Below are 288,358 nucleotides of genomic sequence, written 5' to 3' on the forward strand. Positions count from 1 at the left end.
TTTTTACAAATGGGGCAATACTACACATGTAGTTTTGAAACCTACCCATTGGAAATGATGTGTATAGGTATATTTGTTATTGTTATTTGTTTGGTGTGGCTTGATGTAGTTTGTTAACTTTGAGAATTTTGTTTTCAGTATTTTTTCTGCAAAGTTCTCTCTCCTCTTTGAAGGCATTTTTCATGCCTTTCAATTTTTTCATGCCTGAGACATTATGGTTTTCTTCCCCCTAGTATTTCATTTTGACTTTCCCTTACAGTTCCCATTTGTCTGCTAAAATTTCTCATCTCCTAGGACTATTGTATACTTTTTTCCCCTACAGCATCTAACATATGAATTATACGTATTGTAAATTCCTTATCTGATATCTCCAGTATGTGGTTTACCTCCGAATCTGGTTTTATTTATTGCTTTGTCTCTTGTTGACTTTGGTTTTTTAATTTATTATTATTACTATTTAATCTCATGCACGTGTCTTGTAATTTTGGTTTGAATGTTGAATTGAATGGAATTGAATACACTTTGTTTGAATATCGTGTATAGTATAGTCAACATTGAGGTAGTGTGCCTGCAAAGGGGCACACCTCTTCTGTTAGACCATTACTGTTGGGGGTTGAGGAAATAGACTCAGGAGTTCAGGGAGGTTTGACTTGGGCGATTGTTATGGTTACCTTCCATGCACCATTGGTTTCAAGTCCTCTAGCATTACCTTGTGCTTAGGGTGGGGCTGGGGTTCCAGACGGTTTTTCTCAGTGTTCCTGTTCCACCGTCAACTTTCAGTCTTTTTTGTTTGCCTATGCCAAAGAAGGGGACGTTGCTCTCCATGCTCTTGTCCCCTCCCCAGAAGTTCTTGCTTATTACTTGGTGCTTGCTAGCCTGGTGGTGGGGAGAGGGAAGGGGCAGGTGTTCTGCCCCTTCTGTTGTGCTGGTCCAGCTCAGTCTTAGCCTGGTTCTGTCTGCCTGGGTCTCAAGGGTGGAGCTCTCCTAGTGACCCTACCTCTCTTCCCCATGATAGCCAAACTCTCCTGTATCTGTGGTGAGTCTTGTATGGGCCAGTTCCCTGCCCCTCCTTCAGATGTGGGAGATCTCTCTTCATACTGGTATATGATTCTGGACCCAGAATTGCTTCCTGCTCCTTCTTCAAGGATAGAGGATGTCCCTTTTTCTTTTACCTATCCCCTAGCTGTCCCAGTTTCCCAATGTCTCAGGAAATTGAAACTTTAAAAAAAATTGTTTTTAACGTTTATTCATTTTTGAGAGAGAGAGAAACAGAGCATGAGCTGAGAAGGGGCAGAGAGAGAGGAAGACACAGAATCCTAAGCAGGCTCCAGGCTCTGATCTGTCAGCACAGAGCCTGACACAGGGTTCAAACTCACAAAGCTTGAGATCATGACCTGAGTCGAAGTCAGATGCTTAACCAGCTGAGCCACCCAGGTGCCCCAAAACTTTTTAATAGGGGAGAAGAGTCCAATCAGGTTTTTGTGCCTTTCCTACAATAACAGCCACTCCTGCCCCAAGTCTTGGTCTCCTATTCTGCTCCCACCAACCACTTTCTCGGGAGCCTCTGGTGGAGGTCCGTGTAAAAGATCCTGTGTATGGGGGCACCTGGGTGGCTCAGTCAGTGGTGGCTCAGTTGGTTAAGCATCTGACTCTTGGTTTTGGCTCAAGTCATGATGTCACAGTTGGTGATACAGAGCCCCGTGTCTGGATCTATGCTGACAGCAAGGAGCCTGCTTGGGATTCTCTCTCTCTCCCTCTCTCTCTGCCCCTCCCCTTCACTTGCTTGTTCCTCTCTCAAAATAAATAAACTTAAAGAAAATTAAAAAAAAAAAAAAGACCCCCACATGTGAGTGCAAACTCCATTTGTGTCTGTGCTCTCGGGTTTGTACTCGCACTAGCCCACACTTGGCCTTTGCAATTCATTAAAAAAAATTTTTTTAAGGTTTATTTATTTTGAGAGAGAGAGAGAGACAAAAAGGGAAAGAGAGAATCCCAAGCCAGCTCCGCACTGTCAGCACAGAGCCCCCTGTGAGGCTCAATCTCATGATCTTTGAGATCATGACCCGAGCCAAAACAAAGAGTCAGATGTTTAACTGACTGAGCCACCCAGACACCCTGCAATTCATTTTAAAATCTAACTGAATTCTTCTTACCCACAATTATGGTCCCAGCATTTCTTCCCCCTGTGCTCTGCTATAGATGAGCCCATGCTTGTATTTCATCTTTCCTTGCATGAGCCTGAAGGATATTTGTTTTGTCCTGTGGCCTCAGTTCTCTGGTAAGTTCATGAAAAGTTAGTGTTAGAGTTTATCGTGGTTTTTTCTGTTGTCAGGGTGGGGAAATATTTTTTTCCTGCTTTTTACATCCTAGGTGGAACTAGGCATGGTTTGGAATGCTTTACGTGTAATAACCCACCGCTTCCTTACAACAACAAACCTATTAGGTGGATACTATTCTAGTCCCCATTTAGCAGATAAAGGAACTCAAGCACAGAAAATTTTAATTACCCAAGGTCATATCGCCAGAAGGGCTAGAGCTGAAATGCCAATCGGAGTTGTCTGATACAGTGGCTGCACCACTCACCACTAAAATATACTGTTATGCACATTGTGCATTGTGCATGGTCTGAATATAGGTTTGCTTTTTTGTTTTGTGTTTTTGTTTTTTTTCTCAGTCCCCTCCTAAGGGATAGTGGGGTTTTTTCCAGTAGTTTGCTATTATAAACAATGCTGCAATGAACTTGTGAAGTTACCTCCCAAAGAAACTTAAGGTCCTCAACTTATTGCTGGGTCGAAGGGTATGCTTATTTAAATTTGAACTATCTATTGCCAAACTGCAACTAAGAAACATTTTTTATTTTTTTAATTAATATTTTTGAAATATTTATTTACTTTTGGGGGAGCTCAAGCACAGAAAGGGCAGAGAGAGGGGGACAGAGGATCCGAAGTGTGCCCTGTGCTAACAGCCTTGACAGGCTGACAGCAGTGAGCCCGATGTGGGGCTTGAACTCACGAACTGCGAGATCATGACCGGAGTTGAAATCTGATGCTCAACTGACTCAGCCCCCCAGGTGCCCCAAGAAGCGTTTTTTTTTATTAAATTTAAACTTTTTCCAATTACAAAATTACAAAAGTGATATGAAGGCAGAATTATTGCAAAAAAAAAAAAATCAGATGACAACTGTTACACACACACAACCACAGCCCACTCCAATCCCGCCCCTCTCCTTGTATCGGCCACTATCACAGTTTAGCATGTATAGCACATAGGATTTTGAAAAGCAGAGAGAGAGAGCACATTTCATGCAGAGAGCATAGCACAAGCAGCATCTGGCAGAGGGAATAGGGAAAGCAGCCTATCTGGAACAGAGTTACACGATGCTAGAGACAAGCTAGTAAAAGTGGAGGGAGCTGTGAACTGCAGGCAGAGGATTTGTGGAGTCGTGGAGAAGGAGATACAGAGCTGTTCTTTACGTGGGGGCAAAGCAGTGATGTGACAAAACTGGCTTTTAGGTGATTTTAGACTATCTTTATTAATCTGCTTCTTATTTTAAAATGATTATTTATTAATTTATTGGCCATTAATTATTAGATTATCTTGGCCAAAATTGGTGACCATGGAACTGGTAGTAACTACTGAGATCCTGGGGAGAGCAGCCAGGCAGGATGTGGTGAAGGCCTGAGCTGAAGAGTGGTAGTCGAACTCGGGGTACCTGGGTGGTCCAGTCAGTTAAGCGTCCTGACTCTTGATCCTGGCTCAAGTCATGATCTCATGGTTCGTGAGTCTGAGTCCCACGTTGGGCTCCACACTGACAGCATGGAGTCTGGTTGGGATTCTCCCTCCTTCTCTCTCTCTTTCAAAATAAATAAACTTAAAAAAAAAAGTGGTAGTACAACTAGAATGTGTGGAATGAGACTTCTCAATAAACTGACAGGTGACCTACTGGAAATTACCAACATATCAAAGACATAATGAACTTGCGTATTGTACAGATAGATGGCTGAACATTGTAACTTCTTAAGATAACTATCCTCTCCATTTACTCAGCTTAAATTCCATACTCAAGAGCTATCGTTTCTTCCCTCCCTACACTCTCACCCTGTTTTCCCCTCTGCCTTGCTACCTCACTTGACTAAACCACCAACCTGGCCAAATTCAACTGCAGTCCCTTGTGGTTGCCCCGCACAGCAGATTTTCTGCAGAGGTGAGACTGGAGAAAATCCGGGAATGTCACATTGACTTCAAATGGGTCTTCAAGGCCACCAGGCAATCATACCAAACTTCCCTGGTCCTTCACACTCTCATCCCTTTCTAGACCTTGATTTCAGACTTCTCTTCCCTCCCCAAACCTCCCATACTTTCCCCCCCCCCATCTTTGGTCTCAGTTCATGACATTGCTTCCCATCTCCGTGACAAAGTAGAAACAACCAGAAGAGAATCTATGCGGGTTCCCACCACAACCACATCTACCCACCTCTCCAGATCATTGCCCACCCCTGGGCTTGCCCTCCTCTTATTACAGGCAACTGGTGGTGTTCCTTGGGTCAGCCAACCTCTCCCCCTATACAGCTGGTGACACCCCCATACACACTCACTCAGAAACAGCGCCCCAGAAATTCTCCCTTCTCTTTCCTATACCATCACTGTGTCCTTCTTTTTTTGGATCAGCCTAGAAATGTGCTGGTTTTTCTTCCATGTTAAAGAAACAAAACTCTCTTGGCCACACTCTCCCCTCCAGTTACTGTTGTGTTCCTTTGCTTTTTTTCACGAAAGAAGTTCTCGAATGTGTGTGTGTGTGTGTGTGTGTGTGTTTAATTTTTTTAAGAGAGAGAGAGATTGCGCAAGGGCAAGGGAGGAAGAGACAGGAGAGAGGGAATCTTAAGCAGGCTCCACATTCAGCGCAGAGCCCGACATGGGACTCCATTGCACAACTGTGAGATCATGACCTGAGCCGAAATCAAGAGTCGGACACTTAACCAACTGAGCCACCCAGGCGCCCCTTGAATGTGTTTTTATACTCATTTCTCTGACTCCCCTCCTCCTGCCCCTCTTGAAGCCAGTCAAATCAGATTTTTGCTACCACCTCTCCACCCAGACTACCATGTTCAAGCTCGCTGTGACCTAAACATTGCCAAATTCAGAACCAAGCGTTAATACCCAGTCACACCTGACCCGTCAGGAGGATAACCTGCAAATGTGCTATCCAAACTGGGACATATATGAAAGGAAATGGGGTATGAGTAATGATTACACTTGGTCCCCCGGTGCAAACGGGGATCGTCCAGGGCAAGCAAAGACATATTAGCAGATTTGCAACATCTGCTCCCTTACTCTTCTTTGAAACATTTCTACTCTTGGCCTTCAGGGCAAGAGTTATCAGGCTGTCCTCCTAACTTGCTGGTTGCTCCCTGTTAGTCTTTGTTTTGTTTTGTTTTTTACATTCCTCCTCATCTGCTGGTCTTCTAAATGGTGAGAGGTCTCAGGGCTCAGACCTTGAACCTCTTCTCTTGTCTAGACCCTCTCCCACAGGGATCTCATCCTATCTCACGGCTTTAAATGCCATCTACATGCTAATCGCTCTCAAATTTATATCTGGCACATCTCTCCCCTGAACTCGAATATCCAACTGCTTACTCTGTGTATCTACAGACATCTTCAGTTTCATGTGTTCCATTCTGAGTGACTATATACCCCCAAAACCTGTTTCCCATCAAAGTGAAAGACATCTCAATCCTCCTGGTTGCCCCAGCTAAAAACCTCAACGTCATCCTTAACTCATGTCTTTGTCACACAACCCTCATCTGCTCAAGCAGCAACTTCTACTGGCATTTAACATCGAAAAGTGTGAGTCACCAGATGGGGTGGCCGCAATCGTGCCCTAATCGTACCTTACCTCCGCCCCCCTGCCCTCTTCGTGTTCCTCAGTACAACTCTCCGCACAATGTTGCTGGACAGGAAGTCAGGGCCTGTCATGGTTCCTGCTGAAAACCCTCCAATGACTTCCTTTCTCATTCATGAAAGCAAGCATTCTCACTCCGACCTGCCTGACTCTGGCTGCACCTCTCTGACCGCCTCCCCCAATATGTGCCTCCTTCGTCTGTTCTCTGTTCAGCTGAGTCCTCTGCAGGGTTGCTCTGCTTCCAAATTGTCACCTCTGTTACCCCCTCACTGCCCTCACGTCTTTACTCAGAAACCACCTCCCCAGTGAGCCCTTCTTAAGACATCAGTCCCATCTGAACCCTAACACTTCACACCCCCCTTCCCTGCCTTATCTTTTCCTCCTTGGCACGTAGTCCTGACCAACAGAGTATGTATCTCCCATATCCTGAAGCTGTATTAAGGCAGGGGTTTGGGGGTCTATTTTAGTCCTCGCCGAATCCCCAGCACCTAGAAGTGTGCCTGACCCGGACGAGATGCTGATACATGTTTGAGTGAATTTCCCTGCAGTAGGTCCTCACGATAGAGGAGGAGGTGCCAGAGCTCTAGCAAGGCAAGGAGACCAGACGTTTATCTTTGCACGTGAAATGCGACCTAACCTTCACAAAGTCGTTCGCAATGCGTGTTTGCAAAGCATGAATGGCACAAGATATCCCACAAATGAAAAGGGGTCTGTGATGAAAGATGTTCGGGAAACGCTGCATATGATACTGTTGGAGACTCAGAGGGTGCGTTTATATATTCAAATCCCTGAGACATCCTTTGGTGAGTAAGCTTGTCTCTTCTAATTTCTTCCTCATTCCTGCTTCATCTGGCCATTCGTTTAGTCTTCCCAGCTCCTTGGCACACGCTCCTGGTGTTTGCGGGGCTCCCAAGGTCACAGGTCCCCAGGTGTGAACTAGAGTTCAGGGCACTCGGCCCTGATGCAGTGAGACTTCCATTGGAAACTAGTTTTGTCATGAAGAAGCCATTCCTGCAAGGGGGGTGGCGGGTGACGGCTGCAGAGGTTGAATCCTGTGTCCTGTCTCTGTCGAAACCCGGTGTTCTGCAAACATGTTGGAGTCAGAACTCTTTTCTTAAGAAAACCCCTGTTAAAGGGGCGCCTGGTTTCGGCTGAGATCATGATCTCATAGTTTGTGGGTTTGAGCCCCACATCGGGCTCTGTGCTGTCGACACAGAGCCTGCCTGGGACTCTGAATCCCTCTCTCTCTCTCTCTGCCCCTCCTTGCTCACTCGCTCTCTCAAAGTAAATAAATAAACTTAAAAAATTTAAAAAGAAAAGAAAACCCCTATCTACTTCCAGGGAACACCAGCATTCCTTCAGTGGTTCTGTTCCATGTCTGTGTGCTCAGGGCCCTGCAGCACCCCCTTCAGAAGCACCCCTCCCCCCCCCCAAGAAACACCAGGGGCAGAGATCCGACTATGCATCATCTAATCTCAGTGCTTTTCAACATTGGGTGCTGGGCCAAGGCATCAGTACTATTTTCAAGACCCAGCTGATTGTAGGATGCAGCCAGAGCCTAGAACCATTAGTTTAGGTAAATCATTTTCCTGGATTCTAGATTTGGAATAGTGTTCTGGGACCTGGGCAGCCTTTAAGAGCTGGATTCTTTTTCTTTTTTAAAAATGTTTATTTATTTATTTTGAGAGAGAGAGAGCTTGGCGCTTGGGTGCGACCATGAGTGGGGAAAGGGCAAAGACAGGGAGAGAGAGAATCCCATGCAGTGTCCACACTGTCAGCTCAGAGCCTGACTCAGGGCGTGTTCCCACGGACCATGAGATCATGACCTGAGCTGAAATCAAGAGTCAGACGCTTAACCAACTGAGCCACCCAGGTGCCCTTAAGAGCTCATTTCTAAGCACCGTGAGAGTAGCATGCCCCCATGCCCATATGGAACACCACAGACCACGGTCAAGGCCACCAATGCCAGCTAGCACAGCCAAGAGAAAAGTAGAGCTATTTAGTGAGTGGCATCCATCCTTGGTGAGAAGACTGTTCTCCTGCTCCCAAACCCAGGTGCCCATGTGCAAATTGGTGCATCGGCCTGTTGACCTTGCACTCAGGGAGCCCGGGAGAATGGCAGAAGAGCTGCCATAGTAACATCCAGCAAAACAAGGAGCTGGGAGAATGACAGAGGTGAGGAGGAGCACAAGAATCCACATGTGCAGAACTGCCCTAGAAAGCTAGAGCCACACGTCCATGGACTTTGAGAAATAGCACAGTTGTTTCGGCTCAGTGGTCACAATCCATTCAAGAACTTTTGAAGTGTTTCCCCTGGCATGGATCCCACATGGATTCTGAACTGGATCTAGGATGTTACAGCGTGTTTTCCTGTGCTTAATTGTTCAGGAGGAGACGGGCAGTGTTGCCCAGGGAGCTCATGTGGGTAGCGAGTGAATATCAAATTTCCATTAACCATTTTCAAACGCTGAAAATAGCTTTATGTCTCTGAGGGACTCCAGGCTGGGACATTGCTTTAGCCTTTTTCTTTAGACTTTCTCTGATGAGAGCAATCCTATAGCTCTGCCCTCTTTCTCAACAATCACATTTGAAAAGTCACAAAGGCTCACTGAGAAAAATGGTTTCTCTTCTTTAGATGCACCTTCCAGAACGTTCTGACCAGCAGTCAGAACAACAGGATGCAAATGCTTTCAGTACCTGCCCCAAAGTAGCATTTTCAGCCCAATAATAACTCAGGATGCACCTGCTAAAGGGGTTCCGATGGTGGCATTTTAGTTTCTGTATTAACAGAATGTTCTGTGGGGTCCTCTTTCCAAAGTGACAACATACCGGGGTTTCATTTTACTCTCAGAACGTGGAAAATGCAAGCTGTAGTTTCCCTGTCGTAGCAATTCTTCCTATTTTAGCTTTGATTGCACTCACTGGGATGAGGACAGCTTTGCAAACCATAGGCTTTGTCACACACCCGTTAGGCTGCTGTTGGGATAAGGGCACAGCTCCTTGAAGGCTACAGATTTACAGTAAAAGGGCAGTCTAGCAACACTATTTGTCAGTAGTAGGAATACTGATACCAGCCTTCGTGCCTGTAGCCTTATCTGTTTGGGATAAGGCTGTGATTGTAAGGGTGTTTTCTGAAGCAAAACCAAATGACTATGGCTTTTCATTTAATCCTTCATGCATTCGTTCAACAAACATGCGTAAGTACCTGCACCAGACATGATATTCACAACCCTTACCCCACGGAGTCTACAGGGGAAGGCTTATACCAACAAATAATTACTGTTCCTTTCAGGGGTATGGAGAGAAAGGACAGCTATTATGAGGGCATAGTGTGGGGTGAGGGCTAACCCCTCCTGGGGGGTCAGAAAAGCCTTCCCTAAGAAAGTTGTATTCACTTCACGTTGTAAAAATTCCATTTCTCCATTCTTAAGCCTTCTTGAGCTGGAAGTCAGGCTGCTGAGAGATGGGGCACTCCAGCAGGGGCACCCGTAGCTGCCGCCATATGAAGTGGCACCTCCGTTCCACATGAGGGCTGGGAATTCACAGAGAGTCATTCCAGGTACAGGGAAGAGCCCGATGGATATTTGGGAAAGAGTAAGTCATTTAGTCTTCCTGGAGCCTGGGAAAAGAACATGGGTCAGAAGATGGGCTCCTTCACCCAACACTTGTTGAGTGTCTACTATGTGCCAGGCATTTGGGTTCTCGGGAGAGAGCAGGGAACATGACAGATATGGCTGTCCTTCACAGGGCTTATTGATGGAGAAGAGGGCCAATTAACCAACTTAACCCATGTGTCTGCAACAAAATGACATCAAATTGTGGAAAGGGATGTGCGGAAACCAAACCATGCAGTGACAGAAACAATGTGCTGAGCAGAGGGAGGCGGCTCCAGAGGGATGCATAGGGAAGGTGTCCCTGGAGTCGGTGATGTGGGGGCAAGAGACCTGAGGGCGCAAGGTGGCCAGTCACAGGAAGAGAGAGGAAATGAGCCTGGGGCACCACAAGTGCAAAGGAAGGAATCTCGTGGAGGGTGGTAAGAATCATCCAGAATGGGAGCAGAGGGCACAGCGGTAGGTCAGGAGGCTGCATCTTTCCTCAAGGCCCTCAGAAGCCGAGGCAAGGAGCTGGGGCTGCATTCTAAAAGAAAAGGAAGCCACTGAAGGAAGTTAAGTGACAGTTTTAGGATTTCAGCAGTTCTAGCTGCTGTGTGAAAACCTGTGAAACCTGGAGGGACTCAGTGGCAGACCACGTGCGAAGTGATACTGCGGGTCGTGGCAGGGAGTAAGTTGTTGGAGATGTGTTTCAGACATGGAAGTGACTGAGCCTCCTGGTATGAGGTGGGGGCCGGGGTGGGGACTGAGATGCAGCATTAAGGGAAAGGGAAAGGGAAAGGGAAAGGAAGCCGTGCAGCTGTGAGCAAACCCCAGGGAAGCGGCGCTTACCGAGGTGGCGAAACTGAAAGACAAGCGCATCACCGTGGGGAGTCACGAGTTTGGTTTTGGCCACGCTTGTCAGAAAAACGAACAGCGGTGGCAAATAGGTAGGGAGAGCTCAGAGAAAGGTCTCAGCCGGTGTAAGCACTATGGAGTCGTCATCGTGGGGGTGTCTAAAGTCATGGCTCTGAGTGAGGTCACCCAGCGTGGTTGGGGGGAGTGTAGCCAGAGGAAAAGTGGGTTGGAGGCTAAGCTCTGAGAAGCTGACATGGAGGGGTGGAGGAGTGGCGAGTAACGGAGGGGGCACATGGGAGAAACTGCCACCAGTCTCCATCCTGAGTGGATCCAGATGTGGCCAATGGTGATTGGACCAAAGCTGCCAGGAAGCCCAGTGAGATGAGCAGAGCAAAGCGCTCCTCTGACTAGCCAAGTGGACACCTTTGGTGACTTTGGTGTCTGGTGGGTGAGGGAGCCACAGAGGCCTGGCTCAAGAATGAATGGAACGTGAAATGCAGATAATTCTTGGAAGATCTTGCTATGAAGGAAAAGTAGGGAATTGGGATAGTAGCTGGGAGATTGTGAGGTCAAGGGATGTGTTTTAAGTTCGGAGATCTAAAGTATGTTGTACGTGCATGGAAAGGTCTAGGAGAGACGGAGCAGTTCATAACCCATGCGGGGGAGAGAGAGAGAGAAGACAATGGAAGGAGTGAAGCCCTTGGGGAGGTGAGCTGAGATAGGGTCAGTTTCCTCTAGCTGCTCTTACAAAACACCGTGAACTTGGGGGCTTAAATAGCACACATTTATTCTCTTACAGTTCTGCAGGTCAGAAGTCCAAAATTAGCTTTACTGGACCAAAGTTACATTGTCAGTAGGGCCAAAGAGCCTTCTTGGAGTCCCAGGAGAGAAGCCATTTCTTTGCTTTTTCCAGTTTCCAGAACTATATTCTCAGCTCACTGTCCCTTCCTCCACCTTTAAAGCCAACTATGGAACAGCTTCAAATCGCTCTCTGCTCTGGTTGCCTCCTGCACTCCTTCTGTAGTCAAACTTCCCTCTGCCTTTCCCTTATTAAAAAACTTGTGATTACATTTCAGGCCTACCTAGATATTCCAGAATAATCTCCCCAGCTTGAGATCCTTAATCTCATTACATCTGCAAAGTCTCTTTTGTCCTATAAAATCACACTCAGAGGTCCCAGGGATTAGGACCTGGATATCTGTCTGGGGAGGTGGGTGGAGGGGGTGGAGGGAGCCACGGATATGCTCTAGAGCACTGCAGAAGACTGGCCTTTGTAAGGAGGGGGATACTTCCTTCACTTGTATAGCCACAGGGAAGAAGGGGAAGGGGCCACGAGGGTGTGTATAGATTTGGTGGCACAAACATGAGAGAGTTCACGCTTTGGGCTTCAGTTTCCTGAGAGCAGTATGAGGTCAAGTTCAACTGAAAGGGTGAAGAGGGGAGTGGAGGGAGGTTGTTGGTAGAGGTAAACATGGCTGATTGGGAAGCCAAACTATGTCTCAGGCCTTGCCAGAGTCACTGCAAGAGAGCATGGCAAGACATCAAGTATGAGAATCCATGGCATCCGATTTGGTCGGGAGGCAAGGGAACACAGCAATGTGGATTGTAAGGAGACTGTGAGCAGATGTGGTCTGGAGCTCAGAAGTCATGATGAGGGGACACTGAGCAGTAGACTATAAGTACAAGAGGCATTGGGCAGAGTGGGATGCCTTTGATTGGATTCTGGACACAGTGCAGTTTCAGGTTATAATAAGTTCCAGGGTTTCCCTTTGGGAAGGAATCACTGAGGGACAGATAGATGGGCCATCTGAAGACACCAGGAATGAAGACGGGAAGGTGGTGGCCAGGAATACGGTGAGCCAGGAACCAAATCTTCCATGAACAACAGGGGGAACCACCTGGAAGAGGTTAGATGACAAAAGTGGGCGGGTGACAAGGACTGGAAGAGCAGTGGATGCCATACCCAATGGCATCACTTGAATGGCAGCTAGGGGTTTTGCAAGAGGAAGGGGGAGAGACGGTTTGGGAGGAGCAATGCGGAGCAAGGAAGCCATCTTTCAAGGTGTGAAAGAATAAATAGCTAACATTTGGGAGGGCTCCTCTGTTTGTGTTTGTATTACGATAAGGAAAGAAACGTGTGCCACTCTTGTGTTGGAACTTCCTGATAGCACAGGTGGAAGAGTTTGTATGAGATTGGGGGGAGCATCAGGATAAGAGTCTGGCAATAATAGATTATTGGAGAGGATCCCTGGACTTCCAGTGGTGAGTTTCACAATGATACAAAGCACATGGAATCTCATCACAGAGGGCCTTGAGTGGCAAACTAAGGAATCTGTGTTTGACCATGTTGGGGGGGAGGGTGTGTGTGTGTAGGGGAAGGTATTGAGCAGCAAACTATCATGGTCAAAGGTAGGCTTTAGGAAAAATAATTTTCCTTATGTGTGAACAAAGGAGGCCCTTAGAAAACTACTACAGTAGGCCAGGATTAAAGTCTGATGAGAGTATGGATACTTACAATGGTGGAAAGAAAGGATAGATGCAGGAAGTGTGGTTGGTTTGAATTATAGGAGATAAAGGAAACGAGGGAGCATGTGAGAGATGATTCCCATTTTTCAAGCTTAAGTGGTTGGGAGAAAAGGTTTTGAAGGGAATTGATAGTTTGGTATTTGGCAAAGCATGGTTAAAGGTTTAGTGGCGGCTGACCCAAAGTCTGGAACAGAGTAATGACAGGTGAATCACTGGGATCTTCCGCTGTTGCCATGCCGAATGCCTGGAGTTTCCCAGATTGAGGACAATCAAGGACCAAGCAGGATCCCAGGAAGCAACCCAGTGATTCTGCCTAATTTAGCTTCAGGCCCCCAGGGCAGAGCCCAAAACTTCAATAACCATATGCAACAAGACATGTGTGCAGGTATGAACTGTGAGGTGCCCAAGCCCAGGGAATACTTTTTACTGGTTCCACAAGGGGGGCAACCAGAGTAGGGGTGTTGTCATTCACCTTAGTGCAGGGGGTGCACAGTAGGACGCCAGCCACCCTTTTGAAGATGAGCCCTGCGGGACTTGTTTGAAAGAAGCCACTCTGACCTCTCCTTCTCACCCCAAAGTTAAGGCAGGGCGGGGATAACAGGCCACGGTTTCACTTGGAAAGTGGGTTTCATCACACTTCTGACTGAGCTCAGGCCCAGAATCACGGTTGAGGTCTGGCCAAGCATTTGACTCATTCAGGTGCAAACCCCACCCACTTTTGCTCAATCCCCTCCATTCTGCTGACAGCCGCTCTTTTCTTCCTTTAGCCTGAAATCCCGGGGTCTTTGTTTGTGTGGCTACGATTAATCGACGCTGACATTCCCATCTGTGGCTTCCCTGCACTAGTCACCTTACTGTGGGCTGAGCGGGCCCCGGGGCGTGCTGGCCGCCGGGACCACTCACCTTTTCCCCCCATGGTGCTGGGGGTAGGAGGACCGCGGACGGGCGCGCGCGGACTCAGCCTCCGGCGGGCAGCGGGCGCGCGCCAGGCGCGGGGCGGGGCGAGGGAGGGGCGCGGCCTCTGCGGGGCGGTGCGCTGGGCGGCGCGCGGGGCGGGCGGCTGCGGGCGGGCGCCGCCGAGGGGACCGGCCGCCGCGGCGAGAGCGCGCCAGCCCCGCCGTGATGCCCGCGCGCCCCGGACGCCTCCTCCCGCCGCTGCCCCGGCCGCTGGCCCTGGCCGCGCTGCCGCTGCTGCTGCTGCTGGGCCATGGCGGCGGGCGCGGGGGCGCCTGGGCCCAGGAGCCGGGGGCGGCGGCGGCGGCGGCGGACGGGCCCCCACCGGCCGACGGCGAGGACGGGCAGGACCCGCACGCCAAGCACCTGTACACGGCCGACATGTTCACGCACGGGATCCAGAGCGCCGCGCACTTCGTCATGTTCTTCGCGCCCTGGTAACTGGCCGCGCCGCGCTCCTCGGGGCCCCGCACCCTGCGCGCGGGGGGCGGCCGGGCCGGGGACGCCGCGGCGGGCCGGGGTGGGGTGGGGGGTCGCGCAGCGCCGGGGCGGCGGGGGTGGCGCGGGCTCGGGCCGGGGGCGTGGGCGCTCGCGGCTGACGTGGCGCAGGGCGGCCGGGGCGGTGCAGGAGGGGGCGGACCCCGAGGGGGCAGCCGGGAAAAAGCCGTCCCGTCCCCGCTCCCAGCACACCCTCCCCCCCCCCGCCCCCGAGTCCCCGGGCCGGGGGGGAGGGGCGGGTGGCCTTGTCGCCCTGTGGGGCTACCCCGCCGGTTCCCCAGCCCCCGCCCCAAACTTCCTGCGCCGGCCAGAGGCGGCGGCCTGCGGGTGCGGTTGGGACCCGTGGGCCACGTGCGGCGGCCGCCGGCCAGTGGAGTCCGACAGTGAACGCTCGGAGGTCGGATTCCGTGCGCTCGCTGCAGGGCAGATTCCCCTGCACAGGGGTTTAGTTGAAAAATAGCAACTCGCAAAGGTGTGATTTCCCACTTTTGTGTGTTCAGGAGCTGGGAAAGGGTGGTCCGGGGAGAGAAGGGGTTCCTGTGCTACCCCGGGAAGCCGAGAGTAGTGCGAACGCTGGAGAGCCCGTCGTGGCTCCGAGTCGATGGGGGAGCTGTGTGTGCTCTAGGCGACTGCAGCGCACTGGCCCCTCCATTCAAGGCTGACCCCCGGCACCTCCTCCCCACCTCTGTCTTGGGGCCTGGTCTTCTGGAAAGTGTGAGCTGAACGGAGCTCCTGCCTCGGTACTCCGGTGGAGGGGTCCGTATGGGCCTCCGTGCCAACCCCAGAGACCCCTTCCCTGCGAATTGTCCTGCAGAAGGACTTCCTGATGTTCACAGAAGCACAGGTAGTGCTTTCCTTCCAGCGCCTGGATGCCCCGGTGGAGGGACGTTCTCATGGGGCAGAGCACAAAGCCAGTGTTAGGGCACAAGGCAGTTTGCAGGCTTGTTGCAGCACTTGGCATCCTTCCCCAGAGCGGGAGAGAGACTCACTGAGATGGGGGGGAAGCGATGTAGGAAGGAACAGAGAGAAGATGCCCATGAAAAACGTCCTGCTCAGGAACTGTGCGGGCAGAAGTTGGAGGAAACTTTTTTTCTCTTTCTTTCCATACTCAGGCTGTTAACTGTATTTCAGTTCATTTGGAGTTAAGTCAACTTTGGGGGGCAAGTCTGAGTGAGAGTTGGCATTTATTAGCAGTGTACCCGTGGGGTACATTGTGTTTCAACTTCTCAAGAACCAGCCCCGACTTGAAGTTTTAGACCTACCAGTGGTCTAGAAAATACTTTGTAGCATAAAATAATCGTTCATTATTAATAGTTCCTCTGTGAAGGAGTATTCTCAGAGTATCTATTCCAATTAAATACATTACTTTTTTTTTTTTAATTTTTTTTTTTTTCAACGTTTATTTATTTTTTGGGACAGAGAGAGACAGAGCATGAACGGGGGAGGGGCAGAGAGAGAGGGAGACACAGAATCGGAAACAGGCTCCAGGCTCTGAGCCATCAGCCCAGAGCCTGACGCGGGGCTCGAACTCACGGACCGCGAGATCGTGACCTGGCTGAAGTCGGACGCTTAACCGACTGTGCCACCCAGGCGCCCCTTAAATACATTACTTAATTGGAGCCTATTTCAGGGGAATAAGTCCATGGATTTTTTTTTCTTTATTTTTTAAAGAAAAGCTGACATGTAGACATAGGAAGTCTGCGCAGTGCCGAAGGGGTTTTAATTTTGGAGTCTCAGTAATACCAGCGAGTCCTAGACTGAGTGAGAAGACTGGCAACTGGGCACTTCGTATTAAGTAAACTCCTTTTTCAGTGTATGTGACTTACAGATTTAGATTTTTTTTTAATGTTTAGTTTTGAAGGGGAGCGAGAGAGCGCACACATTTGTGGGGGAGGGGCAGAGAGAGAGGGAGACACACAATCCTAAACAGGCTCCAGGCTCTGAGCCCTCAGTACCAGAGCCTGACACAGGGCTGGAACTCGCAAGCCACGAGATCATGACCTGAGCCGAAGTCGGAAGCTTAACTGACTGAGCCACCCAGGGGACCCATGACTTACAGACTTTTAGGTGGATGTTCCTAGGAACATAGCTCTTTAAAGTTTTTGTTTGCTTCTTAATTATCCACTACAAAATACTTAGATAAAGATGTTGGGTTTCTATGAAGGCATTTAAAAGTTAGACCTTAAGGGCATATCGGGGCTCAGATAGAACAGGCTGTGGCCTACACCATTCCCCCCATCTCTTTCCAGGTTTAGTCTCTGGAATGTTGGAAGCCCACATGTAACTTGGGGGCAGCGGCAGCATATAATGAGAATATTGCTCTGTATACCTGCACTCTGAACCTGGCAGATGTAAGATTATCCGGCTGTAGATTTTGTGCTAACATCAGGACACGGCTTCTGTATGGCCGATGTGCATCACCTTGAATCTGGTGACTGTCAGATTAGGAGGGCCAGGTGGCTTTGCTCTATTACATGGCCACAGATGCAAGATTTTGAATTCAGCTACTGTCCCAAAGGTTCATACTGTAGCCACAACAGTCCCAAACCAGAAGGGCCCACTACATGGCACCTGTGGATGATCTGTCACTAAGACATTGCCAGACATTTAGTACCCGTTAAGCATGTGCTGGTTACTGGAAATAAAGTTGTAAAAGGAACAGTGCTTGTCTTCACAGCACTTGAGCTGTATAACTTATATAACTTAATACAACTTAGGTGTAATTCTGATTTTCCTTCACAATTATCTTCCAGAAAAGAGGGAATCATTTTGTAGTTGAGTTTCTTATAAAGCAAGGATTCTCTTAGCTGGCCAGGAAAGTGCTGCTTAGGGAAGACACATTAGCTTGAGGCAGACTTTTTTGGTGCTGCCTTTCAGTGCTTATGACGGAGGTCATCTGTCAGAAAAGAAAAGAGGCAAAGAAATGTAACACTGATTTTGTTGAGAAATTACTTTGAGGACATAGTGACCATTTTGAGTGTTGGGTATTCTTTATAAACAGGCATGTATTTTTTTTTACGTTTATCTACTTATTTATTTGGGCGGGCGGGGGGAAGAGAGAGAGAGGGAGAATCCCAAGCAGGTTCTGCACTTTCAGTGACCTCGGGCTTGAACTCATGAAACTGTGAGATCATGACCAGAGCCAAAAATCAAGTGGGTGCTTAACTGACTGAGCCAACCACGCACCCCTATAAGTAAGCATCTTAAAGATCACTTTGAAAAGCAATACGGCAGCCGGTTTCTTTGTAGATGCCATGAATATACACCAGGTGAAAAAAACAAAAAACACAACAAAAACTCCTACGTGCCATAATGCTACTGTGACTGCACCTGAAGCTTGAGATAAAGTTTCCATGCGGACTCATATAGTATTCAAATATGGCACTACAGAGAGCTGATAATTAAAAAAGGTGATCAGTTCTAGGACTGAAAAAGTAGATTTAGTGATGGACAAAATGCTGATGCTGTCAAGAAACGGGAAGAGTAGCAAGAACCAATAATTCTAAGTTAATGTATTATTTTAAATGATAGGGGATTTAAAAATGTACTCTCAAATCCGTACAGCGAATATCAGAAGTATACATTTGGTTGCATCAAACCAAGAAGTTGGGGTAGCCACAAACTTTTCTAAAGTTTCTCATTGGGGAAAATGCAGAATTGAGTGAATTTTGAGGTTGCCTCGCGTTGGCAGATACTTAGTTATTTAGTAGAGAGTCCTGACTAAATAAAATAGGGGCGATTATGGCAGGCAGTGTGAAGCTGCTGCAGTACAAGGAGAGCAAGGGAACTGTCCAGAAGAAGAAGAGAAGAGAATGGCATCACACAGCCTGGGTAGTCAGAGCCGACTTGCTGGAGGAAGCAATACCCAAACCAAACCTGAAGGGCAAATAGGAATTTGCCATGTGGGCTTAGGGAGGAGGCATCAGAGAGGGTGTGTACCAATGCCCGTGTGCAAGCCAGTCTGTCCCCCTTCAGAAAACCACAAGTAGTTCAGTTTGGCTCCAGGTTAAACTGCAAGCAAAGGAGGGCAGCAGGTGTACAGAGGTCAGATTGGAGGTCAACAGGGGCCAGTTCAAGGAGGATCTGTCACAACACCTTGCTATGTTTCGGTTTCCTGCTGAGAACAATGCGGGAACTCTTTGGGGGGCTGGAGGCCGAGGAGTGAGGTTCTGTGGTAATTGTGAGCCATCCTTCCCTGCTGTAGTATAAAGAAAGGATCAGAAAGGTCCACTGCCGTATGGAAATGGGTGAAGAGGTGGGCCGGCACCCCCTGACCCGATATTCAGTGTGCTTGCTCCCCTCCCCTTGTTCCAGGTGTGGACACTGCCAGCGGCTGCAGCCCACTTGGAATGACCTGGGAGACAAGTACAACAGCATGGAGGACGCCAAGGTCTACGTGGCTAAAGTAGACTGCACAGCCGAGTCAGATGTGTGCTCCGCCCAGGGGGTCCGAGGATACCCCACGTAAGTGGGAGGGGCCCGTGTTTCCCGAATGGGTCCAGGTTTTCCAGAGCCTTTTGCCAGCTGCACTTGGCTAAAGAACATTCAAGTTAAACTTCTGGTAAATTTTTATGTAGTTCTGAAGAGTGAGGAGATGATAAATGTAAGCAGGCAGTCCCTGGTGTCAGGGAGAGGTTATACTTAACACTGTCTTTTCTATATTAGATGTCTTTTTGTGCTGTATTTGGAAAGAGCCTTTCATTAATCAGTGTCGGGTTTCCTTTCTATAAGGGAATGTGTTTGTGAGACAGAAATGGCGGTCTCCATGGGGTCCTGTCAGGTTTGATGTTCACAAGTACCTTTATGCAATGAGCATACTTTGTCATCAATTTTACTTTGAGTTTTTGGTCACTCTGCTATACTTAAGCATCCTTCCTGGAGTAATTTTCCCATGTGACTAGCACAAGGGCTGTTTCTGTTGGAAAGAAAAGTGACAAACTAGAATATGGCAGTTCTGACCAGCGGCGCTACTTACTCCCTTGACAGTTAAAACAGGTTTTTTTGGTTTTAAGAAGTAGAAATTGAAACTGGCTTAACAAGCAATAGAGGGATGAGTTAGAAGGCTGTGGAAGAGGCTCTGAGGCTCCCCTCCAAGGGCTTAGGGGCCAGTTTTTACCTTTACCTCCTTAATGTGACTTAACTTTCCAGCTCTGCATCTCTCTGTTGCCCCGGTGGGCTCGGGCTCACTACCAATGGGCCCAGCTGGGGTGGAGTGTCCGCCCCAGACAGTCCTTGTGGCCAGAGAGGCAGGTACTGTAGGAAGGCAGCAGTGCCCTCAGACCACATGGCAGGCGTTAAAGTGAAGAGCTCTGCTCCAAAAAAGGGAAGAAGCTGTGTCCAAAAAGATGGGGGAGGGGCTGGCCACTGCGATTCCCCAAATATTTATTCAAATTGATGAATGAAGTAAATTCTTATAAAACCTGGGCCTGTCTTCAAACCCGAGGGGCGGCATGGAAAAGTGGAAGGAACTCTGGGTTGGAACCTAGAAGCCACGTCTGAATCCCGGCTCTACTGTTTACTTATCATGCAGTCCTGGCCACGCTGTTTAACCTCTGAGTCTAAAGTAGGATGTTGATACCTTACAGCCCCACCCCCCACCCCCACACCCCCACCACCCTCATTGTTGTATGAAATTACGTGTTTGTAAATACTGACCTCAGCATACTCAATAAATGTTAAAGTTTTCCCTTACGTTTAGAAATTTGGCATTTTCATAAAGGACACTGGAATTCTTGCTCTTTGGTGACTGCTGCTAATCCAAGTGCCATGATTCAAATCAGATCAACTACGATGTGTGCCTACGATAGGTACCATTGTCCTGTGCTTCATAGCATTGCCTTTAAAGTAAACGTAGCTTAGATGAGGGGCATCACAAAGAAGCTGTCAGTGAGTAGTGGGATGCACGGAGGAGGTAGATGTTTACCTGTTTGGAACCTGTTACTTTCAAGATGCAAGGGCAACAGAGATGATTGGCTGAGGTGTCTACTGTTAAATAGCTGGCTGTGTGTGGCCATGTACACCACCAACCACACCACCAGGAAGTGAGACAGGACTGGTGATAGGCTGAGAAGGGCAAGTGTTAGGGGGCGCCAGAGGGGGCAGTAGAGGGTTCCACCAAAACCTGGTCATAGGAGCTCTCTGGCTACGACGTCAGTTACGCCATATATGTTATTCACAGATTTTAAACGAGCCGCATTGGATCGTGTGTCCTGGTTTAGAAGATGTGGTCTGTCCAAGAAAACCATGCACTGGTTTTGTGTTGTTAAAAAGAACTAGAATGAGTCCACATTATACTGAACATTGTTTGGCAAGGAACTTCTGTAACCCTCAGAGCCCTACACACAAGTGCCCGAGAACAGGTTGTTGTTTTTTTTCCATAGAATACTGGAGGCAGGGTGTGCTGCATTAAAACAAGTCACATGAGGGCACACATGAGGGCATTCATGCATTGACCTGCGTGAGCTTTTACTTCCTCTGAAACAGTACTTATGTCATAGAGATACATGAGTGAAAATGCCCGAGCGTGCACCGTGGGTCAGTGCATTCACTTTTATGTCATTCTAACCCTGGTACCTTCAACTGAAATAAAGGATTGCACAGGGAGGGAGTTTGGGTTCCCATGTTCCTAGGGATGGCTCACTGTGCTTAGAAAAATGTTTTGAGGTCATGCTGTTGAGCCAGTAAGGAATCTTTATTATCTGGGAAACCGTGAGCCAGAGCAGGGCTGAAGGAGGTTTGCTAGGGCTGCCGAAGCAAAGCACCACAAACCACGTGGCCAAAGAGACCAGAAATTTATTGTCTCATAGTTCAGGAGGCCAGAAGCCCAACATTGAGGCACTGGTAGGGCCATGATCTCTCTGAAACTCGGAGGGGAACCCCTCTCTGCCTCTCCCTAGTGTCTGGTGGCTGCTGTAGTCTTTGGGGTTCTGTGCTTGTGTCTGCAGCACCCCAGTCCTCTGCCCTTACACGGCCTTCAGCCTCTGTGCATGTCTCTCTGTGGGTCCAAATTTCACCCTTTAAAAAGGATCCCAGCCATATTGGATTAGGTAGGGCCCATCCTCGTAACCTCATTTGAACTTGCTTGCCTGTATATAGATCCTATTTCCGAACAAGGTCACATCCTGAGGGACAGGAGGCTTGGACTTCAACAGATCTGCTTTGGGGGACACAAATCAGCCAGTAGCACTGTCTCCTCAGTTGTGCTAGGATTTTGATCACAGATTTCCAGAGTGACCCATAAATGGAGATTTTTTTTTCCCCCTACAGTCTCCTTGAAAGAGAAACAGATCACCAGGAAAAGCAGATGCCCCTGTGGAGGTTTGGGAATAGCAGGAAAGTTTGGGGCTGTCCTTTAGGTTTGTACCCCGGGGCCCACTCCCTATCCCAGATGCCCTGGACAGACTGAAAGGTCTGTAAAGGAAGCTCTGATTTTATCCCCTAGGCTCTGTGAACCTAAGGAAGAACCCAGGCTTGGGCAGGATAAGAAGATTTCTAATCCAGTAAGAAGAAATTAAAAAAAAAATTGTTTATTTTTGTTTTGCTCAGTGCACACCAAATCAGAAAAAGTCACAGGTTAGGTTTTACTGCATTTTAATGTTAGCAAAGAAATGAGGAATGGGTTTGGTAGTGCCTGTTCCTTCCTAGTAGTTTGAGGATCCACCTCCTTTTCCACTCTGAAGAGCTGTGGTGGGGGAGGTGCCTTCTGGAAGAGAGAGTCGGGGGTGGAGGAGTACATTAAGCATCTTCTAGCTCTGTGGGCATAACACGTTTCTAGAGCTTCCTGAGGTCCCAGGGGTGGGTGTGGGCATTCGTGATTGTGAGATCATTGGGGTTGCTTAAAGTGTTAAAGTTCACGAAGTAACGGATGTACTGGCCAAAATGGTGAGTTTAGCTTTTTGTTACAGTCGTAAAAGTAAAAGCTACTGAGGAAGCGGGGCACATATTCTTTATTGGAGGCACATTAGGGATGTCACCCTAAGTCCATCACAGGATCTTAGAGCGGGTAAGGCCTGTAAGCCTGTTGTGATTAAAGTGCTGATTCCGGCTAATGTGCTGGTTTTCTTGTACTGCTACGAAACTTCCTTCTAAGGCCTTTGGGGAGTTAGCTCTTCAAATCACAGTTCTGATAGCTGCATATCTTGACTTCTGACACTCTGCTCCTGCACGTCGGGCTCCTATTGCCAAAGTCCACAGATGTGCCATAGAAGTGATAAGGATGTTTGGATGAACAGCTCACCAAAAAGTGCTCGTCTGTGTTTCTTTTCTTCTGTCAGTAGCCATATTCCCTGCCCCCACTCCTCCATCCTGGACACCCTCTATTAAGTTTTATCTAGAGCGTATTTGTCCCCTACCAGTGGAATGATACGGGATCTGGAAGTGTAATTTCAGTCTCTGACAGTGTCTTTTGCTCACCCACTAAAGCAAGTGCTACATATTCTATCTGCAGATACCTTCAGAGGCTAATATATGTAGAAAAAGAAAAGACTCCTCAGTGGGGAGGTGGATAGACCGTATCAGCCAGTGTCAAGGCTATTCTTATAGCTAGCAATGTAAATCTCACAGAACCTGGATATTCGTGCTTTGTTAAGAGTTGAAGAGCTGACAAGGTAGCGTGGAAATACATTTATTGCAAAACAGTGCTATTTCTACTACAGCTTTAATTTTTTTTTTAAACGCAGCACATAAAAACTACTAAAGCCTAGGAAGGATGACAAATCCCTAGCAGGAGAGAAGCTTGGAAGTTCTGTCAACCGAACGTTGGTGGCTTGGGTTTTCACTCACAACATCTTAGACTTGATGTGTTCCACTCAGTCTTATTTTTCTTGAATAAGTTAAACTTTTTTAATGTGGGATTAAATGGATATGTTATCTTCTAGGACATTCTTTTCCTTTCTTTTTCATGTTGTATCAGAGGGCAGCAGGTCTGTGCCTGGCTGCGGTCCACTGATTGCCTCCCTGCACAAGCTTGCCCCCCGACGGGACAGCGCTGTCTACTCGGAGCACTCTGAAGGATTTAACAGTCTGCTCTGTCCTGTCCTCTGTCACCCTTTCAGCTTGAAGTTTTTCAAGCCTGGCCAAGAAGCTGTGAAGTACCAGGGTCCTCGGGATTTCCAGACACTGGAAAACTGGATGCTGCAGACGCTGAATGAGGAGCCTGCGGTGAGTGCACATGAGGCTTCCCTGCCTCCCGCCTGCTCTTTCTTCCTGTAGTTTCGGGGTAATAAAGAGGCCACTTCAGGCAAAAAAAAGTAAAGCTACCATTTCAAAGGAACTTTTTACTCTTTTAGAACTAACTGATGCTGTAAGTAAAAATGAACTTTTTTTCCCTTCTCAATTTTTGTTGATTTTGGTAAAATACACATAAACTTTACCATCTTAGCCACTTTGAGTACACAAATTCAGTGGTGCTAAGTCCATGCACCCTGTTGAGCAGCCCTCCCCACCACGCGTCCCCAGAACTCTTTGCACCTTCTAGAACTGAAGCCATGTCCCCGTTAAACCAACTCCCAGCCTTTCCCCGCAGCCCCTGGCAGCCAGTCCTTCTACTTTCCGTCTCTGTTTTCACTGCTCTGAGTATCTTGGTGGAAACAGATGAAGTTTTGAAAAGCTTTTTATTATGGAAATATCCAAACATGAACAGAAGTAGGAAGAGTCTTCTCTTCGGTGCATGAGCGAGGAGCTGTGTGATGCAGATGGCCCCGTGTACCTGCCCCACCTTCCACAGTTGCCCCCATTTTGCCCAACTTGTGTTATCATATCTGCCTTCCTAGCTCTTGTTTGGCTGCAGAGTCAGCCCTGGCAGAGTGTCATTTGTGAATATTCCAGGAGCAATTAACAGGTGCACGCTTCCCACTTCCTGACATAAACCTCTGGGCCAGTCTCGCATGTAATACAGTTACACTAATTTCTTAGCATCACAGGGTTGACTTGGGGTCCAGTCCAGGCCGGCTTCGGCCCTCTCCTGCAACCGCGAGCGGTACAGCAGGGTGACTCCCTCCTTGTCCTCTGCACTCTCAGTCCCCAAAGGTGCTCACTGGCCTCGCCAATAACCTAACGTAATAAATACTCGTAATACTGTCGGTGTCTTAATGGCCCTCCCTGCGCTAAGGGTAATATCAGGAAATGGTGGGAACCGTATGATTTCTGAGATATTTTTCAAAGATGTAGGTCTGTGTAGAGTTATACTAAGCGTTTATAACCCTCCCCCTCTCCAGTGGATGTTGGGAGCCTTGGTTTTGACCTGGAAGCACTCAGAATGCATGGCACGTTCTGATTGGCGCAGAAGGCCCGCGGAGGCGGGGCGGATTGGCCGGTGTGTGGGCCCTGGCAGGGCAGGTCTGGAAAGATGAGGTGTCCGGTGCCACGTGTCTCTGGTGAAATAGAGCCCCTGGAGTCTCTGGAGGCAGTTGTAATCCCGCAGTCCACTAAGGCTGCTTTGTTGTGTCAGGTGGGCTTTCGCGGATCCGAGGGTTGTCGGTGCCCATGTGCAGCTCCAGCGGTCTTTGGGGGGGATCCACTGCTCCCGGTGCCGTTTCCCGGGGTGCCTGTGTGGTCCTTCGGCTGTCCCCTGCATTCTCTGTAGATGTCGCTGCTTATCCAAAACCCACCTGCTTCTCAGGTGCTGCTTTACCTCACGTTTTACAAAGTCTATAACTGCGTGGTGAGGAGCGTTGGTGTTCGCGCTGAATAAGTGTCCAGGAGGGACTTCTCTAATTTTAGGCACCAGGGGAAGCCACAGACCTCTCAGGGAGTGAATTTGCATCTTTGTCATGGCAAGAGAGTTACATGAGCAGGTGGAACTTTCATGTCGATTTAAACTTAAAATTGTTTCCTCTGTGAAAAGTGCTCTGAGTGGAGGAAGCCGATTTTAAAGAGGGAGTAACAGTCTCAAAAAAAAAAAAAAAAGCCACTTACAATACTTGTTTTCCATTATTCCACCAAAAATCCAGTCTACTGTGAGGACGTTTTTTCAAGGAACCAGTAGCCCTTAACAGGATGGCAGAATGACTTCTCTGGTGCTTCAAGCTCCCGTTTTGAGGAGCGGCAGCCTCGGGGCAGGCTGGGAGGGACAGGGAGGCCCCGCCCCTGCTGGGGGCACAGTGTCTCCAGATGAAGGGCCATTGCTGCTTGGGGTCCACCTGCTACCATATCCTAGTGTCAGAGCAGTAGGGATCTCAGGTCATTGCTGGAAAACAGTGACAATGTGCCTTCCTGTCAGAAAGTTCAAATAGTCAAACCTTATATTGCAAACCAAAAATTTTTTTCAATTAGAATTTGCCTTTTATTGTACATGAAAACTTTTTAAAAAGTTCTCCATCTGTGTTTATACCTAAGTAACTTAACGTATGCATTTTTATATTTAAAGAGGATAAATTTAGAGTTTTCCCTTTAGTGTTATGGCAATATTAAAGAAACTCAAAGAAAAGAAACCCTGATGCTATATCTTAACTTTCTACTTCAACTTTTATATTTTCCTATTTGCTTCTGTATTTATTTTCTTAAATAGTCATAATCACACAAACACAGTTCACTTTACTAGTGATATTTTTGTATAGTTATATCATCTCAACATTGGTCATATTTTATATTATGTGGATTTGCCATAATTCATCTCTTCTCTGTCAATGGATATTTAGGTTGTGTGTATTTTTTTCTATCATCAGAAATGCTTAAGGAGCATGTTTATTTTTGTAAAAGACATTTTTTTCTACTTTTGAGTGATGTTTTTAGAATATATTCCCAGACATAAAATTGCCAGGCCAAAAAAAAAAAAAAAAGAAAAGAAAGAAGAAAAGAAAGAAAAAGCAAGACTACTTTTATGGCTCTTGATGAACATTGCCAGATTGCTTTCTTAAGAATCTGTAAGCTCACAGTCACCAGCAGGGCAAGACTGTACCCATTTCTGTGGTATACTGTGTTTTTGCCATGACTGCAGGGACTGCCACAGGGCAGATAGTGACAGTGCCCCCTCCCCCCAAGTTTCATAAATGAGCATTGAACATCCTATAAAGGGTGACATACAGTGTTTTGCATTATTGGAACTCACTGTTTGCTTAGCCACCATTCTGTCGGGCATCTTTTCGTGTGGGTACTTAGCACTTGGAAAGTTTTGACAGGCCCACAGCAGCAAAGAAAGCTTCACGGTGCTTTACGATTACAACTCTGCACAGCTTTGAGCTGTCAGCACTTTTTGAAGCTTTTAATAACTTGGCTATTCTTTCTCATAGAAACGTGTGAACTGCCAGATAAAAATTGAGTAATCTACATCCACGTGTCTATAGCAAAATGGTGATTTTTCTGATCCAGCCTCAGAAATTGAGAACTTTAGACTTGTGTCCTGTGCTAACTGCCTAGTTGTACACAGTTGGTACCCGCTCAGGGACTGGCAGAAGCATCCTTTAAAAAGCCGCTTCTCACTCCTGCGTTACGTGTCTCTGTCCCAAGCTTCGTTGAGTGAATTAAGAAGCACAACTCAGGTCTGCTCCATGGTTTTCTCACTCTTGCGAGAAACAGTCACCATCTCTTCTGTCCCTTTACCAGTCCTTCACAGTTTGTTACCATTTGTGTGAACAGAGGATGGCCAGGCCCTCCTGTTCTCTGATGGTCTCTCGCTCTCCACTGTGTCTATCTTGCTATCTTTGTATTTTCAGGTACTACTTCCTTTAGAGCCAGTCCGTCAGGGATTTCATTTTGAATTCCATGTGGAATCTGAGGTCACGCTGCAAAGAACAGGGCAGTGTGCTTGTTTGGGGTGGGCCTCTCCTTCAGTTTGTCTGCTCTGTTCGTCTGGGGACAGCGAAGAGCAAGTTGGGGTGGGGACAGGCATCCCTGGCTGCCTTGAGTGCCGATTCTGGAGCACTTCCTGGAGGTGTGGCTGATGAGGGGCCTCCTGCTGAAGTGTCCAGACGATCTGACGGAGTTGGTTCCTGCCTTGGCCTCCCTTAACACAGCAGCATGCCCCAAGGGTTTGATGTAGCCAGATGAGGGAGGAGATCTGCAGAAGGTTCCAGACAGACACAGGTCACCTCCTCAGTTGGTTTCTCTATGTCTTCACATACAAACCCAGTGACTATTGTTTTGTTTCTATTAGACACCAGAGCCAGAAGTCGAACCGCCCAGAGCTCCTGAGCGCAAGCAGGGACTGTATGAGCTCTCAGCAAGCAACTTTGAGCTGCACGTCGCACAAGGTATGGTGGGTGAAGCTCATGGGTGCTCACAGTGGGACGCACACTCTTAGAACCACTGACCATCCATCACTCCTTGATTTGCCGGGCTCTTTCTTCCTGGCACTTGAGGGCTTGTGGTTACCATCTGTGCACTTAGCAGTGGTCTCTTCAGGACCCGTTAACGTCCTTGTACAGTGCACTTCCTCTTAGAAATCATTTCTCCTTTTGTCTCTCTGCTTACAGAAATGCCAGTTTTAATGCTAGTTAAAGATGTAAGTTTTGGAAAGCTCACAAAGCATGAATGGGCATGCTTAATTTGTATACTAGTTAGCACATCCTTGGATAAGAAAGTATTTATTTATATTAATGTGAATCATATGCTTATTGACCAGAGGCAGAAACAGAAGTTTCTCTTATGTGTTCAAACTAGAATTTAATGGGACCATTTTAACGTGTGAATCAGAGTAGGTATTCTTGACACTTAAAACGGTTTTTTGTACCACATCTCATTTTTTTTTGAAAACGCTCTCCTAAATAGTAAAATGATCTATATACGGTTTCTAACGTAAATAACACATAAGTCCTTTATTCACATGTTTCGGAACAATTGGCTCAGCACTGAATGACTTGAAAGCAAATTCAGCTTCCTTGTTGCTCTCCATTCTCAAATGCTGCCATGGAGAGAAGTCCTCCTGTAAGACTGGGCTGGAAACATTGTGAAAAGGGCTTAACATTATGTCTGGCCCTGTAACTTCATGCCCGCTGGGGGGGTTGAACCCCCCCCCCCCCAACTTAAGGTCTAAAATAACTTACTGTGATGCCTTCCTTTGTTTTCCCTTTGTGTTCAAGGTTGTTATTTGTACCAGGGCTCTGGGGGGGGGGGGGTGGCGGTGACAGTACAATTTCAGGGTGTTTTCCCCAGTAGGGGGTTCACTTTAGTTCCCATAAGCCCAGCTAGGACTCTCTCTAAGCAAATCGTGCCTGAAGGGCAGCATTGTGGAGATGCCAACTTATGCTGCTCACATGAGGATCTGTCCTCAGAAAATGACAGTCACCTCTTGGCCTTAAAGCTTCCACTGATACTCTGGTAGGTTCCTTCCTGGACATCCTGTCTCCACCTCACAGCACAAGTTAGTGTCATTATCTGTCTAGAGAGGGATGGCTTCAACCTCATGGATCACTTGCTAGTTTTTTGAATCAAGTGTTTCACCATTTCCCTCAAGGTGTCATTGCTGTGGGTGACAAAGCACTGCCATGAGCGTTTGGTGTGGCAGTGTCCTTCTGTGAGCCTACGTCACATTTTGATGACGTACTCACAACCTGATTGTGGTCTGGTCTCAGCCTGACATCTTTCAGGCCCTAGGCTGGTCAAGGCAGAACAGCCTAGAAAAAAATCTTCAGTATCCAAATGACGACGCTGTATGGATTTGGGTTTGTTTCTCCTAGCCAAGGCACTGATACTGTTTTTAAAACCTTCCGTTTTATTGTCAAACAAAACACAGACACAGAAAGCCCTCAAACGTAGGGCTTAGTGAGTTGTCATAGAGTGGTCAGCCTATAACCACCGTCCAGTTCAAGAAATGGCACTGCCAGTCACCCCGTGCCCTATCCAAGTCCCAGTCTTCCTGCCCTCGAGGAGGCACTTTCCTTGCTTTTCTTCATCATTCACTATCCAGATGTGCCTTCCTTACATTATAGTTTAATTTGTTCTTTATTTTACCTATGTCTCTCTTGCGTCTCAATCTACACGTGCCCCCAACATGTTTTTCTTCCTTGTATCCTTTTGCTGAGCACATAGGTTATTGGACCTGTAGAATTCCCCAGTCTCAACTCTGACAGCTGTGTCCCCATGGCATGGTTGAACATGTTTCCCTAGATCCGTTAACTTATCAGGGTTGCCAAATGCCGATAGTCTCATTAAAACATCCTTTCTTCATTGTTTTAGGGAGAGAAACTTGCCCTCATTTATCACATGCTTATCCAGTGGTGCAGTTTGTGTAAGAAAGGTGGGATAATTGCCTGATTCTTCCCGTTTGTTGCCAGTTCTTCAAATAATGTGTTGGTTCCCTGTTGTCCTCCAAAGATGACAAATTAGATTTTGTTTTGAGGATTGCTATGAGTTCATGGATATACACTTACTTGATGGAGTCTCTTTTTTACCAGTTAAAGGGTTCATACTGCAGTTAGTTTTGCGAGAGGACAAAGATCAGATCCTTGCATTCGATCTTGAGTAAGGTATTAAGTCACTCCTTCTCCCTCCTCTGTCTTGGCTCTCCACTGAAGGCGACCACTTTATCAAGTTCTTCGCTCCGTGGTGTGGTCACTGCAAAGCTCTGGCTCCAACCTGGGAGCAGCTGGCTCTAGGCCTTGAACATTCTGAAACTGTCAAGATTGGCAAGGTAAGTGAAAGCCCTTATTAAACTGGAAATAGACCGCCTTTGGCTGGATTAATTAGCAGAGTGGCCCATTATTCATTCTGTGTGCAAAGTCACAAACTTGATTTATTAATTCCATTTAGTGTGCCACTTGATAATTCATTTCACCTTCACAGATGGCAGCCTGGTTTCAAATGTGCTGGCTTTTCCACAGCCTAAAGATAAATTATGGCTTTGGCTCCTTTGTTTATTTTGAAGCAATGGCCAATTCTGAATTGGCAGCCCCAGAGCCCTTTCTGCAAAGATATGGGGCACAGCCTTCACGAATGTTCACTGGCCGGACTTGGAGGCCATCCACATTTGACCTCACCCAAGAGCTGTCCCCTAGAGGAGCCTCAGCCCTGTGCTCACAGAGGCGTGCAGAAGGTCCCCCTCCGGTGAGCCCCAGCTTTCACTGCTGCCTGGGAGTCTTTCCAGCTTTCCCCACTTTGCAGAGAGAAGCCAGAAGTGGTGTCTAACAACTTCTGTATAAGTGGATTTTCTGGAAATCTCCAGAGCAGCTCCCGGGCCATCAAGCACTTTTCATCTCACCCAGCCTTTGGCATCCACCAGACGTCCAGGCATGGGTTTCCTTTTATAAAGATCTCATGTTTTACTTTGCCAAAGGCCTGACTTGTATACAGAAGGAATGCTGCGTTTCCAGAACTGCAGCTCATGAGATGATTTGCCTGGGACAGGGAGATGGCCAAAAGCACAAGCTTAGGGTCCAGGCAGACCTGGCTGGCCAGCCTTTTTGACAGCTTCTCCACACCTCAGTGTCCCCTTTGCAAAACCACAATAAGACCTAACTGGGGTGGGGGGAGGTGGCGCGTGGAGAGTATGGAAGTCAGATGCTCAGTACGATGTTTGGCATGAAGCAGATGCCTGGTAAGTTGTAATAGTTGTCGTTCAATGGATTTTCACTGTTGCCTATTAAACACTTTTATTTAATGTTCGTATGTTTTTGAGAGAGAGAGAGAGAGTGAGTGATCAGGAGAGGGGCAGAGAGAGAGGGAGACACAGGCTTCAGGCTCTCAGCTGTCAGCACAGAACCTGACGTGGGGCTCAAACTCACGAACGGTGAGATCATGACCTGAGCCGAAGTCGGATACTTAACTGACTGAGCCGCCCAGGTGCCCCGTTGTTAAACACTTTCAATTATGTATTCTAGTTATATGTGTTCTTATAATTTTATATTTATTGAACATATCGTGGAAGTAGTCATAATATTCTTGTGTTCTATCCTCCCCATTCCTTGTATCCTTACTTTAAACTATTTTATGAATTCTCATGGGCGATTATTTTCAGGTCATGTCTGTAGAGATTTCTAGTAGAACCAGGTGTGAGCCGACACAGTCTGCCCATGCGGGCTGTGGCCTCCGTCTCCGGACATGTGTGCGGCTGGCTTAGACTGGACTCTGAATGCCCCCCACCCAGACTTCAGGCTGGGGCTTCCTGTGCTTCAGTTTAATACTTTAACTGCCGACTTCAGTCTTAGGTGTGAATGTAATATTTTTATCCTACTTTGTTGATATCCTGAAAAACAACAACTTAGTATCCCACATAGCTGATTTTAACATCAGTAGAAAATCAAAGAGAAGTGACTTAGGATAAACGGTTTCATGAAAATGTTGAACATGCAGAATCTTGGTAAGATTTAAGTGAAACAAATTTAAAGAGCTGTAATAGTTGAGCTTATGGAATTAAGAACATATAATCACCTTAATTTGATATCTTTTGAGTTATCTTTATTTTATACTGAATACTCCTATTTCAAAACTCCTTAAGTGTGAACATGAGAATAAATGTCGCAGCTGGTGTTGGTGTGGGCCTCTCTCACCGACGGCCAGGCCTCCCCTCCCCAGATGTCAGGCTAGGCTCCCCTTCTCCATCTGCTAACATGCTCCAGGTAAAATGTTGCTTCCTAAAAATTGGCATTTTTAAGTGAGATAAATAAGTCATGTCTCTCAAACAAATCCCATCCCTCTGCTCCCTTAGCTCAGGTGTATTTTGGGGTAGATTTTAGGAAGTCTCTCCCCAAACTGCCACTTGCTGGCAGAGATGCTACAGATGAAGTATGTGAAGTACTGAGTGCCCAGTGATCCATTAGCAGGGAGGCTCACGAAGAAAGGGACTGAGAATCTGGTCTTACTTTATTTTTAGGTCGACTGTACGCAGCACTATGAACTCTGTTCAGGAAACCAGGTTCGTGGCTATCCCACTCTTCTGTGGTTCCGAGATGGTCAAAAGGTACGTACGTCTTCAGGTCCTGGTATCGAGACCAAGTGCTTCTCTTAACCACAGTGGGCTGTTGCCAGTATGAATTGTTTGGGCACTGGTTTGTTTTTTTTTTTTTAATTTTTAATTTTTTTTTTTTTTTTTTGAGAAGAGTGCATGAGTATGCATGTGTGTGTGAGCAGGGGAGGGGCAGAAGGAGTTTTTTTTTTTAAGTTTCATTTCATCTGAGAGAGCACGAGCACGAGTGGAGGAGGGACAGAGGGAGGGAGGGAGAGAGATAATCCCAAGCAGGCTTTGCACTGTCGGCATAGAGCCTGACTCGGGACTTGATCTCACAAACCGTGAGGTCATGACCTGAGCTACAACTGAGAGTTGGACACTTAACCAGCTAAGCCACCCAGGTGCCTTGGGCACTGGTTTCAAGGCATACATAATCAACAAAAATGTCTTGGCCTCAATTAGTAAGATTTGGGTAGTTGACAAAAACGGTCAGTTGTCCTGCTATTTTGAGGCATTCCCATTGGCTGAGGTTAGCACTAGAATAGCTCGGGCGTACCGCCAGCTGTAGCTGTGCTCTGGCCACAACCGTTGAGTGGAGTCAACACTGGCTCCCAGTCACTGGTGCTCACTCCCACTCTCCTGTCTATCCCTGGCCAATGGTCAGCTTCTCAGCACACCAGAGTCGGCCCCAGTCGTGACTCTGGGCTCTGCAGGAGGCAGGTGCTGTCAGGTTCTCTCCCCAAAGCTGAGGTGTTTGGTTTGTAACGTGCACTCTTGTGTGAATATGAGCATGCGAATGCTGCCCAGTCCCCACCGCCAGGGTGACGGCATCAGTGGAGGTCTCATGGGGGTGAGTGGGGTCGGGACGAGGTTTGAGTGATTCAGAACACTTAAGTGTACTAACCTGACAGCATTTTTGTGCGGCCCTTACCTTGGACAGATTGACCAGTACAAAGGCAAGCGGGATTTGGAGTCCCTGAGAGAGTATGTGGAATCACAGCTGCAGAGCACGGAGCAGGGGGCCCCGGAGGCTGTCGAGCCGTCAGAGGCCCCAGTGCCAGCCACTGAGCCCGCGGCCAAGGTGGGTGTCCACTGCGATCAGGAGCGCCGGGGGTGGCCCACCACCTCCTGCCCACAGAGGCCGCTCTCCTCAAATGCTTTGCACAGAACGGCAGTTGGGGGTCAGCAGAGAGTAGTTCAGATGGTTGGCTGAGGCTGACTTTTCAACGTGAGCCATTTCCTTCAGCCACTTTTAACATGCTTGTGAGGGGTAAACCTAGGAGCTCCTCTGAAATAAACGTGAGACAAATCCTAGGAGTATTTGACGTCAAAAGCTCTGGAAAAGTTGTCCCTTTTTGAGTCAGTAATCCCTGTACTTGAGGGCATTTGCTACATGGAAGTTTGGCTGCTGTTAGGCCCCCGTTTCTGTCCATTTCCACCACCTGCTACAGTAATTTGACTTTCACCCCGTGGTAAAGGCCCCTGAAAGGTCTGCAGCAGGAAAGATGTACACGTTGGAACTGAAAGGCACATTGCCCGAGGACATTTAGTTTGCTTAGGCAGGCAGTCTCTGACTTACTGTGCTGTTGTCTTCATTCACCCAGTGGAAGGTTTCAGATCCACTTGTTCTGCATTTATTGAGCCCGTTACATTTCAGACACTGTCCCAGGCACCAGGAAACAAAGGCAAATAATAAGACTCTTTCCCTATCTGTGAAGGGTACCTGGTCTAGAGGGGAGACAGATGAGAACTTGGAGAAGCAGATGTCCCAGGTGTGTGACCCAGGAGTGTGCAGGCCCAGTCATGATTGGGGCAGGCAGGCAGGAAATGTCACTTGAAGAGCTGAAAGGCAAATTGGTAATTGCTGCAGAGACGTGGTGGACGTGGAGAGAAAAGGCTTAGTCTGAGGAAGAGCGTGAGCAGAAGCGCGTTAGTGTAATTGGCTGGGCGTATTTGGGGCAGGGCCAGCCGTCAGCTGGAGGGAAGGGGGTGAAAAGGACAGGGGGTGCGGTGCAGGATGCCAGAGAGGGGAGGTAGGAGCTGGATCATAGAGGACTTTGTCGGCCAGCCAAGGATTTTGAGCTTCATCGTATATTTATAGGGATCCAGCAGAGGGTTTTGAGCAGATTTGAATTTTAGATGACTGGCAGAAAGAGATGGAAAGTATGAAAGGGAGGGGAAGTCAGTGTATTAGGCCAAAATGATGATGAGACCCCGAAACTAAGGCTGTGACAGAGGGTGGAGACCAGGAGACAGCAATCGTAAGGAGCCTCACCCTCCTGAATACAGTCGGGCAGGTGGGGTGAGGGGATGACCGGAGTTGTGGCATACCTGGTGGTCAAGGGCACCAAGTGTGAGAGAAGGACTGAGGGGCAGGGGGAAGGGAGGTGATCAGGTCAGTTTTCAAGTTGCTGATTTTCAGGGCTGTGGTGGACATTCAGGTGGAGATGTCCGGTGGACAGTTAAGTAGGACTCGGGAACTGAAGCAGGAAGGATATGTGCACTAGAAGGGTAGCCTTAGGCGTCAGCCGATGCTGAAGCCATGGGTGAAAAGGAGGTTTTTCAAAGGGAGTCAGGGAATGTTTTCCAGGAAAACAGAGCTTGGTTTCCTAGCTAAGAACCCTAAGGCCTATTTGTCAACAGATTTCCAAGCAGAATACTTAAGTTGCTACATCAATTTACACCAAGCCCTTAGCTGGGACACCAGGATACAGTGGGCAGGGGAAGGGGCAGCATGCCCTCATTCTGCGAGGCCAGAGCAGTGAGTGTGCAGATGTGTGTGACCACCCTCCTCCCGGCCCCCCCAGTAATTCTTGAACCCTCAGCATTTACATAGCAGATCCTGACTTGCTGGGGCCATCGCTCCCTGAGCCCTAGTTGTTTGGAATTGGAAAAAGACAGTCATCCACTCCCTCCTCGTGGAGTGGGGACAGGAATGGGCCTCCTTGCCCCCTACAGCCCATGCCTTAGTTGGACTCTTAGGTTGGGGACTTGCCTAGGTGTTAGTTCAAAGTCGGAGCTTTGGTTTAAGAAGTAAACGAATGATTCTGCAGTAGCTGCGACCACATACGTTGGAGGGGACTGTGTCACGGTGGTTCTAAAGGTCACCATCCCAAATTGAATGTAATTATACACTGTGGATGTTTTCATCAAACACAGAACAGTTTCTATTTATAACACAGTTTTCCAGCAGTAAGTAGGTCTTTCAGTGAGCATGGCGTCATGTTTCTGAACATAAAGAAAGATGGTAGTGTTCTACAATGGGCCCCTTGGCGGGCTTCGCCTCCGAGTCACTGACACACGTTACTCGATGCCAGACTCAAGCGGAGCAGCCCTGGTACGTTTAGCCACATGATAAATCATCATATTCTTGCTCTCGTGAGAGAATCACAGATCCATTTCTGGAGAAACCCAGGAACATAATTCTGCAAAGAATTGTCAAGACCAAATTGCTTTAGAGCAGGCTGCCTCATGGCACCTTCCCCCTACATTCTCCAGCCAGAGCTTAGATGAACAGTTTGCACATTTACTTTGAATTTAAGAAGCCTAGGATACGTAAAACACGTATCCTTGCCTGTGGTCTTGCCACTGTCGACTCTGAAGGCAGTACACAGAGAAGGGAACTTGTGCACATCCACGTGCTAGGAGAGCGGTAGGGTCACTTCGAAAAGACAGCAGGTGCATGCACATCAGGTGAGCCAGTGAGTCGGTGTCTGGGACTCTCCAGTCGGCGTTGGAGGCTCTGGGCCGGAGAGGTGCACACTGTGGCACAGGCCGCACAGAGCCAACTGGTCCACACCATGGAGCCCTGAATGACAGCAGCCACACCTGAGCCCCTCTTCGCCCCCAGTGGCCGGAGAGGACTGCGTCCTGCCACCTCCTTGAGGCATCTCCTGGGCTCAGGACCTTGGGGACCTACCTGTGGTGAATCATTGTCCCTTCTTGTGTAGCTTGTGAAATGCACGTTGTACAGGTATCTCCGTGTGACCTTGGAGCATGTATGACAGCACTGTTAAAAGATTATTGATTTGTATTTCTGTAATCCCTGCTCTAAGTGATGCCTTGGAACTGTGGCCTTTCCCTCCCCTGCAGGGCACCCTGTTGGCACTCACGGAAAATAACTTCGATGACACGATCGCAGAAGGAATAACCTTCATCAAGTTTTATGCTCCATGGTAAGTGGCCGTTTGATGAGAAACTGCCTTGTCTTAGTGCACTTGAGCCCCGTCAGAGTTCTCTGCTCATTAGGCACTGCTCTAGACTCGATGTTGGGCCTAGATGTTGCTACATTTATACATAGGTTAGGTTCTAGGAAATGAGGAAAGGTTATTGTTTGCACCTATATTCAGGTATGTTGAAGTTCGGTTTGGTGGTACTCATGAAGTTATTTACAGAGAATGAGGCCAGTTTATTTTAAAATTCAGTCTGTTTTGGAGAAAACATGACAATGTGACAATAGAGAATTAGGATGGCCATATAAAAGTGAAGCTTTGTGGTATCTGCCCTTGTCCAGATAGATTGAACATCCATATCATGATGTAGCTTTGCTCCTTAGTGTCTGAGACGTTGTAGACAAATCCCATGGGGCTCCTGGGCAGCCGTCCTATATGTTACCCAATTACCCGAACCTTCCTGCTGCATGGTCCTCAGAGACCGGAGCAGAGAGGGTGACACCAACTTTGTGCCCAAGGCTCCCTGAAGTGGGGCAGGTGACAGGTGCCAAGAGTCACCTGCACTGCTGTAACTCTGCATGTCCTTTCTTTCCTTTGAATCTCTGTTTTCTGAGCTGTAAAACGGGAAGAGTGCTTTGTCTTCACAAACAATCCGCTTAGAAAAGCACGGTCTCAAGGAGAGTGTTAGGTTTTGTTTCTAAACATGAACAAGTAAGGTCCAGCGTGTCACTTCTGCTCTTCGGTTTGTTTTCATTCCGGGTATTGATGAGAAACCACAGAGGCATAGAAGAGAAGTCAGGGAGCATGCAACTCACAGAAGTTGTACAACTTTTGTTCTTAAAGAATAGAAACACTAGTCAATAACACCTTTAAATCTATTATTTTCTTTTTTTTTTTTTTTTTTTGAACCTAAAGCCATATAGACCAAGTGTGAGGACAGAAGATCCCCTTTCAGTGAAGGGGTAAAGTGCTGGGGAAGGGGAGGGTTTGCACAGAACTTGGCTCGGACTTCACTGCTCATAGCGAATGGATGACGTTTCAGGGAAGCTTTCAGGCTGCTCTGACATTTTGAGACCACAGCAATCAAATCTAAAATGAAATGTCTTTAAAAGAAGTTTTTGGTGTCCATTTTCTTTTCTGTTCATCAACTCCTGCTCATGGTGCACTTGCTTCATTCATAATCCAGCTAGCTCAGTTTACCACATCCTGGAAATGGTCTCAGAATCTAAACTTGCTTTCAGACCAGCCTGTTTCCATTCAGTTCTCCAAAAGCCTACTTTGGATGGACTTCGAATTCCGTGTCTGGGATGGAGAAGGAGGAAATGTTAGGGGGGAATTCCCAGGGGGGAATCTGATATCTTATTTCTAGGCAATTGTGGACTGCCTCGTACAGAAGAAACAAGGCTTGGCTCGGCAGCTGGATTTAGGTGAGTGAGCTTGACCCAAGACTTCAATAAAGCTGTCGTTGTCCTATTCCTAGGTGTGGTCATTGTAAGAATCTGGCTCCTACTTGGGAAGAACTCTCTAGAAAGGAATTCCCTGGTTTGGCAGAGGTCAAGATTGCGGAGGTGGACTGTACTGCGGAACGGAATATTTGCAGCAAGTACTCGGTGGGTACATGCAGAAGAAAACCCTCCTGGGGACCCTGAGTATCTGGAGCACGCCCACATGGAGCTGTCATCTGGTGTGGTGGCCTCAACCAGGACAAACCACAGGGCCCTCATCGTCTTTGAGAAGCGCTCCTTGTGTCCTTTTGAGGCTGTTGCTTCATTTTCGTTTTGAAAAGCAAAAGAGATGCTCTGCCCGAGGAAGGGCTTTCTTCTCCCACTGGTTACATACCTCTCAAGGGGGACTTGAGGCCTTGCTGTCTGCATAGAAGGCTGGGCGGTAACAAGAAGGAGGTGCCACCTCGGCACGGCCACTTGCTGGCTGAACAGTCAGCTGACTTGCAGCCTCTTCTCAAGCCCCTAAGTGGCTTATTGTTCAGCCCTGAGCGTGTCCTGAAGTACAGTGGTTGAGTAAGGGAAACCCCTGACTTCCTCCCGAAGGGACTATCCCAGCCAGCCAGGCTTCCACTTGGTTTTGTCCTGAAGCGTTGCCTTCTTTCTGAGCTGCTAGCACAATCTGATAGCCCAAAAGGTTTGTAGTTCACATTTTTGCTTTTGTGCAGTTTTCTTAAAACATCTGGGGGCTCTGGAGTTCCCTCATTAGATTGAGAATAGGTGCAACACAGACGTCATTTACTCATCACTTGAAGGTGCCATTTTTTCTGGTGCCTTAAAGCCTTAGAAAAGAGCTGGAGATGTATATTCTTGTGACTCCGTGGGGGCCACAGAGTGGCTGGGCATCAGCAGGGAGCTTGTCAGAAATGCACAGTCAGGCCCCACCTGGACCTGCGGCATCAGAATGTGTCTGTTCACCGGGTGCCCAGGTGGTGGCATATGCACGGAAGCTCCAGAAGCTGTACTTCTGGGTAAAGTCCTTCCTTTGACACTAATCCTGAATGTGCTTTTGAATTGGAAGGTGAATAACCCCGAGGCTTTGCTTTCTTGTACTTTTTAAACGGTCTGCACCTTTTAAAAATTTAACCATGGGGGTGCTGTGCTGACAGCTCAGAGCCTGGAGCCTGCTTTGGATTCAGTGTCTCCCTCTCTCTCCCCTGCTCACGCTCACTTGCTCTTTCTCAAAAATTCACATTAACAAAAATTTTTTAACTTAACCATGAACTTCCTTGGTTACAACTTTAGGAGTTTTTTTTGGCAGGGGGTGGTGGTGGTGGTTTATCTCAGAAGCAATTTATATGTGACCTGGACCACTGGTCTTCATACTTTTTTTTTTTTTTTTTTGAAGGTACGAGGCTATCCCACATTGCTGCTTTTCCGCGGAGGGAAAAAAGTCAGTGAGCACAGTGGAAGCAGAGACCTTGACTCGCTGCACCACTTCGTCCTGCGCCAGGCAAGGGATGAGCTGTAAAACCCAGTCCCAAGTCGCCCGGCCACCCGTGCCCAGGGTGTGGGAGCTGAATTGTGCAGGTGTGGAGTTTCACATGGTGGTTTTTCAGAGAGCTGAATGTACTAAACTTGTGGTATCTTCTTTGTGTGTGTGATTTTTAAGGCAACACACTCTACAAATTCTTTATTAAGTTTCTCTAAGTAAACACGTAACTCATGATCCCTTTGCAAACAATATTTTCAGTGGCGATCTGTCGTCCCCTTTACCTTTCTCTTGATGAATCTAAATGGTTTCCTTTGAGACTAAAATAGAGTTGAGAAAAATCAAATTGCTCAACTACTTTTGGCTCCTGAGTGATTCTGGTGAAAGTATCATCTAAAGCATCGTTTGTGAACTGCCCACAAGTTCTGGAAAGGTGGCAGTATTGATATTCTGCTGATTTTAAGGTCATAACGGACTTGTTAGTAAGGTGGTTGGTCAGTAACTTGGAGCAGATCTAAACACAGAAACCCCGCACCTCTGGAAGATACCTTCACGTCCACCCCTGGCTTTGCTGTTTCTGTTAATACTACTCTCATCGCGAGAGGTCAGCCATAATGAAAGCAATGGTACTTCTGACGTGTGCCTGAGTAAGACAATGCTGGTGCCATAATCTGTGTGTGTGTGTGTGTGTGTGTGTGTGTGTGTGTGTGTGTATATGCTTCTGTTTGTTACTCACAGGTGAAAGATTTATTAGGTTCTCATGCAGCCAAGAGTCCATGTGAACTTTAAGATTTGACGTCTCCCACAGAAAATGTGGCATGGAAAGTTTCACAAGACTTGTCCTGACTATTCTGTTAACTCATAGAAAGATTCTGGTTGTATTTGCCACCAGGGGGGCAAAAGGACTTAGGCGAGCTTTCCCAGCCCTGGGTCTCCTGACCAGGGTGGCCCTCCTGCTCAGCAACAGGGCCCGAGCTGGAGGCAGCCTCACGTTCTGCTTCTGAGTAGTCATTTTAGAGGCTAACTGTACTTTGCCTTGGAAGAGGTCTACTCTCTGCTGTATGAGGAGCGGGATTAAGTTGGCCTCCAGACCAAAGACTGAAGTAGGTGGGGCTGGCTGGGTCAGGGCTGACACAGGCCAAGTCACTGCCAATACCGGCCTTCTCGCAAGCCACGCCATCCTAGGTGTTAAGCATTCTTAACTGTCACACTCGAAAATAAGCACCCATCGGACTAGGCTCCCTTAAGATAATGTACCTGTATGTTCTTTGCCATCAAGTTACCTCTCATAATCCCTCCGTCTCCAACACTCTTTGCCCCACTTCCCATGCTCGGGGGGTGCGGGCAGTGGACACACAGTAACTGGTGGTGGGAATCTGATAAACAAGACCACTTCTGCTGTCTGCGGCAGAAGACAACAGAGCAGGATCTCGGCCAACCTCTGCCTTAAAGGAAATCTTTATTAATTATGTATGGTTCACAGATGTTCTTTTAAAACCCCAACTTTCTAGAGAAGCACAATCCTCATGAGTGGCTTCAGCTTTGCATCATGAGTCTTGTATTAAGAGAAAATCCAAGTGGTACAATTTGTTTACACTATGATACTTTCTAAATAAACTCTTTTAAAAAAAGAAAAAAAAGTCTGGTCTTTCCTTAAATGTTACAGCAAAACAGATATAAAATAGACAATAAATTATAGTTTCTATTTACAAAAAAGCTGTAAGTGCAGTTTTAGATCATAAATGTATTATTTAATCAGTTTAGTATGAAATTGGCTTCCTAGTACATGATTGTGAAAAAGACACTTTAAAAACATTCTACGATTTCATCGGCGTCTTACTTTCTACAAGAGAAAATGGGATTCGGGTTCATGAGGGCATGCCCATCCCATTCCTAGCGGCTGGGGGCTTCCTTCCTCATTTTGTTTCCTTTGTTGCTTCTAACCCCGCGACCCGGCATGCTGTCCAGTAAAAGGCAGACAGCCATTTTACTGAGGTGAACTATTAAAGCCGACATTCCCGAAGTTAATGTGCTTTTCCAAGAGCCATTCCAGAAGAGAAGAGGCACAGAATGGCTTTCACATGTTACACGGTTAAAGTGACGGCTGTCAAAAATGCTTCTGGCCCCCTGTAGCCTCACCGCAATGCCCAACTCACCCCACTTACGGTGTTAGCAGAGAAAATAGCAAATGTTGGGGTGGGGGTAGGGGACCGAGGTGTGGAAATGACATGGTTTGTTGGACCGAAATAAGTATATTTTCACACCAACAGAACTCCAGCACAAACGCTAACGGCAGTGACGGAGACAAAAGGCACTTCCACGCAGCCCTGGGGACGACCCAGGCTGTTGATCCTACATGAAACCAACTTTTCTGGGAATGAAATCTGTGAACAGAGGCATTTCCCCCCAGTTTCCATTATCTGTAGGTCTCCCTTCGACAAACACTACAGAACGGGTGGATACTTTAGCTGAGAATACTCCTTTTAAGATTATTTTCCCTATTTACTAACACTAATGCCACAAATAGCTTGATCTAAAGCTAAAACTAATTTCAGTGGACTCTTCTTTTGTTGGGTGTGGGGGGGGAGATACTTCAAAGTTATGTTTCTTTAGTTAACCAGACTTCATACTGCAGACATCCAAACTCCATTTCCTATAGACCAACAACTACTCACGTTATTTACTGTGTGAGCGAATTATTAACGAGGCCCTTTACAATCTTCTGTGGGCGGTAAGGCACCAACCAGCACTGAACGGCTTCGAAGCCTCGCCTCCCCCCTTCGCTGTGCTTCTGAATGTTTTTAAGGCAGACGTCATCTGGGAACCCAAGGCAGCATCTGTCCCCAGCAACTGGTTTTGAGTTAGTGGCATCCACAAGCTCTGACGACCATATTCCTGTATTTTTTCAAGATGACGTTGGAGTTGTCATCAAAGTAAAGAACCGAGATGGCATTCAGTTTGGTCGGTGCACAGCACGGTTTGGGGACATACTCAGGATTCATAAGGTGAACCTGTTCCAAAACAGAAGGGGAGAGGCACCGTTAGAAGCCATACCGGACCCTGGCTGACTCCTACCTATAAAGCAAAGTGGGGAGGGCGCCTGGGTGGCTCAGTGGGTTAAGTGTCCGACTTCGGCTCAGGTCATGATCCCATGGTTTGTGGGTGTAAGCCCTGCGTTGGACTCTGTGCTGACAGCTCAGAGCCTGGAGCCTGCTTCGGATTCTCTGTGTCCCTCTCTGTCCCTCCCCCCACTTGTGCTCTCTCTAAAAAAAAAAACAAAAAAAACAACAAAAAAAAAAAACATAAAAAAATTTAAAGTGAAAAGGGTCCCCAGGAGCTCACCAGCGTCTGCACGATCGCGTGGTTTGTGGCATTCATGTGTGCGTTGAGTGGGAAGGAGCATTCTCCATCACAGTAATTGGCAGCATAGCCCTTGGGTGCGATGATCCAGTCCTTAGTCGAAAGCAAAGGGACATGACATGTGATGAGCATACATTCCTTCTATCATCTGTGTTCTTAGTAATCCTGTGAGAAGGTATTCCTCACGTAGCACAGCTACGCAGACCAACACAGGGAGGCCAAGTTCACGTTCAAGTGGCAAAGCCAGGATGTGAACCCAGTCTGTCTGGCTCCAGAGCCCTCGCTCCTTCCACAGCCTGCAGGGCCTTAGCTGCTGCCCACCTGCCAGACCAGGAAGCACACAGGTGGCTGGCTGCACCTGCCCCCCCCCCCAGCCGAGGGGCCTCGAGTATGCCCTTCCTCATAATGCCACCTGCGTACAGTAAATGGTATCTCCTATCCCTTGTCACCGAGGATTTGCTCATAAACTAGTGGTGGCTCTCAGCTGTGGGGCTCAGCCTTTGTGCGCCTCTAGATAGTTCAGGTGAGTCAGTTTGTAGCCATTGGAGAACTGTCAGGGCAGTTTCTCCAATGCTTTCTCAAAACACAAAATTGGTGGGGCGCCTGGCTGGCTCAGTCAGGAGAGTGTGCGACTCTTGATCTTGGAGTTGTAAATTCGAGTCCCACATTAGGTGTAGAGCTTGAAAGTAAAATCTTACACACACACATACACACAATTTGTTTAAATGCCCAAATAAGCACACGCCTTGTGGACTTTGCAAAGAATGGGAGAACACTGGGGACGGTAGTATGGATCCTGAGGGACACAGAACTTGGCAACCAGGCTCCCTGGGAAGGGGGGGGCTCTTGGTGCACAAGCAGGCTCGGCCCTTCCTCTGCCTTACTCCAGAAGCCCAGGCATTTGGAAAGGCTCCCAGTACCTTCACACAAGGAATCGCCTCAGCCCTAAAGCTCAAAGTCTTTGATGGTAGCTGCTCCATTAAGATAGGAAAGGGCTGCTGTGAAGGGACATTTGTCCGCCTTGCTGTCCAGAAAACTCACCTGCCATCCCAGGTCTTGGAAGCTCACGTAAAGCTCATGTTTCCTGCAGGCTGTTTTCAACTCACTGCTGTTATAATCTGTCGGAGGAGATCAGAAGATGCACCCGTTAACCCACTCATTCTTTCATTTGAAAACATACACCGGGAGGGGTTGCTGCAGCCCAGGCCCAGTATGGGGCTCATGACAGACGCGAACCTGGCCCCTGCTAGACACAAAGGCGGTCACCAAACAGCTCCATCACGTGCCCGGTCGCTTGGCTGTCTCGTTCATGCCATCTTGTTCACACCAGGGCGGGTGCCAGGCACACTGGCACACAATGTGTAATTATTGACTTGAATGGATTCTTTCAAGCGACAGATGATCGTTGTGAGCCCATTATGTGCAAGGCCTACGGACAGAGTTTACAGATGTCCCCAGACCCCCCTTGGGCTCCTGACCTGGAAGGCACTGTATTCACAGTAAAAGCCACACCCAGGCAGGGTTTGCTATCATTCAAACAGACACAGTCCTAAAACTGTCCAGGGGCTGTGAGGACAGCTGGGTCAGGAAAGCATCCGGAAGGAAGGGTAATGGAGCGGGGCCTAACCAAGAGAGTGTCGTCAGAGTGAGAGAGTGAGAGAGAGAGAGAGAGAGAGAGAGAGACGCTGTAGCAGGAATCACTCTGGCACTGGTCCCTTGCCTCACTTCCAATGCTGAGCCCTTTGCACCAAAGCACTGACTCCTAAGACAGGAAGCCCCGTGAGAATCTGCTGAAGTATCCTACCTGCCCTGTGCAATGCGGGAGCCACGAGCCTGGCCTAACCTAGAAGAAGGGGAGGGCCTGGATTTGTTTCGGTTGACTGGAACAGCTCTAATGTGACATGCCCTCTGCTAGACTGACCGCAGGAAACAGAAAGAGAGGTTACACAAGGCTTGCATCCTCCAGGAACTTAGAGAATCTAAGGGGCAGTATGAGACATGTACACAAGTAACTCCAATACAGAACAGCATAGACGCTCCAGGCAAGTGCGGATGGCAAATCCCACTGGGAGTTCGGAGAAGGGTCAGTTATCAGGAGGAATAAAATGGGACATGAACGGCCTGGAACACCAACCAGAAAGATTGGGACTTTCTACCAGAGGCATTAAGTAAGCCTGTGAAGGGTTTTGAGCCAGGGAGCGCCATGTTCAGAGCTATGATTCTACAGGATCAATCTGGTAGCAGTGTTCCAGAGAGATGAAAGGCAGGACTCCGGAGAAAGGTTCCTAATCTAAAATGGATTTTGATGGATGCAAGAGCCTGAGGTCACTCACATGCCTGTTTTAATCACATGAGCCAGTAAATTGCCTAATTGTTTAAAGCCTATTTGAACTGGGTTCCCTGTTAACTTGTGCTTCTGGACAGCTTGGCCCAAAGTAAGACAGGACACGCGAGTTTGTAAGGGGAAGAGACAAATGGTACTGACTCCACTCAGTCACCTACACTGGGAGGAGAGAGAGGCTACCTTTTTGAGGTGATCTGCTAACTTCTAAATTTTTTCATGCTTCCTACCTGCCTTTTTCACCTTGCAGAACAACTCTTGCTGTAATTTCAAGTACCTGGGAGAACTGAACACAAGGCCATGCTGAAGGGAAGTCTTCACAGAGAAGGGCACTGAGGACTCTTGCTTAAACACACACACACACAAACCACCATTACCAGGCAAGACCAAACCTCCTGCTGAAAACAATCCCTCAAGAAAAAAATCAAGCACACAAAGGAATAAATTATCCCTAAAGTTAGAATATAAGAGAATACACAGAGACCACAATAAGAGTAGTCTCTGAGTGAGATTACAAAAAAGAATACCTAAAATAATGGAAGAAATAAAGTAAGAAATAGAAATGCTACAGCAAAAACGTTATGGAGAGGGGCGCCTGGGTGGCGCAGTCGGTTAAGCGTCTGACTTCAGCCAGGTCATGATCTCGCGGTCCGTGAGTTCGAGCCCCGCGTCAGGCTCTGGGCTGATGGCTCGGAGCCTGGAGCCTGTTTCCGACTCTGTGCCTCCCTCTCTCTCTGCCCCTCCCCCGTTCATGCTCTGTCTCTCTCTGTCCCAAAAATAAAATAAATAAAAAACGTTGAAAAAAAAAATTAAAAAAAAAAACAAAAAAACGTTATGGAGAAAGAACATGAAAAAATGATAGGTGGGTGTGAAAGAACAAAATAGAACTTTATAAAACCAGAACCATTGAAGATAAAAATGAAATGGATGGTTTAAACATCAGATTAGACACAACCGAAGACAGGATTAAAGAACTGAGCAATAAATTTGAAGAAATTTCCCAAAATATAGCCCAGAGTGAAATGGCTCAAAAATAGGACTCTCTTCCTATAAAGAGATAATGGAAGACAGAATGTAAATTCCAGTGTATTTCTAGTAGGAATTTCTGAAGAGAATAATGGGGGAATAATATTTGAATATATAAAGTGTCGGGGTGGGGGGAGGATTTTCTAGAAGTGAAGAAAACCAAACATCTTTATATTGGAAAGGCACAATGAATCTTAAGCATAGTAAATAAATTCCTGTCTGGCCACATGTGGTGAAACTGTAGTATATTAGATACAGAGGAATGCTTAAAAGCAACCCAAAGATAAAAAGAAAATAATCCACAAAGGAACATAAGGTAGATGGACAGCAAACTTTTTTTTAAAAGTTTTTTTGAGACAGAGAGAGAGAGAGTGCACGAGAGAGCAGGCATAAGCAGGGGAGGGGCAGAGAGAGAGGGAGAGAGAGAAAGAATCCCACGCAGGCTCCACACTCAGCGTAGAGCCTGATGTGGGCCTCGATCTTACAACCATGAGATCATGACCTGAGCTGAAATCAAGAGTTGGATGCTTAACCAACTGAGCCACCCAGGTGCCCCATGTACAGCAAACTTCCTAGCAACAAAAATATACAACATAAAAGGTTTAATACCATAAGAATGATGCTGTCAACCCTGAATTCCATACCCAGCTATGGTGGATACTTCTTGTTTGGGCCACCCAGCTCCCAGGTTCACCTCTCATTTGGAATGAGATGGGAATTCATAGACAGGTGAAAATCAAGGCCCGATCCCCCACAAGATAGCTCCTGCCTTTCTTCCCTGGCAACTGAGTACAGGCTCATGACTTCATTAATGCCAGGCAGATGCCCCGACCCGTGAGAAGGGGACTCCAAGGGAAAACCAAGAATGGGCAGCTTGGCAGCCATGTGTTCAGGGTAATGGCATTCCAAACCACACTCTCCTTGTGACTAGGTCTCCGCTTCCTCACTGGATTCCCTGTGTTTGGTTGCAGGTTGGAGGAGTTCCTGATACTCTTACATTAGTTTGCACTTTGATTAGAATCTGTTTCTCTTCCACATAGCCAAGAAGGGCCTTGACTAGCTAAATTATTATTCCATGGTTAAGGGATAGGGAGTGCAGGGTGCAAGGGAAGTGACGGTCACTATCTCATATGGGTTGCTGAGACTGTCTTTCCATTCACATGTCTTCTAAGCAGAGATCTGCAGGCATATTGGGAGTAAGGCAGGAAGCTATTTGGGGGAAGAATAACCTGCACGGTGAGAATGACAAATGCAAAGTCCCCGAGGAAGCAGCCTGGCTAGCCTATCGTAGAACAGCCTGGTGAGGGCTGTTGTCTGTTTAGTAAAAACCCATATCCTCCATCTACCCCCTGGGCACACAGCTATTGGACATTTCCCACTGCAGTTAGGTGTGGCCATGTGCCTAAGCTCTGCCCACGCACTTGGGGAGAAGGGGGGGTGTGCGGCTCCCAGGCCTGGGCCTCCTGGGTGCACATTCCTTCCTTTCCTGCCAGTTTTGAGCAGGGTTCAACCTTTTGAAGACTCCAAGGCTCTGGTTCTTTGTGCTCCTGAAGGTTTCTTGGGTTAGATGCTAAGTTATATGATCTTCCTACTTATAGTCTCAGTCTGGAGTTTTCCCTACCCAACATCAGTTAGCCTGTGTCCCCACAAAGTAAACTTCCCCCCAAATGCCTTCTCTGTGCTGGGGACCATGATCTCTCCAAAGTCAAGCTTGGAACCGTTCGCCATGTGGAAGGCAGAGATTTCTGGGATACTTTTCCTTCCCAGGTTGATGAACATGGGCAGTATAATATAATAAAGAATATACATCCTGGCAGAGCTATAAAAACCATGAAATCTCCTAATAGTTCCAACTCGCGGGTCCCTAGATAGGCTCAGGATGAGGGCCGGCTGCCAGAAAGACCAACCATGATGTCATAGAGCAGGACTCTGCTTCTCTACCTTCACCAGTAGGTCTGTCTGTGAGCCTCCTGCAAATTTGACTCTCTCAAAGCTCAACAAAGAGAACCTTCTCCGTAAGAACAGCTATTTCTTTTAGAGCCAGACACTGGCATTTTTGTTGTTAAGTAAAGATTGGGGCTGGAGAGAGGAAAGGGAGGAATTCAACTCTCCTGTTTTTCCTCCTACAGACACTTTCAAGCCACACTTAAGTTTCCTTATAACTCCATGTTAAGTGCTGGCTGAGAGTGTATAAATATTTGTGAAGGTCAATGCTCCTCAAAATACTTGTGTCTGCCACTCAGGGGTCGGTGCCCTGGGTTCTGCAGTGGAATTACACCATCACGCACCATTTTGTTTGTTTGTTTGTTTGTTTGTTTGTTTGTTTGTTTGTTTGTTTTTAAGGACTGAGAGATTGCAGAAAAACATTCTCCTGCCCTGGCCCCTTGATATTTGTTTAGATGAATGGTCTGGACAGGCCCAGTGAAAGTTCATGCAGTAAATTCTCAGTGGGAGAAAGGAAGGCAACATGACTTTGTCCAGATGGGCTCGCCAATCAAGGGGAAGGCAGAAACAAGAAGCCATATTGCTGGACAGAGGTAACAGACAGACAGACAAACCAGAGCAACAGACCCGAGGCTGACACAAACCTCCCCAAGGGCAACAGTCCTCTGTCTGATGCATCGTGAGACTCATCAGGGAATTCAAGCCCTCTCTCAGACCCTCAAGCCAGGATCACTGGAAATGGGTCCCCTGCCACCAGGGCTATCTGGGCATTCTGGCATGCAGATGTGGCAAAGGCTGGTCTGGGAGGTGAGACACATCTTCAAGGAATCTAGGTTTCTCAAAGTTGAACACATAATGTGAAATCTGTCTTCCATTCATCCCAGGGGATTCTTTGGCCTAGAGCAGAGGGCAGGGCAAGTACCCAGCAGCCCAGCTAGGATTCTGACCCAGCCAGACCAGGCCCAAGGGGGTTGTCCTGAGTACTGTGGATAAGCAGGGCCCAGCCATAGATGGGTTGGGGCAAATAACTGTCACCAGGTGACAAAATCTACCAATCATAAAAGCCCCCAGGATTTCTTTCATAACCAGAAAAATGTAGCTCCCTGGTCTACTTTTAAATAGGAGAGAAACATTTTCCCTCACCACACATTTCCTTCCTTCCAAGAGAGAGTGCGAGTAGGGGAGGGGCAGAGAGAGAGGGAGGCAGAGAGTCCAAGGAGGCTCTACACCGTTAGCACAGAGCCTGACACGGGACTTGAACTCACAAACCGTGAGATCGTGCCTGAGCTGACATCAAGAGTTCAGATGCTTAACCAACTGAGCCACCCAGGTGCCCCAGCCCTCACCATACATCTTCAAGCTTTAAAAGCTTCAGATGCCCCACACTGGGAGAAGGGGGGAACCTTTAAAGACCTAAGACAGCCCTGCCCGTTTGCCCCCCGCAAATGAAGATCCTTGGGCAAAATCTTCCAGGCTCTGTTGTGGGAAAGGCACCGTCCTGGTCGGAAATGAGGATGAGCAGAGCGGGGCTGGGGCAAAGGCCAGGCTCCCACACACAATGCGCTCTCCATAAGCCTCCGTTCTTCCTAAACTTTACCGAGCGACACCTGCATCTCTTCCAGGCCTTCTGGGCCATTAAACCAGTGGCACAGAAAGTGTCACGTCCATGCCCAGTGGCCAGGGCCACCCATTTTGCACTGTGGCTGCTTTGGAGTAGTCAATCTCCCAAGCCTCAGGTGTGTGTGTTATTCGTCGATCTGGGTAGTGCAGGAGCCAGGTGCACCGCGGAGGCTTCGGGGGGAGGGGCGGAGGGCAGCACAGAACGAGCTCTATGGAGGTATGTTCCCTGGAGTCCAGGCTGATGGGCAGGAGGGTAGGGTGACACGCGTCTCATCCCGGCACTTCAGACACCACATCATTCCCACATCTGAGAGTCCTGCTGGGAGCGGGTGGGGGTGGCTGTTTCCATCTGGATGGGCCACTGGAGGCCCACGCGGTGGGTCCCACCACACGCAGCTCTTCGCTGACCCACTCACTTGTCCTCGGCCCCCGCTTCACCTTCCAGTGCCTCTCTCACCTGGACAGCTACGGTCAGCCGGACTGCCACGGCCTCTTCGGTTCTGGCTGGCCGCTCTGTCTTCTCGGCTTCTGGCCCGCGGCCCTGACACTCAGTTTCATCAGCGACAGCCTCTACTCCCCGACCTTACGTTCCATTCTTCCCTGTGATGCCTGAGGGGCGGCTCACCTACAGACAAGAACTAGTGGGACTAACGGGGGCCTGGGTGAGCCCCTGTGACAGTGGGGGCCACCACTGCCTCACAGGACACTGCAGGGAGACAGTTCTCTTGCTCAGCACAGTGAGGACAGGGTGCTTCTGACCCACTGTAAGCAGCCAGCTGGCCTGGCACCTCCTCAAGGCATCCGTGTCCCTAGGCAGTGGCCATGTGTACCACATGTTTGTTCTGTCCTGAACACAACGGTCACATCCCATACACCCTAAGGAGGACATCCAGCATTCCTTGCTGCCCCCCGCCACCCGTCCCCAAAAAGCCATGAAGACAGTAAAGCACAAAGGAGCTGTAGGAGGGGAGAGCTTGGGCCCCACCACTGGCTTATTTATGAAGCTGATCGGCTACATGGAGTGAAATACAGGCTTCCCAGGCACCAAAGATCAGGGGATTCTCAGGGGAATGAGTCCTGGATGAGAAGGGAAGGGCCCAGCAATGATCCTGACTTCCATGGCAGGCAGCGAGTGGGAAGGGTGGGGACCATCGTGCCAAAGTGGGAGCCATGCAGCCAGCCGGGTCCCAGGTGTCCAGGCAGCCTGCCTGCCATCCTTTCCAGTGCCAGGAGAAGAGGACAGGAGAGAAACAAAAGGGAAGACATGGAGAGAGGAGACAGGCAGACCAGGGACAAGGTCAAGGCAACCACACGTAACCAGGTGAGTGGGAAGGAGGGAAGCAGGCAGGTGGCTGCCACCCCGGCCAGGGCTTCTGCACAGGGCTGCTCAGCAGTGCTGGGCTCACCCCACAGCTGTTGTCCCTGCTCAGCAGGCTACACACCTGGCAGGGGCTGGGGACCAGGTGGCACGCCCCACACTGGGTTCCCCGTTCTTCTGAGCCCAAAGAGTCTTCCCAGAGGAAACCTGTGTTTTAAGTTATTTTTAATGTTTTATTTTTGAGAGAGACAGAAAGAGAGAGCGAGCGAGCATGAGTTGGGTGGGGCAGAGAGAGAGAGGGAGACAGAATCGGAAGCAGGCTCCAGGTTCTGAGCTGTCAGTGAAGAGCCCAACATGGGGCTCAAACCCACAAACTGCAAGGTCATGACCTGAGCTGAAGTCAGATGCTTAACTGACTGAGCCACCCAGGTGTCTCAAAACTGGTTTTTCAGAGAAACAATTGACTACTCTTATCTCCCTCCTCTCCTAGAATGACAAGGGCAAGTATAACATTAGCAGCTGTTGAAATGGCACGTTGGTCTTCATTGATCTGGCTGCACCTTCCAGATCGCCCAGCCTTATCAGCCTGTCTTAATCCAAGAGTCTCTGGCTCTCCCTCCCTACCCCGCCCCTCCAATGGAATCAACCTGGCCATTAAGAACGTGCTGGAGGAAGCCCAGCTCCTTGTGGAACCACACTGAGATCTTGATCTCAGGTCTCAGTAACGTCACAGAATGTTGGGGGGCAGGGAGCTTGATCTTCAGAATCTAGACTTGGTTTACAACCTGGATGGTTAGACTGAGAGTCAACAGGGAGGTCCCATTCTTCTGGGGTGCTGGAATCTCAGCCTCTCCTGCTTCATTTAATTGGGGTGGACTTTGGCCTACTTTCAGCCTTTATCTCCATTATCAAAGAATGTGGAGATTAACTATTTTGAAAACAGACACAGGCTTCTCTTCAACACTGAGCATGAACACTAAGACTCCCTGTGCTTTCAGCACCTCTGCTCTCCATGTTCCCTCCTAGACGGAGTCTCCTGGCCCCCAGGACCTGCCCGTGGGCTTAGCAGGTCTTGGTGGATCATTCAGGTTTTTGCAGCTCCTGTTTATGCTTCTTTATTATTTCCCTTCAGCACTGCTGGCCGTTATTACATTCCCATGGGGTAAACCTAAGGATGGGGTAAAGGGGAGCCTATCACTCCTTGATAACTTTTACCCAAAGGGACTTCATGGTAAAGGAGAGTCAAGTATTATAAATATGGAGTTTGAAATGACTCTGTTGAATCACTAACACCATGCCTGTCGGCCACAGCTGTGAAGAATTAAGACTTGATTTCATTTTAGAAAGTCCTGAACAGGCCTGTACTTCTTGACCAAGACATCTGGAAGCCAAGCTGCAGGCCCTAAAATTTTAAGTTGAGATCAAAATGACAAATTACAATTCCCGATTCCTTTGAAGAACCATAAACAGCTAACTCAAAGCCCTGACCCACGTCCATTCTTCTCAAGCTTTGGATGGCCACAGAGGGTCAGCCCACTCAGCTGTGGCATGCCAACCCCCAGAAGCACATGAGGAGCTAGTGGGGACACCTGCCAGGAACTAAAAGGTCAAATAAACATTGATCTGTAAGAATGAGGCCCTCGGCCTGCAGACCGGAGTTCCCGGAGATCTACAGCAAGATTTCACAGTCATAATAAAGTACCCAAACCACTGTTTTGCAAGCGACGCAGTCCGGTTACCTTGTTTTTATGCTGGATGTGCACTGAATGGTCCCAATCAGGAAGTTCATGAGATACAAGATATGAACTATCAATGAGGTCAATGGCATATCTATAATGTACCAGAGGCACATTTCCCCCCAAGGATCCTTAAAGGCACATGTCTGGGTGGGTTGGAAAGGGACAGAAGAAGAAAGGACTCAGAAATGCTAACTGGTAGCATCTGAAGCAATGAAGGACTCATCCCAAAAGACAGACAGGGTCTTGAGGAGTCGTTGATTCACAGATGGTTGGCAGAGGTGTGTGGCAGTGACAAAAACATGAGGATTAAAGAGGCCTAAAGGTCATCTAATTTTACATAAATTGTTAAAAGTGGCAGAAGAGTTCCCACACTATCATCTGCCACAGCAAAGCACAATTCTAAGTCACAGCATTGGCAGCTAGTGGGTTGGCGGGGCAAAAAACCTCAGACTCACCAACAACTTCTCCCTCCTCAGTGATGTCTTGGAAACATCCTGGGAAAATTAGCTAGGTTGGTATCTAGAATCACCACATGGATCCATCCCTCAAGGCCATTTGTTCATGGCACCGGTAGTGAATTGGCCAGGTGTTGTCACAGTCCTCCAGTAGGTGAAATAATGAATCCCAAGAAAAAGCTACTATAAGAGAGGGTGAGGGGCAGCAGGTAGAAAGACCAGCACACGAGAGAAGGAACTGGAGGGTAGGGTGTCACGGAGCAGTAGGCTGGGAGAAATGGAGGCTGAAAACTGCCAGATTCACTGGAATTGCCAGTAGGCGGCACAGCGTGGCTCGGACCAGCACTAGTAAAACATGTGTAAAAGTGATAAACAATGCTGTCCAGATGATGTCCAAGCCCACTGGAGAGGTGCGACACAGCCAACATCCATCATTCATTTGGAGCAGACAGCTGCAAAGAAGCAAGGGCAAGTGAAAACCATCCGGGAGCCTTCGATCCAAACCCATGCTTCGGTGCGTGTGTTTGCAAAGTCTGGCTTAAAGGCCAAGTACAGATGTCAGAGCAGATTCCGGTGGGCGGTGGGGAGGAGGTGGATGGGGCTCTTGGCCTTTCCCTTGTTGTGGACTCGTCCTACCGGCCCAGGCATCTGCAGCTCTGTTCCAAAAATAGCCACAGATTTCCCTGCCATGTTTCACCCTGATGACAGGCAATTTGATGGATTATGTTAACTTCTTTGCCCAGATGCAGGATGGTCTCTGATGGGCTTCCGGTGGTGGTTGTTTCTGTGGAGAAATATTAATTCCTTGGGAGCACTCTATTGAAGAAGGGGGGCAGCAGAGGCAAAGTAATCTCTCCCTTCAAACTTCCAGAAGATTTACAAAGGGAAAGTCCTGCCTGGAGTCATACCAGAGACCACAACTTTTTGTCTCAGTGGCAGCTACCTGGTTCAGGAAGGTCCAGCAAGACATGAAGGTTTAGTCCCGTGGTGGCCTAGAAAAAAGGACAGTCCAACTGGATGGCCCATTTCTCTGGGTAGCAGACTATCTTTGTGGAATTCCCTTCTCCAGGAGTGACCTCTTCCGTTATGTATCTGCTCCCATTAATAGCAGGGATAAATGAAGAAAATGTTAAATATATAAAGTAGCACTTGAATGGGCCTAACCTGAGCAATTTCTCGAACCAGCTTGAGAGGGCCTTTGAAGACAGTAAGAGGGAAGGAGAGTCCTTCTTAGTCACACTCTCTTGGGGGTTGTCCTTGGAACAGGTGAGGCCAGAGGCACTTGCTGTGAACTCTCTCATCCTACTACCACTGAAAAGAGTGAAGCATGTTTGCAAGTGCTGGGTTGGGAGGTGGGGGGAGGGAAGACCAAGACAAAGCAGATATACTTGCCTGTTATTCCACATTCGATCAACTTTAATACTCGTATTTAATTGCAACTTATCAAATTGAAAAAAAATGTTGAAAGGGACATGGAAAAGAATAATTGGGTGACATTATGGAAACCCAAATCAGAGACCTGTCTTACCAATGAAAAACTCTGGCATGTGTACTTGGGGGAGGGGGTGTTGAATAAATCAAGTGAAATTTCCATTTTAAAAAGGAATCAGCATTCCCAGCGCTGCCTTCGTGTCTGGGGTCCCAGTACCAAAGTGGAGTTCATTCATTAATTGAAGCCTAAAACACTGAGATGATTAACTCTCTTTAGCAGGCTTCCTCTGAAGCAAATAAAGAAAAGCAATCATTTCTTCTTTGTGTTTTTTAAAAACCCAACCCTCACTGTTTTTGGTGATAAACACAGGAACACCCATGCTGGGCAATGCTTCCAAGAAACACCAGGAGGACAAGCAGGAAAATGTCACGTCACCCTGGGTGGTAGGTCCTCAAAGCCCCACAGCTAAGTTGCTGGGGAGAGAAATGGCTTATTAAGTCAGACTCTAAAATGAAGACCATTCCTCCCATAGAAAAGATGAGTACTCTGGGAAGTTGCATGAACTCTTTGTGGCCACTGATGAGGACACTTTTAAACAGTCACCTGGAGGAAGTAATGCATCTTCCAGATCTTTTTTACATCCTTCCCAACGATCCTAACATATGCTCTCAGAACATACTTCCCACAATTGGAGGTAACTAATCTTTGAGTATTATGGACCAAATCAAACACTTCTCATTTAATCCCAGCAAACCTACCAAGTGTTAAGCATCCCCACTTAATGGATGAGTAAACTGAATCTGGAATGGATTAGGTTTGCCCAAAGTCAGTCACAGGGTAGTAATAAGGGAAGCAACATCTCCGGCTTCAAATCCTACCGCAAACGTTCAACTGCATGCTTGAATCCTGGGCTGGCTCAACAGCTTGAGGAAACCCAGAACTTACAAGCCTTGGCTTTAGAGTAAGATGGATCTCTGCTGGAATTCAACACTTACTAGCTATGTGAACTTCAAAACATCGAAGAGTGGACTTCGATACCACTTCCCAAAAAAAGGCACAGCACGGTGGGGTGGGCATCTCTGAAGGACCACTGAATTGACAAGTAGTGGTGTCAATTGACTCTCAATTGACTCTCACCCTTTGCACCTGCCCGTTTGGGGCAGGATGGAGCTGACCCCATTCTCTAGCTCCAGGGTCAAGCACATGACCTCAGCCTGGCTATCTACTAAGCTACTGTGAGAGAGACATTCTCTCCTGAAGCAGAGGTAACCAAGGGTGATAAAATCCTGGAGCTGTTGGTTGCCTTCTTTACCACCATGTTAGAGATAGTCTTTCTAAGAATGCCACCAACAAGGGAAAAATTGAAAAGGAGAAAGTAAGACTCCTAACACAATGTGAGCCCATGATCCAGCCATGCCTAAAGCCAGAACCCTCGATTTCCCAGTTCAATGAACCAACGAAACCCATCAGAGAAGGCTGTTTGAGCTGACTTTCCATCACTTTCAGCCAAGAGCACCAACAAATGCAAGTCCATTTTCTGTAACTATACAAAGTTTGCTTGTGTACCACAACCTCCCAGGTGTCATGCAACTAGAAGAAAACCTAGGTGTCCTCAGGATTTTTACGTGAATGAAAGAAGAGTTGGAAGAAAAAAAAACCAGAAGGATGCTTTTCCAGAAAAAGAGACTCTCAGGAGGTCTTCAGCCTGCAGACTCAGTACCTGGATAACAAATTGTCCCTTCTGACGGCCCTAGGAACCCATGCAGATAATTGGTGGCTGTGATGAGGCACCTCTGGGTTTCTGTATTTGCCATGCAGAAGCCATGCGATGGCTAAAACCATCGACACGTCCTTGTTCTCGCTGAGGCCCAAGAGCCAACTAGGCTTCCTGAAAAACCAGGCTCCACCCAAACCTACCTGAAGCGCTGGAGACCCGCGACACGTCCTGCGACTGGGTGGAGCGATTGCGGCTCTGCTGTCGGCGCCGCCCAGGGGCTGACCTCGTGGTGCGCACATGGACCTCACTCACTTTGAAGAAGGCCACCATGAAGGGCTGCTTGTCATAAGGGCCGTCTCTGCCCACCAGGCCTGCGGCTCGGGGGTTGATGTTGAGTCCTTGAAGGCAAAGCACAGCGCACCTGTCTTTACCCATGGAAACTTGTTCCTGCCGCTGTAGACCTGAGCTTTCCGGGCACCCAGGTGCCAGCCACAAAGAAGGAGCAGGAGGGAAGAGCACTGTGCACTCTCAGAGCCCTGATGACTCCCCTCAGATGGGCAGAATCAAGACACTCCTTCCAAAGTTCCATGAATTAGAGCCAGGGGTGGTGTGAACTCCCAAGGCTTGCCCATCCCGGATAGACTTCCCCCTACATGATCATTCTCTCTTTCTGATGATATAAGTCATAGAGTCTCTAACCAGTGAGGTGACTTCACAGGCAAAGTGTGCCCAGTCTGGGACCTGATAATATAGATCTGATCAGATCTGATCATATAGATCATATAGTCGCCAACCAGTGAGGTGACTTCACAGGCAGAGTGTGCCCAGTCTGGGACCTGATGATATAGATCTGATCAGATCTGATCATATAGATCATAGAGTCGCCAACCAGTGAGGCAACTTCACAGGCAGAGTGTGCCCAGTCTGGGACCTACATGAGGACCCTGAGCTGCTGGGCTTTGGTGCTGCAGGAGAAGAGGGTGCTGGAGGGGTTCTTGTGCAAACCCACCCAACTGTCAGGAGGTAGACTAGGCTCCCCCCCTGCCTCCACGAGCTGTCTTCCCATTGTGGCCCCTGGAACTCAGACCACCTACTTGTATCTGGAGACCTCAGGGACAGGTTTTGCTTTTCAATAGCCGTTCTGAGGGAATAGTCAGTGAGGTCATCTTGGAGCCGTGGTCTTGACTGTAAACCATGGTTCTACCATAACTGTTGCAAAGGAGATGAATGAAAAGTGTTTGCCGATTTGAGCAAACTTACCATCCCGAGTCACCACGCTCAGCTGAAGCCCCATGTTGTGCTGTGGAGTCACGACCCACAGGTTGCTAGTGGCTGTGATGTCAAATTCCAGCCAGCCTTCTTCTGAGGCCCACACCATGCGGGTGTCCAACAAAAATAGGTCAGAGTCTCTGAAAGAGAGAAAAGACAGCATGGTGAGTACCACACCGCCTTCTTGGCCCATCCTCTCTGTCCTGCCTTGGCATTAAAGTGAAAATGCCAGCATCAGATCAGGTTCACCTAGGAGACACTGCATACAGTGCCTACCACGGTTCTGGCTCACACACACAATACAATCTGGAGATGGCTATCTGCTAGGGCACTTCAGAGCAAGGAATTTTCTCCCAAATATAGGTGGACCCCTCAACTTCATCAAAGGCCTTGCTAGGGCTGTTCATGCCAAGTCTTTCTCTGAAATAAGGGAGGGAGGGAGGGGGGGAGGAGGAAGGGAAGGAAAGGAAGAGAGGGAGGGAGGGAAAGGAAGTCATATTGTTGCTTCCTTTATGGCAAATGAACTCTAAAAAGAAAGGGGGGCATGAAAAAAAGAATTAGGAAAATATTAAAATCAAGATTCATGTGAGCAAAAAATGAAAAAAGTTGTGCTTTGTTCATATTTTTTTTTTTGTAAAATTAGGGCATGATAATCTTCACATGTTAGTTCCCGTGAAATAATGAGAAACAAGAAGCCACATCGTATCTATGAGTAATCTTTAGTCCCTTGTTTTAATTAAGGCCTGTGAGTGGTCCTTGCTGAGTGTGGGGTCCTTGCTGAGTGTGGGGTCCTTCCTCGTGTGGACAGTATAGCCACGGGTGTATGTTGAGTGATTTTAAAGTTCATCCCAGCACAGCTGTGAGCCATGGCTGGGGTTCTTGTAGGCAAACTCAGAATCCATACCCAGGGAGTAGTTTTATATATGTGTCTCTGTCTATCTATACATATGGACATAATTTTTGCTTACAGTTTTCAACTAACATAACCCTAGGAATTGTGGGAAGGTGGAGTAAGGGTTTCTTCCTGCTCCTGCACACGTCGTGATAGAGTAGTGTTAAGGGACAGTCCCCTTCATGTGTTTCAGGGACATGCTGAATCTGAGTTGACATCCCAGGATCACTGGCACGAAATGGCCAGGAATTCCCATGACAGGGAAGGGGAACCACTTTGGCCATGGAAAGATTCAAATCTCCTGGTGCCATATTTTACAGGATAGAAAAAGGACTAGAATTAAATACTGAATTTAAGATTAGTATCACAATACTAATGTCGTACACCAAAATTGGTTATAAAAGGCTTTCATCCACTTTGTTTTCCTTAACAACAATCCTGAAGGCTAGCAGCATATCATTATATAGCTGGGGAAATGGAGACTCAGATGTGAGGTTTCAGACATACAGCTAAGATCAAACGCTAGTAAGTAAAAGAACTGGCTAGCAAGGGGCGCCTGGGTGGCTCAGGAGGTTAAGCATCAGACTTTAGCTCAGGTCATGACCTTGCAGTTCATGTGTTTGAGCCCTGCATCAGGTTCTGTGCTGACAGCTAAGAGCCTGACACCTGCTTCGGATTCTGTGTGTGTCTCCCTATCTCTCTGCCCCTCCTCTGCTCGTGCTCTGTCTCTCAAAAATAAATAATTGTTAGAAAAAAATTTTTTAAAAAAAGCCTAGCAAGCAAGAAGAAAGCAAACAGATTCGGAGTTTTCCATACTATCATGCTGCCTTCTGAGATCAATATGAAAGACAGCCTGTGGCAAATGAATAAAATGCATTTCTATCCCATCAAATATCTATGAGGCCAGTGAAAATGTCTAAGTTAAACATTTTAGATTTCTGAGGGGAAACAATTTTTCCTGTTTACATGGCTTAGAGTTAGAAGGAAGTTCTATTGTCATCTTTTCCAAGCTTAAAACAGTAGGTAGAGCTAAAAGTAGTTTACTCAGCTGCTGACCAGGGTCCGCGGGGGGCCACTCTTGGGCCTGCCATCTTTAAAGCGCTCTCCCATGTGCATGTGTCATACCTCCTGTTGACAAATTACCCCCCAGGACTGAGGTAACTGTAAGCAGGGAGATGGGGGTGTTCATGGAAAACAGCAAGAGGGGAGTGCAAGTCCAAAGCTTTGAAGTGAAGATATAAAAAGACATAAATTCTGATCTAGAAGGTTGGAGAAGACCCTCATCCAGAAATAACACAGACGCTATGGACAGCAATGTGGGAAAATGTCCCAAAGGCAGCATGAGACGTGTCCATGTCAGAGCGGCACCCTCGAGGATGAAGACATAGTGAGAATTTCAGGGTGCCACGCTGCCCCTGAGGTGAAGGGGGTCCGCTGTCACTATCTACAGAGCTTCGATGACGGACCTGGCAAACGATTCTTAAGGCCTTGTAACAAGGACGCAAAAAACCTGAGTCTGGGACAGGAGTGTGGCAGAGATGGTACGAAGAGCTAGAATGAACTTTTATTTTGAAAAAGTAGGGTTTATAATAATGGAAATGGGCCTCTATTACAAGAGAAAGCAGGATGGGACACAAGTCCATCGTCCACAATAGGAGAGAAAGCAGAGAGGAGAAAAGGGGAAAACATGAATCAAAAACTAAACTTGGGGTAAAGGGGGAAGGTGTTGACGGGAAGGATTAACAATCATGACGTGGAAAGCATGAACTCCTCGGGGTTAGTGGAGACCTATGGACACAGGGAGCCTGAAGTTCTCTCCTGACTGCTCCTGAGTCACGCCGGGTCCCCGGGCATCTGTGATGTCTCTCCACCACCTTCCCAGGCCGTGCAGTGAGAACGCTGGTCCTCACTGCTTAGGAGACCAGTGGCATACACAAACACAGCCTGACAGCTGAGTCCAGAAAGATGGAAAACTCTGTGGCTCACCAGCAGTGAGGCAGCCTCAAATTCAGATGTTCTTTGAATCTACGATGCCTGGGTCCCATGGGAAGAAGGTGAGCTAGAGCATGCGCTTAACATGATGGGACTAAATGGACAAGGAACAACTACTATTCACTGTGTGCTTTCGATATGCAGGGTGCACCCAGAGCCTCTCCTTTATTCCTTGGGGACCCCGAGAGGCAGGTCCTATTACTGTCTCTCTCCTACAGCTGAGGGCATGGAGCCTAGAGAGGTGAGGTATATCAAAAGTCATACACGTATTAAGTGGGGTGACCAGAACTTACAATCAGAGCCCACACTCTTGGCTACCACATATCTCAAAAGCAGAGTCAAGAAAAGCACAGGGCCCAGGTTGAAAACTACTGCACCAGGGCTCAGAATAAGGTAAGGGTTCAAATCTACTGCACACCAATGCCAACATCAGCTGGATGCAGAAACGTGTTAAGATACTTGGAGCTGGCATGTGATCAGAAATCACGAGCAGGTTCTCCTATCAAGGCCAGGGAGGAAGAGGTGAAAGGTGCACACAGGAAGGGACCAAGATGGCTGACATCTGCTGAACTCTAGGGACCTTCTCAGTCTTACTCTACTCTTCTTCCCATGCACAATATTCTCTGTTTAGACTGAGAACACTACTGACACATATTCACCCAGCCAGGGTGAAAAATTAAAAAAACAAACAAAAACAAAAGGAACAACTTCATTAGCTCACCCTCAGTGTTTCCAATAACTCAGGTATTTAAGAGACGCTATTTGGGGCGCCTGGGTGGCTCTGTTGGTTAAGTGCCTGACTCTTGATTTCGTCTCAGATCATGATCCCATGGTCCATGGGATCGAGCTCCAAACTGGGTTCTGCGCTAACAGCACAAAACCTGCTTGGGATTCTCTCTCTTTCCCCCTCTCTCTGTCCCTCCCCCCTTCACGCTCGCTCTAGCTCTCTCTCTCAAAATAAATAAACATTAAAAAAAAGACATTATTTATGGCAAGTCAATGAAGTGGGTCAGGTCTCACCAACATCTATTTACTTTTCTTCAATGACATATAACCTTCTTAAGTCTCCTTACTATAAAAGTGTAGCCTCAGGGCCGCTGGGTTGGCTCAGGCGGACAGGTGTCCAACTTCAGCTTAGGTCATGATCTCATGGTTCATGGGTTCGAGCCCTGCGTCGGGCTCTGTGCTGACTGACAGCTCAGACCCTGGAGCCTACTTCAGATTCTGTGTCACCCCCTCTCTCTCTCTGCCCCTCCCTAACTCGTGCTTGCTCACTCTCTTGCTCTCAAAAATAAATAGAAATATTAAAAAAAATTTTTTTAAATACAAGGATTCCCTTCTGAATCTTATCTAAAACATGTATAACCAGTGGATAAAGAATCCTAGGGTCTGGCCAAAGTGACTGCCATTAAAAAAAAATTTTTTTTTAATACAAGGATTCGCTTCTGAATCTTATCTAAAACATGTATAACCAGTGGATAAAGAATCCTAGGGTCTGGCCAAAGTGACTGCCATGACTGGACTATTTGCACTTCCTACTTGGATGACTGACATACTCAAGTTAATACACCATGAAAGAAGATTCTGAAATGAGAGAGAGACAATTTTGAAAGAATTTACTGGGGCGCCTGGTGGCTCAGTTGGTTGGGTGGCTGACTTGGGCTCAGATCATGATCTCACAGCTCATGAGTTCGAGACCTGAGTCAGGCTCTGTGCTGACAGCTCAGAGTCTGGAACCTGCTTCGGATTCTGTGTCTCCCTCTCTCTCTGCCCCTCCCCCTCTTACACTCTGTCTCTTGGTCTCTCAAAAATAAATAAACATTAAAACATTTTTTACAAAAATAATTTACTGCCTATTTTGTTCTCTATCAACTCACAGAACCCCATGTTTCATGCTGAATATGCATTCCATCTTCAAGGATACAATAATTTTATTCTCAGTGTTATCTAACCTGAGGCAATGAGTTTCCTCATACTGTGATCATCCTGGGAAAATTAAGTTCTTAACAATTACCTAACAAGAGATTTCTAGAAAATGTAGAAATTTCTAGAAAATTTCACAAATTCACCTTGGGGCTAGAGTTGACTGACCAGCAAGTCACTTGCAAAGACTTGTGGAACTAGTGTTGATGGGCAAGGTCACCTCTACGTGGTCCCTCCCATTGCACAGCCTCCCAAGCACCTGCCCTTGTAGGTGACACTCCGTCAGGCTGAGAGGCAGACCCATGGTGAACACAGTGGGTCTCTTTCTTTTTCACCCCCATGGAAGAGCAGGAAGTATCTGAGCTCCTAGTGGCCAGCTTTGGTCTTTCCTGACAAATGGCACCCATTATAGTCATCCTGCCCTAGACAAGGTGCAACTTTGCTTACTACTCACCATTTTACTAGAAATATTCTTGATAAAGTAGAATTTAGATGTTTGAAGCAAGCAGATTTATGAAATATTTGATAAGGTGAGCCTGTGGTCTTGTGCCTTTATTTGTTCAGAACATTCTTCTACCTATATGTAGACTTAATGGTAAACTAAGATACGAAACAACATTCTTATAGTGATGAACTGACTTTATATGCAATGAGGTGAATTTAAACTTCAAAAAGAATGGAAGTCAAAAGCCAATCATTTTAGAAAGTGAGATAGTAAAGCAACATTTTTACTTTCCTCTTACATATCATATATAGAGAATTATGTTTAAACTTTTATCACTAAAAGGACAGAAAAGAATAGGATATTTGAAAACAGCCCTACGAATCAGCATAAACTGCTACACACACATCAATTTGAGTAACAAGGGTGAAGGCACATTATTATTATATAATTATCTAAGCTCTCATTGATTTTATGCCACTTTCCATTAACTAATTTTCACCTCAAGGACTAGCATGGTATAAAGAGATGTTTCAAATGGCAAAGGCACCTTAACTCTGTATGGAATATTCCATCTTCAACAAACGAATACAAGTCACTTTGCTGACAGAATATTAACCTAGCTAGCCCTTACATGCTGTTTACTACCTGAATGCTTTTACACATGCTAACGCCTCACAACCACCATAAGAGGTAAACGCCAGGGATATCATCACAGGTTTACAGATAGGGAAACTAAGGCACAAAGAGGTTAAGAAGCTTGCTCGCAGTCATACAGCCAGTAAACGTAGAGCTGGGATTTGAACCCAGGCAACTTTGCTTCAGTGGTGCACATGCTCTTAATCAATCATCAGAGCGGTGGTTCTCAAGTTCAGTTGGCTTCCTGTTGGAATCCCCGGGAGAGCTTGTTAACACACAGACTGCTGGGCTCACCCCCAGAGTTTCGGGGCATGGGGCCTGAGAACTTGCATTTCTAAGGTTCCCAGGTGATGCTGCTGGTCTGGGAATGACACTGTGAGAGCCACTGACCTACAGCATAGTCCCCCTCCCTTGAGTAGGACTAGCATTACCTTCACATGCTTTTTAGACTTAAGGTTCAAAGCTAACTGCTCTCGAGAGTTCTTGCTCCTCTCCTTAAAACAGTACAAAGCAAATGTAGAATGCTCACAGAGTAAATGTTTGATTGTCTTATGGATTGGAGTCCATAAGTCTTATGGATTGTCCTTATCCTCAGGGAGTTATCAAGTTAGACTAATAATCAGAATCACAAGCAAGATCAAGTCCAAAACAGCGGTATCATTAGAAGGCCCACTTCTCTGTGTCGAGGACAGAGAGAGGTAAAGCGGATGACTTTCCACAGATTCACAGCTACCTAACCTGCAAAATAATGTTCTCCTTCACTGGGGTATATACTCCAACATGCTCGAGTGATCAAGCACAGACTGAATGAGAAATCCAGCCGGCTTTTAAACATGTTATGTGCAAATGTTACGCTGTCATTGTCATCACCAATCCTACATTTCCATATCCTGTATGATCTAGGGAAATAAAACAGGAAAAATGCTGTTCATCTGTGATTTTTCTTTAAACAACAACAACAACAACAACAACCCCAGATGTCTTGCAAGGTAGTCTTAGCTACTACCATGGCCGGCCTCCCACAAGGCTGGACATCCTGGTAAGAAGATTCATGTGACTAAGGTGCCTCGGTGGCTCAGTCAGTTAAGTATCCAACTCTCAACCTCGGCTCAGATCATGATCTCACAGTTTGTGGGTTTGAGCCCCGCATAGGGCTCTGAGATGGAACCTGCTTGAGATTCTCTCTCTTCTCTCTGCCCCTCCCCTGCTCATGCTTTCTCTCTCTCAAAATAAATAAATGAACTTAAAAAAAAAAAAGAAAGAAAGAGAGAGAGAGAGAGAAGAATATGCACATGATTAAGGCAATCTGTTTCTGGGAACGAATAATATGGAAGGCACAGTTTCCAGAAATAAAGACCTATTTTCATGTTTACCAAGTTACCACTTGGTAACAGTCCCCAAACAACAGTTTCTCTTGCCCGCCACACCCTGACTCCCCCTCTCCCCCCAAGTGGAGCATTCTTTTGAGTATATCCAACTCTTTATGATAACCTCAATTCCTTTCTGTAATATTCTCTTCTACATTGTGCCTATGCAAAGAACAGAACTTAGATTGGCTAAGGAGTAAGGTTCAGTAGCTGCTTGAATTTTTTTCTTGAATTTCCAGTAGACCATTCTAGGTATGACTTCACTAAAGAGATGAAACTAACTAGTTATATAACCTGAGCTGTGGGTCAGCTGTATTGTCCCTTTTTCAGGGGCAAAGGAACAAATACTGAAAAGTTCAATGCTTGCCTGAGGCCCACGCTGAGTGTGCCAAAGATTATCAAGTCGGCAAGTAAGATTTCAGGAGTCCCTGAGGATCATACCTGTGAAAGCTAGATACAGAAAGAGAAACAGGTGTGGCTTGGTACAGTGATAAAGGGCTTTGATTTCCCTCTGCCCCAGGTACAATGAGGTTCTCTAATCCCGGCTTTCTCAAATTTGCCCTTCTCTTCAAAAAAGAACATAGTCTCAGGTATCTCACCTTTACCTCAGTGAAGATAAAGGTTCGTGTCACTTCAGCAAGCAGCACTGAAAACCCAACAGCATTTTTAGAGCAATCAATCTATAAGAAATGCTATTCGAAGGAAATTGCTCTCCTAGATCCTGGAACTGGATCAAGTACCAGGTTCAGGTCCTGTTCCCAAAACACCACCATTTGGTTAATAAATCAAAAGCAATATTTGTAGGGATTCATTATAAAGATTTCACCATAAAAATAATAAAAATACTATGATTCAGAGACACAGGCTTCTGGTTATAATGTAGCAAACTAACATTCCCACTAAGAACAACTGGGAAAAAAAAAAAGCTCATTTGTCATCATCTTAGAGCAATAGGACAGTCAACTCTTGATGGGTCAATTTCACAGAGAAAAAGAAAAACACATGGAGGTGAGCCCCACATTTGTATTCTCTTTGTATTGCCTTTTCATTTCAGGACATTGGATAATTCCTAGCCTGATGCATGGGTATCAGAAAGGAGCAGGAGCCTATAGCTTGGAACAGTATCTGTAACTGAGGATAAAAACTGGAGTTTCAGAAAGCAAGGGCTTGAAGGGCTAAGGTCTCAGAGGAAAGGGGCTGCATAAAAGTGAGCTCACAGAAGTTTGGGTTCACTTCCTCTAGGGCCTTGGATCTTTAAGTCCTGTATACCTTGAAGTCCAATGTTTCCGTGTGAGATATTTGCCAAATATTAGGCTGTTTATGCCTGGAGTAAGAAGTTGAGAAAACAAAGAGAAACTGCTTAAAAGGCAAAAAGCAAAGCAGAATTTTTGGCAGTTTCTTCATTCTAGGGAGTTAAATAGTAAAGCTCAGAGCCCACCAAGGAAGAGGAGTTCTGGTAAACATCCTAGACTTTCAGCTGAGACTCCCTGAAGAGCTAAGCTCTAGGAGAAAGGGAAAAACCAAAAACAGATAATCCTTAACACATCCTTAAATACCCCCATTGGAACAAAAGAACAAGATGATCATGGTGTATTTTGTCTGCCTTCCAGAAGAATTTAGAGTCCACTCTGGAAAGAGATAACAGTATCTATTAAATATTTTCCATAAATAATTTCCAGAATTTATTTTTTAAAAAGTATCAGGCATGCCAAGAAATAAAACCAAATGAGGAAAAATCAAGGGAACAAATAGATAATGGGAACAGACCCATAGGTGATCTAGACAATAGAGTTATCAGACATGATCCCTGAATCAAGCCTTGTATAAAAAGGATAATAAATGGCAAGTTAAGCTTGTTCCAGGGATGTAAGGTTGGTTTAACATTTGGAAATCATTTAATGTAGTATATCACATTAATACTTAGGGAAAAAAATCATATAATCATCCCCCCAAATTCAGAATTTTTTAAATAAAATTTCACACCAATTTCTAACATTAAAAAACTCTTAGCAAACCAGAAATAGAGAACTTCTTTATTCTAATAAAGATTATCTACAAAAACAGTTTTAGCAAACATCATCCTTAATGGTAAAATATTAAGTCTTCCCCCTATAAGATTCAAAATATCATAGGGATTTCTAATCTGAGACAGAAATCTGAATCAAATTCAAAATTTTACTGGATGTCCAGCTAGCATAATAAAAACAAGAAAAACAGAGGAAGATAAACTATAAGAATTACAAAAGAAGAAATAAAACTGATATTTATAGATGGCAAGATTATATTTATAGAAATTCCAAAATTTTGCACAAAAAAATTTTTAGAATGAATATGTGAATTTGCAAGGTTGCTGGATATAAGATCAACATACAAAAATAAGGGCATCTTGGTGGCTCAGTTGGTTAAGCATCCAACTCTTGACTTCAGCACAGGCCATGATCTCACAGTTCCGTGAGTTTGAGCCCCCTATTGAGATCTGTGCTGACAGCACAGAGCCTGCTTGGGATTCTGTCTCCCTCTCTCTCTGTCTCTCAAAAATAAATAAATAAACTTAAAAAAATCCAAAAGTCAATTGTATTTCTATATGTGAGCAAAAATAATTAGACACCAAAATTTTTAAAAGCTAATAATATTTACAATAGCATAAAAAATCTTCAAAACCTGGAATATTATAATGTTCTATAAATAAGAATAATGTAATAAAAATATCCAAGACACACAAAATTACAAAGAATTACTGAAAAAAGTGAAAGAAAGCCTAAATAAATACCACATTAGACTGGAACATTCAATATTTGTAAGAGTCAATTCTTTCCAAATTGATCTCTAGATTTAATGCAATTGCCATTAGAAGCCCAGCAAGTTTCCTTGTGGAAATTAAAATGGTGATTTTACAATTTATACCGGAATGCAAAAGGCCATAAGTAGCTGAGAAAGCTAATTGAAGAAATTGAAGAAAGAAATTCTTCAAAATCTGAAGAATTTAGATACCATTTTTCAAGACTTCTTATAAAACTGAGAGAATGAAGAGTATAAGATTGGTGCAAGAAAAGTCAATCAATGGAATTGAATGAAGGTCTCAGGCCCAGACCCACACAAACATGGCTACCTGGTTTATTTTGGAGACGCCACTGAAGTGCATGGAAAAAGGAGAGTATTTCAATAAATGATACTGGATCAATTATGTATTTCTATTCTTACACAGCGAGGCTATCTACTTCACAAGTTCACTTAGGATCTCTAATATCTATTACTTTAGTGAGACCATTATGCTGAGCTGAAAACTTTCATTTTTTAAAAAAAAAATTTTAATGTTTATTCATTTTTGAGAGACAGAGACAGAGACAGAGCACGAGCTGGAGGGGTGCAGAGAGAGAGGGAGACACAGAATCCGAAGCAGGCTCCAGGCTTTGAGCTGTCAGCACAGAGCCCAATGTGGGGCTTGAAACCACAAAACATGAAATCATGACCTGAGCCAAAGTCAGCCGCTTAACCAACCGAGCCACCCAGGCGCCCCTGAGCTGAAAACTTTCATATCCCACTGCCTCTTGGTCATCCACTCATGCTTCAAACATGTCCACACCTGAACTCCTCCTAACTCCCCTTCCCTCGCTTATTCCTGTGTTCCCTATCTCTATGAATGGTTCCAAGAGCACTATCAAACTAAATATTCTGGAGACATGTGTTTTTGCCCTTTGAAAGTTATTTTCTCTCCTGAAACAATTTTATATTGTATATTTATATCGGTGAACTTGGCCAAAAATTTAGTTCAAGCAATAATTCAATCTGAGATTGTTCCCAGGCACTCTACTAGCTTGGGTTTTGGGTGGCCTGAAGAAATCTTTCTCAGTTTCAAAATCCAACTCTAATGCAGCATTGCCTTTTTCCCTTGATTCGAAGATGCATTTCTTCACAACCTAAGGCTACTTAAGTCAGGATGAAACACATGAACTAAAACAACAACAAAACTTTGCCTATCTGCAAACAGAGGAGTATGTTGTGACATTGCTTATTATCAAGAGGAACTTAATTTTAAAGTTGGGAATGAATTCTCAATCTAAATGTCTTCCAAAGACTGCACCATGATAGAACACAGAAAAGTTACCATATACACAGAAGACGGACTATGACTGCCAGCAATGCAATTGCCAAAACATATAGAGCAGAATATGGAATTTCCAAACTAGCAGCAGCGAGTGGGCCAATGCCTGTACCAAACTGTACCATCTTTCAGACCCTGAAAACATTTCTGGCGGGCTTTCAAGAGATGATGTTTGACTTTGAATTCTAAGTGGACGAAATTCAAGTAAGAACAGTAAAAGACTGTCTTTAACCCAAGAAGAAACGTAGGTAAAAACGATCTTCTTGAAAGGTCTCAAAATTGCACTATTAATCTAAAAGTGCTATCAAAGTAAAGATCATGAGTACGTGTTATGGAAAGCAACAGGCTACCATCATGAGCGGAAGGTCCCAAGGTATTCAGAGCAGCCTTTACACTCCAAGCATGAAGACAGCTTAGGGTATACGAGTTTCAGGAGAACATGGTAAAGTAAATGGACAAACAGATAATACTAGGAATAAGTGAAGATACTTTTATATAAGATTTTCTAGTATTTTTTCTCATCCACACCCTTCCTCTAGAAAAGCTAATAGATGCTCAATAGCTCAACAAAGGTTTTCTTTGGAAAAACCTGGAAAGCCAAAGAAGCAGGGCCTGAATTCTAGCACATCTGGTCCCCAACAGAGCCCCATCTCATTGGACATCCAAACAGAAGCATCCTTTGGAATGCTTGCATCAAAGCTAAGCAGATGGATATAAGGGATGTGCCAGAAGGGGACTGCTGACCTCTTTCTGACACTTCAGCTTTATCTTGGGACTGTCCCCATGTCATCGGGGTGACTTTTGGGAAACAGCAGGTGACAATGGAGGCCTAAATTGGGGTTGGCAAAATTCATATGTGCCACGTTTCATTCTCTAAAAGGAAACATGCCGGCCTGCTTAGCTGATGGGGTCAATGGTTAAGTCCTCCTAGCAGGGGGATATGTGAGAAGGCTCTTTCCAAACTCTAAGTGCTATGCGAGTGCCAATTTTCACCAGTGTCATCATAGAACCATGATGATGTAGAATATCAGATATTAACACCATGTGCAAAGGGCACCCCGTGCTACTCTGATTTAACTGTGAGCACTGCTGGGTTGCTAACCAAATGCTGCTCTATGGGTTGCTCCAGATCTTTTCAGCACTTAGATTCTATCTCAGGGCTTATTCTCAGTTTTTGAATAAAGTATCAAATGTTTCCCTGCTCTTACTCAAAGCGCCATCTATTCAAGTAGTCACTTTCTGGAACTTACCTAGTCCAGTGCTTTCTTATCAGTAAGAGGAATATATTTCTGCAGAATTCATAGCAATGGCTTATCTTCCAAGAATCTTTTCTGACCCTGCCCTGGGTCAGCCTTCTTAGCTGCTTTTATATCAAGAGGCCCAACATATCATTTCTGCCTTAGCTGAGGCTATGACTTCAGCACCAGAAAACCTGCCTTTTTATGTTTTTATTTTTCAAGGAGGCCAACTATCTTGCAAAGCAAACGTTTGTTAAATTAAGTTAATCCATCAAATTCTCCAAATTTCACTTAAACACAGATTAGACAAATAAGTTTCTTCACAAGCCCGGAGGATCATTTTTAGCCAGGACACCCCAAGACAGTACAGATGGGGAGATCAAACCTTCCCCAGAAGGAGTCCTGCAGTTAAATCTGGAGGCCTCAGGAAGAACATTAAGAGACAGCAGGAGGCCTGGGCTCCTGGCCCACCGATAAGAAAAGAAAATCTCTTGGCCAACCTGGAGCCCTTCAAAAGCATGGAATTCTCCCAAACCTCCCCATATTTCCCCTTTCCTATGCACAAAAGTTAAATACATCCGACCGCCAAATACTCCCATCCTAGAAGGCAGAGAAATTACAACTTTGCTTTGACACAGTCATCAAAGTTGGGACCGTTTGGGATTTTGTTTTCCAAACTCGCTGCTGGCCTCGAGAAAGTATGACACCACCATGTTAAGCACAAGGCAGCTGTTCATTTTTGGCTAGAGTTCAACATAAACCTTACAAATGGTCTGCTAGCTCTATTTGTTAAATAATAATAATTTTGAAAAATCCCATAGTTACAAAAATCCCAATCTAGTGTTTTCACTAGAAAGCTTTTCCTGCAGAACAGAGAAAACCATGTATTCCAAACAAATGCCTGAGCCAGAAAGGTACTGGTAGGTTATTATTATTTTTTTTAATGTTTATTTATTTTTTGAGAGAGAGAGAGCAAGTGAGCGTGAGCCAGGGGAAGAGCTGAGAGAGAAAGAGAGAGAGAGAGAGAGAGAGAGAGAGAGAGAGAGAGAGAGAGAGAAGGAGACACAGAATCCAAAGCAGGCTCCAGGCTCTGAGCTGTCAGCACAGAGCCCAATGCAGGGCTCGACTCATGAACCACAAGGTCACTACCTGGGCCAAAGTCGGACACTTAACCAACTGAGCCACCAGGTGCTGGTATCAGTAGGTTATTTCTGCCAGATAAATACAGTGGACAAATAATTAGGCAGATTGAAAAATCAATGGCTAAAGCAGGTCCAAAGAATCACCACTGAGTATAAATTCTCTCTGAAACCTCAAAAGATAAAAATCTACCAACCAATAATTTATTATTTCAAAAGAGACCCTCCCTTAACACTTATTAACTATGCTTTTATTCAGGAGTGAAAATCAGACATCAGAAAACTTTCCCTTCTTTCTGAAATTTTGGTTTGTAACAGATACCACAATAGCTATATTTTGCTTATTATATAACCATCCCACCTAAAAACTCACATACAACCATCAGTGCACATGTTCCACACCATGACGTGTCCCCAAAGCCTGGCATGTGTCTTTCCTTCTTCTCTGTTTCCCTCATTACAGACTTGAAAATGCACAAGGGCCAAATGTTGGCAGTGCTCTCAAAGTAAACCTTTTATGGGGCAAGTTAAGGTCCGTTATTATTTTAGTGTGCCTATTTGTGGCAGACCCACACACAGATCCATAGGTCCAGGAGAAGCCAAAGTCATCCCTAAACCTTCGGACATTCTTGGGAAGTCAACAGACATCCAGGACCGAAAAAGCAAGAATCGAGACTTGGTGTATAAAACCAACGCTGGCGAATCCCTTACAGAGTTTGTAAATGTGGGGCTCCTTTCCTCTCTGCATTCGCTTTCATTTTTATCTGCCTACTTACCACAGAATTGCCAGGCTGTCACAACACATGCTGCATTTCCACGTCACGAGCGCTCACATGGAAGCATGCGGTGGTGCTAATCTGTGCGTCGGGATCACCAGTCTCTCTGGACTACCGAACTGACTGACCCCCAAATACTAAGCACAAGTCAAGGTCACTGGCTCGCTCTCTTGTGCTACAGGATTGCACCAGCTGCTGTAATATTTCTTTCCTTGGCCCATCTAATCCTCCAGAAACTACTCTGTGGAAGTTTTTCTTTATCGGTGAGCAGCCCCAAGAACATGTTCTGTTGAAGTTCTTTTGTAAAAACAGCCTGGCCTCATTTCAAAAAACAAGAATAATACAGACAGGGTGGGGAGGGGGTGGGGCACGGTCTATTGTTGCCCTGAACCCAAATGAGAAGAGATACATTTGAGACACACAAAGATATATTGTATCATTTGGATGTATATATTATATGCAAACACACAGCTTTCTATTAACTTGAATCAGTATCCTTTGCAAGCATCCTTATGTAACTGTCACGTGTGAATCTATTTTAGCCACCTTCTCGCCCATCATTCAAAGTAGGCACTGAAAAACGGTGGGATATGTTTTTTGCCCAATAAGGCACGTGTTCTCTGATCACAAAGGATGCTTAGTAAAGACCGTCCACTGGCTTGCTTAGGAACACAAAACTATTTGGAAAAATCTTCATTTTAATAACAAAAAATCTCCCTGCTGGCCAAACACTACCATTCAGAACACATCCCTCGTCATGCTCATGGCTGCCCTTGGACTCCACATCACGTTCCACAGACACACTCGCGGTCAGACGATGGCGGGGTGAGAAATGGGGGCCAGCCCCACCCTTTGGGGTTCCTTGCGCCTTCATACCTGTGCTGATGCTCCTGCAAGACTTGATAAATGCTGATAAGAAAAGTTTGGTTTTTAAAACTCCCCACAACACAGTCCTTGTAGATTCGGAATTCTGCCGCCGTCACCGCCTCACCCTCAGGAATCTGGGATAAGTTGAACTTGAACTCTTTGTGGTATCGCTGGCCAGGGGAGAACTCCTTCTCGTGCTCCACTATAAGATTAAACAAGAGAGAGTGACAACTATTGTTACTTGACTAAGTGCCACAGGCTCACCTCAAGAAAGCCGCCCCGTTTTCATTCATAAGTGGATTACCGGTTACCAATGGCTTAGGAGAGGGGATGGGGGCGGGGGGGGGGGGGGGTAGCAAGAACCAACAGAGGCTGACCTGTCACACAGGCTGAGATTAAAATCCCTCATTTGACCCAAGGATTAAATAAAACTCTTAGATTCTATTTGGTTTAAATACTTTAAATACTTAGTTGAAGTACGTTGCATAAAAGCAAGTTATTTTAAACTCTTGGCTTTGGATGTCCTCATCCATGGAGACAAGAATTCACAGGGCTTCCCAAGGAAGTTGTGAGAATGGAGAAAACGAATATGATGGTGCCCGGTGATCCTGGCCCCGGTCACCCCCTCCCGCCCCCTTGACTTCCTCTGCTGCCTGGTCCCCCTCAGATTGGTTCACCAGTCACCATCAAGCGGTTGACGAGACCAAGGGTAGCCCTGAGCTGACCTCTGAGGGGGATGGTGGGGGAGGGTCCTTGTGGTGGAGGGGACCGAGGAGTGCATTGACCTCAGCCTGAAGCTCCAAGAGTCCTTGGATTTTGCCTGCTGCTCTGTGGCAATTTTTGTTGAGGGGTTTAGGGTAAAGCTTCAGAGAAAATGCCACTCTTAAGTCCACTGCCCTCCCTTCTCCAGGAAGAAAGGGAGGGCTGCAGGAATCTGAGGCCAGGGCCCCTCCACTTAATCTTTGTGTACAACCCAAGTGTGGGGACGGACACGTGAAAGCAAACTGCCAATGGTATGTATAGCTTGCTATTTTCTAAGGCTTTTCTAAAAACTGGGAAAGATTTGAATCTGAATGTCATTTTTACTTTTTTTAAACATGTCTTTTTTTTAAGTTTATTTATTTATTTTGAGAGAGAAAGCACTAGAGCAGGGGAGGGGCAGGGAGAGAAAGAGAAAGAGAGAGAGAGAGAGAGAGAGAGAGGGGGAGAGAGAGAGAGAGAGAGAGAGAGAGAGAGAGAGAATGAGAATGAATGAATGAATAAATCCTAAGCAGGCTCCATGCTGTCAGCACAGAGCCTGACACGGGGCTCCAACTCATAAGCCATGAGATCATCACCGGAACTGAAATCAAGAGTCAGACGCTTAACCGACTGAGCCACTCAGGCGCCCTTGAATTTTTTTTAAATGAAATCTTTCCCCTGCATGAAGATAAATTATGGAAAACTATAACCGCTGATTATCATTTTTCAGCGTCAGCTTCCAGTTGTCTATATAAAGTCCTGTGTGAGAGAAATGGTATCAACCTCAGATGCTTAACTCATAGACGTAAAAATTAAAAAAAAAAGGGACTGCTCTGCTTCCCACCATAAATCCTTGACTCTTTTCTCCAGGGTTTGGAAACGCTTCTGCCCTACTATTCCTATTGGTTTTTTTTCTTAATGGCAACCGCAGTGAAATCTCATGAGTAAATTAATCCTTTATGGCAGAGTTTTCCCAGGGCTGTGGGTAGGAAAAAAAACAACAACAACAACAAATTATTTGCCACCTCCAACTGCCCATTTTCTCCCACATGTGTTGGAGATTTAGCTTCTTTAAACAAAACAAAACAAAAACACCAATAACTCTTTATAAGAACCTAAGACCTCAATGGCATTTGCGGAGGAAGCTAAGGAAAAGTTAAGCCATGTATAGGTAGGAGATTTTAAATAAAGAATTTCTGTAACTGCCATGTGAGTATGCTAAAATCTTTTAGATTCAAGTTATCTCTTCATTTGGGGGGTGGTATAAAAAATAAGCTTGGACTTGTGTAAGACTTTGATAGTTAAAAAAAAGAAAAAAGAAAAAAAACAAAACCAAGATCTAACCACAAAGTAAACCACGGTTCAGTCCCAACAAGAGAACAGGTTTTCTAATTTAGTGGCTAAGCATGAAAAGCAATCTTGTTGGTGAGTTCACCCAAGGACACCCATACATGAGGGTATATCACTTTTCCCTAAAACTGATCTGCCTTTTAAGTGTGATATGTTATCATTGGTGGTTAAAAAGTGAATCAAATCTGATTTCCCAAACAGACTTTCTTAAAAACAAAACAAAACAAAACAAAACAAAACAAAACACCAGTCACATAGCTTTTCTATAGGGCCTTTTGGTTGCTTAAATTTTAATATCAATAAATAAAAATATATTGTTAAGATTCATGTGAAAGAATGCATACGAATTCCCCAAAGAAGTCTTTCAATCACTATTAGTATAAAACAATAGTTAGAAAGAATAATGGATGTGATACAAGATATAAGATAGTAACAAGATATTTCAGTTATAAGAAGTAAACAGAAACTTCAATAAATCAGGAATGTGGTCTCTAGTTCTAGACAAGTATATCACCCCCAATAAACCACAGTTCTGTGTATTCAGACTACTGGGTGGTCCCCCTCCCCTGGGGTAGGCTCCGTGACCTTCTCTGTACCCATTTCATTCAGCAACAGTGCTTCTGAGTGACTTCCAAGCTTTGAACTTCCTTCCACTTAGACTTCTTGGAATGCTTATCTGGGGGAAAGATGGTTACCATGTAAGAGGTCCAAGTACTCTGATCCTCTATGCTATGAGGAAGCCCAAGCTAACCATGTAGAGAGACTGTATGGTACATGAAGAGACAGATGGAGGGAGAGAGGGAAGAGTCCAGTCAGTCTCTGACCACCTCAGCTGAGGCACCACACATGTTATAAAGATGCTATGTTAGATGCCCAATCCAGGGGAGACTTTGGAGGACTCCAACCCCAACCAGCATCTGTCTACACCTGCATGAGAGACCTTGAGCAAGAATCACCCAGTTGAACCTGGTCATTTCACAAGACTGTGGGAAGTAGCAGCACATTGTTTTAAGCCACCGTGATCTCGGGTGGTTTGTTACACAGTAATCGGTAATGAACACAAAGAGGACTAGGGAGGACAGGAGAGGATAAGAAAGAGATGGGAAGTCTAGGAGAAATCACATGCAATTATTAAGGATTTCAAAGTGCTGGGAAGCAGTATGTATGACTGAGGAGGAATCCTGGCAAATGATCACAGACAAATGTGAAGAGTTAAGGAATCTAAAAATGAGAAACTAGGGGGTACCTGGGTGGCTCAGTCAGTTGAACGTCTGACTCTTGATTTCGACTCAGATCGTGATCCCAGAGTCATGAGATGGAGCCTCTCATCTGGCCCCATGCTGATCATAGAGCCTGCTTAAGATTCCCTCCCTCTCTCTCTGTCCCCATCTCTCTTCCTCCCTCCCTCTCCCCCACTTGAGTGTGCTTGCGCACTCACCCTCTAAAACTAAAAAAATAAAAATGAGAAGACAGGAGCATAGTTCAAAGCCTTCACCTTATTACAACACGAATTAGAGCTCATTGCCTTATTATGTGCATTTTCCCAGTTCTCTACTGACCCCACATTACCTTGAAGCACTTTGAACTTTCTTTTACATTTCCTTTATTCCTTCTTTGAGGAGATTCAGGGATCTGATTGCCCCCACCTCATTTTCAGCCCTCTCACTCAACCTCTTTACTCCACTGTCTTCCACACCTCTCTTGAAGCCTCTTGGCTGGAAGTTGTACCACCTTCTTTCCTCTCCCCACGATACTTCAGCCACGAGTCATTAGAGTTTGCCTGGAACGCCTCTCTCACCCAGTCTTTTGCCTACAACTGAATTTACATAGTGTGTGCGCTAATGTCTCATAGGGATACAAGACATAAATGCGGTTATGTCACTGCTCACACGTGCATTTGAAGACCACAGTGGTAAAACTGTAATGTTTCCAGCAAGCTTAGCGTTCCCCCTTCAAGCTCTATGATTCTGCACTCCTGAAATATCAGACAACTCAAGAAATATGAGAGGTAATGAAAGGGAGAGGGCTGAGTTCTGAACTCAGCACTCAAGGCTATTTTGTAACTCCTAGCCTTTTGGCATCTCAGTGGTGGTGCCAAACATGATTGAGTAGTATCTAAAAGCGTTGATGAAGGGTCATTCTGCCAAACTGGTTTTGAATTCCAGCTCCCCTTTTCCTGATCTGTGTGATGCTGAGCAAGATATTAGCCAAAATTTGTTATCAGTTAAGTGAGAATCATAGCATTTCTGAAGATTGAGTGAGACAATCTATACAAAAGAGTCAGTGGTAGAGTAAGTACTTAATAAATATTAGTTGTGATGATCATTAGCTGATGCTTGAGAATCTAGCTCTACTGATGGAGTATCTTTGCTGAGTAATTAAAATTTACTTCGGAGTCTTTTGATAAGGCCAATCAATGGTTCCTCTAAATTACCTTTTTAATTTGGAGAGATGCATTCTGTGTAAAGGGCAGTAAGTCAAATCACTACATTGTGTATCATCAGTCTTGGTGTTTGGCTAATGAATACAGCTCTGTGTTCTCTGAGGTGGTAATTCCTAGAATTTTTTTATTTCACGGACCAGTAAAAACTTTTTAACAGTAACGACCTTTTGCAAGTTCATTTACTTTTTCTGTTTGCCATCTTTGAAAGCAGTAGAACAAACAAAACAACAAACTGCATCCTTTTAACTCGATGATCATTTCTAAAGGTTCTTTTAACACCAAATAAAATAGAAAGGACATAGTTAAAGACCATATACAATCCCATATACCAGGTGAAATATCAGACCAGCACCGGACCTTTGCCCAACATGCAGGAACCATAGCCCAAAGGAGTAGCAGTTCCTAGTTGAGGATTCAAAATGTAAGTTATGTAATACTATATATACAAAAGGATATATGCAACTTACGAAGGTAATGAAGCATCCTAACAAACACTGAGGAAACCGGCACCCAACTGGAATATGACAAATACTGTGTTATTCCTCCCTGGTGCCATCCCCGGCACCTGCCCAAAAAGTATCTAGAATCATGAATAGTGCCCAGCACTGTCTTGCCTTTTAAGAACTAACAGTTTCACTACATATGTATCACTAAATCAGTGTTTTTTCTTTTTTCCCTTAAAGTCTGTCAGAGACATAATGGAAACTTTATAGGCACACATGGAAAATCCAGGCACGGTCACAGCTAAGAGTGAAGGCAGCCCAAGCAGATGGCCATATTGCCTGTCAGCTGGTGGGGAGGTGAAGTCCCATGGGTGTGGCCTGGCTGCTCTGGAGGTGATGGGTGACTAATAATTCTTCTTCTTCAGCTCTACCTCGTACAAATCCACTAAAAACATGGACGTTTTCTTAACAAGTGCTGGCAAGGATGTGGAGAAAGTTAGAACCTTTGCGCTTTGCTGGTGGTGACCTAAGATGGGGCAGCTGCTATGGGAAACAGTTTGGCAAGTCCTCAAACACACACCGAATCACCATATGATCCAACAATCCCACTTTTAAGTACAGACAGGTATCCACAAGAATTGAAAACAGGAACTTCAACAGATATCCGCACACCCATGTTCCTAGCAAGATTCACAGTAGCCAAAAGGTACAAGCAACTCAAGGGTCCACTGATGAATGAAAGGATAAACACTGTGGCAGAGACAGACAGAGGAATATTGTTCAGCTTTAAAAAGGAAGGAAACTCTGACATAGGCTACGACATGGATAAACCTTGGGGACATTATGTGAAGTGAAATAAGCCAGTCACAAAAAGACAAATATACGCACTTACATGCGTGTCAAATTCATAGAGACAGAATGTAAGAATGGTGGTTTCCAGGGGCTGGAGAGGGGAATGGGGAGTGAGTGTTCAGTGGGGACAGTAATTTTAATTACTCAGCAAAGACATACTCCATCAGTAGAGCTAGATTCTCAAGCATCAGCTTGGGAAGATGATAATGTTCTGGAGACGGATGGTGGTGATGGCTGCACGACAGTGTGAATACACCTAATGCTGAATTTGTACAATTAAAAATGGCGGAAGCGGTAAATGTTATGAGTATTTTACCACAAAAAAAACTAAAAATGGGCATTTTTCTTACATAATCACAATGAATGATCACAGCTAAGTTAAATAATTCATTTTCTTTTTTTTTTTTTTAATTTATTTATTTGAGAAAGAGTGCCAGCAAAGGAGGCGAAGACAGCGACGGAGAGAGAGAATACAAAGCAGGCTGTGCACTATTAGGGCTCCATGTCATGAACTGTGAGATTATGACCTGAGCTGAAATCAAGAGTCTGACACTCAACTGACTGAACCACCCAGGTGCCCCCATTACTGTTTTCTAATATCCAATCCCTAATCAAATTTTCTCAAACACCTCAAAAAAACTATGTTGCTGTGTTTGGTTCATTGGAATCAGGAGACAAACAGGGTCCACTCGTTACACTTGGTTGTTCTGTCTCCTAAGTCTCTTCCAAAATAAGCAAACCAGGAACAGAAAGAACCCCACTAATCTGATCATGAATCCATCTAAAAAACCTACAATGAACAACATTCTCAATGGTGATACACTCAGACATTTCCTTTAAAATCAGGAAGAAGACAAAGATGTCCATTTTCAGTCTTGAGGTCCAGTTCAGCATTGCTGAGATTAAATAATAGGAAAGGAAGAGTACTATTACAAATTGTTAAACCTAGTAAGAAAATTCATCAGATTGCTTCCTAGATGGTCTCGGTGAGTTAAAGTTGCTCTAACAAAAGTACTACAGACTGAGGGGCTGAAACAATAAACATTTCTCACAGAGATCAGTGTGCCAGCACATTTGGGTTCTTGCTGAGGGCCCTATTCCCCCTCTTCCTGGTTAGGTCGTCGCTTCACCTACCTTGGCGCATGCACATAGAGAGACACAGTGTGAGCTCCAGTCTCTTCCTCTTCTTTTTTTCTAAGCTTATTTATTTTGAGAGAGAAAGTGGGGGAGAGGCAGAGAGAGAAAAGGAGAGAGAGAGAATCTCAAGCAGGCTCTGCAAGGCAAGCACAGAGCCCATTGCGGGGCTCAGACCCATTTTGAGATCGTGACCAGAACCAAAGTCAGATGCTTAACCAACGGAGCCACCCAGGTACCCCCAGTCTCTTCCTCTTCTTGTAAGGATACTAATCTCATCATGGAAGCTCCACCCTCATGACCTAATTATTTCCCAAGGGTCCATTCATAACACCATCTCATCAGGGATTAGGGCTTCATCCGTATGAAATTTAGTGGACACGAACCCAACAGTTCCCAACACTGACACTAAAAGTTGTTTGTTACTTGTTCACATTATTTGCTCTGTTACTTTTCAAATTTACAGTTTGGAATTTTTGCATTTGTGTTCATAAGTGACACTGGTGATGGGCTCATCTCATATAGCATTGTTCAGTTTCAAGTAATACTTGCTCTTGGAATCAGCTGGGAAATGTTCCCTCTCTTTCTTTTCAGGAAATGATCTCTTCCTTCAAACCCTGGCAAACTTATCTGTAAAATCATCTGATCCTGGTGTTTTTCCTTTGGGGAAAATTTTTAATTACTCATTCACTTTCTTTTAAACATATAGAAATATTCGAGTTATCTATTTCTTTTTAAGTCATTGTACATTTTCTAGAAGTTTGTCAACTGGGGCATAATTTATCAAATTTATTGCCATAAAAATATTTATTTATTTTTTTGAGGAAAAGAGAGAGCATGAATAGGGGAGGGGCAGAGAGAGAGAGGGAGACACAGAATTCCAAGCAGGCTCCAGGTTCTAAGCTATCAGCACAGAGTCTGATGTGGGGCTTGGACTCAGGAACTGCGAGATCATAACCTGAGCCAAAGTCGGATGCTCAACTGACTGAGCCACCCAGGCGCCCCGCCATAAAATTTTTCACAGTATTCTCATATGATTTAATCTCTGCTCTATCTACAGCTTTTTCATTCCAATATCATTTATTTGTGAATTCCATTTTTTTCTGGATTCTTCTTACTGGAGGCCAATTTTTTTTCCTCACTATTGCTTAATTTGATTGTAATATTGATTTTTCTTTTTTGACATGTCGAAAGCAAAGAACTTTTTGTTACTTCTTACAAACAAGGAGACAGGGAGCTAACTCTCAAGACTTACTACGGTTTCTGAATCACATCCTGCTAAGTCTGAATTGTTTCAGGTGTGTAGAGAAAAATAAAGACACAACCTTTTTCAAGTGGAAATGTAAACAGAAAAGAAAGAGGGGAGAGTGGTGGGAAAAGAATAGAACAATCTTCCTAGTTAATACATTAAAGGATAGTCACATAATCAGGATTTTCTCACTATCTGGACTCACTCACTGGTTAACTTGGCAAGACTTAGTTAAGGCAAAATTACACTCATTCTGTAATAAATTCTACAATTCCAAATGCTTCATGCTTCCACTTATAGTCATACACCAAACTTAAAAATTTTTTAACTCTTTAAAAAAAAACAAAAAATTGCCATTCCATTGACTACTGTAAACAATTTTTTATGCTATGGCATAAGTTTCTTTCATTTTAGGTGACAAGGACTGTTCTGGCTGGTTTCAAGGCTTGGTACAATTGCAGCCTTCTGACTTTTAAGATGCCAGCATTCAACCTGAAACAGTAATAGAGACATTGATCTGGACTCTTTGGCTCACTTTTTAACCACAATGAGTTAACAGACTTTACCCTCTAGGGTACACCAAACATTTCTAAATATTTGTTTCTATTAATGTTCTATTAGAATCACAAATATCAAGATGAATATTTTCCTGGCTGCCATCTTATTTTTTTAAACTGATTTTTCTAAACTTTATTTTTTTTAAATGTTTATTTATTTGAGTGAGAGAGAGAGAGAGAGAATGTGCACAAAAGCAGGGAAGGGACAAAAAGAAAGTGGGGGGGGGGGGAGTATCCCAAGCATGCTCCACACTGACATCGGGCTTGACCCCATGAACTGTGAGATCATGACCCAAGCCAAAATCAAGAGTCTGATGCTCAACTGATTGAACCACTCAGGCACCCTAACTTTTCTAAACTTTAATTTTTATTTTAAACAGTTATGGACTCACTAGTAGTTTCAGAAATAGCAGAAAGGATGAAAAAAAATAGTCGAAAGATCCCCTGTGACATCTTACATAACTGAATAATGGTAAAAAAAAAACCAAACCAAAACAAAACAAAACAAAAAACCACCAGGAAACTGACATAGATATAATACCTTAACTAGACTTCAGACCCTACTTTGATTTCACCAATTTTTACACCCATTTTCTGGTGTGTGTATATGTGTGTCCATACATAATTCTACGACATCACATGTATCGATTCCTATAACCACCACCATAATCTAGACACAGAACTATTCTGTCCCTGCAAAGTAAATCCTTTGAGCTGCCCTTTTAATTCAAATGACTTTTTAAGACTAGATCGAGCACGTATACTATAAAGCGCTTTCGGACCAACACTAAGTGCCTACATGTCGTCATTAGTAGTACGGGTTAGCCAACACATTTTTTTACTTTTAAAAACATGTTAGAAACATTTTCATACCAAAATACAGATGTTCACATCACTTTAGGTTGGGGAAGACACTCAGCTAATAGCCACAACTATATATGTCTTCCAATGGAAAAAAGTTGCAGACTTCAGCTAACATGAGAGAATACACTCAGGCACTTAAGTCAATAAACATGTGTCATGAGGAAAGACTTAAACTGAAAAATTGCAGACTTGCTAGAGTTCCATCAATATCAAATAACCACATTTTTTGCCCACTTATAAAGACTGCTGTAAAGAAGCAATCAGACATTTAATAAAAACCAATATATACATGTATTTTTTTCACTATTAAAAATTTAACATCTTCGGTCAAAACACCTAGATGGGACAGACTAAAAGAATACGCTCCCATATCTCTGATTAAAAAAAAAACTTATTCGGGGCACCTGGGTGGCACAGTTGGTTAAGCGTCCGACTTCAGCCAGGTCACGATCTCGCAGTCCGTGAGTTCGAGCCCCGCGTCAGGCTCTGGGCTGATGGCTCAGAGCCTGGAGCCTGTTTCCGATTCTGTGTCTCCCTCTCTCTCTGCCCCTCCCCCGTTCATGCTCTGTCTCTCTCTGTCCCAAAAATAAATAAACGTTGAAAAAAAAATGAAAAAAAAAACTTATTCAATTTACTTAAACTAAAAAAAAAAAGAAAAAGAAAAATGAAAAACAAACAGTTCACCCATTTCTTCCACCCCCAACCACCTGCCTCTTGCAATCACCAATCTGTTCTCGTATCCATGAGCTTGGTTTGTTTTGTTGTGTTTTAGATTCCACAAAGAAAAGAGATCATATGGTATTTGTCTTTCGTTTTTCACTTCAAGGTCCATCCATTTTGTCACGAATGTCAAGATTTCATTCTTTTATATGGCTCAATAATATTTGTGTGTGTGTGTGTGTGTGTGTGTGTGTGTGTGTGTGTGTATTACAATTTCTTCGTCCGTTGATGGACATTTAGGTTGTTTCCATGTTTTGGCTACTGTAAATAAGCTGCAACGAACATGGGGCGTATACACTTCTACTTAGTGTTTTCATTTTCTTTGGATAATCAGAGGTGAAATTCCTGTATCATATGGTAATTCTATTTTTAATTTTTTGAAAAATTTCCATACTGTTTCCCACAATGGCTATACCGATTTTCATTTCCACCAACAGTGCACAAGTGCTCCCTTTTCTCTACATTCTCACCGACACTTCATATTTCTTGTCTTTCTGATACTAGTCGTTCTCACAGGTGTGAGGTGGTATCTCACTGTGGTTCTGATTTGCATTTCCCTGATGATTAGTAATGTTGAACATCTTTCCATGTGCCTGTTAGCCATCTGTAGTGTTGTTTGGGAAAAATGTCTATTCAGATCGTCTGTCCATATTTTAATCAGATTGTGTTTTTGCTATTGAGTTGTAGGAGTCTGTTGTATACTTTGGATATTAGCTCCTTATCAGATATATGATTTGCAAACATTCTCTCATTCAGTACATTGCCTTTTCATCTTGTTGATGGTTTCCTTTGCTGTGCAGAAGCCTTTCAGTTTTGCTGTAGCCCTACTTGTTTACTTTTGCTTTTCTTGTTTTTGCTTTTGGTATCAAGATTCCAAAAAGTATCGCAAACTCCAATGTTAAGGAGCTTAGTGCCTATCTTTTCCTCTAGGAGTTTTACAGTTTCAGGTCTCACATTTAAGACTTTAATCCATTTAGGGGCACCTGGGTGGCTCAGTCAGTTGGGCGTCCGACTTTGGCTCAGGTCATGATCTTGCAGTTTGTGAGTTCGAGCCCCGTGTCGGGCTTTGTGCTGTCAGTTCAGAGCCTGGAGCTTGCTTCAAATTCTGTGTCTCCCTCTCTCTCTGCCCCTCCCCTGTTCACACACACTCTCTCTGTCTCTCAAAAAATGAATAAGTGTTAAAAAAATTTCTTAAAAAAACTTTAATCCATTTTGAGTTAAACTTTGTGTACAGTGTAAGACAGTGGTCCAATTTCATTCTTTTGCATGTGGCTGTCCAGTTTTACCATTTATTGAAGAGACTGTCCTTTCCCCATTGTATATTCTTGGCTCTTTTGTCATAAACTGACTATAGATGTATGCGTTTATTTCTGGGATCTCTATTCTGTTCCATTGATACATGTATCTGTTTTATGGCAATACTGTTTACTATAAATTTGTAATGTACTTTGAAATTAGGGAGCATATTGCTATCTTGTTCTTTCTCAAGACTGTTTTGGCTATTTGGGTCTTTTGTAGTTCCAGACAAATTTTAGGATTGTTTGTTGTATTTCTGTGAAAAATACCATTGGAATTCTGATAGGGATTGTACTGAATATATTGCTCTGGGTAGTATGGACATTTTAACAATTCTTCCAATCCATGAGCATGGAATACCTTTCCATTTATTTGTGTCTTCTTCAATTTCTTTCATTAATGTTTTATAATTTTTAATATATAGACCTCTGAGCTCATTGGTTAAGTTTATTCCTATTTTGTTTCTCTGGTTATCCAAACTTTAATTTTTGTCAAGAAATTAATGTGGTTTTTTTGAGTATAGTAGACACATCATGTTAATTTCAGGTGTACAATACAGTGATTCATTCATGGTGATAGTGATTTATGTGTTATGCTGTACTATTTTATTCTCTTTAATGTAATTGTAAATGGGATTATTTTCTTTTTTCTGATAGTACATTAGTATAAAGAAATCCAACAGATTTTTGCATATTGATTTTGTATCCTGCAACTTTACTGACTTCATTTATTCTAATAGTTTTTGATGAAATAATTCAAGTTTTTTATATACAACATATCTTCTGCAAACAGTGACAGTTTTACTTCTTCCTTTTGGATGTCTTTTTCTTGCCTAATTTCTCTGGCTAGGATTTCTAATATTATGTTGAATAAAAGTGGCAAAAGTGGACATTCTGGTGTTGTTCCTGATCTTAGAAAAAAGCTTTCAGCTCTTCACCATTGAGTATGATGTTATTAGCTGTGGGCTTGTCATATATGGCCTTTATCATGTTAAGGTACATTCCCTCTATCCTGCATTTTGAAGAATTTTTATCATGAATAGATGTTGGATTTTGACAAATTCTTTTTCTGCATCTGTCGAGATGATCATACAAGTTTTATCCCTTATTTTGTTAATCACATTGACAGATTTGCAGACGTTGAATCATTCTAATATCCCTGGAATGAATCTCGCTTGATCATGATGTATGACCTTTTTCCTTTTTTTTTTTTTTTGACATCTCTTACACTCTTCACCTGTTTCACCCATCCCCCAACCCCCTCCCCTCTGGTAATTACCAGTTTGTTCTCTGTATTTATCAATTTGTTTCTGTTCTTGCTCATTTGGTTTTTAGATTTCACATATAAGTGAAATCATATAATATTTATCTTTCTCTGTATGGCTTATTTAATTTAGCATAATATCCTCTGGGTCCATCCACTTTGTTGCAAATGGCAAGATCTCGTTCTTTTTTATGGCCAAGTAATATTCTATTGTATACATATATAATATCAATGTCTATTAGTGGACACTAACGTTGTTTCCATATCTTTGCCATTGTAAATAATGCCACAATAAATACAGAGGTGCATATATCTTTTCAAATTAGTGCTTTTGTTTTCTTTGGGTAAATACCCAGTAATGGAATCAGTACAAGATCATACAGTAGTTCTATTTTGAATTTTTTGAGGACCCTCCATATTGTTTTCTACAATGGTTCCACCAATTTATATTGGCCTATGATCCTTTCAATGTGTTGTTGAATTTGGTCTGCTAATATTCTGTTGAGGATTTTTTCATCTGTGTTCATCAGGGATATTGGGCACACTTCATTATTTCCAGAACTAATGTTCTGGAAAATTCTTAGCCTTTAGCTCATTGATGAGGACGTTCCTCCATTCTCTTTAATGTCTCCTTCAAGAATGACAATTAGATGTGTTTCAGACCTTCATTTTAATTTCCACTGCTCTTAACTGCTTTTTTATGTCATTTATCTCCTTGTCTCTTGGCTGGAAAATTTCTTTAGATTTATCTAAAAGTTCACTTGTTTTTACCGTATAGCTTAAGCCATCTATTAGTTTCTCATTTTAATGAGTTTTTAAATTTTTCTAACTCCATCTCTTGTCATCATTGTTGTGTGGTCTTTTTCAGTTGTCAATTGTTCTATATCACTATTATGTATTTCAGTATTCATTATTCTTTGTGTATTTCCTATATAGTTGTCTCACAGTTTCTAACTCAGTGTCTGTTTTCTGTGAAATCCTTGGCAAATTTAAATCGGCATTGCTTTCCCATCCCTCTGAGGACTTTCATTTTGCTTCTTTATAACCTTGTGTGTTTGCAGATTTTTAGGTAACTTTTGATTGAAATTCATCCTCAATGTTTAAATGGTTTGCTTTTCTCCTCCTCCCCCCCACCCCCTCTCCAAAAAGAGAGAGAGAGAGAGAGAGAGAGAGAGAAACATGGACATTTGCTTTTGTGAGGAATGTTACTGACCCGGACCCAGTTATCTCCTCCCTTTGAGGGCTTAATGTGGGAATGTCTAGGATAGCTCTCCCACCTTGGCCTGGACTCTGCACTGCTCTCATGATCTGCAGGAACGTTGGTATTTGCATTCACAGAAACCTAGCTTTTATGTTTGTTTGCTCACAGTAACACTCAGGGGAGTCCTCAAAGATGTCCCCAAGTCCCTGACATTCATGCTGTAGACATATTTGCTTTTGTTTATCCTGGATCAAGTCATATTTTAGCAGGAGGGCCTTACAAATTATCTAGTCTGCAATATTTCCAGAATTTGAAGTCTTTCTTTGATCAGTTACATTTGGAAAACAACATTTGGGACACACTCCTCTCAACTCCTAAGATATTATAAAACATGCCTAATGTTTGAGGAGTTTACAAGCATTTTCATACATGCTACCTCATCTGTTTCTCAGAATAGTCCCAGAAGGTAGACACAGCAAATATTATCACCATCATAGCAATAGGAATCCGACACCAAAGGCAGTTAAGGGGCTTCCCTTTGGCACTTACATTTATGATTTCAATTATTATTTTATGCTAATGCCTCCCACATTTCCCATCTCCAGCTCATTGCTCTCCCTTAAGGAATGGGTTTATCTCACTACCTGGGACACTTCATCCTGATGCCCCGTATGCATGGGGAGTCAACATGCACAAAATGAGACTCTTTTTCTCTCCCACTAATATGCCCCTGTAGCTTTCTTTACCTTCTCCACCCTTATCACTCCCAATTGGCCAATTAATCACCAACTCCTGTTGATTTTACCTTCTAGAACTGCACTGTGTAATACAGTGGCCACCCGCACTAGCCACATGCAGTTATTTAAATGTAAATGAGAGCAAATTTAAAATTCAGTTCCACCATCACACCAGCCACATGTAGAGGGTTCAGTGCCCGCGTATGGCTGGTGGATACCATATTGGCAAGCATATCACAGAACATTCCCATCATCACAGAAAGCTCTGTTGGATGGCACTGTTCTGGAAATTTCTCTAACCCACCTGTCCTGCTCCATGACCACTGCCCTTATTCAAAGCCGTCCTGCTGCCTCAAGATGTGTCCCTAGCCAATCCTCTCTCCACACTGCAGCTGGTACCACAGTCATAGACCCAAACTTGAAAATCACCTGCTTAGAGCCTTTAATCTATTCCCCTGACCTTCTGTACTTACCCCTCACCTTCTCCTGCCTCAAACTCTACTCTTAGGAGACCTTAAACTGCCTTTCCTTAACCTTTTTTTTTTTTTTTTGAACTGTTTTGTTGAGGTTTATTTTTGAGAGAGAGAGAGAGAGAGAGAGAAAGAGAGAGAGAATGAGCAGGGGAGGGGCAGAGAGAGAGGAAGAGAGAGAGAGAATCCCAAGCAGGCTCTGCACCATCAGCATGGAGCCTGATGTGGGGCTTGAACCACAAACTGTGAGATCATGACCTGAGCAGAAAATAAGAGTCAGATGCTTAAAAGATTGAGCCACCCAGGCACCCTGCCGTTCCCCCACTTATACAATCTCCGTGCCTTGTCAAAGAACTTCCCCTCCCTAACCTCCAGGATGTAGATGTAAACTTTTACAGGCTCAAAATTTTGGAGATGCTTTGATGCTTCTATGTAATTCTAAATGAAAACAATTTATTAAAGCCATAAAACAAGGGTAGGTACATCAGAGTTTTTGCTTCCTCCATAATAATGAATGCTTTGTTGAAAAATATCAAGCTGAAACTCTTTTTAAAGTAGATGTCTTCAGGGGCACCTGAGTGGCTCAGTTGGTTGAGTGTCCAACTTTGGCTCAGGTCATGATCTCACCCTCCATGAGTTCAAGCCCCGTGTCGAGTTCTGTGCTAACAGCTCAGCTTGGAGCCTGGAGCCTGCTTCGGATTCTGTGTCTCCCTCTCTCTGCTCCTCCCCTGTTTGCACTCCATCTCTCTCTCTCAAAAAATAAATAAACATTAAAATAAATAAATAAATAAATAAATAAATAAATAAATAAATGTATGTCTTCACTCAGTGTTAAGTGTTCCTCTTTTGCTAAAACTCTGACCATAACTTGCCTTGCTTAATGGGTAATGCAGCGATATTTTAAATCTTCCTTTAAGGCTCAATTCCAGGAAGCCTTCCTTAACTGCTGTTTCTCTACCCTCCTTACCCCCAGTTGGTTTGGGGACCTTGACTACAGGTTTCTGTAATATTCCATGCAAATCTTCAGCGTTGCACCCCACCTCTTACTAAGGTGATCACTGTTCGTGTATGTACCTTACCCACTAGAGCGCAAGCCCCTCAAAGGCAGAGTCCCTGTCACATTCACTTTAATACCTCCAACAGAGGGTTCAAGAATGTATGTTGAATGAATGTATAAGCCAGGACTAAGGTCTGCTCCATGCTCTTTCCTGGGCACTGTAGTATCCCCACTGGACAAAAAGAGCCAGAACAGAACTCAAGCTTTGGACTCCAGCCTCTGCGATCCGTCTTCAAGACCCAGGGGCATTCTCCAGAACACAAACAGCTAAACTAAGGGACCAACTCAACACATCTGTCTGGGTTTGTTTCTTGAAGGAGCAGCACTATAAGCCCAGAATGCCAATTAGCATATTGCTTTGTGCTAGGGAGTTGAGGACACAGACTCTAAGCATGTTAAATTTTAAAAAGCTAAAGAAAGAAATTAATCTGCTCAAATTACTTTAATTATACTCAAGCCGTATCACAAGGTCATCACGCACAAGAAAGACGGAATCACATCCTCAATTCAGAGAAACAGACCTCTGGCACACGAACACGCTCTCTTTCATCTGTTTTTAAAAGAAGTGAGGGGCACCAGGGTGGCTCAGTCGGTTGAGCTTCTGACTTCGGCTCAGGTCATGATCTCGCAGTTTGTGGGTTCGAGCCCTGCGTCAAACTCTGTGCTGACAGCTCGGAGCCTGGAGCCTGCTTCAGATTCTGTGTCTCCTCTCTCTCTGCACTTCCCCTACCCATGTTCTGTCTGTTTCTCTCTCTCAAGAATAAATACACATTAAAAAAATTTTTTTTAATTGAAGTGAAATTTACATAACATGAAACTAATCATTTTAATGTGAACAATTCAGTGGCACTTCGTACATTCACAATGTTGTGCAATCACCACCTCTATCTGGCTCCAAAACATTTTCATCACCCCAAAAGCAAACCATACACCCACTAAACAGCAACTCCCCATTGCAGCCCCTGGCAACCACCAACCTTTGTTCCATCTCTATGGATATTTCATATGAATGGAATCATACAATCCTCTGTCACCAGTTTTTTGCGCTTAGCAATGTTTTCAAGGTTCATCAACAGTAGTATCACCTATTGGTCCTTCATTCCTTTTTATGGCCACGAAACATTCCTTTGTATGCACATGCATTTCGTATGTCCATTCATATGCTGATGGACACTTGGACTTGTTTCCACCTTTAGCAACTGCGAATGGCACCTCTGTGAACGTGCATGTACTAATCTGAGTGTCTGTTGTCAATTCTGTTATGTTTGTCTTTTGCTTTTCCTCTCCCATTTTCCTTCTCAGCCACCGATTCCCTAGAATTAATATTGGATGGGTTGCTCATTACCCACCAGAGTTAAGTCATAGCCTGTCCCAAACACAAGGGCAGGGAGCTGGGCACCCCCTCTCCAGGGGCAAGCTATGCAGGACATCTGAGAAGAGACTAGGTGTTGAGTGAATGTGCCCAGCACACTCTCTGGCACACAGTAGGTCCACAACAAATGTTTGCTGAGTCCGAATATAAATGAGGTTAATCCAGGGGGGCCTGGGTGGCTCATTTGGTTAAGTCCAACTTTGGCTCAGTCATGATCTCATGGTTCATGAGTTTGAGCCCCGCACCGGGCTCTGTGCTGGTGGCACAGAGCCTGCTTGGGATCCTCTGCCTCCTAGTCTCTGCCCCTCCCCCACTACCTCACTAAAAAATAAACATTTAAAAACCAAAAAATAAATGAAGTTAATCCAGAATTACAGAACAAAGAGAAGGAGAAGTAGATATTGGAGAGGAAGAGTCCAAAGAAGAAAAGGATAGGTCAGAGGTCAACACACAGAAGGGGCAACAAGAGAGACTGAAAATCGCACTGGTGAGAAAGCTTCTTGCCAGATGAAACCCTGGAAGCACTGAAAAAGAGAGAGGTCCTCCTAATGAAACAGCTAGCTTTTTTTTCTTTTGAAAGCCAGATGTCTAATACACAAGGGAAGAGCACAGGGCCAACAGGCTGAAGAGGGGAGGTTGAGAAGCAGCAGGGTCTCTATGTCAAGTCACTTAATTGTTTCAGCTTTTTTCTTTTTGGAGGGAGGGAGGGAGAGAGAGGGACAGAGAGGCAGAGAGAGAATCCCAAGCAGGCTCCACGCTGTCAGCACAGAGTCCAATGTGAACCTCAATCTCATGAACTGTGAGATCACAACCTGAGCCGACACCAAGAGTCCGTTGCTCACCTGACTGAGCCACCCAGGCGCCCCTGTTTCAACTCTTGCAGTATCTACACAGTGGCCATAAAGTCTGGAAACAATGTAATATTATTTTATCATGCATTAGAATGTAATGTCTATACTTCATTTGTTACCGACTTGCCTACACTTATGGATATGGTGACCACCCTCTACATGAGCAGTAGGAACATCTACCCACGAGGTAGCATGAGAGGCAAATGAGACCCTGTGCACCAAAATGCTCCATAACCCACAACGGGGCTATAAAATGCTACATGATGCATTCTTTTTACTAAGCGCAACATATCAACATCACTACCATTAGGATTTTTCTCCATCTTCAACCCTTTGCAGAGAAAGACAGTACGTGCAAACGGGTACATGAAAAGCCCACAAAAGGAAACCCATCCTTAAATGATTGAGAATTGAACTGCATTGGCAACAGTTTCTCTCATTGGGTGGCAGCTTAAATAAACACTAAATCCTGCCTTTCTCCACAGCAGACTTTTGACCATGACAGTGGAGCTATGCGATTTACTAAAAAGTTCAAGTTTTAAAAGTTAAAAGTAACTGACAGGCCAATTCCTTGCTTCAGTTCCCAGGGTTACCAGGGTTTCATATTCCTATCAAGTTACACCGCATCAGATGACCTGCTATTATTCGAGGCACAGCATCGAGCATGCCAAACACGGGGACATGGGAGAGTCCTTTCTCAGGATCCCTTCCGACCTCTCCTCCCCGTGATTGGTCCAGGGTGTCCTGACCCTGGGAAGTCGGGGGCCAGCCCGCTTCCCTCCTTGCAGGCATCTGCATGGCCCTCCCTCCCCACCTTAACAACACCCAAGCCAGTGGCCACAGAAAAAGAAAATGCAGGCCTGTGACTGCAGAGGGCTGGAACTTCCCTCCAATGTACACTCCACAAGGGCAGGGCATTTTGTCTTGCTCCCTTATGAGTCCTGAGTGCCGAAAGTAGTACCTGGCCCAAGGAAGGCGGCCAGTGCGTACATGTTGACAGAGTAAATGACTGACTCATCCAGAGCCAGTGGAGCTGTACTTCTCAAGCTCTGGGCGGCCTGACCTGGGACAGACCCTCGACTCTGTCCTGGTCAAACTAAGACCTGCGGTCCCAAGCTGCTGAGCTGTGTGGGGGGCGTGAGCTTGTCATGCCAGGGGCTCTAAACAAGAGAATGGAAAAATGCCGCCATGGGGGTCAAGACATTCTCTGTAGCACAGCCGTGTGATGCAAACACACAAACACAGAAAAGGGTCATTCCTTTCCTTTAATAGACAAAACTCGGATCCCCACATCCTTGCAAAAACACAACAAACACTTCTCCCAGGACTGCTCTCAGGGAATATCTTTCCGTCTCTGGACAATAAGCCCTCTGGGTCCCTTTTGAGGGATAGCTGTGCTGGTGTGTTTAGCCCTGTTGGATCCTAAGTTGGATTCTAAGATCCTAAGTTGGATTCTAAGTGTTTACAAGGCAATGCTTCCTAAGTTGAAAAATACCACCAAAAAAAAAAAAAAAAACTCACCAAGATTAAGTATTTGAATGTATGGTTTGAAAAAACAAAAATACAGCCGACACCTACAAGAGGCTTTAAAAACATGAGAAAAGGAGGGGCACCTGGGTGGGTCAGTCAGTTGAGCTTCTGACTTCAGCCCAGGTCATGATCTCGTGGTTTTTGGGTTTGAGCCCCACATTGGGCTCCCTGCTGTCAGCCCGTCAGCACAGAGCCTGCTTGGGATCCTCTGTCCCCTTCTCTCTGCCCGCCCCCCAACTTGTGCTCTGGCCAAAAAAAAAAAAAAAAATGGGAAAAAGGGTAAGAAATGCCTATGGCTCCCACCTTCCTGCTCCTCAAAAATATCACGTAACTTCTGACTTAACCAAATAATCCTTACCTCAACAATGTCATGTCCTAGGCAGTTTTATTTATAAGACTAAAACTGAGTCCAATCCATGAGGTACTTCCGGCTTTGACTCCCAGATGATGACAACAATGGATGGTCTAAAGTCAGAAAGACAGAACTGAGCTGGGAAACAGTCAAGTGTGACAGATTGGTGGTATGCACTCATTTGTGTTTTTCATTTGGTTCTGATTTACTAATTAACAAATGGAGCAAGAAAAACATATTTGGGTTGAGTTGGAAGCTTTCACAGCTCATCTCCACTTCCTGGAGCCCTCAGTGAAATACTCATCTTGGATTTGTTGCTCTGTGATAATTTCCATGTCTAACATGGCCTTGTCATTTCACTGCAGGATTGAGTTTGGGAAAAACCAGGCTGGAGGAGAAAGTTCTTATCCAAGCATATATCTGAGGGAAGGAAGGAGGGAGGGAGGCAAAGGAACAACAAAGCAACCAGCCAAAGGTTTCTCAGTTACTCGCGCTCCCCTTCTAATTCAAAACATTATACTTTATTATTGGTGCAGCACCAGAGAGCACATTCTTTGCTCCGGTGATTCACTTCATTTTCCTGAGAACACAATGGAGAGAGTATCTCAGGGTAGAGTTACTGATTTGCCTCCAGATTAAGTCCAAGCTAAACTGCTCACTTCACGTTTTGTTTTCCCTGAAGCACAGCAGGTCCACATGGCGGGTGAGTCCTCGTAGCGGGTGGCTCCTGATGCCGAGTCACAAGATCTCAATTCTTTCAGGAGCTCAAATCACAGATTGATGAGACCAGCAAACAGGCCTGGCAAAAAAAAAAAAATGGGCTTGGGAAAGAACTGAGGAGGGCCATAAAGATGATAGAAAATCTCCAAGGACACTTGCCCTTGGTTTTCGGATTGACACAGGGCTGTGATATGTTTGGACCAATATTCCATATTCCAGCCTCACTAGTGTGGACTGAAAGGATCAAAAGTCATGGTTCATAGGAAAAAAAAAAAAAAAAAAAAAAAAAAAAAAAAAAAAAAAAAAAAAAAGATGAGAGGAAATGAGTGGATGGGGGTTGACTGGGGGTCCCAAAGAACAGCTCACATAAGTCAGGGAGCATGTGTCCACAAAAGCGATCGACCATGTAGCCGTGGAAAGCCAAGTGTCATCCCACTCCACTCAATGGGTGAGTGCCCGAATCCATTACACTCTCGACTCGGGTGGCTAAGGGTGCGGTACTATGTCGTGCTGTATCTCGTGCGGTACTTATCTCATGCAGGCTCTTGCTAACCTATTCTCTTCCTACCTGGTCTTGGCAATAACCAGACAAACCAAGTTAAGAGGACAGTGGGAAGAAGAAAAAGGGCCATTACTCAAACGATCTCTGCTCAGAAGTGCCTCTCCCATGAAACCTTCCGCCAAAAGCAATTAGTAATCAGTGCAACTGATGGTCTGAATTCTCTTCTTTCTCTTTTCACAGCTTTTGGATGCCCAGAGGTTGGCAGTAAGGAGCTGAGTGCAAAATAAACCGCGAATGAAATCAGGAGCCCTCAGGTAATTCAAACCCAGGCTGACAAAAGGCATTTCCATAGGCCCCTCCGGGTGTGGGATCATGCCAGCCCTCTGCACTTACTGGGAGATAAATACACCATAGAGGAGAGTAAGAATGAGAGAAAGTGAATGGGAAGCCACCTACAGAAAGTATTTGACTTGGCTAAAAGTCACTTCTTGAATAACAAAAAGGAAGCTGCTGCCTTATAGCCCTTAGGAATCAAGAAGGACGTCTACCCAGTGGGCCTTAGAGAGAGAATGACATATAACAGCACAGCCACTGTCAATGTGCCTCAAGCCTCCCTGAGTAGTCTGGAAGGATCCACAGCCCCTGTGATGTGGCCTCAACTCACAGGACACCCCAAGCCCCCTCCGTCTCTGGGATCCTCCTCAGCCCTCCTCTTGGCTAGAGTGTGACCAGCCAGTGGCATGGGGTGACAAATAAGAACGGGGACAATCTGCCTTTTCTGTAGCCCTCCTCAACCAAAATGCCAACAGGAAAGAATAAGATGATGGGGGAATGCTCCCCAACAGGCTGCCACTGGTCTATAGTAGATGGAGTCTTTGAGAGCCACATGGTTGAAGAAGCATTGCATACTTCAAATTAAACCTTGGGGAAACACTTTGTGCCTTAAAACCACTACGATTCTAAAAATTACCAGATATGAGCAGATTTTATCATGGCCTGACAAAGTCCAGTCCACAGCAAAAGAAGACCCTAGAAGGTGAACATGGGTTGAAGTCTGCACATTTTCAACGGCGCAGCAAGCGTGTGGATCCCCAGGGCAGATGCCTGGGATCCAGCTGTGAGATTCTCCGGCACCTTCCCAGCTCCAGGGAGGAGGATCTAATGGCATCATCCAGACAAGCTCTTTGATTTCCCACTTGTTCCCATGTCAGTTCCTCACTGGCAAAGTACTAGAAACACCAACACTAATCCCACCTGAAAGTGAGGTGTGGCTCTAATTACCAATATTGGAAAGAGAATTGAAATATGCATGTTTCAGAAAAAAAGCCAACATGCTTCACCTTCAAAAATCACTAAATTCAATTCATACTTCCTGAACATCTATGATCTACAAGGCATGTATGGATAAGCCTTTGGGATTTTCATATCATCCTCTATATAGTTCATATCTGCACATGAAATCACTGTAAAGTTGTTAGCCAGAGGTGCCTGGCGGCTCGGTTGGTTAAGCATCTGACTTCGGCTCAGGTCATGATCTCGCGGCCCTTGGGTTCGAGCCCCGTGCCAGGTTTTGTGCTGACAGTCAGAGCCTAGAGCCTACTTCAGATTCTGTGTCTCCCTCTCTCTCGCCCCTCCCCTGCTCGCGTTGTGTTTGTCTCTCTTGCTCTCAAAAATAAATAAACATTTTAAAAAATTTTTTAAAGGTTGTTAGCGGGCTTTTAAAGATACTACAGATACACTAAATGGTATATTACTATTTAACTGGATATTCGGTTAAGCTCACCCTCCTCCACCATGACCTTAAACAAAATTAAACGATTACACAGCAATAACTTGCTGTCCTCCCTCTACTATGTACCAATCAGGAAGGGTCAATAAATGTCTGTGGTCAAAAGTGGGTTTGAAAGAAGGAGAAAGGTCGCAGCTGCATCCATTCTTAGAAGGCTCACAATGGCCACAGGGAGAAGGGGCCAAGCCGGACAGAGAGCCCTGCTACTCACTGACCCTTGCTCAGAGAGTTCTGGAAAAGACACGGGGACATCCATGTCAATCAGGAGGTTTGGACCTGCCTTCAGCCGACAACAACATTATATCACTTCTTGAATTCTTCCTCCGAGCTTAAAGCCCCACTTGGCTCCTCTCTGTCTCACACCTGACTCTAAGACACTGGAACAGCCTACCTGTACTATCTTCAAAATCGATCAGATTCCAAGCAGCTCACCACCTCCCCAAGCACCATCTGTTACCTAAATTATGGTGGCAGTCAACCTGACTCTACTTTCTGACTCTACTTTGCCCTACAGCCTATTGTCTACACAGCAGCCACAGTGATTCCTTCGGAATATAGATCAGACGCATCCCCAGCACCTAAGTCTCTAAAGTACCCTCCTGTCTCAGAGCAAAAACCTCTTCAGAATAGAATTCAAAATCCTCAGGGTGATGCACCAAGCCCTGATTTAGTCTTTGACTTGGTCTCTGACCTCATTTTGTACCACTGAAGAAGTTTCTCAATAGGGCAATATCATGAACACACCAATCACATTCCTGCCACAGGGCCTTTGTACCTGATACATCCTCAGCAAGAATGCTCTGATTCTGATGGCCATGCAGCTCACTCTCTCACTTCTCATTATCTTTCTGCTTACATGCCATCTCCTTGGACAGGCCATCTTCCCTGACCACCAGTAACAGCACATCTAGTTACTCTCTGTCCCCTTAAAAAGCCTGTTTTGTTGACCTCCACTGCATTTGTCACCAATCTGGTATTATACTGAATTTGTTTAAAATGCATGTTCCATGAATGCAAGAACTTTGTGTTGGGCATTTTTATATCCTGAACAACTAGAACTCTGCACAGTACATGGGTGATGGTCAGTAATTCTTTCAAGTGCATGAATAACAGTTTTGATTTTATTTCCTCCATTGGCTAAAGAAAGATGATAATTCATCTGCCTCTTGAAGTTCAATGCTTCAGTGAGACAAAGATGTGGAAGCATTTTGGAAAGAGTAAACTACAGTACTCTAAGTGGAAGGTACCATTCACTTCTTTTTGCCCACTTGCCTTGGAACAAAGCAGAGTCAACAATAACTCCAGCAGCTCTACTTCCTATAACCGAGATGCAAGGTGCGTAGATGTGCAAGAAAACCCAGCTGACAACACATTGTGGTCACTGCAATCCCTCACATTAAAACTTTTTCCGTGGAGAAAAGAAGATCAGGGTGAACGTCGGATAGAAAAACGTAAGGTACTGATGGTCACAGAGAAGGTCAAGCAGGCCTGCTGCAATCTGCAAATTCCACACTGCGGAACTTGACGGTGAATCAACACCAGAGAAAAAAGAGGGGGCACATTCACTGGAGCAAATGCGCTAGCCCTGATCCCGCTGCAGGGCTGAGGGCCCGCTGTGGTTTCCAGAACTCAGTGGCATGGAGGAGCTAGTTGCTATGGCTTGAGATTCCAGCACATCAAAAGCCTTCTGAATGCTGGCACGGCTGACTTCTGTAACTCGGGCTTTTGAAAGCCACACCACTCTTTCGGTAATCTGTCCTATTTTGCTTCATTTTGTACCGCTGCTCCCAGAGGAGTGCTAGCAATTAGGAGGGAGAGGTAAAAGGGTGGCAGGTGGGGGGGTTGGAGCACGGTAAGAGGAGGGAGGGGGCAGATGAGGGACCTCACAACTGGAGTGAGGCCGGAGGGACGGGAGGACAGTGTTTCCACAGTCACTCCCAGGATGAAAATAAAAGCCCCAGAAATAAGTCCATGGAGCGGTGATGGGGTGGAGTTGAGGCAGCGAGAACAGGGCTCCAGGTGTTAGGAAGTGATGTGGTGAGAAGGAAAGCTTCAGGAACCTGACCAAACACCCCAAAGAGGACAGAGGAAAGAAAGCACCACTGGTCCCTGCAGCCTGCCTCCCGTGCCAAATGCCATAGTCCCCTGAAAAAGTCCTTCCCGGGGGTGCCTGGCCGGCTCTGTCAGGACTGCATGCGACTCTTGATCTTGGGGTCATGAGTTCGAGCCCCACGTTGGGTGCAGAGATTACTAAAACTAAATAGACTTTTTTCTTTTTTTTTTTTTAATTTTTTTTTCAACGTTTATTTATTTTTGGGACAGAGAGAGACAGAGCATGAACGGGGGAAGGGCAGAGAGAGAGGGAGACACAGAATCAGAAACAGGCTCCAGGCTCTGAGCCATCAGCCCAGAGCCCGACGCGGGACTCGAACTCACAGACCGCGAGATCGTGACCTGGCTGAAGTCGGACGCTCAACCGACTGCACCACCCAGGCGCCCCATAGACTTTTTTCTTTAAAAAGCCACTGTCTGCTGAGCTAGTGACATTGAAAAAAAAATTCCTTGGGGCACCTGGGTGTCTCAGTCAGTTATGCATCTGACTCTTGGTGACGGCTCAGGTCATGATCTCACAGTTGGTGAGTTCGAGCCTCATGTTGGGCTCTGTGCTGTGGAAAACACATTAAAAAAATTCGTTTCCACAGTCGGGGATGACCTTCAGTCAGTCCTTGGTTGCACAGGGAGGAGGGCGGGTAGAAAGGTGAAATTCACAACCATAGGCTCTATGTTAGGTTACATCTCATTCCCAGTGACTTTCCCCAAACAGCCAGTCCTTTCACAGATCCCCTTTTTCTTTTTTAGAGAGAGAAAGAGAGAGAGATAGAATTTCAAGTAGGCTCCACGCCAATGCGGACTCTATCCCATGACCCTGGGATCATGACTTCAGCCAAAATCAAGTCAGATGCTCAACCTACTGAGCCACCCAGGCGCCCCCATAGATCCCTTTTTTGTGCACCTAGGGTCAAATATTCCTGGAAAGGAGAGAATGTTTTGTTTAAATAAGAATACATTGAAAACAGATTGTGGGCCAAATAGTCTGCCAAGTGGGGTACATGCATCATCTCACCCACTCTTCCTGATGCCCACATGCAGCAGTCACTGTTACCACACACACAGCACATCTGGGGAAGCAGACTCTCAAAGACAGAAGAAACCTGTTCAAGGTCACGTGACTGATAAGGACACAACTGGGACCTGACTCCAAACCCAAGCAGTCTCATCACACCATGGTGACCAAGGTAGTTACAGGAGAGATTCTGGGGACACAGATGGCACCAGAGGTGACCCAGGTTCTGCAGTCTTGATGGACACAACGCAAGAGCCCTAGAGTTCTCCCACTCAGACCAGGAGAAGCCAGCCCTCAGGTGGGGACAGGAGAGTCCGACCCCAGGACCCCAAACCTCACAGCCAGACCTGGATGGAAGAGTGAGACAGAAAGTGACAAGAAGCCTGGGCATCCTATTCAGTTCAAGCATGTTGACGTTTCCCCAGAATAAAGGAACACAAGGGGAAATAACCCACAATAGGCAGAGTTACATCCAATGGGCCAAAGGCTCTTGGGGAAACGTAAAAGATGAAGGAATCATTTAATGACTAGCGAATGTGCCTTCCCCCATCCAACAAGCTCATCTGCCTCAGGGAATGAGCTGACAGGTCAGGTGCTGGCTCTATCCTCCACCTGACTCCCTCAGGGAACATACACACTATATATGCTTTCAGTGCCTGGGTCACAAAGCAACCACAGGGCTAGAAGAGCTCCCAGATACAACCTTTTTTGGGTGGAAAAAGAGGAAGGACCACAGGAAGCAAAAAAGGGCATTCAGTCATCAGCAAGTCTTGAGACCCAAAGAGCTTCTGAGCTTCTCAACGCATCACAAACCCCCCCGGGTCTGATGTCATCGGCTACAGGTAAGAGCTTGTAAATGCCGCAAAACCCAAAGCAATCTTAGTAACAAAAAAGGACCAACCTGTATTGTGTATCTGGAACTTGCTAAGAAAGTAGATCTCTTTTTTCTTTTAATTTTTAGAAATATTTTTTAATGTTTATTTATTTTTGAGAGAGAGAGAGAGCAGAGCACGAGCAGGGGAGGGGCAGAGAGAGAGAGGGAGACACAGAATCGGAAGCAAGCTCCAGGCTCTGAGCTGCCAGCACGGAGCCCAAAGTGGGGCTCGAACCCACAAACCGTGAAATCATGACCTGAGCTGAAGTTGGACGCTCAACCAATGGAGCCACCCAGGTGCCCCAAAAGTGGACCTTAAAAGTTCTCATCACAAGCGGGGCACCTGGGTGGCTCCATAAGTTAAGCATCCAACTTCGGCTCAGGTCATGATCTCGCAGTTCGTGGGTTTGAGCCCGGCATCGGGTTCTGTGCTGACAGCCTCAAGCCTGCTTGGGATTCTCTCTCTCTCTCCCTCTCTCTCTCTGCCCCTCCCCTACTGTCTCTCTCTCAAAATAAATAAATTCATAAAAAGAACAAACCTTTAAAAAGCGTCTATTTATAAAACACTATATGGAGTGACACCGTTTGTATGCACATACATATATTAAAATGTACACACATACACCCACTTTTCCAAAGACTGAATGGGTGTATACAACAAACTAGTCAGCTGGGATGACAGGATTATGGATAATTTCTATTTCCTTAGTTTTGGTTATCTCTATTTTATGATATTTTATTGTTCCCAATATATTTTATTTCTAATAAAAATACATTTTTTAAAACAAAAACATTAAATGGACCACAAATGCACCCAATTGCACCAAACTTTCACTTTATTTCTCAAAGCTAAATACTCTCAGATGACTAGAAACATAGTTGGAATGCCTCTTTCCCATCTGATAAAAAGATTACTCACCGTAGTCCAATTTATGTTAACTCTGCCACCAAAAAAAAGAAAGAAAATGTAGCTTCTGTTTCTTGGTGAAAATCACAGTATTACCTCAACTCCAGCTGGATGATGGAAAAACAACATTTAGGATTGAAAGGCCATCTTCATTTACATGCTGAGTTTGGGAGGAATATTGTAAGTGAAAAAAAAAATTAAATACAACTAAAAATGATTTTCAGAACAGATTCTGAGTTCCCACAATTGGCCTCATTTTGGTCTGGGAACACTGCTGAGGCCTGTCAACAGGGCCCTGGGGCCTGCGTGCCACCCCCAGTCCTTGCTTCCTTCCTCTCACCCTACTTTCCCTTTTTCACTCTCCTGCCTATTTGTCAAATTCAAGTTTAAACAACCACTGGACCTCCAGATCTGACAGTCAACATACTCTTGTCAGGCCTACCATGGCTAAAGCATTAGCCCATAAACTGACCCGGATGAATCCCAGCCAGTGAACTGTGAACAATGAGACAGTGAAATAGGGATGCAGTCATACCAGGTTTGCGTTTCCTCTGGATCATTCTCACCAGCTGGATGAGTAAGGTGTATAGTGACCACCCATGCCGGTACGCCCAACACGGAGGGATTTCCCAGAACGCAGCCTTTTAGTGCTAAAACCAGGATGGTTCCAGGCAAACTAGGGTGAGCTGGTCACCTAAGGCCTTAGGCTATCAACTTCAGTAAAATCTCAGGATCCAGAAGATGCCCGGACTGGAGAGCACATGTGGACACAAGCGCAGGCATGCACACACGCAGACTCACACACAGAATCTCTCTCTCTCTCTCTCTCTCTCACACACACACACACACACACACACACACACACACACACCTACACGTGTACCTGGTCACACCTGGTCACTTTCTTTCCCTGATTTTCTTTTCCAGCCAATTCTTACAATTCACCTTGTCATCGCGAGTGAGCTTTCTCCCTCTGAGTACTCATGTGCTCACAACTTGCCCTGGCTGGACAGGGGATATCCCTCTCTGAAACATGAAAGGAGCATCTTGCCAATTTCGTGTGTTTCTGTTTTTACACAATGCAATCATCAGCTCATTAAAGGCTCTTCTTTTCCCCAGAGAGGGAGGGCCTTTTCCTGTTTTGATATTATCAACATGTCGACAAATGACCTCTGCCGCAGGTTGTAGGACCTCTGACCTGGCAGTCCTATGTGACATGGTCCCAAAGACCATGAGGAGCTGTATCCCCTGTTCACTTAGCAAACAAAGGGCATGGAGCCGGGCTCCAGAAGCCCAAGCCCAGAATGGGGCTTCCTCATTCGAGAAGAGTCAGTACTCTTGGCTCTGTGACCTTGAGCAAGCCAGCTACAAGCTTTGCCCTTTGGCGGCTGCTATATGATTAGTGTTTGATTGCAGACAGTGCTTGCCTACAGAAAAAGGAAATCTTTGAAAGCACCAGGCCACAATAAAGCCCTCGCTCCCGTTGTGTATGTTGACAAAACGCAAGTTATACAAAGATGTTGGTTATTGCCTACAGCTGCTAGCAAGTTTGGGGGGAAAAAAACTCCCCAAATCAGAGTTAGAAGTGCTGAAATATCCCACAAGGGGTGGTAATAAGTTAAATAATATGATTCAACAAGGACTATTCAAAATCCCAGAATCTCTTCTTTTTTTTTCCCAAATCCCCTTCAGCAGAATAGAAATTGTCCCAAAAGTATAAAACAAATACAGCGTTGCCACTCTTGTCCTACAAAAAAGAGAAATGCTTAGCAATGTTTTTATACCTCTATGGCAGTGAGATTAGGAAATCTGGGAAGCTGACCTAGCTCTAACTTGTTCCTATTTGCCTATTTTTGATCTACTGCAATTCTCTGTGTCTTGTAAATTCTGAGAAAAATCAGCAGAACCAAACAGTCTAAGCCATGGATTTAGTCCGTTTTATGCTTTTTAAAAATTTTTTGAGGAAACAGTCCAATTACAAATGTGCTAAAAAAACAATGTGCGGGCATGGAGACATGAGCTAAATTTACTCACCTGTTGGATCCCTAACGTGATTACCCATAACAGATGGGGACCAGCTGGCTGAGCAACGTCAGACAAAGGGCCTGACACTCAGGACTTCCACTTCCTCACTTTGCTACATGAGATGGCTGTCCAGGATGATTCCCAAAGCCCCTTCATTCCAACGCTACGTTTCTATCATTACAGGAGGTGTCTGGGATCATCTAGTATTCCACATGAGATTCAGCTAATCCTCAGCTGATGGGAACTTGATAAAAACTTTAAGCAAAACTTCTAAAAGCACCTATAATTCAGCTTTAAAACATGAGACAGCTTTCTGCTTTGCTAAAACATACAATGATCGAAGCTCATACAGAATACCCACATTAGCATTCACTAAGAAAGGTAAGACAGAAACAAGGTCATTTGGTTGAAAGAACCCCAAAGATCACAAGACCAGAGCATATGCTTAGCTCCCTCACCAAAATGAAAAAATGCAAGAATCAAATGAGCTCACGGACACATGAAAAACCACCTTGCAAGTGGTAAAGTTCAAAGACCAGACTTTTTTTTTTTTTAATTTGACAGAATACTTGGTTGGCCAAGGACCTGCCTAAAAGTTGGTTTCGTCAAGTGAAAGTGATGCTGGGGATGTGAGGGACCCAAGGCTTGCTTCTGTTTTTGAGTTTATTCATCTCTTTACTCTAAGTATGGCTCCAGAATGCTAGACCTGCCTGGTGAACTGAAGGATCTGATCTTAGTAACTGAAGCATTACCATAACAAAAAGACCAATCAGCTAATAACTGGTGTCAGGCACAGTACAGCAATAATTTCTTGCTTCTATAGCATTCTGTAGTATTTTCCCCTAATGTCATGGTGGATTTTCTTTTTTTAACCTAATATATAACCTCCTTAAGGAAACCTGACATTAACAGAAAAAAGTAAAACCAGAATCCACCACAACCAAAACAAACAACATACTCTGATGTGCTAATGTGCTCTAATCAAGTTGAACTAGTCCTCAGTTTAATTAGTCAGTCTAAAATAAGGGTCAGCAAGGACAGAAAATGTAATTATGGATAAGACTTTGAGAGACATTCTACTGGGAGGGATCTTTCAAATATTGTTTCAACGTGAAACATGGTGAAATATATTGACGTTTTCCTAATTATGAATTTTACTTTAGGTCAGAAACCAAAACTGTATCTGCAAAAAAATGCATAGGTTTTGTGGTCAGATTTATGTTTAAATTCAGCTCTCTCACCTAGCAATTCATGTGACCTTTGAGAGCTATTTGACCTCTGAGCCACTTGCTTACTTTTAAAATGGGGAGAGCATCATTCTTTGACTTGAGAGGATGAAAAGGGCCCAGGCATTACCTAAATGTCAATGCCAAGGTCTGTACCCACCTCCTCTAATTTGTCTCTTTTCCCACCTTTCCCTCTTCCTTTTCTAAAAAATTCATCAGGAAAACATACACACAAGTCTCTCTAGCAGTTTTCCGTCTTACTAATGGATGGCTTCGCAACCCAGCGGGTAGGACTTCCCTAAGGCCTCACTGTCGGAAATGCCCTAACATAGAAGCACAACCCCACCCCGAAGCGTCACAAAGTCAGCCTGTAACCATTTTGCCAGCAAGCACAGCTTAAACCATATCAATACAGAAATGATTAGTAAAATTCGCCTGCCAACCATTTGGTTTCCAGCCAGAACTACTATTTCTATGCTATGTTCTATTTCCTCTTGTTCTATTTTTGGATAAATAAGTTGTATTAGGAAGTCCAGCAACTGGAAACAAAGGAAAATGTTAATACTAAGCATATCTTTGCTGTTAAATGCTTATTATTGTAGTCGGAATGAACCAAGCCATTTTCCTCCATTCTGAAAGACCTTATTGTAGTGTGTATTCTCTATTTTTAAAAATTTAGTATTAATTTATGATTCAATTTATAATTCTATGATCATTTTAACCTTTAAAATGTTTCATTCTAAATGTAATTTCAACCAAGACTATAGCATTATTATTGCCACCATTAATTCTTAGCAAAATAATAAGCACTATTATTTATTGAACCCTTATTATGTACCAAGCAGTGCTAGGTCTACAAACACCTAGTCTGGTTTTTGCAACTCTCAATATTAGCTTACTGATGAGAAATTTGCCCTAATTCCTAAAGCTTATCAGTGTCAGAGCCAGGATTCCAGTCCAGATTTTTTTTTTTTTTTTGAGAAAGAGAGTGAGCAAGCATGTGGGAGGGCCAGAGAGAGAGAATCCCAAGCACAATCCTCACTGTTAGTGCAGAGCCTGACGCAACTTTGAGATCATGACCTGAGCTAAAATCAAGAGCTGGATGCTTAACCGACTGAGCCACCCGGGTGCTCTCCAGTCCAGATATTTTTATTGCAAAGTCTGTGCTCTTAACCACACTGCTATCCTGCGTTCATAGAGGTAGGCACCACATATCCAAAATTATTTCCACATTCATCAGTTCATCAATGTTTTGGTCCCACAGCACTTGGTGGAGGTCTGAAATGCAAGTCTTCCAGGAAGCACTTTGAGTAAAGGCTCTAATTGCTTGGTGAGGCTGATCCCTTGATTATATCCTAGGAGTTCTTATGTTTACCAGGAGAGAAGGGACCCCAGAAAGGGGAGAACAGTCTTACAATTGGTGACTTGGGAGCCTGGCATCACATAATTTGAATGGTAAAAAAAAAACAAAACAAAACATGAAATGAGCTCATTTTATACCTCAAACAGGTTAACAAAGGCACATTAGTTACCACCAAATGAGATAACTAAGGCACTAAGAGATCAAGATATTTGCCTTAGAGACAACAGATTTTCAGACTACATTTCTCCTCCTGATGGTCTGAACAAAGAAACAGATACAAAGAGAAAGACAAGATGGAGAGACTCCCTATGTTTGCTAGTGAAAGATTCAGGGGTGGTGTAAAAGGATTAAGAGGATGTGTGCACTTTATGCAAAAGAATTAAAAATTCCTGAAATAAAATGAAAGAACAACAGAAGCTGGTGAACAAAAGAAAGACAGAAATGGGGAATATGATAAGTACCATCTTAAGGATCAAGAAAAGTCCAGAGTTTTTTGCATGGGCTATGGTAGGCAAATCCTAAAGTGGATCCTTGACACTATCTGCCCTAAGCCCTAGGACTGTAAAATGATGAGATACCATGCCCTGATTATGTCACATGACCTGGCAAGATGTAATTAAGGTTACTAACCAGTTGACTTTGAGTTAATCAAGGGGAGATTATCAGTGAGAGCCTCATGTAATCCTAGAAGCCCTTTAAAAGCAGTTTTCTCCAGGGGTGCCTGGGTGGCTCAGTTGGTTAGGCATCCAACTGCAGCTCAGGTCATGATCTCGCAGTACATGAGTTCAAACCCCATGTCAGGCTCTGCGCTGACAGCTCAGAGCCTGGAGCCTGCTTCAGATTCTGTGTCTCCCTCTCTCTCTGCCCCTCCCCTGCTCCCACTCTGTCTCTCAAAAAAAATTAAAAAAAAAATTTAAAAAGCAGTCTTCTTCAGCTGGTGGCATAAGTGGAAATCAGAGATTCCAGGCATGATTGCCACCATGGGCCCTGAAGATGGAGGGGACCACCTGTTGAGGAATGGGGATGGCTTCTAGAATCCCAGGCAGCCCTGGCTGGAAGCCAGCAAGAAAATGGGGACCTCAGTCCTACAACCACAAGGAAATGAATTCTTTCAAAACTGTGTATAAACTTCAAGGTAGATACTTCTCCAGCTTTCAGGTAAGAGGCCAGCTTGGCCAGTATCTGGATTTCAGCCTTGTGAGGCCCCAAGAGGAGTACCCAGCCATGCCCCCCAGATTTCTGATCTATACAACAGTGAGCTGACAAATGGAGATAGTCTTGAGGCCCTAAGTTTGTGATAATTTGTTATGTAGCAGAAGAAAACTAATACACTGGCTGACTTAGATTCAAATCTTAGCTCTGTCATCAATTTCGTCAAGTTACTTAATTTCTGTGTGTCCCCATCTGTAAATAGAAATAATTGCACGCAGCCCAGAAAGCTGGTGGGAGGACCTAAATAGCTGCGCTTGGCCTGGCACGTAGAAGCTGACACCTGTGAGGAAGAATCTGAATAGCTGGAGTCCCTCAAACTGGCCACCAGGTGGTGCCACTAAACAAGAACAGCTGGGTTTTCACTCAAGCGCCCACCCCCCCCCCACACCCCCGGAGAATGGGGGTGTGGGTAGTAACGGGAGGAGGGGAGGTGTCATCATACAGCTAGCTATTTACATATACAACTTTTCACAACTCAGGTGTACAAAACCAAGAGAATTCCAGAGACAGACTGTAGAGGAATGCTATGGAATATCTGTACAAGCGTTAAAAAGCGTTTTACTAAGGATTTACTTAAAACCTATGTCATTTCATGTTTTTATAAAGTTTATTTTATTTATTTGGGGAGAGCGGGGAGGGGAAAAGAGAGAAGGAGAGAGACGATCCCAAGCAGTCTCCGCGAAATCAGCACAGAGCCTGATGCAGGGCTAAATCTCACCAACTGTGAAATCATGACCCCAGTCGAAATCAAGAGTTGGACATTTAACCAACTGAGCTACCCAGGCGCCCCAAAACCTACATCATTTTTTAAAGAGTATTTGAGGAAAAAAAATAAAAATAAATAAACGTATTTGAGATGGTTTACAAAATAAAGCCCTATATCAAGTTAAAAATTAATAAGTGAGTGGGACAGCTGGGTAGCCCAGTCAGTTGAGCACCCACCTCTTGATTTCAGCTCAGGTCATGATCTCACGTTCGTGAGACTGAGCCCCGTGTAGGGCTAGAGGCTGATAGGTGCTGAGAGTGCAGAGCCTTCTTGGGACTCTCTCTCCCCCTCCCTCTCTGCCCCTCCCCCTCAAAAATACACTTAAAAAAATTAATAAATAAGAAAACAGGGAAAGAGGAAAGAAAACCAGAGGTGTATAAACTATGTGACATTAAGATCTTTCCCCATGCTAAGGATGGTGTTCAACCTTCCCGGCAATCATTGAAAACACGGAGACATGGCCAGGGACCCAATCCACTGAGAGCAGCTGCTCAGAAAAATGCACAGACCAGAGGTTGGGGGGGGGGGGGGGGCGTCCTCATGTGGGTCCACAGAAGCAGGCCAGTTCACCATACTCTGAAAGGGTGCTCGAAAGTACACCACACATATTCACAATTCTTTCTCGATCTCTTTTCGTGCCTTCTGCACATTTTAACATCAATTTCAGTATTTTACTTCATGGTATTCATGGGTTCCTTATAAAAGACTAGCTTTTTGTCAGATTTGATGTCTATCTAAAGGGCTAATACCACAAATGTATTGTTTATATTTTGACATAAGTGAGATTTTGAAAGTTTATCTCGTCTGTTCTGTAGGTATATATTTCCCGATATGTATGTGTAAGTAATATGTATAGGAGTACAAATACATTATACAATCCCATATTACTTTACAGCTGGAACAAGCAGTTCTCCATCCAGAGACAAGTTAAATAGTCATCTTTATTTCCATCCAGTTTAATTTTGTAATGGTTTAATTTTGGAGATCTCCCTGTCGCCCAAAGACTAGTGAATTTCAAAACGTGTCTGAGGTTCAGGCCAGTGTTCGAAAGTACTGGAATGGGTAGTGTTCTTCAAGCAAATAAAAGGAAAATTTTTCTAAGACTGAAAGTTTCAAGTAGATCCTTATTATCTGGAATGAATTCACTATCAGTCCCGAGAAGAAGCAAACAGATTCACCTCTTATTTCCTTTCCTTAACACCCTTCCATTTTCTCAATCCAATTATAACACAGTTCTATCAAAGTATAGAAGATGTACCCTTGATCTAACTCAACCCTAACCCAAAACAACCAAATCTATGTTGAATTTGGAATCTCAGTCCTGGCTTGCAACCCCCACCCTGTTTTCTCCGTTTGAACACCTGCCTGTGTTGACATAAAGCTCTGAGCAGAGAGGCACCACCCTGTTCTCTTATAACCATCTCAGAGCAGGAATTTCATATCTATGGGCTTTTTTTCTTTTAGTTAAGGAACCTAATTTGAAGACAAAAACATGAAGTGTTTTCATCATCAGAGGCTTCTACCGCCCCAAAAGAAAATTCGGCGCTTCCATTACAGAAGTTACCTGAAAAGAGAGTTCTCACCACTGCCAGAGTTTAACTGGAAAAGTTGAGCCAAGGGAAAAGAGAACCCATTTGAAGAAAGGAGGGATAGATGTTCGGGAGACAATGATGAGGCCTGGAATCAATTAGGTCAAATTATACCCTGTATTACATGCGCAAAATGCCTCCTGTTACAGTCAAATGCACGAGCAGAAAAGAATACTACCCTGAACTTAGACCCTATTTCTGAACGCGGAGTGCTTTATAAACAAAGTTTCCTTAATCAAGCTGTTTCGATTAGAGTGGGTCAGAAACTGCCAGCTGAGAAGGCTTTTCTCTAGGGCATATACATTGGCCCTAACAGGGTGCCCATCCCCATGGCAACTAGTTACCAGGCCAACGATTATCCCTACAAATCAGACCTTCCTCCCAAATATTCTTTTCCATCTCTTCCTCCACCATTGATTTCTTCCTCCCGTCATTTTACCCATCAAGCAAGTGTGTCTTACCCCACAACCCACCAGATACCCCGAGTCTTCGCCCCTGATGACCTCCATGCCCCTCTGACTCTTGCTGCTGGGACTGGCCCCATTCACACTTCCAGAAGAGCCAGGAACACTGAGCATGTTAGAGGGGATGTCCCGGGCTTCTGGGGACAGGATCCGCTGGGGTGAGGTGTAAATCTGTTCACTCAGAAATCATAGTTACAGTAACTGAGGCCTAAGAAGGTGTCAAGAGCCTGTGACAGGCGGGGGCCTTCTTGAGAAGACCGCACTCCTGTTTACATGCTGACCTTTGACCCCATTTAGCATGCGCACCTCATTTACTAAATAGGGCTCTAGTCCCGAATTGGGAGCTGTACAGAGGTAACAGCACACTTTCCAGGCCCTGGACCGTGGCATTTTCCAGTCAAGGGAAAAGCAGCATCGGGGGGCCTCTGTCAGACTCTGGGGTTTCAAAGTATGGCTGTGGCTGGGTCAGAACTCCAGCGCGAGTCATCGGCTCCACACTGTTGCTGTCCCCATGGGAACACACGGCAAGCACGCTTCATCTCAAACCCCCTGCCACCAGGGCTTCAGAGCTGGCTTAGGTGACAGCAAAGCCTCTCTCCTACACCCTGAGAATTCCCTTTTCTCGAGAATGAATGTATTTTAACGCCTTATAAACACTTCTGGTAAAATACAAGCGCAACCATTACGTATAATCCCTCAGAAAACAATCTTAACGGATCCTCTGGTTAATTTTCACACTTCATAAGCTTCTACTTTGTAATATTCAAGGAAGAAAGATCTAAGACAAATACAAGACTGCATGTGAGCTCCTCAGGGACAGGGACTTTTGATTTCTTCTATTTAGTCACGGAATCTGGCACAGGGGCTAGAGCCAAGTCAGAGCCTCAGCAAGAGTTTGGTGTTCATAAGGGTATCCACCCTGAGGGAAGCAACATGGCCCCTGTGCTTGGCTATTCCCCCAGCTGCCTCTGTAGTCTTGGGACAGCCACTAGGCTAAGCTCAGTGTGCTCATCTATAATTTAGGATACTGAGCTGGATGTTCTCGAACATCCCTTGGAGCTTTAAGATTCTTATGATGCAGGGCGCCTGGGTGGCTCAGTGGGTTAAGCATCCAACTTCAGCTTAGGTCATAACCTTGCAGTTTGTGAGTTCAAGCCCTGAGTCCGGTTCTGTGCTGACAGCTCAGAGCCTGGAGCCTGGCTTTGGATTCTGTGTCTCCCTCTCTCTCTGTCCCTCATCTGCTCACACTCTGTCTCCTCTCTCTCTCCAAAAAATAAATAAATGTTTAAAAAATATATATTAAAAAAAAAGATTCTATGGTGCTATGTAGCTGTGCTCTTAAATTTTGAGGATCACACAACTTGAATGGAACCATTTTGCTATTTATGGATAAGGTGAACAACCTGGCATACAGGAAATGTTTAATTCACATTCTTCGGTGAGCCAAATAAATGTGTTTTTTTTTTCTATCTGTACATACAATTAACCAAGAAAGTTAGACCCAACTTTGGGAATTTGTAGAGCAGGAAATGTAAACATATTTGTATACATATATTTTTAAATGGCTTAAATACCTTGGGCTAACAACATCTAGCTGTGTACATAATCAAGTGGCCAACAAATATATGACTAACTGATCTCACCATGGAGGAGATTTTGGAGAACTAATACAATATATTTTCATGATCAGATTCCATTTCCTTTGATTTCGCTGTCTTTGATAATGTTTTATTCCCTAGAAACTTCCTAAGCATTCAACCCAATTAGGCTGGTTTAGACACACGGGCTTTTTCTCAAGCTGAGTGTGGTATAAATTCAAACACAATCACACACTGTTCACCCATTGGGCTATAAACCCTAAAAAAACAACAAATAGCATTTGCAGTAATAACTGTGTCAGTCTATCTTACAGAGTCTGAAGATTTCCACTGAATGGTGGCGGGTGGAATGTGGTCACTGGTCGGGAGTATCTCCTGGATTAAATGTTTTCTGGCATTTCTCAGAGGAGAGCAGTTAGTCTGCATTTAATTTTTAAACCACATTTCATTCCCTTCCGCCTCTACACAGCCACACACAGAAAAAAAAAAAAAAAAAAAAAAAACAAGCCTGTTGCTCATGCTACGCATTCTTTTTCCAATTCTTCTGGGCCGTTCTTCCATTTCTGTTTAGAACAGCTAATCTTCCACAAACCTGGACTGAGTGCAAAGAGGCACATTTTGCACATCCCTAATCACACAAACATAAATAAGGTTTGGACACCATTAACCCCTTGAACAACGGCTTTTTCCTGACCCAGGAAAGGTTCAGGAAACATATGATATCTCTTTCCCTGTTCATTCCAATGAGTTTAATACAGGTTGCAAAAAGCTACCAGAGAGTTCCATTTAAATAAATGAAAGCCAAAAGTTTACAGGATCTACGGATGAATGTTTAAGCCATAGCTTTTAAATCTTTATCAACACAGCCATTTTAAGCAGAGTATATTTCTGTGCTGTACACCCATTAGAACAAACAGGGCCCCTGCCGAAGCCTTTTATTTAAAAAAAAAAAAAATCTATTTATGGCCACAAGTTCTCAGGAGTCTCAAGACCCAGGAGTGCTAATGTGAAGTGGATGCTTGTGATCACAGTAGGTGAATATGTGCCTGCCTTGCTCTTTCAAGGTAAATAAAATCTGACACGTTCAGTGTCTTTTGGAAAGGAAGAGGAAAGCTGTTTCAGGAACCATCTACATCTTCTTTAGTCCTCCCATGTCCTAAGAATGTGAAATTTAAAATTGATAATTCAGAACATGCAGTCTTGAAAAGTGAACTAGGGCCCAGAAATCCCAGGCAATTGGTTTTGATAAGACTGCAGTGTGCTCCGCCCACCACAGGGGGCACTGTGCCGTTTTTCGTCAATGAAGTGTGCATGATTAGCAGGTCTATTTGCAAAAAGCTTCTCCATTCATCAGTGAACGTTCAGACTTTATAGAAGTTTGTCTTCTACCCACCAAAAGCACAAGCTGACTTTAATTATAACTGCAATTCTTTATATGTGTATTTATTTTCTTCCACTTTAACATTTAAAGACTTTAGGTTAGGGGCACCTGGGTGACTCAGTTGGTTAAGGGCCTGATCTTGATCTCAGCTCAGGTCATCATCTCACAGTTCGTGAGACTGAGCCCCACGCTGGGCTCTGTGATGACAGCAGCACGGAGCCTGCTGGGGATTCTCTCTCTTTCTCCCTCTCTGTCTCTCTCTCTCTGTCTCTCTCTCTCTGCCCCTCCCCTGCTTGCTCACATGCTCCCTCTCGCTCTCAAAAACTTAAAAATCAAAAAAAAAAAATTGTTCTTCTAAAAGTGAAAAGCTCTCAAACCAAATATTGACATTGGTTTCCCCAGTCATAATGAAATATGTGCTCACTGATTCACATAGGTTACTGACACATAAAAGAACTAGGATCCTTCACAAGGATGAGGTGGAGTATGGCTGCATCCCATTGTTGTCTTCAAGATGCACTTGAAGTGTGATGGAAGACACAGTCTGCCCTTCCCAGGATGGTCTGAGTTGTCCTCTCTCCTTTATGACTGCCTCTCCCCAACTTCCTATACAGCAAGGGTTCCCAAACCTTGCACACATCAGAACTATCTGGAAGGTCAATTAAAACAAATTTCTAGGCCCACCCCTGGAACTTCTGACTTAGTAGGTCTGGGGTGCAGTCCAAATGTGCACGCCTAACAATTCCCAGGAGAGGCTGATGCAGCTGATCTTTGGACCACACTTGGAGAACCACTTCTATATGTGTCAAAGGTGGGGAGAGGGGACAGGAGATACAAGATTCCTGCAGGGTACTATTCTCTACCCCAACTACAATCATAAGGAGAGAGTTATCTATGAGGATGACCCAGTGTTTCCTACTTATAAGAGTGAATGTTTAACTGACAAACGGAAGCAAAATACGTTGGGATAGGATATTTACAGAGCTGGTAACTAGTGACACAGATGACAGAGAGATCATGGAATCCTCTTGTCAGGAAGTTAGGATTAGGGGTGACCCTTAATTCAATGGTCTGATTTAAAATGAAGATGGGGGGTGTTAACCAATCCATTCCTGTCCTATGACAGGTGAAGTATTTCCTTTCCTACCCAGCTACCCTAGATTAACCCAGTCTCTTGAGAAAGCATGAAACTTTTATTCTAAGCTATATTTTTTCTTTTAAAAACTTAGTAATCCAAGCACAGTTTAATAAGATGGACTCTTAAGTGGAAAATATTAATTTCGTTAGGATGTAAAGTCTTTGGAGTTGTCTAACGCGAAGAAAGAACAAGATAACTAAGGGAAAGATCACACTGAAAATTCTTTAGACTAATTTGATATATTCCCTTTATTTAAATCTTTCCTCCTTACTTGTCAGGACCAGAAGTATGTGTTCCTTAGAAGCAGAGAAAATATCAAGAGCCAATGAAATTCATTTGTACAACCACAAAAGCCACACATTTCCAAGTCAAAACTCTGGAGAGGGAAAGGAAAGAAGGTACAATTTACACATGAGAAAAGCCACATAAGTTTTCACAGTGAGAATGTGAAGGATTATAGAGATATTTGGACAAAAGAAAATTAGCTGATTAGCTGTCCTAGAAATGGGTCATAGGGACTGTAACCTACAGACTGCCTATTCATGCTAAGAAGGGATCACTAGAATAGAAGTCGATTTCATCGACCTGGGCTGGATAACAACATATGTATCATTCTTATTTGAAGATCTGGGTCCCCCATGTGAGAAGGGGAGGGGGAGGTCATTGGGGTCCTGGAAATCCAGAGAACAGCACATGACTCATGTTCCCTGGGTCTCTGAAGGCTGGAACCAAGTGGTTAACTTGATGTGTTGAACAGGCTTTGCAGAAAACGTGTTCGATGTTAATCTCCTAAAAAGCATCCAACCACATTGCTGACCCCACATCTCAGAACACAGCAATTCTTATGTGTGGAAGACTGCATTCTTTCCAAGTGGACACTTCACACTTCAGCAGTAATGAGACTAAATGTGACTGTAGTCATGTGTCATTCCAAATGGAGATAAACAGACTCAAATGTGCCTTCCATGGTGACCTCGCTTAGTGTGGGAAGCCTCACTGGGACATTTTTCACATTGTGGAGTAGTTAAGACTTTAATGGCCTTGTGACTTCTGTGCTAGAATATTTTATGATCTCTACTGACCCTCAAAAATGCTCTTTGTGGGGTTTTATTTTGCCTTACATGGTCCTACAAGTGCTCTTCTAAGAGTGAAAAGCTCTCGAACCAAATATTGACACTGTTTTCCCCTGTCATAATGAAATATGTGCTCACTGATTCACATTCATTCCTATTACTTGAATCCTCTACAAAATTCTAAGGGGGAAAGATCTGGTTTCCTTCCAGAGTATCTGATGCATCTATACAATTAAAATTCCATCTGTCCTAAGCCATTAAAACAAGACAGCAGGGCAGACTTGGTTCTTTAAATGAACCTAACACAGAACCACAGAGAATAGTTCCATCTCAGCCCTTCATGTTAAAAAGACACAAATTTCATTCTACTTTTTAAGATGACTGCAGCCAAGATAACCATCTTGTATGTGCTGAACAGATACGGATCACTTCACATACCTGTATGTCAGTGTGTAGCTTTGTAATCCAAAAGATAACATTTATGTATTGACAATGAGCTCAGGATTATTCTGGCTCTGCTGGACGGATGACAGACAGCATGGCCAACAAGGCTCTTTTACACAGGGAGGACTTAGGTGAACTCCTTTGCATGGCTCTTTGTCTACTGAAAAGAACTGAATCTCTAGGCAAAGGGTGAAAATTTGAAGCTGGCCAAGTCAGCATCGGTGTAAATTGGGTTCCATTTTGGATAATAACTAGCTTTCTATGAAACACTGTGTCACTTCGGCGTGACCTGGGGGTTTACAAACATCAGGTTGGTGAAGAAGAGGGGACAGCATTTCTGGGTGATGGCATATTTTTTATACGCTAAAAATTGGTCATAGAAAAAGATGGAAAATATTTTAAAATCGTCCAGTCCAGGGATGGAAGTAACCTAATTTAAACCAACCCAGTACAGGTCGTCAATACATGTTTAGTAACAATCCTGAACATGCTCCTTCCCTCCTTGACATGGAAAAAAATCACCTACTAACCAACTCTTTGTGTTTAAAATAGAAGTTGCTTGAAGGAAGGAAGCACACCTTTGTGTGTTTCCTGAACCCAGCATAGTATAATTGGAATGCAGATGTTTGCTGAATGAATGAATGAATGTACCAATGACAAAGGAAGAGAAGACTTCCAGCATTACCCACGTGTCTTTGGGTTCTAAAATCTTACTCCCCACTGAAGTTCAGGTTGATGTGAAATTAATAATTTAAGTAAAGGACTTGGGTAATCAGTCCTGACAGTCACAGAGCTGCCTGAAAACTCTGCCCTGACATTCACTATGTATAAGGCCAGGGTTTCTACTGAATTCTTCTTTTTCTAAAGAAAAAAGCAAAGGAAAAAAGAAAGAAAAGAAAATGTTGAAAACTCAGTTTACACGACAAGATGGCTAGTGGCGAAAGGAGCTAGAGGTTTTTTAAAAATCTGTAATGTTTTAAGGGGAGAGAGTCATGAAAAAAAAATAAATGATCCGAAGTGAGGGTTAAAACCAAAAGAAAGGGGGTAACCCCTGGAGTCCTTTACTTCTTCCTTAAATCTCTGTTTTAATGTCATAGCTCAATGATGGTCTTAGTTCAGGCTGCTCTGGGTGCCTGGGTCTTAGTTCACAGCCCTGGGGGTGCCTGGACGGCTCAGTCAGTCAAGCATCCGACTCCTGATTTTGGCTCAGGTCAAGATCCCAGGGTCATAGGATTGAGTCCCATGATGGGCTCTGCACTGACTGTGGGGCCTGCTTAGGATTCTCTGGAAGTGGAAAGGAGGGGAGGAAGGGAAGGAGAGGAGAAAAAAAAGGAAAAGCCTGGGTGACTTATGGACAACAGAAATTTCTTTCTCACAATTCTGGAGGCTGGGAAGTGCAAGGTCAAGACACCAGCAGATTTGGTGTCTGGTGAGATCCTGCTTCCTGAGTTACAGAAAGCCAACTTTTTGCTGCATCTGGTGGAAGGAGGAAGCAAGCTCTCTTGGGACATCTATAAGGGCACTAATCCCATTGATGAGGGCTCCACCCAAATGCCCTCATCTAATCCTAGTTATGTCCCAAAGTCCCCACCCCCTAAAATCGTCACATTAGGGCTTCAACATAACCAATTTTGTGGGACATGAGCACTTGGCCCACAACTGTGACTATGCACCTAATTTGTCTGAGATTCTAGAGGAGATAAGAATTCTTTAGCCTGGCATTTGGGCTCTCTACTCAATGGGTCACCCACCCCATTCTAGAAATGTCCATCTCTCATAATGCTCCAATTCAGTCCCTCAGATCTAGCTGGAGTAAATTCCTTATTGTTTCCTGCACACTCTTCTCTCACTTCCCCCATTTTCAATTCATCGTGGCATGCCAACTTTGCATATCAGAAAGCTTGCCTAGAAAAAGGGGTAGGTACCATGTGGTCACTGTGCTCTGAGCCCTCATTTCAGGAGTGGAACATGCAATTATGTTGATCATAATAGCACATGGTAGACTGATTACCACGTTTCACCCAATCTAAAAGGCCACTGATTGAGAAACACAGACTTCACTTACACAACCAATAAAGTTAAAAGCACTTCTAACTAAACTATTGCACACCATCAGTTGTCTGGCACAACCTAACTTCAGAAGTTGAATGTGGAAGGAAATCCACACCTTGAAGTTACAGAAATCTAGTGGCATTCATAAATTACAAAAGGCTCGCAGAGAAGGGAAAGCATATCTGGGCTGAGGGAACTACAAAACAGGGCATTATGATGGAAATGCCATGTGAGCTGGGCCTGGAAGGTGGCGAGTTTTCTAGAGGTGGAGAGAATGGTACGGACAAAGGTGTGAGGTGGGCCAGCATAGGGGGTAGGCATTGGTAATGGGATGGAACTTACTTTGCATGCAGGGAAGAAATGAAAGACAAGACAACCTGAAGGGTGCTGAATGCCAGTTGGAAGTCCATGGGGCGTCCCCAGGGATTTTTGTGTAGTAACCCACAGAGACCGTTAATCTGGTAGCAGTATCTAGGATTACATCACAACTGTATTCAAACACTTCAATGGATTCTAGTTAGAACACATCCAAACTCTTTTTCAAGAACTCCAAAGCCCTGAATGATCTGGCCACTGTGTCTCTCTTCAGCTTAACCCACACCTCTCCCCGTCTACCATGGACCCAGCCACATTCGCCTGCAAGGCTCTTCCTTGGGTCTACACAAAGTGGGTCCTTCCTATGCTTCAGTTCCCCACTCACCATCTCAAATGGCGGGGGTTGGAGGGGGACCTGGCCTGGCCAACTCCAACCAACAACGTCTGTGGTTTTCCTATTCAGCTTCTCACGTGCTTCTTTCCTAGCACCCACCACAGCTGGAAGTGCTTTCACTCATACTGTTTCCTTGTTTAGTTGGCCATCATTACAGGAAGCACGTCTCCCTTATCTTCTGCTCTCCCAGTAAGTACTATGGAGTGAATACATGAATGCCTACCCTCCTCCTCCCCTAGCGTGTGTGCACTCTAAGCCAGAGTGCCAGCTGGGCTCAGGGCCCCTCGATCTCACCACGGCACACAGGGCATTGCCTAAGACTAGCTCTCTGGGATAAAGAAACCAGGAAGATGCTACATTGTCTGCTGACAATCCAAAGGAGGGAATCTCAGCACATCCAAGGGCATTGCTGCCTCCCTCTCCTCTTAGCAACCTGCTCTGAAGAAACACATATTGTCAATAGCAGTCATGTGACTGCCCTGTCCTTCCCTCTCCCTGATGCGAGGTCTATCTGAAGCTTATAGAACAGTGTTCTCCTAACTCAGTCATGCCACAAACCGTGGGTTGGCTGAACACGGTACTTACTCCACTAATTCTGACTCGGATAGGAAAAGCCCCTTTACTTGTAAACATTATAACCCCTGCACATGAAGGTTCAAGAAAGATGAACTGTGTGAGCTATTCCAAGTCTCTGAACAGTGCTCCAACATAGGAATCAACAAACTGCAGGAAGACAGGGTCTATATACAACAGATCTTTTTCCTTAATAACTGATGCTAATAAACGATGAGCTGAATTAGGTAGTAAATCGACTGGCTTACACAAGGCATCTTTTTCAAGCTGAAGATCTCTTGAGCATTCCACCAAATGTCTTGTAAATGGCCTATTGGCAGGTTCTCTGTGCTCAGGAAGCTGATTAGGACTTTGCCCCTTGGACCTCTGTCTCCATCTCCCTGATAGAAAAGGCTTTCTACAGATTTCTGGGCGGTACATACGTCTCCCTGGCCTATATCAAGCTGACCTCATTCGTGAATTCTACTATAGAACCATCTGTACCCATCTTGCTAGATGTCCACAAGGCTGCTGTTTCTGCTAACCAGAACCACATCGCTGTGTCTGCCTTGGCTCCAGGGCCCACTAAGTCATGAGAGGCAACCTCACGTCTAAGCACTCCGCAAACCTCACAGACATACAGAAGGCATCTGTAGTCATGTGGCATTCTGCAAGCCACCTGAGCTACCCACCCACCCCAGTTTGGCACACATCTCCCAAACTGAGAGGGAAACGCGGAGGGAAAATATTTCCTCTGACACTACTCTATTATCTGGACAGACCTTTCCCAGTCTCTGAACTATTTCACAAAACCACCTGAGATCGGGGTGGGGGTGTGGGGATGATGCCAAGCCTGTGGGCGAGCATGACTTGGCAGAATCCAATTGTCCTGGGCCCCCGCATTTGATCACTGTGCATCTCAGAGCTCACTGTTGACCAGAAGGAAGTGATTTCCTGTTCACCTGGGTTTGCTCTTAAGAATGCATTCAGACCCAGCCTGGCAGAGTCCAGCCCGAGCGTCAGTCACTGCAGGTGCTGCTCTATCGAGTTTCTCAGTGCGTCATTGCTCAGCGATGAAGAGCTGGCTTTAAGTCCAGTCGTATCAGGCAATGCCAAAAATAAGAGGACTGGTCTTCAAGAAAACAATAAACAAAGCAGTTTGAAAATTCTGCAAGAAAGTTTTTCAGAGGATACAGTTTGAGTTAATAAGTGCACTATTAAAATGTTAATGCTGAGCTACCAGAATGAAGGAATACTGTTTATTCTCTTGCATGGGAGGGATCATCAATTTAGAAATATTTTGCTTCATCATCTTTGCCTTCATGACTACATCCCAAGACAGAGACACATTTCTTCTTCCAAATTAAGTGGTCAAATGAGAACAATCTCAATTTGAAAAGCCTGTTATGTATGGCTTCCTCTGACCTGAGGCTAACTGACCCTTCTCCCTGAAACTGAAATAGACATGGATGACAATGACCAGCTCAACTGGCTGGAGTCAAGGTCAAGGATTTGTGGCCCACCTTTGATTTGCTTTGTTTTATGGCCGTAGCCCTGTCCGGTTCAGGTGAAAATCAGTTGGGGTAAAGAATCATGGGCACTAGAAAATATGGGTTGAATTTTTTTAATTAATGAAGTTTTATTGAATCAGGTTAATCAGTTGGTTTGTAAAATAATGCCACACCAATAAATATCGCCACTATGCCCCCGAACATGGAGATAAAATGGAACAATAGAATGAATCCCAGAATAACTAAATAAAGTGATTATATAAACTCACCCTCCAGCCCTAAAGGAAAGAAAAACTTCTTCAGTCAGTAGGAAGAGCTACTACTGACTCCCCAGAGTTTAGTAAGAACAGATTGCAAGGGATCCCACCATCCAGATAATGTGTAAGACCTGGTTTCCCACAACTGTAGGGCAAAGGAAAGGAGAGAGGAAGAATTTTTTCAGGACATAATATTAACAGATTTTTTGAGACTTTGGGGCTATGGAAATAAAGGCCAATACATGGCGAAACAGGAGATCAAATGCACTATTTATTTTATGGATATTGATTATTTACAAAGTTTTCCACTGGAATTATTTGATTTTATGAGATAATTTTTAACATCTGTATTTAAATCTTTTCCTTAAGAGATCAAAGAATGCTCACATTTATTATTTCATTTGTCTCTACTACTTACTGTGAAATAGGAAAGATAAAGACTATTCCATTTTATAGCAATCAGAGTGATGTTTGGAAGTGGTCATGTGAAAAGGGAGGAAACCATATGGCAAGGTGGCTATTCTAAACACACACACCTTTTATTGTTCAGTAACATAAATATAATATAAACAGAGAAAGTCAAAAAGCATCACGCACTAGAACCTGATCAATTCAGGACTTCATTAATTTTGAATGTCTCTCTCTCTTTCTCTCTCTCTCTCTTTTTTTTGGAATGTTCGTTTTTTTTTAATATTTATTTTATTTATTTATTTTGAGAGAGAGCATGTCCCTGTGAACAGGGGAGGGGCAGAGAGAGAGGGAGAGAGAGAACCCAAGAAGGCTCCATGCTGTCAGCACAGAGCCCGATAGGGCTTGATCTCATGAACAGTAAGATCATGACCTGAGCCAAAATCAAGAGTCCAACACTCAACCCACTGAGCCACCCAGGTGCCCCAGGAATGTCTGTTTTCTTGATGGCACCTGACCCTTCACCATTTAAACTTACCAATAAATAAGGAGTTCCTTAAGCAAATGGAAATGACACATATGAAGGAAAGAAACTCAACTGTTAAAGCAGGTGTGGATTAAAATCAAGCTCTGCTTTCAAGTTTTAAAGATTCTCAAATTACAGGGGCACCTGGGTGGCTCAGTTAGTTGAGTGTTGGACTTTTTGTTTGGGGTCATGATCTCATGGTTCGTGAGTTGGAGCTCCACATCAGGCTCTGTGCTGACACTGTGGAGCCCGCTTCGGATTCTCTGTCCCCCTCCTCCCCCCATCTCTTGCCTTCTCTCAAAAATAAACAAACATTAGGGGCACCTGGGTGGCTCAGTCAGTTAGGTGTCCAACTTCAGCTCAGGTCATGATCTCATGGTTTGTGGGTTCGAACCCCATGTCGGGTTCTGTGCTGACAGCTCAGAGCCTGGAGCCTGCTTCGGATTCTGTGTCTCCCTCTGTCTCTCTGCCCGCCCCCCACCAACCCCACTCACAATCATTCTCTCTCTCAAAAATTAACATTAAAAATTTTTTTTAATAAATAAACATAAAAAAAGATTCTAAAATTACATCAAGTCCTGTAGATATTATTTTTTTCACAAACACAGTAGGTTGGCTGGTGCTGTTGTCAACTACAAATCATGACTGTTTATTTATTAAAGTAAGCTAACTGGTTCAGATGCTTGACTAACTCATTACCAGCTACCGCAGGTATTTTAAAGTAATGGCCCTGTGCTTACAAGGTGTTGGCATTGGAAGAGACCTTAATATTCATGTTGGTGAATGGATGACTGGATGGTTAGATGGTTCATTTGTCCATTCATTCATTCATTCATTCATTCATTCATTCATTCAATTTACAGGGAAAATCCAAGGCCCAGAAGACTTAAATAATTTGCACAATGACATTCAGCTACAGCTAAATAGCCTTTCTTTGAGAAAAAAAAAATCATAACTTTAATTTCTTCAGTAATTTCATCAGGCCTTCCCTGAATTAATCAAAGTTACTTGCAGTTTTCTGAATTCTACTTCACACACAATTACCAGTTCGGCATCTGACCCTGACCCCCTGCTTTGATTGACTGAGACTTGGTGACCATTGAAAATCCACAATGTAAATAATCCTTGAAATGGATAATTGAGAAGTGAGTGCAGTAATTTTAACAAATTAGCTTGGCACTCCAGCCTTAAAATGAGGTTATTCTGTTGAATAAGCTGTTCTCTCCTCTGCCTCCTTTGGAGTCCTTGCCAGATTTTGCCGTCCAAAACCCTGGAATTCGCAGTAGCCGAAGTTTTCATGCTCTATGTTGGAAAGTTCGAGTAAGCTTGTTACTCTTAGGCTACTGACCAATTAAAAATCAGTACATGATGTGGGTGAGAGAAAGTGAGTGAGTGAGGTCAAGAGGTAATAATTAAAAATGATGTAATGAGATGATCCAATCTCCCTCGGCCTGCCAGAAGGCCCACTGGTGACCACGGTCCTGGTTTCCCTGTATCACTCTGGCATCTAGCCAGAGAATCTGTGAAATAAAGCCACCTCTAATCCTACCAGGGGTTTCTCTGGTTCCTGAGCTGAGGCCAGTCATTGTAAAGTCTGAATCTATGGGAATTACTCTAGAGATCATCTTCCTTGGACTACAAGTGGTGTGGGGATCAAGGACTATTTAGAAATACTTCATAGTGACAGGTGTCTGATGTGTCCTTGAACTACCACCCCTGGCCCAGTGTGTGGCACACAGCAGTCTTCAGTGCAGGAGTCTGGAAGAGATACTGGAGTCCTTACCCTCACGATGAACAGGACTGGCAAAATGTCACTGTCTTTGTGAGTAGGTAAACATACTGTGGAGAATATGAGAATACGTGGAACAGGAGCACTGAACTGGTGTGTTTTTGTGTGCTCCCCACAGTGATGGGGGATATTTGCTGAGGTGTCTGTGCACACGGCACCAGAGGAGAGCTGGATGGAAGGTGGTCATACAGTACCAGTTCTGAGAGACTATAAACATAGACTTGACCTCCTTGAACCTCAGGTCTTCATCTGTAAGGTGGGGAAAATGACCCACATCATCTCTGCTATGGAGTGAATATTTGTGTCCCCCAAAATTCGTATGTTGAAATCCTTCACCCCAATGTGATGGCATTTGGAGGGGGCCTTTGAGAGATGCTTAGGTCATGAGGGTGGAATCCTCTTGAATGGGATCGCTACACTTATAAGACCCCAAAGAGCTCCCTTACCCCCTTCACCAGGTGAGGACACAATGAGAGGATGGCTGGTTCAGCCTGGTTAGGAGGTACACTCTCACTAGACACCAAATCTGCCAGTGCCTTGACCTTGAACTTCCCAGCCTCCAGAACTGTATGAAATAAATGTCTGATGTTTATAAGCCACACCCAGTCTATGGCATTCTGTTATAGCTCCCCTAGCAAACTAAGACAATGTCTGTGGTTCCTGCTGAGCCCAGAGTCCTCGGCCCTCTGGTCTTGCATCCAGTTCTACCTCATGACTCATGGCAAGGAACTGGCTGACTTGGCCTAAAAGTGTAGCTTACGGCCTTAAAATATAAGGCTAGCGGAATCTACAGAGATGAATGCGTTGGCACACTTACACACATGTGTGAAATAGAAGAGGAGTTTTGTATTTAATCGAAGCCTTGGTCCCCTTAGTATACTTCACTCAACCAAACAAGTCAGCTAATGAAGAAACCACGATTGAAGTAGCAGAGTCTCTAGGGGCGACTTTAGCTTAAGGGAAAGAATGGTAGAGAAGCACAAGGTCCACAATATAATGGCAAGTGGAAGTCACCCTATCCCAGGACAGGACGGACCAGTCAACATGTCTGACCTTTTCAATTGCTAGTTTCTACACTTCTCACAGCATCACGATGGAACAAATGATCATAGAGGAGTTCACTTAGTAAAAAAGAAATACACATAAATCAAAAAAGCAGAGTCTAAAATAATTTTTTTTCACTTTGGGGTTCTCTAAAGCTTGCGTCAATCCACTTTTTTTGTTGCTGTTATTAATAAAGTTGAAGTCTAAGAGATGAACCAAGCAATCTCCTGGCACATGGAACTTACTACTCATGCAATTTCTACTCCGAGAAAGAGATTTACAGACCCAGTGAGAAAAATAAATCAAAGGTACGCTTGTGAACGTTGTCCAATAAGAACAGTGGTGTGACAAGATGTCGCCATTTGACGTTTGATGGTTTATTACTCTCTCTCAACACCCACTCTTGTTTCTCATCTAAAACACAATTTCACATGGAGATAATTTATAAGCACCAATTTGCCAAGGTCGATTGCGAACCTTAACTTTTCACTCAATGAATTCTTAGGTGCTTATTAGGATTAAAATACATCACCTCTTAGAATATTAGTTCCGTAGCTTTCCAAGCCAGGAGAAAGTTGAAGCAATTATATACTTCACTGCTTGGGATCGGTGACAGCCCATGTTTTGTGTAGTGGATGAATGAGGGGGTGCTGCCTGTGCCGGATTTATTTTGGAGTCTGTGAACTTAGGGACACATTAAATAGAGCATACATTTAAAAATAAGCACCACCTGAAATTTCCAGTGTGTCATCCTCTACAAAGAGTATGATGATGTATATTTGTTGTACTTACTGTGAAGTTTCCTATTGCTTTACCAAATCCTCATTATTGGATTTGTGAGTGTGCATTGAAGGTTAGTATGAATAGGTAGCACTGCTAAAGCATTCTTTAAAGAAGATACATTACAGGTCCAGAGTTTTATCACTTCAGTTGATGAATAACAAAAATAAGCCTCAACCCACACAACAACAGAACTACTTGGGCCTCTGTTTGGGAGCCTAAGACAGTGCGGATATCTGGAAAACAGGACCAATTGTCCAGAAAGATTTAGATAGCTGTGAATTGAGAAGAAGATTATTTGGGGGAATTATTTCACTAATTTACAAAATCTGAAGATCTGATTTAACTGTGAATCCAGCAGCCTTCTCTTGTTAAAACGGAGTCTGCTACTAATTTGCTTACAGAGTAAATGTTAAATGAAATGAAACTAAGATTCCATCATATATTTATTCTACTAAGAGTTAAGTGATAGAAGATAAAACACTATTTTGTAAGTATTACCTTTTCTGGCAAAACAGAAACTCCTTCACCATGAATTCTAGGCCCCATGGAAGTTAAAACATTCAACACATACAATTTTACTTCTCTCAACAGAATGTCCATAATATAACTGACAAGAATTTAGGAAAAGTTAGCTAAGATACTCTGGCATCAAGACAAGGCCCAGAACTAATACTCCTACACATGAGAGAGAAATACTATTTAAAATGCCTTAATGCAACAATGTGGAGAACAGGGTGAAAATAACATTTTTCCACCAAGGACTTTCCTGCGACAAAACCAACACCTTCATGGCCACAATGGCTAGATTTGGCTTCATCCTCAGTATGTCTGCCAAAGCTTTCCTACCTCCGGTATCATGAGCTCCCCTGTGGCAATCAGGATGGCACTCTTCTTTTTCTTTCAAGATCTTTCAGCAGAATGTGACATTACCCTTCTTGAATGCTTGCCTCCTTTGCTTTTGAGATCCCATGCATTTCTGATTCTTTTCAGCCTCCTTCCCAGGATCCTCTTCTTGCACCTCATCTTAGTCTACCCCAGGAGCTAGTTTATCTCCCCCCTAGGGACTCTCCCTGGGCAATCACATCCATTCTATAGTGTCAACTGTTATTCCACGCTGTAGACTCCAAATTCCAAACCTCTACCCTGGACCTTCCTTACAAATTACAAACTTGATTCCAATCACCTACTCAATATTTCCCAAGAGTACCTCAAAGTCGACATATTTCAAACTAAGCTCAATCTTTCCCCCAAACCTACTCTTCCTCCTCATGATGGTTAATTTTGTCGCATTGGCCACTGATGCCCAGATTAAACAGTGCATCTGGGAGGGAGTTTCTGGATGAGACTAGCATTTGAATTGGTGAATGGAGGAAAGCAGACTGCGCTCTGCAATGTGGGTGGGTCTCACCCAACCTGTGAGGGCCTGAACAGAACAAAGGGTAGAAGGAGGAGGAATTTGCCCCTTTTTTTCCTCCCTCATTACTTGAGCTGGATGAGATCATCTTCTCCTGACCTCAGACTGGGATTTATATCATTGGCTCTCAGGTTCTTGGGCCTTTAGACTATGGCTGAATCACTCCACCAGCTTTCTAGGGTCTCCAGTTGGGACTTCTTAGTCTCCATGAGCCAATTCCCCATAATAAATTTCCTATTCTATCTCTCTATATAAATTTATAATATACTTTTACATATTTATGATTGATCATTTTAATATATAAATATATCATATGCAAATATATATTTAAATATATAAACCCAGGATATATATTATAAATATTTTAAAATACCAATTTATATATATACATTTACATATTATGTATAAATATGTTATCTATTTTTATCACATATATTAAAATATATAACTATATGTTTTATTATATATAAATATATACATATTTATCATATATGTAAATATATATTTAATATATAGATGTGCATCTATATCTCCTACTGGTTCTGTTTCTCTGAGGAACCCTAACACACTTCCCATTCTCTGACTCATTTAGAGGCATTACCCCCCAGCCATGCACACAAGACAGGTGTCTGGGAGTCATCTCTAACACCTCACTCCCTGCCATCCCTGCCCTTTTCCAATCAGTACCAAGTCCCACCAACTGGACCTCCCCAGTGGCCTTTCAGTGTGTCTCCTGCTCTCCACCCACACCGTCACTAGCTCATCCCAGGTCTTCATCTCACCTGGACAATCTGAGAGCTTCCCATCTTCAAGTTCTATCCCATCCACCCTCTCCCTGCCACCCAGCAATGCACCTAAAAACACATGTCTGATCACATCACTCCTGATTAATTTCTTTCAATGGCTTGTCATCACCTAGAAGGTTGAATCTAAGGGGTTTCTGACAAACTGGCCCCTTGTGACCAGAACCTTGCTTACCTGTCTGACCATACTGCTGTGTGTTAGAAACCCCTGCACTAACAGGGCTATTTTACAACTCTCTAACAGGGCTGCTTTCCCCCCTCTTTGCAGCCTGGGACCACCACCACCATCCCCTGCCCCAATCACATCCTCCAGATCATCTTCCTGGGCCAACTCTGATCGCCTTGGGACTTGACTCCATCCTTGGGGAACCTGCACCAACCACTTCAGACTGGGCCAGGGTCCTCTCCTGGGCTCTCTGTGCCCTTTATTCAAGCTTCTTTCAAAATCCCAGATTGTGTGTAAATGAAAACTTCCTGCCTCCGTGTTTTCCCCCATGAAAGTTTCTGGACATAGAGACTATGCCCCACTGTGTTCATAAAACCAAGTGCACAGAAGGTTCTTCACCTCCAGTATCTAGCCAAGAGACATTCAATATGTTTTTTTTCTTCCTTAACTTGGCAGTGGTTATGCTATTTTGCAGTTTAATAAACATTGAGAAACCATAATTGTTTACAGGACTCTGTTTCCTGCATAGTACTGGGATTCTGAGGTCTATAAACTTTTCTCTAGGGTTAGGGACAGCCTACTCTCACAGTTCTTTTCACGCTGGGTTAGGTGTCCCTTGGAAAATTCCTCCATGGACTCTCCTTACAAACAGTTTGGCATAGTGAAGTGAGGCCAACCTGTGTGTCCCAATCCTTGCCCTACCACTTAAGAACTTGGGCCAAGTGACAGCTCCTAAAACTCTCCACATTTCATTTCCTCTTCTTTAATCTGGGAGTGAGGGTGCTACGTCCTGGGGTTGTTGTAAATGTGGCAGAATTTACTGTGAGGTTTTAACTCATGTATTATTTTCCCATTTCCCTTCCCATTCTTTGACCATTTTCCATTTGGGATGCTACACATGGGTTGACCTAAGTCATTTCCCCCATTATTTCATGGGGGAAAAACCAACAAGAGAACAAAACAACCCAACTTTGGCCTCTTCCATTTCAAAAGTCAAGATCCTTCCACAAACAAGTGTTGGCAGAACTCGTACTGAACCAGGTGTGCCTCCCGCCACTCTTTCCCAGACACCTGAAAGGAAATTTCCAGGCCATGGGATGGGAGAGAGCAGGAGGGAGTACCAAAAAGACAGATACTGATGTGGGTCTCTGAGAATGAGCCTTACCCATAGGCAGAGCTCAAGGCTGAGAATGACAGAACCTTTACAGGCATCTAGATCCAGACCTTTGTTTCCATCCGAAGCCCTGGGGGGACATGGAGTCCTGAGAGCATCAGGGGGCAGAGACAGCAGACTAGAAGTGGCTGCATAGGTAACTGGGAGAGTCACAGAGAGCTTCCTAGAGATCACAGAGGGAATGGAGAATAATACCTTCTTCCCCCATGCACTTGACAATGGAATTAGTGGAGATGCAGCCAGCAGCTCCTAAAAGGCTTGGCAGTGTGACAGCAGCATATGCTGGCCTGAGCTAGATGGCTGGGGCTCAGGTGCAATCACAGACACACCAACAGACATCAAGGTAGAGGGAGCACTGTGTCTGGGGGTGAGAGGAGAACACCTACACCCTAGCAGACACCCCTGCAAAGATGGTAACCAATGACAGGTGTCCTCCCTCACAGCTTTGAAGTTATGAGAACGTCCCGCCAAGAAGATGCACCACCACAGAGAAGGATGGCTAAAATTTAACTAAGAAGCCTCTGAACTGACTGTTTTCCGGGCACCAACTCTATGACGTTTCTGCCATCAGGCACACATGCGGATGGGAGGCAAACTCATTTATAGAAAAATACAGAAATTGTACTTCTTGAACCCCAAAGTGAGTGACCTAGAAATGCAGAATTGCTACGTAATAAAAAATCATGTGGCCGTTTTTGAGTACTTAATATGGCACGTGACAATTAGTGGTTACCGCTACTAGTCTCTTAAATAGGAAATACTTAGCTGCCAAGTGGCCCATCTCTTCTTTCCCTCTTACAGTTCATGTGCTACCACTGGATCTGGGCCAGGCTTTGTAAACCCTGAAATGTTTGCCGTGTGGCATATGGAAATGTTGTGCATGATCTGGCAACTGGCAGTGACATCAAATGTCCTTTGTCACCGATTCTACATGGTTGGGACCATTGTCTGCTTCCTACAATCCATGAAAACACAGACTAAGAAAATAAATATCCACACATTCATTTCACTCCTACATATGTATGTATGAGTGTGGGGGAGGGAGGGGAGTATATGTCTGTGCATTCCTATTTTATGCAGGCATTAGGTAGACAACATACAATCTCTGCCCACAATCCAGTGGAGACACAGATGAGTACACAGCCCACCTCAATACAGTGAAAAAGATGTTAGGAGATGTGTGCTATGGGAATATCCACCCAGAAGAACTATGATGGTGAGTTTTATGTGTCAACTCAGCTAGTTAATAATAGTATCCAATTATCGATCAACCTAGTCTAGGTGCTGCAGTAAAGGTATTTTGTAGATGTGGCTAACATCTACAATCAGTTGACTTTAAGTAAAGCAGATTTCCCTTGATAATGTGGGTGGGGCTTAATCGGCTGATGGCCTTAAAAGCAAAAGCAGACATGTCTCAGGTAAGATGAAATTCTGCCGCATCACCCCCTGCCCGAGTTTGCAGCCTATTGGCCTGCCCTACAGTTTGGGATTGTCAGCACTCACAACTGCATGACAATTCCTTAAAATCAATTCCTATGCACCTATCCATCCACCCATCCTACTGGTTCTGTTTCTCTGACAGAGGCAAAAACCCAACCTGTTTTTGTGAGGTCAAGGAAGTCTTCCAGGGTATTGACTTTTAAGCAAGAGATGAAGTGTAGAGAAGGATAAAGACAAGTAGACAGATGTGAGATGTATTAAGAAGATGGAATTGATGATTGTCCATTGAAATGGGTAGGTGGGAAATGGTGGGAAGAGGAAGCAGCAGCTGAGAGAATGTCTTTTTTGCTGGCTTGGGAAGCTGAGTGCATGGTGATGGCAGTTGCAGGACAGGGGCACAGAAAGGGTGGCAGGCTTAGGGACATGATGAAACACATTTCTACATGCTGAACTTGAGAGGTCCCTGGGACTCTGAAGCACCAACATTCCAAGGGCAGTTTGGAGGGTCTGGAGACAGAAAGAGGGAGAAAAGGAGAAAGAATATTCTAGGTTAGATATACAGATTTCACAGACAACCCCTCAATGACAAATTGAAGCTCTGGGGCGACATGGGTTGCCACAGAGAGTGAGGAGAAGGCATGAGGGCCAAGGGAGGGGCCCGAGAAAGCAAAGCAGAAAAATCAAGAGCACAAACGCCACAGGGACATGAAGCTCCCAGAGAAGAGACATAGCAGAAAGACCATCATGGAGCATTCCTCCCCAAATGCCAGGACTGACCAAAAACACACAGGGCTGGGAGCAGGTAATGGGTCTATTGGAAATACTTCAGAATTGTGCCTGGCTATCGTAAAAAGCTCGGAATTTAAAATATATATATATTGCTTATTTTTGAGAAAGAGTATGAGCAGGGGAGGGGCAGAGAGAGAGGGGACAGAGGATCCAAAGCAGGCTCTGCACTGACAGCAGCAAGCCTGATGTGGGGCTCAAACCCACAAACCAGGAGATTATGACCTGAGCCAAAGTCGGACACTCAACAGACTGAGCCACCCAGGTGTCCCTATTCTATTTTTTAAAGTTTACTTATTTTGAGAGAGACAGCATGAGTGAGAGAGGGGTAGAAAGAGAAAGAGAGAGAGAGAGAGAGAGAGAGAGAGAGAGAGAGAATCCCAAGCAGGTCCCACGCTGTCAGAGTGCAGAGCCCCATGCAGGGCTCAATCATGACCTGAGCCAAAACTAAGAGTCAGACGCTTAACCCCCAGGCACCCCCAAAACCTCAGAATTTCAATAGAGAGAGAAAACAAAGCATTGCCACCTTCTCCTGCAAATAACCACTTCCCCTCTACCCTCTGACGGGGGGAAGCCAGTCAGGGGGAGGGAAGGCAGTGAGACTGCAAACACCACTTTCAGGAATTCTGTCCCTGCAGGGGAGGTGTGAGGAGGGGAGGGTCAGAGAAGGCTCCTGTGGGAGGCGGGCAGACAAAAGAATGTTTAAATGCTCTTGGGAAGGAGACGCAAGACAGGCAAACGGGAACCTGTCCAGGAGAAGGCAGATAAGTGGTCGCTGGGCAGCAGAAGCTTTTCCACATGACAAGAGGAAAGGAAAGGATGCTCCTCAGAGAAGCTTGGAAGCATAGCAGTGGGAAAACCTTCAGGAAGCAGTATGGGGACATCTGGACATCCGACAGTGCCCAACGTGGTGACAGCTGACATGCCTTGAGAGAGGAACTTGGTGGTTTGGGTTTTCTTCTGTTTTGTTTTCACTACAAAGGAGGCACGATGGACAGTGATGAACTCTGCCAGCACCCTTGCCCTATCCCCTCTGCCAGATGCTAGAAAAATTCTCCAAGTAGAGGGGGCAGGAAGAAGGGGACCATGGGAAGAAAACGCTTGAAAACAAACTTGAATAAACACACATGCGCACGCACACCAGTAAGAACAGCTGTGTGTGCGGGTTCTTGGGCCAGCATCAAAACAAGTGGTCCAGGCTCAGAAACGTTCACTGTGGCAACTGGTGACACACAGGAAGCTTCTGGAACACAGGGTAATGCTCAGAACTGACAGAGGTAATGGCCCCAAGCGAGAACCTGATCAACACTGAGCGAAGCTGACCAGCACTGGCAGGCCTGAGCAAGCCAGGGACACGGGCCAGGGTGCAGGCTGCAGGAGGCAGGCCAGACCAGCAGCCCCCAGGCCCAGCGAGGCACGCTGTGGCCTGGCTGCGGTCATCAGAGGCCGCTGAAAGCATCTTCTTGGTCTGAAATAGAAGGGTCGTTTGGAAAAGGCCAGCCAAGGAGAGCCTCTGAAGAAAGCCTATACAAGCTGGGAAATGATTACCAGCCCAGAGTACTTCCAGAAAGGAAGTTGTCAAGACATTCTGGAACTGGTCGCTTAGGAGCAAGTTACCCACTTTCCCTGAGATTTGTGGAACGTTTGCCAGCCTGTCTGCCTGCTGTCTCCCCACCTCGCTTTATCCACACATTTTCAATTCAAGCATCCATGTGAACTACAGTCTCGTGGGCCTCATTCTTCCTGGCATTTTTCTACCTATTTTTAAATTTCTGTCTATCTTCAGTTAATTTTTCAGTGTCTTTGGGGACACTCTCCCTTGACCTTTCCCTCTACATATATGCCTGCTAAGAGTCACATGCTCTAAATCAGTCAGTCATCTCCCAAACGGGGTCCACAAAGCCCTAGGGGAAGGACAAAGATTTTTCTGGAGGGGGTATAAGCACGGAGGACTTCTAAAAGTAGATTACATTTCCAGAACCTGTTTCTATACGAATTCTTTCCTAAAACTGACGAGGCAGAGATTGTGCTGGGTCTCCCTTCCTACCTCCCCTTTCACCTCTCCCCTCCTGAATCTTTTTTTTTTTTTAATGTTTATTTATTTTTGAGAGGGAGACACAGAATCCGAAGCAGGTTCCAGGCTCTGAGCTGTCAGCACAGAGCCTGACACGGGGCACAAACTCAAGAACCATGAGGATCAGGACCGGAGCCAAAGTCAGCCGCTTAACCAACTGAGCCACCCGGGTGCTCTCCCCGACTCCTGGATCTTAAAGCACACTGACAGGAGCGTGAAAGCCTCTGGGGTGCCAAATAAAAAGAGTAATTTGAGAATGTATTCCCAAGACAGAGGCCTGAGGAGCAAAGCACAGAAATGTTTTCTTTATAATAAATAGAGGAGAGCCTGGGTGGCTCACTCAGTAAGCGTCTGACTCGTGATTTCGGCTCAGGTCATGATCTCAAGGTTCACAGGACTGAGTCCCACATTGGGCTCTGTGCTGTTAGCGCAGATTAAGATTCACTCTCCCCACCCACCCCCACTTGTGCGCTCTGTCTCTCAAAATAAACATTTTTTAAAAGTTTATAATAAGTAGAGATATGATATAATAAGGGGAGGAGGAGTCTTATTTCTGTCGGATGACAAATTCACTGCACAGCCCTTGCTTTTCTGATCTATATACCCCAGATTTAAATCCAGAAGTTAGATGGTTGCCTGAAGACACATGTTAACACATTTTTTAAAATTGAAAGCCAAAGTGACCACTTCTGATTTGCTTTATAAGGAGAACTGGTCCTGTCACTATTTGTCTTATAATGGTGGATGTTTTCCAAATAGGAAAATCCATAACGTCAACATTTTGAAGAAAATATATTTAAAGCATGTATACAATGTTACAAGGCATGGAAGACTGCACCTTTAAGACTATTCAAATTTATTTTTAAAAAATCTTTAATTGTTCACACAAAAATGTGTGAAGGGGTCCATAGTCCTCTAGCATATACATGGCAGATGGTATTGAGATCATGTGACTTAATCATTTTCCCACTTTGTGCCGGTATACATAATAGTATACACTTGAGTTTCTTCTTACTCAGAGTTTACAGACAGTCTAGCTGGAAAGACTAATGTATGAACTGGGGAGTTTGTTCCATACTGGATGCAAAGAATGACTCTTCTTTGTCTAGTGTCCTCAACTAATTGTTACCAAGCCTCTGCCCAAGTGTACTTGGAGGTCTGAATTCAATTGTTTGAGCTCTGGCAACATTCTTCCAAGGACTCCATCTTATTCCACTGATTCAAGAAATATACTCCAGACTTGTCCAAAGAGCACCTGTACACGACAGGCTGAGCCACGCTTACAACCATTGATCGTCACTCTCCATCATTTCTAATGGGTCATAATTATTGCATGTTATTTGTCTTCTTGCCATGTGTACATACATATGCAAATACACCGTCTGATGAAAGAATGTGCCTGGATTTCTCTGGAAGGGCCTAAGTGAGTCAGTGTCTAAAATGGAGTTACACCTCTAAAACAGTTATCAAATATTTAGGGGTGAGGTGCTTCAAGCTATACTTGAAGCAGGCACCCCAGCCTGACATAATTTCATCAAAATGACTTTGGATTAAAAAAGTCAATGTACCACAGTCAGCAATCCAGAAGGTGGGCAAATCATGCCAAAGATAAATGTGAGCCCACCAATCAGCAGAAAGGAAGGAGAGCTCAAGAAGGGAAATGCCAAGATCAAATGATTTATGGGATTCTGGGTAAGAAATCTTGGTATTGCCATAATGAAAGTGATAAACATTCCATAGGCGTTAGGAAATATGAATTCCAGAGAAGTTCTACCAGTATCTACTATTTACTAAATCGAGAGTCTTCATTCTAGCCTAACACACAAATATGCCAGAGTTGAATGTAGTCTTGACCTGTTTTGGATAGAGTAGGCTCGGCTGAGAAAAAGTAGCTAAGTGGCACACCACACGAGGCAAATGGCCCCTCGGTTTACTAACGGCAATGCAAGCAAACAGATCCCTCCTCTGACTGAGGAGTCTAACAGATTCCTCTTGGAGCTCTGTCACAGCCTGCAACAATTCATCTGTCAAAAAAGTGCATGAATGGGAAAAATCCAGTGTTCGAGCCAAGGACTGTGTTGCAAGTGTCTAAGATTGTTGAGAGCCGGCCAAACACGCCTTTATGGATTGTTTTCACTCTCTTGGCTTTGTAGCACCTCATCCCTAAATACTTGATAACTGTTTTAGAGGTGTAACTCCATTTCAGACACTGACTCACTTAGGCTCTTCCAGAGAAATCCAGGCACATTTTTCCAACAGATGGTGTATTTGCATATGTACACCTGGCAAGATGACAAATAAACACATTTTCCTTTTACTAAGAGCTGATCCATATTCAGCTATTCAAAGACGGACTTCCCTGACTCCTTACTTTTGTTTCCTCCCTGATGCTGCCTCCTTCTATTGGCCTTCTACTTCTCCCCAGTGTCTCCATCAGAAGGCTAGTGGAAAGGAAACACAAGGAAGGAAACTGAACTCAAACTAGTTAATTTAGCTCCATACAGTAGCTCTGGGGAAAAGGCTCAGGAGAGAAGGATGTGAAAACTATTACCAGTGTCTGGGAATTGTTTGGGGGATCTTAATTACTCCCATTCTTCCTACTTTGAAAGGTCGGGAGTGATTAACAGCTGCACGTTCAGTGGAATGGATGGTCAAATTGGTGGATCCTCAAGGAGATCCTTCCTTCTGACCCTGACTTGGGTCCCCTGCATGGGGTTTTTTACCTGATGCTCTGAGTGAGCACTATAAACCATCAATCACTGCTTTCCTCTCTACTTCCTGGGCTGTCTCAAGAAATGCTCAGTATGGCAGGCTTGTTGCTAGAGCTGTCTGTTCAAGGCCGACTGAATCACAAACACAACATTTGGTGCCCATACACAAAATTATCTCTAACTCCCAGAAGGGCAACCTGCTAATTGATAACCTGCCTAGAGTAACAGGTGCTGGTCAGGAGCATGGCATGGCATGGCATGGCATGGCACGTGAGGGCCTTTACTAAGGAAGCATTGCCAACGATGTGAGCTGAAAGGTTTCCGGAGGGATTTTATTTAAAAAAAAAAAAAAAAAAAAAAAAAGGAAAAACAGACTAAAGAAGGGAAAAGCAGCTGTTTGGAAATAAACTGTAAAACATCTGTAGCACACGACTAGAATTCTCTAAGTATGAGCATGAACTTTTAAAGGGACCTCATCTTTCACAAACACCACCCCAACTGCCCAGCATACACCAAAGGCAACCGATCCTTGGCAGTCCCCCGGGCACAAAGGAGAAGAGGCATGCCCAGATGAGCCATCACAGGGGAAAGGCCAGTTTCCCTGGCAGCCATGGAGCATAACTGTCCTTTGCTGCACCAGGCCACAAAGAAGGGACAGCTCAGAGAAATCGTAGCTATAGGGCAGTACTGTCTCATCGTGGATGGTGCGTAAAGAATGGAACACACTCAGACTGGCTCTGCCTCTACTGGGAAGCCTCCACTTACGCTTTCTGCTTTCTCTCGACTCTTTGGGGGTATGCTAGTTAGCAAAAGGGCAAACACTTTCCGTACAGTTTCTCTGTGTTTTTGTTTTTTGTTTTTTGGTTTTTTTTTTGCATCACTGCAATAGAATTTAGAGATCTTTTTTTTTAAATCAAGGTTCAAGGGTCTAAGTAGCTCGATTTATTTTTCAGTAACTAAGTTACCAGAAACTTGTAGCGTGGCTGTATTTATTTTCTGAAGAAGGCTCCAAGTTGGCAGAGGGGTCCTTGGAAGGACATATTTCTTCACGTTCTCTTGATCTCAGTGTGTGGAGATTCGCTTAACAGCTGGTTTATGTACAAGTGTTTTTTTCAGCCACGTCCTCCCCCTCCATAAACAGACTTTTTTCAGGCAAAAGAAGTCTGCGAGACACAACAAAATACGAGGCTCCTCACGCTTCTTCCAGCAGCAGACACAGTAAGAGTTTAGGACGTTCATCAGGTTGCATGCTTTCCATTAATTCCTTTAATAGCTTAAGGGCAAATGTGTTGAAAATAAAAGATGCCTCTTCTCCCTGTCCCCTAAGGAGGCCTTTTCCAGGCTTATCATCACTCAAAAGGCAATCATCAAGATGCAAAATCATGAGAAATGCCAATTTTACTAAGTGTTTGACAATTGGGAAGGTCAAACAGGAACGAAACCCTTTTGTCATTTACCAAAAAAAGCAGGTAACAAGGAGACTGGTTGTGACGCATACAAAGAAGTAAATTAACCATTCTTTAAGCCATATAGATTTTTTAATGACAGCTATAATTCCTTGCATTTTTTAAACATCATTTATTTGAAGAGTGCCAAACTCTGTGAATTCAGTCTCCTCTCCCTCGACAGCACTGGTGGCGGGAGATGGGCGCTCTTTTGGTAAATACTGAAAGTGGACCATCGCCGAAAGCTATCTGGTATACCATCACACTCTTGAAACTCCAGCCCTCCTCTGGCTGCCTAGAACAGGTGTCTAGGGAGGAAATCTGTTCTCTCTGGAATTCATCTCAACTTTCTCGTCTCCATGACTACTCCTCTCGGTTTGCCAGTAAAGCATTAGCTATCCCTTGCTAAGTAGGTGGCAGATGGTTCTAGGGACTTCCCCTCCCAGGACTGAAAAGTTCACCTCAGACTCTAAGAAACACAGACACTCCTTCACTTCCTCACAGCACACTCTGGAGCCCTGGGAAGGGCGACCCAAAGTAGGAGGCAGCCCATCTCTGTGGAGACAACTGGTCCCTCCCTCCCTCAGCTGCTTCTATAAGCTCAGGGTTAGCATCCTACTGAGGAATAAGAGGATTTCTTACACTTCTTCCAAGACAAACTTCCTACACTTCCTTCTCTTTCATGTTTGATCTTCCCCCATGCTTGTGTCAAATACTATCATCGAAAGTTCAAAGGATTTTGTAAGAAAAAGTGAATTTTGCCAAACGTGTTAATTAAAAAAAAAGAAAAAAAAACCTATGGAAAAAATATTTGAGTTGAGGCATGAATTAAAAAAAAAAAATTATCCTGACAGAGAAAAGCTTTACTTTGTAACACTTGTGATAACACCCTGGACAATTTAACATTAATCACATGATCTGAGCAAACCTTCAGATACATACAGACCCATTGAACTATATTTGAAGATGGCCAATGGATTTGTTTTAAAAGAAATTATCAGTAAAGATTGCTAACATTCACATTAAAAAAAATTTTTTTTAATGTTTATTTTTGAGAGAGAGACACAGAGCACAAGCCTGGGAGGAACAGAGAGAGAGAGGGAGACACAGAATCCGAAGCAGGCTCCAGGCTCTGAGCTGTCAGCACACAGCCTGACGCGGGGCTCGAACTCATGAACTGTGAGATCATGATCTGAGTGGAGATGGGATGCTTAACCGACTGAGCCACCCAGGCGCCCTGCGACCTTTCACATTTCTTAGAAAATAAGATGAATTTAGATAATAAGCAGGGGGGGGTGCAAGAAGATGCGTCACACATTTAATGATGAAATGCAAAAATGTCTCTAATCACAAAAGCAAAGTGAAGAAGGAAAGAACATTTTAGGTGTCTGTGTGCGTTACAGAATGTGAAGGTTAGAAATAACAGCACCTTAAATTTTTAAATATACAAAATGATTGACCCAAATTGCTAAAGAATGTTCATATCCACTTAGCAGATAATAAAAAATACTGAATTTTTTTAAATAAAAAGATTAAAGAATGAAAATCAAAAGGAACCATTTCTCTATGTAAAGGAAAATAAATGGCAGAGAGAAATCAAATAAAAATTGGAACTTTTCAGACCAGAAAGATAGGGCCTTAAAAAGAATCCAGCAGAGGGGCGCCTGGGTGGCTCAGTCGGTTAAGCATCCAACTTTGGCTCAGGTCTTGATCTCGCTGTTCGTGGGTTTTGGGCCCCGCGTCGGGCTCTGTGCTGACAGCTTGGAGCCTGGAGCCTACTTTGGATTCTGTGTCTCCCTCTCTCTCTCTCTGCCCCTCCCCAGCTCGCACTCTGTCTCTCTCCCTCTCTCAAAAATAAATATTTAAAAAAAATGTTTTTAAAGAATCCAATAGAAATATACAACAGCATGGAGGACGGGAACATCCACTGTTTTGAGAACTTCACAGGTTATCTCCTTAAATTTTCACAATGGTCTTACCAGAAAGGTATCTTCACTTCAGATTCTCAAACATGTTTCTCTCTCTTGGGGCATAAACCACTCCATCTCATCTAGATCCTTCCCAGGGATAACCGAAACACAGCAAGTCTCCCCCAGCATAGCCACATACTCCCATCCTCTCTAGTACATACCCCTTCTCTCTCCTCCCCTCCACAAGCCAGATTCCAGGAAAGTTGTCTCAACTCTAGGTCTGCATTTCCTAACCTCTTATTCTTCCCCTTGCCCATCGCAACTTGACTTTTGCCTTGATCTCTCCATCCAGTCAATCTCGGTAGTCAATGATCTCCATGTTGCAAAATGTGATGGACAATTTTAAGTTCTCCTACCGCTCTGTCAGCAGGATTTAAAACTGTTTGTTGCTCCCTCTTCCTCCATACACCCTCTTCTCAATGCCCCTGGTTTCTCTCCCACCTCCCTGGCTGCCGCTCAGTTTCCTTTGTCAGTTCTCTCCTAGGCCCTCCTCCCTCTCACTCTGTATTCCTCCCCTGGGTGAGTGCATCTATGCCTATTGTTTCAGTTACCTCGCAACACTCATGGCACCAAGTTCTATGCCCATCCCACATCTCTCCTGACTTGAGATCTCTAGAAAACCAGTGAGTACACAACAATTTCTCCTGGGTGACTCAAAGACCCCTCAAAACTCAACATGATCATGATCCAAATTGTAATCTATCCCCCACCAACCCGGTATTCCAGATTTCCCTATCTCCACGAATAACACTCCCTCCGTCCAAGGTCTGCCGGCTAGAAACCTATGCATCAATCACCCTCCAAACCCCCCTCTTGCTTGCTCCTTCACCCCTTATCCATCACCATGTCCTGTCCATTTACCTCCTAAATCTCTCAAATTCATCCACTTCTCTCCATCTCCTCTGCCATTCAAGCCACCGTTTTTCAACCCAGCTACTAAAATCACTTTCCCAGTGGGCTCCCCATCCACTCCACCCCCTCCATTCTGTCTGTTCTCTGCACCAAACCACAGTGATCTTTTCTGAAATGATTTTGGACCAAGTCAGCCCCCCACCACCAATCACCTGAAACCTTCCCCATTGCTCTTGGGATAAAGGTTAAAACCCCAGATACAGCCTGCAAGACTTTGTACTTACCACCCCACCTTTCGGTTCCACCCAAGTTCTACATCTTCTGCTGACAAAGCCTTCAGCCACGTGCCATTTATTCCAGGATAGCATCCCAGAGTGCCCAGTCTTGCTTGATAGCTTTTGCTCTTTCGGAGCACTTAACTTCAATATGACATTATACTCAGTACTAAAATTACTTGGTTGATATGTCTGGGTTTTTTTTTTTTAATTTTTTTTATTTAACTGCATCCCCGGGCACAGTTCTTAGCACTCGATACACAATTGTTAAATGAACAAATGAATGAGAGACTCACTTAAATAACATGCTAATTCAGCTGGTGACAGAAGTCTGATTCAGAGGAAAACCTATCAAATGCTAAAGGTCATGTTCTTTCCGCTACACCACACCACCTCCCACAGCAAATGCTCGCTGTGCAGTTGTTGAGCCTGAATCCATACAAATACAGTAAAAACGGACTAACAGAGTCTTTGTCCACATCATCACGGGGCATGCCTTGAGCATGGCAGAAACAGCCACATGACACGTACGAAGGAGCGTGGGTTTTTGCACTTATCGGCTATGTGAACTTCAGCATGTTAATCCTTCTGTGCCTCAGTTTCCTCATCTATAAAGTGGTAATAAGGAATTTGGTGAGAACTAAATAGACTGCAAATACTCTCTTGACTCTTGAATGCTAAGCATCCAATGAGAAGGGGCCAGAAGAAGCAGTGGAAGTAGCTTTCATGACAGTGTTAGGGCAAATAAAAATAGTCCCATAGTGCATTACACTGTTTGGATGAGAAAGTTGCTAAGAGATACAGGTTAACAATATAGTCTCGCATTTAACAGATATTTATTGATCACTTACTAAGTAGAAGCTGTTTGGGATATAAAAAAAAAAAGGGCTTTAGGCTAATTCAAGGATTAAGGAAAACGAAGACTTTGAAGGGTCTTCCTTGACTTTTTAAAAAACACTAAAGGGGCGCCTGGGTGGCTCAGTTGGTTGAGCATCCGACTTTGGCTCAGGTCATGATCTCGCGGTCCATGGGTTCGAGCCCCGCGTCGGGCTCTGTGCTGACAGCTCAGAGTCTGGAGCCTGCTTCAGATTCTGTGTCTCCCTCTCTCTGACCCTCCCCCATGCATGCTCTGTCTCAAAAATAAATAAACGTTAAAAAAAATTAAAAAAATAAATAAAAAATAAAAAACACTAAAAACACTACCGCGGTGGGCTAACAGTCTGGTACCAGCAACACACACCAGATGTGAGATTGAATTGGTCACAGAAACTCAAGGGTTGAGAAGATCCTGATTCCCCAGAATAAGTCATGACAAATTAGCCAAGTAGAAGGAGCACAGAAATAAATTACTGGGCGTGTGCACTATCTAGATTCTACTTAATTCTCTCTCTCTCTCTCTCTCTCTCTCTCTCTCTCTCACACACACACACACACACACACACACACACACAACCACAAACAGCCTATGAAGTAAGGTGGAATGAGGTGAACCAGAGAAGCAAATTGGTTGCCCAAAGGCAGCCTGTGGTTTCAGGGCGGAAAGACCATAACGCACCCAAACACTCTCACCAGACACCACAAAAAGACACCGCGAGCACCAACGAGGTACCAGAGAGAGCTGTTTTCTCATCAATCCCTTCTTGACCTCAGATGGCATCTCTCTGCTATTTAAGTGTCCTTCGCCACTTTGGTGCCCCTGACCGTACGATGGGGAGGGTGGGCTCACAAGGACGCAATGTGGATAGAGGTACTGCAGCTGAGAACCCTGTGGGAAACGTAGAGCTCTCTGCGAGAGTAGTAACGTTTTTCTCATCATTGTTGTTAAGTACACAATTTGCACATTAAAAGCTCATTAGAGAGTAAACCCACCCGGGTGAGGAGTGGAGGCAGTAACTTGAGAGTCCCCCAGGGGGCACCATGGTAACTTGGCACGTGGAGGCCACACAGTATCAGGTTACTTGGGCAGCCACCACAAACACCTGCAGTGCTGTAACCTGGGTCTTAGGGAAAGTGCTTGGGTCCTCTTGATCCACTCCATGGGGAGACCCACAGGGGTTCAGAAATTGCCAAGACAATCCGCCCAGCAACCCCCGAGGCATGAATTACTACTCCCCAAGAAGCAGAGTTGTGTGGCATGCCTAACGTGACATGAAATCAGAAATACTTGAATACCTACATGTTTGAGGCACTTGTCTATGAGCTTGGGGGAAAACAAAAAAGTTGCACAGTACCTGCCCTCAGAATGTTTATGATCTTGTTGGAGAAGGCAGGCATGAATAGAGAAGATAATCCATGAAGCAAGATGACTGGATACCAAATGAATGTCGGGGAGAACAGAAACCACAGACAGTGTGCCCTCCTCGCGTCCCACACCGAAAAACAAGTTCTGCCCCTGACTCAGTGAATCTGGGAAGTTGCTTCATAAGACCAGACTCCAGCAAAGCATGGAGGGTTAAAGCAAATCATCTAAAACTCTTTTCTAGGTCTAACATCCTAAGACTTTAACATCAGTTCCAATTTCTCTACTTCTCTCATGCTTTTTCTGTCACTCATGTTAAGAAACTTACAACTGTACAGCCACAGAAACAATGTCTAGAGAGCAGCTCCAGGTCTGCTCATTTAGATGCTTCGGATTCTGTGTCTCCCTCTCTCTCTGAACCTCCCTTGCTCACACTCTGTCTCTCTCTCTCTCTCAAAAATAAACAAACAATAAAAAAAAATTTCTAATAAAGAAAGAAAGAACAAAATAGAACATTTGGTGCATTGCACTCAATACATGCCGGCTGTTAATAACGTTACACTTCCCTATAGTGTACATTTATCCTGTGTATCCCACTGCTTTGAGATGAGGGTACCCAGAAGGTAAGTCACGTCTTCTGTAACACACCTCTCCCGACAAAGTTCCATACTGTGCTCTGAAGGTCAGCCGACAGTCAGCAAACAGTTATTTAAAACACTTTGCAAATGGTACAGCTGCTTGCTCCGAGGAGATGCACGTCTGAATACGAGCATGTAACCAGACTTTTGAACTAACAGGTAATGTTCCTCATAGAAAAGTTATTTAGCACTCCTTTTGGGAAGGAGGGAAAACACAAGGGCAGTGCTATCACTAACGCTCTGCAAGCCAAAGAAAACACTAACGTATACAGCCTCGTCTCGGGTGGGGGCCCTGAAGAGGCTTGGTAGGCTGGAAGTCACGGCTGTGCAAGCAAGCGGCCTCCCAAAAGGTCACTCCCTGAGTGGCTCCAGCTCTAAATATAAAGGTATGTTTGCACAGAGTACTAATTTGGTAGTTCTCATGTGTTTACTAGGGTTTTATACTTTACTTTCAGCATTTTGTTCCCTGTGCATTAGAAAAAAAAATGATGATTCTAGAAAGATACAGTCTTCATTAGGTTTGTGTGCTTGTTTTATTTTAATATTGGCCTAACTTCCACTCTCTCTTCCCAGCTTCTCTCTCCTGCCGAACCCTTCCCAAACCTGCAAGTGCCAGAAGTCTGCGAAGAAACAAGGCACTTCCTATCTTTATTCTGTATCTTCCATTTTCCAGTACATGTACTAGAGCAAGAGAGTGGGCATTCCATTTGACACAGAGTCACTCTGGGCCAGCTTTAGCATGCTTTAAAGAAAGCGCTCTTATAAAGCAAGTATTCATGTATTACTTGCATAACTTTTTAAAACCACAATGTGTCAAAATGCATCCAGTCCACTGTCTCCTAACCTGATGGCTATTTGAAGTACACCTGCAAAGGTGTGTGTGTCTCTGTACAATGCACATGCAGGGTAAGTGTTAACAGTCTGAAGCTCAAGTGCACCCAGGGGCACCTGGAAGCACTCAGACCTGATCTGGTCAACTCAGCCAGCGCCTATGTCCCCCTTCACCTTGCCAAGTACCCTGACGCAGAAGATGCCTGCCCATTCTGAGGACAACCTTCTCAGGTGGACGATACCCTTCCTTGATCAGGGGCATAGGAAACACTCCACTTCCGTGCGAGAACCCTAAGGTGAGGCTGTCCTTTAGAATGTGGAATTTAAGAAACAAAACAGATGAACATTTAGGAAGGGTGGGGGAAGAGGAGAGAGGAGACAAGAGACTCTTAATGAGAGAGAACACACTGAGGGTTGATGGAGGGAGGTGGGTGGGGGACAGGCTGGATGGGTGAGGGGTATTAAAGGAGGGCACTTGCTGTGATGAGCACTGGGTATTGTCTATAAGTGATGAATCACTGACTTCTACTCCAAAACCAATACTGTACTGTATGTTAACTAAAATTTATTTATTTTTTTTTTCAACGTTTATTTATTTTTGGGACAGAGAGAGACAGAGCATGAACGGGGGAGGGGCAGAGAGAGAGGGAGGCACAGAATCGTAAACAGGCTCCAGGCTCTGAGCCATCAGCCCAGAGCCTGACGCGGGGCTCGAACTCACGGACCACGAGATCGTGACCTGGCTGAAGTCGGACGCCCAACCGACTGCGCCACCCAGGCGCCCCCCATAAAATTTAAATAACATTAAAAAAAAAAAAAAAGAATGCTAAGGAGCCATTCCTAGCCCCACAGCATAAATAGTTTCTGGTTATGACCTCCTCATATTGTAGTAATATGAGTGCCTGACATTAAGAAAAACTCTGAGACTAGATATTCAAGTTGTGGCCAGATTAAAATCGCAAGGACGTGGGGCTCCTGGGTGGCGCAGTCGGTTGGGCGTCCGACTTCAGCCAGGTCACGATCTCGCGGTCCGTGAGTTCGAGCCCCGCGTCAGGCTCTGGGCTGATGGCTCAGAGCCTGGAGCCTGTTTACGATTCTGTGTCTCCCTCTCTCTCTGCCCCTCCCCCGTTCATGCTCTGTCTCTCTCTGTCCCAAAAATAAATAAAAACGTTGAAAAAAAAAATTTAAAAAAAAATTCGCAAGGACTTGATTATCACTCTACTAGAGGTCTTCATTTTTTTTATAGATGTCTTTCCCTTCTCTTCACTCCTCCATCATAAAGTAACTAGAGTATGGTCCTGAGGGGCTTCCCGTATCAATAAAAACAATACTGATAAATCATTGTACTTACACTCTTAGTTTGACAACGACCAACAGTAAAGCCGGGGAATGAAAAATAAGCAATTTTGGCGAATAGACCACCTTGAGGAAACAGCCCTAGTGACTAAATATTTGACTGACACTGTCAGGTTCTTCCTCCTGAAAGTCTGGGAATGGGCAGCGGACTCCCTGGCTAACTAAAAAGAGGCTCTTTGGGAACCATCATTTTTCCTGGATCCAAGAAAGCAAGCTATAAAAGCAAAGCAGAAAACCAAACTTTATGTTACTTTCTCTGTTAATTTCTCTTTTACTATATCAAAGTCTCCATAAAAGTCTCTTTTAAATGTTCTATCCAGTCCCAGACAGTTAAGGCTCTTGGGCCAAAATGGGAAAAAAAATAAAAATAAAAAATAAAAAAAAATAAAAAAGAGCATTGGGAGAAGTTCTACCAATGTCTTCATATATAACTTAGGCAACTATCTCAATGACTAAATTCCTTCTTTAAGCCCGTAATTTTGTTTCATCAACTTGAGGAACCACTCCTCAAAATTAAAACCTTTCATTTCCAAGCACTGTAAAACTTAACCTTTTTATTCCTGCCCTTGGTTACATAACAAATTAGGGGCATTGTTTTTTTTTTTTAACGTTTATTTATTTCGGAGAGAGAAAGAATGAACGCAAGCAGGGGAGGACCTAGTGAAAGAGAAGGAGACACAGAATTCAAAGCAGGCTCCAGGCTCTGAGCTGTTGGCACAGAGCCTGATGTGAGGCTCGAACCCACAAACTGTGAGATCATGACCTGAGCCGAAGTCCCGAAGTCAGATGCTTAACCGACTGAGCCACCCAGGTTCTCCAGAGCATTGATTGTTTTAATTAAAATTTTTCAAACTAAAGAAAAATATAGAAAGTTTCATATTTGAAGTGCTATTTCATCCTAATGTGAGGAAAAAGAATGGAAAGGAAGTTACTAAAAATATATATAATTTCATAGGAGATATGGAGAATGATGCCTTCTTTGCTACCCCAAATGTTTAGTTTTAGAATCATGGAGGAGAAATTATCAATACTGAACCAAATCACTGGAATTAATGAAGAATATTAGCAAATTTCACTCTAGTCATCAAATAAAAGCTAATGTGACCTGGAAGTCCAAGCAGAGAAAGTCCTCTTGACTGGGAAGCAAAGAAGTAGGAAGATGACAGAATTGGAGGGCTGAGCTTGCCTCATTCCTCCAACTGGGGACATAAGCCCCAGGTCCCTTGACTCTCTGCCAACAAGTGAGCAATTTCATAGGATAAAGGGCTCATCTTCCTAAGAAGTCAACTTCACTCACTAGGATGTAATTTAAACCATCATTTTACATTAAAAATAAACAAGGGGCACGTGGGTGGCTCAGTCAGTTAAGCATCTGACTCTTGATTTGGGCTCAGATCATGACCTCACAGCTGGTGGGATAGAGCCCTGCATTGGGCTCCATGCTGACAGCATGGAACCTGACTAGGATTCTCTTTCTCCCCCCCTCTCTCTCTATGCCCTTCTTTGGCTTGTGCTCTCTCTCTCTCCCTCAAAATAAATAAACTTAAACAAAATTTTTTAAATAAACAAGATGTGTTATGGACAGTGAGCAAAACTTGCAGAATTTCTTGAGAGAATGCAAGGAATTTGAAAAAAAATCACAGGCTCTTGGTGGTGGCTGTGGGTACTCCAGATCTTTCTAGAATACAAATGGGGTCTCCACAGCCACTGAGGCTGCTTCAGCAGCTCCATTATTCTCAAAAATTTCCCACCAACTTCATGCTTGGAGCAGAGGAGAGACAAGTTTTATGATGCAGATATCTCCAAGTTAGCTAAGCTCACATTTTAACATTTTGTGCTTTCTATCTAAAACATTCATGTGAATTTCCAGTCTGCTCCACAATATATCCATGTGTATTCTGATAAAGAAATAATGTCCTATGGTATTTATCACTGAGGAGAATGGAGGGTCTGGGAAAACATGGTGTATTGATCTACTACATCCTTAGGAAACCACCAAAGATATGTTCTCCTATGGTAGGTAGAAAGAACACTAGACTGGAAGATGTGGGCTCTATTCCAGTTCCTGATACTAGCCAGCGGTGGGACCTTAGGTCAGTCCGTCTCTTTGGACTACATGTGTTCTATGATAGTGAATTTAATGTGTCTACTTGCTTGGGCCATGGGGTGCCCAGATATTTGGTCAACATTATTCCGGGTATTTCTATAAGAGAATTTTGGGATGAGGTTAACATTTAAATTGGTAGACTGAGTAAAGCAGATTACTCTCCCTAATATGTGTGGGTGGGTCTCAACTCAACAGTTGAAGGGCTAAACAGAAAAGAAGGCTAACACTCCCTGGAGTAAGGGAGAATTCTCCTGCCTGATACCCTCAAACTGGAACACCAGCTCTTCCTGCCCAATGAACATTGGCTCTTCCTGGTTCTATAGCAGCTTCCAGCCTTTGGACTTGAATTGGGACATTGGCTCCACAGATTTTAGACCTGCCAGCCTCCATAACCACACGAGCCAACTCCTTATAATAAATCCCTTTCTATATATATACACATACCCTATTGGCTCTGCTTCTCTGGACAGCCCTAATACAAACTCTCAATCTCCACCATTCCAAAATATTATAATTGGAATTACACATTCAATGTTTCTCACTGCTTCTCTCCCCCACCCAAATTCTAAGAGTAATTGGACACACTTGGCTCCTTCCTTCCTTCCTTCCTTCTAGTTTTTATAGTCCTAGAGCTAGTGTCACTGGGCAGCCAGGGAGGCGGCAGGGGGTGGGGGTGGGGGACTCCATAATTTTTTTTTAAAGAAATATACAGCATGTTAATGCAGGTTAATGTGAAAAGACTTTAAGTCTTGTAGTAAATAAGTCTTTTAAACTGTTTGGAATCCCTTTTTTAAAAAGAAAATATACGTCAACACCACCACCAGAGCTCTTTGGCACACATTTTTAAAAACGGCAAACTGGAATAACTGTTCGGGGCCCAGACATTGCCACCTCTCTCTCCACCTGCCAGCCTAGTAATGCAGGCACCAGGTAACTCTGTCGTGAGTCACCCTGGTGGCCATAAAGAGGAAGCACGTGGCTCAACTCCTACTGAGAAAACTGGTATGAACTTGGCATCCTCTAATTATCCCTGGCCCCTCTCTTTGATACTAAAGCTGCAACAGTGCTCGACTCACTCCTCCTTACTTCAATTCCCTCCAGCTGCCCTTGGGTTTCAATTGAATCTAAACTCACCTGGAGGATCCAGGCTAATTTATCCTTGACCCACATCCCCTTAAGATGTACCTGCTGATCCGACGGGGCACCTGGGTGGCGCAGTCGTTAAGCGTCCGACTTCAGCCAGGTCATGATCTCGCGGTCCGTGAGTTCGAGCCCCGCGTCAGGCTCTGGGCTGATGGCTCAGAGCCTGGAGCCTGTTTACAATTCTGTGTCTCCCTCTCTCTCTGCCCCTCCCCCGTCCATGCTCTGTCTCTCTCTGTCCCAAAAATAAATAAACGTTGAAAAAAAAAATTAAAAAAAAAATGTACCTGCTGATCCGAGCTGTTATTCATCCTCTACCTTGTCCTCTGGCCTAGGGGTGTTGTCCATCCTGTATCCCTTAGCATAGTGCCTAGCATGTAAAAATTACAGGTGCCTGGGTGACTCAGGTTAAGCATCCAACTTTGGCTCAGGTCATGATCTCACAGCTCGTGGGTTCAAGCCCCGCATCGGACTCTGTGCTGACAGCTCAGAGCCTGGAGCCTGCTTCAGATTCTGTGTCTCCCTCTCTCTCTGCCCCTCCCTCTCTCTCTGCCCCTCCCCTGCTTGCACTCTGTCTCTCTCTCTCTAAAAAAAAAATAAATATGAAAGAAATTTTTAAAAATTACATATGATTTCTCTTACATGGAACTTAAGCAACAGAGTGAACAAAGGAAAAAAGAGAAACAAAACAGACTCTTAACTAGAGAACAAACTGGTGTTCGCCAGAGGAAGGTGGATGGGGGAAACAGGTGAAGGGAATTAAGAGTACCTTTATCTTGATGAGCACTGAGGAATGTATAGAATTGTTGAATCACTACACTGTACCCCTGAAACTAAAATAACACTGAACGGTAACTATACTGGAATTTAAAAAACATTAAAATAATGGCCAAGTAGCAAAAGGGGGGGAACATTAGCAACAGATTTTTAACTTTAGAAAGAGAGTGCACACACAAATTGGGGAAAACATGCTGCGGGGTGGGGGGCCATGGAGAATCCTAAGCAGGCTCCATGCTGTCAGTACAGAGCCCCAATGCGGGGCTCGATCTTATAAACCATGACCTGAAATGAAATCAAGAGTCGGATGCTCAACCAACTGAGCCACCCAGGAGCCCCAGCAACAAATAGTTTCAAAAAGCACTTAATCAATTTCTGTCGAATATGTAAATGAATGAATGAAAGTGCAAAGCAGCACCTGAAATAGGGGAAATTTCCTGTGACTCAGCCCCGGTTCATGACAATAAGGAGTAACGAACAGCCTCCTCAGATCTGGGGAGCGCACAGGGCTACAGTCTGCAAGGTATTGTGAGGGCAACACAGTGGATTCAGGCCAATTTAAACACCTCTAAGAGAGGACCCTTCTTGTCGCCAGAATCAGAACAATCTGAGCTCGTTGGGCACAGGGGGACATGTACCTACCACGTGTAATGGAGCTGTGCCTCGCTGTCCAAGAATAAATCAGGTCACCAATGCTATTAGGGTGGCAGCTACGAGGGCCAGTAATAAATCGCAGATTGAAACACTGAAAGCCAGGACTCCAGAATTACCCATTCAATCCCTATCGTTCTACAAACGAGAAAACCGAGGCCAGGATTCGTTAAGCAACTCACCGAAAGTTGAAGATTTCAGAGCCAGGACTGAAGTCCAACTCTTCTGGTTCCCTGTTCAGGGTGTTTCCTACACCACCACCCTGCTTGGGACTTGCTCAAGCCTTAAACCTGTCGCTGACGCTTTTAACACAAATGTTTTGAAATTGTTTTAAGAAATTCTTGGAAACATCTGCTTACATTCTTTCAAGTTGTCAGAGTATCCAGAACAGAACAGCAGCAGAACCCGAGTGCAATCCACCCAGGCACAACGCACATGGTTACTGGTTTTCCACGTCCTGTGGCAGTTTTTCATCTCTATCGGGACATCCGATCCACTGTTGCTAAGTGATAGCAGCAGGACCTAATTCATCCATGGCTGCATAGAAAATTATTACAAAACCATGTTGTTACTGAGAGCAGTGTCACGAGCAGGGTCTAGGGGAGGCAAGGTGGCAGGAACATAATCTAAGGAGCCCATCCTTGCTATGCCTATATGCTCATCACACAGCATATGCATGATAAGATGCCAAACCCAGGTTCCTTAAATGGATTTTATTTCCTTTCCCAATACTTTGGAAATGCTTTTCTTTTGGTTGGAGAGATGGAGAAAGAAGGTCTAAGGCTTTTGCTGTTGCAAAACATGCATAATGCCTGAAATTCTTTCATCCAATTAGTTCAAACACCATTGGACAGACGCGACTTCACAGCTTTTCCAAAAGTCTAAGCTTATTCCAAAGTAGAAAGTTTAAAAAATTTATATATATATATATATGTTTATATTTATATATATTTATATATATGTTTTTATATATATACATATATGTATGTATACACACACACACACACACACACACACACACACACAAATAAAGAAGGCAGGAAGAAAGGAGGGGAGGAGAAGAGCCGCAGAGGTGGAAATCAGCACATGAGCGCGAAGCTGTGCTTGCTTGGCAATCCAAGCTGGAAAGTATTTGGGTCCCACCATGTAGTGACTCATCTGTACAGTCAGGGTGCAGGTAACACAATACAACTGAGCAACTTGAAGCAGAAAGTATCTTAACTTAGGCAATTAGGTGTTTATGAATTTGTGAAGGAGCTGGCGGCACAGGCCCTGGGCTGGGCCTCCAGGAATGAGGCCTAGAACAACACCCCAGAACTGGCCCGCCAGGGGGGCCCTCAGCAGCACAGTCAGAAAGCCTCTGCTCCCAGCTGGCCCTGACACCATCCACCCTCTCAGCCACCCCCAGGGAAACAGGAAGCTGTTCCAGAGGTGCGCTAGGCTTGCGAGATCTGCACCAACCAGCAAGTGGGGGCCTCAGGCACTGCCCCTCACCCCTCAAGTTGGTTCCACAGTCTATCTGACTGGGGGAACTGGTTGCACTGGGTCTCCTGGCCTCTGCAGCACAACAAGGCACACTAGAAGGGAGATGGAGAAGTTTACAGGCAAAACCATGGTACGCCCCACACCCACCAGGCAGAGAAAGTCCTCCTTCCACAGAGCAAATGCCTCAGCCAGGCTCGGGGTGGAGGAGCGGGAGTTCATCTTCACTCTGAGCCACCTCTTTCTAGAGCACCCCAAGCTGAAGCCTGAGCCCTCTTCCAGGTTAGCCAAACCTCCACAAAAACAGTATATACCAAAGAACAGGTTCCAAAGGAGACAGAGATGGCCAGCAGACACATGGAAAGGTGCTCAGTGTCACTAATCCTCGGGGAAACACAAACCAAAACCACCGTGACACCACCTCACACCTGTCAGAATGGCTAGTATCCGAAAGACCAGAAATGGCCAAGTGTTGGCGAGGATGTGGAGAAGAGGGAAACTTTGTGCAGTGTTGGTGGGAATGTACATTGGTGCAGCCACTGTGGGAAACAGTATGGAGGTTCCTCAAAAAGTTAAAAGAGAAATGACCATAGGATCCAGCAATCGTACCTCTGGGTAGTCATCTGAAGGAAACAAAAACACGAACTCAAAAAGGTAACTGTGCCCCCATGTTCATTGCACATTACTTACAATAGTCGGGACATGGAAAGAGCCTATCGATGAATGAATGGATAAATAAGATACATATCAATAAATAAGATATATATCGATCATAAAAAGAATGAAATCCTGCCATTTGTGACAACATGGATGGACCGTAAGGGCATTGTGCTAAGTGAAATAAGTCAGAAAAAGACAAATACTGTACGATCTCACTTATATGTGGAATCTAAAAACAAAAACAGAATTGAATGCATAGACACAGAGAAGAAATTGGTGGTTGCCAGAGACGGGAAGGGATGGAGGGTAGAGAGAGGGTGGTGGGGGCCAAAAAGTACAAACTTCACTTATAAGACAAATCCTGGGGATGTAATGTACAGCCTAAACAAACAAAACCCCAACAGGCACACAGCGGCCTTGCTGTAGTCAGCTGGGAACCAAATCCTGGGATGCCCACCTGCCTTAGCCTATGCCGCTTTCTGCCCAGGTGAAGCCTGACAACCAATGCTAGCAATTTCTCTCGGTTAAGCTCTCTGTGCCCAACTCCCTCCTGGACACTGCTTTTGAAGCTGGGATCCTGCCCTCTTCTCCCCTTCCAGGAATCCTGAAAAGTGCTCTTCCGAGGCCTCATTCACTTGAGCTGGGCCCCTAGCACCTGTCACAGGTAAGTGGGGCAGCTAAAATGTGATGGCCACCAAAGAAATGGGTTTAAATCCCAGCTCTGTCACTGAGAGCCGAGTGAACCTGGATGAGGTACTGCAACACACTGAGCACTAGTTTTCTAAGATGTAAGAGGAGGAGTCTAGAGCTGCCAGGGATGTTCAAAGAAATGCAGCAAGACAGCTTAAGGAGCCTGGTGAACCAGGTCTGCAAAAGTACGCAACCCATCCTTTGTTCTTTAACTGGGCTGTGCTCATGCCTCTTGCTTCTGCCTCACCTTTCCTGCCCCCACGTGCTTGGGGATGACCAGTGCACACTTGCCATCAGCTGCCCACCTCTCTGGACATCCGCTGACTGTCTGCCACCAAGCAACATCCCAGTCTGCCACCCCTTCCCGGGCCCCTTTTGAGACCGGTGGTTTTCAACCATGGTGAGTCATAACCAGATGTAATAAGACACTGAAGTCTGCAAAAGATTCACATTTTTCATAAATTAGATGAATGAGGCTATCCCCAGTCTCGCTCACCTCCTTGCACTTTGAGGAGCTTTCTTGGGTGCAAAGGAAAGCATGCGGACGGGGACTGGCACGCCGAGACTTATCTCCACCACAGCCTTGAGGGAGCCACCTAAGTCCTGAAGTGGACTGTGCACCGTGTGTGACACCCCGTGGGCCAAATCCAGGCTCCACCACAAATCGATGTCCACTCACCGGCTCGTCTCAAAACTGGCTCTCCTTTGGGCCAGCAAGGCTGGAATTAGGTAGGCTCCTCTGAAAATAACAGGGGTGATGGTTAAAGGCACTGGTGGCTTCTGGCCTTTTGATACATCCCCAAGAAATCATGACAAACTGGTTAACATGTCATTATCCCCCCAAATTCCAAATAGGCTCAAGAAAAGGGTCTCTCCCAGGAGAAAGAAATGGAGGGAGGGGATGTGTCCCATTAACTCTAAGCCATCTGTGAAAACCAAAGTCAGATGGCAAACACATGGACATACCAAATCTCCTTGGTTGCTTCAGGAAAAGTCACCTGCACATACTAGTTTTACGTAATGTTCACATTTCTCTCTATTCCTATTTTTTATTATTTTTTAATGTTTATTTATTTTTGAGAGAGAGAGAGAAGAAGTGCGAGTGGGGTAGGGATAGAGAGAGAGGGAGACAGAAGATCTGAAGCGGCCTCTGTGCTGACAGCAGAAAGCCCGATGCAGGGCTCGAACTCACCAACTGGGAGATCATAACCTGAGCCACAATCGTACCCTTAACTGAGCCACCCAGGTGCCTCTATCCCTATTCCTTTTAAAATCTTTGGCTTCAGGATGCTCTTTTTTTACGTCTACACGTGCACATACATATTAATAGTACAGAACACAGTACACGATACTGAATACATGTACATGACCTGCACATTCATTGTGAGCCTATGCTTATGCACCATGTAGGCCTGGACCGAAGTTTGGCTTGCCCATCCTTTCCCTGTTCCTGATCTGTTCTGTATGATCCTCTCCACAGTCATCTCTGCTTTCCTGTCACTCCTTAGAACCCTGCCCAAGCACATTCACTAGGAAAATGCTTTGTGATGAATGAACACAATTAATAGCAGATGTTCTCTGTTCTCCCATTCCTTCCCTAGTTCCCTCTGGAATATGGAGGTCATCTGGCTTTGCCAAAAATGCCATGATCAACAGTAAAACTGGGTCTGTTGGGCTGTACACATGCACATAAATGGAGACAGAGGGCAGAGGAAGGTTTATGCTGGGATTTTATGTGTGCCCCTTGAGAGCAGGTGCAAGTGGAAACCGCTAGAACAGTATCAGGCATTAGTTGGGAAGAAATTCTATAAAAACAAAATCTAGATTCTTCTAAGTATGCTTCTTTTGTCATTTTCCTAACTGTGAACAGCATATAGGGGCTACAGTGAGAAAATCCCCTCCAAGAATCTGAAAAGAGAGAGAGAGGGAGAGGGAGAGGGAGAGGGAGAGGGAGAGGGAGAGGGAGGGAGGGAGGGAGGGAGGGAGAGGGAGAGAGAGAGAGGGAGAGAGAGAGAGGGAGAGAGAGAGAGGGAGAGAGAGAGAGAGAGAGAGAGAGAGAGAGAGAGAGAGAGAGAGAGAATTGCCCTTGGAAAATGAAATTTTAAAAATGAACCCATAGTGAATCCAATTAAGCCACCAGAAGGAGAAGGATTGGTTCCCAGGCTTGCAAGGCATGAGAGTAATCAGATCAAATGTTCTATAAAATACCTAAAGAAAGAATGTAAGAATGTGTTAATCAGCAGTGGGCATAGGAGGTGCCTGTCACCTGTTGGTCCCTGGATCTTAGGAAATGAGGGCATCCAAAGATTAAGACACACAGGTTCTAGGGACGCCTGGGTGGCTTAGTTGCTTAAGCGTCCCACTTTGGCTCAGGTCATAATCTCAAGTTCATGGGTTCAACGCCTGTGTCAGGCTCTGTGCCGACAGCTCACAACCTGGAGTCTGCTTTGGAACCTCTCTCTCTCTCTCTGAAAATGAATAAACGTTAAAAGAAAAAAGACACAGTTTCCACCCAAGCACTGTCCAGAGTTAGGGGAGCCCACCCCCTGGGAATTTAGAGAAGAATCCCCATTTTACAAGCCTAATTAACTCTTGCACTTGAGTTCCTGTTTTGCCTCCCCACCTCCTCGTGACAATTTGACTCCTATGGCATCAGCTCTCCAGGAGAGAGCATTCTGGCAGGAGGATACAAGTGCTTAGTCCTGTTGGCACTTATTCTCACTGTAAATCAATAAACTGGCATCACGTTTGAAATCAGGCTTGCCCAAGCCCCCACCCTCAGGGAGACAACCCTCCTCCATCTGACTACATTTGTCTGGCCCTCCCAGTAAGTTATAATCTTGTCGTAAATCAATAAATTCGTTACTGGCAGAATGGGCCGTGAGACTTTACAACTGTGGGACAGGCTCTGTTTGACCAAGGAGAAGAATCCCTGATAGGTGTGATTCTGTCCATGAGACAGCACGGGAACACACCCTTGCTAGGAATAATGACAATAAAATGGAGGGTGTCTCTGTTAACTGGAAGCCTCTCTGTTGGTTTAGGACCCAGATGCATTTGTTTATGCTAGGTGAGAGCGGAAGTGCTCTAGAAAATAGAGGAAGAAGACTGTGGGATTCCCAGGAGTGATCCTGAGGCGGGAAGATGGGAAGGGGGTTACTAAGGTTGACAAGGTCAAGGATGCAGCCCAGGTGACAAGTCCCTTTTAGTGAGAGCTGAACAGATTTCTAACAGAAGCAATGACCTATATGCAGTTTCAGGTTTCCACAGTGCAGCCTGCTAGGCCATTTCCACTCCCTATGACAGCCTCTCAGCCCCCTGACCAAAGGCTTCCAGAAAATCTACTGAGGGGCAAGACTGCAGGACCATCAAAAGCATCAAAACACAAACTCTGGGGCTAGGATGCCCAAGCCCAACGTCTGGCTCCACCTCCCACTTAACTGCATAATCTCAGAATGAGCTACATAACCTCTCTGCCTCAGCTTCCTCACCTGAAAATCGGGATAATGAGAGCAACCACCTTACATAATAATGCCATACTTACGAGGGAGGGATGATTTCACCAATAGGTCAAATCCGTGTGGAACATGAACCTCTTAGGCACACAAGCAGACACCCAGGGGCTGCCGCCAACACAACCACACAAACGCAAAGGCAGCAGAAGGTTTGAAAAGGGCACAGTGGAGACTCAAGGCAGTCAGGTCTACAGCGGAAGGAGCAGGGTGCTCCCAGGAGACATCTGGATTAGACCAACAGTCAAGAACATTCATCGAATGAACATTTACTGGGTGTCTGGTATACCTCTACTTTTCTACAGAGCTCTAACTTGGTTGACCAGAGTGATTTTTAAAAAGAATTACATTGAAGAGGAAGAAAAAGGGAAAAAAATAAATATTAGAGCAGAAAGAGGGTCTCAGCCTCCTTCCTGTTTCGCAAAGACAAAGAATCTACCCAGTTAGACCCAGTCTTGGTTTTCCAACGAGACAAGGAATCAACAATGATCTCCAAAGAATTCCCTTCAGTTCTCAAGAATGCTGAAGGTCAGAGGCACCTGGGTGGCTCAGTCAGCTGAACATCTGACTTAGACTCAGGTGGTGATCTCACGGTTTGTGGGTTCGAGCCCCACATCGAGCTTTGCACTGACAACATGGAGCCTGCGTTGGATTCTCTGTCTCCCTCTCTCTCTGCTCCTCCTGTGCTTTGTCTCTCAAAAATAAATAAACGTTAAAAAAATTTTCTTAAAAAAAGAATGCTGCAGGTCAAAGACTCCCACTGAACATTTGAAAAATACTGCTGTCCAAGACCTATTTCCAATAATGCAGTCAGTCACTTGGTGAGTGAGGCCTGGGCATCAGGATCTTTAAAGTCCCCCACTTGATTCTAATGAGCAGTCAAGGCTGAGAACCACTGGTATGATGAATTTTAATCTATTTCCACCTAGGTTGCTTCTCGAGCTTTCCTAACAACGGAGATTACCTGGGATAATAGGTGAACATACAGATTCCCTGGGTCCCCTCCCTAGGATTTCCGAATTAATAAATCTGGGACAGAGCCCAGGAATTTGCATGTTTACAAGCACCTTGGGTGATGTATGTACTCAGGGAGGTTCAGAAAATAAGGTGCACTTTTCAGAAAGGGTGTGGACAATATTGGAAAATCAACAGAGAAGTTAAGAATGACTCTAAGTATACCTCTTTATATCCATAAACCCAGTCTCTCCCTCTGAGGTTTTGTTCCAATCCCAATCTAAGTCCAGGACTCCAATGACAGACAAAATGGGGGGAAAAATTCCCAGTTCTGCAGATACTCAATCCTTAGTGGGCCCCAGGCCCAGAGAGAAGAGAACCAATTGTTACATGTGGTTTCTGTCATTCCTTATGGGATCATTTCTTTTCACTATTATTTGAACCAAATCACCAGGACCTAGCATTTAACAATGATGTAAGCTATACACACATCACTGAATAAGCACTTAGATATCAATTCACTTGAAAGTATGTTCAACCACTTAAAAACAGGATGTGGCTTATTTTTTATTTTAAATGTTTTATACTGTATCATTTAAACTGTTCCATGCATTTTTTTAAATAAGGCAGAAGGCTTCCAGCTCATTCTTTACATTCACACTGGAAGTGGCTATATAATCCAGATACCAAAACAGGACAATGACAGAAAACAACAAAAATGGAAATGCATAGCAATTTCATCTGATTATATCCAAAGACCCTAAAATAGTTTATTAGAATAATTATATTATAAAAGGTTTATTCCAGGATGCAAGAATGATTCAACATTAGAAAATCTGTTTGCATAAATCACTACTTTGAAGGAGCCCACAGTTGCTATTATAGATTTTTTTAATAAAATATTTCTTAAAGCCCTAGACAATGAAAGAACAGGACAAGACAGTTACTTATACTAGAAAGAAAAATACAAATTTATCTTTATTTGCAGATGGCATGGTGGTCTACCCCCAAAATCCAAGAAAATCAACCTCTTTACATTGTTTCTTCCCTTGTTTGATCTTAAATAAATGTAAATTACAGTTCACAAATTATAATACTTTTCCAAATGTGTTTTTTTTCCTGACATTCCATGACTCTATATGCAACTACCTTAAGTATTTTCACATGCTTGATCTCTCTGTGACCCTACCAAGTAAGTCTTCAGGTTTTTAATTCAAAGGCCAAAAAATGCAGAAACCCAAAAATCCTCTAGAGGTCATGGCAACAGGAATGTGAAGATCATACACCTGTCCTGAACTTGACCCCAACTCAACACATGCAATGCATAAGCCCATGGCCCTCACACTCTGCTGTATCTGCTGGAGTATCTCTAAGGGAGCTTGATGCCCAGCTTCCACCCCAGACACATGATTGAATTAGGGTGGAGTGTAATCTGGGCATCAGATTTTTTTAAAGCTCTCCAAGTGTTGTTTTTTTTTTTTAATGTTTATTTTTGAGAGAGAGAGAGACAGACAGACAGACAGACACCAAGCCTGAGCAGGGGAGGGGCAGAAAGAGGGAGAGAGAAAATCCCAGGCACACTCCCCACTGTCAGCACAGAGCCCGATGTGAGGCTCTAACTCACAAACTGTGAGATCATGACATGAGCCGAAGTCAGATCCTAACCAACTGAGCCACCCAGGTGCCCCTAAAGCTCTCCAAGTGGTTCTAATGCATAACATAGCTCAGGAACCACTGGTTCAAGCAGTTCTCAGGTTGCTCATCATTTCGGCAAATGTAGGCTATGAAGAGCTGATCAGCATAATTCTGCTTTGTCCTTTCCAACAGTGCGCCTGGTTCCCTTTATTTATAACCAGTCTCCCTTCTAGTTCAGAAATTACCTGGGACTTTTGTGTGCTCTGTTTGTCTTTGGTTTTGTTTTTCCCATCTGCATTACCATACTAACTCATTACATACTTACTATGTTTGGTTTGGGGAGGACATGTGTGTATCCCTTTAGCACTGTTTTAGCTAGGCAGTACAATAAAGTTTCTATCGTATTTATTGACTGCCTACCATGCAGGTGCTGGGTTGGGAGTGGGGGGTAAAAGCGATGAATGAGGCCCAATCTGCACAGTTTACAATGTGGAGAAAAAGACACAAATGACCATAACATACAACAAAGCATAATAAGCTGTGATGAGTTCAACAGGAAAGGAACAAATAAAGTGTAACAGGAGTTCAAGGGAGAAATATTCCTTTATACCACAAGATGATTAGACAGAAAAAAGTAGCCAATCCTGGAGGGCTGATGAAATATGAAAGAGGCCCCTGAGCAACATGAAGAGGTGTGACAAGGTGATGCCTTTCCAGAGGGGCCATGATGATCAGCAAGAATGGGGCTGGGGTGGGGGGGCAATGGGAATGAACACATATGACAGGGACACCAAGGTGAGGCTGCTCAGAGGCTGAAGACCTAGGTTCAGCACAGGTGGCCAAGACCATCAAGACAGCCTAGGGGAGCAGATGTACAGAGGTCAGGGTGTCTGGAAAAACCCAGGGCACTCAGCTAGGACAAAGGCAGGGCACCAAACACAAGTAAAATGAATTAATTTTCACTTCCGGTTTCCACTTTGGCATGTGAGGCTCTCATAAGTCTCCAGTCCATCCTAACAAGTAAAGAGTTGAACAAACTGATAGGGGCCTGGGTGGCTCAGTTGGTTAAGCGTCCAACTCTTGATTTCCCTTCAGGTCATGATCTCATGGCTGTGAGATCAAGCCCCGAGTCGGGCTCCACGTTGGGTATAGAGCCTGCTTAAGACACCTCTCCCTCTCCCTCTCTCTCCCCCTCCCCCATTTGTGTCCTCTCTCTCTCTCTCTTTCTCTCCCTCTCCCCTCTCAAAAAAAAAAGTGCTGAACAAGCTGAAAATCAATAGCTCTTCTCAGGTCTGTCAGTGAAGTGAGGTCACAGGACAAGCCACCATCTAGGATACTGGAGACATAGACAGGCAGATACAGTGAATCACAATTTACTGGAGCAGAAAACTCCAGGGGAACCAGGACCCAGGAAGGGAACCCTGAACTGTAAATAACTGATCATTGGAAGTTCCATGTGGACCAGTCTGAGAACTTACAAGTCCAGGGGAACCTCATATTTTTGCAAGTTTTACATTCTTTAGGAACTTGACCATGTTCTCACAATGAAGATCAGAGAAAATCCCCTCATGCTTCCAACAGGAGGAGAGGAAAGTACTCATTTTAAAATGAGTGCATTTTAAAATGCACTAGAGCCTCTATTCTTTTTTTTTTTTTTTTTCATTTGAGAGAGAGGGGCTGGGGAAAGGGTAAGGGGTGGGGAAAAGAGAGAGAGAGAGAGAGAGAGAGAGAGAGAGAGAGGGAGGATGAATCTTAAGCAGACTCCACACCCAGCACAGAGCCCAATGCTGAACCAACTGAGCCACCCAATGCTCCTAGAACACTCTCTTCTTAGGGCCTGTGCTCATGACACATTATTTCAGTAGAGCCCAACCAACCTGGGGAAAAGGAAATACCAACTCCAGTCCCCACAGGCCATCATATCCCCCCAGGGAAAAAAGTTGAGAAGCACGAGTGAAGTTCAGAGCGCAGGGACACAAGCTCACTAAAAGACCAAGACCTAGTCATAGGACCATAGAACATGGTGTCCCTGCCCTATCACCTCACCACCACCTTACTGAGGATTTGTTTATTGAAGTTCCTTTCATCCAGTACATTATGTCTGTCTTTCAACAAAAAATTACAAGGCATACTAAAAGGTCAAAACAAAAACCACAATTTGAAGAGAAAGAGCAAGTATCAGAACCAGACTCAGATATAGCTGGGATGTTAGAACTATGAGATCAGGAAATTAAAATAATTAGGACTGTCAAGTACAAAAGATTTACCATATGCTGTTAAACTTTCATCCACCAAATAAAGAAAATTACTTTGTAATTAGCTTTGTATCTGGGAGAAAAACAGCTGAGAACTGAGTTTTCTGACACTGCCCCCTCCCCTACCTGTTGAATCTGAATGTCCAGGATGGGACTCAGAACTCTACACTTTTTTTTTTAACATTTATTTATTATTGAGAGACAGAGAGACACAGAGCGTGAGCAGGGGAGGGGTAGAGAGAGGGGGAGACACAGAATCCAAAGCAGGCTCCAGGCTCTGAGCTGTCAGCACAGAGCCCAATGCGGGGCTCAAACTCACAAACTGCGAGATCATGACCTGACCTGAAGTCGGTCGCCCAACAAACTGAGCCACCCAGGTGCCCCCAAACTACACTTTACAAAGCCCCCTGGTTACCCTGATGATCAGGCAGCTCACAAATAACTGCTGTTTCAAAAGAGGCTCATAGGGGCACCTGGGTGGCTCAGTCAGTTAGGCATCCAACTCTTGGTTTTGGCTCAGGTTATGATCTCGTTGTTCATGAGTTTGGGCCCCAGGTCAGGCTCTATGTTGACAGTGTGGGGTCTGCTTTGGGTTCTCTGTCTCCCTCTCTTTCTGCCCTTCACCCGCTCATGCTCTCTCTCTCTCAAAATAAAATATTTTAAAGTCTTTAAAATGGGACAGTAAGGTCACCAATAGGATAGGAATGATACCTAAAATACCTTTATGCATATCACGCTTCAAAGTCTCCTGCCTAGAGAATATGCCATCAAAATATATACTGGTTTTATTTAATTGTGCACATTATCCTAAAAACAGCAACCCTACATTTAGGCACAAGGAAATAGTCTGTCATCACATACCTTCTAATTAATGATTTCTGATCATCTATTTAGATCATCAAAGTGGACTGCAAAACCACTCAAAACCTGCAAATGAGATGCAATCATCAAAACTCTCCATAGGATCTTCCTTCCATCTGCCTAAAAGACCCACCAGAAGTACATACTATGTGCACAAAGAATCTCCCACTTAAAAAATATGTCATCACAAAGGCATCAAACTTACTCCAACAGTCAGAACAGTACCCCCCCCCAAAAAAAAAACAAAAACAAAAAATGCTCACATCCTAACCCATGGACCAGGGAATGTGTTACTTTATATGGCCAAAGGGATTTCATAGGTGTGATCAAGGATTAAGGATTTTGAGATGGGGAGATAATCTCACATTATCTAGCTGGGCCCAATGTAACCTCAAGGGCCCCATATAGGTAAAGAGGGAGGGAGGGAGGAAATGAGACAAAGACCTCACGCTGCTGGATGTAGTGTAACATAGAGGAAGGGGCCATGAACCAAGAAATGCAGGAGGCCTCTAGAAGCTAAAAAGGGCAGGGAAACAGGTTTGTTCAGGCCTCCTGAACAAACACTGTCTGGCTAACAACTTGAAATTAACTCAGGGAGACCCACACTAAACCTCTGATCTACAGAACTGCAAATGAAAGAGCTTGCGGTAATTTATTACAGCACGCACAGGAAGCACGTTGCACCAGAGTGCACTGAACGAAGGTCAGTGACTTAATGAGAGAACAGGAATCTGGGTCTGTCACCTTGGGGGGGGTTGCTGATGCATGCGGAATGCATGAGGAATGCACTCTGGTTAATGTGTGCTTCTGATGCGCTTATATGTCATTGTCACTGTTAGGTGAGATCATGGAACAGAGTTAACCCAACTGAACCAAGCAAGGATTGACTAGCCACATTGTTTGTTTCGGGGAGAGAAGAGGGATTATTTTTCCTCTTAACCTATAATGGTGGGAGTTGATGCTATTGTTCCCTGTCCTTCTTATAATCCTGAGAAGAGATAAAAATAATAGATATGGTTGAATGAAATGGGGCTTCCCCATTGTGGAAAAACTAGTGTGGACTTTTTGAGAAATATATCCCCAACCCCAGCATCCCTGTGCCAACCAACTACCCTAATAAATCAGGAAGGAGATGGAGAAAACAATCATGGGGAAATTTGAGGCTTTAAAGTCTCAAGGCCGGCCCATTCCAGGAACATTTTATCAGCCACCATTTGTCAGGAGGACAGATTTATAATGAAACGGAATGAGCTACATACCAGTGAGAGTGAAATAGGGCAGTGTGTGTGTGCATGTGTGCACATGCGCATTTGACCAAACCTTCCTCATGAAGGTGGAGCCAGGGGTTAAGGAAGCCACCCATAGTCCTTGGAGCACATTCTTCCTCCTTCGGTCCCACTGACGACGGCAGTGTGTGCTCCATGCTGATGTCCACAAAACCAGTCATGAAACACCATGGGATCCGTCTTAACAAATCCAGGGATCCATTAAGGAATATGACTGGATTTGCATTCTGGAGGGGACTCAAGTTATTCAAGTCAAACATTTTCAAAGTTCCATCTATGATCCCTCTTTAAAACCAAGAGCTGTGGGGCAACTCGGTGGCTCAGTCAGTTGAGTGTCTGACTTTGGCTCAGGTAGTGATCTCGCAATTCGTGAGTTCGAGCCCCTGCATTGGGGTCTGCGCTGACAGTGTGGAGTCAGCCTGGGATTTTCTCTCTCCCTCTCTCTGCCCCTGCCTAGCTCATGCTCTCCCCTGTCTCTCTCCTCTCCCTCTCTCTCAAAAATAAACAAACATTAAAAAAAAAACTGAGAACTTAGAATAGCAACTCATTGAAAAATCGATATTGCAGGGAGGAAGGGGAAGGGCAGACCAATGGGGAATGAGACAAAATTCAAACTTCCCACAAGTCTACCACTACCAAGAGAAGACTTGGTCTTGAAGTCAACTCATTATCTGCACGCAGGAAGTATTTAACAAATGTCTATTAAATAAACGAGGGTATGTATAGAACCCCGCAAGCCGTCAATGGCCAAGATGACACAACCTCCATGCACTAACTGAACGCCTCCTGGCTTCACTCCTCCCTACTGCTCCAGTGGTGGGTAACCAGACCCCGAGTTCACCCCAATGCAAAAATCTGACCTCCTCCATAAGGTGACACACCAAGGAGGGCCCATCATAACAGTGCACACTGCACATTATAGAGTGCACACCGTGAGCCTACATTTGGACAGTCAAGAACAAAGAAACAGGAGTGTGGTCCAAGACTTACTTCTAGTGGGAATAACTTACAAATGTAGGCTGCTGGGGCCACGAATTTCTGATGTCTTTTTCTCAGAGTCGCAGATTATTTTAAACAAGTGGAGAAAGATAAAATCTCCCTTCCATCACCCCCAGGAAAGGACATCCAAGGGCTTGTATATTAAACAGAGGTTAAATCTGAGTAAAGCGGATGAAATTTCAGACTCCCTTTTCCCCCAAAGCCTTCCCACACTAATCGTTCTGAATACTTTAACCGTCTTAGCTGAAAACACAGAACGGTCTCTCCTCACACCCAGCTTATCCTGGAATACACAGCAGATACCCCGTCCCGGCCCTGCTGAGGACCACCTGCTCCCCCAGGGCCCTGACACATCACTTCTCTCCCCTGCTGTGGGCTCTCTGGCAGGGCATTGTGGTTTGTTTCACCATTTCTGAGGACAGAGCCTTCGCTCAACAGCTGTGTTTGTTTACAGGACTAGAACTGAACGCAGGACACACACGCTTGACCCAGCAGAGTTTTTCTTTTGGCATCTTCCCCTCCAGACTACACAATATATCCAGCCTCATAGTCCAATTGTAACTTGCCATCGGTGTGAGCCAAGAGGGTGGGCAGAGAGAAAGTCACCACGTAGGGGAGCCTTGTACTATTCACTCAACATTCTCTAGAATAGACATAGGTTTTTCCTTTAAGCAGAGCCAGGAGCCCACACCTGCATGGCCATCTGAACCTAGCATGTCCTTACAATGGAGGGACAGGGTCCTCACTTTTCAGACACAAGGGCCTAGTAAACAGCCCTCGGAATCCATGAGAGGTTGTGCCAGGGCACAAGCGAGCCAACCTGCCCGTCCAAGACCACAAACCACACTTTCTTATCTGGCAAACTGTCCCCAATAGCAAATGGCTTTCTGTATGAAACCCACTAGCCTTCATTTTGAGTGGGGTTTTAAAAGGATGACAGCAAAAGTCTGGGATACAAAAGGAAATGTGGCTGTTTTCTTGAGACTTCTTCTGTTCAGAAAAAATACTCTTGGTTTTTGATGGTTTTTTTTTTTTTTGGTTGTTGTTGTTGTTTAATTCCCATGAGAGTGCCCTCCCTCTTCACAACTTTTTAAAAATAAAGTCATCTAGAAGAGAACCATTATCGTCCGTAAAAATACAGAGCCTTATCATTACTTTTCAAAATAAATACTTATGGTCCTCTTGTGTCAAAGTAAAGGGGTGTCTTGTGCTTTCATTTCTTTGAGATTCTTTTACATTATTCCTCCCCCAGGGTTGGCTGCAGAGAATGGAAGCTGAAAATACCCGAGAACTTTTTCCAAGTTCTAAATTTGCTTCCGAGATGCAGGCTTTGTACTTCAAAACACGGGTTTCTAAAAGCCAACCTATTTACCCGATATTAGTTTTGGAATATCTGCAAAGCAGAGCGTGGGGCACAAACATGCCTGGGACTTTGGCGGTCAGGTGGGAAGTGGGGCCTATCGCGCACAGTCACATTTTGATGGGGTTGTGGCTGAATCTCAGAGTCGTTCAAAGGCTTCCGGGATGCCATGATTGCACAATGAACCTCAGCCGGCTGCCTAACTGTGTTGCCACGCAGCTTCCCCGACAAGCCAACTCCCAAGATTCCCTCTGTCACCTCACAGCGTGTACCCTGAAGAGGATCTGTGAGAATATGGATGCACAGTCCAGGTTTCGCTGGGACATTACGGCCACTGGAGAAACATTTGAAGTGGATGGACACACACCCAGACATGCATATTGAGCTGCATGTTTTGATTAAATCAGAATTGTTATAGACACTATAGTGTTTAAGAATACTTAGCATGCCATTAATAATGTTACATTTCTATGGTCTCTGTTGACCATTTCACTCAGCCGGCATTGCATTTAGAATGTACTTACATCCTCGTTTTTATTATATATTAGTCTTATTTGCCCTGACGTGTTGTCAACTCCGAGAGGGCGAGGACAATCACATAAGGGTTCAAATCCCACACACAGCACCTTAGCAATAGATGCCTGGTAACCTTGTGAGAGACAAATCATTAAAGCAAACCTGAAACTTTGAATCAAACCATCGACCCAGGAAGTCACTGGCTAGGCCCAGACATGTCCTTTGAAAAAGAACATGTAACGTTTCATTAAGACATGACTAGTCACATCCTAATGAAGACACATCCTCTTTCCTGTGACAAATCCAAGGTCAGCAAGACACTGTTCTTACCCCCAAGAAGGTTATAGACCAGTAGGGGCAGTAAAAAACAAATGATGACTGAGCAGTGAAGAAGTACACATAAAATGCTGAGAAGACTCCAAGGAAAGGGTGTTTGTGTCAACTCAGAAGGGCTCAGTCAAGACTTCATGAAAGAGGTACCATTTGACACGGGCCTCAAAAGTCAGCCAAGAGCAAAGGAGAGCCAGCAACAGGAGGGGCCTATGATGGAGAGAGAGAGGTGCCCATGGCTCAGCACCTCAGCGGCTGTGTCTGTGCCCTGGCCCAATCCATTCCTCCACCCCCGTGGCCTCCACTCAACAGCAACCATGGCTGGGTTTGGTTAACCCTCAGCTGTCCCAGAATTTTCTGTGCTATTAATTGATCACACGGAGTCTATTACAGAATATCAGATGTCCTCCTCAATCTTACAAAAAGAGAAATGCACTTGGAATTCTATGTTAAAATAATATAATGTGCTCCTTCTGTCTGCTGCCCAATTACATTAGGTTGGAACGCTCGACTGGAAAACTTACTATAATGACCAGCCAAGTGCTGAAGGGCATAATGTTTTGATTGTCAAACAGGTTGTACATGATGCAAATATATGACTTAAGAAGTGATTTCACAAACATTTTGGTAACAGTAATCTGAGTCATAAGCTCCAACGTAGTCTCATAAAACAGCTGTGTATATAAGTAATCCAAAGATGGTCCTTAAGAAATGTTACAGAGAAAAGTCTTAAAGAAGAGGAGAAAGTTTGAATCTTGAAGAGGATGTCGTTTGACATTGTAACTTTAGCATTCAATGGCAAAGGCCAAATTGACCACACAAACAAAATGTGCCACTCCCATTCAGATCTTCCAGCATTATTGATCTGAGGAGAAAGACTAATAATTATCAATCTTACAAACTTTACTGGAGATTTTCCACCCACTAATTATAGCATTAGGCAAACAAAAGATATTTGGGTGGCACCGTTAAGATAATGTTCACTTCACAGAGAAATTGTTTATCCATTCCAGACTTTTACTTTGATTTGTATATTTTATTCACTGGGCATCTGTCTTTGCTTATGAAAATACTATGGTCCAGGAGAGTTAAGTGACTTGCCCACGGTCACCCAGCAGCAAAGTCAGGTACAAAAATGGTGTTCCTCACTCTACTCTGATTCTTTTAACACATATGCAGGTCGAAAAAGATACTCAGGAAAAGGGCCAAATAAATTGTAATTCTGCATTTTCTGTGTCAGTTTCACTGGGGCTCAATCACACCAGCATAAAAAATTTTGAAATTCTGATTTCTTAAAAATAAGAATGGAATCTTGTGTGTGGAACAGATTTCTTTTTTCTTTGACTTCAAACTTTTAAAATCTGATTTGTTTCATCCCATGGAAGGTGTCTTTTATTTAAATTTCAAAGCAAATTCAAGGCAAGAGTTTAGACTTAGAAGAACCTTAAAGAGCTTGTGTTTTATTGCTGAGGCAGCTGGGACCTAGAAAGTTTAAATCTAAGGTCACCAGGAGGAGTGGCAAAACTAAAACCAGAAACAAAGTGCTCTGGATTTCAGCATCTTGAGTGGTGGCTGAGTTCAAACTGTCTACAGCACCGAGCTTGAGCTGTTTTCTTTGTTTGTTTGTTTGTTTTCATTCACGCTCTGACAGGTCCCCTCTACCTCCAGCTGCTCAAGGAAATATCTGGCAAAACTCATCTGGCGGAATTATTCTGTGGCAATCTATGAGCTTCCTAGCGACACAAGTTCCTGGGAAGACTGAAGGTGTTGCTAGTGTTGAGGATATTTACATGGTCATGATGGATTTAAAAAGCACATAACTTCAGAGAACACCTTCTGACTCACTGAACGAGTCCCCAAAGCCAGTAGGGAGACTAATATTCTGCAAAAGGAAAGCCTCCTTTGTACCACTGAACCATTCAGAAGATAATTCAATGGTTATCATATGCCAGGCTGTGTGCTTGAAGATACACAAAAATTATAGTTTCTGCCTTTAAAAGCTCTTGGTATAGTGAGAAGCACTGATAAGTAAACAGACTGACTCGTGTTGGTTGGACAGGAGACAACCTCTCCTTCACCACTCCTCAAACCACAGATGCACCTGTACACAAGGTGAACAGAGAAGGAACACGGGCTCCACCTCCTGCTGTGCCCGTGAGCACGTGGAAGGTGGGTGCAGAAAGGGTGAGGGTGTTTGTGGCTAGGTCAAAGTCAAGACTGGATAAAAAAACTGCTAGGCACAGCCTGACCCAAAGGCTGCATTTTTCTAATGCATCAGGTTTGGCAACTGGCCTCCTGTGACCAACCCCTCTAAAGTATCCTAAATGTTCACCTTCTGGCCACTACCACCACAGCTATTCAAAAGAAGTCAAAATTAACACACCAAGACCACAAGGCCGAGGAGGGAGGACAGGGGTCCTGTTGATCTTGTTTTAAATAGGCTTGGTTGCAAACCGTAGTTGTCAGTATGGCCATTTTCCAAAAACACAAATCTAGTAAGGTCCTGCAAGGACCTAATAGAAACGCAGATTAATTTCTTGGTCTCTAAAAAAGTGCCTGGTGGTGAGTCTTCAGCCAAAATTCACTAAATCTATTCCTGATTCTGCCAGTAATTTCTGGCCATGAGTGAGAATCACTATACCCTTATTCAGTTCCCTGCATGGCAGTAGGGATATCACTTACCTAAGTATGGTGGCCACTCAACTTGCTTTCATGTTCTCAAGTATGAATTCATAAAGATGCTAGAACCTGCACAGATTATCTTCTTTCCAAAAAGAAGCTGAGCTAGAACTCTGTAGGGCAACATGTGAGATGTTTGTGAAAAATGCTGTGTATTTGGTTGGTGTTATCCCTATGCAAGAGCATTCTTCTCTAACCAGAAAGAGTATTCTGTTTCTCATCTGCCATGATTCCGTTTCTCATCTACAGAACTTTGATCTGAAAAAGGAGCCACTTCTATGGAAAGAGGTCACAAAGGAAACTTGCAAAGATCATTGCAGGTAGGATTCTGAAATGTGAACCTTCAGAGAACGGCCATTTTAGCAGAGTAGGAAGTAGTGACCAGCAGTTATGACCAAGGTTGTGGAAAGAATGGAAGGAAATGCTAGATGGGATTTCCTCCCTGCTCAGCAGTGCAGTTATCCTTCAAAGGGAATGAGTACAGAGACAACTATGAAGATGAAGCTTTGGGTACACTGTGGAGCTATAAAAGAACACCAATCAAGGTGCCTGGGTGGCACAGTTGGTTAAGCATCCGACTTTGGCTCAGGTCATGATCTCACAGTTCGTGAGTTCAAGTCCCGGCTTGGGCTCTGAGCTGACAGATTGGAGCCTGGAGCCTGCTTCAGATTCTGTGTCTCTCTCTCTCTGCCCCTCCTAACTCATACTCTGTTTCTCTCTCTCCTTCAAAAATAAATAAACAAAAAAAAAAATTAAAATAACACCAATCGATTGCTGGGTAGGTGGCTCCCACATAAGGGAGGAGTCTGGAAAGGAAGTAGACAGCATCTTTGAAACTGGTCTTGTTTCAGCATAAAGAATTTCTTTATCAAGAATAATAACTGATGTGAGCCCCTTTCCCTCTGAGCTCTTCCACAGCTTCAAGGGATCAAAGGAATTTTGGGGACTCACAGTTGCCAATGTGTTGGGTTAAACAGTATCCCCCTAAAATTCATGTCCTTCCCAGAACTGTAGAATGTGATCTTATTTGGAAATAATGTCCTTGCAGATCTAATTAGTTAAGACAAAGTCATACTGGGGTCAAGTAGGCCCTTAATGCAATATGACCAATATGCTTATGAGAAGATGTGAAGAGACAAGAAACAGATAGAAGGCCAAGTAATGGCAGAGGTTAAGACTGGAGTGATGGAATGCCAAGAACTGCCAGCAACACCAGAAGCTAAGAGAAAGGCATGGAACAGATTCTCACCTAGAATTGAGAGAGAGAGAGAGAGAGAGAGAGAGAGAGAGAGAGAGAAGAGAAGAGAAGAGACAGAAGAGAGAGAGAAGAGAAGAGACAGGAGAGAAGAGAGAGAGAGAGAGAAAGGAGAGAGAGAGAGAGAGAAAGAAGACGATGAGGAGGAAGAGGAGGAGGAAGAGGAGGAGGAAGGGGAGGAGGAGGAGGAAGGGGAGGAGAAGGAAGGGGAGGAGCAAGGGGAAGCACTCAGCATCCCTGATACCTTGATTTCACACTTTTAGCCTGTATATCTATGAGAGAATAAATTTCTGCTGCCCAAAGCCACCCAGTTTGTGGTACTTTGTGATGGAAGCTCTAGGAAATTAATACACCATATTATAGGACCTTCCCTTCTACCCATGAAGGATTAACTGCTATGGAATGCCCCCCCCCACTATAAAACTATTAGAAAAAGAATAAAAGTTTTGAAACAAATGATTTGAGCCTTACAATTATCCCAGATCACTACCAGGAGAGAGATTTGAGGGGCAGAGGGGCCAAATAGAACCCAATAAACTTACTGGGTTTTGGAGACAGAGACTGGAGTCTGGGGAAGCCAAGGTAGCTAAATTTGCAGGGGTGAATACCAGAAGAGAGAGAGCTATACACACACACACACACACACACACACACACACACACACACGGCACATGCACGCTCCACAGATTTTCAAAGGGGTCCTCTCTAGCCTTTAGCAGAGTTGTGAACTGCTCATGTATGAGAAAAACCTCCAAGGCAGGGAAAGAACTGTGGGAAAGCAATATGAAAAAAAAAATTACCAGAACCCACACATGGCTAGAGAAATTCTGTGTGTCCAAGAACCAGAGTGTAGAGGCCTCTTATGAGAAATTTGGCAGATTCTTAAAAAGAATGTGCCTTATTTGTGAGATAACTTATTTCTAAAATAAAGACTGATCTGGATCTACCATAACAAAGCTTAAAAGCAAACCTCAAAAGGATCCTCAAACAGATCCACAAGTTACTTAACTACACACCAGAATAAAATCTAACTTTCCTCAAAAGAATATAAAATCCAACACACAACACCAAATCAAAAATTAGTAGACATGCAAAAACACAGAAGTATAACTCATAACCAAAAGAAAAAAATCGATACAAACAGATTCAGAAATGAAATAACAATTAGTACACAAGGACCTTAAATAGCTGTTATCTGAACAATATACTCAAGGATGCAAAGAAAAACATAAATACAAGGAGGAAATAAATGGAATGGAAGATATAAAATATCCAAATGAAACTTCTAGAAATCAAGTGAAAAATATACCAGATAAGATTAACAACAGTTTAGATACTGAAGAAGAAAATATTAGTGAAGTTGAAGTCATAGCAATGGAAATTATGCCAAACAAGATAGCACAGGAGAAAAAAAAAAAATGACTGAAAATAAATGGACAGGGTTCAGGGAGCTGTAGGATAAAAAAACAGTCTAGAATTTCTGCCATCTGAGGCCCTGAAGGAGGGTACAAAAAAGGGAAAGACTGAAAACTGATTTGAAGAAGTAACGGACCAATTTTTCTGAATTTGATGAAAACTATAAACTTGCAGATCCAGGAATCTTCAAATAGGAGAAACATAAAATAACACCAAGGCACACGATAATAAAATTGCTGAAAACAATGGTGATAAAGAGAAAACCTTAAAAATCGCCAGATAAAAGAAGACATCACATACACAGGAACAAAGATAAAAAGGAGAGAAGACTGCTCATGAAGCCATTCAGGATAAAAGTCAATAGAATGATATCATCAAAGCACAGGAAGAAATGCTGTCAAATAGAATTCGATTTTGAAGGTGAAATTTTTTCAAAAACAGAGATACTTTCTCTGATAAATAAAAGCTGAATTTATCACCAGTACACCTACACTACATGAAACATTAAAAATAAAAGTTCTTCGAACAGAAGTAAATGATTCTAGATGGAAATTTTGATCTACACAAATAAATAACATGAGAAATATGTAAATATAAAAAAGTTTTAAAATTTGTTTAAAGTTTTTTAAAACATAATTAATTGCTTCCAATTTAAAAAAGGAATACTAAAGGATTTGTAACACATGTAGATGTAATATGTATGACAACATAGTACAAAGGACAGGAGAGAGAAACTGAGGTATACTTTGTAAAGTTCTCCCACTACATGTGAAGTGTTAAAACATTAAAGATAGAATGTGATCAGTGTGATATATATACATACACACACACACACACACACACACACACACACTGAAAATCCTACAGGAATTACAAACAAATAAATAAAGGTATTAACCAGTAATGGAGAATGGATATAAAATAAAATCATAAAAAATACACAATCCAAAAGAAGGCAAAGAGGGGAAGAAAAGAACAAAGCACAGATGATACAAACAGAAAATAGCAAAAATTGTAGATTTAAACTCAATCAAGTCCATAATCATATTAAATGCAAATGTTCTAAACACTCCAGTTAAAAGGCAGAAATAACCAGATCATTTAAAGACACACACACACACACACACACACACACACACACAAGATCTAACTCCATGCTATTTACAAGAAATCCAATTTGTATATAAATACACAGACCTGTTAAAAGTGAAAGATTAGAAAATTATGCCATGCACACATTAATTAAAAGAAACTTTAACAGGCCATATTAATTTCAGATACAAGATGGCATCACAATAAAAAATATGACCAGGGATAATAAAGGACATTCCATAAATGCTAAAGAGTCCAATTCATCAAGACATATAAATCCTAAATGCATATTGTAGAATAATACAAGAAAAAATAGTAGCACTGAAAAGTAAACAAATCCATAATTTTTGTTGAAGAGTTCAACTTCCAGGAATCAACAGAACAAGTAAACAGAATGCTAGTAGAGACACAGAAGGCTTGAATAACACCATCAACCAACTTACCTACCTGCCATTTACTGAATGCTCCACCCAACAAGAGCACAGTGTATATTCTTTTTAAATGCACAGGAAACATTCACCAAGTCGAGACAATACTACAGTCCTGAAACAATATTCAAATTCAAAATTACTGAAATAATACAGTGTTCTCTGATTACAGTGGAATTAAGCTGGAAATCAGTAAATCCCCAAATATTTCAAAATTAAACTGCATACTTGTAAGCAATCAACAGGTCAAAGAAGAACTCACAAGGGAAATTTTAAAAAATATTTTGAAATGTATGCAAATGAAAACACAACATAACAAAAGCTGGGGGTAGAGGAAAACCTATACCATTTAATGCTTATTTAGAAAAGAAATGGCCACATACCAGAGTGATGAGAGGACTTAGAACTTTGGCACTTAGAATAATTTTATTTTATAGATTTCTGGGCAGAGTCTCAATGCCATCGGAAGTATGACTTCTTTCCTCCACCTTATCTCTCTAAAAACAACTCAGTCTCTTTGTAATTATGGGTATTTCTGAAACAAAGATAACCTTGCTGTGTTACCTCTGTGAAGAAGGCTGTGACCAAGATCAGCGGCTCTCAAAGCAAATCACCTAGGGGTCTTCTGAGATTCTGAATCAAAAGATACAGAATTGGGCCTGAGATGACGCATTTCTAACAAGCTCCTTAGTGAGGCAAACCACACTGTCTGTAGCAGGGAACAAGAACCGTGTCCCCCAAATACATAAGTTCATTTTAGCCAGGAACAATTTCTCCCACCAAATCTGAGTTTTTAGCCTTCTCTCGTGTACTTTTCCTCTCCAGAGAAAAATGCCAAGAAAAGGCTGGTGGGTGATTAGGGCAAAGTTACTTAATATGGATGAGACAGGGCTTGCCAGTGACCATCTGATCAATTAAGTAGCAGGTGCATGATTGAGGTCAAGACTGGCTTTAATAACCATTACTTAAAATGTTCTGAATCCTTTTCTTTAATGCCTAAAATTACTTTGGACTCAGACCAGTATTTTTTTTTTTAACAGCAGTGCTCTTACCATATATAATGCAAAATCTTAAAAATGAAGTTCTGTGCTCAATATTACCTGCTTCTACAGTGTGATACGCTCTGACTCCCGGCCGACACTGCTTCTTGATCCTCTGAGCTATAGGTGTAGGTGTTTATTATGCCTACCAGACAATACTCTGGCACCACCATGGCCCTACAGAGGATGCTAATTGGCAAAGAAGAAAACCCAAAGGGCGAGAGGAAAGGGTAAAAACCATGTGAGCAAGATTTCATGTAGCTGCTGCTGTGTATCCATCTAAACTATAATCCATGGTCTCAAAGGATAGTTGTACTCAGAACCCTAAAAACATGCCACACTTTGGGGGCAAAGATTTTTGTCCACCTGAATCTTCCTCATCTCCACTTTGCCAACGGCTCAACCAGAAAAGCCCAGCGATTGAACGCCAGCGGCACTTTCTTGAAGCTATGGCTTCCTGACATAAAAAATTACGTAGTATCAAAGTTACCCCTTTTCAAAAAGGAGCATATGATCTTAAATCCCATAATAATACATTTAGAACAGGAGATAATTCCACTCGCAAATTCATTTCTAGGACTTAAAGACTTTAGAAGGACCTTCCAATAATTCACCAAGTAGAACAGGTGAAAATCAGCCTAGAACTTAAAGTTTAAGTAACTCACATTCAGGACCTAGATTCCACAGCTCTAGAACAGAAGCCAGAAAACCATGGCCCATGAGCCAGCCACCTGGTTTGTAAACACAGTTTCATCGGGATACAGCCTCTCATATGTTAAGTTACTCCTCTCTCACTACTGTAGGAGACTTGAACAGGGGTGAAAAGACCATGCTCGCAAAGCCAAAAATATTTACTATCTGGTTCTTTAAGAAAAAAATTTTCCAACCCTTGTTCTAGAAGCATTAGCATGTACCAAGACTTGTTAAGAAGGTGGAAAAACTGAGCAGACAGTTATCAACGACCACAGTACAAAATTTAAATGAAGTGTCTTTGCGAAGTGGTGAGCTTCCTGTAACTGGAAGGCTTTAAGCAACTCTGACGATGCTCACCGTCTCAGAACTGTGGTGAAAGGGACACAGGCACCCCTTGAATGGTTTCTTAAATCACTTCTGAGATTCTGCATCATTTTAGGCTATCATTGCACAGAAGTCCACATTAGACTTCTTGAAAAATAGTCTCACCTGACTTACAAAGAAAAACATCTTACATTATACCTAAGAGAATCAAAAGAAAACACGTGTCTTGAAAAGGAGAGCCCTGGGTATCTTCTGGTGGCCAGTCTGCCTGTAATGGGCCCACAGAAGTGACTCTGCTGGACAGAAGCCATGTCTAATTCTGAGGCCATTATAGCTCTTCACATGCTATGATTGCTCCACAGAGATTTGTAAATATAATTTAATGATGTCTCTGTGTAATCCAGATTGCCAAATCTTTCCGCAATCTTACTCTTGGGCAGAGAATGTGTGTGTCAACACCATTATATACTCTTAAATATCTGCTGCCCTGTTAGGATCTTTTAGAACAACAGTGAGTATTGTTTTCTAGAAATCCAGGTGGGTGGCCTCCTGGAGAAATAAGGTAAGGCTTAAAAAGTCAAAGATTCATCAGTGTTTTTCATTTCTTAGCCAAATTGCTTTCACAATATGGCAAATTAAGAGGGCTTTTTTAAGTTTGCAATTAACGTGTTTGACAGGTCTACTACATTTTAGTTAGGGAGCCCCATGAGATTGACCTGGGCTCCATTCCTCTGCCAGAGGAACACACTTTGTGATTCTCAGGCCAATTCTTTGACCAATTTGGCAGCATGACTGGCTGGGCTCGCAGGTAGTAGAGTGAGCACTCTCAGCGAAATGTTCGTTTTTATGGTGTTGGCTTTCACCTACATATCAGCAGGAGGCAATACCACTTGGTCAAGTCCGCCTTTACGCAACATCAAAGGCACAGAGCTTACTGTGGCTGAGTACAGAGTAATCCAACAACATTCAAGGCTTTGGGTTATAGGCAAGCACAAGTAGGTTCAGCATTTTCGCTCTGGCTCTAAGTTAAGAGTAACTTAAGCAGCATCCTGACATGGATCCATCCACCATTCTAGCTGATGCCATCCAAGAAGGCATGCAAGGTGGAGAGAATTAGAGCTCAGGCATGGCAGAACTGGGGGCAGGAGTGGAGTAAGGAGGTCACCCGACATTTAACCTCAAAGTGTTTGAGGACCTCGGATACCAGACTTAAAAGGAAATAAATAGCAGCCAGGCTATTAAAAAGCTTCCCATTTATTAAGTTCCTCTTTCCAGTAAAGAATGTTAACTTTGTTTTTAAAGAATAGAGAATTTTAAAAAATCAAAGGTATCTTTTTAATTTCAAATTCTCGAGCCACCTGGAAAAACCTCAAGATACACCTAGTTAGTTCCCTACATTTAGTTCCCTTAGTTAAGCAGCAGAAAGGCAGAGAGAACACAAGGAAACCGCCCAATAAAAATTACCTGTTATTGCAGAAGTCACTGTGGGGACTCTCAAGCTGAATCACCACATTGTACAATCTCGTAAACTTTGAAGAAAAACATCTGATTTTGTTTCAGGATCCCTCTGCTTCCTCCTCCTGTCCTTATCATTCCCTAATTGATACACTCCAAGTAGATTTCTATCATAGTGCCAGCTACGCTCCAGAAGTCCTCTATCTACACATCAGCCTCTCCCTTCTCTGCTGCTGGCAAAGCACGGCCTATGTGCTTTAGTGTCCTTAGCACTTGGCAAAGCAGCCAGCACACAATAGGGACCCAAGTGTTCAAGTGGATGGACAGACAGGTGGCACTGACAGTAGGGAAAGTGCCCTACACACACATGGTATCCACACTTCAGCCCCCCTTGTCACCTGCCCTTGCCCACAGTGATCTGTGCCTTTCTTGGGCTAGCTCTAGCATCTGAGGGGCACTACCCCTTGTCTCCTTTTTTTCCAATTTTTCTATGTTTTTTTTTTATGTTTATTTTTGAGAGAGAGAGAGAGAGAGAGAGAGAGCGAGCGCATGGTTGGGGGAGGGGCAGAGAGAAGAAGGGAGACACAGAATCCAAAGCAGGCTGCAGGCTCTGAGCTGTCAGCACAGAGCCCGACACAGGGCTCAAACTCCCCAGTGGCGAGATCATGACCTGAGCTGAAATCAGATGCTCAACCTACTGAGCCACCCAGGTGCCCCCCCACCCTCATCTCTTTAAATCCTACCCACTCCTCGGTCTCAGAGCAAACATACTAAATCAAACCCTCTAGGAGGGAAGCCCAGGATTGTGCATGTTAAATAAGTTCCTCAAATGATTCTGATGCCCATTATCCACGGGCCACACTTAACGTTTAAAGTCAACTCAAGCCTGCCTTCAAAGTTAATCAGCCAGGCAATGTCACATTGTCCCATGTGCCCTGAGGACTGTGTGTGACACGTAACCACTTGGCAAAAGATGCCAGCCCTACACTCAGGGTGACATGCCAGGGTGTAGGCGATTTTTGTAGAGGAGAGTCTCAAAGGTGTGGTCACAGAATAGGTGTGGGATGTACTGGCTCCCTGACGACAGGAAATGGTGTCCTTGACAACTTATTATTGATCTTGAACAGTAATTTGCTTCTCCCTTAATTCTAAAAATAGATTTGAGACAATTTACAGAAATACAATTTTATAGGATAAACATTAAGCAGATGTGGAAATAGGAATAAAAGGGGAAATGGGGAAGGGCAAGAAGATAAGGCTAATATAGGAAAATAAATACTAATCAATACTAATAGCTCTGAGTTTCCTAGTGACCAAAGAATACGAAAACACGAGCATTTACAATAACTCAGTATTCATAAAACACAAGTTGGGGCGCCTGGGTGGCTCAGTCGGTTAAGCGTCCGACTTCAGCTCAGGTCATGATCTCGCGGTCTGTGAGTTCGAGCCCCGCGTCGGGCTCTGGACTGATGGCTCAGAGCCTGGAGCCTGCTTCCAATTCTGTATCTCCCTCTCTCTCTGCTCCTCCCCTGTTCATGCTCTGTCTCTCTCTGTCTCAAAAATAAACAAACTTAAAAAAAAAAAAAACACAAGTTAGAGAGAGAAAAAAAAAACCTGAATTTCCCTGACACTGGCAATTTGATCTAAGCACAGCTTCATATTCTGAAAAGCATATCAATAACATGAAATACCTATCCCACATCCCACTGCTCCCCATTGGAGGCACAGCGCCTCATCCATGATTGCCTTCGGTAGACAAAGCACACAATGGTCAGCGAGCATCTATAGGATGTTATAAGTTCTCACCATGAAGGACAGAAGGCCAGCGCCATCAAGGAGGGAATTGGCGGAACTAGACGTTTGCTCTATTTTACTAGGATCTCTGCTTTGGCTAAAGAATGTCGGGATTTGCAATTTTTTTCATCCCCCACAGGCTCATCTTCTGTGGATACCAGCATTAGGACATCATCATAACACGGTAGCACACTTGAAATCAAGGGCCATCAATTGCAGTCTAGAGACATCAATAGGCACAAGAAAATTATAAGACTATGGAAATTATGTGACTGTGGCATTTCAAAATTATAGCCCTACGGAACTGGACTGAGACACTGACAGGGAATCTTCATCATTCACCGTGGGTAGCTTTAACAATAGCAAAAATCTCCACCCACTCAAAAGCTGACCATAGGTACTAAGCTAACTTATAGGGTATTTGTGGTCACAATTAGTGGAGCTCCCAATCATCCTGATTTATTTTATCTTACGTTGGCATAGTGCTTTAGCTTTATAAGTCTCTCATAAACGTTACCTTAAATTCCAGAGAGTACATAATGTATTTGTGCATTCCAGAAGAACTTAATATTTATTACCTAGCGCTTCCCAGTTTTTTATGGTTTCCTCTTCTTCACAGAAGAAGAGGATGTGTCAAATAGTATCACAGGCAAAGAACATAAAGATTTTTTGTAATGGCCCCTTATTGCAAACAAATGCTATGGCTTATAACCGAGCACTTAAAATGTAGCAAGCACTGTGCTAAGCTTGTAACATGTAGCATCTCAGTGAACCCTCACAGGCACCCTAAGAACTAAATGCAATTATTATTTCCTGTTTATACAGGTGACACAACGGGAGCACAGAGAACACTGACCTAATGCCCACCCAACTAAGGGATAAAGCCCATATTCAAACACAGGCAGCATGCCTGTAGCAACTATTGGTGTAACCCTCCTTCTCTCCCAGAATACCGCCATCCCATCACTTACTTAAGGGATTTCCAAGGGGACAAGAACATCATCGAGGCCCTCTATAGAAAACACCACATTCATTTTTCTATCGCTGCCTTAACAAATTACCGCAAACTTGGCAGTTCAAAACCACCACGGTTCCATAGGTCAGAAGTCTGACATGGGTCTCACTGGGCTCAAACCAAGGTGTCAGCAGAAATGCTCTCCGTTCTGGAAGCCCCAGGGGAGAATCTGTTTCTATGCTCATTCTATGCTGCTTGCGGTCACAGAACTGGTATCCCCATTTCCTGACTGGCTGTAGGCTGAGGGCCCAGGCCACTGAAGCCCTTGGCTTGAGCTCCTTCTTCCATCTTCAAAGCCAGCAACAGGGGGATGAGCCCCTCTCGCCTCTTCTACCTTCCTCTTCTAAGGGCCCATGTGAGTAATCATCCAGGATAATCTCCCGAGTTTAAAGTCAACTGTTCAGCAATCTTAACACCCTCTTGCCATGCAAGGTAACATATCCCTAGGCAAACCTGGGGGGGTGGGGGGAGGGGCAAATACTATGGCGGCCCCACCTGCTGCAAATATGGACACCAACCATGGTCACATCTAACCCATCTCTCATACACATGGTTGTCCTGGGTGTTATGTATTGAGGTAATGACATTTTGTGAACTATACACTGTGGTCAAAAATTCTTAGGAGTAGGTCCTTATGTGATGAATTAGGGAAGTCAAAAGGAGGAGAGCTTGTCACCTGCTTGAATTGACACTGGCTAATTCCCAGCCCCAGAAGAGGACACGGGATCCTTCATGCTACCTGCCACAGGTGTGGGCTGGCCAACGGAATGGAGACAAACCTGGTGGAGAAGCAAGCTGAATTTCGATCTGGTCAGTCCCGTTGGGCCGAGCAGCCTGTGAACAAGGCTTGGTTCACGACTCTCCAGCCTCCTCTTGAGCCAATTAGTTTCAAAAATGGAAACATTCTCTGAGCCTTGACCACATTTCTAGGCTCACAAACCGCTGTTTTTAATTGTAAGGAGAAATGAGGGAAAGGGTTCCAGGAAGACCAGGTTAAGTCTATTTAAATCCCAACCCTTCGGAGCATAGTTACTGGAAGTGGCACTTTTTCCACAAGTTATAATCTCTTAGGTGCTATTCATGAATTTGTCACCTAATTTCCCTTCATTAAACATTCTAAACCTAACTAGAGGAAAGGAAAAATGCAAAATACTTTTAAAATTTCAAAAAGCCCTTCAGATGCTGCAGATACAGATCAAACGGAGGAGGGGGGATTACCTAGACGACTGCAAAATTGTCCTAGCTGGTCTCCCCCTATGCAGCCTCTTCCACACTGCTACCAGAAATACCTTCCTAAGCACACATCAGCCATGCCACCGCCTGACTGAAATGGTTCCTCGCTGCCTACAAAATCAAATCCAAACTCCTCAGAACTGCTTCAATGTTCCCCCCAGTCTGGTCTTAGCTTGCCTTGTCAGCCTCCTCTTCCTCCAAGTCCCATAGCACCTCCAGGCCGACCTGCCCTTGGACCCAACGCCCCACCACCATCCCCTGCCTGGTCCCCTCAGTCTGGAATGACAGTGCCTTTCACATCCACCAGCAGAAAGCCAACTCTTCTTTCTACCCTCAGCCTAAATTCATGTCCCTCCATAAATTAATCACATCCTCCTTGGCATTCCCGTAATATTCTGCTTTTAGCTCTATCACAGGCACCACCAAATTCTGTTTGGGGTCAGGGTCAGGCATCCGTACATTTGCCCCTTTCTCTGGAGGACACGACGGCACCTCTCCCTTCCCTACTGGAGTCAGCACTTGGCCTGATGTGTTGAGAGAGCTCCATCAACACACTGGACATCCACATCAAATCCATCATTTCTAATACTGAAGACACTCCCTGGGTTTAAGGAACGTTCTCGTCAGTGTGTGTCACCCAGTGCCTCAGACTCCGTTTGGTAAGAGGCACATTGTCACTGGATCTCCCACAATGTCAAAGGATGTGACAATAGAACCAATATACTTTTGTCTTCATGTGCTAGATGAGATCCTGTTGTAAATACATCTTTTTGCATTCTGGAGGGGGGCGGTATATAGATAATCACTATAAAACCTTTCTGCTTTTCTATTTGTTTGAAATTTTTCGTAATAAAACGGCCAAAATTAAACGGTGAATCGCAACTTGGAATTTGTGTCCTCAGAAAAGGTGTAGAAGTAAATCAAAATATTTGCAGAAATCAACATGAAGAAAGCCAAGAATTCATTGTGGAATTGTACATGAAAAGCACTTAGGTAAGAGTTTGGTAAACCATGTTTGCTGCCCAGTAGGAAAAAGCATGTACCATAGTTGACCTTAGAGAATCATGGAAATAAATCCCTCATTCCAGCGAAATGTTCTGGTGACATATTTTATTTTTGTAGCATTCACAGGGCTATCCCGGTTGTCTCTGTGGTTTTAGTGATGCAAGGTGGCACTTCAAGAGAAGTTTCGATTCTGAGTTCAGCTTCCTATGAGCCAGGCTCCAAACACCAGAAGGGTCACAAAAATATAACACCTAATGAGAGGGACAGATCAAGTGCATGAGAATGAGCAAGCATGTCTACTGTCCTGAAAACGCAGGTGAGAAAAAAAAAAAATCGAAGGGATGACTCATTCACTTCAGAAAAGTGTCTCACATCATCCCACATCCCACACCAAGAGGAAAAAAGTTAGATGATGTATTACAGACACAAGATAAATTGTGACTCTAACAAGAGCCGGTCAAATAGGGAAAACATAAGACAACAGATATTATGATAGCCAAGACACCTTAACCTTCTAAGTCCTGAATAATGCAACATTATACACTATTACTTATTCCTAAACAGAGCCAAAAATAAAAATAAAAAAATGAAGCAGGCAAGATATGGAAACAATCTAAGTGGCCATGGACAGATGAATGGATAGAAATAATGTATACACAACAGAGTATTATTCAGCCTTAAAAAAGGAAACCCTGGCACACCATAGATGAACCTGAAGGACGTTATGCTAAATGAAATAAGTGAGACACAGAAAGGCAAATTCTGTATCACTTATATATGGAATCTAAAATAGTCAAACTCGGCGCCTGGGTGGCTCAGTCTGTTAAGCGTCCAACTTCAGCTCAGGTCATGATCTCATGAGTTCATGAGTTCGTGAGCCTGAGCCCCGCATCAGTCTCTGTGCTAACAGTCTCTGCTTTGGATTCTGTGTCTCCCTCTCTCTCTCTGCCCTCTCCCATTGTCACTCTGTGTCTCTCTCTCTCTCAAAAATAAATATTTTAAAAAATTGTAATAAAAAATAAAATAGTCAAACTCAAAGAAGCTGTGGCTCAGGGAAGAGGTGGGGGGAAGTGCAGAGAAATGGGACGATATTGGTCAAAGGATACAAAGCTCGTTACCCATGATGAGTTCTAGAGATCTAATGGACAGCATGGTGACTACAGTTAAAGCTGCACTGTATACCTGAAATGTGCTAGAAGGGTAGATCTCCAGGGTTCTCACCGCAAAAGCACACAGACACAGACAATGGCCACTATATAACATGATGGATATATCAGTTAGTTTGAGTGTGATCATCTCACAGTGACTTCTATTAGGTCATCATGATGTATACTTTAAATATATACAATTTCTATTTGTCAATTATACTTCAATAAAGCTGAGGGGAAAAAAACACTACCTAATTGGGTGGGGGTCAGGTAACGGAAGTATATACTATACAACATACCTTCCTCTACATTTATACAGGTCTTAAACATTATAAAATACAGAAGATTATCACTTACAAATAGGAATCTGAGGTTATTTCACATCTCTCTTGGCTACACTCTTGCAATTCATCAAATAAAATGTGAAGGAGAGCGGGGTCTGCTAGTTTTATGGCCTGTATCAACTCTGTGTCCCTCCCTAGAGCTAATATATCTCCCCTCAACCTAAGGCTAATATATATCCTGGAAATAAAAGTGTTTATGTCTTGCATGCTCTAGGAGGGAGAGCAAAATTTAAGTGGGAGAAGGGGAGAAAAATGTTTTTTGTTCCAAGACCTACCTGTCTCATTACACATAATTTAAGTACTGAAGAGCTGTTTAATTTTAAACAATTTTTATAACCATCTATAAAAGGAGAAACATCACATCTTGTAGGTGCTTACTCTAATTTGACATTTTTTCCAACCTATTTGGACACACTTGTGCCCACTTAAGCAGTCTCTCTGGATCGGCTGCTCAGAGTTGAATTCTGCTGGATTCATTTCACCAATGGTCTGGAAATACAGTGGGGCAGTAACGCACGTCTGTTCCGGCAACCAACCCAAGAGACCACCCTCCCCCTGGCCAGACCTTGCTGCTCCTGGGCAGGGATATCTCAACCCTGCCCACAGCTTTGATCTGTTTTCAGGTTTTAAATGCTCCCTGTTGCCTAATGGGGAGCTAAGTGACTTAGCTTCAATAGACATTATGTCACCTCCTCAGCCCTTACGTAAACAGAGTGTCTAACACCTTCACGATGTAAGCCAAGCCATCGAGCCTACAGTAGAGGCTGACAAGATACGTATTTTTGGATCGGCACCTGCCAGAGTCCCGCCTCCTCGCATGCAAGCTTTCTGCGGGGCACAACCAGGAAATTTATATTTAGACTTAGTAGCCATTCTTTCTCCTACTAATACATATTAAAGTCAAAATGACATCAGAAAGAGGAAAAATAATCTTTCTTCTTCCTGAGGTCTTTTTTCCCTAAACCATCTAGAAAGTCACAGAACATTAACTGTGAAAGGAGAAGGCAAGGTCCCTTTTTAGAACTGCTTTTGTGAACAGAAAGAAGGAGCATTCCTCATATCTGCACAGTATTTCACGGTTTATCATTCTCTTGCTCAAGTGTTTGGTGTTATTAGTGAGAGAGAGAGCTGGGGGGGGGGAGAAAGAAAGAAAGAAGACATGCACACACCAACTTTATTTTGGACAAACTGACTTTCATTCATCCAGTGGGCACTTATTCAGGATCAACGAAGGTAAGGCACCATGTTAGTTACCTGCAGGTGGGGGGGAGGGGGGTGTCACGGTGAATAAAATATTACATGATCAAGAATCCAAGAAGTTGGTGCTGAAGGTGATTTGCCCGAATCCACACAGCTGGTAGGTGGCTGAGCCAACACTGGAGTTCAAGGTTCCCAGATCCTTCCTGTGAGCCACATGGAGCTCATCTGCAAACACGCGTCTGGCGTTCTGCGCTAAGGAAAGTGCCCGGTCACCGGGCTCCAAACGTTCTTCCAAAGAGTCATGGCCTGTGGGTGAGCAGATGTCAGGAAGGCTCCCATGACAGCATGGCATTCGAACCGGGGCTTGAAGAACAGACAGAACAGAGAATGCGGAAATCGGCAGCTGTGCAATGTCAACGTTAAAAGTCCGGAGAGAAAGGCCTGGAGGAGGAAATCACACAGCAGTTAGTGAGCCTGAGGAGGGCACGCACACACCAAGACGAGTGTGGGAGGTAAAGCTGGAAGGGGTGGGAGTCAGGCTGGCATTCGGGCGTCATTCAGCACCCCTCGAGGGGCCAGGGAAGGGGTGGAGGACAGAGAACAGGCCACACCTGCTATAGAGCAAGAGGACCCACTGGGGGCCATGCAAGGGTGGGTTAGCTGCAGAGGTGACAGCACACAAGTCTAGGCCAACATCATGGAGACCTTGTGCGGGGAACGTGGGAAAAGAAAGGAGCAAAGAGATAGAAGTGAGAGCCATCTCAGAAGCTCAAACAGAAAGCCTGGCGATTGGCTGGATGTGGGAGGAGGACAGAGATCAATGCTGCACCTGGGTGCCTGGCTCCCAGGTGTTCCTCCCTGGCGCACTCACTCCTCCCAGCCAGCGTGCTGACACATAGATTCCCACACCAAATGCCCACGGAGGACAGGGTCCAAGAAGCTGCTTGCTCACAAACACACTAGGTCTGAGCCACCCACTGTCACCAGCCCACAACAAGTACAGAAGGGGAGGCTGTTCAGTTTTACAGCAATTTGATCATTTCACACCAATGGAATCCAATAGTTAAAGATTGAGGCTTGATTTTGCATATGCTGGGGGGTGGGGGGGGGTGCTTTGCCATTTCACTTTTCTAGTAACTCGTTTTTGGTGGACTTTAAGAAAGTATACACCCCCAGAAACAAACAAAAAAGCTAGCTCTCATGCAAAGACAGCTTGAGGTGCACTGCACCACACTATTCTGATGCCGCATTGTGCCTGGACCACACTCTGAATACACGGGGCACAGAAACAGAAGGGAACACACGAACAGGTGCTCAGCGCTGGCAGACCTCCCCGCAGCTGACATCTGGCCCTCTGAATACACCAGCTGCGGGGCTCCCCACTACCGTGGTCCACTCAACCCCCAGGCCACCGCACCGCTGCGGCGGGTCACCCAAAAGCCTGACACCTGCCTGTCATTGTGCCCTGTGGCCACAGATCCCCTGAATCCTGTGCCTGAGTGTGTGCTCCCTTGCCCCCACCCCCCCACCCCAGCCCTGTGGCTATCTCAGCCCCGCATGGAGGTCTAGCGCCACCTGCCAAACCTTCTGCATCTTTTGCTGCTTTTCAGGAAATGTCCCAAAACACAGCAGGTGTGGGCAGGACAGAAACAGAATGAAGAGGAAGCAAGCAGTATTACGGAAGAAGAGAATTTTTCAAGGGGACTAGAGAGCAAGGAGAAAAAAAAAGTGTCCAAGTGACAAAAGTCTTGTGGAGTCAAGATGAAGACTTGGGACAGCAGCATGATGAGGACTCCCTAGTGGGGAGTCAGGGTGTGGTCAGGTAACTTCATGAAAATCTTCCATCACCTGACTGCTATTAGGAACATTAATGCTGCTCTAAATAATTTTCTCTAAATTCTCCCCTTACTGTCTACTAATGCTCCGTGTAAAAGTCTCAGTTGTTGCCTTGTGGGAGATAATAGGATTGTACGTGACATCAGTCATTCTTCCAGGCAAAGGTCATAAAGAAATACAATACTTATGTTTTCTTGCAAAAAAAAAATGCAGTTTCCACTTCAGCTTACAGAACATTTGGAGAAGGATGAGCATAGGGGGGAAAGTTGGGGGTAAATTGGAGTCTACTTTCATAAATTTCTTGGACTTGTGCCCTGCGTAAATTGCCAGAATGTAAAACAGAAACACAGGAAAGCATCTTTGTGATGTTTTCCAGAAGGATCAAATCTTTTAAACTTGAGTATTTAGAAACAAGATGTCAACAGGATCACTAACAACCCAAAAGTACCCCTACACGCTTGATTTCAAAATTGGAAAAAGATATTCAACCTATTTTTATTATTATTTCCTAAAATAAATATGGGAGGTGAGACATAGGATAAAAGCCAATCACAGCTGCAAAGAGCAAGTTTGACCCCAGGAAGACTTGACCCCAAGGTTCTCTGATCCAAGATAACCACTTACAAACATCTTCAGCAAATTCCTTGAAGGATGTTCAGAGCCTGTAAGATGAATGCATGAAGAGCAACGTCATCCGTGAAAAATGGGAATTTTCACTGAAGTTCCTGTGTGTGAGGACTATTTCATTCCCTGGCATAGGCAATTGTTTAAAAGAACAGCTCGGTATATGCTCACCATCTTGATCGTGGTGATGGTTTCATAGGTACATGTGTATGACAAAGCTCATCAAATTGTACATTTTAAATATGCTTATTCTACATTGATTATTCCTCAAGAAAGCTGTTTTAAAAAAAAATAAAGAATCAGAGAAATACAAACAGGGAACACTCCTAGCATGGAGCTCAGACAATATCTAATCTGGAGTTTCTCTGTGTTTCGCTGGATTAAGAAGTCCTAGCTATCAGAGTTCAACCAATACTTGCAAAATCCCTGCAAGTGTTTACAACAGAGGGAATTTAATGAAGAGAAATGGCGGCATAGATAGCAGGTGGCAGAGCCAAGCAGTCAAACAGGTGATGGTGAGTCAGCCTGCAGATTAGCAGCACGAAGCCACTTCCACCCCCAGGAAGGAGAGCGTCCAGGGCCACCAGCGGGAGGCAGAACAATAAGGCAGCCCATCCAGAGAGAGCTGGAGTCACAGAAGAGCAAGGAACAACTAGAAAAGCAGCTGCCTGGGGTCCCACACCCGATCCACAGAAGACCAGGGAAAGGGTCAGGAGTGGATCTGGGGGCACAGACGCCTGGGGCAGACACAAAAAGTGGTTACAGAGCAAAAGTCAATTCAAAGAAAACACTCCTCTTCAAGCAAATCAATCAGCAGACATCACTGCCGGGCTTGTCCGAGCTTCAACCTGCTGATGGATTTGTAAATCTCAGGACTAGGATATAAATGATATTCTCCATGATATTCCGCAGAACATCCTGGAGACGTAGTGTTCCCTGAAACACTATTTGGAAAATGCTGACCTAGCCAGTGCTGTCATGTTTTACAAATAAGATAGATTACAAGGCAGAGACCAATAAATTTGGGTAAGTGACTTCAACAAGGTATTATAAAAAGGAATAGCACTAAAATTCAAGTTTCCTAACTCTTTAGGAGTTAGGCCACACACTGTTTCCTCAATTCTGTATTGAAGTGCTGTAAGCACTTCCCGGCACCATCAAGAAAACCCGCAACTTAACCATTCTAGAGGGCAAGGAGTCATTTTGGCGGTATAAAACCACCAGACTCCGTGGAGATACGTACAATCTGCCATGTTAGGTCAGTGACAGCCAAGGGCACCAACACTGTGAGAAAAGAACAGATAGGAAACAGGAAATAAATGCAATGGAGTTGCTAAATTTACTAATGGGAAGAAAAGAAGGGAAAAGTGAAAGAGAAAGAGGGAAACCAACCTGCACTGGGGACCACCTACATGCCTGCAGCTATGTTAGTTTCCACATCTTATAATGATGACACAAATGTGCATGCATAACGGTAGGTCAAACACCCTCAATTCAGCAGATGAAATAACCGAGGTGCCAGATTTGTGGCAGCAGTTTTCCAAGCTGAGGTTCAGGGATTCCACCCTAAATGGACCCTATAATAATGCAAAGACCTGTTCTGAGGCCCCCGGAAGAAATGCGGCTCTCCAAATATCTTTAGCTGCACTACCTATGTCCTCTTCACTATTACCTACCCTGAGTCTTAGTCCTATACCCTATGGTATCATTTCACTTAGGGCTTGATCAAACTTCTATCCTACCAGAGGGGTAGTTAAACCACAGCACATCCTAACTCAGGGGTTATGGGCCAAAGCTAATTTTCTCAAGCCTGTGGATACAGCCATGGCCCCAAAATCATCCCTCTTTTTGAGAGGTTTCTTAAGGGAAGGGGGGGAGCAAGGGGATCTAGCTACAATTCAGTGAGAAAATACCCCACTAAAATGGAGAACTGTATGAGAAGTGGTGAGAATTCACAAAGTGTCTCACCTGTAGAATGCTTGTTAAAAAAAAATGCCCACAAGTTCCCAAAATATGTCAAATAAATCGCTTTTTGCTCAATTGCACTCTTTTAGAGTTACCATGTTCCTTGCTTATACTGGTATTGCATTTTCTTATTTACCATTCATCTGTGTAGCTCTATCTCACAGAAAACAGTTCAAAGCAAATAAGCCTCATCTATAGACCACTTACAAAGACCTCTGGATTTATGGAGTCTCTATTAATTTAGTTTTAATCTGATCTAAACAGTCTCTCCTGAGGAAACCTTTAAAGGTCCCCTGACCCTGCCTCTAGGGCCAGTAAAGCATATTTTTGTGAGTTTCTCAATCCAAAATCACACTACGTTTTAATACGTTTTCAGAAAGGAAGGGAAAAAAAACTTCATCCCTCCCCTAACCATCCCCCAAATTTCAATAATTTACAAGCACAGAATTCCTATAATTCTTGTTCATTCTTCAGGCATGACTCCCCCAAATCCTGCAGAGTGTGGATCAAACAGGGCACAAGCCAGGGAGAAATTTAATCGCTCATATCTCTGCCTAAGGGATTGTCTAGGTACTATGGTGACAGACACCTCAATGAAAGTATGTGGAGGAAAAAAGATTTTTAAACTCCCAGACTTAAAAAAAAAAAAAAAAGGTGGGGGAGGGATTTCTAATGGATTTGGGGTCAACACACAGAAGCACAAAATAAGGCCCATGGAGTCCATCAACATCACTTATTTCTACACCCATGTGGTAAAACCACAAAAACAAAACATTATTCAACAAAAGCATTTTATTTTTCTCCCCACAAGCTCTGCATATTTTGAATTTTCATATTCCCATTGATTTGTTTTTCTGGTTACATGTACAGCTTCTCCACAGAGGAGTTTTAGAGCAGTGAAACGACCCTGCGTGACACTGTAATGACAGATACTTGTCCTCATACATCAGTCCAAACCCAGGGAACGTACAACAGCAAGCGTGAACCCTAATGCGAAAAATGAACTCTGGGTGCTGATGATCAAGGTCGGTTCATCAAGTATAACAAATGCACCACTCAGGTGTGGGATGTTGACAACAGCAGAAGTTATTCATTCGAAGGCGGGGAATATATGAGAAATCTCTAGACCTCCCACTAAATTATGCTACAGACCTCAAACTGCTCTACAAAAATAAAGTGTTTTGTTTTTTTTTAATGTACAACCTCTCTGTTAACATACTCTTACATGAGTGTTCAAATAAAATCTGGAAAAACCAAAGCCAAGTAAAACTTTTAGTCCTTAATTCTGTAGTTTACAAAGCTCTCTAATATTTAAATGTAATTCACAGATTTGAAAGAGGGGAGAGCAAATAACTGGTCTCAGAGACTTAAGCAAGGCCAATTATAAAAATCTCCCAACCTAATCAGCACATAAAATAGCTCACACCAATGATATGGTTAGTTCATGCTCTAATACGCACATCAGAATGTTTTGCCAGCCCGTGTTCATGCACAGGAAACCAACAAGACTGTAAACACAGGAACAACAATCAACACACACAGATGTTTAAGGCTGGAAGTCACATTCTGGACAAGGTGAAAAGGGTAAGTGGCAGGAGAGTCATAATAAGGATCGAGGCGGATATCAAAGTTCAGCATGAGGAGGGCTCACGGCTTGGCTGTGCTTTGGAGACACTGTTTTCTGCCTGCAATAAAGCAACTACACATGCCCACCCCACGCCCCCTCCCACCCCCACCGAGCTCTGTGATGATGAGAAAACAATCTGAACATAAAATCAGAAATACGGAGCCAGTACATTTCAGGCCTAGGACAATCCCAACCTATCCACCAGGATCAGTAATCAAGGGCGTATGCCCATGAACCTGAAAGTCAGTAAGGCTCTCCTGCTTGGAACCAGAGCCTCATTCTGCAAAAATGCTTTGGAGGAGAGTCTTCTACCCGGTCATCTGGGACAGAGTTAGAGATAACAAGGCCATGGGGACCAATCAAGGAATTACCTGATGTCATTTAGATATCATTTCTATTATGGACTCAATCATTTTCATAATGGACACGGGAAGGGTGGGAAGAGAATCACTGCCTGCAGACATCAGTGGAACAATGCCACTCACAGCAACCTGGTTTTCAACTCACTTTCAGAGCAGAAAACAATTCTTTGGGGTCCGCGGTGCTTCAGCATGCCAAACAAGGTGGTATTTATAGACCTGCACTGCCTTTTCTTTTCTAAAAGCAGAGTTCTAGGAGACAATGCTACCCATGGAGAGAAAACCCACAAGTTTTCAGATCTGGGCTTCCCCACTTCTCACCTAGCACAGTGCTCTGGCAAGCTTTTGTAATTTCTCCTTATCCACTCCTGCCTGATGGAGGGCTCCATGGCCCTGTTCCTCTGATGCATTAGGATCTCTCTGCGGTTGTCCCTCAGTCTTAAGATGTAACAACAGTGAAGAAGAATTGGTCCTGAATAAATCAAATTTAACTGCAAACATAAGTGAGTAGATGATATGAAAAAAAAAAAACAACCCTTAAAGTTCTAAATTCTATGATCTACAAAACAAGTTTACCACTAATCCCAAACTCCCTATCAATTATAGTGAAAACCTTGCTTTAAAATGGGGTGTCTGTTGCCCAGGCACGTTTCCCCAGATAAAACAATGTTATGGAAGGGAGTTGTGCCCCCAGCCAGCTCCAGATTCTAATTTTATCCATAGCAGAATGAAATACTATACATTTAAGGTGGGGAAAAATGATGGAGAACAGTATTTTCCAAACACTAGTAACTGAACAAAAAAATCCAATCAACTTCAGTGAACTACTGGAAAATCCAATGCTTCCAGTGGAAGATGAACAGGAACACCTCTGAGTTCTAAGAATTTCTGGCACTCTCAAAAACTTTAGAGGGTGATGGCCCTGGTTCTTTAGTGACTCTATTTTTCATCAAAATGAGAATGGTTAGGGGCACCTGGGTGGCTCAGTCGGTTGAGCATCCAACTTCAGCTCAGGTCCATGAGTTCGAGCCCCACGTCAGGCTCTGTACTGACAGCTCGGAGCCTGGAGCCTGCTTTGGATTCTATGTCTCCCTCCCTCTCTGCCCCTCCCCCACTCATGCTCTGTCAAAAATAAACATTAAAAAAAAATTTAATGAGAATGGTTTTCCTTCTCCTTAATTGTCACCACTTTCCTATACTCCAGGGAAGACTGGAGCCATTTTCTGGCTTCCAAATTTCCAGAGGGCAAGAGTTAGAAGTGAGCACAGTCAGGGTGTTAGAGAGGCAGTAAGGGTGTTATAAGAGGAGAGAATGCGCTTGAATAAAAGCAGCTGAGCTGTCATGATGAAAACAGACAAAGAAGAATGTGTCAGCTTTTTGTGAGAACACGAGAAGTCAGCAGCTGGGTCATACCAGCCCCTGGGTGACACCCTGCGGCCAGGGCAGCCATGTTGTTGGGCTCTTGGTTGGGTTGTGAAATGACCACAAGGGAGGGTGGGACCGAAAGGTTAATGTGTAACAGCTGTAAACTGCTCATCTCTTAGTTTCTCTACTGATTTCTACGACTTTTACTTAGGTATTCATGGAAGCTTCTAGTCAGGAACACAATCACCTGATTAAAATCTGTATTGCCTGCTTTCCTTCCCCTGCTGGAAGCGCCATAGGAAAGAAACTAAAATTCAAACAAGGGGGTGGGGGAGGGGAAGCAGGAGGAGGCTCAAAACAGAGAAATTAAGAGAAGGCTATAAAGGCTTTTTATTAAAATAAGCATTGTATGGATTCATTCATTTTTAAATACATGATGGGAAGCAAAGGACGGACTTGTGAACAAAATTAGACAAAGCTGGTGAACGATCCAAGAAATTTTTACCCTCTTCGTTTTCCCTAACTCAGCTCCTTCAACAGAGGAAGGGTGAGCCAAGGATGATAGCACTGTCACCTCTGAGTCGGCTATACACCTCTGATACCCAGCATGCACCCATCCAACCCCCACATCCAAGTAAAATATTATTTTGAGATCCAACATTTAAAGTAGCTAAACTCTGGGGGCGCCTCGTGGCTCAGTTGGTTGTGTCTGACTTGGGTTCGGGTCATGATCTCACGGTTCGTGGGTTCAAGCCCCGCGTTGGGCTCTGTGCTGATGGCTCAGAGCCTGGAGCCTGCTTTGGATTCTGTATCTCCCTCTCTCTGCCCCTCCCCTGCTCACACTCTCTCTCAAAAATAAACAAACATTAAAAATAAACAAAAATTTAAAAAGTAGCTAAATTCTGAAGACAAGGTGTACATGTTGAATAAAGTGCTGAACTCAGTCCGGCTCCCCTCCCCCCACACACAGATTTTTTTTTTTTTTTTTTTTTTTTAATATCAGTAGGAATCCTTCCTCCATGCTAATCAGAGGTAAGCTCTTAAGTAGAGGAACTAAGCATGATTCAGCACATTTAAAAAGGATTTATACCCATTCTTAGAAGGATGACCAGAGGAAACACCATCTGAGGTCTAAACAATGATATCTGCTTGCCCTTTGATCTGAGTTTAAGAACACTTTGTACAACTTTTTTTTTTTTTTTTTTTGCTGAAATACCACTGAATTTCACATTTACTATTTGAAATCTGTTTAGAACATCGACTGCTTCTTTGAATCACACTCTTGCAAACAAATTCTCCAAATTATATTTGCTGTGAGTAGCTTGCAGGCAGGGATTTATTTTCTGCTAACAAAAATCTTCATAAGTACAGACAGCCTAAATGAAAAATAGTACCACTGATCCTATGTTTATGAGAAAGAGACAGTACAGTGTATCTGGTTACAAATACAAGTAGGGAGTATTCCATTTTTCTTCTAATTTATGTTTCCCAAGGGTAATTTTGTTCAGAAGATTGCCAGTATTTTTAGTACAATAAGTTTCTTGTTACTTGTACTAATACATACTGATTCCCTTTTCTGAGCATAATTTGGGTTTTTTTTTTTATTTCATTTTACTCTAGCATCTGGAGATCAACACCTCATTAATTCAAACTAAATGAAGTCTGAAATGCAGAGATTTACAGAAACCCTTCCACTACTCTCAAATGTGATGCACATTAGAAATATACACATGGGTAACTAATTAAAGAGAGATTATTAAAGTATTATGATATACATCGAATACCATCAACCTCAATGTCCTAAATGTCTTTACTTCAAATTCAAATGATTTTGACTTAATAAAAATCAGGTACACCATTTACAAATGATCAGACCTTCCAGATTAGTGAAATAAGAAGTTTAAATGAAGAATTTAAAAAATACCCCCTGTGAGAAGTGCAACCAAGGAAATAAACAGGGTGTTGTGACAGTAAAGAAGTGGGTGGGGGTGGGGAGGGCACTAATTTCTATAGAGGGGTTAGAGAACGCTTTTCTAAGAAGGCGAATTTTAAGACCTCAAGGATACTTCAGGATACTTCTCCAAGGTCACCAAATTGGCAGGCTTGCTTATTAGACTGCCAAGACATTTTTAGCATTAGAAAACAAGTAGAAAATGGCATCGGTGGCCCTGATTGAATGCAGGTTCACGAGTGCACTGGGCTAGTCCAGGCAGCCTCTACACCAGCCGGTTCACACTAGGGAGGCTGGACACATCTCCAGCCTATTCACCCACAGAGAGTTTAAAACAGTCAAAGAAACAGTAGTGAGCTGGTTGAATGACCAGCATTTGGGATTGGGGGGGGGGGGGGGACTTAATTCTGTCGATTGATACTTCTGATAGCCACTTTGGCTGACAAGGTTCAGGTTGTTTCAAATGTATTTCATGAGTAAATTATTCCCAGGTCCCAGGGAAGAAAGATGTTTACCACCATGTAACACTTTCTCTTGTACTCTGTTTATAAACCTAACCTACCCTACTAGGTATCCAAGTACTTCAAAACATGTATCTTTTTGTAGGTTCTTTAACAAATGAGTCATGTAATGCAGCAGCGAACATGCCGTGGACATGGAAATCTGCAGAATTCTCCCAACATCCTGATTTAGAGAATCCACAGTGCTAAGCAATTATAGTACTTTCTTCCAGTAAACTGTCCTTATGCTCAGAGCTATGATGATCAGATTTTTTTAACCACATTTTAGCCTCTCATTATGAAATTCTCTTTCTTACTGCTAAATGGATTTAGATAGAATTTCTGGACTGGCAGGTGGCATGGTTTGGGACTTGGATTCTACTTACCTGGAAAAGTTTTCCCCCTCTAACTGCCCATGTGGAGTCCAGGACCGGACCTACAGACAGTTAGGACTTGTAGTCGGAAAGCCCAGGGCTATGATTGGAGGGGCATGGGGCAAAGTTCCCTACCCAGGAATCTCTTCCAGTTCCAGATTAGCCTGTCCCAGGCCTGAAATTACACTACTGTTGAATTCTCTTCAAATTTTTCAGTGGTATATTTTGGACCTCGAAATTTCCCTTATGTTAAGGGATACTATGTTAAGCCATCACCTTAACAGGATTAGTGGACAACCATTGTCAAGCAGTGTGACTCAGAACCAATGTTCACCTGTAGACTAGGAAAGGTCAGACAAGCAAGGAATGAGAATTCAGAGGTCCTTAAACACATTAAAAGTCACCGCCCTTTACAAACTTGGCCTCTGGCCAACTCTAACAATTTCAAGTACCACCTAAGGCAGTGGTTCCCAAACAATGGATTCACCTGGGCAATCTCTGAAATGAGGGATACCTGGCTTCCACCCCGCACATTGATTTAACTGATGGGGCGGTTCCACCTGAGCACCAGGATTTTTAACAGCCCCCAGGTGATTCTAATGTGCAGCAACAGTTGGGAGCCACTGACATAAGGAAGCATTGCTCTTCTCACTGGGATGATCTGATTTCCTTCAAACATTAGGATCTCATGTCTCAGTGCTTCTTGACCATGGTGGCACATCCGAAAAACCAAAGGCTCTTCAAAAAAAGAAAAAAGAAAAAAAAAAGATGCCAGAGCCCACTCTCACGGACTCTGCTCTAACTGCTCTGGGGAGCAGCCCCGAAGCATCCCTTAGGTCTTTAAGTGTCCTCAGGTGATGTCAATGGCCAACCAAGGTTAGAACCATGGTCTAAGCCCAGGAACTGTTTCTGGAGACCCTAACATGATTCTCCGTGAAGGAGCCAGAAGTACCATTCTTTTTCCACTTTGTCCAAGTTGGGACTACCCCAAGAGGCAATAAAACATTTCCCCCAAGGCTGTCAGGAAACTGAGGGGAGGGTGATGGCAAGAGGTGAAATTCACTGAGCCAGAAGAAGCCCTCAAGTTAGAAGACAGAAGAGCTCCGGCCTCTGAGCCGCCCCTCCCCCGCCAACTTTACTGACTGCAATGAGAAGCCTCAGAGTGCTTCCTGGAGATGGCTCAACCTTGGCTGTGGTCCCAATAAATGGTGAAAACTCTTGTCCAATCAGAATTCCTGGCACTGCAAATAGCAAGATTGGCAGGCCTTGAGCCTCCACTCCCTGTGAGATTCTGTTTCATGTATTTCCCAGGAGGATTTCTGCACCAGTTGGAGGCCAATCTGACCTCCCCCTTGGGCCCCCACTCCTTTCTTCCCCCAAAGCTCAGCAGAGTTGAGAGTCATCTCATAGACATACTGGTAAATAACTCACCGAAATATTTCACATAGTTGTCACTCAATGATGTCAAATGTCCGTACATCTCTGACGCGGTCTGGACAAGTGTCCGGCAACCCACTTTGGAGCCTGGGCAGGGCCACGCGTCTCACACGGGAAAGGACGTCCGCGGAGACCCCACCCCTGGCGTGGCTACCGCACCCCCATTCCTCCCAGCCCAGACGGCGTCCCCTACATCCCTTCGCCTACGCTAAGCTGAGTGAATTTATGAATGAGGAGTAGCATAGATCGGAGGCACTGATCCCGAAAAAAAAGTCTGCTTTACACCGTTCTCATTTACAGATGAGAAAACTCGGAGAAAAAAAGGCTATGTGACTCCGTCCGGGTTTGCCACAGAACATTTGTGGCGGAGCCCGATTTAGCCGCCCTTGAATTTCCATTCTGTTGCCTGGCAACCAGTTCAGACCAGCTCAGCGCCCAACCCCGGCCCCTAACCCGCACCCTTTCTCTGCCCGTGCGGCTTGGGCAGCAGTTATCAAAAGTTCAGCCTTTGGGGGGGGGGGGGGGCAGTGGTCAAAGGCATGTGAGCTAGGGCCCTGGACGGGATACCCCAGCTGGGCTGGGGGTCCTGTCCCAAACCCGCGCGAGCCCCGTCTGGCGTGCCTTCCGAGGTCCTTTTGACACCTTCCTCTGCAACCCTCCTCCTGAGCCAATTCCCTGGATACCACTTAGCACAATCATGTCAAGTTTCTAAAGTTCTAAATCGCTATCAGATTCTCTAAAAGTCCCGGTTGGGAAACTGGTACTCAGAGCTTTAAGGGTGCAAAAAACCAAAAAACAAACAAAAAATCAGGAGGGGAAGGAGTGTTGAAGAGCCTTCTCCTTCCCAGCTGGCTACGCTCGGGCGGGACTTTTCTGCTAAAGTCGAGTGAACCTGGCCCCGGCCGGGCGTTCTTGGAAAAAGCGCGGAGTGTGCTCGGACGCCGCACTCCGGGAGCCTCACGCCCCGAACCCGCCAGCCGCCGCCCGCAGCCCCAGCGCGCAGCCCCGCCCGCGGCGCGGGGGAGCGCACGTGCAGCCCACCGCCGCGCAGGTGGAGGGAGCGCAGCCCGCCTGCCCTCGCGTCCCCGCTGCGCCAGCAGGGCCCCCTTGTGCCAGGGGCTCCTCCACCCTTTCGCCTCCCTCCCCGGGCCCGGGAGACCGTTAAGGGGAGGGAGTTCTCGTCGTTACGCTACCCTAGATCCTTACCCAGGTTCACAAAGCTCATGACCATGTCCGCGTCGTTGAGGAAGGCGCTGTCCTGCGCACTGGTCAGTGGGGACGTGCCGCCGCCGGGTCCCGAGGCCAGGAGGCTCTTGCCGTTGACCGGGTGCGCCGCGCCGGGGGGCGGCTGCCGGGGCTGGGACGAGCCGGCCCCTCCTCGGGGCCCGGGCTGCCGCCTCTCCTCGTCCGACGCCCAGTCCTCATCGTCGTCGGCTGCCAGGGCGTTGTACAGATCCAGCATGAAGAGGGGCGCAGACTTCAGCCGCCCGGGAGGGGGCTCCCCGCGAGGCTGCTCCTGCGGGAGCGCAGCGGGCTGCGGCTGCTGGAGGCCGTGCAGGGGCCGGGGCCGGTGCGGGAGCCCCAGCACGGAGAGGATCTCCTTCTGCATCTCGCGCTTCTCGTGCGTCTTGAGCCGCCGGTAGAGGAAGCCCGAGGAGGACTGCGGCGGCGGCGGCGGCTGCTCCGCGTGGCCCGGGCTCCCGCCGTCCCCCAGCAGCGCCCCCCCGCCGGCGGCAGCGGCGGCGGCGGGCAGGGGGGGCCGCAGCGGCGGGGGGCCGCAGCAGCTGCACAGCAGCCCCCACCACCAGCACAGCCACTGCGCCCTCCGCCCCAGCATCCCCGTCCGGCCGGGCTGGCCCCGCGGGCCCCGCGAGGCGTGGAGCGGCGGTGCGAGGCCGGAGCGCTGCCGCTGTGGCCCTTAGCGTGAGCAGCCCCCGCCACCTCTCGGCGGGCTCGCTTCCCCTTCCTGGCCCTCAGTCCTTATCTCTCATCGTCCTCTGGGGCGCCCCCAATTGCCCAGGCTGGAGGGGAGGCGAAGAGGACAATCACCCGGAGAACCACTTGGAGGGGAGCCCCACACTCCGGCTCAGGTCTCTGGAGGCGCAAGGTCCGGGCCAGGTGCGTCCGAGTCGGGACTGCGCTGCAGCCCGAGCCCTGGCCCCTGGGCGGGTCACGGCGCGGTCACTCTCGGGCCTCGCTGCCCCGCGCACGTGCGCTGTCCCGCGCCCTCCGGGGCGGCTGTGTGGGACCTGGGGCGACCGGGCGGCTCACCAGCTGGGGGGGATGCCCGGCATCATCCCCGCGCACGCCTCTCCTTGGCTGGCACAGCCGCAGTGAAGTTTACTCCGCCGTGGGGCCCAGGCTGTGGCGACAAGGCGTCCCGAGATGCCAGTCTTCTCCGCGAGGCTTAACTTCCTTCCCGCTCACAAACTCCGCGCCCTCCGCCCTCGGGCACTGTCGCTGCCCCCCTCAAAATCTCCGCGCGCCGCTCGACCCCCCAAGCAGAGGAGGCAAGGATCTTGCTTTCCGTTCTGAGCTCTCCCGGCTGCCCCGCAAACACCGCCCGCAGAGGGAATGGGAGGGAACTGGACCCGCGCGCAGAGCAGCGACCGCGGCGTCGGCGCGAGAATTCGCAGACTCCCGCCTCTCGGAGCTGCGCTCCCCGCAGCGGCCAACGTGGGCTTTCTGGTGCGCGTCTCGCTCAGGTACCGCACTCCAGCCCCGGAGAGTCCCGGCCCTCTTGGGTAACAGACAGGTTGGCAGCCAATGAAGAGGCGCGTCTCGCCTGTATTTAAATAGGCCCGCCCCCTTCTTTCACCCTCCCTCTCCAGGGAGGCGTTGCCTCGGCCGCGCGTAGGTTTCAAGTACAGAGGATTCTTGGAGGCACCCAAAGTGGGCGCGAGGTAGCAAAGGCTGAGAGGTCATCTCTAGTGTGGACGATCTAATCAACACCCTAATTTAAGCCTGTCTGTTTTACAATGATATAAAAGGCCTGACCTGATGCTTTAACTAAATAAAAGCAAAAACAACTGTTAAATCAATGCCGCCTGTATTAATAGAGGAACAACAGGAATAGTTTCTCTTATTGCTGTAATATAGACATTCAGCGGACACATGACTTTCAAACGCAGCTGCTGGAAGCTGGGACACACCTTCTGTTCACAAACGGGCCACGGGGCCACAGACAGGACCAAATGTAAGCCAGAGCAGGCATCCCGAGGGTTTGGGGCCATATATTGTGATTCATCGCTTCGTTTCGGCCTTGGCTTGGCTTCTTAAGACAGCACCTTAAAGAAAGAGGGGCAGTCAGATAATATAACAACAACAAAAAAGCCACCCTCTATCTTCTTGGAAATGTTTCAGTGCTCCAGTTTTTCTGTGAACTTTTCATGTTAATGTATTGAAATACAATAGAGCTTTTATGACACCAGATAAAACCTGAGGAGAGGCAGTATGGATAATTCCAGCCCGGGCAGGGGCCTGGCGTGTTCCCGTTCAGTGTAATAGGGCAAAGAAAGTCAGGTTGCCGGGAGGATTAGACAAGATCAGGCATAGAAGACACACATTACATTACACTTGCATGATGGACACATTTCTCAATCACAGACACGACCCCCTCTGTCCAAACACCACCACCACCACCTGCCATTCAGGATGCAAATCCGCTTGCCCTCACACTATCCAAGAATGCCCAGTAATCTATGTCCGGATCCTACAAATGCATTCACTTAAAACACTAGGATCTTTTACTTGGTGGAAAGTGTACGGATTAGAAAACAGACTTCACTTTGCTGGCCTGACGGTCTTAGTTCACATGGTCCAAGGCATTTCTGAGCCAGACCAAAGAGCTATAAACTATGGGACTCAAGGACTTATGAGATCATGGGGTTTCTGCTGCTCAAAATCTGATAAGCATTTCTGTCTTAATACAAAGAATCTGTTTTTCATGGGTGAGGGTCTTCACCCCCCTCCACCCACTGGATTGCTTTTCTCATTCTCTCATGGCCCAGAGAGATCATCTAGTCTTTAATTCTACAAATTTAATTTTCTCAACTCGAGTTTAATTCTGCAAGTGTGGTCTTTAGTTCTACAAAGGTCCCATAGCCATTGACCTCAGGCACCACAAGGTCAACAACATTGAAGGCCAGTCTTTAACCATCTGCAGGGATTCTTTTCATCTGAAAAGAAAATATATCACTACTTGGTCTGGGCTACCAGGATCCTTAGAATTTAAAAGCCTCCATCACTTGTTGCTTCTGTATGGGGCTTAAAATCACTGCAGTACATAACATCACAACAGCCAAGAGCTCTGATCAAAAGATCTAAAATCTCAGCGAGTATACATAGGCTTCCTGCCAAGGTCCTTCTCCTTTCTCAAACGTAGTCATACCTTCATTTTAAGATGGCTGGTGAAACACAGCAGAGTAAAAGCAGCTTTAAAACCTACAAGCAGAGTAAAAACCTATTAGGGCAGTGGAGAAAGCACTCCAAAACTGTAAAACCCTTGAGCATACACAAGGGCACCTAGATAGGGCTGTGCCATTTAAAACACAAAAGCAAGTTGTGACCCATCTATATGCACTTGTTGTATATGCACCTATGGTCTAGCAGAGAACACACAGGCAGACACACATACCATCTTCCCCTTTTGTTCGGTACTTGGTTAGAAGTAGATGGACCTTGTGACGTGAGTCAAGAACGGCACTTAATGATGCACTACCAATTAAACATCTGAGCAGCAACCCCGACTCAGGTCTGCCATGCTCCTCACATCCCCATCAAGGTGGCCTCTCGGTTCCTGTTGAATATTGCTGGAAAAAGAAGGTGCTGAGGGCGCCTCCAGATGATAAACACAAGCTCTCTCAAGAACCAGAGGGAAACTATGTGAAATGAGAAATGATAAGGATCCTAAGGGCAGTGACATTCAATTGAGGACCACAAAAGAGGGTATGCTCTCCTCATGTCCCTGCTACTCCCAACAGGTGCGCTTGTTTGCTGGAAAACACCAGGAAACATCTTTGGATTGGACGTTGGGGCAAAAGGGGATAAAGAGAGGCAGTTCTAACATTTCTACAACCTCAAAATTGGGACCACTGCTTTTCCAAGGCAGTTGGAACTCTATGTGGATAAGCACCCCTCACCACTACCTCACCCACTCCCCATTTCTCTGACCCCTCCCCTGTACCCCCTGAGAAGTCTCAGGTTAGGGAGCTGGACAAAGTCCAGCTGTGATGCAGGAGGGATGGAGTGAAGGGAAAAGGGCAGGTTTGGCTCTGGAGTCTGCTGGAATGTGTGAACCAACTGGAGAAAATCAGAGGTAACTTCGCCCCCTGCAGGACACCAACATATCACCACCCCCTTCCTCTGTGCCGGAACAACCTTCATTAAGTTCTCTGGATGTGTCTCCAAAACATCTGGGTGGAAAGAGGAGGAATTCGGTCAAGAAGCCGGATGTGGGAGCCAATCCACATCAAACATCTGGTTGCTTGGCTGACATCTCATGCAGATGGCCTTCAGTTTTCTGGAAATAGGTTGCCTGTCCCACTCCCGCCCATTTAATGAAGGAATGAGGAACCCTCACCGAAAAGCACAGGTTTATCCCATGACTTCAGAGATGCCGGGGAGAGGGTGAGAGTCCCGCACCCAGGTGCAATTAATGCACAGGGCAATTCACACAACAAAGTCTTTAAAATCGCAATTCTTCTTGTTTCTTTTATGAGGGTTTCTGTTCTACATTTAAAACACACATGACCAAATTTCCATTTTTAAAAGATGTTGTTTCTTGGGGGCACCTGGGTGGCTCAGTCAGTTAAGCACCAGGCTCTTGGTTTTGGCTCAGGTTATGATCTCATGGTTCATGTGTTCAAGCCCTGCGCTGGGCTCCATGTGGATGACGTAGGTCCTATCCTGCTTGGGATTCTCTCTCTCCCCCCCCCCAACCCCCATTCTCTCTCTGCCCTTCCATCACTTGCTCTCTCAAAATAAATAAACTTAAAAAAAAAAGATGCTGTTTCTTAATTTATGTTAAGTATTCTATACACTTTCCTTTGAATCAATTATTAGCAATAAACTGCAGTTGCCATCTTTGCTTTTATCCTAAATCGCACATTGCCCCCTTTCAACTGTCTTGCAGAGGCATGCAAGCTGCTTCTAGAATGAACTTAAGTGCCATAAACTACGTCGCTCTTGTGTTGAAAGCCTGAGATCTAGTCACCTTGAATCTTTGGGAACCCCCACTTAAAATTCTAAATTTTAGGGGCACCTGGGTGGCTCAGTCGGTTGAGTGTCTGACTTCGGCTCAGGTCATGATCTCACGGTTCGTGGGTTCAAGTCTCACATCAGGCTCTGTGCTGACAGCTTGGAATCTGGAGCCTGCTTCGGATTCTGTGTCTCCTTCTCTCTCTGTTCCTCTCCTGCTCATGCTCTCTCTCTCTCTCAAAAATAAATAAAGATTAAAAAAATAAAAACAAAATAAAATGCTAAATTTTAATCTTTAATATTAGTCTAAGAATTTGATTATTCCTTAATATTCATTTCTTTAAAAAAATTTTTTTTAATGTTCATTTATTTTTGAGAGAGACAGAGTGTGAGCAGGGGGAAGGGTAGAGAGAGGGAGACACAGAATCAGAAGCAAGCTCCAGGCTCTGAGCTATCAGCACAGAGCCTGATGTGAGACTTGAACTCACGAACCGCGAGATCATGACCTGAGCCAAAGTTGGATGGGCGCTCAACCGACTGAGACACCCTGGCACCCTGATCCTTAATATTAATTTCTCAGTAGAATAACTTGCTCTGATTTGAAAAATATCCATTTGGAGTTAAGTGAAAAGGAAATATGGTAAGTAAACGTGTGCCGAGTGTGAGAAATGAAAACTTGAGAGTTAAATAAATATTGCTTCTGAAAGCTACACCTGTAAGGCAGCCTTCAAAATACGTGTCTCATCCAAAAGTCTGTGGTAACATTTACATTCACTCACACTTTCCTTTCTCTGTCAACTATTCAAAAATGCTGGGCATTCACACTTCAAAATATCATTGGAGCCATCATATTTTCCTACTCGTGAAGGACATCTGGTGGCAAAGTGAAAAACTAATACATAAATCTGTTTCCAGAGATTTTTTTTCCACACCGTAACCCAAAAGGCAAATCTGTTACTGGTGTGTGCTTCAAACATTTTGGCCAAGCTCAGATCTTTATCGTCCTAGGACTTAAGCTGTCTGAATAATATTAAGCAACAGAATCTTTAGAAACATCCAAATGATTAAACGGTTTTTAAATGTTTCATTGGATAATCAGTGGGAGCGGACTGAGTCTTAAACTTATTTTACTAAGCAAAACAATGCTCAAAACCTTTCCATGACTAGTTCTACTATCCCTGAAGCATTCTGTTCCAAGAAGTCATTGGACACTTGGCTCTGCTGGGGAGTGCCTGAGGCTTCCCAGACTGTGTTGGCCTCTGAGCTTGACTCCATTCCGGGGTCCCCTCTGTACCCCATGCCCTGGATGTGTCTCTCGTGGTAACTAGGAGGCTCCATGAAAATACGACATTATTGTGGCCGCCCATCCCCTTAACTAGCAGAGCTGTAAGCAGTGGTGTGGGGGGCTCGGGGAAAACTACACTTACTGGGTAAAATCAGGTTGAAATAAAAGTCAAGACTATCTCTAAAAGACAAGAGAAAGTCTAAGAAGATGTGTACCAATGGGAAGGCTGATGATGACACTAATCACCCAGGCTGCATTCATTCATTCACCCATTCATTCAACAAATATTTGAATGCCTAGTATGTGTCAGGCAAAGATCTCTGCCCTCATAGATTCTAGAAGGGGAAGATGAACAATGAATGAAATAACCAAGAAAATATATTGTGGTAGACAGGATGTTGTCTCCATGATTCTTACCTACAGTGTTACATCTATGAATGTGTGACCTTATATTGCAAAAGGAACGTTGCAGATGGAGTTAAGATTGTCAAACAGGTGATGTTAAATTGGGAAGATTATCCTAGATAATCTGAGTGGGCCCAGTATAATCACAAGGGCCCTTAAAAGTAGAAAAGAAGGGGCGCCTGGGTGGCTCAGTTAGTTGGGTGTTGGACTTCAGCTCAGGTCATGATCTTGCAGTCTGTGAGTTCGAGCCCTGCGTCGGGCTCTGTGCTGACAGCTCAGAGCCTGGAGCCTGCTTCGGATTCTATGTCTCCCTCTCTCAGCCCCTCCACCCCTCACACTCTGTCTCTCTCTCTCTCTCTTTCTCTCTCTCTCAAAAATAAATAGATATTAAAAAACATCTTTTAAGCATAAAAGGAAGGCAGAAGAGATGTGTCAGCCTGAGAGGGACTCAGTCTGCCTTTGCTGGCTTTGAAGGTGAAGGGGCCACAGCCAGGGAATACAGGTGGCTTCTAGAAGCTGAGTGCAAACCTCAGCCCACAGCTGCCTAGAAAACAGTGACCTCAGTCTTGACTCTGAATTCTGTCCACAACCTGAAAAGCCTGGCTCCTCATCCAGAGACTCCCAGAGAAAAGCCCCAGGCAGCTGACACCTTGATTTTGACCTGGTGGGACCCAGGGCCAAGAAAGTAGCCAAGCCTAATGGACTTCCAACCTACAGAACTATGGGATAAGTTTGACTGTTTTAAGCCACTACATTGGTGTCATTTTGTTTCACAACAAGAAGAAACAAATATGTATATAATATGGCGGTAAATGCTGTGGAAAAAATCAAGCCAGGAAGTACACCAGGTCGGCAGTACGTGGATGGTCTCCTGAGGAATCTTCACTGAGAAGGCAAACACTTGAGTGAAGACGTGTCAGAGTAAAGAGAGTAAAGAGAGCCAGCCCTGAGGATATCTGAAGAAAGAACTTCCAGAGGAATGAAAATAGTAAGTACAAAGGCCTGGAGGCAGGGGCATGCCTTGTGAGTCTGAAGAAGATCAAGGAGCCGTTGAGGCTACGTCAGAAGAAATGACAGGGGATAATAATAGGAACTTAGGACAGACCTCCAAGGAGGGTGGGAATTGGAGGCCAGGGTAGCATGGGGCCCTGGGCATCCTTATAAAGGCTTAACATTTTTAAAAAATTTATTTTACTTATTTTGAGAGAGAGAGAGAGAGAGAGCAAGTGGGGGAAAGGGCAGAGACAAGGAGAGACAGAATCCCAATCAGGCTCCACACCATCAGCACAGAGCCCGGTGTGGGGCTTGAACTCACAAACCGGAGATCATGACCTGAGCCGAGACCAAGAGTCAGACACTTAATCAACTGAGCCACCCAGGTGCCCCAAGGCTTCAGATTTTAAGAAGCATAAGATGGCATAACAACATGGACAAATCTCACATAGTGCTGAGGAGAAGATGCCAGGCACAAAAGAATACATTCTGTAACTCTACTTATATAAAATTCAGAAGCAGACTGAACTAATCTAGAAGTCAGGTTAGTGGTTACCTCTGGGAAGAAGAGTAGGAATAATAATGGAATAAAACCAAAGGGCGGGGTTCTCAAGAGTTGGCTTATTTCTTTACCTGGGTGGTAGTTCCATGGGAGTTGTCAATTTTAACAATTCATTGAGTGGCACACGTATGATTTGTACTCTTTTCTGTATGTATGTGGTTATAGTGCAATAAAAAGTTTGGCTGAAAACACAATTAAGAGCGGGGCACCTGGGTGACTTAGTTGGGTAAGTGTCCAACTTTGGCTCAGGCCATGATCTCACAGTTTGTGAGTTCGAGCCCCACGTCGGGCTCTGTGCTGACAGCTCAGAGCCTGGAGCCTGCTTCGGATTCTGTCTCCTCTCTCTGCCCCTCCTCTGTTCATGCTCTGTCTGTCTGTCTCTCTCTCTCTCAAAATAAATAAATAAACACTAAAAATTAAAAAAAAAAAAAAAACAAGGGCCGCCACCACCAATAACAACAAGCTCAAGAAGGGAGGGTCATGGGAGAAGGTTTTGAGCAGAGTGACACATGCTGACTTAAATTTTATCAGAATCTCTTAGGCCATTGTATTGAGAATATAGAGTTGCCAGGGCAGAATCAGGGGGATGAATGAAGAAATTCTTGTTATTGGTCAGGCAGGAGAAGACAGTGGCTCATAGGGGACCTCAGGGGGAAGCAGTGGAGAGAGAAAAGTGGTTGGATTCTGGACTTATTTCGAAGGCAGACCCCAGTGCCAAACTTCTTCTCCTATACTGGCCTCCCCCACTGCACAAGGCCTGGGGTAGTAGTGTGAATTTGCTGTGGATGGAGGAGAAGACTGTTCATGTTCTGGTGACCATGGGTTACCATGCTATGATACAGGGGTGGTCTGAGGGGCTTCAAGCACCCCATCTCCATCAGCACCCACGCTACAAAAGCCGATCAGAATAAACACTGTGTGCTACCCAAGAACAGCTTCAAGACAAGCCCCCCAATAATAGCCTTGCAATGAGATTCCCTATGTAGTCATATAGCAGCTCCTCCTCTGACATAAAATCTCTTCTAAGACATGAAGTTTGGCCACTAACCCTAATATTATAAGGACTCCTATAAAGGTAGTATCCTGGGTGGAATATTGGAGCACAAAAAAAGGACATTAGGTGAAACCTAATGGAATCTGAATAAAATATGGAGTTTAGTTAACAGCAATGTATCAACAGTGGTTCATTAGTTGTGACAAATGCACCATAACATTCTAAGATGTTAATCATCGGAAGCACTGGGTGGGGGATTTATAGGAACTCCTTGTACTCACTTGGCAGCTTTTCTGTAATTTTTAAATTATAGTAAAATAAAAGGTTTATTTTAAAAATTATTCCTATAGCTTTAATCTTAGGATGCAATAAGTAACGTGTGTCTATATTCCAATCCAGGGAGTGTTTTATTTCTGTAAGTATATTCTTTCACTTCTAAAACTTCCATTTGGTTCTTTTTCTATATATACAACTTCTGCTTCTTGCTGAAACTTTCAACTTTTTCATTTATTTCCAGAGAATCTGTAATTGATTGAAGCATTTTTAACGACAGCTGCTTTCAAATCCTTCATGATTTGGATAATGTGGGATAATTCAACACCTGATTGATCTTGAGGGTGGGGTCAGCTGAATGTCTTTTCTCATTTAAGTCAGGATTGTCTTGTTTCTTCATATTACAGGGTTTTGTTTTGTTTTTTTTTAAAGCATATCCTGGACATTTGGTCTGTTATATGAGGAGCCTCTGGGTCCCAGTTAAATCTTTTATCAGGCAGTTGCACTGTTTAGCTTTAGCATATAGGTCCTGGCCTACTTTTGTAGCTCTGGTTCCAATGGCAACTTAATTTTCAGATTTGTAGTGTTATTTTTATCTGCATCATTAATCTGGTGCTGTTGGGATTCCTGTTGTCCCTGCTAGTGCTGCCTGAAGGGACAGAAGAGTCTTCCCCAGTCCAGACTATCAGGTGTCTTTCAGTGGGAGAGGGCAGCCTTCAGGATAGGAAGGATTTCTTGGAGCCAACTTTTAAACACCCACATATTGGGGCACCTGGGTGTCTCAGTCAGTTAAGCGTCTGACTTTGTTTCACGTCATGATCTCACAGTTCCTGAGTTCGAGTCCCACGTCAGGCTCTATGCTTGACAGCTCGGAGCCTGGAGCCCGCTTCAGATTCTGTGTCTCCCTCTCTCTGCCCCTCCCCTGTTGGTGTTCCATCTCTAGTTCTCTCAAAAATAAATAAAAACATTAAAAAAATAAATAAGACAAACACCCGCATACTGATTTTCTACTGTGAAATGTTAGTTCCAGGATGATTTCCTCCAATGACTGCATAACTGTGGTCACTCCTCCCTGTTAAACGAGTACGTGTTCATTTTTTCTTGTACCGGAGTAAGACAAATCTACTCCAGTATGGCCCATATAGTATATTCCAGAAATAAGTAGAAACTGCTATTTGGGCTTTCACATGACATTATTTTCCCAAATTTCATATGGAGGTTAGTGAATTTATTAAGTAAACTGGAGTTGTGGGCTGAACAGGTAACAAATAGCTAACTCATAAGCCAGTCTCCAGATATCCAGTGTGTAGGTGAGAACCCACTACACTTCACTTTCACGTAGAAATCTAGACTGCAAGCTCTGTTGTCTGTCGGCACCTAACACAGTACCTGGCACATGGTAAGGTGCTAAATGAGCATGAGCTTAATGATAGAATTTCATCGGTTAAGGCCTTGGCTGGGGAAAGAGAACACATAGGACACCTTCCTGATCACATACTTTCTCGACCGTGAGAAGACCCCATAACATAGAAAAGTATGTGCATTTGTAATAGTTAAACTAAATTGTAGCCAAGAATAATAAATACTAAATTATTCATTAAATATAACTGAAATATCAGGCCTTTAAAACTATGTATACTACACGGACATTAGCATTGGGATAACTAAAGCTAATTTTAGCAGTCACCTCTACTACTTAAATCACACCCATAAAAATGAGACGTTCATACAGAAATAAAACTAAAATTTGCCAATACACCTCAGAGTAAAATGTTATTTAAGGATTAGTAAAACATTTATTTTCCTAGCATGTGAATAGGACACTTGTTCTCATGATTTTCCTTCACGTCCTCACCAGAACTGAATCTTCTGGTATCTGGAATAGATTCTTTCAAATGCATACATCCACCTGTTTCAAATTCAGACTCCCCAGAATCAGTAAAAGGAAGCGCTCCCAGATGACATCAGCAGGACGGGGCTCCTGTCAGCCAAGCACTTTGCCGTGGAAAGAATGGGATCTGTCCCTGTCATTAGAAATGAGCTGAAGGGAAATAAAAACCCCACTTATTAAATTAAGAAAATGGTGATGTTATCACTTAACAAGTTTTCAGAAGTGTGTGTGCCTTGTAAAGCATTTACCGTAATTACCCTTGCTGTGCGTCATTTGCTCTTACTTTTTAGCAGAGCAACTCAAGAGACATTTTCCTCAAGGGGCGTGTGGGTGGCTCAGTTGGTTAAGCACCGACTTCGGCTCAGGTCATGATCTCACGGTTCGTGAGTTCGAGTCCCGCGTCAGGCTCTGTGCCGACAGCTCAGAGCCTGGAGCCTGCTTCAGATTCTGTGTTTCCCTCTCTCTCTGCCCCTCCCCTGCTCATGCTCTGTCTCTCAAAAACAAATGAAAATATTAAGAAACATTTTCTTCAAGACTGTTATGCTCTAGTTATGCAAGATGCCTAAGTTCTAGAGATGTGCTGTATAATATTGTGCCTATAAGTAAACATACTCTATAGTGCACTTAAAAATTTGCAGATGGTTGGACAGCTGGGTGGCTCAGTCAGCTAAGCATCCAGCTATTGATCTCGGCTCAGGTCATAATCTCACAGTTCATGGGATGGAGCCCCACATCTGGCTCAGTGCTGACAGCGCAGAGCCTGCTTGGGATTCTCTCTCTCTCTCTCTCTCTCTCTGTCTCAAAATAAATAAATAAACTTAATATTTGAAAAAATTGCTGATGGTAGATTTCCTCTTAAGTATTTTTACCAAAAGAAAAAAAAGGGCAGGGGGAATATAAGGCACCTTTTGGAGGTGATGGATATGTCTAGTACACTGACCGTGGTGATAGTTCCATGGGCATACGCATATGTCCAAACCCATTGAATTGTATATATTAAATATGTGCAGCTTTTTGTATATCAGTTACATCTCATTAAAGCTGATTAAAAAAAAAGACTTCCATGTTCTTTCCTTTCCTACTCTAAATATGTTTCACTCAGCAAAAGCTCAGGGCCTCAAAGGGGCCCTTCCCAAAGAAGCTCAGCCTTAGCAATGCTGCAGTGGGGGTGGGGGGGGGGTGGAGGGAGCTGGTAGAGAATTCAGGAGCCTGGGATTTGTCCCTGAGCCAGGAAAAGAGCTTCCTTGGCCATGGCCAAGGACTTCCCATGGGCCAAAGTCCTTGTTGTCAAGGACTTTCAGTACATCATTTGGCAAGCACCTGTTGGGTATACACCAGGCACTGTAAAGAGGCTGTTGGGTTTTAGGAATAAAAAGACAAAGTTCTGACCTGACCTCAAGGAGCACATGGTCTATCATGGAGATGGATATACAAGGAACTCTCAACATGGTATGGCAACTGCTACCAGTGGAGGTGTTTATTGTTTATAAATAATATAGAGAGGGAGTCCTGGGTCAGCCTGAAGGAATGTGGGAAGACTCCATAGCCTGGGAAAATTATTAAGAAGATAGTTTTTCAGTTGAGACTTGAAGCACAACAGGGAGATTGTTCATTTACACAAATGGTTACTAAGTACTTACAAAGTGCTTGGTGCTGAGTATACAAGTGTGAACAAAGCAGACATGGGCTTTGTCCTTATGGGGCTTACAGTATGACAAAGTAGGCAAATAAATAAATGAATAAATCTGTGAGTACTAGTTTTGACAAATGCATGAGCCAACCATGGGGGGAAAGTAAAGGAAGGCATCACAGGCTGAAGGAGCAGCATGTGCAAAAGCCTGGAAATAAAGAATTCAGGGCATGTAAGAAATGAAAGCCAGGGAACCTGGGAGACTCAGTCAGTTGAGTGTCCGACTCTTGATTTCCGCTCAAGTCATAATCTCACAGTTTGGGAAAGCAAGCCCTGTGTCCAGCTCTGCATGGAGCCTGCTTGGGATTCTTCCTCCACTCCCTGCCTCTGCCCCTCCCCCATGCTTTAAATAAATAAATATATAAATAAATATGTTAAAAAAAGAAATGATGAAAGCCAATGCAGCTGACACATAGTAAGTGCAGGGTGAATACAATGATATGAGATTGAAAACATAAAAGACATATCATACAGAATTTTGAGAAATTTAGATTTTACAAAGAATAAGGGGGCAGCACCAGAGGCTTTTATCCAAGAAAAACATGGCCTGATACAGTGTTCTAGACTATTCCACTGGCTGCTCTGCAGAGCAGGAAGGCCAGTAGGGGATGACTCTAGTAAGCCAGGTGACAAGATGGTAGATTAGGGTAGAGATACTGGAAGAGAAACAGATGGTTTGGTAGTACGTTTGTAAGCAGAAAAAGTATAGGACTTGGTGATAGATTGGAGTGAGGGATTGAGGAAGAAGAGGAATCACGGATTTATATTTGAGCAAACCAAGTGGCTGGTGGCTCCATTTGTTGAGGTGGGGAATTTGGGAGAGAAATAAGAGAGAAAATTAAGAAAACAGAAGTTCTGTTATAGACATGAAGCCTGAGGTCCCCTTGAGATTTCCAAATGGAGTTATCAAGTAAGCAGTTAGAGAAACCATTCTAAAATTCAGAGGAAGCATTGGCTGAACAAATTCATCTACATGTAAGTAATATTTAAAACCCCAGGAATGGGAGAGGTCACTTATGGAAAGATGGAGATAAGGAAGATGCAGAACTGAACTCTGGGAAACATCAACATTTAGAGTGCAGATATAAGAGAAGCCAACAAAAGAGAGAAGAAGTGACCAGAATGATGAGAAAAACTATGTCACAATGAAAACGTTAGTATCATGGAAATTCAGAAAGGAGGAGGGTAGCAATGGTTAGCCATGTTGAATGCAATCAAAAATAGGGAAGTCCTCCTTAAATGTAGCAATATGGGAAGAAGAACAATAAGATGATAGCTTAAGGAGGACAAGAAGCCTAGGGACATTTTTTTTTGTACTTGTGACAAGGGGGGTGGGCAGGAAGAAGGACAGTTTGTCAGTGATAACAAGAGGAAAAATGGAGAAAATGGCTGAAAATGAGGAAAGTGGGAGACTTCGTTGCAAGAAGATAAAAAACAACTTATGGTCTATTTTCTTAAAGAATAGGAGGCCGGGTCATCAGGTAAGAGTGAAACTCATAAGAGGCAGAAAGTGGAGAGACCTTGTGGTGCAAGGAGAGAGAATCTGGTAGGAAGCTATTAAGATGGCTCCCAATAAGCCTTACCTCCTGCTTTTCATGAACTTGTGTTATCTCTCCCCCTTGAATGTGAGCTGGACTTACTAACTTTTAATGAATACAAAATGGCAGTGATGGGATGGGAAGTGATGGGATGTTCCTTTTGAGATTAGGTTATGACAAGAATATGGTTCCTTCTTGAACACTCTCACTCATTCTGAAGGAAGTCAGCTGCCATGTTGTGAGCTGCCCTGTGGGGAGGTCTACCTGCCAAGGTACAGAGGGAGGCCTCTGGCCAACAGCCAGCATGGAACTGTGGCCTTCAGTGCCACAGCCCATGAAGATCTGAATCCTGCCAACAACTACATAAGTGAAGTTGGAAGGGCTCCTCCTTCACCTGAGCCTTCAGAGGTGACTGCAGCCCAGGCTGGCAGTTTAACTACAAACGCATGAAAGACCCTCAAGTCTGAGACTCCCAGCTGAGATGTACCCAAATTCCTAATGCACAGAAACGGTGAGACAACAAACCTTTGTTGTCTCAAGATGCTGGATTTGGAGGTGATTTGAACACAGCAATAAAAAATGAAAACAGAGAAGAAAACAAGGAACAGAAGTCTGGGACGATATGAAATTCAGTTAACTAGAGAATTACAGTTAGGATTGGTACTGTTAACTAACCCATTTATTAAGGAATCTCAACTCAGGGGGCACCTGGGTGGCTCAGTCAGTTGAGCATCTGACTCTTGAGTTCAGCTCAGGTCATGATCTCATGGTTCATGACTTCAAGCCCCACATCAGGCTCTGTGCTGACCATGCAGAGCCTTCTTGGGATTCTTTTACTCTCTGTCTCTCTCAAAATAAATAAAAATACTTTAAAAAAGTCTCAATTCAGGGGATGCCTGGCTGGCTCAGTCAGAAGAGCATGCAGCTCTTGATCTCAGGGTTGTGAGTTAGAGCGCCACATGGAGTGTAGAGATTACTTAAAAATAAAATCTTTAAAAAAAAAGAAAAGAAAAAAGAAGTCTCAACTCAGTAGGGTCAAAATGTAAAACATTTTATATGTTTTTCCAATCTATCCATTCAGCTTTGCTCTCTTGAGTCCTTAACACAGCTGGGGGAAGATATCATAACTTGCCACTCACTTTCAGTTTAAAAGCCCATACACTTTAACATGCCAGTCTCTTTATTAAAATGTCTGACTACAATTTTGAAGGAGCACCCCAAAACCCACTGTGTGGTTTACAGGTTGGATAACCAGTGCTCTAAACCTTATAATAATGTTTCACCAAGGGTATCCCACAGAACACTATAACTCCTTAGCATATTCTTTAGAAATCTGCCAAAACAAAACCAAAAGCATATACTATTTTTTATTTGCTCTAAAATTCTTTTAAAATATAAAAAAAATGTCTAATGACATTTTTAAGCCGTGTTTCCTCATTCTTGATAATCCACCTTTAAAAATGGTGTGTCCGATGAGTAAATGCTGAGAAGTGTGTCGTGTGGTTGCTTTGTGTATGACTGAATGGCTTTAATCTGCTTACTGATGGATAAGAATGTTTCTAAATTTATTATTGCATTGATGTATGTCTTGATCTGATGATCGTTGGTCTCTCTTGTTTAACATTCGATGTCTGTGATACTTTCTTTTTGTTTCTTTAATGTCTCTAATGTTTTAATTGATGGGAATACATTTGGAATGATTTTTTGGAGGGATTAATTTATCAGTGAGACAATACTTTTTCACTACGCTAGTCCAAGTCTGCGAAATATCTCCTGTGTTCCTGCTAGTGTTGTATCAGTTTTATAATTTTTTTCAGTTTTATAATTTAAATGTATTAAGTGTTTAAGAAAGCCTGGGATAGGCTGACCTACAGAAATGCTCAAGTACTGGAATTATCGTTTTTATTTCCAAATATATTTTCTTGACTACTAAACTTGTGTGTGCATGTGCACGCATGTGAGGGTGTTGTGTGAAATTTAAAGCTATACTCCCTCTCATGCCAGCATCTTGAATTGGACAGAAGAGTATGGTCTAGAAAGCAAGGTCTTTCCCCTCTCTTTCTGAGTCTACCTCCTCCAGAGATAACGACTGGGAGCAGCAGACAAGAAAGCAGAGGTTATCCGAAGCAACTGATGTCTTACTGGTGGTGGTGATGGGAACATCTTTGATCCACTCTGACTTATCTGATGCTGGTACCCCCTGCTAACATGGTGGCCTTATATCCAGTATGTGTGGTTTGGGGGTTGGTGTTCAGGTTTACCCCTACCTCCTCCACTACTAAGAATCCCTTCCGAAAGGGGTGCCATTTGTCTTTTTGTCTCTAACAGTGGTCTACACCCTCAATCACCTCCCCAAGCTGGGCATCCCATACTGGCCCAGACTCTTCCTGGAGAGCCCTCCTTCTTGCCTCTCAGCTAACTTCTGTGCTCCTTTGTATTGAGCCATGGAAGCCACTGAAGTCTTTTCCCACATCCCCTAAAGGCCAAAGAGAACTACACTGAGGTTCCCCAACATCCAACTTCTTCATGAAAAGCAGGTCAAAATACAGTCCTTTCTCACCCTGCTGGCAAAGACTAGAAAGCCTCACCTTAGAAATTTCAGGCAGAGGAGACCCTGTTTCTATGGCTATGTATGCTCCTAAACTCTAGGGGACCCATGTCAGGCTCTCCCACAAATCCCTTCACCATTCTTCCCTCTGCAGCATCAGAATGGAACAAGAGGTTTCCGCTTCAGAAGCATGAAGCCAAGGAGTGAGACATCAACCTTCTCTTCTTGCAATTCACCCACCTCTACAAGTGATTCTCCTGATGTTCCCTGCATGTGCATGGCTTTGTGATAAACAGTCCCCCACCTCCAAGAGGAGAGTGTAGAAAAGACATGCATTCCCCTACCAGGCCAGTGACTCCTGACTCCATTGATTCCCCCTTTGTTCCCCCCTTAGGAGTACGGGGGAAGGATGGGAACCATGGATGAGGATTTTAGGGAAGCTATTACAACCTCTTTAATAATCCATGACAGAGTGTCTGGTTCTAAATGTGGGCAGCTGCTGCCACTTACTGCTTCTCTATCCTCTACTTTGGAACCCCAGTTACTGAGCCAGGAAAATAGTAAATGTCTCACTTTGTGTGGCAAACAATCATTGGAGGATATTCTGAGGACAGAGAATAGCATATGCAAAAGCGAAGAGGCCTTTCAAGAGCATGAAAGACCACAGTAACAGATAAGTAGATCCATATGCTTGATTTGCAAGGACTTTGAGACCTGAGTCAAAAGATGAGGCTAAAGACACAAAAAGAGGCGTATATGCCTTTCTAAAGAGTAAAAACTATGTAATATAAGTGATGCAGAGTCACTGAAGAATTTTTTGCAAAAGTTGAGAAGATCCAATTTGCATGGTAGAAAGGTAACTCTGTGGCAATGTGGCAGGGAGATTATGGAGATGATCTAGAAACAAGACAACATGTCTCAAGTAAGAGGGGAGAAAGGCTTACATTAGAGCAATAGTGGCTAGGATGTCCAGTGTGAACAGAGGTGAAAGAGGTTTAGCTTATAGACCAGACAGCTCTTTATGAGTAATCAGATGCACAGGAAGAGAGAGGTGGGGACATTTACAATGGTCCATTGGTTTCTGAATTGAGGGAGCTGGTGGATGATATTTGCAAAGACAGAGAGTTCAGCAGAAGAAGATGGTAAATTCTGCTTTGGACTTACTGAATTTGAGGTCTTTATGGGACCTACTGAGTTTGAGCTGCCTAGTTGGACAGGAAGGAATGCCCCTCAGTGTCAACCTGTCTGGAGACGTTGATTTGGAAGTTGGAGCCATGAGCATGAATGGGTTAAGTACAAAGTGATAAGAGGACCTGGGGCAGAGTTCTAGGGACCACAGACATGTTAGAAGTGGGAAGAGGAAGATGAAACTACACACACAAACACACACATACACACACCCCACAAAGAATTTACCACTGAAGTAGGTGGGAAACTAGGAGAGAATAGTGTCATAGGATTCACTAAGGAGATTACAGAGCGAAAATGCTATAGGAGAGCATTTGATGGCATTTGAAGAGTTTCCACTGGATGTAACCACCAGAATGTCATGTGAGATCTTGGGGAGTAAAGAGCTGAGGGGTGGAGGCTGGTGTAGAAAGTACTGGAGAGTTAATGGAAGGTGAAGTAGAGAGGGCAGAAGGAGAAGAAGTTCTACTGGTAAGGAAAGAAGAGAGACATAAAAGTTGGAGGCGGTTGTGGGGTCAAGAGAGGGTGGTGTCTGTTGGCAAGAGTGGGTGATGGGGTTTCCACTTTAACTCAGAGAAGGGGCAGGAGAGTCATGTTGAGGGTTTCCTTTGATTCTTCATGCTGAGACAACTGTGAATGCTAGAGATGCATACTTATAAATTAATCTGGGGCTTGCTAAATTTTATTTACCAGTCCCATGAAGTATGTAATACTTCAGTAGAATTTAGTAGTCAGAAATTTCCAACATCTAAATTTCCATTCTTTACATTAGCCCAATTATGAAAGCAGCCCAAGTGTCCATTGAGAATATCACTCAGCCAAAAAAAAAAAAAAAAAAAAGAGAGAGAATGAAATCTTGCCATTTGCAACAACATGGGTGGAGCTAGGGAGTATTATGCTAAATGAAGTCAGTCAGACAGAGAAAGACAAATACCATATGATTTCATTCATATGTGGAATCTAAGAAACAAAACAAATGAACAAAGAAAAAAAGATAAACAAAAAAACAAGACTCTTAACTATAGAGAACAAACCAGAGGGGAGGTGGGGGGGGATGGGTGAAATAGGCAAAAATTAATTAATTAATTTATTATTTATTTATTTATTTATTTCAAATTATCTGCCTAAATCTCTGCTTTTCTTCCTAACAACAGAAATCTAGAAACCAGGAATACTATGTCCAGGCCACTGAAGACTTGTGAATTCAGTTATTCTTGGGTTATAATATTCACATCTACCATTTTGATAGAAACCATAAGCATCTTTGAAAGCACACCTAACTGCAAATTGTCAATCATCTGAATCAGGCAATAACTCTTCCAATCTTCTCCCAAACCTAGATCAGCCCCAAACGCTGTTTGAGAAAAATCACCTGGTAGGGAGACTGGTTATCAAGACCATGGTCAGCAGTTTCCTCCGGACACTGCCTATGGAGCCTTCCCTCCATCTCCATGCAATGCCGGGTTCATACTTCCACAACCTGCTGTGACTCCCACTGCCCTTTTTATCTTCACTATGACCTTGCTTCACACTCCATAAAGGACTGGGGGAAGAATCTACTGGGGAAAAAATGCCATCACCTTCCCACATCAAATCTTTAAACTCATTTTCTACGTCTTCCTTCCTTGTCACAACGAAGGAGGGGGCTCCCCTCCTCTTCCAGGGATGGTGTAACCTAGTGCAGAATGCTCCATGTGCACTTGGTCACATCCCTTTGTGACTTCTCAGGGACTCTGCTCCTTTGATCAGCCACCCGACACCCTCTCCTTCATACATACACCATCATCACTAGCAATCTCCCCCTCCCTGGTAGACGACTTTCCTTATTGTGCCCAAATGCTTTCGGATGTCCCAGTTTCAAGACCTCCCCTTCAATCCACGCCCAACACACACTCCCTCCAGTTTCCTCCCCATCTTTCCCCTTCCCTGCATGGCTAAGTTCCTACAAAGTGGAGTCTGCATATGCTGCTGGCTTCCACCCCCACTATGCAGGGTCACTACCTGCCTCCACATTGTCAAATGCAGGATCAACTTTGGAAACTCCTCAAAGCCATTAACTTGACCTCTTCCTTGTTCTTAAAATACTTCCATCTCTAGGTTTTTGTGAAACCCTCCTCTCTTGGCTCTATCTTTTCCCTTCCTCCAATCCATTCTCCACAGCAGCCATGATCATCTTAAATGCAAACTGTACCCCTGCTCAAATCTTCCAAAGGCCTCCAGAAATCCTGCCCCACTCTCCAGCCTCAAAATCAATAGCCCTCCCAGGACACCTGGTGGCTCAGTCTGTTAGGTGTCCAACTCTTGACTTCGGCTCAGGTCATGATCTCATGGTTTTGTGAGTTTGAGCCTCACATCAGGCTCTGTGCTGGCAGCACAGAGCCTACTTGGGGTTCTCTCTCTCTCCCTCTCCCTCTGCCCCAACTCATGCTGTCTCTGTCTCTCTCAAAATAAATAAGGGGCACCTGCGTGGCTCAGTCAGTTAAGATGACTTAACCTGACTTTGGTTCAGGTCACGATCTCACAGATTGTGAGTTCGAGACCCACATTGGGCTCTGTGCTGACAGCTCAGAGCCTGGAGCCTGCTTCAGATTCTGTGTCTCCTCCTCTCTCTGCCCCTCCCCTGCTCATGCTGTCTCTCTCTCTCTCTCTGTCTCTCAATAATAAATAAATGCTAAAAAAATTTTTTAATAAAAATAAATAAATAAACTTAAAAAAATTTTTTTTAAATTGTACCCCTCCCTCCAATGCTCACTGCCCTCCCGTCACCCTGGTCTCCTTCCATTTCTGAGAAGGTGGCTGTATCTCCTGCCTCCTGCCTCTTGGTACATTTTGTTCTGTCTGGATTACTCTTTTCTCCCTCACCCCAACTCTTCCCCTAGGTGACTCCTACTTCAATGCTTAAATGTCACTTTCTCAAAGAGGCTTTTCCAAGTTTAAACTGGCCTCCCTGTAATAATCTCACATAGCCCTCTTTCGGTTTTCTTCATAAGGTTTATCATAGCTTCAACTATTCATCAACTATGCATGATTGTGTGTCATGTCTACAACTCTATCACCTCCAGGAGGTCAGAGCCTCTGTGTATTTTCCTCCCAGAAGCCAGCATTGTCACAGGTCTCAGGAGGGACTCGACAAATATCTGTTAAATAAAATAAAATATTACTTTTAAGCTTATTTATTTACTTTGAGAGAGAGAGAAAGAAAGCACAAGCAGGGGAGGGGCAGGCAGAGAGGGAGACAGCATCCCAAGCAGGCTCCACACTGTTAGCACAGAGCCTGATGGAGGGCTCAATCTCACAAACCGTGAGATTGTGACCTGAGCTGAAATCAAGAGTTGGATGCTTAACCAAGTGAGCCTCCCAGGCGCCCCTAAAATAAAGTATTATTTTGAAATGACTTTGTACACTTGAAAATAATATTCTCAGTGTATTAATGATATGTTATCATTTGCAAAAAAAAAATTAGAAAAACAAATCCCCCCCCCCCCTGCTTTCTGGTCACAAGATGGTATAGCATAGCAGAAAGGATGTAACCCAGGTGGGGACACAGGGAGCCAGGTCTGGCTATGCCCTCTGGGTCACAGTTTTCTCCTCTGTAAAATAGAGGTAACAATCATACCTAACTAGTGTTAATAAAATTATCGTGAGGATTGAATAAAGGAAAAAAAATGGGAAAAGTGCTTTGTAAACTGTAAAATGCTAAATAAGCATAGTTATTAATATGATGCTGCTGCTAGATTTAATTCCTTACAGAAAGCTTATTTCCTCATTAGTTTTCTTTACAAAGGAATAGGCCTTTAAGTTTGTTTAAGTTTTGCAAAAATAGGTTATTAAGTTGTGAAAGTATTGGAAAAATATAGGCCTGTCACTTGGCTCTAGTTCACATCTAGTTTTTGATTCACCCAGCAATACATACTGCACATTCTGTTGAGGAGAAATCATGGCAAGTCTCTATTTTTTTTCTAAAGCTGTGTTTTTTCGATACATTGATTAGATTAACTTATTGAGATCATGTTGGAGTATGAAGTCACCTACAATTTAACATATGTTGATAAATGCAAGGAACGGGGCCATTTGAAGGAACAGGGGCACCTGGGTGGCTCAGTCGGTTAAGTGTCCGACTTCAGCTCAGGTCATGATCTCGCAATTCATGAGTTCAAGCCCTACTGAGGGTTCTGTGCTGAGAGCTCAGAGTCTGGAGCCTGCTTGGGATTCTGTGTCTCCCAATCTCTCTACCCCTCCCCCGCTCAGGCTCTGTCTGTCTCTCTCTCAAAAATAAGTAAACATTAAAAAAAAGTTGAAAGAACAAATATCTTAAACAAAAGGATTCCTCCGTGTTTTTTTAAATGATTTTTTTAATGTGTACTTATTTTTGAGAGAGGGGGAGGAGGGGCAGAAAGAGAAAGGGACAGAGGATCTGAAGTGGACTCCATGCTGACAGCAGTGAGCCCCATGTGGGGCTTGAACTCACGAACCCACAAGATCATGACCTGAGCCAAAATCAAGAAGTAGATGCTTCACCGACCCACAAGATCATGACCTGAGCCAAAATCAAGAAGCAGATGCTTCACCGACGGAGCCACCCAGGCACCCCAATGATCCCTGTTTCCTTTCCCTTAAATGCCTCACAGGATATTGTTGATTCAACCAAAGGGAGGGCATTTGGAAGTCAGACAGTGATTTCTACCAACTCTCATACCAACTTTGAGGGGCATCAATTGTGTCTTTTAAAAATTTCATTCGATACACGTTAACATATTTAATATATTCTTTCTTAAAGTGGTATTTATTTAGGTGTGGCTTTCAAAACTGATTTGCTAATTTAGAAAGATCATCCTTCAACACTCTATAGTCAATTATGTTAAAAGTGCTTTCCCATAAAGCTGACAAAATAATTCAATAGACCAGCATAGTTGTTTATGGTTGCCGAAAATTTTTTCAGTTTTACAAGATCATGGATATGTAAGCCCTACCAACATCTGCAAGTATCATCCTGATGTCTAAACAGGCTTGTAACTGCCCAGTATGTGATAAAACTGTCAAAAGTGCATGGAGGCAGCTGCATAAATTCTGGAAAGCAAAGTCAAGGTTCTATTTATTCTGTGACAGTATGAGAGTTGCACATTTTACAGCATTACGGAAAGTAAAACCCTTACCCCAACTTGTTTGCTTTTTAAACTCATTCTATGGGTATTTCTCCCCAAGTGCTAAACATTTATTAACCTGCTCTGTTTCTAAGATGAAATACTGTATATATTTTTTATTTTTTTTTGAATATGTATTCATATATGCATACATTCAGAAAAGTGCATATACATTCAGAAAATGTACATTCAGTAAAGTGCATATGTTGTAACACACAATTCAATGAACTTTTACAAACTGATCACCCAGATCAAAGAAACATGACCACCCTTTGGACCCCATTCCAGCAACTACTCTTCCTAATGATAACAACAGCTCTGACTTCTAACAATGTAAATAATTTTGCCTGCTTGGGTACTTCATACAAATGAAATCAGACAGCATGCTGATTTGTGTCTGACTTGTTTTGTTTAACACAGTGGTTTTTTTTTAATGTTTATTTATTTTGAGAGAGAGAGAGCGAGCTGGAGAGGGGCAGAGAGAGAGGGAGAGAGAGAATCCCAACCAGTGCAGAGCACGACACGGGGCTCAATCTCACAAACGCAAGATCATGACTGACCTGAAATCAAGAGTTGAATGTGTAACTGACTGAGCGACCCAGGCGCCCCCAACCCTGTGTTCTGTATACCTTTATTAATGTGTCTTCAGTCAAATGCTAATGTCCCACAACATTGTAGTTCTTATCCAATCATTCAATAAATATTTGTTGGGCTCCTAATGTCTGCTGGGAACAAATGAATCTTCATTTCTAGGGGTAACGTTTCAGGGTTCACTTGTTTATAGAAAGTCAGTAAATAAAACTTTAGTTTACTAACCCATCTTTCAAAGTTAACTGCTTTGCCAAACTGAATTCAACTGAAAAAAAAATTTAAAAATCATTATACACATAAGGATACAGGCAACACTTTATTTTTCTTTAAATAGTCACAACTCCAACTGATATTAATAGTCTTAATGTTTACTCAATAATGGCAGGGTTTTCTCTCATGGCATTTGTAATATAAATAATTTATTCTGTTTTAAGATTTATAAATCCAACATCTTTGAAGCAGTTCTTTGAATAAATCTGCTCAAGGACACACTGAACCTGGGCTATGAATCCCAATTTTGCCACATATTAGCTGTGTAACTTTAGGCAAGTTTCTCAATCTCTCTGGGCTACTTTCTGTACTCCATAAACAAGATGGTCAATGTACATGATTTCTACAGTCTTTCCTCACTCAAAAATCCTACTAATCTTTGTTAAAAATAGGAACTATTTCCCAAATCAGTGTACCTTTTCTAGTTTTCAAGTATAGGTAGGAACATGCTAAAAACAAGAATACCAGGCCAAGGGAAGCAGAAAACTCCATCGGTTTAACTTAAAGAGGACTTGGGGCGCCTGGGTGGCACAGTCGGTTAAGCGTCCGACTTCAGCCAGGTCACGATCTCACAGGTCCGTGAGTTCGAGCCCCACGTCGGGCTCTGGGCTGATGGCTCAGAGCCTGGAGCCTGTTTCCGATTCTGTGTCTCCCTCTCTCTCTCTGCCCCTTGCCCGTTCATGCTCTGTCTCTCTCTGTCCCAAAAATAAATAAACGTTGAAAAAAAAATTTAAAAAAAAAAAAAAAGAGGACTAGCGGCTGCCGTGGACCTAACTGAGCCTGGACCAATCCAAGATGAGACCTTCACTCAGTAGAGCGCCTTCTGTTTACCCTGTACAGTGCCTGGGGGTCCCCGGACACAGAACCCGAGGGACTTATCTATTTACCTTATAGCAGTGATTCCCTACCACATCCAAAGTGTAACACAGAAATATAATTTCTTTTAGGCAAACACCACTGCTATTGGAAGGAAACCTCCAAAATTATGTTTCCCCATTTGAAACTTACATTGAATTACCCAAAGAAAGAGCTGAATCTGGTCTCAGAGCAGCATTTTCTAAACAGCAAGCTTAAGCAAGAACCTGACTATACACCCCAGAATCTGGATCTATTTTCCCAAAGAGAAAAGTGATAAGATGTGTTGTCTTTTTCCTGGGGCCTATGAAACATTTGATTAATGGCCTAATCTAGCAAATAACAACAAAAAATAACACCTGCTTACTTACTCTCATCCTTAGAACTCTTAAGTTTGACCACAAAGCTTAAAAAACCGTAGTTAGCAGGTAAGGGACAAGTTTTCTCCTTTCTTCTGTGTCCCCCTGCTTATTCCACCCTCAATGGGGAAAACTGGGATATTCTTCAAGTTTAAGGAGTAATTATTAAAATGAAGCCCAAACTCTAAAGGATGTTGATAAATATACTAATATATCGTCTACTCAAGTTCATGTCTGTTTTCCAGTTGGTTAGCTCTAAACCTGTGGCTTCATTTAATTCATACAGTTTGAGGACAAAGCAAAAACTAAAACAGAATCCATTGATAGGGGCTTTCTGTCCTCTTCAAATGAGGAATTACAAACATTTAAATCAACCACCAATCCTATTTTTGGTTTATTTGAGGCAGAAATACATCAACACAGATTTTTTTTTTTTTTTACCTCTGAAAAGTAAGTCACTACTTACGTAAAACAAACACCCCAGAAAGGAAAGCTTCATCATCCCCAGCCTGCAGTGGGATTTGGGGAAGCGTGCTGACGTAGCTCAGGATTTCATCTGCCAAACAACAACTGAGCTCATCTGTACGGAGTTGGTAAATTTGAAAAGGTAAACTACTAGAAATGTTGCATAATGACACCATAAGAAAAAAAAGTCATTTTTGAGTTCGCTGTTCTTTAAACTCTTTGAATTCTTGATTCAGTGGCTCTGTTGAGTCACAGCTGTGATCCATGTTGGCACGAACCAAAAATAACATGGCTAGCTGCAAAGGTTACAGGGTTTGGGCCAGCTTTTTATGGCCACACAGCAGTACCTTTCTGTTGAGTGGAAATGTAACATTTAGCTTGTAAGGGAAATCTTTCTCAAGCAGGTTCTTATTCAAAGTTGTCTTAGGTCTGCCCAAAGTGTTTGTTTCTGCTCTACTGAAAGCCAGAGTGAGCAGACTGCTAAGGTATAAAATATACGGTGTTAAAAGAACACATGTATCTTCAGGGGACTTCCTCTGAACATCCCATGCTAGACCAGACTACTAATGGAGAAAGTGAAGCTCGTTACTGAAGCAACATAAAATCAGTTCTACATCTGAATTTGATTAGAAAACATAAGCCCTTTTCAGAATCTTTCCCCTTTCTTTCCCCTCCTCCCCTCAAAATGGCACTACAGACTGCTTCACTTTTTCCAATCATACAGTGATATTTGGAAAGTTCCACTTGCTTCCATTAAGAAAAATACAGAGAAGGAAAAAATACATAATAGCCATCTATCATTTTGTATGTGAGGTTTAGCTATGGGATTCTCAAAAAAAAAAAAAAGAAAGAAAAAGAAAAGAAAAAAACCTGTGTGTTATATGAATAATTTAACTACCATAGTGATAAGCCTATTTTCCTTTAAAGAAATGATTTGTATATTTAAGTTAGGTTTTGTTTCGTAATGTCTCAGCAAGGGTTTATTTTACCCTGATCTCTTTTGCAGTCATTTTTGTCAAAATGTCAAAATACATTCTGTCACTCATTCACATAGAATTATTTAATGCCTATCATACTCTAGACATCGAGATAGAGAGGTAAGTGGCGTCAGCCCTTGTAACAGGGAACCTAGTAGGAAAGATTGGCTTGAATCAGAGAATTACAAAACGAGTTTGGCAAAGCAATCGTGATAAGGACTCCTCAGGAGAACAACACATTTGGTAGAGCATAATGTTGAGAGGGCTGAGCCTAATCATGGAGGTCAAGAAAGGCATCTCCGAGTAATAGTTGAGCAGAGATGCAAAGGGCGGGACAGAGTCCACTGGGAACGAAGAGTGAGTGAAGAGTAATCCAGGTGGAGAACTGTTTCCTGGTGCAGAGTCCCTCCATCTGAGGAACTAGAAGCAGGTCTGGGTAGCCTGAGGGCACAGCAGAGCCCCAGAAGGACTTGGGGATTGGGGAAGGTGGCTGACAAGCTGGGTAGCACAGTGACCGTGCAGGGACTAGGAACCACTAAATAAACATTTGAGTCCTTCTCCCCAGAACAGCAGGAAGTCATTAAGGTGTAATAATGAGTAAGTAGTGGGTGCCTTAGTCAGATTTCAGTTTTATTCTTGTCACAGAAGCTAATGGTTGAGTAAAAGAAAAAACAAAATTCCAGGGGATCCAAAAATGAATTATGGCCTTAATTATTCATTATTGTTAGGAATATCCCTAGCAACACATGTGAAGGATAAACTTGGCACACACCAGTTTCCTAGCAAGGACAGACAATGACTCTTCTCTTCATGGTCATAGAAAGTTGACCCAAACCCTGGTAACCTTTGCCATTAGTCATGTCGGTTTTGACCAACCCAACTCACCTGTTTCCAAAACACTGGGAGGCACTCTGGCAAGACGTGTCCAATGCCCTCAATAGGCCAGTGAACCCAAGTACCCTGCATCCTTGGGTATCTCCAAATAGAACACTGGGAAATGCAAATGCAAAGAAAATGCAAAGGCAAAGGGTAGATCTCAAGAGCTCAAGTGATGACTGCTTATCAGAATGCTAGACCATTAGCTGGCACTACCCTTCCAGAAGGCATTTTTGTGTTCTGGTTTGCTTTGTGTGAAAGAGAGCCTCAGACTTTGTAAAGCTAGAGAACAGTCCCTCTGTGGTACACTTCCAAGTTCTATCTTCCCAAGTCCTTGAGGGCCCCCACAATCACCCCACTGCACATTCCACACCTTGAAAGTCAGCTTCTGGTGCCTTCCTCTCTTTCTTGCCTACCTCCTACTCGCTAAGGCTTAACCAGATTCAGACACTTAAGACCTCCTCCATCAAGAGAAAAACCTGTAAGCAAAGTTCTAACAAGGAAAAAGGTGCTTTTTAAGATTTTTAAAAAATACTTTCAAGAATGAGGAGCATAGGATGATAATGTGTAGGCAAGGTCCCCCTGCCCAGGCCCGTCATGTGGAGTAGCCCCATTCAGCTGTGAAAATTAGATAACCACATGAAACTGAGCGGGCCCTTGATAATGAATAGAATGCTCTTAGCAGACCTGCAAGTTGAATGGGAGGAGCACATGTCACATAGCTCATAGTGAAACCCAGTCAAAGACCCAGGCAAGGATTTTGCCTAATGATGGATTAGTATAAGCAGGGACATATTATAACTCTCATGGACCCCAGGCATTTCTGCCTTTCGGGTCCCTTCTCCATTCTATATATAACATATATTATACCAATCATCATTTCTATTGTATAGTACATGTATATATACTGCATTAGTGTAAAGACAAATATTACATATAAGACAAATTCTTCAACCTAAAAGTTAATTTTTTTTCTTCTGACTTAAAACAAAAAATTCAAACATTTTACGAACTCCTGAAAGTATTACAGGCTCTCAGCACTGAGCCCACTGTGCCCAGGGGCTCAGCAAGAAAAACCTTTACACAGATTAATGCTTCTTGTGCTCAGTGAAGGTGGTCCCCCCTTCCACACTGGTCACAGCACTTACCGTGGTGTCAATATCGCTGTCCCACTTCCCATCAGTTTGTGAGCTCCGGGAGCACGGAAGCATATTTGGGGCAAGTTTTCTTCCCCATCACTTGGCAAAGTGCCTCACGCTTCTTGGGGACTCCTTAAATGTTTGTGAAATGAGTACATTGAATGATCTGGGTTGGGGCGCGGCTGAGAAGATCGTGCAGCTAGACTTGCTGAGCTTGGAAGGCCCATTAGCCGGCATTCGAGGCCCAGCAATGACTGTGTGCAGACGTCCCTGGAGGATTGCTGAAGAAGGCAGGGTGGGAGTCAGCCTGCCAGCCTGGGAACTCAGGCCGCAGGATCTATGGCACATTCCCTAACCTCTCCAAGCCTCAGTTTCCCCACTTTTAAAATGGAGGATCCTGAAATTGGGGTAGATGTCAAGGGGATAATAGTGTGGGGAACTTAGCGCAAAGCCAGACACATAAGAATCGACATATGTCAAATGTTATTGTCAGTTTGCCCGAATCTCTCATCTACATAGTAGGAATGAATTACACCTGTGTTACCGGGCCATTGTGAGAATAAAGGGAGGCAATAAAGGCTGAGGTACCTTGAAAGCACAATACATCAGAAAACCTGACTCCGTATCCCAGCTCCAAAGCTTGTTGGCGGGCAACTACCGAGCCTCACATCACTCATTCACAAAATGCGGTTGATGCCTACCTGAGAACAGAGCTTGGGGGTGAAATGATATCATGAATGTGAAAAAAGAGCTTTGTAAAGTCCAAGGAGCTATTAAAAAAAAAAAAAATCACTGCCCAAGGGCACCTGGGTGGCTCAGTCAGTTAAGTGCCCGGCTCTTGATTTCAGTCAGCTCAGGTCATGATCTCACAATTCATGGGTTCAAGCCCCACAACAGGCTTCACACTGACAGGGCAGAGTCTGCTTGGAATCCTCTCTCTCCCTCTCTACCCCTCTCCCTCTTGCTCTCTCTCTCAAAAAAAAAAAAAATCACTGCCCAGCTCTTGTTATTTATTGGTCACAAATATCCAAAGCAATACATTCTTACTTGGGGCTTAACAATGGCAGCCATTGATTTCACCCTCTCCTGTTTCCGGTCTCCCTTCTCTTCCTTCCTCTGCTGTCAGCCCCTTTTGGGTTTTAGCATTTCATTCCTTAAGGAGGTCTACCTTGGAGTTTCTTTGTGTGTTTAACCCCTTAGACTCTGGCTAACTTCAGCCTTTTCTCCCATGTGCCTACTGGTAGACTGAGGTCCCTCAGGACCATCCCGTTCCTCTGGGGAGTCTGACTTCACTTGGTGGGAGAACCTCTTGAAATTTGTCACTTGTCAAATCCAACAACCCCAGCCTGTGTTCAATGACATAACATAAAAGGCACCAACCGCTGTATTCACTTCCCTTTCCCTGCAGTAGACACACGTAAGATTTCCTGCCTGTTTATAAGGCTATTGTTCTAGGTTGGGGAGGAAGTTGTAAAACAGTAAAACAGAGAAAACCTCTCTGATAGCTTTATCCTGTAGGGTAAGGTCAAAACGACCCCTTGCTGCAATTGACAGTTTTAAGCCCCCCAGAGAGGCACGTCTGACTCTGCTCTCAGACTTCAGACATCACCACCCCAGCCGGTGACTCACCCTCCCAGAGGAAAGGGTGGGGCTGCCAAAAGTAAACAGATCAGGACACCTAAGTCTGAGAACCCTGGGAATGTGCTATCTCGGGAGGAAGCTGCCCGGCTCACTAGGAGATCATCAGGGCAAACATCTGGGTTTGAAAGAGATCCCTGTGGACGGGCTGTCATTGACATGGCCAATTTTTAGCTTCAAACCCTAGAAAAGTTTCCCTGTGATTCACCAAATATCTCTTTTCAGTTTTCTGGTTGCAAAGTAGAATTTCCTCAAATTTCAGAAATTATTTAGAAGCAAGGATTCTCCTTTTTGACCCATGCAGTCTGTGTCTTCCTCTTTGAGCGTCTCTTTCTCTGTGCTCCAAACCTGAGAACCCTGGCCTGAGCAGAGGTGGGTTAACCAGAAAAAGGAATTTCCGCATCCACTGTTCCCCAGGACCAGGAGCACCTCAGAGGACAACCGTTATCCAGGGCCTGAACTCCTTCTGCTAGCGGGGCCTTCCAGGGTGCCCTCTTGGCCTGGCTTCTCTAAGAGCCGCTGACCCCGCCATGTACCCCATCTTGCCCCACACTGCACAGGTGGGTCCCGGCTGCCTTGCCTGGACCAGTGTGTCCCATGTATGTCAGGACAGGTGCCTGACCTGAGCTTGCCAGAACAGATTCTCCCAGGAATGAGGGACCGGAAATCAGAGACGCTAGTCAGCTTCTGTTTATGTGACTGAAGGTGGACGAACATAAAAATTCAGGAGTTGAGAGATAGCCATCTTTTGCCATCTGCACTGAGGCACAGGATCTGATGGTCTCTGGATAAACAATAAAACCCCTGTGATAAGATAAAACCAGAGAAAGAGAGAAGGGGGGAGGGAGAGGGGTAAGGAGAGAAAGGGAGAAGTAACAGTTTGGTGTCTGGTGGCTCTTAGGTTCTTGACTCCTGACCCCTCCCCCAACAATAGGCTTCCCTGCCCTTGGGTTCCACAAGACACACCTGTGTCCATGTGATTCCTTCCCACTCTTTACTGAAGCTAATAATCAGGTTGATTTCTGATATTTACAACCTTAGCCCTGAGGTTGCCTCTTTACCAGCATTTCCCCTTTCTTGGCAGCTACCACGATTCTGTTGTCCACATTTCCATCAGTGCCGTGCACATGCTTTAGAGGAATGTGACTTCAGAACAGTACATATGACTCAGGGTTAAGTCAGTCAGCATAACCTGATCCCCTGACCACAGGTCAGGTTCAGGAACAGACCCATCGGACATTGAGGACAATGAGCTGGGAGGAGTAGCTTGATGTGGTCTTTTGGGAGCTTCTAGAATGACCCCTCACTTATGCCTTCGATACGAATGGGAGTTCATGGCAACCATCTTGTAACCGTAAAGAGATGACCCCATGGAGGGCTACGTGGGAAAATAGAAAAATGGGGAAGATGCCTGGTCTTGGAAGACATCACTGAGGTATGAAATCAAACCATTCCTAAAGACCACCTTCTCTCAGACTATCCCATTACATGGGCCAATAAATCCCTTTAACTAAATATCTTAACTAAAATTTCAAGACACTACCCCAATGTACACGTTTCCACAGCAGCAATCCCAAACTATTTCAGTGTGTTTTGGGAGAATAAACAGTGAAACAGGAAAAGAGTGCTTGATTAGAAAATCATACCAATGGAAACTTAAGCAAGCCATGTACTTTCTTGAGCCCAATAACGCATATGCTGAATGAAAAGAAGTAGACTTCCAACACCAACATTCTCTCATTGTAATCATAGACCCTCCACCCCAACTTGTATTGAGTCCTATGGGGGCTGTTTATAATTACATATGTGAACTATGCCATGTTCTCAAACTCAGAAATGAACAACAACAACAACAACAACCATTTCATTTACATTAAAGCTCTCACTGTGGGGGAAGACACCCAGGGTTAGAATTCTAACACAAAGGTGGACGGGGAAAACACAAAGAGTCTTCTGGCTGAGTCCTGTTCATAAAACCCAGCTGTTGGAGCATTTTTTAGTTATAATGACCAAGGAATCCATGGTTTTGGTGGCCTTGCTGGTCACACCCAGCCAGGGGACACCCTTCACTTGAGCTGTGTGGTTGCGGTTGACTCTGACAATGGAAAGAGCAGCTGGTTCATCGGGCTTTGTGAAAAAGGATCTAAGTGTGTAATATTTAACACACATAGGCTTTGAATCCATTAGGGAACACACTGAACCCTTAAAAGTTAGTATTTGTTATTGATATTATTTTTCAAGACATTTTTTCATTGTCAGAGATCATTGTTTTTCTCTTTTGTGGCCTGGTTACTGCTAAGAAAATAAAACCCATCCCAACCCAGAAACTCAGAACTGATTCTCCAGGTTCTCTCACTGGAAAGAACAACAAAAACAAAAACCTGCATAATTAACTTACACCACAAAGGGCACCTACAAGATTGTGTGTGTGTGTGCGGATATGCACACACACACACATACACACACACTCACACCAATTCATAAAGGATCTTGGACCCAATCACCCAGGAATCAAGCTGGGACTAGAACTGCTGTATGGATTTACTTTTACTGGAGTTTTCCAAATGTTCAAGTTTAGAGCAGACTTCAGTACTATTTTTCAACAAGTCTCTTCTCCTTACAGCTTTAAATATAGCTGAGCAAAAGTCAAGCATGATCTCAAAAGAACAAAGCAGGAAAAGTTCATAGATCATCATTTGGTGAACTACCAAGGATATATCATATGACACGATCTGTATGTCAGGCCAATTTTAAGACCGATGTCTACCCATACTAGGGAATATAATACTGGAGAAAAATATTCTAGAGATTGTAAAGAAACAGTATGGTGTGCATTTCCCAAATGCCTTTAGATTAGCTTAAAAAGCATGGTAAGTTTTGTCAGCCAAAAACATATTTCAAACAAAAAATATTTCACAATTTTCTTGACTCACAGACTCCAAAGTTGAGACCTAGAAGAAATCATAGTGGTTACCCCGTTCAGTCTCCCCATTGTTACTTGGCATATCTATATTTAGTTATGAAGAACACTAGTTCGAAATATAACTAAGCCTATTAAGAGTGTAATATTCAACACTATATGATTTTCTTTACATGAAATTCAAAAACAGGCCAAACTAGTCTATGGTGTTAGAAGTCAGAATATTGGCTCCAGCTGGGAGGGAGGAAGGAGACTGAGGAGAGGCCTGTGATGATGTTCTGTCTTTTGATCCAGGTGATGGTTACTTCGGTACATGATAGTTGTGACATTTATAATCAAGCTGTACATTTATAATCTGTGCATTTTTATGTGTATGTTATACATTAATCTAGAAGAAGTCTATTTCCCAAAACAATAGCATAGATAACCAAATCTAAGTAAAACAAAAACAAAAACAAAAAGGAAAGATGTCATTGTGTTTTCAATCCATTATTTAATTTAGAAATCCATTACCTTTTTATTCTCCTTTTAAATTCACATATGGGGCGCCTCGTGGCTCAGTAGGTTAAGCATCTGACTTGGTTTCAGATAGGGTCATGATCTTGCAGTTTTGTGGGTTCAAGCCCAGCATCAGGCTCTGTGCTGACAGTGTGGAGCCTGCTTAGGATTCTCTCTCTCTCTCTCTCTCTCTCTCTCCCTCTCTCTCTCTCTCTCTCTCTCTCCCCCTCCCTTGCTCACGCTGTCTCCGTCTCTCTCAAAATAAATAAATAAAACTTTTTTTTTAATTTCAAATTTAAATTCACATACAGTCTAATTCACGGCTTTTGGTGTCTATGAGTCAGACAAATGCATGCCATCAGGGCACCATTATGAAGATACAGAACAGCCATCTCATCCTCGAAGATTTCCTTGTGCTGTCCCTTTGTACTTGACCCTTCCCCCACATTCACCCCTAGCAACCACTGATCTGTTCCTATAATTTTGCATTTTCCAGAATGTCATATAATTAGAATCATACAAAATGTAGTCTTTTGAGTCTGGCTTCTTTCACTTTGCACAAGGCACTTGAGATTCTTCCACGTTGTTACGTGAACCAGTAATTTGTTCCCTTTTATTCCATTCTGAATAGCATCCCAGTATTTGGATGTGCTATGGTTTGTTTATCCATTTACCAGTTGAAGGGCATTTGTGTTGTTTCCAGTTTTTGGCATTCACGTACAAGTTTTTACGTGAACAAAAGTTTCCAGTACTCTTGGGTAAAAACCTAGGAGTGGGGTTGCTGGATTATATGGTTGGTGTATGTTTAACTTTATAAAAATAAAAAAAAAAAAACTGCCAATTTTTTTTTCCCTGAGTGGCTGTACATTTCATTCCTGCCAGCAATGACTGAGAATTCCAATTGCCCTGCATCCCTGTAAGCACTTAATATTGTCTTTTTTTTTTAAAAAGCCATTCAATTTGGTGAAGAGGTCATGTTCACAGAGAACATTTGCCCAAGATTCTGCTAAAGGTACACATAGTAAATTTAAAATTGAGGAAGAAATAGATACATTAATATAGTTCTGCAGGCCAATTGAAATGATTTATTTCCCAGGCACCTGGGTGGCTCAGTCACCTTGGACTCAGGTATGATCTTGAGGTCCGTGGGTTCCAGCCCTGCATCAGGCTCTGTGTTGATAGCTCAGAGCCTGGAGCCTGCTTCAGATTCTGTGTCTCCTTCTCTCTCTGCCCCTCCCCTGCTTGTGTGCGCACACTCTCTCTCTCCCTCAAAAATAAATAAATATTAAAAAAGAAAGGTGAAAGGATTCTATATCCTTAAAAATGATGAACTTTCAATCTGAATCTTTAATCTGAATCTTTAATAATTGATACTGAATATTTTCTATTCATTGGCCATTTTTGTTCCTTTCTATGTGAAATGCCTGTTTAGATACTTTGCTCCTTTTCTGTTAGTATTTTTAAAACTAATTTGAAAGAGCTCTTTGTGCTTTATGGAAATCAGACTGTCGATTGCCATTATGTTGTGAATAAGTCGGTGCTTTTACTTTATGGAGTTGGCTGCTAGAAAGAGATTTTCTGAAACTTAGACTCAAATTTATGATTATTTTTCTTTATGGCTCCTGAGTTTAACATTATCATTAAAAAGCCCTTTTCCATTCAAAAATTATAAAGAAATTCTCATCAATGTTTTCACTACTTTTTGACTTTATTTTCTTCTGGGTAAACACTGATCTACCTAGAATTAATTTGCGGGTAACAATTAATGAAAAGATCTCAACCTACGGAAATTAAAATTAAGGAAAAGAATTAAAATCTGTAGGTAAAAGATGGAAAAAATATTCTTAAGATTAATTAACATCTTTCCCAAAATAATTTTTTTTAATTTAAGCCTTTCAGTCATTTTCGTTTGCCACTACATTCTAGCTCTCTAACCATTTGAGATTTTTCCTTTTGCCAGCTTTATTTAAAGTTGAATGTAACAGGGACTTCATGGGGAAATGTGGTATCAAGGTCTGTTCTTAAATATTTCAAATGTAAATGCAAATTTAAGTGACACACTTTGATCTTGGTTAGCTAAAGAATATACCCAACACCTATTCATTTAGAAAACCTTATTGAGGGTGCCTGTGTGACTCAGTTGGTTGAGCTTCTAACTCTTGATTTTGGCTCAGGTCCTGGTGATCTCACAGTTTGTGAGATCTGTGCTGACAGTGCAGAGCCTGCTTGGGATTCTCTCTCTCCCTCTCTCTCTGCCCCTCCCCAGCTCATGCTCTCTAAATACATAGATACATACATGCATGCATACATACATACATACATACCCTCCTGGGAAAAATGTGCATTCCAATGGCAATAGTTTGATCCCACTAAATGTAAATTCAAATGCATAGTTTATCCTAAATATACAAGAATATTCCCATCACCACTTGTTAAGCAACTCATATTCCCCTCGCACTGACTTGAAATGTTACTTTTCTTATATAATAAATTCTCCTTTTTCCTTAATCAATCTATGAAATGGACACTTTTATGGTTCTATCACATTATGCCTCGAAACATGAAAGAGCCTAACCTTCATTTTTTGTGTGTTTTATTGTGAAAATTAACATAGATACAGAAAAGTGCATTAAAAATGTAAGGACATTTAAACAGTCATAAAGGGAATCTCTGGGCAAACACTCATCCAGGTCAAGAAATGGAACTAAAATTTATTTTTTAGGCTGTCTCCCACAAACTTCCTATTAAAATAAGAATTATGTTAGTTCTGATGGTTAGGCAGTCACGGTTAGTCCTTTAGTAAAAATTGGGATGTAAGTCGATAGTGGAACCACCAATGCTCCAGGAAATAGAAAGCACTTGGTTAATTTTGCTATTTTTGTAAATTAACAGGGTTTAAACTTCCTTATAATTCTATACTACACAAATACAATGCAATAATTTTTCCTTATTATACAAAAAGATTTTTCTAAGTTAATCAATCCTGTAAAAAAAAAAGAACATGCAAACTTGAGAAGGACCCCTTTTCAGAGGTTCAGAAGTATTTGTTTATTTATAAATGGTTAGGACTGTGCTGTTCAATATGGCAGCTACTAGCCACAGATGACTACTTAAACTTCAATTTATGTTCATTGAAATTACATGAAATTAAAAATTCAGTGCCTCAACTGCACTAGCCACATTTCAAATGCTCAAGGGCCACATGTGGCTAGTGGCCACCACTGATACAGCACAGATACAGAACATCTCTGTTGACACAGAATGTTAAGTTGGATGGTGCTGGTTTAGACCTTCCTTGGCTTCCACAAATGATTTGGAGTGTCTTAAAACTTAAAACTAAACACTAAAACATGAATTTGAGGCGTCTTTAAAACATTCAAGATCTACAATTAAAATAAACACAGGAAAGAGAGATCATAAATTACAAAGAGAGAAAAAAAAAAAGCAATGTACTAGGAACTAGTGATATTATACAATGAAGCACTAAATCTTTTTCTAACCTTGTTTACCCAAAGCTAAACCAATAAAGCATCTGATGAATTTCTCATTAGGCAGAAGGAAGCACACACTTTTATTTGGCAAGCGATACTGTTTCCTGGCAACAACATTTGGTGAGAAAATATTAATGGGGGATCTTCTATCAGTATAACCCATGGATGGCGGGACCATTTATGTGGCCTCTGCTCACCCTGCACACCTTGAAGCCAATGTTCATCACCCCAAAACAGCAGCAAAAATCACTAGGAAGATTTTCCTGAGAGTTTTGCGGGGAGATGAAAAAAAGACTACGTCACTAAGCACAAGACAAAACCTCATCCAACTTGTATTAGCCGTCTCTGTCCTTGTCCATCCTAAGGTCTCTTCTCCACTCCCCCTTCAGCTCAGTTTTCTTTTCCTTCTCTCCTCCTACTCCCCAATTCTTCACCCACAGTTTCTAAAAATCCTCTTTATCTGTCCCAGCAATTCAGCTCATGCCCTTCCATGCACACCTCACTCGGCAAAACGAAAGCTGAGTGGGAAGCGAATTAGCAACCTACAGTCCTGCCTGCGGCCTGCCTCACAGAAGGCGTCCTCTGCTCACCACATAAGAAACGCTGAGCAACCATTTGAATAATGCCTCTAACAGCAATTTTGAAGACAATTTTAAAAAGCTGCCATTACGACATTAAATTCTAATTTAGTCCGAGGGATTCTCTGACTTAAAAATTTAAGCTAATTCGATCCAGATATTTGCTTTCTGGTAAACTTGGTAGCACTCAAGGCAAAGCAGAAAAACAAATAGACACGCATACAAGGGATGATATGTTTCTCTTCTGGCGGAGAGAAGCATGCAGTTTTTATGGGAGGACATTCTTTTTTCCAGCTCTGCAGCTGCTGACATCTGGGACAGAGGGGAAATGACTTTCCCAATCACAGAGATCAGGAAGAAACAGGTCTGAGGTTCCAGCATATTGGCCTTCTGGACAATTCCATTATGCCACCCTGCCTCCCTTGATGACTACAGCATGGGAGAGGGCAAGAGACACAAAGTGCATCATGGTAGCGGCCAAACCTGGCCCCAGAGAGTCCAGGTAGCCAAGACTGGTCCAATAATGAATTCCTCCAGAGCAGCAGCTCTCTGCTGACACATTTCAGAAGAAGGAACGTAAAAAACAAACAAACAAACAAACAAAAACACAGACCTTGTGTTTACCATCTTCCTTTTTTTTTTAAGTTTATTTATTTATTTTGAGACAGAAAGATAGTGGGGGGGGGGAGGGGCAGAGAGAGAGGAAGACAGAGAGAATCCCAAGCAGGCTCCTCGCTGTCAGCGCACAGTTGGATGTGGGGCTCGAATTCACAAACTATGAGATCGCGACCTGAGCTGAAGTCGGACGCTTAACTGACTGAGCCACCCAGGTGGCCCCCCAACCCTTCTTTGTAGACAGAAATCAATTAGAAGTCTATTTAGACATTGAATTCATACACTCAGAGAAGTAGGAAAAACTCCAGAACTCGTCCTCTGCAGCTTACTGCTCCATTTCATGGATGAGGTCACTGAGGCCCTGGGAAGTTTTGTGATTTGTTTAAGATCACCAGTAGATTAGGGCCAGAACCAGAACCCAAGACTGCCTGAAGCTCCAGTTATTTAAATCAGAGTTCATAAATCATTGGCTTATACAGTGCTTTTAATTTTTTAATCACTTGCTAAAATTTTAAAGTTGGGAGATGGTACCTCCACAAGTCTACATTTGTGACTTTAAAAAGAAAATCAGGGGGCATCTGGGTGGCTCAGTCAGTTAAGCGAACGACTCTTGATCTCTTGGCTCAAGTCATGATCTCAAGTTTTGGGACAGCACAGAGCCCGCCTGGGTTTCTCTTTCTCTCTCTCTCTCTCTCTCTTTCTCTCTCTCTCTCTCTCAGGATAAATAAATAAATAAGCATTAAAAAAAAAAAGAAAATCGAAGATTCGCTAACATGGAGGGACAGCCATCTCCTCTAGGTAAGCCATGAGGCCCTTGGTTCACTGCATTTACCAAATAGTCTGTACATACTGCACCTGCTGACGTCACCATTTACACGGCCAGCCTGCCGCCCAAAGTCCTGTGAGTGGCAAGCTCTGCCTGAGATCCCTAGTACATGTTTCCCCTCCCCGGTCAGGCAGTCAGCTCCCCAGACTCAGAACCATGCCTGATGTATTTTTGTACCTCCAGTAGCAGTGGCTGGCATATGATTGGTACTTAAGGCATGTTATTTTTTGAATAAGCAGAGCCTGAATTATGGATTGACAGTTATAGAGGGCGATGAGAAGGGGCACATCTTTCTCTGGCTCACAGTTCCGCTCTCCTGAGTTGCCAGCTTCTGAGAGACATCATCATCCATGGAGACTACCTGGTAGCTGGCCCTCATTGGTCCCTGACTACCTCAGCTCCAGCGACCTCCAGCTCTACCTCCTTCACCACAGAACCTTGGTCACACAGTCGCACACAGAACCTTGGGGTTCCTCTGAAGCATTACCTAGCCAACATCTCCTTTCTCTGACGAAGCTCCCATCTTGTCGGCTCTGTCACGCCCTGGCTTCCACCCCAGCCTGTCTCTACACATGCAGCGACAGACCTTCAGTTCTCTGCCACTCTCCTGTCTCCTAGGCTGTCACAGTGCTCCTGATGGCACTGCCTTCCTGGCCAGCCCCGACTCCCTGCTCCACATCACAGAGCCTCGAAATGTTTTTCAGACTCTAAAGAAGTACTGTGGTCTAATAATTTCAGAGCACTTTTTACAAACATTTTTAGGGTCCAAAATGTGCAGTTTAGCAACTTTAAACAAATGCCCTACTTTGAGGAGGTTTTTGCTCTGCCTTTTATCTTTGTTTTTTGTTTTCTGGTGTTTTCTTTGTGCACCATAATTTTTCTTTTGTCGACCATAAGGTTTGCATTGTGGTGTGTGTGTGTGTGTGTGTGTGTGTGTGTGTGTGTTTTAGTTACCCAACAGATAAAGCAATGCGTTAACCTTGCTGAAAACTGTGGGTGTATCATTTCTAGAGCAACTATTTAGAAGTAACAGCTGTAAGTTGAGCTTTTCTGCCCACTGTAGAAACAACACATTCAAACATGCTGAAAACTTAGAAAGGTGGCTCTAGAGGCACAGCTATGCACCACAAAGGCACAACATATAATTCAACTATGTAACAAATATTATATTTCCAAATAAGTAAAAGGCCACAAGTGGGGAAGAGTGGGAGCTGAAAAAAAAATCCAAATTTCATTAAAACAGCGGTTGCAAGCAAAACTGAATTAACTTTGACAGTCACAGTTGCATGAAGTATCTGTTATTACATGTGTCAAGATAACCAAACATCTAAAACTGAAGTATGAAGGATCCATTGTTCAATCTGCAAAAGGCCAAGATCATGTAAATGAAAAGACGATAGGAAAAAAGGTACCAAAGAGAAAGATTCCAATAGAAACCTTCTGATAAAAACTCAAAACATATACAAAGAAACTTCGCCAAAAAATAGACAGAGAGACAAAAATCTTGAAAAGATTTACTGCAAAGAAAGTAGTAAAGTGAGGAGAGGCTATTCAGTGGTCCAATTGCTTAAAACAAAAATAGAAAGGAGAGGTCAGCAACGCTGACCGGTTGGGAGGGAGGGGTCCACACAAGAGTGATCGGAGGACTTCAGCCTTCCATGGCCCCCTTGGACTCCTAGCTGAGCCACTCCCTATAAATATCCTGGGAGACACAATGCCAGGCCCCCAGCCCTTTTATCCAGGATCATTCCCTACGCCCTTGCTGCATGAAACTTTGGGGGTCTGCCACTTCAGGAAGGCATAAAAAATGCTAGGAGTTGCTTAAACAAACAAAAATGAGCAGGCAGGTTAAAAATAAGCAATGAAAACAAGAAGTGGAATATGCCTTAATGCATTATCTTCCTGGTAGAATAGCAATGGTCATTTAGTTATTATGATTGTGATGAGTAGCTAAGAATATTTATTTCAACCTCATTTGTTTTGCTGTCTATGTTAGCCAAAAAAAAAAAAAAAAAAAAAAAAGGACGAAAAGTCAACAATTAAAGCCAGAGGGACTCATCATTTTCCCATTTCCAACACTGCCTTATGAAGTGGTATGTCCTTGTGGGATTGGGGTGGGGGGGGTGCGGTAGAGGTGGGGTGGAAAGATCATCGACAGCCATTTTGCCCAGACATGTACCAAACCACTGCTGAACAGCCAAAAAAAAAAAAAAAAAAAAAGGCAACAGGAGATCAGCCAAGAGGAAAAGCGAACCCCCCCCCCCCACCATGGTGACGGCAAGAGCAGGCTCCAAAAGCTACTTCCAGGGGACACCCCAGCCAAACAAGCAAGCAGCCCTGGAGGCACAGGGTCTCAGTACCAGAGCCCACAACCACATTCATTTACCACATGCCATTTTTACAGCGTGTTCTAGTAACTAACCAGGTGAGGCATAGGAAGCCGTCCCATCACCGCCCATTGCCGAGGTCTTCCTGGATGGGCACGTCCCTCTCCTCTCCTCTCCTCGCTGCTTTCTGACTTCCCCGCCACATGCAGCCTCTCTTGTCCTTCCGCAGAGATGTTGAGTCAATTCAGTTTGGTCTCTGCATTTGATATTGCAAATATTGCAATTTGGTTCTGCATTTGAAGGCCTCGACCTTACCCGCCTGCCCCTCTCTACATACGCGGTAATGCTGCTCAGGACGAACTCTCACTCTTACCCAAACACACTCAGTTTCTCCCCTCAGGAAGCTGTCCTGCAGCTCTGGGTCCAGAGCTCTGGGTGAAGTGGGCCTCCATTCTACTTTCCTTCCTTCTAAAATGTCACTATCCCGGTCTGAGGGGTTCTAGAACTTTCTGACTCTTCCTTCATGTCACACCTTCCACCCTTTCTGAGGGTCTGCTCCTTGATGTCGAGGGCAGGCCTTCATACTCACAAAGTCACGTACCTCAAGCCGCTCAGGCAGCATCGTGTACATACTAGGTACTTAAATATTGTCTGGATATTTATGATTGAATGGGATTGAATTGCAAAATAAGATTTAAGTGGTCTAAGCTGTGGGTGCCCTGAAGCTAGGTTCACAGAAGCAGAATTTTAATGCCAAAGAGAATCTGAAAACCCTACAGATGAAGCTGAATCCTGGGAGGATTATTGTCTTGTCCAAGAACATACAATCAGAAACCGAAATTGGATGATTGAAAATAAGTTCGCCAGGACTTACTTCTGATGATCTTATAACATATTAAGGCAAAATACTGATATGTTAATTTTGGAATATCTCCTGAGGAAATTGTCTGATTTTTCAGCCATATATGGCAGTCTGCTGGGTCCCAGGCGCTATGCTAAATGTTCAGGGCGGGGTCCACTGCCTTGCAAGTGTATAAATTAAAATAGTTGTTAATGTCTTTAGAAAGGCAGTAAATAGGGGCGCCTGGGAGGCTCAGTCAGTTAAGCATCCGACTTTGGCTCAAGTCATGATCCCCCAGTTCATGGGTTGGAGCCCCCCGTCAGGATCTCTGTCTACAGCTCAGAGCCTGGAGCCTGCTTCGGATTCTGTGTCTCCCTCTCTCTCTGCCCCTCCACCGCTCGCCCTCTGTTTCTCCTGTCTCTCAAAAATCAATAAACATTAAATAAAATGAAATAAAATAAAGCAGAAAGGCAGAAAGTAGACTGTCATTCCACCAAGATCCCACATGGGAAGGCTACATGGAACCAGAACAGCTCCTTACTCACTAAATCAGTGCTACTTTTTAGCTAACCACATTTCCTCTGTACATGCAAATGTCCATTCTGTTCACCCATCTGTTCTTATCTGTGCCTTCTGTAATAAAAGCCTTAGTTTTAAATCCATGCCTATATTGCTGTCTGCTTTCATTTTTGGCTCCTCTAATATCACTCCTGGCCACAGCTGCATGGCTTCTGTCTTTAATGTGGATGATAAATAAGTCTCCAATTTTTGACATTATGAGGTTTATGGTGGGTCATTTTACTCGAGGAGATACACACCACCTCCCCAGCTTCCAAAAGAGGGGAAGAAAAAGAGAGCACATAAGAATGATTTGAATGATTTTAACTCCTAACTTGGCCCTTCCATATTTTGTCCTCTTTTTAATCCTCCCATTCCTGTTTAATCTTCTCAAGATCACCATCTTCTAACACGATGTGGAAAAGAATGTGATGCTTCTTAAACGTAGCCTGGATTAGACATCTGTGAATTGACCTCTATTCTATGTAATTTTTCATGGCTTCTTGTTTTGTTTCATTTTTAATTCCTTCAGCAGACGCGAATGCTCTCTGGCTTTGCCACAAGGACTACTACATAAGCAGTGAAAGTTGTTTACAGGACACGGTTCCTTCTGGGGGCATTGTGTAGGAGGTATTCCCTCACGCAATACAAATCACCTTCCTAAAGCTGACATTTCATTCTTTGTGTGACCCTTCTTGTTCAAATAGCCAACCATTTTGCAAACATGGAACATCACACAGAGCGTCAGAACTCCAGCCAAGCCTGGGCGGAGGGGGCTAGGTCAGACAGAGTCTCAATCATATGTTACGCTTTCATTTCTTCCATTGGCTTGTGTCCCAAATGCTATTTAACAGCAGTTAGTGCCAGTTTCCTTTGTTTCTGGGAATGTATCAAACGTGTACCTAACATGAATTTAATTCCTTATCAGAGTTGAAATAAGAGTTTGCAAAAAGTATGAACAATCCTCTCCACAGGTTTAGGAGTGAACAGTCTTGGATGTATTGCTGGATTATGGGTTCTCTTACCTAAGAGTGTCTTGACTACACTGCCTTCAAGCATAGAATGCAGAAGTGGGACACATTGTAAAGACTTCTAGAAAATAGAAATTTGAAGGTGGTTAAAGATAAATCACTAAGAAACAGATTCCTTAATCAACTGGGTCGGTATCTGTCAAAGAACACTTTGTAGGTGTATGATTCCACATATTTTAGATGCCAATTAGTAACTATTGTCTGTTTTCCTTTGTTCAGAAAATGTCTCCATTAGTCAATGTTCTCCAGAGAAATAGAACCAATAGGATATGTGGGTACACACACACAGATTTTAAGGAACTGGCTCATGCCTGCAGCTGTGAGGGTTGGCAAGTCTGATATTTGTTAGGCAGGTCAACAGGCTAGAGACCCAGGGAGGAACTGATGTGGCAGTTTGAGTCCAAAGGAAGTCTGGAGGCACGATTTCTTCTTCCACAGAGGACTGTAGTTTTTTCCTCTTAATGCCTTCAAGTGATTAGATGAGGTCCACCTGCATTATGGAGGGTACTCTGCTTTACTCAAAGTCTACTGATTTACAGGTTATTCTCATCTCAAAATACATTCACAGTGACATCTAGATTGATGTCTGACCAAATATCTGGACACTATGGCCCAGCCAAGTTGACACATAAGATGAACCATTGTAGTGCCATGTGCACAATCTGAAGTTCTCTACAAGAAATTAAAACATTATGATACTTTATGCAATATCTTCTAGTTTTCAAAGCACTTTATCACTTTGCCCTTAGAGACATTATGACATGAAACTTACAGTTGAGATCCCTTGAAAATTGGAAAGAAAAGGCCCTTTTTTAAAAGTTTAAGTCCTTTATCTAGAACTTACAATATAGCAATTGCAGCAACTAATGTAATAAATGGTTCAACTTCACCTACTTGATCCATTACATGCTGGAAAAGTGTAAGACCAGTGGTTCTCTTGTAACACTGTGTCTATGGGGAAATGCATCCAAACCTGTAAATCAAAATACCAGTAGTATGGTAGCCTGCCTGGGTCAGTCTCCCATAAGTTAGGGATCATCGTGGGGACTCAAGGTGAACTGAAACTGGGGGTGCCTGGGTGGCTCAGTTGGTTAAACATCCGACCACAGCTCAGGTCATGATCTCATGGTTCATGAGTTCGAGCCTTGTGTTGGGCTCTGGGCTGACAGCTCAGAGCCTGGAACCTGCTTCAAATCCTGTCTCTTTTTCTGCCCCACCCCTGCTTGTACTCTGTCTCTCTCTCAAAAATAAATAAACATTAAAAAAATAAAAGATAAACTGAAACAGGAAGAGCGATATGTTCTTTGCCACCAAGAACTTCTCTGTGCATTTGCATAATCGTAAGAAGCAATCACTCTACATTTTTATTAGCTGATGTTCTCTAACCCAAATAATCCCTGGTACCTGGGCGTACAAAGGAAAAGTGATCTGGAGGAGGTCCCTGCTACTAAAACTCTTTCCATATGAAAGTTGTTTACTAAACAAGGGCCATCTTGTCTAGATAAAAGGAGAGGAGTCATTTTAATTGTTAGAATAACAGCACTCAATACTGATGTGACCATTGGAGTTTTTGTTTTGTTTGTGTGTGTGTGTGTGTGTGTGTGTGTGTGTGTTTTGTCTTGGAATATACAAGAGCAAGGAAACAAGAACAGAGAATCTAAACCGTGTAATGGAAAAAGAAGCCCATCTATGTGCTAACACAGTTAACGCTATTACTAGGATTGAGCTGTAAAAAAAAGCTCCCAAAGTGATAAGGGTAATACGTACCATGTTATGCATTTACCAGATCCATTTTATTTCCCTCCTCCCAGCCTACATTTCCCAGCTTTCTAGTAGCTGGGGAGGCAGGACTAGGTGCTGCTGACAGACGGCTGTTGGAAGTTACACAAGCCACTTTCCTGCCCACCAGTGCCCCACCAGCAGCATGGTCCACGAGCTCTCCTTTCCAGTCTTACAGACCGCACTTTGAAGATTGCATAGTCATGAGATAAAAGGATCCTGAAACCCGCAGTCCCTGCTTGATAAAGACACACCGAAGAAAAACATCCTACCATGACATGGGTGAGAAAAATCCTTTGTGGTGTCAAGCCACGGAAACCTGTGGTTTATTTATTAGACAGCATAACCTATCCTATCCCAATAGACGGTACCCAATTCTTGCCATCAGACAGTGGAAACACCATATCTTAAAGCAAGTAGTATATTCTAAAGATTTGTCATGTGGAACATTATTCAGAGAATAAATAGCATGATAGGTTACACAAACTGTTCACAGCTTTACCACACATTTAGAAGCTTCCTTCATTCTGCTGTTTCTTGTGTTGGCCAAACGTCTAGCGTGGCATTCAGTTCCTTCCACGGCCTGGGCATTTCCACCCTTTCTGGTCCCATCTTCCTCTCTCTGCTTCTCATTTGATTTCTGGAAACACCAAGCTACCTGTGGTTCCCTGCATATACTCTGCCATTTCATGAATCTGTTCATTCTATTCTTCTTGCCTGCACCATTTTTTCCCAGCCATCTTTAACTGGTCTACCCATCAAGGTCCACCAAAGAAGTATAACCACTGCAGTGATCTAGAACAAGGGGCTTATTATGGGGATTTGACCCTACACAACTGTGAATGCTGGTTACACAGCTTATGTGCAGCTGTTGTGTCTATATCTGGTGCTGGGCCTGGAGGGAGCAGGGCCATGTTCACGTCTGGGAAGGAAAGATGAATGTGAAGTGGGGAGAGCCAAGGGAAACCAGAACCCACATGGATAAGAAGCTGGGAGCCCAGAAGGATGAATGGAGTCTGTGCTGGTCTCTCATACCTCAAACTTCAATGATGCTAGAAGGGAGGCTGGTATCCCTCATCACAGAGCTAAACACACACCTGGCCTAGCCATCTGAGAAGTTGAAGGAAGGAGTCCAGAGGGAGGGGAAGGAGGTGCAGATCTCGTTGCTTGCCTGACTCCAACAGGGCAGGTCAATGGATCTGCAACCATAAGTGTGAGCGACAGTGACGTCTGGCCCTATGTTGACATTCTGGGCATAAATATGGCTGTTGCTTCTCATTCACCTTCCAGACCTCATGCATGTTTCTCTTACGATTAATCCTAACCCAGAATCAGACAAGGAAGGGAATTCTGGGGAATGTAGTCTCAGCTTAGTCAGGGTAACAAATACGAGGTCACCACACTGGCTAACTGGCTCTTCTTTTAAGACTCAGCGAAGGCAACACCTTCCTTAGAGAGTTATCCTCAACTTCCAGATTGTGCTCATCAACACTTCTCTGTGCTTTCTTAGCATTCTGTGCATTCCATTGTCACAGCATCTAACACATAATATTTAACTCACTTATGTGTCTGTCTCTTCAGCGGAAATGTAAGGTCCCCGAAGGCAGGGGCCACATGTTGTGCATTTTTCTGTCCCAAGCACCGTGTCTGGGATGTAGCTGGTCTTCAGGAAACATGGAACAGAACTGTTGACATCCATGCCATCAGTAACTTATCACCACTCGTCAAACTAGGATCAGATTTAGAAACACGGGAGAAGAGAATCAGGAAAAGCTCCCCTTCTCTCTAGCGCTCAATCGTGAATGGAGTTGGACCCACCTCGAGCTGACTCAGGTGGGTGACAATGCGGAGCAATCTCTCCAACTGGGGGGTGCTGAGGGTGGGTGAATGTAGACTAGAAACAGTCATTGGACACTTCCGGGGTGCCGGGCGTCCTACACCCTCACATCTCGGACTCCTCTTTCTATTCCCACCAGAGTCATGTGAGGTGGGTATTACTACCCCCAAGAGGAACTCAGGGCTGTTGAGTGAGCTGCCCACAGCTGCCCCAAATCACAGCTGGATTCATCTGACTCCAAAGTGCGCCCTCATTCTGCAGCAATGCATTCCCCTCTGGCCCCAGTTTGGGGACTGCAGGTGGCTGGTATGGCAGTGTGACTCAGAGGGAAAAAAGAAGGAAGGGGCGCCATCAGCTGGTAAAAAAGCCTGAGGTGCTTATAAACAATCTTCCCTTAGTGGCCCCATCCTCTTCCCACAGAGGCCAGGCAGGAGGGGTGGGAGGCCAAATCACCACCTCCCTCCTTCTTTCCCTCCCCTATCCCTGCCCTCCTCACCCTGCACCCTGGTCAGCCGCATCTCCTCTCCTTTAGGCTCTTCCTTGCTGGCCTTCCTGGGTGTTCTCCTGCTGAAGCCTGCCTGGTTAATTATGTGTTAAATAGAGCCCTACAGTGGAGTGAGGGAGGGGGTCATAGGCTGGGATGTACCTGCCATGCCCAGTGCCCCTCAGGCTGGCTAATTGCTATCCCCAAGCTCCTTGACCATGACTATATAGTCCTGCAGATTGCTTGGCTTTAGGAACGGAGCATGATCCCTTTGCAAAAATCATGGAGGGCAGCAGGGAGAGGTAGCCTTTGCACTCAGACCAGCCTGAGTGTGCGTCCTAGTCAGGCCACTCACTACATGGTCTCAGGCTGCTTACCCTTTCTGGGGCCCACTTTCCTCCAAAATGAAGACAGTGCCCACTGTGGTTGGGTGGTGGTTGGCAGGGGGAGGGGGGGCGATAAATGGGATGGAATCACGGGACACAACACCAAGCCCCACGCACAGACATTGCTGTCATGGAGATCTTGGGGCAGCTGCTGATAGCAGCCTGATTTGGGATATATGAAAGTAAGTGGCCCAAACTGAGAGCAAGTTCAGGGTTCCTGTAGCTCTCAATTGCTTGGCACCAGGGACTCAACGATGCGGCTCAAATAAAACCACTCCTATTTCTCAATGGAAAAGTCAAACACTGCTTCTCTCTTTGGTCGAATAGGATGCACACCTTTCCCTGACTGTGTGCCCGCCACGGCGTCTGTGCTGCGTGTGGAGAGATATCTAAAGACATCAAAGACAGATTTCCTGGCTTCAAGGAGCTTTCCATCCAAGTGTCTTTTAAAAGGAAGGCATTTGGATCATGTGAATAAAGGGTTAACAGCAGCTCTTTCTGCCTTTATGTAGTTGCTATTTAACAGCAGTAAATTCTCATCTGAACTGCAATTGACCCCTGTGCGCACAATCATGTTATTCATATTCTTATAAACAGAGGGTACAGTATGTATAATTTCCTAGATTTCTGGGAGGGGATGTATCATAACTAAACTCCAGCTTTTCCTTTGGAGAAACATAGCCATTTGTTTCTGGTTAGCTTCAAAGCGAAAACTAATTTTTTCCTTTTATGTGTCAGTAACTTGAGTGAAATTTGTCACTTGTTTTTATGAAAAATTCTTTGCCATTGCCTTCATTGCTTGAAGAAAAAAAACCACCCACAACACTCGCACTTCCTACATGGTACAAGGGACGTGAAATGCAGTGACAGAATGGTGGTGTCATTTCTAGTCATGGAAACTAACAGACGTCCCGCAGAAAGGCCCAGAAGCTGGCAGTCCCAATGCGAATCTATTTCCAAGTGCCTACTGTGGGAGCAAGACCACTGGTGACATCTTGTTCCAATTTGAGCAAGGTTGAGCTGTGGGCCAGCTCCTTCAAATCATAACAAGCACAGAAATTACCTCCTACCAAAAAACCACAAGGGTTAGACTCTGTAAGAATGAATCCCGGAAAAGTTGGAACTCTCGGGTCCAGGCATATTTCTGAAGCAAGCCAGTCGAGAACAGCATTTTCATTTTCTTTCATTGGGGCATTTCTTGTTTGTCCTGGGATGCAGTACCCGGGTGTGTTAGGGATGATGAAGAGCAGCTTTATTTTGCCTTAAAAAGAACTAACAGCTCTTTCACCGCTTTGCTTTGAGCCAGGGCTATTTAGAAAATGCTCCACCTATTTTTACCTTGCTATATACGTATTTAATAGATACCATGTCATTAGCAAATTACCAAAAAACATGAGCTGACACAGTCTCAGAAATGAGTCAGAGTAAACAGGATGTCTCTCTAGGAGCACAGTTCTCTCCGAGGACAACTTCCTCTGGGTGGCATTTTCTTTCCCAGGGCATGCCTTGGTTCCCCCAAAGGACCATAAAGATTGTGATACTTTAGGGAGGTGCCCTGTTTACATCCCAAACCCCAAACATCATGATATGCACTGTGGCTTTGAACTCACAGTCTGCTTACCCTCTGTAAGTTCAAGTGACCAATGAGCAAGGAAAGAAATAGGAGTGGCCCTAAGATGATTCAAATATGCTGGGTACACCCAGGATAAATGAGGAGCAGTCGATTCACATTTAGGATTCAGAAGTGTACTGTGTGTGTCACTATGGGACATGACGTACGGGACTGAAGAGGGAGGGAGAGAGCTGAGGTTGGTGGTCAGCGGTGGCCACCTGGACTGCTCTTGGAAGTGCAGATGGTCCATGTTGGTTGTAGGGAACTGCCTGCCTCTACGTCCCATCTGAAATGATCACTGGTGATATTGCCTAAATTGTGTCCCCTGCTCAAAAAATTCATATGTTGAAGCTCTCACCCCTAGTACTTCAGAATAGGACTCTATTTGGAGGTAAAACCTTGAAAGATGTCAAAGTTAAAATGAGGTTATGAGGATGGGACCCTAATCTAATCTGACAGGTGTCCTTATAAAAAGAAATTAGGACACAGACATGCACAGAGGGAAGCCTGTGTGAGGACACAGGGAGAAGATGGACATCTGCAAGCCAAGGAGAGAAGCTTTTGAAGGACCTGGCCCTGCTGACAGACACCTTGATCTCTGACTTCCGGCCTCCAGAACCATGAGGTAAATTTCTATTGTTTAAGCCCCCAGTCTGGTATTTTGCTCCAAAAAAGAATGGCAGCCCTAGCCAAGTAATACAAGTAGTGACTAGCAGTTGCAAAGTCAAATTATTCTGGAACTTCTGGCAAACTTTGGCTATTTTCAGAATTTCCTTAAAGCAAGCAAATTGAGAAAAGTCTTTCTTCGGGATTTTAAAATTAGGCAAAGGGATAACATTTGAGAGGCTTTTACAACCACAGTCCCCAATATATTTCTATTTTCCTCACTCCTCTGGCTGTTGAGCATGCTGGGTCACTACTTCCAGTCTCCCTGAGCCCATTTTCATCCTCAGTTACCTGTCCTCACCCTCCCACTGTGCACAGAATGTCACCAACAGTATCTCCAAGCCACTTCTAAATGCTTCTCCAATGACGGTCTTCAGCTGTGTAACATTTGACATCGTCATTACCCCTTACTTTCCCCCCTGATTTCTTTTAACAGAAGGAATACTTGCTTTCTATGAAAATTCTACACACTGCAAAAGCATATGGAATTAAAAGTTAAGACCCACTCCTCTTCCCCATCATCAGCCTCCTTAAAACAGTGGGCTGTCCATCAACTGATGAAAGGATCACCAAAATGGGGTAAATCTATGCAATGGAATGCTATTTGGCAGTAAAAATAAATGAAGTATTAACACATGCCACAACATAGATGACCCTTGAAAGTATTATGCTAAATGAAAGAAGCTAGTCCCAAAGGACCACATACTGTATGATTCCATTTACACAAACTGTCCAGAATAGGCTCATCTGCAGGGCGGAAAGTAGTGGGTGTCAGGAAGTAGGGGAAGGGCAAATGGGAAGTGACTGCTAATGGGTTTGAGATGTCTTTTGGGGGAGGGGCACAATGAAAATATTCTACTTTTTTATTTTTATTTTTATGTTTGGAGTGAGAGATAGCGTGAGTTGGGGAAAGGGCAGAGAGGGAGAGTGAATTCCAAGCAGGCTCCACGCTCAGTGTGGAGTCCAATGCGGGGCTCCATCCCACAACTCTGGGATCATGACCTGAGCTGAAATCAAGAGTCGGACGCTCAGCCACCCAGGTGCCCCGCAATGAAAATATTCTGGAGTTAGATTGTCATGATGGTTGCATAACCCTGTGAATATAATTTTAAATTTTATACTTGAAATGAGTGGACTATGTGGTTTGTGACTTATCACACAACAAAGCTGTTAAAAGGAAAAACAAAACAGAAACAAAAAGCTACATGTGGAAGCCAGAGGGCCCCGTGGGCAACATACAGTGATCCTCATCTTCTGCAGAAGAGGATAGGGAAGGTTGAGGATTGACTCAAGATTTTTAAATCCTATGAATAGATTGAAGTCCTAAGAGTAGCTGAGCTCAAAAGAATGTTAAGCCAACCAAGGTATGTCATCTCTACCAAGACCAGCTCCCTTTTTGAGGAACAGGACCCTGACACATGGAATGAGGACATCTGGGTTGATGCATCCAAAAAATCTTGAATTCCCAGATTTCCTTAAACCTTCTAAGCCCACAGAAGTGCCCTCTCTCCTCCTCATTAAGAGCTAACACTCCTCCCTTGTTTCAAAACAAACAGGGTGCCTGACTGGCTCAGTCGATTATGCAACCAACTCTTGATTTCAGCTCAGGTCATGATCTCTGGTTCCTGAGATCAAGCCCTGTGTCAGGCTCTGCGCTGACAGTGAGGAGTCTGCTTGGAATACACTCTCTCTCCCTGCCTCTCTCTCCGCCCCTCCCCCAATTGCGTGTGCCCTCTCTCTCAAAAATACATAAACATTAAAAAAGATTACAAAGGTCTGTTCCCCCCCAAAATCACATACTTTCCCTCCCCACTTAGAATCTTCCTTGTCTCCCCCCACATCCACTTGCCATGAGGCCAATAGCCAGGGTTAGTTAGGTCACTTTGTCACAGGGCTGGGGATGAGTTGGTCCCACTAAGTGGTAGAATCGTACCACTTGGTCTGAAGGTCTCAATACCTCATCAAGGCCCCAGAAGATGGTGCAAACACCCCCTAAAGCATGGAGAAAGCAACGTCCACACCAAGCCAAGTAGGAGCACCAGAACTGCCATGGCAGATGGTGGGTGAAGGCACTGAAAGGCTCAGAGCAGTGGGCATGCTGGAGTGGGCAGTGTTACAGGGAAACCTAGAGGGCACCCCATTTCCCAAGGTGGTAAGGAAGGCACAGGAGAGACGGGCTCCAGCTTCCCTTAGGGGTTTTGGGGTGGCTCTGCAGGGGAAGCTACCACAGAACTGAGCTCCCCAACAAGAAAGGGCAAGGCAACCCCCCCACACCGCCCCAGTCGAAGCCAAGTGACTGCAGTCACCATCAGAAGCCAGAAAGACTCAATTGTCACATGAGTGTCCAGATCAGAGGGACAACACAGAGGCCTGACCCACAGAGAGTTAAGGGAAACAGTTCAGAGAACATAGATCCCCAAGGGACAGAATAGATGGCAGTCAATGAGGATATTATTGCATCTGTACAGTGAGAAAGCCAAGGTTGGGTGAGCCAGAGACTGAGAGGGGAGGCCCCAACAGTCATTGTTACTTTCTCTGGGTTGAGACCTAAGGCCATTTTTAGTCCCAGAACCCATTGATTAAAGGAGAAGCTGAGCCCCAGGAAGAAGACGCTGACATACCACAGGAAGTATGTATGGTAATTAGCCTCTTAGTGCTTCCTAACTCAGGTAACTAGAGAAAGGAAATACTCAAACATTTCAGGACCATTGAATACAGGGTCCAAGTTGACTATTGATATCTGAGGACCCCAAGTGACATCATGCCCCACCCCCTGTTACAGTGGGATGCATATGGGGGCCAGGAGTCCTAGCAATGAACCAGCTCACTTAGGTCCACTGGTTCCACAGACCCGCCCAGTGGTCATTTCCCCCATGTCTGAACATGTCATTGGTACTTAGTAATCTCTTGCATCAGTTCATTGGATTGTGGGATAAGAGTTCTCCTGGTAGGGACATTAGCCCACTAATTTCCATTTTCTAAGTTTCCCTGGAAAAGATGCCCATTGGAATCCCAGATGAACTGCTCCCAGACCTTACACAAGATAATGGATTCAAGCAGCTCAGAAAGGGACTGTGGTGGGTGCCATAAGTGTCTCCCAGACCCCCAGACCCCTACCCACCCCCCACAGGGATTACCTGGGCTAAAGAGAGATCCTCACTCAAGACCATACCTACTTCCTAGACGGGCTGGAATCCAATGCCTGATTGTTGTAGGTGTATGAAGGCCCGACACAGTCATCCCAACTTGGGACAATGCTGAAGACTCAGCTCAGCTCCAGAACAACCTATAGCACCACTGAGGTCTCACTGAGTCTGTACTGCAGCTCACCTTCTCCCTCTGCCCATAGCTGGTTCCTTCCCTTCCAGTGTACTGATCCCAAGAATGTCCCTAGTGGCTCCAGTACCCTCATCTCCTTCTCAAAACCTGCTTCACGGGGGACGCAGCCTGTGATAAGACAGACCTGGGTCTTCATTTTCTCTTACATGGAACATCACTGTAATATTCATTACTCCCCATTGCATGCCTTCTCTCAAGAAACTATGGGAAAGTGTGTTCCACAAAAATATGGGAGCAAACCAGGAATGAAACTTGGGATCCAGGAAACACGGGATTCAGCCCAAGAAGGAGGTAAGAGGAAGGTCCAGAGGACATCTATGGAGTGGACCTGCACAGTGGCCAGTTCATTCCAGAGCTGGAGGATAGAGCTATCCAGGAGGATACAGTGGCATCAAACACCTGATGTGTCTGAGTATGTTTAGAACATACTGGACTTTCACAGTCCCAGTACACGACTGGGGCTATAGGTCCCCAGGAAACCAAGCAAACGAAGAGATGACCACATGAGACAGTTATTAACATCTGAAAAACCAAACATTTCACGAGGAAGAAAATAGACTCTGAGCTCACCACTTGGCTGGACTGTGACCGGTATTTACCTGGTTCTCACAGTGCAAACACTGAATATTGATTTAACCAAAAAATAAAGCTATTGGGAAAATAGGAAGAGAGACAAGTTTGTATGCGTGGAGGCTGATGTAAGGAGCTAAATCCTCACTTTCTTCAGTAGGAGGCCATAGGGTTATATCTAAAATTGGAAAATAAGACAGAAGGAGGATAAACAGATATTCTGACATATGGAAATAAACAGCATGAGCAAGAACTACAAGAGATATGAGTTGGAGCCCTGGCAAGAGGAAATCCAAGCAGGGAAGAGTTGAGCAAAGAGCTACTTGCTCTTTTTTGGTGGAAATTGTGTAGAACCATTTGATTCTTAAAACTGTGTGTAATGTGTTTTAAAGTAGCACGTGTTTCTTTACGGTAATAAATATTAACTTTTCTAAAGTAAGGGAGCCCCAGGCGCGCCTAGGTGGCTCAGTTGGTAAAGTGTCTGACTTCTGCTTAGGTCGATGATCTCATGGTTCATGGGTTTGAGCCCCACGTCGGGCTCTGTGCTGACAGCTCAGAGCCTGGAGCCTGCTTCAGATTCTGTGTCTCCTTCTCTCTCTGCCCACCATCCCCACTGACTCTCTCTCTCTCTCTCTCTCTCTCTGTCTCTCTCAAAAATAGATAAAACATTTTTTTAATTTAATAAAAAAAAAATTAAGGGAGCCCCATAAGTACTCAACTGATTAACTGACTGATTTACCTAATATAAACCAATGGATTATTTGATTTTCAGCAAAAAGTGCCAGGAGTAAGGAGTGGATCTCAGCTATCAGATAAACCCACAGCTGGCCTCTTCCTGCTTCAAGCACAGTCCCTGCCCACCTCACCCAGATGAGAAGTAGGAAATCAGCCCAAGTCTGGCCCTGAGTCATTGCTGGAATAACTAGCAATGCTGCCCCATGGTGTTGGCCCTTCATTTTATTTACCTAGGAAAACCCCTTCATTCAGAAACTATGCTCTCTTTTGACATTTATTATGCAAATGTTCAAACGCTCACAAGATTGGAAAGAACCCCCATTTACCCATTTGCTACCTTCAACAATGACCAACATTTTACCCAATTATTTTATTTGCCCCGCCCCCACCCCACCTTCAACCTGCCCCATTCCTTTCGTCTCAAATATTTTAAAGCAAATCCCAGATATCGCGGTACTTTAACCAGGAATAGCTTAGTGTGCATCCCCAGCTATTGAAACGGATTCAAATGAGGTCCACATGTTGCATTTGATTGCTAAGCCTCTTAATTCTCTTTTATTCTCTAACAGTCCCTCTCTGTTTTCCTTGCCACTGATTTGTTGAGGAAACAAAGTCATTTATACTGTAGAATGTGGAGTGTTCTGAATCTGGCTAATTACTTCTTTGTGTCATTTAACTTGTCCCTCTAATGCTTGTGTTGCCTGTAGATTAGTCATCAGGTATAGGTGTTTGCAGAGATTCAGAATCAATGTTTGGATGGGAATAGTTGCTGAGTGATGCCATGTGCTCCATCACAAGGCTCACAATTCTGGCTGCCTGAGTTAGAGTCCTGCCAAGACTCATTACTAGGTTCACACAGTGTCAGCCCTATTTCTCTAGCATGAAGGTCTCCATAAAGTTTTCACCCAAAGACTTGAGTATATGTGATACGTTGTTCCCAAAGATCACCACCAGCAGCTCCTCCCCTGTCTGACCCCAAAATTGTAGGAAATGGTGAGGTTGGTCCGGATTCAGAATTGCTGTGGAAGAGTTACTACCACGTTCTTCCCATTCTTCCCCTTTTGACCAGCTGTGCCCTGTGCAGCCTCACCATTGTATGTTGGATGTGTGGAGGGGAGAAAACTTGTCTTCCTAGTCCATAGGACTCAGATCAATAGGAGCTACACCTGAGGACCTGGTTTAGATAACAAGACCCTGGACTTTCAGCAAATGCCAAAATGGAGACATTGGGGGAGAATTAAGTGTATGTTGCATGTGGAAGGGGTATGAACTATTGTGGTTAGGAGACAGACATTGACAAGTTATTCCTGAGATGCCCATGTCTCCCATCAGAGCTGGAGTCCACTTTCCTTCCTCTAAATCTGGACTGGCTTTGTGATTCGCTTCAGCCAATAGAAGGTGGCAGAGGCGACATGGTATCCCTTGAGGTTTTAGTCCTTAAGAGACCAGCCAGCTTTGACAGCTTCTGCCTCCACCCTCACGGAAGTCAACCACCATGTGAAGAAGCTCAGGACAGACTGTGAATGATGAGAGGCCACTGGCAGGAGAACTGAGACTCCCTGGTGACAGCCAGCACCAAGGCCTGCAATGTGAGTGGGGCCATCTTGGACACTGAAACCCTGGGTGCAAAGAATGTAGCCCCAAATAATGTAGCCACATTAGTGACCCCAGCAGACCCATATGATTGTGGTTTGTCATGCATCAGCAGATAGCTGAGATTCATGATAGTAGATGATAGATGGATGGATAACAGATACATAGATAGATAGATAGATCCATTGATAACTATTACAAGTTTCAAAATGTGATTTTTCTAATTTCTTCTTCACTGATTAACTGAAAATATGCTTAAAAAAAGGGACAACTTCAGAGGTCGGCGGCAAGATGGCGGCTTAGGAGGACGCTGGGCTCACCGCACGTCCTGCTGATCACTTAGATTCCATCTACATCTGCCTAAATAACCCAGAAAACCGCCAGAGGATTAGCAGAACGGAGTCGCCGGAGCCAAACGCAGACGAGAGGCCCACGGAAGAGGGTAGGAAGGGCGGCGAGGCGGTGTGCGCTCCACGGACTGGCGGGAGGGAGCCGGGGCGGAGGGGCGGCTCGCCGGCCAAGCACAGCCACCGAGTCTGGCTTGCAAAAGCGGAGGGGCCTGACGGACTGTGTTCCCACAACAAGCGCGACTTAGCGTCTGGGAGGTCATAAGTTAACAGCTCTGCTCGGAAAGCGGGAGGGCTGGAGGACAAAGGGAGGGAGAGCTGCTGAGCCCCCTGACAACAGAGCTCAGTTTGGTGGGGAACAAAGGCGCTCGCCAGCGCCATCTCCCCCGCCCATCCCCCAGCCGAAATCCCAAAGAGAACCTGTTCCTGCCGGGGAACTTGCTCGCTCCGCGCAAACACCCAACTCTGCGCTTCTGCGGAGCCAAACCTCCCGCAGCGGATCTGACTCCCTCCCGCTGCCACAGGGCCCCTCCTGAAGTGGATCACCTAAGGAGAAGCGATCTAAGCCTGCCCCTCCTGCCCCCGAGCACCTTGCCTACCCACCCCAGCTAATACGCCAGATCCCCAGCATCACAAGCCTGGCACGGTGCAAGTAGCCCAGACGAGCCACACCACCCCACAGTGAATCCCGCCCCTAGGAGAGGGGAAGAGAAGGCACACACCAGTCTGACCGTGGCCCCAGCGGTGGGCTGGGGACAGACATCAGGTCTGACTGCGGCCCCGCCCACCAACTCCAGTTATACACTACAGCACAGGGGAAGTGCCCTGCAGGTCCCCACCACTCCAGGGACTATCCAAAATGACCAAGCGGAAGAACTCCCCTCAGAAGAATCTCCAGGAAATAACAACAGCTAATGAGCTGATCAAAAAGGATTTAAATAATATAACAGAAAGTGAATTTAGAATAATAGTCATAAAATTAATCGCTGGGCTTGAAAACAGTATACAGGACAGCAGAGAATCTCTTGCTACAGAGATCAAGGGACTAAGGAACAGTCACGAGGAGCTGAAGAACGCTTTAAACGAAATGCATAACAAAATGGAAACCACCACAGCTCGGCTTGAAGAGGCAGAGGAGAGAATAGGTGAACTAGAAGATAAAGTTATGGAAAAAGAGGAAGCTGAGAAAAAGAGAGATAAAAAAATCCAGGAGTATGAGGGGAAAATTAGAGAATTAAGTGATACACTAAAAAGAAATAATATACGCATAATTGGTATCCCAGAGGAGGAAGAGAGAGGGAAAGGTGCTGAAGGGGTACTTGAAGAAATCATAGCTGAGAACTTCCCTGAACTGGGGAAGGAAAAAGGCATTGAAATCCAAGAGGCACAGAGAACTCCCTTCAGACGTAACTTGAATCGATCTTCTGCACGACATATAGTGAAACTGGCAAAATACAAGGATAAAGAGAAAATTCTGAAAGCAGCAAGGGGTAAACGTGCCCTCACATATAAAGGGAGACCTATAAGACTCGTGACTGATCTCTCTTTTGAAACTTGGCAGGCCAGAAAGGATTGGCACGAGATTTTCAGGGTGCTAGACAGAAAAAATATGCAGCCGAGAATCCTTTATCCAGCAAGTCTGTCATTTAGAATAGAAGGAGAGATAAAGGTCTTCCCAAACAAACAAAAACTGAAGGAATTTGTCACCACTAAACCAGCCCTACAAGAGATCCTAAGGGGGACCCTGTGAGACAAAGTCCCAGAGACATCACTACAAGCATAAAACATACAGACATCACAATGACTCTAAACCCGTATCTTTCTATAATAACACTGAATGTAAATGGATTAAATGCGCCAACCAAAAGACATAGGGTATCAGAATGGATAAAAAAACAAGACCCATCTATTTGCTGTCTACAAGAGACTCATTTTAGACCTGAGGACACCTTTAGATTGAGAGTGAGGGGATGGAGAACTATTTATCATGCGACTGGAAGCCAAAAGAAAGCTGGAGTAGCCATACTTATATCAGACAAACTAGACTTTAAATTAAAGGCTGTAACAAGAGATGAAGAAGGACATTATATAATAGTTACAGGGTCTATCCATCAGGAAGAGCTAACAATTATAAATGTCTATGCACCGAATACCGGAGCCCCCAAATATATAAAACAATTACTCATAAACATAAGCAACCTTATTGATAAGAATGTGGTAATTGCAGGGGACTTTAATACACCACTTACAGAAATGGATAGATCATCTAAACACACGGTCAATAAAGAAACAAGGGCCCTGAATGAGACATTGGATCAGATGGACTTGACAGATATATTTAGAACTCTGCATCCCAAAGCAACAGAATATACTTTCTTCTCGAGTGCACATGGAACATTCTCCAAGATAGATCATATACTGGGTCACAAAACAGCCCTTCATAAGTTTACAAGAATTGAAATTATACCATGCTTACTTTCAGACCACAATGCTATGAAGCTTGAAATCAACCACAGAAAAAAGTCTGGAAAACCTCCAAAAGCATGGAGGTTAAAGAACACCCTACTAACGAATGAGTGGGTCAACCAGGCAATTAGAGAAGAAATTAAAAAATATATGGAAACAAATGAAAATGAAAATACAACAATCCAAACGCTTTGGGACGCAGCAAAGGCAGTCCTGAGAGGAAAATACATTGCAATCCAGGCCTATCTCAAGAAACAAGAAAAATCCCAAATACAAAATCTAACAGCACACCTAAAGGAACTAGAAGCAGAACAGCAAAGGCAGCCTAAGCCCAGCAGAAGAAGAGAAATAATAAAGATCAGGGCAGAAATAAACAATATAGAAACTAAAAAAACTGTAGAGCAGATCAACGAAACCAAGAGTTGGTTTTTTGAAAAAATAAACAAAATTGACAAACCTCTAGCCAGGCTTCTCAGAAAGAAAAGGGAGATGACCCAAATAGATAAAATCATGAATGAAAATGGAATTATTACAACCAATCCCTCAGAGATACAAACAATTATCAGGGAATACTATGAAAAATTATATGCCAACAAACTGGACAACCTGGAAGAAATGGACAAATTCCTGAACAACCACACTCTTCCAAAACTCAATCAGGAGGAAATAGAAAGCTTGAACAGACCCATAACCAGCGAAGAAATTGAATCGGTTATCAAAAATCTCCCAACAAATAAGAGTCCAGGACCAGATGGCTTCCCAGGGGAGTTCTACCAGACGTTTAAAGCAGAGATAATACCTATCCTTCTCAAGCTATTCCAAGAAATAGAAAGGGAAGGAAAACTTCCAGACTCATTCTATGAAGCCAGTATTACTTTGATTCCTAAACCAGACAGAGACCCAGTAAAAAAAAGAGAACTACAGGCCAATATCCCTGATGAATATGGATGCAAAAATTCTCAATAAGGTACTAGCAAATCGAATTCAACGGCATATAAAAAGAATTATTCACCATGATCAAGTGGGATTCATTCCTGGGATGCAGGGCTGGTTCAACATTCGCAAATCAATCAACGTGATACATCACATTAACAAAAAAAAAGAGAAGAACCATATGATCCTGTCAATCGATGCAGAAAAGGCCTTCGACAAAATCCAGCACCCTTTCTTAATAAAAACCCTTGAGAAAGTCGGGATAGAAGGAACATACTTAAAGATCATAAAAGCCATTTATGAAAAGCCCACAGCTAGCATCATCCTCAACGGGGAAAAACTGAGAGCTTTTTCCCTGAGATCAGGAACACGACAAGGATGCCCACTCTCACCGCTGCTGTTTAACATAGTGCTGGAAGTTCTAGCATCAGCAATCAGACAACAAAAGGAAATCAAAGGCATCAAAATTGGCAAAGATGAAGTCAAGCTTTCGCTTTTTGCAGATGACATGATATTATACATGGAAAATCCGATAGACTCCACCAAAAGTCTGCTAGAACTGATACAGGAATTCAGCAAAGTTGCAGGATACAAAATCAATGTACAGAAATCAGTTGCATTCTTATACACTAACAATGAAGCAACAGAAAGACAAATAAAGAAACTGATCCCATTCACAATTGCACCAAGAAGCATAAAATACCTAGGAATAAATCTAACCAAAGATGTAAAGGATCTGTATGCTGAAAATTATAGAAAGCTTATGAAGGAAATTGAAGAAGATTTAAAGAAATGGAAAGACATTCCCTGCTCATGGATTGGAAGAATAAATATTGTCAAAATGTCAATACTACCCAAAGCTATCTACACATTCAATGCAATCCCAATCAAAATTGCACCAGCATTCTTCTCGAAACTAGAACAAGCAATCCTAAAATTCATATGGAACCACAAAAGGCCCCGAATAGCCAAAGGAATTTTGAAGAAGAAGACCAAAGCAGGAGGCATCACAATCCCAGACTTTAGCCTCTACTACAAAGCTGTCATCATCAAGACAGCGTGGTATTGGCACCAAAACAGACACATAGACCAATGGAATAGAATAGAAACCCCAGAACTAGACCCACAAACGTATGGCCAACTCATCTTTGACAAAGCAGGAAAGAACATCCAATGGAAAAAAGACAGCCTCTTTAACAAATGGTGCTGGGAGAACTGGACAGCAACATGCAGAAGGTTGAAACTAGACCACTTTCTCACACCATTCACAAAAATAAACTCAAAATGGATAAAGGACCTAAATGTGAGACAGGAAACCATCAAAACCTTAGAGGAGAAAGCAGGAAAAGACCTCTCTGACCTCAGCCGTAGCAATCTCTTACTGGACACATCCCCAAAGGCAAGGGAATTAAAAGCAAAAGTGAATTACTGGGACCTTATGAAGATAAAAAGCTTCTGCACAGCCAAGGAAACAACCAACAAAACTAAAAGGCAACCAACGGAATGGGAAAAGATATTCGCAAATGACATATCGGACAAAGGGCTAGTATCCAAAATCTATAAAGAGCTCACCAAACTCCACACCCGAAAAACAAATAACCCAGTGAAGAAATGGGCAGAAAACATGAATAGACACTTCTCTAAAGAAGACATCCGGATGGCCAACAGGCACATGAAAAGATGTTCAGCGTCGCTCCTTATCAGGGAAATACAAATCAAAACCACACTCAGGTATCACCTCACGCCAGTCAGAGTGGCCAAAATGAACAAATCAGGAGACTATAGATGCTGGAGAGGATGTGGAGAAACGGGAACCCTCTTGCACTGTTGGTGGGAATGCAAATTGGTGCAGCCGCTCTGGAAAGCAGTGTGGAGGTTCCTCAGAAAATTAAAAATAGACCTACCCTATGACCCAGCAATAGCACTGCTAGGAATTTATCCAAGGGATACAGGAGCGCTGATGCATAGGGCCACTTGTACCCCAATGTTCATAGCAGCACTCTCAACAATAGCCAAATTATGGAAAGAGCCTAAATGTCCATCAACTGATGAATGGATAAAGAAATTGTGGTTTATATACACAATGGAATATTACGTGGCAATGAGAAAAAATGAAATATGGCCTTTCGTAGCAACGTGGATGGAACTGGAGAGTGTGATGCTAAGTGAAGTAAGCCATACAGAGAAAGACAGATACCATATGGTTTCACTCTTATGTGGATCCTGAGAAACTTCACAGGAACCCATGGGGGAGGGGAAGGAAAAAAAAAAAAAAGAGGTTAGAATGGGAGAGAGCCAAAGCATAAGAGACTTAAAAACTGAGAACAAACTGAGGGTTGATGGGGGGTGGGAGGGAGGAGAGGGTGGGTGATGGGTATTGAGGAGGGCACCTTTTGGGATGAGCACTGGGTGTTGTATGGAAACCAATTTGTCAATAAATTTCATAAAAAAAAAAAAGGGACAACTTCCTATAAGAACTATTTGTTTGCCTTGAAAGGGTAAATATAAGAAAGGAAGGACAAACACTTGATGTTACTTTAGAATTTTCCTAGTGCCCTGTAATTCCAACTCATCACTGAAGTTTGAGTTTTTGGTTTTTTGGTCTTTGGGGTTTTTTTAGTTTTTTTGCTTTTATTGTTTTTGTGTTTTAGTATCATTGTGAGCCCTTGGATATTTATGTATTTATTTCAACCTATTACAGCTATTATCCTTGCCAATACTCAAATATCCCCTTCTTTGGCCCATGGAAGTCTCCTCAAGTTAGATCTCTGTTCTTGTGATAGGACCCCATTAGTTCTGATAGCTTCCTTGCTTTCTGGCACAAGATGTCCTAGGTTCATCACATATGTTTCCTGCCCCAGATCTGGAGTCAGCCATTTCTCTAAGGAGTCCTCATTCCTTTAGTGGGAAGTGCAACCTGTTTACTCTTAATTTGCATTCAATTCCAACAAACTTAGACATTAAATTTCCTAGCCCCAGATGCTTAGCAATATTCCATTAGAAATGGGCTGTTATAGACGTACACTCGCAGCTGTAAGAGGGACAGCTAATAGCCCATTAATAGGAGAGAGAACTTGGAAAATATGATGAAGTGCAGACATGTGAAATCAAAAGTTTCAGCAATTTGTCCCACTCCACACTTGCATTCTTCAAGAAGAGATCTTCAGTATTCCCATTTGAAATTAACCTCCTCTTCCAGCCTTACCTTACATTTTATTTATACCTCTATTGTAATATTTATCAAATTGTTATTATGGTTGTTTTGGTCTGTTTGTCCAGATCTGTACCCCAGGGGCCCATGAGAATCATCTAAAAAGTTTTTTATTAACAAAATAACATAACAAATTTTTTAATGTTAAACTGAGATATACTTGATGTATAATATTGCATTGCATTAGGTACATGACATAACAATTTCATATGTGTATAAAGAGCAAAATGATAGCCAGAATAAGTTTAGTTAACAGCCATCGCCACACATAGTTGCAATTTTTTTCTTGTGATAAGGGCTTTGAATATCTATTCTGTTAGCAACTTTCAAAGGTACAGTACAGTATTCTATATATTCACCATGTTGTATATTATATCCCCTGGACTTCCTTATCTTATAACTGGAAGTTTGTACCTTTTGGCCACCTTCAACCATTTTGCCCTTCCAACACTCCCTATCTCTGGCAACTACCAATTTGTTCTCTGAGTTCTATGATTGCAGGGTGTTTTTAGATTCCAAATGTAACTGAGATCATATAGTAAAATAAGTAAATAAATAAACAAATAAAATAAAATGATGTCTGGGTCCTACTGTCAGAGAGTAATATTCAGCAGGTCTGAATATTTTTGAAACTTGCCAGATTATCTTGTTTGATAATCAGGGCTAAGAATCACTAATCTATGACTCTGGAAGAGTAGAGCCTCATTAAGTAGTTCTTGTATCCCTCATAACTGTGTTACCCAGAACTGCCATTCAATAAAATGCTTGCTGATTTGTAATGGGATTGAAGTTGACTAGGAAGCCTGAATCAAAAATGGTTAATCATTTTCAAGGTAATAAAGTAGATGAGTGTCCCACCCTATCCCTTCAAAGGACTGGACCCATAGCTATTTAGGAAATTAGACTGTTCAGGACAACATATTTCCAGAGGTGTTCAGAAAGCTCAAGATTACACTAATTTGGGGGAAAAATCACTATATTGCAGAAGCTTTTATCCCAAAGCATTAAATCTCACTAAACATGTAGGTTGGAAAGACTCCTACAGATGCAGAGTTGAAATCCACATGGAGAAAATACTAATGTGGGAGGTATGGTCATGTGGCTTGGAAATAAAGCTACTATAATATGGCCAACAAAAGATTTTCTGAACAATGCCACAGTGACAGCCCTGGTGGCATATATCCCAAACTGCCTTTGATTCTCTACCATCCCTTATATGTATGTGGCTCATTGAAACTCCTGGTGGGAAGGAAATAAATGTATCTTATATAACATACTTATTTGTATTTCTTCCACACTTAGCAGTGTGTTAGACATAACACATAATCAACAAATAAGTATTCAATCTTTTAGGAAGGAATAAGAGTGTGCTTGCCACCTGTGTCTTGTATGAGTCCTGTATCTAGCCAGTTAGGACCACATATTTTTACTATTCTCATTAACATGATATAGCCACAAAAGCATTGAAAATATGATCTTTCTATTTTAGGAGAAACAAAGAACTACAATTTTCTCTAAAAATAACCTAGATTGGAATTTTCTTCCACCCATGAGAGCACTATGTTTATGAACACACAGTCCCAAGACCTGTGTCAACAACATTCTAAAACAATGCTTCACTGTGATAATCACATATAATAAGCATTTGGTTCCTTAAGTTTTCATTAGTTTTGGAAATTCTTTTAGCCTGACAAAGACGGGATCTTTTTCACCCCCTTATAGCCCAGCCCATCTGGTTAACAGCAGCCTTATACTAGGGTGCCTGAAGAGGGACAAAAAGTAAATTATGGATAATAGTGTCCCATGCCCTGAATCTGTTTCCAATCCCAAGAAGAATAGCAGAATAGCTTCTAGAGAAACTCCAGACCCAAAGTCAAGCCTCTGAAATGCTCAAAGTCAAGCATCTACGATCCCTTTGGAAAATTTTCTGGAGCTATCTGGGCATAGATCAAGAGCTTGGCCAATCTAAAGTACAAGTCACACCATGCAGAAAGAGCTACTTCTAGTGGAGAATGAGGGTATCATTTATCTATTGCCTGTCCTTCAGGATTCTTCATTAAAGGTAAGTATAGCTTTGCCGAGTAACTCCCAGACACTCTCTTGAAAGCAAGTCCTTATTCCTTTAGTGATCCTCCATTGGGTGAAGTGTTTGAGAGTTGTAGGAGCAGTTTCAACTGTCGCTTTAACTGGGAGGAGCGCAGAAATGCTATACATCCCATAATGCATAGAACAATCCTTCAGACCAAAGAACTTTCTTGCCTAAATACAAGTAGCACCTCCTCTGAGCTTAATAATTTAGTTACTTAATTACCAAGTTGGAATTAAAACATTAAGACCCCTAATGCTTATTTGGCTCTTCTGTTGTAGGCAGGTGGTGATCATCTACATATTACATTATTGAACAGAACCATCTGGAAAAAGGAGAGAACAATTCATCTCTCCCCAGTACAGGATCATCCATTAGAGATGTACCCATCAGTATCTGTTGTTGGATGAGGCCACAGGTTAGAGACATTTAGGGAATATAACAGTTACAGTTAATTAATTCCACGTTCTACTCAACCTGTAGTCTGAATTTGAGGATGGCAATAGGAAAATCTAGAAATCAGCTTCAGCAAAACTATGCCAACCAAAAGAAAATTAAACCAAAAGCAAGTCCAATACCAGGCAAATGTAATGAAGACAGTCTGGGAAATTATCAGATGAATTAAATGATTGAATATGACTACTGGCATGAAAGATGTTTTCTAAAATGAAAGAGCTGGTCTAAATTCTCTTATACATTGATAGTTACTAAATTTCTCTGCTCAGGAGGCAGATGTGTTTGGTTCTCTGTACTTTTAGTTTGTATTTCTTGTACCCCAAAGACAAAACTGAGCATCTATAAAATCAAATAGAATTGCTTTCAAGAAGATACAACCCAAAGTGGAAGTCTTGAGATTTAGTGCTTTTGAGGGATATGACTCTAATGGAATCCTGCTTTGTTTTCACCTGGCTCAGGCACAAGTGATGAGGAATGTACTCAGGACAGCTCTTAGGCAGAAAATATAATCCAGATTCCCAGATAAATTCTGAGTTTTAAGGCAGCGCTCCAAATGTAATGAGGTGAGATGTGTTCTGATTAAAGTACTGCATGTCTAAGAATGTTATAAATACCTGCCCAAAATATGCAAACAGACACATCTTCATGTATTAACCAAATATTTGTTGATCTCTAGTATATCTACGCCATCATGCCAAAAGAACTAGAGTTTGGTTTCCTTCCCCAATGTGCATGCCCATTCCACAGAGTTGAACAGAAGGATAAGGGGTGGAGGGGAGGGACTAGCAGAAAATAGGAGAGGATGGGTCAGGCAGGACGCAGTGAGGCTAATTGCCTCCAAAACGCAAGTCACCCTTGGAAAGTCTTCCAATTTTCAGCAAAGGCAGGTATAGGTATGTCCACAGGTAAGCCAGCAGCATCTCCTATTAAAGTGATCTCTCTTGTTTCTGGAGCCTGTGCTTTGAACAGCTTCTTGGGATTTGCTTCAGCTCTTGTTGGTTGGCCGATAAGATTCTGTGTTACAGAGAATCTCAGTCTGATTCTGTGTTTATTATAAATACAGACATTAAAATATTCTTCCAGGATATATTCAAAGACATGGTGGAATTTGGATAATACTTCCCAGAACCAGGATATAAACTGCAGGCCATAATATAATGGCTGGGATGCTCAATAAGACAGAATCTTATATCTGTATTTATGCAGATGTGGCTGGAATGTATGGAGATCCAGCACAGGGCATAATATAAGCAATCTTTGGAAGTGTCCGACATTACTAAATACTCTTGCTGGTCCAGGAAGTAGCATGGAGTCCATGTGGAGGTTGCCAACAGAGTTCAGGAATCAAAAATGAAGCTAACTCTCTGAGTCTCCCATTGTCCTAGGTAAAAATGTCACAGTTATTATAACAAAAGGCATCATCCTATATGCAAGGCTTACAGAAATTTATACAGACCATGATCAATATTTTGCAGAGTAGGGTCATAGCCAAAATGCAACTCTGAAGTCTGGACTCTCTTTTTCCTGGTACGTTAACTGGTTATTTGGCAGAACTAGTCCTTCCAGAATGCTGAATCCTTTGGAGGACATAGAAGAATATTTTCAGGACTTGAAATGGTAAGGTTAAATACTTAAAAATGGGGAGAGGTGGTGATGGATCTCTTGGATTGAAGAGATCTCTGCCCCTTCCCACACTTCCTTTAGAAGAGACAGAGAACAGAAATACAGTAAAACCTTGGATTGCAAGTAACTTGTTCTGCGAGTATTCCACAAGATGAGCAAACATTTCTGACAAATTTTAACTTGATAAACAAGTGATGGCTTGCAATACAAGTAGTACATGATGCCAGAATTCACGTAATCACAACTGAGCCATTGGTTCTCTCTCCCTCTTTCTCTCTCTCCCTGTGGGATTGTGGGTGATCATCTCCCATGCTCAGTCTCAGGCCACAGTGTTTGGCAGAAATCAGTGATTTTTCAGAATGTTGGCAAGTGCTCACAACTAGCACTGGTGTATTTTTTGTCATTTGAAAGCACCTATGGACAGTCCTTTGCTTCTCCATACAAGAGCAAACTTAAAAATGCTTTGCTTCATTCTAGGTCAGGCTGCCTGCAGATATAGACCCTTTCCTTCACTGCCTTATTGCCAGTGCCATTAAATACAGTATATGACAAGAGTTTATTAATACTGGACTATAGTCAACATCCATGCAAGCATATACAATGGCCCCATGCAGAAAAAGTTGAAAATAAAAGCAGTAAGGAGATGATTATGGTGGAAGTTAAGAAGGAAATCATCAGGAAGTACAAACATGGATGTGAGTGACCAAAATTGCAAGATTTTATAAGAAGTCTAAGTCTGCATCTCATCTGCAGAGGAGGAGGAGAAAAAGGCGGAGGAATCCATCACTTCAAATGAGATTATGCAGATGTGTAAAATTTGGGAAACAGTGCAAAATTTTGAAGAAAAGCATCACCTGAATAAGGCTGTAGCAGTGCAAGCGATGAATCTGTTTAACGACAATGCAACGTCATATTTCCATGAAATCCTCAAAAGAAGGCCAAAGCAATTGTCATTGGATACGTTCCTTGTGAAAGTTGCACGAAAAAAAAAAAAGATTCCGTTGAGCCAATAGATAGCAGCAATTCTGTTAGTGATAGTGAAAATCGTCCTACACAATAACCCTCCCTCTTTCTTCTCCCTCACACCTGCCACGAAGGTTATCAAAGGTAAGTGCAGGTTAATTTGTTTACTTTTCTTTCTCTTTTGTATATTCTTTATTATTTTGTATTATAGTACAGAATTGTAATCATTTTTGCATGAATATGTTTGGCTTATGGAATGAATCATCTGAGTTTCCATTATTTCTTATGGGAAAATTTGCTTTAATATACAAGTGCTTTGGATTACAAGTATGTTTCCAGAATGAATTATGTTCACAAACCAAGGTTTTACTATAATCTAATCCTGTAAAGTAATACAGGAGATACCATACACTTCTACTTCGTGAAAAGGCATTTTTGATTAAAGACAAAAAAAAATCTCATGACAAAATGCAATTGCTTTACTTTACTGTGGACTTTTAAAAGCCAAAATATTCAACCAGTTAAACAAAGAACAGGAAAGAAAGAAGATACAATCAAGTGATGGCATCTACTCCTTTAGCAGTGACATCTGGGAAAGTTTGGTTACCAGTGAGAGGTTGTCTGGGTAGGAAGGGGCCCAATAAGTCTGCACAGGGGAAGATCTTGCTTCAACACACACACACACACACACACACACACACACACACTCGGTCTCTGCCCTGTCTGCTATCCTATTGGCCATTTATCCAAGGAGGACTTCTATATTCCAAAGTTCAGTTACCACAGCCTTGGAGGCCTCAAGGCCCATACCAATTGAAGTAATGATTCCATCAGTCTATAGATTTCATATACATTCTCTTTTCAGACTTATCTAAAGACAAAACAAGAACAGATATATCTGGTTGGCAAGCCAGCTGTCAACCACGTTAGCCCCCAAAATAATTTTTAAATTTACTGGTTATTCTTTTTTTTTTAACTTTAAAAAAAAATGTTTATTTGTTTTGGAGAGGGGGGGAGGGAGACAGAGTGCAAGTGGAGGAAGGGCAGAGAGAGAGGGAGACAAAGTCTCTGAAGCAGGCTCCAGGCTCTGAGCTGTCAGCACAGAGCTTGACACAGGGCTTGAACTCACGAACTGTAGATCATGTCCTGAGCTGAAGTCAGGTGCTTAACTAACTGAGTCACCCAGGTGACACAGTTAATTATTCTACACATAGACATACACAATTATCTCTAGGTTCTGAGGAAGAGACATCTGTTACATGACATTTTTCCAGGAGAAAGGAGGAGCCTAAGACAAAAGTCCTCAAGTTATCTCCCCACATTATGATATACCTCTTGACCTGATTTCCAGCCTATATTAGCACAGATTAGATTTGTAATTCATGTATGTCAAGGATTGGACTCAGTTCATCAACTGTGAGCTTTAGCTGTCCTGGTTTATGTCAGCTTCCTTATAAGAGAACGGTCAGATTCTATGTGCATTGAGTCCTGAATCCATCTAAGCTCAGGTCTTCACTACTTAAACATTTTTGATTTTTAGAAATGTCTTATATCCCACTGGTAAATTTACCTTAGTCAAACCAGCTTCTTTGAGAAGCAGGTGTGGGGGCAGAGGTAAATTTTTATTTACCTGGAGTCTTCTTATGAAGGTTGCTCTAGCATCATGATACTGAAGACATTAATTTGATGATTTGGAAGAGTAGTATTGGAATAGGCTAAGCCCAAGGTAGGTGTGAGCAGGTTCTTCAATTTCTATAGCTGATTTAAAGAGGTCTGTTATTAGAGAAACTTGAATAGAAAAAAATGGGAAATGAATCATGTAGCTCGTGCTTCTGGCACACCATACCACATCCCTCCAGTCCATCTAGTTTCAGTGCATCTCTGACCAACAGTTCTGTGCATACTACCAACACCCCACATCAAGAGCTTTTCTCAAGGTCCCTCTGATTTTCTGACTTTGAGATTTCTCTAAAACTATTTAAATCTGCTGAGATTCAACTATTTTCAATCCATATACACACTGGAGTTAAGACTCCTGGGGATAGCCCTCAAATAACAGGGGCAAAGGCCAGTATATAAATGTTACAGACCACCTGTCTCCTGGTGGGACAATCTTGAGTTGCATTCCACAGTTCCTCAGAGAATCCCCAGTGGAACTGACACTTTCTGTCTCTTTCTCCTTATTCTCTCATTTTTGCTTCCATAAATCACCTCCTGAATAAACTTTGTGCACCTAGGAGCAAGTCCTTGTCTCAGGCCCTCCTTTCAGAGCATCTCCTTCAGGGCATCTCCAGGAGAGTGTATACTTGTCCAGGGCATCAGTTAAAACTTCTCCAGTTGAAAATGGCAAGAAATCCAACAGAACATGTATTTTGATCAATGGGAATGTATTGGCTCATTGACCTGGAAGGTGTAAGGACAAAACTGACCTCAGGCAGTGACTGCGATGTGGGGATTTCAAATATAACATTAAGATCCAGCATCACTGTCTTTTGACTCAGTTCTACAGCCTTCCATATGTTGGCTTTATCCTCAAATAATATTTCCCTCTGTGGTCATAAGGTGACTATAGAAGTTTCATATCTTTTCTTCTTTAAGCTTCAGTTGCACTACAAACAGCAAGAATATCTTTCCCAGAGATTCTAGGAGTCCCATCATGTTTATTTGACTTCTTCTGGGTTGCATGCAGATAGGCAATGGGATGCTCCAAATCTACATGTGGATATGTAATCAAGGGAATGGGTAAGGGGTGACCTCCCAGAAAGAGATCACATATGGTTGTCAGAATAAAGGTAAATGGTTTCTGGGTGACAAAATACAACTAAAATCCATTACAATCCACTCCTCCAGCCATCTCTGAACACACACACACACATACATGTATGTGCATGCATGCTTCCTCCCATATCTTATAAAGTTGCTTGAAATACCTACTTAAAATACATTCACCACTTCTCCAAAAGGAGATAATCCAATTCTAATCCAGCACCAAACCTAGGATCTCTGGATAATATGCAATCTTGCCAGTCAAGGAAAAAATGTCATGCATCATAATCTGATATAGCTAACTGATCATTTTAGCAACCCCTGACACTCAATATACAGTGGTGGGGGAAGAACAAGATAACTTCCATTAAGCCATTTGAGAAAAGCAACAATTAGAAATTACTTAGTGTTCATCAATCCAAAACAAATATCATGTTCCACTGGACAGGAATAACAAGGCTTACTTCCTGGCATTGGACCTTGATCCTTGGTTAACCAATCTGGACAGCTCTAGGAAGTTCTCCCTCATCTGTTTTCTTCCATGGCTCATGGTTTCTCCTTGGAAGATCTCTTTGTCCATTATCCTCCATAGTCATATCTCAGATGGTCTTAAGAGGTAATGCTACTTAAAAGCTATACTCTATCAACTCCTTTCTTAATGACATGAATTTAAGCTGAAGAGTGTCTTCAAAATCAATCACAAATTGTTCTTGGCTTAGGCTTATGTTTTTATTATAAGCCCTCACTGAAACCACAAAAAGTAACCAGCATACTCTAACACCCAGAATTCTTCCTACCAAGTCCCCTTGTGTTGTCACCTTTGGTAGTCCATGGTGTGTGTGCCAACACAAGAGCAGGTGAAAATTTGATGAGCATTTTTACTATGCTTAATTACTATTGTCAACTTTACAACCTGAGGTAGAGAATTCCTTCTGACTTCCATTCAACGTTGACCCAGCCAATTATGGAATCTGCTACTTGCTAATTCTTACTCCTGGTACTAACTTATCGATCACTCATTTATTCAACAAATATTTCTTCCATGCCTATTACATGTCAACCATTGTTCTCAGTTCTACTGATACAGTGGTAAATCAGGCAAGATCCTGCTTACACGGAACATACAGTTAGAATTCATTCATTTCCATGAGACAAAAAAAAAAAAAAAAAATCTGGCCCTAATAGGATTAAGCCAAAAAATGTAATTTATTAACTAAGATAACTGAAAAGTTCAGGGGTAATATTGGCTTCAAACATAGCTTTGTGTAAATGCCAAATGATGTTGCCAGGACCCAGTTTGTCTTCATCACATGGTCTATTGGCCATGGCCTATTCTGTATCTTGGCTTTATTTTCAGACAGTCTCTCTCTTCCTGATCACAAGATGTCTACAGAAGATCTAGATTGTATATCTTCCAGGCGTTAAGCCCAATAGGATTTCATTTTATTCACTCTGATTGAGTCATACTGGGTCCCTAGCCAGGGAACTGAGACATGCTGATTGGCCAGACCTGAGTCATATGTTCTGCACCTCAAAGGAGCCAAAACAACCAAAAGTAGATGGAAGGAAAGTGGATTAGGGGTGGTTCCCCAGAGTGATATTGGGGTGTGGTTATCAGAGACGAGTGAATGGATACTGGGCAGCAAAATGTATCCACCAGATCCAGAGGAGTGCGGATGTCCTGACTCACATACACACCCAGTCCAGGATCTCCAGGAGTTGACCAGGAGTTGGTGGTGCTACATTCAGTTGAGAAATATCTGAATCAATGATTCATAATGGCCAGTGAGTACATGAAAGCTCAAGTCCCAAGTCAGAAAGTTATTGAAAGAAAGTATGGGTGTTGCATATGCCAAAGGGCATTCTGACTGTCCTGACTGAGCTTGTCTGGAAATTTTGTTCCCCTTCATCATACTCTAAGATCTGGGTGAGGTTATATGTCCCTAAGATTCAGTTTTACAAAGGCTTGGGCTCCTCCAAGTTGCTTCAGAAGATTAGAGATTGGAAGGGAGGGAGTAGTAAGGCTGTAATGACATATTACCAGTTTTCTCAAGTCATTGCCAAGAATTACTCAAAGCTGGAGAATAACAGGGTAACAAGAAGAATATGACACATCTTTTCAGAAAATATATTTTGTTCAATAGGAAGTAATTTAAAACATTACTTATAAACATATATAATGGCATATAATGCAACATTTACATTAATTTTATGACACAACCATAAACTTCAAAAAAAGTTTTCAAGCTTGCTGGGGATACTCAAAGGAAAATCACTTGCACAGTGGAGAGAAAAAAAACCAACTCTTTTCCCCAGACAGAGATTAAGAAGCATGATCCTTATCTAAGAAGTTAATCCAGCCTCTCTAAGCAGAAAATTCAGTGTATTGGCAAGGTCTTTTTAGTAGCCAGGGAAGCAGCCATTGAATATGGCTGAGTAATGCGCCTGTTTATTATCCCCAACAGGCCCACTGGGAAACCATTTGAAATCCAAAGTGAACAGAACTTCATTGTGAGTAAGTAGGCCTTGCAATTACAGAACTGTGAGGAAAGTATTAATCTCTTTCTTTCTGTTAGACAATCAGGAAAATAAATATGCACTTTCACAACCCACACTGGTGGGCAGGGCATAAAGAAGAACAACCTAGGGAAGTCTGCCAGGACAGTATCCAGGAAGAGTCTGACACTCTTGGTTGGATTTGAAGCAGTGGTACCAAAGCCCACTGCCTGACCAACTCTGGGAGATGGAGAGGCAAAGACCACCAGAGCCCATCCTCCCAGAGCCCCTGAGATACTATTTCTGGGCTAACTAAGACTCTGGAAAAGTACTGCTGTCAGGAGAAAGGTGTGTCCTAGGGGATTAACAGTGCCCCTGATAGAGTTTTCCTAATCCCTCTAATGGCAGAGAGGTAAAGTTTAGAGGAAGGTGGCACATGGTACAGGGGTTGAGGGCCCACACACAGAAACTGGGTGCATCAGAACAGAATCCCCTATGGGAGGCTGGCCACCTTACCTGCTTGTCCTTAGACCACAGATAATGTCAGCATACAGTTTGCAATTCTTACCATAGGTTGTCATTCCCTTTGGTTTTCTCCATTCCTCCAATAAAATCTGATCCACCCAGACAGCTATGTGTGGAAGGCTATAAAGAGAAGCTCCCCAGAGCTACAAAGAGGGTTGTGAGGCCTGTATCACTGTAGTAGAAACAGTTTGAGAAGTGAGGTGGCTGCTTAGCTCACAATTCCCATGGTGATCTTGCCTTTCCCTCCTTTCTTTGAGGAAATTGCTTTGGTCTTAACATAGGGTCCACCTGTGAGCTTCATGGCACCAACTCAGGCCACACCAGTCAAAGGGAAGCTCTTGGCCCCAGCTAGGCTCTTCCAGCTGGCCCAGGATGCAGGCCAGCCAATCAGAACCCTTCCCAGTTTTGTCCTCTCAGAGAGAAAAGTTGGGAACATGTGTGCCTGTTACTACCAGTACCCATGATTCAAACCCTAAGGAAAACAATAATTTAGGAAAATGATGGCATGTAAAAAGAAAGAAGTGAAAGAACGCTGTTCTTCCTACCATTTACTTATATGACTCAGTACATTCTCCCTTTTCCTAAGCTGCTTGGTATTGGATAATTATCACTTGAAAATAAAGATCCTGTTCAATCAGTATCCTTCACACCACACGTGTACACGGGCAACACATGCACACACACACATATGCACACACATGCGCATGCATGCACACACACAGACACACTGCAGTCAGTGGATTCCAGACTGAGACCAATGGTGAGGGAAGTGAGCACATAACTCTGAGGAGTCACATCAACACCTTGAGAGCAGATGGAAGACATCCATGCCTCTTTCCCAAAGGATATGGAGAGAAGGAACTTTTTAAAGGTGGGAAAATTCACAGCCTAGATTTGCAAGTCCTGGGGCCAGAGCTAGAACCCGAGCTTGAAGTCATCAGAAAGAGATCTCACACCCCACAAGTGAAAAGGAATTTTGCATGGTAATAAGAATAGGTGTATAGTAATAATTTCTCAAAAAGTGATAATAATCATGAAAACTATTTGCTGGATTAACTTTTATATCTAAGGCATCAGAGTAGATTTAATATGCAATTTTTATTTAAATATATTTTGACATTTCTGAGAAGTTGCTGGTAAGTATCAATTTTAAATATTAAAACTAAGATACAGAGAAGAATTCTCTTCCTGGATATGTCCCAGAAAATCAGAGCTCCTATTCTATTCCAGAAGAAAGGCAATGAAAGCAGCTTGATCTGGACTCATTTGGGTTGCTGCCCCCCCCCACTATGATTCATACATTGAAGGTCTAGCCCCCAATGTTAAAGAGATGGTCTTTGGAGATGGGGCCTTTGGGAGGTAACTAAGGTTAAATGAGATCATGAGGGTGGAGCCTTCATGATGGGATTAATGCCCTTGTAAAAAAAGAAAAGAATTAACTCTTTCTTTCTCATTCTCTCTCTCTCTCTCTCTCTCTCTCTCTCTCTCTCCAACATGTGAGGATGCACCAAGAAAGCAGCCTTCTGCAAGCCAGGAAGAGAATTCTCACCAGGAGCCAAATCTTCTGGACACTTTGATCTTGGATATCCAACTTCTGGAACTGCAAGAACTGATTGTTTAAGCCAACCAGTCTATGATACTTTGTTATGGCAGTTCGGACAGACTAACTCAGAACCCAGGACCACAGATACTGCAACCTCCCAGGTTTTCTGGTTTCCAGTGTGGAGTTCCAGTCTTCTGTCACACTATCAGGTAAGGGGATACTCAAAGGATACTCAAAGGCCCCTCCTCTTCACTTCACTGGAAACAGAAAAGAGATAAGAATGGATTGTCCCTGAGGGTCTGGATGTGTAAACCATGAACCTGACATTCATTCTAGCCATCCACAATGGCTTCCTACTAATAACAGTTCTTGACCTAAAGAATAAGTTGAGCAATTAGATTTATTTTTAATATGAAACATTGCATAGATAAGATTCATTTTCAGGAGAAGGAAAAAAACTGTAAAATTAGAGTCACACCCTCCTGATTCAGAAAGTTCCTGGCCACTGGCCTATTCAGAAACTGTCAAAATAGTATCTTATATTCAAAAGCATGTTTTTATTCTATTGTAGAGAAGTAAAATGTTGATTTTTTTAAAGCATAAGTTCTAAACAATGAATAAGTCACTTTAGTCAAAAATCTTTTTTGTAAGGCCTGAAATAATTAAAATGGTAGGGATAATGCAAGCTAATATTTTTGAGTCATTCTTCTGACCTTGTGTGCTCATTTTGAAGTGCAAAAATTATTTCTGAAAATGGGTTGTAAACACAAGCAATGAAGGGGTAACTAACCATGAAAGTAATTAATTAAAAGATTTCCCACTTAGTTGCATGTTTTCTACAGTAAAAACACTTTTAGAAAATTGCTAACATTAGAGACTCAGATGCACTATTAGTTAAATCTTAATTTAAGAAAATTACAACCACATACAGTTACCCTAAGAAGCTTGCATCCATGTGGCGGCCATCCCCACCTAGGAGAGCTAGTTTTCTGGAAGCCCCAGGATATGGCTTAACTTGGGGAAACATTAAGGCAAAACTAAGGTGGGAAGGGAGAAATTACAAGGAAACATGTGGATGTCATTGTAATAGCACTTTAAATGCACAAAATTCAAGCATAAAGACAACATAGGGAGTCAGTAAATTACCAGTGATGTTTTTTATTGTGGCAAAAATATGTAACATAAGATCTCCCCTCCACAAATTTTTCAGTGTGCAGCACAGTATTGCTGACTATAGACAAAATGATGTATAGTGGATCTCTAGAACTTTTTCACCTTGCAGATTTGAAACTCTGTACTCACTGAACAGCAACACCCATTTCTCTCTTCTCTCCCTAGCCCCTGGAAACCACCTTTCTACTGTCTCTATGAATTTGACTACCCTAGGTACTTCACATAAGAGGAAGCATACAGTATTTGTCCTTTTGTGCCTGGTTTATATTACTTAACATAATGTCCTCAAGGTTCATCCATGTTTTAGCCTGTATCAGGATGTCTTTCTTTCTTAAGGCTGAATAATATTCCATCATATGCATAGACTGCGTTTTCTTTATCCATTCATTTGCCAATGGACATTTAGGTTGTTTCCACCTCTTGGTTATTGTGAATAATGCTACAATGAACATGGGAGTGAAAACATCTCTTCCAAATCCTGATTTAAATTGTTTTGGAGAAATATCCAGAAGCATAATTGCTGGATCATATGGTAGTTCTATTTTCAACTTACTGATATTTTATGTATATAAATCTGCAGTAATTGTTTTCTAAGATTAAGGTCTATTTATCATGTTCTAATAGCTAGAAACCGTTCATGATTTTGCTTTTCCTGGTTTCGGTGAAATGCTTGTTTTTCTTTATTAAAGATAATGAGCATGTAAATTTTTTACATTTTTGTCACTAATGTTATGGCATGAAATGTTTCATTCTTACTATGATTCTAGAGACACGGAACAACCTGTGTGTTTGAGAGACTTTGTGTAGCGCTTGAGCACATAGGTATTTCTTCACCCCTTTCCCACTGCCCAGAGTTACACAGCTTCACTTGCCCAGTATCTTTTCAAGGCAAATCAGGAGCTGTCAGCAACTCTGATTAATGTCTCAGCTCCCTCCTTCCCACAGACAGGAGAATATGGTCCAAGTCCCATATTAGATTTTCTTCATCTTCCTTCCTTTCTCCCAAGTTTTAGTGGAAAAACCTCTCTTCCTGATCTGTCACTCAGTTTATATTCCTTTCTATTCCCAACCTCCTGATATTATCCTTTTCCAAAGCACACACATAAGAAACAAAGTTCTTGCAGTTGACAAAATGGTACGCAGAAGTAAACCCCTGCATAACGCAACGGAGATGGGGAAGGAATTACCACTCTCTTCTGAAACCATGTTTTATTTTAGGTGAAATTTTTTTTTTAGAATTTATTTATTTTTGAGACAGAGAGAGACAGAGCATGAACAGGGGAGGGTCAGAGAGAGAGGGAGACACAGAATCTGAAACAGGCTCCAGGCTCTGAGCTGTCAGCACAGAGCCCGACGCAAGGCTCGAACTCACAGACCGCAAGATCATGACCTGAGCCGAAGTCAGCCGCTTAACCGACTGAGCCACCCAGGCACCCCTGAAACCATGTCTTAAAGAGGTTGCTTGAAATGTGAAAACAAGCAACAGCCATGGGTGTCCACAAGCAACTGCATAGGCTCCTCAATTATGTGTCAATTCTGTTTTAAAGATCTCAAGGCCCATCAATAACAGAAGTATAGAAATTGTAGCAGATTGTATTTTCCAAAGATGGCCACAACAGTATCTCACAGCCCACACCATTTACTTGAAATGGACTTTGACAATCTTCCCACAGAGATGTGGAGTCCATGTTCCCAGGCCATAAGTTTGGGTAAGTTCGTAAGTCTGGTGAAAGGGATGTGTGACTTCAGAGACTAGGTTGTAAAAGATGATAAAGCTTTCCCCTTGGTTCTCTTGGGACACTTGCTTCTGGAGGACTGACTTACCATGTAGGTCATCTCTATACTCTGAAACCACCATGCTAGCCCAAACTAGCCTAAACAGGGAGGCCACATGGAGAGTCCCTGAGACTATTGAAGAGAGATGTCCAGCTAACCCCAACTATCCCATTTCCAGCCACTCTCTGACTGAAATGACATCAAAAGCTGGAGCCAGAACCACCCAGCCAAACCTTCCTGAATTCCTGACCCACAGAATCATGAAAGATAAACCACTAAGTTTTGGGATGATTTGTTACACAGCAATAGAATTACTTACCTTTTCTCTTTCCTCTTTACTAATATTCTCTCACACAATCTTTCTTTTTTTAATTTTTTTAATGTTTATTTTTGAGAGAGAGAGAGAGAGAGAGAGAGAGAGAGAGAAAGCACAAGTGGGGGGCAGAGAGAGAGGGAGACACAGAATCCAAAGCAGGCTCCAGGCTCTGAGCTGTCAGCACAGAGCCCAACACAGGGCTTGAACTTGTGGACCACAAGATCATGACCTAAGCCAAAGTTGGATGCTTAACAGACTGAGCCATCCCAGGTGCCACTCTTACACAATCTTTCTTAAAATTGAGTATGGAATTGACTTGATGTTTACCGAAATAATTTTTATTATAAATATAATTACATATGCAGTTAGGGGTTAATACAGCTGATCCTAGAGTCAGTCTGCTGGACTAGAATCCTTCTACCACTTATTAATCACATGACCTTGGGCAACTTACTAAACTACATTTCAGCAGACCTCCGTTGTGTAACAGCCATGCAGTTTTTGTGGGACTCAGTCTTTCAACGCCATGGATAGACTTCCCTGGGTATATGGAGCCAACCACGATAATCTCATCCCTATTGACACAGTGATTACCTCAAGCCTAAACCAATCGGTGCCAGACATTCTCTTAGCTACAGAAATTGGTCTGAAGCAAAACAATTGCAGCAAGGCCAATAGAAGTTGTAGGAGTGACTCTTTCTCCTAGGTGTGAATGAGAAGACAAGTGGCCCTGGTAGAGGAAGCCAGCTATCTTGGGATCCTGACCAAAGCCAACCAGAAAATGAAGCTGACACACAGTAGAGGTTGAGCCAAAGTAATTACAGAGAAACTGAGCCAGACCCTTGGCCAAACTACCTGAAGCTCACTCTACCTCTGGACTTTTCAATTCTATGATTTGACAAATCTCTATTATTATTTTTAAAACTTTCAATTGAGCCTTACATTACTTAAGCTTTACCTTTCTGTGCCTCAATATCCTTTTTTTTTAATTTTTTTTAATGTTTATTTATTTTTGGGACAGAGAGAGACAGAGCATGAACGGGGGAGGGGCAGAGAGAGAGGGAGACACAGAATCGGAAGCAGGCTCCAGGCTCCGAGCCATCAGCCCAGAGCCCGACGCGGGGCTCGAACTCACGGACCACGAGATCGTGACCTGAGCTGAAGTCGGACGCTTAACCGACTGAGCCACCCAGGCGCCCCATCGATATCCTTATTTTTAAGATGGGGATAATACTGGTGCCTTCTTCTTTGATTCGTCGCAGGAAACAAAGGCAATGGTACATGTAAAGTTTTTAGATCAATGCCTGGTAGAAAGAAATGAGCTTAATAAAGTAAAATATATGCACATAAAGCTAGGGTTAAAGTGATAGGTATGGTTCTCATGCAACTATAACTTAAAAGCAAATTTACAAATTAAATTCAAACAAGCAGAGACACCTTGATGTCTCAGCCGGTTAAGCATCCCGACTCTTGATTTCAGTTCAGGTTATGATCTCATGGTTTGTGAGTTCAAGCCCTGCATTGGGCTCTGTGCTGACACATGGAGGCTGCTGGGATTTTCCCTTTCCCTCTCTCTCTCTGCTCCTTCCCTGTTCGTGCACTCTCTCTATCTCTCTCAAAATCAATAAAAACATTTTTAAAAATTTAAATTCAAGCAAGCAGGGGACTGAACGTATTAATGCAGTCATTCAGGTGATTCACAATATGCTAATATTCATTGTTTTATAAAGTCATAGAAATTAAGACAGAAATTAAAATATTAAATCCTCACCAAGAACTCATAAGTCCCCTAGAACACATACAAAACCCTAGTAGAAACCAGAATGTCAATTTGTTACCCATCCAGGACATTCCTACTGAATGAAGAAGCGTAACAAATGTGTTTGGAGATCTTTTCTAGGGAAATTAAGCCAGTTGAATTTTCTGCTTTATATCCAGAAATCCTTGAAATCAAAATACCATCATTCCATACAGAAAAGTCTCAAAAAAATGAACTTCAAACAACTTGACTGAGAGATAATTTAGTTTCACACTCCATTTCATAACAATGGAAAAGGTATTAAAATCCTAAAATACAGTTCATTATATTAATCAATTTAACACCATTTTCCTAATGGAGAGCTATTGCCTCAACAGTAATGCCAGTCCTTCAGATTTTTTCACACAGTGTCATAATTAGCCATGACATTCAGAGGACCACCTGACAAGAACAGCACAGCAAAGGGCAGCTTAAGTTCAATTACATGTCCATGGTTCTAGAGCCAGGAGTCATTTACGCTGAGTAAATAACATTGATTTTGTTTATTTTATCGTCTGTGCGATATACACTGAGGCTTGAGCAGCTGGTAAATTTTGTAACTTGTTGAGATATTTTTTATTCTTATCTACAAAGCTGCATTCCACAGAGTTCTTTTCTTTCCTTCAACTATAGCTGTACTTGTTATGAGAATTCTCATGGTGAAAATTTCCAGTTAAAGACAATTGTGATATAGAGTGGGTCTACATTTGGCAGAAGACCAACCTCAACCATCGCTCTGTTGTCAATATAGTAAAGGGAAAGGAGTCATTTTGATCGAAGAACATTTTTGACAGATCAGAAATGCTGACCTGGGGTACAAGTGAGATACTGTTTTGATAGCAGATTCTGGCTTGAGCCTGAGCTACGTGATGAGGCAGATTCAGACTTGCATGGTATGATGGGCTGTAGAGCCTGGTCACTGGAAGTCTATTTGCAAGGGCGCTGACTCATGGCAAAAACACAGAGTCTTGGGCAGATATGTTACCTTGGGCCTAAGTTGAATCTGGGTCTCTGAGGGGTATCTGTGAATCTTTTCTGGGGACAGGGGAAATGTTTAAAGGAATCCCTCTTTATGGGTTTGTTTTCTTACAGTCCACCTCCTAGGAGTGGGCCCCATCGAGGTACACCCAGGATGGTGTCTGACTCCTGTATTTCCTGGGTGGCCACTATGCCTGCCCTGGTTATTTCTTACCATATAAGCAAACTATCCAAACTGCAATGGCTTAAAACCACAATTATCACTCACAATTTTGTGGGTCAGGAATCTGGGCAGGATTCAGTTGGGCAATTCTTTCTCCTCCTTGTGCTATTGCCTGGGGTCCCTAGATGCTGTTCAGTCTGGATCTGGAGGGTCTAAGAAGGCTTCGCTGACATGCTTGGTGTCCTGATAGAAATGTCTGGAATATTGGGCTTAGCAGGATCCCTCTCCTTCTCCAGAGAGTCCCAGGGCCTTTCCACATGGTGTTTCCCACAGAGTAGTTGGATATGTTACCTGGCAGCTCAGTACTCCAGGAGACCAGAGTGGAAGCTGCCATCCTCCCAAAGCTGGGCCTGGAACTGCCATAGCTTCCCTCCTACTATATTCGGTTGCTGGGGCAGTCACAGACCAGCCCAGAATCAAAAGTGGGGTGGGGTATACTCTAAGTCTCACTGGGAGAAATCCTAAAGGAATGACAGCCATCCCAGTATCCTCCCTCTACTGAACAAGCACAGCCCTAGAACCTGGATGATGATTGAGGCACCAGAAAATCCTAGCTCAAGGTCACCATTAATGGAATGAAACATGGACTGAGATCTTGTTCTGAGGAGCCAGGGTGCAGCCAGAGCCCATGTTTTAGAATTCATGTTCTCCTTCTTTGTACCTCACTGGGATGCACTAAATGATAAGCCAGATTCTTATCTCCATGCTGTTTCCATCATTCTCCACTGCTCATCTGAATTTTCTGAATGAAACAGATCATGAGGCTCTCCTGGAATCCTTCACTTCCTTAAGGCTTAACCAGTAGACCAGGTCTCCAATGTCTTCTAAAAAGCTTCACAAATATTCAAACAAGGTTTAATGAGGTATCTTCAGAAAAGCAGATTTTTTTTTACTTCACCAAGAAAAAAAGAGAGAGAAGAAGGAACTTGATGTTTGAAGAAATATATAAATATTTGGTCAGCTTCTGCAGAGCATTTCAAAGAAACAATGTTATGTCTGAATCAGAATCTGAACATAAAAGTTCAAAAGATAACATGATAATGCTTGCTTGGCAACCCCATCTTCCTGATGGAAATGCAAACAGACAAAGTCAAAGCTTTTTATTCAAAATGGATTGTAAACACTGGGCCCTACCAACATGCTAATTTGCAGATTATTTTATTACTGTGTACTTTTTGAGACTAAATTGGAACCATCTGTCTTCTCGAGAATTAACTGGAAAAAGATTACAACTGAGCATAAGATGGCAAAGTTCATTTCACTTGCCTCTTGCTGAAGATGGGCCCATCTATCTGCTGGATGTTGGAACCATTTTTAATGTGTGTGTACCCCATTATTTCCTAAAGTATAAAGTATAATTAAGAACATACCATAGTGTGTGATGCACCCAGACTCATCTATATGAAACATAAGTTAATTCTTTTGGTCCCTTTTGTTTTTTAATATTCATTTTTCCAAAAGGCATCTGGAACCAGGTAACCCCAGGCCTTACTGATTTATGCATTCAAACTAATCATGTTCTGTTGACTCCATATCTAGACACTCTGATTCTTCATCTATTTGATTTTCACTGCCTTGAATCACAGGAAAGCCTGTCTTTTCCCAGGATCCCCTTCTCCAATAGTGTCCAAAGTCCCCATGGAAATTATCCATGAAACCAGATTGTTCCCTAGGCTTTCTTTCTATCTGTCCGAAGGGAGTTATTTATAGTCAGACTGTCACCTGCAGCTCTCTAGACCTTCTGTTTCAGGGTCCAAAGCCCTCTCCATCCTTCTGCCCCATGGACTCTTCTCTGCTTCCCTCATGTTGCCTCCCCAACCCCACTACCACTGATCTTGGAATCCCTTCACCTCCTACTTCTCACAAGTCTTCCACATCCTCATCCTCCAGACATCTCCTCCTCTGACCAATGGGAAATATTTCCTGATCCTCATAACCAGGTCTTGTAGACGGACTTCCCACACCTGAGTTGTTGAGCTCCTAAGCTGGATTTGGTTATTTTCTTTATAAGGAAGCCCTCTTCTTCCTAGCATGCACAAGTACTAGAAGTTGGGGTGAGGGCTGCTTAAAGGGGAGCATTGAGGACTGGTCAAGAACAGCTTCAGCCTATACCTGGAACCATTGGTAGTTAGGTCAACCTAGCTGTGCAATTCAACCTGTCCACTCTTCCAGTCTTCTTTCTCATCCATTGTTGGCTGTTGTTATTGTTTTTCTCAGCAGCCAAGATGCCTTTCCTAGAAATATGGCTTCCTTTAGGGACTCCCCAGTCAAGAACGGTCTTTAGACTCTAGTAAAAAGACCCTTACCCTGAGCTCCATGTTTTAGAGGGCTCTGCTTCAGCTTCCGAGACATGTTCCACCTCAGACAGTGAGGAGTCTATAAGACCGAGGGATCATGCTCGCTCAGAGACCATGGTATTCCATGCTCCAGGTACCCAGAATCCTGGAATCCCTGCCCAAGTGTCCCCGTGATATCCTAGAGTTTGCAAACCCTCTTATCTGGGGCCTGTTATCCCAAGGGCAGGCTGTGCCTCCAGTACATGCAAGGCTAGACCTGGAGGTGGACAAGGGACAACGATTTGGGGGATACTGTGGACCAAGCTTCGAAATGTGGTCTAGTCTAGGGTGTCTGCATATCTGCATTTGAGTCTTCTTGCAGTGACAGATGGAGCTACATGTGTAAACAGAAGATGGGCAGATCCTAGCCACATTGGCTCTCCCACACTGTGATGTTTAAAAATGGAAGTCCAAAAAAGTCTAAGAATTCTGAATTTGATCTTTGCCACCCAGGTTATTATGAAAGTACATTTGTCAAAGTTGAAGGATATATTGTATTTAATATTTTATTAAGCTAGTTTATAACTTTGAAATATGTGAACATACAATTGTGGGCCTTCATTTAGTCACTTGCCTTGGTCCTGGTCCATGTCCCTTGAACATGCTGAATTTGAACTGCTGAATCACCACAAATCAAGGGATGTAGTTGAGCATCTAAGTGTAATGGAATACACTGTAACAGCTAAGATGATACCCAAAATTCTGTGGTTGAGGGAATGTGCTCGAGAGCACCAATAGACCTCTAGGGGGCAGTGTTGCCTAACCCTCAACTTGCCCAGTTAAGGGACAAGTTTTGGTATATCCAGAAAACTTAAAAATGGAGATTGATCCACCAGCTCTTCCCAGATTTTTCAAACCTCAGCCAAGTGAAACCTCGGCTGTTTCTGACACTGTTTTACAAGATGAAGTTCAGTTTCTCAGCCTTTCTAAGGGCAGATCTGAGCATCACTTCTCCTTTTCAAGAAAGAACCACCCTCTCACCTTCCTCCCCACCCGGGAGCATAGGGACCAGGCTGCATAGGGACACAATGGACACCGGAAGTGAAAAATTTGTTGAGCAATGACTTTCATTCACCCTTTAGTCAGACAGACTCCATGGTCTTGGGGCTCTGAGTTTCCCCCAGGGTCTACCCTAGGTATCAAAAGGGCTAGTTCCTCTAGGTAAAGTGCCAGAACACCTATATGTAAAGGACTCACCCTTCACCTCCTGTGTAGACTGAGCTACAGTCCTATATGTAAAGGACTCACCCTTCACCTCCTGTGTAGACTGAGCTACAGGGTGACCTAGGTGCCGGCTGCAGGGATGAAGCACAGAAATCGACCGCAGGTACTGTATCAGGGCTTTGTAATCAGGGGATCCTGCTCCTCCTCCAAAAGGTGTCGCAAGAACTTTGCCAGGCAAGTTACACCCACTGGCCTCAGTTAACACCCCCAAGAGCATGGGGTCAAGTGGGAGGGAAGAACCATTGGCTGAGCATCAACTCCATGCCAGACCAATTTAGACTTTATTTAGATACTTTCTTTAGTCCTCACAGCCACCAAATGGCTGATATCTAAGAATTTGTGCTTCCCACTTTACAGATAGGGACCAAGGTCCAGAGAAATGGTAACCAGATGTTAAAACACAAGATTTACCTGAAGCACGAGACAACAGAAAGGTGAGAGACAACAGTACAAATTTTTCAAAACTGATTCATGACTCTTGGGTCCCTAAACCACATGAAGAGAAGGGAGGGGGGCATTGAAAAAGAGAGTTCTCCGGGTGCTGTGTGTCCTCCCCTCCCCTTTGGGGGTAGTGGCTAGGGATGCTTTTCCCTCACCTCAAGCCTATGAAAAAGGGCTTTAGCACTACCACCTAGAAAGCATAATGTGTGTCCCCTGTAGTTTGGGGGTACCCAGAAGACTGGTATCTAACCCGTGCCTGATAAGTCTGAAGGGGGCAGGATTGATTGGTTCCTGAACTGTGGGCAGAGGCTGCTGTCACACTGGGTTTGGCCCAACTAACCTAAATATGTCATAGTAAAGAATGGGCGATGAGAAAAAGGTAAGGAGGGGATGTCTTAGATCCTGCCCTAAAAGAGTTTCCCTACAGGGGCACGGGAACCTTAATAGTAAGAGTCCAGAGAGGAACATACAGACGCCTAAGGACTGTGAAGGGGTCACAGGGAAACCAGAAATTACAGAGATGTTTAAAAAAGGTGGGGGGCTAGGTGGTTCAGTCAGTTAAGCAGCCAGCTTCGGCTCAGGTCATGATCTTGCGGTTCATGAGTTCAAGCCTCATGTCCAGCTCTGTGCTGACAGCTCAGAGCTGGAGCCTGCTTCCAATTCTGTGTTTCTGGCTCTCTCTCTCTCTCTCTCTGCATCTCCCCTGCTCATGCTCTCTCAAAAGAGAGAAAGAAAGAAAGAAAGAAAGAAAGAAAGAAAGAAAGAAAGATTACAGACATGTCAAGAGAAAGAAGATGAGAGACCCTAGCTGATGAGAGGTCTCCCAAGAACACGCAAGAGAAATTTCCAGAGAAATGATGTGTTTTGAACATCCACCAAGTCTAGAACACCCCAGTGCTGGATCTCTAGATCAGTACCAGTCAAGATGACCAGAGGAAACATGAATCTTGCCTGAGTGTTGATCCAGGGCAGGGCCAGCACCAGCCTACCCCTAGGGTCCAAGAGACACAAAAATCCACCAGTTTCTGGGGCATCTGGCTGACAGTTGGTGGAGCATGAAACTCTTGATCTCAGGGTTGTGAGTTCGAGACTCACGTTCGGTATGGAGATTACTTAAAAATAAAATCTTAAAAAAAAAATCAGGGGCGCCTGGGTGGCTCAGTTGGTTGAGCGTCCGACTTCGGCTCAGGTCACAGCTCGTGGGTGCAAGCCCCGTGTCGGGCTCTGTGCTAATGGCTCGGAGCCTGGACCCCGCTTCGGATTCTGGGTCTCCCTCTCTCTCTGCCCCTAACCCGCTCACATTCTGTCTCTGTCTCTTTCAAAAATAAATAAACATTTTAAAAATAAATAAATAAATAATCAACCTGCTTCTGATTACCCCTCAAAATGATAATGATTTTTCCCAAGATATAGGACTATAGATTATTTTAATTTGAATACATTTATTCACTTAATTTTAGCACTTTCTATGTGCAAGACAGCCTTCATTTCACTTTGTTTTCTTTTTTTAATTTTTTAAACATTTGTTCATTTTTGAGACAGAAACAGAATGTGAGCGGGGGAGGGGCAGAGAGCAAGGGAGACAGAATCCAAAGCAGGCTCCAGGCGCTGAGCTGTCAGCACAGAACCCAACACGGGGCTCAAACTCACGAACCGTAAGATCATGACCTGAGCCAAAGCCGTACGCTTAACCGACCGAGCCACCCAGGTGCCCCATATTTCATTTTGTTTTTTAGTGAACTTTTTAGAAGGTTAATTTTAGTGCGGCAGGAAAAGAAGTCCATGCAAGTGAAAGCCGTCCATGCCTGTTCCCTTGGCAAGCAATATGGGAGGCAAGAATGTGAGTGTCAGGAGTGAGCATTTGGCATAAACCAGCTCTCCGCGGGTCTCATCCAGAAAACACAGCTGCATAAGGATGATGTGCGAAAGCAAGGCCTACTGGAAACATCCCTGAGTGTTAACACATGTTACATAAAATATAAAACTTGAACTTCAGACTATTGACCCAAGAATGAAGAGTTTACCAGAGCAGGATCTAACCACACAAAAGAGCGATGTTTGCATCCTAAGGCTGTTTTCCCTCTGCAGCACATTGTACATATTGTCATATCAGCCAACTTAAAGACCTACAGACCCCCTCCTCCCCAAATATAAAAGTACATATAGTCGTTCTCCCACAGTTACCATTTTACCAGACACAGGTTCAAATATTAAAAAACAATCTCAGGGGTGCCTGGGTGGCTCAGTCGGTTAAGGATCTGACTCTTGATCTCTGCTCAGGTCATGAGCTCATATGGTTCATGGGTTTGTGCCCTGACAGCATGGAGCCTGCTTGGGATTCTCTCTCTTCCTCTTTCTGCCCCTCTCTCTTACACGCGCACACACTCTCTTTCTCTCTCTCAAAATAAACAAAATAGACTTTAAAAAATGATCTCAGGCATTTATGCTTGTGTCTCTAGCCCTCTGTGCAGATTGCTCTTCATATTCTCTCTCTCTCTCTCCCTCTCTCTCTGTCACACACACACACACACACACACACACACACATACTGTCTCTTCTCTTCCCATTCCTCATCCCTGCCCCCTTTCCCTACCTTCCACAGGTCAGGGTATTAAATGTTTTCTGTTTCTTAAATGCATCACACTCTCTTCAGCTTCTACACATTCTCCCACCACCCTTTATCACCATGAAACCGCCCTTCAGCTCCAAGTCTGAGTTGGGTACAAGCCCACACATGGTCTATTTCTACACCTTAATTGTCTACCTTTTGTGTATCCTCTAAACTATAAGTTCCATGAGAGCAAGGAATTTTCTTCCCAGAATGTCCTTAACAAACAAATAATGAGTGTTCTCTGTGCCAAGCTCAATTCTGAGTAGGACAGCACCTAGCTGCCTGTCTGGAATACCATGGGTACCTCCCCCAAATTGGCTGACTGGACGGGTAGACAGATGGATAGGAATGTGTCAGGAACACGTTCAGCTGCAGCAAAAATAAAACCTAAACAATGTTTAAATAATTAAGGAACTTATTTGACTCACACAACAAGAAGGCACAGGTAGGCTGTCCAATGACAGCAGTGTCCCAAAAGTTATCAGGGGATTCCATCTTCCTATTGTCTACCTTTATAACCAAAAAAAAAAAAAAAAAAAAAAAAAAAAAAAAAAAAAAAAGTGTGTCCATGTCCTGACCCTTGGTACCTGTGAATGTGATCTTATCTGGAAATAGGGTCATGTAGATGTGATCAACTTAAGACAAGGTCATGCTGGAATAGGGTGGGCCCTAAATCCTACACGACTGGTTCCCTTACAAGAAAAGAAGAGACACAGAGAGAAGGCCATGTGACAACACAGGCAGAGGTTGGAGTGATGCTTCTATAAGCCGAGGAAGTGTCAAGGATCGCCAGCAACACCAG

At 44.0% G+C, this 288,358-nt stretch overlaps 2 protein-coding genes across 2 annotated transcripts; one reads left to right on the forward strand and one right to left on the reverse strand.

Annotated features, from left to right (window-relative positions):
* Positions 1–13,995: 13,995 nt before the first annotated feature.
* TXNDC5 (thioredoxin domain containing 5) lies at positions 13,996–39,486 on the forward strand. Its single transcript, XM_047858566.1, has 10 exons — positions 13,996–14,264; positions 18,640–18,789; positions 23,379–23,484; positions 27,416–27,512; positions 29,775–29,890; positions 32,069–32,155; positions 33,084–33,224; positions 36,236–36,318; positions 37,796–37,925; positions 39,166–39,486. The coding sequence occupies exons 1-10, from the start codon at positions 13,996–13,998 to the stop codon at positions 39,286–39,288; spliced, it is 1,302 nt and encodes a 433-aa protein (XP_047714522.1). The 3' UTR covers positions 39,289–39,486.
* Positions 39,487–40,691: 1,205 nt separating this feature from the next.
* Positions 40,692–199,428, reverse strand: BMP6 (bone morphogenetic protein 6). The gene is made up of 7 exons (XM_047858565.1): positions 197,910–199,428; positions 72,857–73,049; positions 57,462–57,610; positions 56,402–56,599; positions 43,651–43,727; positions 42,592–42,702; positions 40,692–42,260 (listed from the first exon to the last, which is right to left on the reverse strand). Exons 1-7 carry the CDS (start codon positions 198,538–198,540, stop codon positions 42,111–42,113), a joined length of 1,509 nt encoding a protein of 502 aa, XP_047714521.1. The 5' UTR covers positions 198,541–199,428; the 3' UTR covers positions 40,692–42,110.
* Positions 199,429–288,358: the final 88,930 nt, after the last annotated feature.

Source organism: Prionailurus viverrinus, chromosome B2 (genome assembly GCF_022837055.1).
Source record: "Prionailurus viverrinus isolate Anna chromosome B2, UM_Priviv_1.0, whole genome shotgun sequence".
Lineage (NCBI taxonomy): Eukaryota > Metazoa > Chordata > Mammalia > Carnivora > Felidae > Prionailurus > Prionailurus viverrinus.

Coding starts and splice junctions, on each gene's coding strand:
- TXNDC5 (XM_047858566.1), top strand. CDS start 13,996: ATGCCCGCGCGCCCCGGACGCCTCCTCCCGCCGCTGCCCCGGCCGCTG. Junction 18,790..23,378: donor GGGGTCCGAGGATACCCCAC/GTAAGTGGGAGG, acceptor TCACCCTTTCAG/CTTGAAGTTTTTCAAGCCTG. Junction 27,513..29,774: donor TGAGCTGCACGTCGCACAAG/GTATGGTGGGTG, acceptor TCTCCACTGAAG/GCGACCACTTTATCAAGTTC.
- BMP6 (XM_047858565.1), bottom strand. CDS start 198,540: ATGCTGGGGCGGAGGGCGCAGTGGCTGTGCTGGTGGTGGGGGCTGCTG. Junction 73,050..197,909: donor CATGAGCTTTGTGAACCTGG/GTAAGGATCTAG, acceptor TTAATCTTATAG/TGGAGCACGAGAAGGAGTTC. Junction 42,261..42,591: donor ACGCGATCGTGCAGACGCTG/GTGAGCTCCTGG, acceptor GTTTTGGAACAG/GTTCACCTTATGAATCCTGA.